This window comes from Bubalus bubalis, chromosome 19 (assembly GCF_019923935.1).
Source record: "Bubalus bubalis isolate 160015118507 breed Murrah chromosome 19, NDDB_SH_1, whole genome shotgun sequence".
In the NCBI taxonomy this organism is placed as follows: domain Eukaryota; kingdom Metazoa; phylum Chordata; class Mammalia; order Artiodactyla; family Bovidae; genus Bubalus; species Bubalus bubalis.
This window is the reverse complement of record NC_059175.1, coordinates 62,256,198-62,544,555: the sequence shown is the minus strand read 5'-3', so window position 1 is coordinate 62,544,555 and position 288,358 is coordinate 62,256,198. Positions and strand designations below refer to the sequence as shown.

The window sequence follows — 288,358 nt, the reverse complement described above, 5'->3', positions numbered from 1 at the left end:
TCACAAGTGCAGGGCATTAACCTACTTCACTTGTAAAAGGCAGTGACTCACAGTGATTCTACTAATAATATCATTGGGCCCAAAAGGTACTTAAGGTACTGTTACATTATTTCTTAAAGTTACCTCAGGTTAATTGGCTTGAGGGGGCCTTTGAAAATAACTGAAAACTCATCAACATTTTGTTTGCATCTGGAAAGTTCTGTCAATCTGCAGATGGCTTGCTTTCAACGTGTTTCTTAAAAAGTATATTTATTTTATATATATTACCTGTTTGGCTGCATTGGGTCTTAGCTGTGGCACTCAGTATGGTCATTGCAGCATGCCGGACCTTCCGTTGCAGCGGGTGGGCGGGCTGTCTAGTCGTGGCGTGGGGGCTCAGTACTTTCAGCTTGAGGGCTTAGTTGCCCTGTGGCATGTTAGTTCCCCACCAGGGATCAAACCCGTGTCTCCTACATTGCAAGGTGGATTCTTCACCAGTGGACTGCCAGGGAAATCCCTCAACATAAGTTTTAGCAAATATGTGCAGGCTCATGTTTCCTTGTCAATGACATGAGTACTTTAGAAGAGAGTCAAAGTAAGAAGAAAAGAGGGACTTTTTTCTTCTTAAGTCTCTAGCAGAGGTGGTGCTCGTGGTCGAGAGTCCGCCTGCCAATGCAGGAGACATCAGACATGCGGGCTCAGCCTCTGAGTCAGGAAGATCCCCTTGGAGGAGGGCATGGTAACCCTATCCAGTGTTCTTGCCTGGACAAACCCATGGACAGAGGAGCCTGAAGGGCTACAGTCCATGGGGTCGCAAAGAGTCGGACACGACTGAGCGACTTAGCAGGCACGAAGGCAGGAAGAAACGAGACCTTTCCCCACCCCCAAAGAAGTAGATATTACTGAATATTAGCTATTAAAACCTGTTTTCATCCATTTGGGCTGCTGTGAGAGAACACCCGGCCGAGTGGCTTATAAAAATCAGATATTTATTTTTCACAGCTCTGGAGGCTGGAAATTCAAGATCAGGGCCATGCAGATTCAGTGTCTGGTGAGGGCTCGATTCCTGGTTCACAGATGGTCATCTTCTCTGCATCTTCACTTGACAGAGTCAGGGGAGGAGCCCTGTGGGGTCTCTTTATAAGAATACTCATCCACCTTCATGATCTAATCCCCCAAAGGCTCCACTCCTAGGACCATCACACCTGAGGGTTAGGATTTCAGCATATGAATTTTGGGGGGACACAGACATTTAAACTATAGCAAAACACATCAACTGCTGATGCATTTAAAGTGTCTTTCCACTTGCAGAAAAGGCACATAGTTTTTTTTTTTTTTTTTTAATATTTGTGGAAATATTTGTGCAGGTCTTTTACTCAAAAAATTCCAGAGTCTGTATGTGGACCATGGGATGGGTTTACATATAGAGAATCTCCCTCTCTAAAAATAGAGAATCCTGCTTTTCTGGGATTTTAAACAGAAGTTTAGATGCGTAAAATGAAACAGTTCAAAATGAAGTGGTCAGAAGATGCCTAGAAGTAGAAAAAAAAATTCTCAAAGGAAACTAAACCTTTGAAGCTCTACGTGATGGGAAATCCCCAAAACGCAAAATTAAAGGAAGTAATCAAAAGGAAAGTGAAGAAAATGTATTTTTTTTAAAAAGTGTTGATATATAATTCACACAGTATACAATTCACTCATTTAAAAGTTTACAGTTCAGTGCTTTTTAGTATATTCACAGATGTGTGCAGGCATCACCACAGTCCGCTTTAGAACATCCATCGAGGAAAGAAACCTTGTACCCGTCAGCTGTTCCCTTCTATTCCCCGTCCCCTCCAACCCTAAGCAACTAGTATCTCCTTTCAAGATCTTAATTGCAAATTTCTGGTAAATTACGGTATATGGTAAGAAATCACATTTTTAAAAAGAGTATGCAAAGCCCCAAATTTTAGCCATGTCACAGTGAGCCTTGGGCGGAGCTGTCCTTTTATTTACCTCTGCTTGCGTTTGCTGATCTGTCACTGAGGTCCTCAAAGTGTGGCCCCCGTGCAGCAGTGTCCGTGGGGACCTGGGAACTGGGAACTCTGGAGTGGGATCAGCACTGTGTTCACAGCCCTCCAGGGAGTTCTGATGTGCACTCTGGGTACTCCTTGTTGTTCAGTTGCTCAGTTGTGTCTGACACTTTGTGGCCCCAATGAACTACAGCACGCCAGGCTTCCCTGTCCTTCACTGTCTCCTGGAGTTTGCTCAGACTCATGTCCATTGAGGTGATGATGCCATTCAACCACCTCATTCTCTGTCACCCACTTCTCCTCCTGCCCTCAATCTTTCCAGCATCAGGGTCTTTTCCAATGAGTCAGCTCTTTGGATCAAGTGGCCAAAGTATTGGAGCTTCAGCTTCACCATCCAATGAATATTCAGGGTTGATTTCCTTTAGGACTGACTCCATCTCCTTGCTGTCCAAGGGACTCTCAAGAGTCTTCTCCAGTATCACATTTTGAAAGCATCAATTCTTCAGGGCTCAGCCTTATTTATGGTCCAACTCTCAGATCTGTATCTGACTATTGGAAAAAAACATAGTTTTGACTATATGGACTTACATGGGGATTCTCCAGGCAAGGATACTGGAGTGGGTTGCTATGCCCTCCTCCAAGGGATCTTCCCAACCTAGGGATCACACCCAGGTCTCCCACATTGCAGGTGGATTCTTTACCATCTGAGTCACCAGGGAAACCCTGGGTACCCCTGGTGGACTGCATTTCCATCTCCATTAATGTTTCTGCCAACTCCTCCTGGAAGAGTCTGTGCTTGGGCACGGCCTCACTGTCTGGTCTGAAGAGAGGCTGGAGGTCCGCGTCCTCAGGCTTGTCTGGCTTCCCCACCTTTTTTGCTCTTGCATCAGGGGATAATGGTTGTGTTGAGAGCAAGACCAGCCTGGTTTTGTCCTTGACCGGGTCTCCGGGGCCGAGGACTTGGGAAGTGCTCAGTGAAGGCCGTGGATGGCTTGTCACTGCCATCCCTGCCCCGCTGAGAGAAACCCCTTCCAGGGTGGACTTGGTCCCCACTTGCTCCTGCCTTGGCGGCTGTCCCTCACCGCCTCTCATGACCTTTTCCACCTTTCCCTGTGCTAGTTCTTTCCCTTCTTCTTGCAACATCTTTGGATCTTTCTGGTCCTAAAAAAGAAAACACACACACGCACAAACTCCAAATCAAAGAAACCCATGATTCACTTGCTCGCAGGCACCTAAAATTCCTCTGCTTCTGAAAGCCAAGGGCATGTGGAGCTGGTGGGTACTTGCCCTGGTGACTGATGTCCAGCCTCGCCCCGGGAGCTGGGGGGCTGTTCCTGCACCTTCTCTGGTTGCCCCTGCCACTCAGTCTGCAGTTTCATTGTTGGGCGTCAGAAAGCATCCTTTCCTGGGTTCTGGCTTCACGCTCTTAAGCTCTGATTTCTTCCCTCCCAACCCACCCTTGGCCTAGGACAGGGCTGCCTGTGCCTCGTGTCCCCGTCCCTACCACCAGCATTTTGGAATCCAAAACTGACACCCCTCCCTGGGGAGCTGAGGGGTGGGGTAGAGTGCCCATGGTGGGAGCAGCCCACTGCATGATCTTGTCCGTGGCCTGACCTGGGATGACAGTATCCGGTCCCTGAGGCTGGGATCACACCCCCCAAAGCCACCTCCTGAGACTCCTGGGTCCCCCGCACACTGCCCACTTCCAGTCTCCCCTGGACCTTCTGGTTTCTACTTCTTTGCTCTGAGGCTCTTTTAACCAGCTTGTCTCTCTTTACTCCCCGGCTGTGGTTATTTTTAAGTGTCAGCGTGGTTAGGCTATCCCACCTCGTCATTTAACCACACTAGTGTTGTTCCGAGTATCTTGTGCACATGCTTAACAGCCACCATCTTCTGGCTTGAACTCAGGATGACCACTGATGATCTGGGTGGGTCTCATCCAATCAGTTGAAAGCTTCAAGAGCAAAAACTGGGTTTCTGGGGAAAAAGAATTTCAGCCGTGAGCCTGCAGCATTGGCCCCTGCCTGAGTTTCCAGCCTGCCAGCCCCCGCCATCATGTGAACCAGTTCCTTAAAATACAATTCTTTGTGTCTCTATCCCCAGTTGGTTCTGTCTCTGCAGAAGCCATTCCTTGAGAATCTCACCTGCTGGCAGAACCCCCACCCTGCCCCCAGGCTGGTCTAGCCGATGCCAGCTCTCAGCCCATGACTGCGCTCCCGAAGTCAGCCTTGTAGTCAAGATCAGCTGCAGGGTTTCTCCCGCCAACCTCCCAGCAGCTCAGACTTTCCGTGAACTCATCGTGACCCCTCAGCCCCAGCTTTTTGGCACTGCTTCTGTTTCCAAGCCTCTGTGAGCATATAACCACCGCGGCCCCGGGGCTCTGTGCTTGAAAGGGTCCATGTTTGGGGTACTGCTCTGCTGTTGCTGTCCTGAAATTCTTAATGATTTTGAATCTGGGGCTCCTTATTTTCCCTTGGCATCAGGACTGCAAATTACGTAGCTGACTCTGGTTGCTCCATGCTGCTGGCTGCTCACATTTGCAATCCAGCAGTTGACCCAGCCTCACTCATCTCTCATATACAGTCATGTTCTCAGCCCTGCACCGTCTCTGGTGACGGTGTCCCACTTTTCGCTGGGGTCTCACTGCCTCTCTAATCTGGGGCTTGGAGACATCTCACCTTAACAATCGTGGTGCTTCCCCGTGGGTCTCCCCACCGCATCTCACCACTTATCAGTCTGTTCTGCTACCACTGGATTTATTTTCATTTGTGTAGCGTGTGTTACAACAGCCTCATCTTCAGAAGCTCTTTCTTGGACTTCTCAGGGGCTCAGTGGGTGGGAATCCGCCTGCCAATGCAGGACACATGGGTTCAATCCCTGGTCCAGGGAGATTCCCCATGGCATGGGGTAGCTAAACCCGGGCGCCTCAACTACGAAGCCCGTACTCGAGAGCCAGTGAGCCACAACTGCTGAAGCCCGCGTGCCTAGAGCCCTGTGCTCTGCAGCAGGAGAAGCCACCACAACGAGAGGCCCACGCACTGCAACGAAGGTTACTAGAAGATTACTGTCTGTAACTAGAGAAAGCCCGCCTGCAGCAGCTAAGACCCAGTGCCTCCAAAAAAAAAGGTTAAAAAATAACGAAGCAGCGGCCCTTCCTTGAAGGTTCCCCAGCAATACTTGATTTTCCACTGTTTCCTTTTGTGTCGCAGAAGCAGGTGACGTGCTGTCCCCAGAATCACGGCCGATCCTTCTTCTCCCGAGGACAGACACGTTCCTCTCTACTATTGCAAGGCAGTCTCAGTGCCACCTTCTCTGAGAACTCCCACCCCCCTCGCTGGGTGGCTTCTCTCTGAGGCTGGAATCTCATCACTGTTTGCAATTTGTTCATGAGATTCCTTTCTTTCTGCTGTGTTTTTTAATGATTGGTTGATATTGTCTCTCTCTACGCTTGATGAGCTCCATGAGGGGAAGTCCTTGGCCTCATTCATTCAGCTTGTGTTCTCTTGAGTCAAGCAGAGTTAGTTGCAGTAGGTGGTTTGTATCTGCCTGTTGGATCAAGTTTGGCTACTGTGTCTTGCTCCCAGTTATAGAACCTTGATTTGAAAATAGTTTCAGGTCTTACATTTAAGTTATTAATCATTTTGAACTGATTTTTGTGGTTGGTGTAAGATAAGGGCCCAATTTCATTCTTTTGCAAGTGAACACATTCCCCAGTACCATTCATTAAAGAGACTATCCTTTCTCCATTGTGTGTTCTCCACTGGTGTCTTTGACTAAAATTAGTTGACCATACCTGTTTGGAGTTCCCTGGTAGCTCAGCTGGTAAAGAATCTGCCTGCAATGCAGGAGACCTGGTTTGATTCCTGGGTCAGGAAGATCCACTGGAGAAGGGATAGCCTACCTACTCCAGTGTTCTTGGGCTTTCCTGGTGGCTCAGGTGGTAAAGAATCCACCTGCCGTGTGGGAGACCTGGGTTCGATCCCTGGGTTGGGAAGATGCCCTGGAGGAGGGAACGGCTGCCTACTCAAGGCCTAGAGAATTTCAAGGACCATATAGTCCATGGGGTCGCGAAGAGTCAGACATGACCGAGCGATTTTCACTTTCACTTTCACACATGGTTGGGTTTATTTTGGGCTTTCTATTCTCTTCCATTGATCCATGGGTCTGTTTTTGTACCAGGATTATACTGTTTGGATTACTGTTGCTTTGTAATAGAATTTGAAATCAGGAAGTGTAATGCTTTCAACTGTGTCTTCTTTATCAAGATTGAATTGGCCGGTTGGGGTCTTTTGTGGTTCCATACAAATTTTGGGATTGTTTTTCTATTTCTGTAAAAAAAAAGCCTTTAGGATTTTTATAGAGATTTTGTTGAATCTGTATGTCACTTTGGATAGCGTGGACATTTTAGCAACATTAATGCTCCTGTATCTTTCCACTTATTTGTGTCTTCTTCAATTTCTTTCACCAAAGTTTTATAGTTTTCAAGGTACAGATCTTCACCTCCTTGATTAAATGTATTCCTATATATTTTATTCTTTTTGATCCCATTGTAAATAGGATTGTTTTCTTGATTTCCTTTTTTGGATAGATCTTGGTTGATATAAATAAATGCAATTGATTTTTGCAGGTAGATTTTTGTATCCTGTAACTTTACTGGACTTGTTTATTCTAACAATTTTTTTTTTTTTGTGGAGTCTTTAGGGCTTTCTCTATATAAGATCATTTTACTGTTGCTGTTTAGTCATGTCTGACTCTTGTGTGACACCATGGACTGTAGCCCCCTGGGCTCCTTTGTACATGAGATTTCCCAGGAAAGAATACTTGAGTGGGTTGCCCTTTCCTTCTCCAGGGGTTCTTCCTGACCCGGGAATCAAACCATTTGCAAAACAGATAATTTTACTTGGTCCTTTCTTATTTGGATGCTTTTTATTTCTTTTTCTTGTCTGCTACCTCTGGCTAGTACTTCCAGTAGTGTCTTGAATAGATACGGTGAGAGTGGTCATCCTTGCTTTGTATCAGAAGTTAGATGAAAGACTTTCATTTTAACCCCATTGATTAAGATGTTAGCTATGGGTTTCTTATAAATGGCATTTATTGTATTGAGACTTCTCAACCTTGGCAGTACTGATGTTTGGGGATGCCTGATTCTTTGTTGTGGGAGCTGACCTGTGCATTGCAGGTTGGCGGGTAGCTGCCCTGGCCTCCACTCGCTAGCATACCTGTCCTGCCCCAGGGTGACAACCAAAAATGTCCCCAGACATTGCCAAATGTCCCTCGATAGGGACAGAGGGAAAAACTACTCCCTGCTTGAAAATTACTGAAATAGAGAATAAAGGCACCAAAATTGTTTGAACTGTATGTAGACATGAGTGCTTTTTTATATGGAGAAATTCTTGAGGCTGTAGAAGGATCTAGAGTATTTGGCAAGCCTGGTTGCTCTCTCCTCCCTCTTCTTAGTGAAAGTTTTGTCAGATGCTTTTTATCTTTTAAATTAAAAAAATTTTGTTTACTTGCCAATTTTCATTATATGAAATATGTAAGCTAGAGAATTAATTCTGTATACTTTTTTTTTTTTTCAGTCTCACCATGCGGCTTGTGGGATCTTAGTTCCCTGACCAGGGATTGAACCTGGGGCCTTGGCTGCAAAAGTCTGGAACCCTAACCACTGGCCCACCAGGGAATTTCCTGATTCCCTGTCAGGTGTTTTTTGGAGGGCTTTTTTTTTTTTTTTTTTTTTTTTTTGGTATTTTTTAAAGTTAAAGAATTTACATGGTGACTGCAGCCATGCAATTAAAAGATGCTTGCTCCTTGGAAGAAAAGTTATGACCAACCTAGACAGCATGTTAAAAAGCAGAGACATTTCTTTGCCAATTAACATCCATCTAGTCAAAGCTTTGGTTTTTCCAGTAGTCATGTATGGATGTGAGAGTTGGACTATAAAGAGAGCTGAGCGCTGAAGAATTGATGCTTTTGAACTGTGGTGCTAAAGGAGACTCTTGAGAATCCCTTGGACAGCAAGGAGATCCAACCAGTCCATCCTAAAGGAAGTCAGTCCTGAATATTCATTGGAAGGACTGATGCTGAAGCTGAAGCTCCAATCCTTTGGTCACCTGATGCGAAGAACTGACTCATTTGAAAAGACCCCGATGCTGGGAAAGATTGAAGGCAGGAGGAAAAGGGGATGACAGAGGATGAGATGGTTGGATGGCGTCACCGACTCTGAGTAAACTCTGAGTCTGAGTAAACTTTGGGAGTTGGTGATGGACAGGGAGGTCTGGCGTGCTGCAGTCCATGGGGTTGCCAAGAGTCAGACACGACTGAGTGACTGAACTGAACTAAAGTGATTTAGTAGGAGATTTGTATTTACCAGCTCTTCTGAGAGCTCCTATTCCATGAGAAAGAAACCTATGAGTAGAATGCCCAGCGCTTGTAAACACTTCTCAGTTTCTTATTTGGAGTGTTTGTTGTTAGAATCTTGACATTTGACTGTTATTTTCCTCTTGAAAAATACTCGTAATTGGACAAGTAGTGCTTTTAAACATGTAATACGAGGAGGTTTTCCCGGGAGGCGTGACCCATCCACTCCATATCCACCGAGCCTGCCGATCATGATGATGACTCCATCTTTATCCTCGAGCCAGGAGGACCTTGGAGGGCCCCACATGCTCGGTGGAGATTTAATTGCTGATGAAGCATATGAGGAGCCAGAGATGGCCATTTCACGCCTAGAGGACAGCGTGTGGCACATTCTGTCAGGAAAACAAGCAGACGCTGGGCAGCAGTTCCTCCTTTAAAAAGAAACATCAGGATAAAGTGCGTGTCCTGCACTAGGCACTCTTCTAGGGAACTGAGCGCTGAGTAAAGGGGAAATTCCCATTCAGATGGAGCTCCCGTGCTTTTGGGCAGGAAGAGAGGTGCTTCCCTTGTGGCTCAGTCGGTGAAGAATCTGCCTGCGATGCAGACCTGGGTTCAATCCTTGGGTCTGAAAGATCCCCTGGAGAAGGAAATGGCAACCCACTCCAGTATTCTTGCCTGGAAAATCCCCATGGACAGAGGAGCCTGGCGGGTACAGTCCATGGGGTCTCAAGAGTTGGACACGACTTAGCGACTAAACCACCACCACCAGGAGTAGACCAGCAGGTCATGGGTTACACAGCGTCGGGTGGATGCTCTGGAGACAGCCTTTGAGTACAGACACTGTGGAACTGAAAATCTTCGGACATGGGCATCTAGAGGAAGAGTGGTCCAGGCCGAGGGAGCAGCAGGAACAAAGGCTATGAGGTGGAGGACCTGGAATGTTCTGGAACAGCCAGGAGGCCAGAGAGGCTAGAGCAGAATGAAGTGGTGGAGCCACTAGGAGCAGAGATGAGAAGTGACCGATGACCTCACTCAGAGGCAGATTTGGGCAACGTGTTAGAGGAGAAAAGACTTGCTTCCACTCTGAAGTGTAAGTTTCAGTAACATCTCCCTGAAACTGGTGCTTTTTCAGGAGGACAGAGTGTTCCAGGCTAGAGCTTCATAAGGACTGGTGGTGAGCTTGCCTCTTATATTATACTTAACTGGATTGATGCTTTTTCAATATTCATGTCCCCAGATCATCAAGTATTTCACAGGTGCATACAGCATTTGGAAACTACCTTCCTCAAACACTGTCCTTGATTGACAAATCCCTTTTTGGGCTTGCCATCCAGTATCCTTAAGCTTTGGCTTTTAGTTTTATTTTTCTATTATTTTTTTTGGCCCAACACAAGGCCTTCAGACTGACAGCCTTCTTGGTGTCAGAGCCTGGGCAGGAGTCCCGAGGCCACAGAGAGCTACACATCCTGGGGCTCTGTCTTCAAGGAACTGGATCAATGAGAAAGTGGTTTGGAAAGTTTGTCCTACGGCTCAGCGCCATGCTGAGTATTATGGTTGACCCTTGAACAATGCGGGGTTCGACCACGGATTGCTGCAGTCCATGGGGTCGCAAAGAGTCAGACACGACTGAGGGACTGGGCTGAACTGATAGCAGATGAACGAACAATGCTGTGATAGTTTCAGGTGAGGAAGGCAGGGACTCAGCCGTGCATACACATGTATCCATTCTCCTCCAAACTCCCCCGTCCTCCAGTCTGCAAGCTCTGGCTTCTCAGATCTCACTTCAGGTCTGGGTCGTCATTTCCACTCCACACAGCAAATCTGAGAATGTGATTATGTGAGTCTTTGGGTGGGGCACAAGGCTTCGCTCTTGTGAAAGAAAACCCCGAGAAAACCCCCTTAAATTAGAAAGCAGTTCCTGGGAGCTTGTGGCTTCTTCGGTCGGCCTGCGGCCTGGCTGCCCAGAGGCTGTCTGCCTGAGAGGTATGGTGGGCGCCCCCTCGGAAGGGGAGTTGCTGGACCTTGTGTTTGATGAGTTTCCACCAGGGGTTGAGGGCTCAGATGCGTGCATCAAGCACAGAGATAGTTCTGGGGCCAGAGATACAGGAAGGCACCTCTGAGCACAGCGAACCCCTCCCACCTCCTTGCTCACCTGCATGGATGCTTCCTGATGCCTTCTCAGGGTCGGGGCCTGGGCAGGAGTCCTGAGGTCTGGAGAGCTACATGTCCTCGGGCTCTGTCTTCAAGGAACAGGATCAATGAGAAAGTGGTTTGAAAACTTTGTCCTTTGGCTCAGCGCCATGCTGAGTAGTATGGTTGACGCTTGAACAATGCTGGGTTAGCAGCTCCACCCACTGTGCCGTCAAAAATTCGCATGCACCTGCCATCTCTGCCTCAAAAACAAAGGAACTGATAAGTGACTCACCCAAGTGCAGGAAGATGAAACGGTCTGGACAGTCTGCACTCATACCCTAGCTGTTTTGCTTCCATATATTGTGATGTCTCATGGGACAGAAACTTTCCACTCACGCTTACTTGATTTCAAGATCTGTAAAATGAAAATATACACTTTATGAACTGTATTTAGTACGTGTGTAAGTGGACCTGGGGCTTCCCAGATGACTCAGAGGGAAATCCCATGGACAGAGGACCTGGGAGGCTACAGTCCATGGGGTCACAAAGAGCTGGATATGACTTAGGGACTAAACAACAACACAGCTCCAGAAAAGTGGACCTGTGCGGTTCAGACCCGTGGTGTTGTCGGGTCAGCTGTATTTCTTTTTTCCATCTTGTGACAGTGGGAATCGTGCGGCTCTGCAGGAAGGAGAAAGAGCCAGGAGGTCTTTGCTAAGTCGCTTCAGTCGTGTCTGACTCTGTGCGACCCCATAGACGGCAGCCCACCAGGCTCTCCCATCCCTGGGATTCTCCAGGCAAGAACACTGGAGTGGATTGCCATTTCCTTCTCCAATGCATGAAAGTGAAAAGCGAAAGTGCAGTCGCTCAGTCATGTCCAGTCTTTAGCTGGTTGGAAATCATTGTCTGAACCTGATACACTGTGAAAACACCGTGTGTATGGGACCCTGTAACTCAGTGTGTGTATGTATGTGTGAAATGCTTTCTTATCTCTGTTTTCCATCCACTTCATTACAACATTAGACCAACCGAATGGTTCTCGTTTTTTCATGCCAAGTTTTTTGGTGTGCTCTCTTAATGTATAATTGAGGAAATTGCTATTGGTCTCCTGTAGTCAGCAGATTCAAATAGGGAAGGATTTTTTCAGTGCAAATGCGGGCCTTTTCCAATAAATGTACATCTCTGGACATTTATTCTTTGCTTCCTGGCTTTCAGCAGCAGTATGTGCTTGGCTCAGAGGCTGGGAAAATCTTCTGCTTGTTGGATTTCCAGGGGCACTGAAGTTGGGGGTCCCAGAAGTTTTCACTGTGGCTGATGCTTCTGATATAAGTAATTTGTGAAGGCTTTTCGGGATAGAACTTGATTTTTCCCTGTGAATGATCACACCAACCTCTGTTAACATTTGGTGCGATCTGTCAGTCTGTGTATCTGTAAAGTTGATTTATAAATACAGTTCTGGACCCTGCTTTTTTTTTTTTTTTTAATGAGCATACCCTGAGCTCATTTCTATATTAAACGTACTTTAGAATCTTGAGTTTTCAAAACCTGTTTCTGTATACGGCATCGTTTTGTTAGTCATTTTGGGGTATTTTGGTGGTTTCTGAGATTTATGAATAATGTCCTGACGAATGGATGTTTTAGTATATTTTCTATTGGCACTTGGAGCATTCCTTTTTAGATCAGTCTTAGAAGGTATATTATTAGTTTTATGAGTATGTGCCTTTTAAAGGCCATCTTGCTTTCTAGGAAGATTGTACTAATTTCTCCTTCCACCCACACACTATAAAACTGCCTGCCTCTTTTGCCGAGTCCTCATCATACAGCACATTGATTATCAAAACTGTTGAAATGACTTATTGGTCTTTGCAACATTAAGAGTCGTACACGCTTATAGTCAGATAACATAGGTAGGTAGTCAAATATGAAAATCACTGATCCAGAAAAATTAAATTTTTGATATACCTTGAGTCATTTCTTATAATACTTGTCATCTGTTTTTTTCCTTAGCAGCTTATTGAGGCTATGTTTTCATGTCTGCATATACACATCATTATTTTTCATTACTGCAAGATACCTTGTTTTTTGGATAGTTTTCATTTTTAGAAAATGCGTGACTTCCTTTTTTTTTTTTTTAGAGTTCGGCATAAGAAGTGAGTCATAATTAGTCTTTGGTGCAGGATTCACAGTCAGTTTCTGTGAGTTCTGGCTCAGGCAAATACACAGGAGGGAAAGTGAGAATGAGGATAAATACATTCAACTTTTACAAAAGCAGAAAGATTAGAACTATTTTACTTAAACACATTAAGAGGTGATTTGTAGTTTGTCATTTATGGGCAGTATAGTGGTCTGCATATATCTTTGCCAATTGATCTAATTATTTTTAAGGAAATTGTTGGGTCTTGAGTTTGGAGCCACATGGTGGGTTCTATTATTTTCACACATACTCCTGCTTCTCCCTGGAGCAGGGGTAGACTTCTTTTCCTGTGGCGTCTCACTTGGGTGTGCCTCTTGCTTTGGCAAATTCAGTGTGAGATCTGACTTGTGTAACTCTGGTCATGATTTTTAAGACCCAGCGTATGACTTGCCATACCTTCGTTTCCCTCTGTGATGAGACCCATAGTATTGCAAGCAAAGGGAGAACAATTGGGAAAGAGCCCGCCTGCAGGGGACACGTCCTGTGGGAAAGTGGACTTTTGTCATCAGCCTTTGAAATTGGGGGCTGATTGTTACTGCCATACAACCTACTTATCCTGACTGGCTGGCTGTAACACATGGTAATTGATTGCCTTCAGAACAGTGAACCGGCTTGCAAGTTACAAGAGTGCCTTTTCTCCCATTTACCAAAGCTAGTTATGTTCACCCTTTTTAATCTCTTCTAACTCATGGTCAGAAAATGATAACTCACTTTAATATGTGTGTCTTTGATGACTGCTGAGGTTAAACATGTCTTTCTTTTACTTCTTTATATCCTTTGCTTTTTTGTTGTTGTTAATCTGTCTTTTCTTCCCGAGTTCTAAGAACTTTAAAAATATGCTAAAAGTATTATTCTTTGTCGACCATATGTTCCACATTGCTTTTCCAGTTTGGGTTTATTTTCTAAATCTTATTTGGGGCTTGCAGAATTTTTTGAATTTATGGCTCGATATCTTTTGTCAGTTTTGGAAAATTTTCTGCCACAGTCGTGTCAAATATTGTTTTGTCCCATTCTCCTTTTCTCCCCCATTCTGTGACACCACATTCCAATATACTAGAACTTTCTACCCTGATCCATTTTTTTCCCCCTTATCTTTTCCATCCTTCCCCCTCTGCTCCCACCACCACCACTGTCTGGGCATTTCTTATTAACTCATCTTCCAGTTCACTAACTGCCTCTTTACTTCTTCATTCCTTTTAAAATTCTTAGTTTTAGTTACTATATACTTTATTTCTAAAATTTTTTGTTCTTCTTTACAGATTCTCTGCTAAAATTCTGTTTGTCATTGTGTTCTGTTACATATGGGCTTCCCTGGTGGCTCAGAGGTTAAAGCGTCTGCCTGCAATGCGGGAGACCTGGGTTCGATCCCTGGGTTGAGAAGATCCCCTGGAGAAGAAAATGGCAACCCACTCCAGTATTCTTGTCTGGAGAATCCCATGGGCGGAGGAGCCTGGCAGGCTACAGTCTGTTACATGTGAATTACAGCCTCATACCTTCAATATACAGCTCTTAGAGAGGTTTTCTGCTGTCTGTTTTTCTCTTGGTCCTTTCGCCTGATACTTCTGGTAATTTTTTTTAACGTTAGGTACTGTAAGTGAAAAATCTAGGTGGTGTCGTCTTTCTCCGGAGAAGATTTAATTTGCTTCTGGCAGCTAGAGTGGGACAGGTGATAATAGGCTATGTAGGTCTCTGTAAGGTCTGGTCTGTCTCTGGCTTGCCTTTCTTGTGGGCCTAGCCCATTGGGCTTCCTAAGAGAACGTGGAATGTTCAATAGGCCTGTCACCCTTGGGAGGCCATGGACTCCAATGGCGTCTCCTTAGTCCCTGAGATGGTGGTTTACCATCTGCCTAACACCTTTGGTCATCGCTGTTGTTCTTTGCTTGGTTTCTCTTCTGTCTCTCAGCTTTTGTTGTTGTTTAGGTGCTAAGTTGTATCTGACCCTTCGTGACCCTATGGACTTGTAGCCCACCAGGTTCCTCTGTCCATGGGATTTCCAGACAAGAATACTGGAGTGGGTTCCATTTCCTTCCTCAGGCGATCTTTCTGACCCAGGGATCAAACCCACATCTCCTGCATTGGCAGGTGGATTCTTTACCACTGAGCCACCAGGGAAGCCCCTCTCTGCCTTTATGAATCAGCAAATACCATGACGGGAACAGAGATGAGAGTGGAAGCTTATCTCAGAGCTTTCACCTTCTTTCTGGGATGTCAGGCCCACAGGTCGCAGTTGTCTTGGAAGTCTGATGCCTCCAGATAGATTTAAAAACAAGTTATTTCCTCTTACTCATTGTTTTCAGTGGGAGAATGGATATCTTGAAGCAGGGTTGTCATGGCTGGACTGGAAAGTTCCTATCATTTGCCTTTTACTTTCTTTAGACTGTTTTGCTGAGAAGGAATAGATTTCTGTTTAGTCAGATTTCTCTTTTTCTTTATGGTTTCTGGCTTTGCTATCATGCTTCAAAATGCTTTTTTAAAGCAGTTTTGTAGAAATAGTTATCTAAATTTTCTCCCAGAGTTTTTATGGTTGTATATTATTTAATGACTCACTTTGGCATAAGACATGAGGTAAAGATCCAACCTTATCTTTTCCCATGTGGCCAGGGCATTTGTCCAACACCATTAATTGAGTAATCCATCTTCTACGAATGTCTGAAATGCAATCTTTTTTGTTAAGTATGTGGTGTCTCATTAATATTTTAATTTGCTAATTAGTAATTTTTTTTTAATTTTTCTGTTCTTTATCCACTTAAAATGTTGTGCTTTTGGTATATTTATATTGATATTTAATACATTTGTGCTTCTCAGTTGCTCAGTCATGTCTGACACATTGTGACCCCGTGGACTATAGCCCACCAGGCTCCTCTGTCCATGGAATTTTTCAGGCAAGGATACTAGAGCAAGTTGCTGATTCTTATTCCACGGATCTTCCCAACCCAGGGATCACACTTGCGTCTCTTGCATCTTCTGCATTGGCAGGTGGATTCTTTACCACTGTGTCATCTAGAAAGCCCCCATACTACACTTGATCTTAGCCAAAAGGCCAAGAAGTAATGTTTGTATGATTACTTAAATAATCCTGTGTTAATAACTTGGTTGGTATTTTAAAATTTCCTTTTAATCTTCCTTATAACTCTTTCTGTAAATGAAAGTAGTTTTTGTGTACAATAAAACTTTTATCTTTTACTTGTTATTTTATTCATTGTTATGCTATTGAACGGAGAAGGCGATTGCACCCCACTCCAGTACTCTTGCCTGAAAAATCCCATGGATGGAGGAGCCTGGTGGGCTGCAGTCCATGGGGTTGCTGAGTCGGACATGACTGAGCGACTTCACTTTCACTTTTCACTTTCATGCATTGGAGAAGGAAATGGCAACCCACTCCAGTGTTCTTGCCTGGAGAATCCCAGGGATGGGGGAGCCTGGTGGGCTGCCGTCTATGGGGTCACACAGAGTCAGACACGACTGCAGCGACTTAGCAGCAGTAGCAGCATGCTATTGAAATCTTTCCTGTCTCATCAGTTAACATTATAGAATATAAATGTATCTGTCTATATTTCTTTTTGCTCTTAATTTTTTAGTCCTTTTAATCTGTGTCTTGATACATGGTATGTGTGTTTCCTGCTTAATAATCAATTTTTCCAACGATGTTGGTTAAATAACCTATCCATTGTCCAGATTCTTCCTTAAGTACACCTTGACCTTTGTTGACAAGGATCTTATTTTGGGTCATCTGCTTAGTTTTTACCATTTAAGATCCTTTGTTTTTCATTCTTAGTACTTTGCTCTCCTCTTCCCATTAAAAAACACTGAGCTATACTTGACATATAAGACTATATTAGTTTCAAGTGTACAAAATAAAAATTAAATATTTTTATATACAGTCATCTTTCTGTATCTGTGGGTTTTGAATCTTCAGATTTACATCCATGGATCAAAAATATTTGGAAAAAGAAATTCCAGAAAGTTCCAAAAAGCAAAACTTGATCTTGTTGCCAGGTGGCAACCATTTATATATCATTTACGTTGTGTTTATAGCTATTTACATAGCGTTTACATTGTGTTAGGTATTAGAGGGAATCTACAGATGATTTGAAGTGTAAGGATGATGTGTGTGGGTTGTATCCAACACTGCCATTTCATATAAGGGAATTGAGACTCTGCTGATTTTAGTATCTGTGGGTGTCTGGGAACTGATTCCCTGTGGATACCGAGGGACGACTGTTTTGTGAAATGACCACCACGGTAAGTCCAGTTAACATCCATCGCCACACATAAGCACGATACTTTTTTTTCCCCTTCTGATGATACAGTGTGTAAGATCTTCTCTCTTAACAACTTTCGAACAAAAAAATAGAACATTGTTCGCTCTAGTCACAATGCCGTACGTTACATCTTCATGGCGCATCTATTTCTTAACTGGACGTTTGTGTCTTTTGATCTCCTTCCTCCTTTTTTTTTGTTAAAATCGCACACACATACACAGTGGAAAAGAGGATCTTACTCACACATGCGCTTGTGTGAACAGCTGCGGCTGCCCACCCCAGACCCTTCCCCCTTCCATCTGCTTCCCAGACCTGATAACCATCCCCACTTCCATTTCTTTTGGTGGCCGCGCCCTGTTGATGGACAGCTTGCTCGTAACGGGCGTTTTGATTGACCCATTTGGGACAATACTATTGACTGCCTGCAGCAAAGATGACGTTTTTGCTGACCCACAGCTCTCTTTCTCTAGGGGCTTCTCTAGTGGCTCAGAGGTAGAGAATCCACCTGCCAGTGAAGGAGACGTGGGTTGCATCTATGGATTGGGAAGATCCCTAGAGAAGGAAATGCCAACCTACTCCCATATTCTTGCCTGGAAAATCCCATGGACAGAGAAGCTACAGTCCATGGGGTCACAAAAGAGTCAGACACGACTGAGCAACTAAACAGCAACTCCCTTTTCTCTCCCATCTTTACAGTCACACACTCACACCCATCGTCTTTTATATTTATGGTTCTAATACCTTTGTTTTCTGTGTCCTCAGCCCATTGAGAGTGATGCTCTCAGCTTGAAAGGCCTGGGGCCCATCCTTCCTGTGGCGGCCCCCACAGACATTTCCCCAGCGGAGCCCAGGTTGTGCCTGGACCAGCCCTTGTGGTTCTCCGCAGGACTGCAAGACATACCTCAGCAACCACTGTCAGGAAACTTTGAAAAAGCAAGTTTTATTACTTCCAGGACCTGTTGGGCACAGGGTGTGCCTGGGCCCACATGGTGGGGGGCGGGGTGCAGGTGGGGAGAGAGAGAGATGACCACCTGGGATTGTGCTTCGTTGGCAGGGCAAGGGCCAGGGTTTCTCACGTTCACTCTTTTTTGGTGAATTTAAAACAAAAGAGTGGGAATGAAAGTGTAGGAAGGAGGGTGCCCATCTGGATAGATGGGCTGCTATCTAGGTCCCCTAAAGCTTTCTAAACAGAACATCGTGTGGGGGACTTCCAGCCTCTCTTTGTAGTTGAATTGTTGGCCTTGTGTTTATCTGAGATGGATATCTCTGAAATATTAATGAATGTCTCAGCAATCCTGGAGACTTGGGTTCGATACCTGGGTTGAGAAGATCCCCTGGAGAAGGGAATGGTAACCCACTCCAGTATTCTTGCCTGGAGAATCCCATGGACAGAGGAGCCTGGTGGCCTATATAGTCCATGGGGTCTCAAAGGGTCAGACACGACTGAGCGACTAACACACACATAGAGGTCTAAAGCTTGATGTCAGGCACTTACGTTACAAATCAGGAAGGCTAGTTGTGGACTTCCCTGGAGGTCCAGTGGTTAAGACTGCATGCTTCCAATGCAGCGGGCACAGGTTTGAACCCTGGTCAAGCTAACTGTCCAGAACCTACGCATATATTTTACTTCAACCTTCCTCTTTTGCTTCAGCTCTAGTCATTATTTCTGGACTTCTTCTCCTTTAAGGAAGGTCATTCCTGACCTTTCTGTACCTCCTCTGCCCACACCACCTCTCTCTGTGTCCTGACAAGATTAATAACATTTTTTTCCCCTCTGACTGTAATTATTCTTATGTATACCTTGACTTCATCTGTTGACTGAGTCTAATGGTTGGAGACAAGTAACATTTATCTCACTGTTATAACATTATATAATGTAGCTCTTGTTAACTGAAGATTGAAGTGTGCTCAGATTACCTTTCCTTTTCTAGGCAATAACCCGTTTAAAAATGGCATATATTTGTTTATGCTATATTTCTTTTCATTTGTTTTTTGTAGAGCTTTAGCTATTAACCCATTATGTTCTTAAAAAAAAAAAAGAAAAGGCTGGTCTTAGCTATTATAGCTGTACTGTTGAAATTTGAGTGTAGCAAAGGACTTCCTTTTCTCTGGATGTCATTTGAGATAATAAAACTTTGCACATGGGAAATCTCTGAACCTTCCATTCAGTGTGGCCGTGAACCTACAATTACTCTATTTTTATTTTTCATTTTATTCTTACATTATTATTTTTTGGTCGTGCCGCATAGCCTATGAGATTTTAGTTCCCTGACCAGGGATTGAACCCCGGCTCTTGTCACTGAGAGTGCAGAGTCTTAATCACTGGACCACTAGGGAATTCCCTAAAACTGCTCTAAAGAATAAAATCTATTGAAACAACAATAGCGACAAAATGTTGCAGGTGTGTGTTTGGAGTATTTGATCAACTTTCAGGCTGCTGATTTTGGAAGGACCCCAGGCATGTGTCACTCTTAAGTAAGAGACCAGAAGCCAGAATGGATCACATAAGGCAGGAGAGCATCTTAGCCGTCTGTTAGACTGTGAATTGCGTGTGTGTGACATGCTGTGGCAGCATCTTCCTGTGGGTAGATAATTCTTGGGAGTGTAAAATTCTCCTTAACAGGGAACCAGGAACTTGGAATAGTGAGTGAGCTGCAAGCTGGTGGGCTCCACTCAGAACTCATGTTCTAGAGAACCATAAACTTGCTGTTTGTGTGGATTGATACACTTTGATGGTGTCAGTGGCCCAGGTGGTGGGTTATCTTTGCATTCAGCTGCTCTGAAGGAACAGCATTTGTATCACCTACAATCTATTTGCAGGTTATTCTTTCTGTTCATTTCCATAACCAGCTATTCTTTCCATTTATTAAAAGTTGAGGTTACCGGTAGCAGGAGGAATCAAAAAGTTAAGCAAATTACCAGGCATGTTGAGTGTTTTACTGCCCGGCCTGGTTGGATCTTATTTTTGCAAATGCACCAAGCAATACTTGACTCTACCACAAAGGTGTCTCTGGTGCCCTTTCAGGCTGGGGACGGGGGCAGGGACCCACCCTGGACTTTTCCTCCTGAGGGGAACCATGAAGTTAAAGGAATGGACTTTCTTTGAGCTGAGAGAACATAGGAATGTAGAGGGTGGAGGGGAGTCAAGTCAGGCCAGGAGGCGGGTGATCTTCTGGGGTTCTGCTGCCATGGCAGGTGGGTGAGGCTGAACCCCTGGGTGCCGACCTGAGCGGGAGAAGAGAAGGAGGGTCAGTGGAGGAGATGCTTGGAGGATGCAGGGCAAATGTGGTGCTGGATCACTGATGTATTCATTTCCTAGGGCTGAGGCCACAAATTGGATGCTTGAGACAACTGAATCCATCCTCTCACAGATGCCAAGGCTAGAAATCCAGACTCAAGTTGACAGCGGGTTCGCGCGTCCTCTGCTGACCCTAGGAGAGGATCCTTCCTGCCTCTCCCAGTCCCTGGTGGCCCTGGGCATTCTTGGCTGGTGGTTCCATCATTCCAACCTCTGCCCCCATCTTCACATGGCCTCCCCTGCCATGCCTCTGCCTCTCAAATCTCCAGGATGACCTGGTGGTCAGTGGTTGGGACTTCACCTTACAATGCAGAGAGTGCGGGTTTGATCCTTGGTTGGGGAGCTGAGACCCCATATACCTCGAGGCCAAAATACCAAAATTAAAAAACAAAACAAAACTGAAGCAAGATTCTTGACCTAATTCTATCTGCAAATACTCTGTTTCCTAATGAGAGCATGTCCACAGGCACCAGGGGTTAGGACTTGCGTATATCTCTTTTTGGGGGGATATATCTTTTGAGGGGGACTCAGTGGGTAGGTGAGGAAGAGAGGTCATGGCTCAGATGTCTGAGGGGAAGGAGACGTCTCAGAAGAGGGGTCTGGGAGGCAGGGTGTGCTAAGGGTGGGGGTGTCTTGACAATCCCCCCAGAGATGAATGTGATGCTGCCTTCTGGGCTCATCCCTGTGTCCCACCTGGATGTTTTGTCCCATTTGTTTCTCACCGACACCTTCCAGATGATTATGACGCTGGAACTCTGGCCATTGTTCATTTTTTCCCTTCTTGCTGGACTGGTGGGCATGAGGTCGGAGCCGAGGGTGGAGACGGTGGAGGATGCTGGGGTGTGGAAGGTCCTGAGTTCTGATCCTTGGTACAAAGGACACTGTGCTCACTGACTCACGGGAGACCCCAGGGTGACCCTGTTTGCTAGGAGGGATTGGGGGCAGGAGGAGAAGGAGATGACAGAGGATGAGATGGCTGGATGGCATCACTGACTCGATGGACATGAGTCTGAGTGAACTCCGGGAGATGGTGATGGACAGGGAGGCCTGGTGTGCTGCGATTCATGGGGTGGCAAAGAGTCGGACACGACTGAGCGACTGAACTGAACTGAACTGGGGAACATACTGGTTTTGGCATGCGTCAGGCCAACTGTTCCCGGGAAGGAAAAAAACAAACCCAAAGAAGCCAACGACTCCACAGGGAGTTCCCTGGTGGTCTAGCAGGTAAGAGTCTGCCTTTTGCAATGCGGGGGATGTGAGTTTGATCCCTGGCCAGGAAACTAAGATTCCACATTCCTCAGGGCAACGAAACCTGCCGTGCAATGAAAGATCCTGTCTAACGTAACGAAGATCCTGTGTGTCGCAACTAAGACCCACACAGCCAAACAATAAATAAATGTTAAAAAAAAAACCAAACAAACAGCTCCACGTGCAAAGACCCAACACAGCCAAATAATACATAAATATTTTAAAAAACAAACGACTCCACATGCGTCCGTTCCCTTTGAAATTAACTAGACTTTGTATTCCATACCCTGAACCTCTGATTCAAGTTGAATGTCTCTCGTGTGTCCCTGCGAGGCTTCCTTTAATTGGCAGCAGATTTCTGGGCCTTGATTTGTTTACCGAGAGTCCTGAATGCTCTTGATGTGTTTCTTTTCTTGGCAGATAACGGATATTTTCTTAGGGCCCCGAGTCAGAAGCCAGCTCCCTCTCCTCTCATTCTCCCTGCCCCCCATGCCTGTGACCTCATCACTCTGGGGCTGGCTTCCCACGGCCTCGGTGGAGTCCCATCTACCCGGGCCACTCAGAACGAAAGGGAGAGTGTCAGTCGCTCAGTCCTGTCTGACTCTGTGACCCGTGGACCTCAGCCCGCCAGGCTCCTCTGTCCATGGAATTCTCCAGGCAAGAATACTGGAGTGGGTTGCCGTTCCCTCCTCCAAAGTGACTCAGGAGGTTTCTCACCCCTGGTCCGGTTTTTCCTTCATCACACCCTTCCCAGCGCTATCAATGCCTTACGGCTTTTTAACCAGGCTTCGTGGGAGTAATTGTTTCTTGAGACATACTTTACTTACAGTAGAGTGTATAATAGATTCTTCTTGGGCAGCTGGGTGATTTTTGACACATTCTTGCCCTATGTGCAGTCATGCCCCCAGCTCTGGATAAAGAGCATTTGCTTCACTGTGGTAAGTTTCCTCTTATTCCCTCCTACCCAGGCCCGCCCTTCAGATTTCTATCGCCATGGGCTAGTCTGACCAGCCTGGGGACGGCCGTGGAGTCAGAGTGTGTACTTCTTCCAGGTGAGACAGAATGGCTTTGAGACCCAGGTTGTGTGCGGGCTTCCCAGGTGGCACAGTGCCAAAGAACCCGCCTCCCAGTGCAGGAGACGCAGGAGATGTGGGTTCGATCCCTGGAGAAGACCCTGGAGAAGGAAGTGGCAACCCACTCCAGAATTCTTGCCTGGAAAATCCCATGGACAGAGGAGCCTGGCGGGCTCAGTCCATGAGGTCACAAAGAGTTGGACATGACTGAGCATGCACACACACACACACACACGTATGGGTATCCTCAAGCTGCTTTCTTTTCTTTTTTCATTTTCAACAGCTCTATTGAAGTATCATTCATAGTCCATATAATTTGTCCACTTAAGCTATAGAACTAAATTTTTTTGGCATATTCCATTATGAAAAATTTTAATGTGTAAAGAATATAAAACCCGGTTTTTAACGACTGTAACCAGCTTTCAGTTCAACGGCATGAATTGCATTCACAATCTTGTTCAGTTGTCACTGCTAGCTGTTTCCAAGATTTGGTCATCACCCCAAGCAGAAACTCTGTAACCTTGGCAACAACTCCCATTGCCCTCCTCCGCCTGGTTCTAGTAGCCTCTAGTCTACTTTCTGCTCTGTGAATTTGCCTAATCTAGATATTTCACACACACGGACTCATGCAACATTCACCCTTGCACGTCTGGCTTTTTTGACGTAGCACAGTGTCTTTAAGGTTCGCCATGTTGTAGCAGGGGTTAGAATTTCATCACTTAATTTAAAGGAATAGTAGTCTATTATGTGGATGGAGCACATTTTGCTTATTCATTCATCTGTTAATGGACTCTTGGGTTTGTCCTGACTTTTGGCTACTGTGAATAATCCTGTTATGAACACGGGTATACAAATATCTGTTTGAGTCCCTGCTTGAAATCCCTTTGGGCATATACCCAGGTGTGGAACTGCCAGATCATATGATAATTCTATGTTTAGCCTTCTGAGTAATGCCCCGGCTGTTTTCCATAGTGCCTGCACTATTTTACATTCCTATCGGCTGTGCCAAGGGTTCCAGTTTCTCCATGGCCTTCCCTGTGGAGAAATTACGCTTGGTATTTTCTGCTTGTTGTTTTATTTTTATTTGTAACCATTCTGGTAGGCTTCTAAGATGTAGCCTGGTATGGGTAGTATAGAATCTCATTGTGGTTCTGGCCATTTGTGTATCTTTGGCTAAGTTGTCTTTTATGACATACAGTTTGCACACGGAGAAACACATAACTCTTAAGGGTATGGGTCCATAAATTTTAACAGATGAATATAAGCATATAAATATCATCCAGATCAATATATACGATGTTTCCATTAACCGGGAAATTTCTCCCATTTAATCACCCCCTTCACTGTTTTTTTATCACCATAGATCAATTTTGTCTGTCCTTGGATTTCATTAAATGGAAACAAATAGCAATGTACTTTTTTGTGTTTGGCTTATTTCATATCACGTAGTGAGTTTGAGCAGAGAAGGCAAGGCACCCCGCTCCAGTACTCTTGCCTGGAAAATCCCATGGACGGAGGAGCCTGGTAGGCTATAGTCCATGGGGTCGAGAAGAGCTGGACACGACTGAGCGACTTCACTTTCACTTTTCACTTTCATGCATTGGAGAAGGATATGGCAACCCACTCCAGTGTTCTTGCCTGGAGAATCCCAGGGACAGGGGAGCCTGGTGGGCTGCCGTCTATGGGGTCTCACAGAGTCAGACACGACTGACTCGACTTAGCAGCAGCAGTGAGTTTGAGATCTATTGGTATTGTTGCCTGTATCAGAATTTAGTTTTGGTTGCTGAGTGGTGTTTCTAAGCTTGACTATAAGACAGTTTGCTTATCCAGTCTCTATCTCTCTTTTTATAACAGCTCTTTATTTTATTTATTTATTTTGGGTGCACCATGTGGCTTGTGGAATCTTAGTTCCCTGACCAGGGATTGAACTTGGGCCCCCTGCATTGGGAGCATGGAGTCTTAACCACTGGACTGCCAGGAAGTCCCTGCTGAATGAATGTTTGGATTGTTTGTGATTTAAAGCCTCCCTAAACATTGGAGAGGGAAATGCAACCCACTCCAGTATTCTTGCCTGGAAAATCCCATGGACAGAGGACCCTGGCAGACTACAGTCCCGTAGGGTCACAAATAGTCAGACATGACTTAGCAACTGAGCATGCAAACATTCTTGTACACCTTTTTGTTTGGACGTAGACTTTATTTCTTTTGGGACTATGCCTGTGAGTGGAATTGCTGGATCAGAAGGCAGACGTGTGGTGTGTTTTATTAGAAACTGCCAGTTTCCCCATATGGTTGTCCCATTCAACACTCCCACCTGCTGGGCGCCCCATACCCTCACCAGCATTGGGTGTTGTCAGTCTTTTTAATTTTAGTCGTTTTGGTGGGTGTATGGTGGTATCTCAGTGGGGTTTTAATTTGCATTTCCCTGATGACTAATGATATCAAGAACCTTCATATTTGGAAAAGGTTACAATTTAAATTTTTGAGTTTAAAAAAAAAAATCAAGTTACAAGACATTATGAACACCTGGAGAACAGACATCCCTAAGCCCAGAATGTTCTGTTGAAGCTGTCTGCCCTGACAGCTATGAGTCAGACAGACAGATGTCAGTTTCCATTACATCTTAAATCACAAAGGAGCAAAAGGCGAGCGGGGAGGGCACAGATTTAACGAATATTTTGGAAATAAACAGCAGAAAAGGAGGAGGAGCTCCCCTTTCACCGCCCCCCACCCCCCCACCTGGCCTCCCATTTGAGAGGCAGGATTTTAGAAGGAAAATCTGCTCATGACACACCCTGCCTCAGACCGTGAGTGGTTCTCCGCTAGTGCTTCGGGCACAATTCAAGATTCCTTAGCTCCTGTCAACACTCAGGACTTGGAGAGCTGTCTCCTCCTCCGTAGGCAGCTGGGTGAATCTGCTTGCGAGTTTCCTGATTCCCCATGAGCTGTCAGTCCCCAACCTTTGCTCATCTGACACTCGGACCACCATCTCCATCCTCCCTAGGACCCTGGGACTCCTGCCTTTGTTTGGCTGACCAGGCCCAGCCGTGTGGGTGCCAGTCCTTCCCCCCGGTCTGGAAGTGTTTCCAGTCTTCTGTCCCCTGGGGCCAGGCTGATCATCGTAGACTCTCTTGTCTCTTTCTCCAGACTGAATTTCCTAAGGGGGGCAGGCTGTCTGATTCCAAAGTTCGTCTTGTCTTCTCAACACCACCCCGCCCAGGTGCCCACAGAGGTTACTAGCTTGTTGGATGGTGACCAGTGCTCATGGTTGGGGGAGAGAGAGTTCTGGAAGCAGTGTGATCCTCCTCTCCTGGGAGCCTGCCTTCCGCGGCGCTTGTTCTGTTTCATGCACTGTAGGGCTAACAGTCAATCTAGCAGGCAGGTATAGACCACAGAGCCTTGCTATCTCACATTCTCTCTGTGGTCCCTCCATCCTAGCCCAGGGATGCAATTTGCCAAAGGATGACTCAGGGCGAAGGATCAGAGAGCAGGTGGCAGACAACCAATCAGGGGGTCATTTAAGGAAGTGCTGTTGGCACCTGGGCCAGGACTAGGTGAGAATTTGATACCTGTATGACGGGAATGGACTTGACAAGAAAGTGGATGCGCCTCCCAGAACCAGGCGGAATGCACATTAACAGGGAAAGCAAGCTGAGCTCTGTTTCTGGGATGTGGGAGGAGAAGTCTGTACCGTAGGCTCCCAGGTATAGCGATAGCAGCCATCATTCTTTCGAGAGCCCTAGCCTGTGCCCTGGGAGCTTCACATCTTTTGTCCTTTGGACCAACTGTGGTCTTGTGAAATGCAGGTTCTAACCCATTAGGTCTGGGCCGGGGCCCAAGGATTTGCATTCCTAACAAGCTCTCAGGTGATGCTGCTGCTGGTACAAGAACCCCCGCTTTGAGTGGCCAGGGTCCAACCTGAACCAATCAGAACACAATAGGTAGACTGGGGGAATAATTACCAGGTTGTTTATTCTTCATGCATTGGATTGGATTGTCCTAATACCAGGTGGTGCTAATGGTAAAGAAACTGCCTGCCAATGCAGGAGACATAAGAGATGCAGATTCGATTCCTGGGTTGGGAAGTCCCCTGGAGGAGGGCACGGCAACCCACTCCAGTATTCTTGCCTGGAGAACCCCATGGACGTAGGAACCTGGTGTGCTACGGTCCATGGGGTTGCAAAAGTCTGACAAAACTGAAGTGACTTAGTACTTAGCACAATTTATATCACTTCTATGTGACCCCAAACCCGTGTTTGTGTATCACAGACCTAATATTTGTGAAAAAGTGGCCTTGAAAAAAGTCGTAGAGTTTTATTATCACAAGTAGAACATGCCATTGTCAGAGCTTACAGCAGAGCAGCTGGAGTGAGAGGCACTTAGCTGAGTAAGTTAACCATCAACAAGGGTTTCAATTCTTTGAGGTCAACATAATGGACAGCTTGGATGTCTTTCTTGAGACCTCATGGGGTGTTTTTGTAAGAGATGCATAAAGCTGATCATAATGTACAGATCTGAAAGGTCCAGTTGGTTTTTCCTGTATTGATTGCTTACTCGATGGTAAAGTTATGTAAACTCTCCCCAGTTCCTTCCAGAAAAGGAATAAGTAGCAGTTTTATCTTGCTTCTCCAGTTTCTTCCTGGTCTATGAATTTGCCACCGACTGTAAGCAGGAGATTGGGAAGCTTTATCAGAACTTTTCTTCCTTAAAAATTTAAAATTTTCTGATTATTAAATAGAAGTAAAGTCATAATAGGAAAACATGGGACTTTTTTTACTACAGAAAAGTATAAAGAAAAAGAAGTCACCTGTATGTCACCATCCAGAATCTGCTGAATTCTTGCTGCCACTTTTTTTGCATTATTGATACATAATTTTACAGACTAGTTTATTAAAGCATATATATTTTCATTTTATAGTATGATTTCAGTCTTCCTTCATAACTGAAATTAATCTTTATATAACCTCATTTTTATTATTTGATTACATACAAGATTATGTAATAAAAATGTTCTTCAACTTTTTTAAATTTCTAAAGGAAAAAGTTTTTGAAAAAAAGGGAAAAAATGGCATTGTTTTCATGCGTTCTGAGAGTGTAATGAGTTTTAAGCCCCAAAGGGGAAATATTCTTAGCTGGTTTGTAGCATTAATGTATGTCTCTGTAACCGGCATAATATTTAGTAGCTCTCAATAGTTATTAATGAAATACTAGTACATTTTATTTAATTATGTATTTCTTTGTAGAAGCATATGTTCAACCTGAATCTAAGGATCCAGTTCTTAGGTTGAATTTGTTAACATATGTGTGGGCTTCAGAAGACTGATCGGATTTTGAAGTCTATCCTTAGGGCTTGCTGGTGTTTGGATTACTTATCTAATGCTGCCTGACGTTGTAAACTGAAAGTAGGGTCCAGCTGCTCACTACTTAAAAGCCAATAAAGAGGCCAAGTTGGTGGCAAGGAAACGGACGTCTGTCCAAAGGTCGACTCCGCCCACCCCCACAACAGTCAGGGGGCTAGAGCTCTTATATGCAGAGGGAGGGGCTCCATGCAGAAACAGCACAGTCAGCTCTGACAGTCATCTTGAAATTGGGCATCGGTGGTCTGACCAGCGTCATGTTGGTTGTTTCGGGTGCAGTTAATCTTCAGTTCCGGGGTCCTTTTCTTCCAGTTTCTTTGAGGCCAATTCTCAGAACTGTGGCAGCTTACGTCATGGCTACAGACTGGTCACCATGCAGTTAACTTCTCCACCTGGTGGGGGTTTCAGTATCTACAAGACAGCCCACAGGAGGTGGCTCAGAATGTTATCTGTAGCCCGTGAGGAGGAAAGAGCCTTGACTACGCTTGATGATGAAACTATTTTTATGTGGTCCCCTTTGCCTGTTTTTCTCTGTTTCTGCCTGTTCTCATTTCTCTGATTAAACTTACTCTTTGGCCAAAGTTTTTCCATAGACAAAAGGAATGCAGAGGGCATGAGAGACAAGGACCATAGGGTCCTTCTCTGTTTCAACATCACCCCCAAATACAGTGACTTGAAAAGACATTAGGGGCTTCCCTAATAGCTCAGTTGGTAAAGAATCTGCCTGAAATGCCGGAGACCCCAGTTTGACTCCTGGGTCGGGAATATCCACTGGAGAAGGGATAGGCTACCCACTCCAGTATTCTTGGGCTTCCCTTGTGACTCAGCTGGTAAAGAATCCACCTGCAATGCAGGAGACCTGGGTTTGATCCCTGGGTTGGGAAGATCCCCCGGAGAAGGGAAAGTCTACCCACTCCAGTATTCTGGCCTGGAGAATTCTGTGGACTGTATAGTCCACGGGGTTGCAAAGAGTCGGACATGACTGAGCGACTTTCACTTAAAAAGATAATTAGCATTTATTTTTGTTCACAGTTTTCAAGACTCAGGAGTTCAAGGGCACCTTGGCTGGGCAGTTTTGACCCAAGATCTCGCATGAGGTTGATATCAGATGTTGGCTGGGGCTGTAAGATCTGAAGGGGTGAGTGGGGCTGGAGGGCTACGACCCTGGTGTGTGTTCAGGTGAGGGGGCAGCCCACCCTGATGTGAGCTCTTTCTCATTGAGGAGGTCGGTTTCTGCTCCTTTTTGTCTTCCGTATTTTTGCTCTTTCTGTTCTCTTTAAAGATCTCTGTTGAGCTTTGTATACCCATCATAAAAATTCCAAGCTTAAGTTCAAATAGATTAACTAAATAAATGGTGAGAGGAACATGTTATTATTGATAGTCACTGCCTTCAGGTCAACTGTTTGCAGGTGTGGCTTTCCAATACTGCATGCTTGTAAGAAGACTGTCTTAAAACCAGATATTATTGAGAAAATTAAACAAGCTTCTGGGGTATATAGCCTTTGGAATAGGAGTTGTTTTGCCAAAAGTTTTCACTTTCGTCTCAGGTTCAAAGGATTTGTTAACAAAATAAGCCACTCGTTGTATACAAATAAATACTATGAATATTTATTAGAGAATTATCTAGCATGCTTTCAATCTACTAACATTAAAAGAAAAGAGAGTTATAAAGAGCAGAGAATATATCACCAGATTGGGTTTTGACCAACAGTTCTGGGAAGTTCCATGTCTCTGCACATCTGGAGTTCCAATTGGGAAAGGGTCCCAGGTGAGACTTCAAAGACTGCACTTTGGGATTCCCATTTGTAATTCCACAACAGAAATGCAAACTGATATCTTCATCAATCTGTGACTAAATTGCAAGCCTGGTTTCCTGTTAATGCTGTTTGTTTTGTCTTGTAAAACTTGGAATGTTACTAAGCCTGGGGCTTGGTTGGCCAGGTCTCCTCCAGGGGCTCAACAATCTCAAGGTTTCTCTCCCAACTTATCTACAGCGCTGCAATATCTACAGCGCTGCAAGTCTTGCAGTCCCAGCTGGCACGCACAGTCACCCGCCGTCAGGGCAGTGTCCAGGCAGGTTAGAAGCAAGGTCAGAGGCCTGCTCTGCTTTGTCTCTAAGCCTAAGCTAGACTATTCATTTAATTTCCCTAATAGGAGTATATAAACTAATTAAAAGTATTTGGAGTACTAAAAGTATCTGTATGTATGTATTTGGAGATATATATATATATATATGCATATGTGTGTGTGCGAAGTTGCTTCTGTTGTGTCTGACTCTTTGCAACCCCATGGACTGTAGCCCACCAGACTCCTCTGTCCATGGGATTCTCCAGGCAAGAAGACTGGAGTCGGTTGTCATTCCCTCCTCCAGGGGATCTTCTGACCCAGGGATTGAACCTGGGTCTCCTGCATTGCAGGCATATTCTTTACCATTTGAGCCACCAGGGTGGCTTCCTATATACATTTTATATATAATTAATTGGATTTGAACAAGAGACTATATATAATTGAACAAAGTAGTTTCCAAAAATCACTAACAATCTAAGATTATAAATCCAAACAAGTGGTTTGCATTGATAATAAAATTCACATTTTATGCAAAATTAGTCTATAGGGAAGTTGTTTTGAATTATAACCATCTTGAATTTATCTGTTTCTAATCTGAAAATAGAGGCTTCCTTGGCAGCTCAGTTGTAAAAATCCACCTGCCAGTGCAGGAGACATGGGTTCAATCCCTGGATCAGGAAGATCCCCTGGAGAAGGAAATGGCAACCCACTCCAGTATTCTTGCCTGGAGAACACCATGGACAGAGGAGCCTGGCAGGCTCAGTCCAGGGAGTTCCAAAGAGTCGGACATGACTTAGCGATTAAACAAAAACAACAAATCTAGAGGTAAGCCCTGCTGCTGAGAGAATTCTCCTGCTATAATTTTCTACGTTTTGTGCTTAGTAATATTTGTTTTATTTCTTTATTTAAAACAATTGATTAAGCATCTCTTTATTTAAAGCAGATGAGTGAAAATTAGGTATCACCTATAACCTCACTGCCAATATCATTTTCTTTGTATAATGAGAAAATGTGTGTGCCTCAAAAGGACATTGAAACAGGTTTCAAATACTAAATACAGCCTCGAAGGCTCCTCTTTGCCAGTTTGTACTGAAGGTGACCAGTTAAATTTCTTATATCCTCTTTCAGAAAAGTCAAGGATCTTTTACTAACAGTGTCATTGCAGGCACCATGCACACATTTTAGAAGTTCGCTCCAGAAGAGGTTATGTCATACAACGTTGTCCCTTGGTATCCAAGGGTTAATTGGTTCCAGGACGCTGCCTCCCTCATTACCAAAATCCAAGGATGCTCAAGTCCCTTAAATAAAATGATGTATTATTTGCTTATAACCAATACAATTCTCCTATGTACTTTTTAAATCACCTCTAGATTATGTATAATGTCTAATTCAATGTAAATGCTATGTAAATAGTTGACAGAGCATAGCTATTCAAGTTTTGCTTTTGGAGCTTTCTGGAATTTTTTTTTCCCCCAAGTATTTTCCATCTGAAGTTTGTTGAATCCAGGGAGGTGGAACTCGTGGATATGTAGGGCCGATTGTTCACTGTTCCTACCTGTGGTTCTTCTTTTTTTACTTACTGCTACCCTGTGAAGCTCTTTCCACATCAGCACGTGCTTTTTTGCCTTGTTCCTATTGCGGTCAACAAGTACCCCACAGTGTGTGTGTTTCACTAGCCAGTCATCTTCCATGTATATTTGGGTGGTTTTCAGGTTTTTGCAGGTATAGATCTCTTGATGTACTTTTGATGTCCCTAAGAAGAAGCACAAGCTGGAATCAAGATTGCCGGGAGAAATATCAATAACCTCAGATATGCAGATGACACCACCCTTATGGCAGAAAGTGAAGAGGAACTAAAAGAGCCTCTTGATGAAAGTGAAAGAGGAGAGTGAAAAAGTTGGCTTAAAGCTCAACATTCAGAAAACGAAGATCATGGCATCTGGTCCCATCACTTCTTGAGAAATAGATGGGGAAACAGTGGAAACAGTGTCAGACTTTATTTTGGGGGCTCCAAAATCACTGCAGATGGTGATTGCAGCCATGAAATTAAAAGATGCTTACTCCTTGGAAGGAAAGTTATGACCAACCTAAATAGCATATTGAAAAGCAGAGACATTACTTTGCCAACAAAGTTCTGTCTAGTCAAGGCTATGGTTTTTCCAGTGGTCATGTATGGATGTGAGAGTTGGACTGTGAAGAAGGCTGAGCACCGAAGAATTGAAGCTTTTGAACTGTGGTGTTGGAGAAGACTCTTGAGAATCCCTTGGACTGCAAGGAGATCCAACCAGTCCATTCTGAAGGAGATCAGCCCTGGGATTTCTTTGGAAGGACTGATGCTAAAGCTGAAACTGCAGTACTTTGGCCACCTCATGCGAAGCGTTGACTCATCGGAAAAGACTCTGATGCTGGGAGGGAATGGGGGCAGGAGGAGAAGGTGACGACAGAAGATGAGGTGGCTGGATGGCATCACCGACTTGATGCACATGATTTTGGGTGAACTCCGGGAGTTGGTGATGGACAGGGAAGCCTGGTGTGCTGCTATTCATGGGGTTGCAAAGAGTCGGACACAACTGAGCGACTGAACTGAACTGAACTGAACTGAAGATGAATCCTTGCAGTGGAATTCTGGGAACTGCTTTCGTTTTCTTTGCTTTTGGATGTTGCTTTCATATCTATATTATCCAGCCTCAGATCTGGCTGCGCCAGCCTAGGGTGATGCTTACCACACTAAAGGCAATTGTCTTCTTTGAGGTCTTCCCAAGACCTTGAGTCATTTCTTTACTTAAAGGTGGAAGTAAGATAAAAAGCCCAGAGCTCATGACACCTCATGTCAGTGCTGCAGTTCAAAGTTGAGTTCTTGCCCTGGTGGGAGATTCTGACACATCTCAGGGGTGTTTCATTCATTCAGAAAGTGTTCATTCAGTGTCTTGTAGATACCGGCACGGGGGGAGAAGTTAAAAAAGCTCCATGATGAGCTCTCCGTTTTGAGTTCATCTTCCAGTAAGGAGTGGAGTGTGCGGGGAAGTCCAATGAGAGCATCAGAAAATAGGCAGTTAAAGGGTTTGACCCAGGATGTGTAGGAGAATCTGATGAGTGACAGGTGGGCTGAGTGAGGAGGGCTGGCAGGTCTGCAAAGGTTCGAGGCAAGAAACTGAGGTAGGTGTAGTTACAAGGCATGGCCCTGGGGAGAACCCAACCAGGGGGCTCAGTTCAGAAGCCTATGCTCTGGTGCTAAATGGTATTCATGGAACAGTGATTTCCAGGCTGGTGTGCTGGCCTTGTGTAAGATGTTTTTGGAATATGTGGCATGACATCGTTACCAAATTTTCATTTTTCATGCCAGGAAAGAAATTAAAGAGCTAATAATAAATTGCCTATCCCTGTTATTTTATAAAGGAAAGTACATTTTATGGCCAATTAAGTAGTAAAGACATAATCTTAAAGGACAATTCTTCCCAAGGAAAAAATAGATAGTAACTATTGGCACATTTATAAATACATACTACTATGTTGTAGATGGTAACTGTTGACACATTTACAGATATGCATATGTGGTTGTTGTTCAGTCGTTAGTCATGTTTTACTCTTTGCAACCCCATGGACTGCAACACACCAGGCTTTCCTGACCTTCTCTATCTCCTGGCGTTTGCTCAAACTCATGTCCATTGAGTCGGTGATGCCATCCCGCCATCTCATCCTCTGCTGCCCTCTTAGTTTGCCTTCAAACACAGGTCTCATCAGCTACATTAACAAAAGCTGATATTTCGTCATAATTGTTTCAAATTTCTGCCAGAAATCAACATGCCAGGGGACTTCCCTGGTGGTCCAGTGACTAAGACTCCAGGTTCCCAATGTGAGGGGCCTGGGTTCGATCCCTGGTCAGGAAACTAGATCCCATGTAGGTGTTTGTTATATTTCTGTTTTAGTTTGCTCGGTGTTGGAATTTTTGCCACAGGGTTGGTGGTAGCCAGTGTGAACAGGTGGTCAGGTGCTGTGTCTGGTTCTATCTGGTTCCCCAGAGTCAAGCTGATCCCTGGCACAATCAGCCCTCAGGAAGCGTTTGTTACAGGAGCTGTGCAAAGCCTGCGGGGTTCCTTACTATGATGGGCTGCTGAGAATGCTGAGGCCACATCCTGCAGTGGGAAAACCCCTGGAGATCTGCCTGACGGCCAGTGGTTACCCCCATGCCCCACTCCCCCTGCACCAGACCTGGACATGCCCTTTTCCCTTCCTCCAGACTTGTAATAGCACTCCGCAGAGACTAATCCAGCTCAAGTGCATTTACAGGGAAACTGATGTCATAGCATGTAAATTGCATGCAAATCTGAATGCCTGGGGAGTTGAGAGGAAGCTTGCTGCCTGTGCTTAGTAGTTGACTTCATTCAGCAGCCCTGGCTCAGTCGCCAAGGGTTTGCCTCCCCAGCACCGTTCATAAAGAAGAATTTAAGACCTGCAGTGATGGGCTTCTCCACAAGCGGTGTGTGTGTTTGTGTTTGTGTGTTTGAGAGTGTATTTCCCATGCGACAGAGGGCACCCTCTCTCACAATCATTCCAGATGGTGCTCAGTCACTAAGTCGTGTCCTACTCTGAGACCCCATAAACTATAGCCCACCAGGCTGCTCTGTCCATGGGATTCTCCAGGCAAGAATACTGCAGTGGTTTGCCATTTCCTCCTCCAGGGGATCTTCCCGACCCAAGGATTGAACCCAAGTCTCCTGGGTCTCTTGCCTTGGCTTTACCACGGAGCCATCTGGGAAGCCCCATTCCAGGTTAGGCCCATGTAAGGGATTCCTGCCTGCGGAGCTGACCTTCAGTTCAGTTCAGTTCAGTTCAGTCGCTCAGTCGTGTCCGACTCTTTGCGACCTCATGAATCACAGCACACCAGGCCTCACTGTCCATCACCAACTCCCGGAGTTCACTCAGACTCACGTCCATCGAGTCAGGGATGCCATCCAGCCATCTCATCCTCTGTCATCCCCTTCTCCTCCTGCCCCCAATCCCTCCCAGCATCACAGTCTTTTCCAATGAGTCAACTCTTCGCATGAGGTGGCCAAAGTACTGCAGTTTCAGCCTTAGCATCATTCCTTCCAAAGAAATCCCAGGGCTGATCTCCTTTAGAATGGACTGGTTGGATCTCCTTGCAGTCCAAGGGATTCTCAAGAGTCTTCTCCAACACCACAGTTCAAAAGCTTCAATTCTTCGGTGCTCAGCCTTCTTCACAGTCCAACTCTCACATCCATACATGACCACTGGAAAAACCATAGCCTTGACTAGACGGACCTTTGTTGGCAAAGTCATGTCTCTGCTTTTCAATATGCTATCTAGGTTGGTCATAACTTTCCTTCCAAGGAGTAAGCATCTTTTAATTTCATGGCTGCAATCACCATCTGCAGTGATTTGGAGCCCCTCAAAATAAAGTCTGACACTGTTTCCACTGTTTCCCCATCTATTTCCCAAGAAGTGATGGGACCAGATGCCATGATCTTCGTTTTCTGAATGTTGAGCTTTAAGCCAACTTTTTCACTCTCCTCTTTCACTTTCATCAAGAGGCTTTTTAGTTCCTCTTCACTTTCTGCCATAAGGGTGGTGTCATCTGCATATCTGAGGTTATTGGTACTTCTCCCGGCAGTCTTGATTCCAGTTTGTGTTTCTTCCAGCCCAGTGTTTCTCATGATGTACTCTGCATAGAAGTTAAATAAACAGGGTGACAATATACAGCCTTGACGTACTCCTTTTCCTATTTGGAACCAGTCTGTTGTTCCATGTCCAGTTCTAACTGTTGCTTCCTGACCTGCAGACAGATTTCTCAAGAGGCAGATCAGGTGGTCTGGTATTCCCATCTCTTTCAGAATTTTCCACAGTTGATTGTGATCCACACAGTCAAAGGCTTTGGCATAGTCAATAAAGCAGAAATAGATGTTTTTCTGGAACCCTCTTGCTTTTTCCATGATCCAGCGGATGTTGGCAATTTGATCTCTGGTTCCTCTGCCTTTTCTAAAACCAGCTTGAACATCAGGAAGTTCACGGTTCACATATTGCTGAAGCCTGGCTTGGAGAATTTTGAGCATTACTTTACTAGTGTGTGAGATGAGTGCAATTGTGCAGTAGTTTGAGCATTCTTTGGCATTGCCTTTCTTTGGGATTGGAATGAAAACGGACCTTTTCCAGTCCTGTGGCCACTGCTGAGTTTTCCAAATGTGCTGGCATATTGAGTGCAGCCCTTTCACGGCATCATCTTTCAGGATTTGAAATAGCTCAACTGGAATTCCATCACCTCCACTAGCTTTGTTCGTAGTGATGCTTTCTAAAGCCCACTTGACTTCACATACCAGGATGTCTGGCTCTAGGTCAGTGATCACACCATCGTGATTATCTGGGTCGTGAAGATCTTTTTTGTACAGTTCTTCTGTGTATTCTTGCCATCTCTTCTTAATATCTTCTGCTTCTGTTAGGTCCATACCATTTCTGTCCTTTATCGAGCCCATTTTTGCATGAAATGTTCCCTTGGTATCTCTGATTTTCTTGAAGAGATCTCTGGTCTTTCCCATTCTGTTGTTTTCCTCTATTTCTTTGCATTGATCACTGAAGAAGGCTTTCTTATCTCTTCTTGCTATTCTTTAGCCTCTTTATACCCATCATTTCTTTCTATAATATGTTGAAATAGTGAGCTAATGTCATGGGAAATTAGACTTATTAAGCCCTTTATAAGATACCCCTTTCCTTCGGAATCTTGTTGGGAGAAGAGCTAACAAGATGGTGAAAAAGTGTTTTCAAAAGACTTTCAGAATGGAGAATGCAAGTCAGCCTTTTTGCACGATTTGTGTATCCACATCACTGAGCCAGGCTGAACCTCAAAGCCAGTCCCTCATGGGGACCTTGTCTCTCTTACAACACTGTATTTGCTGTAACCAAGTAGTATAATTTATTTTCACCATGGATCTCCACCTTCATCCCCCAGTGGAATATATTCTTTTCTTAGGCCCTGATATTAATTTGCATTGTCTGTCTAGTTAGCAGAGGAAAACTTTGCTGCAGTTTTTTAGTGCTAGAAGGCCAGCCCAGCAGCTGTTTTATGATGTTTGTCTGACAGATTTTCAGGCTCACGGACAGTCTTTCTCTGAGGTTATGGGCTTTACTGCTCACCTGCCATCTGCCTCCTGACCGCATCAGCTATCCCAGCTGTAAACATGGCTCCGGGGACCTGGTAACAGGTCTCAGAGTGCAATGTCCTGTCACACGTATCAGCAAATGTGGGTTTTGGTTTTGTTTTGTGTGCAGTTTTGTTGTTGTTTTGATTGTACCTCGTGGCTTACAGGATCTTAGTTCCCCAATCAGGGATTGAACCTGGGCCCCAGCAGTGAAAGCACCGAGTCCTAGCTACTGGACCGCCAGGGAATTCCTGCCAATGTTTCATGAGATACATGAAGCCTAACCCACACTGACAAAGTAATAGTTTCGATGAGAGTTATTTAAAGTCTGCAAGTTCAGGCTGTTGATTAAAAAAAAAAAAAAATTCACACCTGAAAGTTGAGAGTTGTGTTTTATTTGGTGGGAATTTATAGGACTTTAAGCCTGGCAGAGAGCATCTCAAGGAAACCTCGGGGAGGAACCAGGTTATGTAGAAGTTTTGCAACACAGGACAAAGTCTGAACAGCAAAAGATTATTGTTAATTAAAGAAAACCAGATAACCCGAAGTATGGAATTTAGTGCTTTTCTATGTATGGGAAGATGCAAGAGTCTGGGCCCCCTGAGATCATTCCTTTGATAGGCACCTCAGCTGTCTGGGGCCAGCATCCTGAGTTTTCACATCCTGAGTTTCCTCGGGGCTCACCATAGGGAGTGGCTGCAGTCTGATGGCTGCTAGATGGCAGGTGTTCTTTCCTGGCTGAGTTCCCCCTGGGTTCACCAACTTGCTGTCCCTGGTGGCTGCAATCACTGGTGACTGTGCCGTCCTTGTTTACTGATATGGCGGGAAATATTCCTGTTCTCAAGGCAATGTTATGTAATAGCTGCTGGGCTCCTTTGATGTTGTTTAGTTCACTAGGTCTCCTCCGACTCTTTGTGACCCCACGGACTGTAGCCCACCAGGTTCCTCTGTATACGGGAGTTTTCAGGCAAAAATACTGGAGTGGGTTGCCATTTCTTTCTCCAGGGGATCTCTTTGACTCGGGGATTGGACCTATGTCTCCTGCATTGGCAGGCAGATTCTTTACCACTGGCGCTACCATCGGAAGCCCTCACCAATGAAACTGATGGTGCAAAGTTCAAATCCATTTGCCGTCTAAAAAGAAACTGTTTACCAAAGTTCTAGTACTAGTTTATGTATTCAACAAGGATATATCAGCCTAACTGTGTTCTTGGGGCCAGGGACCTGGCAGTGACCATCCTGGAATTAACTTTCTTGTCATGATGCTTAATCATAAATGAGATTATTGAAACAATGCCCAACACATTTTACCTAACAAATTATGCCCACGATAATGATCATGCATGGTCGCCTTTTAGAAATATATCTTGAAGAGCCGACTCACTGGAAAGAACCCTGATGCTGGGAAAGATTGAAGGCAAAAGGAGAAGAGGGTGGCAGAGGAGGACATCTGTTAGATAGCATCACTGACTCAATTAGACACGAATTTTAGCAAACTCTGGAAGATAGTGAAGGACAGGGAAACCTGGTATGCTGCAGTCCATGGGGTCGCAAAGATTCGAACACGACTTAGTGGCTGAACAATGACAAACATCCTTAGAGGACCAGAATCCTGAATTTCTTTCATAAGGTCACATAAACTTTTCCCTGCTCCTATTGGTGGTATTATTATGGAGAAAGGAATTTTATAGAAATAAAAAATTTTCGATTAACTAACGTTTACTATCTTTCTTCTGAACTTTAAAGAATTGCACTATGAATGGCGAAATGTTTTCTTACAATTGGAAATGGGCAATGTCCCCTTTCTTCTGTATTATCAGGGGAATTACTCCATTACCGTGCCATATGGCTGTGGGGTTTGCATGTGCATTTTGGTGCCTCAGTCTCTCCCCTCACTGATTGTGAGCTCCCGTTTCTCCTGCCCACTGCCCCCCCCCCCCCCTTCACAGATGGTGCTCTCTCTCTTTTTTCAGTTGTTTACAGTTGTGATAAAACTGTATTTCCTTATGAGACTTATTAATGTAAATACTGTGCTTGCTTTCTTGTTTTTCATTGTGAATTAAATTCATGTAAGTTCCTCATGAATATGGCTTTGTTTTAGAGGATTCTAATTGTACCAAAGGGTTTCCCTGGTGGTTGAGTGGTAAAGAATCTGCCTGCCAGTGCAGGAGACATGGGTTCAATCCCTGAAATCAGGAAGATCCCCTGGAGAAGGAAATGGCAACCTACTCCAGTATTCTTGCCTGGGAGATCTCCATGGACAGAGGAGCCTGGCAAGCATGGTGTCATCCATGGGGTGGCAGAGAGTCCAACTTGACTTAGCAACTGAACAACCAGTGACTAAACAACCGCAACAATTATACTGAAACAGTGAAAAGAGAAATGAGTTCTCTGAAATGTTCCATCCCCACTGACCTTGTATTCATCAGGGGTCTCCAGAGAGCTAGAACCAGAAGAGAGTGTGTGTATCTACAGATATATAGAGATACACATAGTTAGATGTGTGTGCTCAGTCGCTCAGTCATGTCTGACTCTTTGTGACCCTATGGACAGACTGTAATCCGCCAGGCTCCTCTGTAGATAAATACACACATGTTGATTTAGAGAGATATAGCCATATAGTTGATGAGATTTATCCATAGCTGTCCATTTATGTCTGTATTTCTATATATGAGGGAGGGATAGAGAGATTTATTTCAAGGAATTGGTTCACACAATTATGGAAGCTTGGGTAAGCCAAAATCTGCAGGTTAACTGGCAGGCTGGAGACTCAGGGGAGAATTGTAGTTTAGGTCCAAAGGCAGTCTGCTAGCAGAATTCCTTCTTGCTTGGGGGAGATCAGTCTTTTTCTATTCAGGCCCACAACTGATTGGATGAGGCCCACCCACATCATGGAGGTTCAGTTCAGTTCAGTTCAGTCGCTCAGTTGTGTCTGACTCTTTGCAACCCCATGGACTGAAGCACGCCAGGCCTCCCTGTCCATCACCAACTCCTGGAGTTTACCCAAACTCATGTCCATCACGTTGTGATGCCATCCAACCATTTCATCCTCTGTTATCCCCTTCTCCTCCTGCCCTCAATCTTTCCCAGCATCAGGGTCTTTTCCAGCGAGTCAGTTCTTCGCATCAGGTGGCCAAAGTATTGGAGTTTCAGCTTCAGCATGAGTCCTTCCAATGACTATTCAGGACTGCTTTCCTTTAGGGTGGACTGGTTGGATCTCCTTGCTGTCCAAGGGACTCTCAAGAGTCTTCACCATTTAGCATCTACTGATTTAAATGTTAATCTCATCCAAAAAATGCTTTCACAGAAATATTTAGAATAATGTTTGATGAAATATCTGAGTACACATAAAATTAACTCTCTTCCATTCCCCTTTTATCTTGGTGTAATCCTTCTAAGTGTTTTGTGTCCATTTTCATGTGTGTGTGTGTGTGTTGAGAGGTTTAGCACATTTAGAGGATGATCTTTTTTCTCTCCCTCCCCTTTAGTCTGTTAATATAATAAATGATGTTGTTAGAAAATGTTAGACACTCAGTCGTGTCAAATTTGCAACACCATGGACTGCAGCCCTCCAAGCTCCTCTGTCCATGAGACTCTCCAGGCCAGCATACTGGAGTGAGTTGCCATGCCCTCCTCCAGGGGATCTTCCCAACACAGGGATCGAACCCAGGTCTCCTGCATTGCAGACGGGTTCTTTACTGTCTGAGCCACCCAAGGAAGCTAGTGTTATACATCCTTTCTTTTTTTTTTTTCTTGTAAAAATTTTTTTGATGTGGACAATTTTTTAAAAATCTTTATTGAATTTGTTAAAATTTTGCTTCTGTTTTATGTTTTGGTTTTTTGTCTATGAGGCATGGGGGATCTTAGCTCCCTGACCAGGGGTTGAGCTAAGACAGACCTGCAGTCTGTCCATTGGAAGGTGAAGTCTTAACCACAAGACTGCCAGGGAAGTACCTATATCATCCCTTCTTCCTGCAAGGAATGGGGTTTTTGTTTGTTTATCTTTGTTTTTTGATGTACAGATGCTTACAGTTTTTAAGCAAAAACAGTTTGACATTTTGGTTGTGGTTGCTCAGTCTTTCTCACTGTATGTGGGCTTTGAAAATTAGGGCTGTACTTTGAGGACCTAGAGTTTCTAGCTGATCTCCATATGGGGGCTTCCACTTGTAGGTAGCTTACTTTTATTTTACTCTAATAACATTTTATTCTCATAAATTCTTTGCTTGTAATTTAAAAAATAAACTATCTGTGGCTTCAGAGAACCACGTGCCAAGTGGGCTTCTGTGGATTCAGCAGGGGGACAGTACTTCCTTTGCAACAAGTCTTTTGTTGAATGGTGTTGGGAGGCCATGGTCTGGGGTCGCCACTGTACCTCTCCTTCCAGCTTCCTGCAAGGGGTACCAAGATGCTCCAGACAAAACAGAGTTTGTGTGTGTGTGTTAGTTGCTCAGTTGTGTCCGACTGTTTGGGACCCCATGGACTGTAGCTCACCAGGCTCCTCTGTCCATGGAGTTCTCCAGGCAAGAATATTGGAGTAGGTAGCGATTCCCTTCTCCAGGGGATCTTCCCAACACAGGGATTGAACCTGGGTCTCGTGCATTGCGGGCAGATTCTTTACCATCTGAGCTACCAGGGAAGTCCCCCAAAGAGTTTAAGTTATAGCTAAACGCTAGTTTTAAAAATGCAAATGTCAGATATTTGGGACAGATTCCCAGAAAATAGGAGAAAAAGGTAATGATTTTTTGTTGTTGTTGCTTTGGGTTTATTTTAAAATAATTGTATTTGTTTTTGACTGTGCGGAGTCTTCTTGCTGTGCAGGCTTTTTCCTAGTTGTGGTGAGCAGCGGCTGCCCTCCAGTCGTGGTTTGCAGCCTTCTCACTGCAGTGACTTCTCTTGCTGTGAAGCACGGGCTCTGGCATCCCCAGGCTTCAGCAGTTGCCCACCTGGGCTCTAGAGCACGGGCTTGATAGTTGCTCCGTGGTGAGTGGGATCTTCCTGGACCAGGGATCGAACCCGTGTCTCCTGCATTGGCAGGCAGATTCTTTACTTCTGAGCCACCAGGGAAGTCCCAGCTAATGATTTTTAATATTGTCGAAGTTTCTGTGGAGACTAGAGCTACTACTTCTGTGTTCACCACCATTTTATCCCGAGCCCTTACATTTCGTTATCTGTGTTTTTTTCTGATAATCTTCACTTCTGACTTAAGGTTATGCTAAGAGTTCCAAGGCCATTCTCAGGAGGGGCCTATGTACATTTGGGGAAGGCTTACCTTAAGGGCTGAAAGGGTCGTGATTCTAGAAAAGACCCTTCTTGTTGGGGTAGAAGAGTAGGGGTGAGGATGATTCGAAAGAATCAAGAACTTCAGGAACCCTGGGGAGCATTTCTCTATTCATTATTTGCCAAAGGAAATTCTTCCTTTTAATATGGAATTCTTTTTTTTTTTTTTTTCCTTTTGGCCACACCACCACATGGCTTCTGGGATCTTAGTTCCCAGACTAGGGGTTGAACCTGAGCCCTCTGCAGTGAAAGTGTGGCTTCTTAACCACTGGACCGCCAGAGAACTCCCCGAATCTTACCTAAGTGTTGGATGGCAGGATTAACAAAGGCAGATGTCCTTTCAGATGTTTCTGAAGCACAGGTTTGCAATATATATTTAAAAGAAAAAAACTTTCAAAATAACTCTTTCCTTTAATCCAGAAATACTACTTCTAAGAATGTCTCTTGAGGAAAATAAGAAATGATATGCACACAGCCTCAGCTCTAGTAATTTTCATGGCAGGTTTGACTCATAATAGAGAAAAATGGGAAACAATCTCAAGAGTCCAAGAGTAGAAATCCATTAAATTACTAAGATTCTGCCATATATATAATGTCCCACAGCCGCTGGAAATGTTGACACACAGGTACTTTTGTTACTGTGTATTTCTGACAAACATACAGCAAATAGTCTTGTGTTTTGGTTTACTTTTTTTTTTTTTAAAGTATGTGTGTGATTGTGTGTCTGGACTGAAAACTTTTTTTTTCTAATCTATATTTTTGGATTTTTTTTTCCTGTGGTAAATCTGAACTTCTTATGGAATTATATAAAAAGGAAGTGGCTATATTTTGTACAACATGCCTCATTTGTAAGTCAGGAGGAGATTGTAGAATATTTGAGAAATACTATCATCCAAAGAAGTTCAAGGGGAGTCTCACGTCTTCTGGGCCATTGCAGAGAGTCGACAGGTTAGCTGGTGGGACGGAGGTGCTGGTAGCAGTGAACTCTGGTTATCAGAGACACAGAAAGCTTGTAAGTTAGAGCCTGGCTGGGCTGACTCCATGCTCCTTTCTCCTTTCAATTAAATTATTGTGAAATATGTCATCCTATAGATAGAATGACCTGTTTCAAAGAATGCATAAGCAAGAAGGAATGAAATAGCCTTTACTGTAGTCACAGAATTATACAGCTCATTTGGCTGCAGTATGAATGTCGGCATTAAAGAATCAATAGTGTTCTTTAAAAATTGTAATGCTTGACATTTAGTATAGTATATTGGGAGAGCAACTTGGAGCCTTATTGAAATAAGCAGGAGGGTTGCTCACCTCCTCTCCTCATTCCATGAAAAATTACATTCTTATTAAAAAATCTGGTACAAATAACAATTACTGAAGCCCGAGGGCCCTAGAGCCGGTGCTCCACAACAAGGGAAGCCACTGCAGTGAACAGCCTGGGCACCGCCGCTAGAGAGGAGTCCCCGCCCACCATCACCCCGCCCACCATCACTGGAGCAGAGTCCCCGCCCACCATCATTGGAGCAGAGTCCCCGCCCACCGACACTGGAGCAGAGTCCCCGCCCACCATCACTGGAGCAAAGTCCCCGCCCACCTCCACTGGAGCAGAGTCCCCGCCCACCATCATTGGAGCAGAGTCCCCGCCCACCTCCACTGGAGCAGAGTCCCCGCCCACCATCACTGGAGCAAAGTCCCCGCCCACCTCCACTGGAGCAGAGTCCCCGCCCACCATCATTGGAGCAGAGTCCCCGCCCACCGCCACTGGAGCAGAGTCCCCGCCCACCTCCACTGGAGCAGAGTCCCCGCCTACCGCCACTAGAGATGAGTCCCCGCCCACCGCTGCTGGAGCAAAGTCCCCGCCCACCGCTGCTGGAGCAAAGTCCCCACCCACCATCACTGGAGCAGAGTCCCCGCCTACCACCACTAGAGAGGAGTCCCCGCCCACCACCGCTGGAGCAAAGTCCCCGCCCACCATCACTGGAGCAGAGTCCCCGCCTACCGTCACTAGAGATGAGTCCCCGCCCACCGCCGCTGGAGCAGAGTCCCCGCCCACCGCCGCTGGAGCAAAGTCCCCGCCCACCGCCACTGGAGCAGAGTCCCCGCCTACCGTCACTAGAGATGAGTCCCCGCCCACCGCCGCTGGAGCAGAGTCCCTGCCCACCGCCACTAGAGAAAGCCTGTGTGCATCAGCAAAGACCCAGTGTAGAAAAAAAAAAAAAAATCTGGTAAAAAGAGCTGGGCCACGTGGGGTTGCCCTAAACTTCAGCTTTGCATCCCCAAGCGCTGGTGGGTGCGGCTGGCAAGGCTCAGTCACCTGCTCATTCACTCCTGATTTCTAACTCTGGGGTTTATTTTGGGATCTCACTGAATCCTTTGTTGCAAAGTGCCTTGATCACCTTTGGCCGCTGTAAGGAAACATCATAAAATAGGTCTTTGTGACCCCACGGACCATACCATCCATGAAATTCCCCAGGCCAGAATATTGGAATGGGTAGCCTTTCCCTTCTCCAGGGGATCTTCCCAACCCAGGGATCGAACCCAGGTCTCCCGCATTTCAGGCAGATTCCTTACCAGCTGAGCCACAAAGGAAGGCCAACAACAGGAAGCTTAACAACAGGAATTTATTTCTCAGGGTTCTGGAGGCTAGAAATCTGTGGTCAGGGTGCCGGCACGTGGGGCTTTTGTCCTGATCCTGCTGCACGGTGACCACCTGCATTTTTGTCTGTCCAGCATCTGCAGGAGTCCCTTGTGGGGTCTTTTTTTCTCATGCCAAGCATGTGGGTTTCTCTGACACCAAATCCATGTTGTTTTTCTACACCAGTTCTCCAGTTTTCCAACCTCAGCAGGGTGTCCAACAGTCCAATTCAATTCTGACACTGTCTAGAGTCAGTGGGGACCCCGTGGGTTCAGGGCTCAGTCCCACAAGGCCACCCCCACCTCAGATGCAAGTCGCAGGAATCAGGGGCCTCCTTCTGACTGGCTATAAATTTAGGGGTTCCCACAGCCCTTCCTCGGGTTCAGTAGTTTGTGAGAACGACTCACACAACTTGAGAAAGTGCTATAAGTCCCACTGTGTGTGTGCTCAGTTGCTCAGTTGTGTCTGACTCTGTGCGACCCCATGGACTGTAGCCCGCCAGGCTCCTCTGTCCATGGGATTTCCCAGGCAAGCATACTGGAGTGGGTTGCCATGTCCTCCTCCAGGGGATCTTCCTGACCCAGGGACCGAACGTGATTCTCTTGCATTGGCAGGTGGATTCGTTACCACTGACCCACCAGGGAAGCCCCTTAAGTCCTATTACTGCTTTATTATAAAGGCTGCAACTTGGGAACAGAAGCACAGATGGAAGAAAAGCACCAGGTGTGGGGGCAGGGTTGTGGGACTTCCCTACCCTCTCTAGGAGCTCCCCCTCCCAACACTGCGACGTGTTCACCAATGCAGAAGCTCTCTGCACCCTGTTGTTTCAAATGTTACGGGGGTTTCATTAAGTAGGCATGGTCTGTACAGCTGTTGAATCATTAGTGATTGGTCTCAGTTTTCAATCCTTCTCTACTCCACCCCAGAGATAGGAGTGGGTGCGTGGGGGGAGCAGTGGAACTAACAGATCAACCCTTCTAAGCTTTCTAGAAACCAGCTCCAACCTGAAGCCACCTGGCACCCACCCCCACCGTGAGTCATCTCATCAGCATACAAAAACTGAATTCCAAGGGCCTTAGGAGCTGTGTGTGTGGCTGAGGGGAATGGGAACATCACACCCCTGACCCTCCACTCTTCAGTCAGTCAATTCAGTCACTCAGTCATGTCCAACTCTTCATGACCCCATGGACTGCAGCACGCCAGGCCTCCCTGTCCATCACCAACTCCTGGAGCTTGCTCAAACTCATGTCCATTGAATCAGTGATGCCATCCAACCATCTCATCCTCTGTCGTCCCCTTCTCCTCCTGCCTTCAATCTTTCCCAGCATCAGGGTCTTTTCCAGTGAGTCAGTTCTTTGCATCAGGTGACCAAAGGATTGGAGCTTCAGCTTCAGCGTTGGTCCTTCCAATGAATATTCAGGACTGATTTCCTTTAGGATGAACTGGTTGGATCTCCTTGCAGTCCAAGGGACTCTCAAGAGTCTTCTCAAACACCACAGTTCAAAAGCATCAATTCTTCAGCGCTCAGCTTTCTTTACAGTCCAACTCTCACATCCATACATGACCACTGGAAAAACCATAGCCTTGACGAGACGGACCTTTGTTGGCAAAGTAATGTCTCTGCTTTTTAATATGCTGTCTAGGTTGGTCAAAGCTTTTCTTCCAAGGAGCAATCATCTTTTAATTTCATGGATTAAATGAAAGTGATCTGATTTTAATCAAATCTGCAGTGATTTTGGAGCCCAAGAAAATAAAGTCTCTCACTGTTTGCATTGTTTCCCCATCTATTTGCCATGAATTGATAGGACTGGATCCCATGATCTTAGTTTTCTGAGTTTGAGTTTTAAGCCAACTTTTTCACTCTCCTCTTTCACTTTCATCAAGAGGCTTTTTAGTTCTTCGCTTTCTGTCATAAGGGTTGGTGTCATCATATTTCAACCATCATATCTCAGGTTATTGATATTTCTCCTGGCAATCTTGATTCCAGCTTGTGCTTCATCCAGCCTGGCATTTCGCATGATATACTCTGCATATACGTTAAATAAGCAGGGTGACAATATACAGGTTTGATGTATTCCTTTCCCGATTGGGAACCAGTCTGTTGTTCCATGTCCAGTTCTAACTGTTGCTTCTTGGCCTGCATACAGATTTCTCAGGAGGCAGGTCAGGTGGTCTGGTATTCCCATTTCTTTAAGAAGTTTCCACAGTTTGTTGTGATCCACACAAAGGCTTTGGCAAAGTCAGTAAAACAGAAAACTGTTACTACTTGAATAGAAAACTCTGTTGATTTCTACCCAACAGCCAGAATTTAATGCAGGTAATTGACAGCGGACTGCCCCAATCACTCCCCATCTTACTCAGAGCAAACTCTAGTGTTTCCCTGACCACTGAGACCACCTGTGGTCAGCAACCTGCAGGCTGGTCCCTGGGTGGCCAGACCTGGCCCTCTGTCTGCACCTTCCCCCTCCACGTCCCCTTGGCATCTTCTTCTACCTCCTCCGTCCATAGCCAATGTCCCGTCTCAGTGAACCCTCCCCTGCACCGTGGACCCTGGTCTCACAACCTCCCTGACCCGAGGAGTCTACTTTATAACACATTCACGTCTTAGGTCTGTAGCGGATGCCTTTTCCTCCGGTTAAAATGAAATGCAAATTATCGATATCTGGCAACTCTGCAAAGAAGTAAGAGACTTCCGTTTGGCATGCTGCCCCGGCTTCTGGAGCTGGATGAGAAATAAATCTGTGTTGAGGTGGGATCATGATAAAGGCAAGAAATAGTTAAATGCAAGACATTTTATAAATAAATAAATATTTAAGCATAATAAGAGCCAGTTTTTTCACTGTTGACAAAGGGAATTGCATTCATGGCAAGGAAGAAAAACTAGAAAGAACCCAGTGAGGTTGGGTTAAAATCAGTTGTTGATATGAATTCGTAGTTTTCAAGATGTATAACTAAAGATAGAAATAAACGTAGATGTAAAAACAAACAACAGCAACAACAAAGAAAGGAATGCAAGTGCCCTGAGGGCAGGGCATACCGGAAAGTATCTGGGCACAGCGCTCTGCACACAGGTGCGAATGGACCATGGCCGGCTGCTCCAGCTGGATGCTGAGAACTGGAACTGGGTCCTTGACCTCTCACCCCTGCTCGCCCCGCCCACTGGGATACTGGCAGGGTCTGCGGTGATGATGCTCGCTCTGCCCTTCTGACCCACTTCCCTCTTCATTTCTAGACCGGCCTTATTGTCGCCTGCTACCACGGCTTTGTGGATACTGTGGTGATCTTAGCAGAGTGCCCCCATGTTGATGTCAACTGGCAGGACAGCGAGGGGAACACGGCCCTCATCACGGCTGCCCAGGCAGGTAAGACCCAGCTTCACCTGCCCTCCCCAGAGCCCACGAGGTCGGACCAGGGCCCCCAGGCCGTGGGGGGCCTGCACTTGACCTCAGCTCCTGAGATTGGTGTCGCAAGTGTATCACTGATTAGAGGTCATGCTTTACTGCTGAGAAGGTCAGGAAAGGGTTGAGGGTGGGTACATTCTGTTTGTGCATTTGGGACAGTGTGTTGCTGAGTCCACGCCCCTACTGCTGTCTGCAGGACAGGACAGTCAGTCCAGAGACAAGGGGTTGGGGCAAGGAATAGTGACTTTATTCAAAAAGCGAGAAGACCGAGGAGATGGTGGACTAGGGACCCCACAGAACCATCTTACCAGAGTTAGAATTTAGGCTTCATTTTTACTAAAAGGGGAGAGGCGGGTGTGTGGCTGGTCGTTTACAACCTTCTTGGTGCTAGAATCCTTTGTTCTTGCGGCTGTCTGAGCAGGTCTGGTCACAAGGTTCCTGTAAATCTCCACCAGGACAATTATTTTCTGCTCTGCCACCTTTAATCTCTATGTGAATGGAAACGTGTTACACTTTTAAGGGTCAGAGCCTTGAGAATGGGCTGTCCTGTACAGTTCAGGTTCTAAGCAGCATTGTCTTACAAAAGGTGGAGATCCAGCATGACTAAGCACAGGCCTCGGAGCGAAATGGTTGCGGTGAAAGGAATAGATCCAGTATGGAGTCAGGCCTGTTCTCTGTTACAAGTGCAGTTTACCCGCTGGTGCGGGACTCAGTGTGGGGCGGAATTAGCTCTGCAACTGCCGGAAGCCTTTGAACGTGAAACTGTACTGGACACCCAGCTTCCACGTCAGCTCTTCTAGAGCCTAACACCCCACCAGTGCTCGGAGACCCAGGGTCCAAAAGATGCTGGTGAAGTCATGATTGGGGAGACCCTAGTGACAGTTAATGTATAAAATGTGGACACATTTAGGAGGTAACTTTGCACTTTGCCTGGAGATGTAGAGAAAAACCAGGGGCTTCTTGCTGAGAGGGTGTCAGCATGGCAAGGCGGGGCTGTTAGTGAGAGCGCCTTGTAAAGGGTAAACATCCTTCCTGCCCAGGATTTTTATCTCCAGAGGTCATCCTTACACCAGCATTGCCCAGCGAACTGTGCACAGCTCTCCGATTTGGAACTGGACTCGGATATTCCTGGTGGCTCAGATAGAGGGTAAAGAATCTGGCTGCACTGCAGGAGATCTGGGTTCGATCCCTGGATGGAGAAGATCCCCTGGAGGAGGGGATGGCAACCCACTCTAGTGTTCTTGCCTGGAGAATCCCCATTGACAGAGGAGCCTGGTAGGCTACATGGGGTCACAAAGTGTCCAACAGGACTGAGCAACTTAACTCTAACATTGTGAGACGAACATGAAACTATGCTTGTTCCTTCAGACCCACGCTTTATTTGTAACTGTAGCATTAACTGGGTTTGTAATTGACCGCTTTCAAAATTCTTGGCTTTCAAAATTCTATCTATTGCATCACTTGGGTTCTCAGCTTCCAGCAGAGAAATTGCTTCAGGCTGAGTTCAGAAGAAAGGGCGTTTGTCTATGAAAGGAATGTGGGCCACCATTTAGTGTTGCTGAGTGTTGCTGAGAGCTGCTGAGAACTGGAGTCAGGGCCGGGAAGCTGCAGAAAATGCCCCGGAGCAGACTGCATGTTGATTCTGGAAAGGGAACTTCTGTGGGGGCCACCCGAGGCGGACCTCGCTATCCCACCCTGCATCACTGACTCCCATGTCTAAGCCTGCCTGAGTGGCTGATCTTGGAGCTCGGGCGAAGCAGAGACTCAGTGTCCTGCCGTTTCAGCCTTTTAACGGGAAGTCGTCTGAGCACACCTGCTTTTCAATCAAGACGCCCAAGGTGGAAAACCCCCAGAGTCAGCCAGGTGTTTCGACTGTGCTCACTCACACCTGTCCGCCTTGTCGTAAGACAGGGCGTGAAGCCTTCCCTCATATGGAGGCACTCCGGACTCTGAAAGCCCAGGTGCAAAAGAGTAAAAGGATTTTGTGAGAAGCGTTCAGTGACTGAGGCCTTATCACTCATTAACCGCCCACTGACCAAGGACCAAGGCAGGGACCAGGGGTAGTGAAGTGAAGGGCGTTTCTGCCCTTTAGTAATTGTCCAGCTAAATAGCCATCTGATGGGGCTCTGATGGAAGGTGTGTCCGGAGATTTGGGGTGAGAACACCCCATCTAGCCTGGTGCTTTGGGACTGGGGTCATGGAGGAGGGGGCCTGTGCTGGGCATTGCAGAAGTCAGAGGCAGGCAGTGCCTGTTCGGACACCATAAAGCCCGGGAACCCAGAGGGAGCTGGCTCATCTTAGGAAGGGCCAAGGACTGCACGCCTCTAGGATGGGGGAAGAAGTGGCCCCATGAGGAAGCAGGACCAGGTGATCAAGGGTCTAGATCCAAGGTGAGGAGGTGCATTGAGTGGCATGAGGCTGGGTGGGTGGTGATGGGGGCAAGATGACCCTGGTGGACACGGAGTTCTTGTCACAGAGCAGAGAAGAAACACAGTCTGTGTGGCAGAAAGCTCAGGTCCCAGGGGTTGAGATGGTGGGCCACAGGAGGAGAGGTGGGTCTGGGCTGGCTTTCAGCCCTTCTGGACGGTGGGTGATGCCAACTCAAAGAGGTGTGCATGAAAGGGTAGGTCATGAAGGGATGTACAAAAGGAGAAACATCATCTCCACTTGGGTCCCAGGCCTTTGAAATGCTGAGCCATCTAGGTAAGCGGTCTCCACGGCCGGTGGAGAGTGTGGAGTGCCAGACTCCAGTTCCCTCTGGGATTGCCACAGGTTGGCAGGCATCTCTGGGCAGCGGGGCCATGGCATGGACTGGAGCCCAAGTCTCATCCTAGAGTATGAGAACGAACAGGAAGAAGAGGTTACTTAGAGATTTGCAAGAGCTCTTTGTGTGTGTAGGGGTATTGGTGGTGCCTATGCTATCAATACCCATGAGGCCCTTTCTGAATTCTTGCCTATTTGAAAATATTTTTATTTTGTAGTCACACAGAAAATAACAACTTGCCGTTTTCCTGTTTGAAAAAAAAAAAGAACCGTGTTGCAGAGGAGCAATCCGAGTCCAGCCTGATTTTTGTCTTTGTGACACCCTGATGTGCCTTAGACTATGATGATGCCTGCCCCCAATCCTTGACAGGGCGCAGAACCCAACCAACCACCGCCAACAAAGAAACCCAAAAACAGCCATACCGTGTATTTCCATTCCTTCTCTCTTTGACTCATGTTAGGCATATTTTTATTTTCGGGAACACTTTCTTGTTACTTCTTTGAACACTGCATCAGCCTTGTTTTATTTTTTCTTCCCAGGATTCCCTCTTAGGTGTAGCTTAGATCCTCCTCTCAAAACTCTTTGTCATCATTGTTTTTTCTTTTCTCTTCTTTACTCTTAACATCTTTGGAAATGCTCCACATGACTTCATTAGTTTGTTTTAACACTATTCATTGGGTTGTTGTTGTTCAGTCGCTCAGCTGTGTCCAGGTTCTTTGCAATCCCATGGACTACAGCACACCAGGCCTCTCTGTCCTTCAGTATCTCCCAGAGTTTGCTCAAACTCATGTAGTTTTTTCTTTATGAGCATACTAATGTCTTAGTCCATTTGGGCTGCTATTAACAGAATTACCATACATTAGGAGCTTAAACAGCAGAAATTTATTTCTCACAGTTTTGGAGGCTGGAAGTCCAGGGTCAAGGTGCTGGGCCACTTGGTTCCTGGGGAGGCCTCTCTTCCTGGCTTGCATGTGGCATCTCCCTGCTATGTCCTTGCATGGCAGAGAGAGGAGATCCAGGGGTCTCGTGTCTCCTCGTGTAAGGACACCAGTCCTGTTGGATCAGGGCCCCACCCATATGACCTCATTTAACCTTAAGTTACCTGCACAAAACCTCCATCTCCAAGTATAGACACAGTGAGGATTGGGGCTTCAACATAGGAATTTGGAAGAATACAAAGTTCGATTATCTTTACGCAGGACTCGTGCTTCTCTGACTGGTTTATTTAAGTCAAAGATGACATGGCTATTGGGAAGCTACTGTACAACACAGGGAGCTCAGCTCGATGCTCTGTGATGACCTAGAGGGGTGAGATGGGGCCTCGTGAGAAGGAGGCTTAAGAGGGAGGGGATATATGTATACGTAGAGTTGATTCACTCTGTCGTACAGCAGAAACTAACACTACATTGTAAAGCCATTATCCTCCAATAAAAAAACAATAAATTAAAAATATGATGGCGTAGGTCCTTTCAAGGTTAGAGAGAGGCCCAGCAAAAAGAGAAGAAAAGGGCTCCGTGTGTTTTCCAGGCTCTGGGTCTGAGCCTGGGACCTAGAGGGAGAAACCCAGGCAGGCTGGGGTCAGTCACCCCAGCTGCTCCCTGCCCTGGGCTGCAGGCGTGGGACCCCAGCTGCTCCCCCACCCTGTGCTGCAGGCAGGGGACCCCAGCTGCTCCCCACCCGGGGCTGCAGGCGTGGGGTGGGCCAGCAGCCTGTGCCATCATTGTTGAATGTCCCCTGCCCCCTGCCTGGTGTCATCTCTGCAGCAGTAGGAGCTGGGCGTGGGAGCACCATGGGCTTGGCTCATGTGCCTGGGGGTTGGAAACGGCATCAGTGGCTCTCCATGCATCTCTGTAGGCCCTCTTTCTCTGGGGACACTGGTGGAGCCCCCCGAGGTCTCATACCTGTACATTACAGGTCAAATACCTGTAATGCCCTGTCCTTGCCTGCAACCTACTTCTGTCTCCACTGTATTTGACAGAAATTCCTTCCAGGAATTCTGGCCAGTGGATGGTGTCTTTCTGTGGTTTCTAGTACAGATAAGTCTTCTGCCCGTTGCTTTTGTGGGAAGTGGAGACAGGGGGCAGACTCCTGTGTTCATGGGCTCCCTGCTCTGCCCTCAAGAGAGCTGGTAGTCCCTGGTGGAGCCTTCCCTCCAAAAAGCTTAGACTGCAGAGCAGCTGGTGGGATGCAGATGGCTGGGGTGTGTTGAAGTGTGCAGGTACCAGTGGTGGGGGGTTGGGACTGCGACCCAGATTGGGTCATGCCGGAGGAGGCTGGCAACATGGCGGCTCTCCTGGGTGCTTTCTCCACGGAGCCCTGCCGATGTTCTGATAAGCTGATTGTAAAATATAGTAGATAATGTTTGGAAAATAAAACACACAAGCAATTAAAGTTAAGGGTGAAAATCACTTAGCTCCTCACTGCCAGGTCTTTCCGTTTTTACTTTCTGGAGGGAACCATTGTTAACGATTGGACGTGTCGATGGATTCTGTTTATCTTCTTTTAGAAACAAAACGTAATGTATTTCCTCTTTTTCCTGGCTTCCACAGCCCTTGACCTACTTAACTGATTTGTTCATGCTCTGTATGGACTGCCCTCCCCCTGGCACGGTGCCCACTCCCTCCACGGGGGCCCTGACCCACCCAGGCCTGCAGGGAGCCTCCTGGCTCTGCCCACCAAGGTTTGGCACTGAATTGTTTGGGAACAGGGAAGGGTGGAGTGTAGTTTTTGTGCTATTCAGTTCAGTTCAATTGCTCAGTCATGTCCGACTGTTTGCGACTCCATGGACTGCAGCACACGAGGCCTCTCTGTTCATCACCAACTCCTGAAGCTTGCTCAAACTCACATCCGTCGAGTCGGTGATGCCACCCAATCATCTCATCCTCTGCCGTGCTATATTTTAAAGAAAACAGTGTTTCCTTCTTTATCTTAATTGCCTCCATGTGAGGACATGATTTTTCCCTAATATATTGATAGAGCTGGGGATGATGACTTGCTGCCCTCCTCCCTGAGAGTATCATGACCTCGGAGCACAGAGCTTGGTTGTCAGACTTGAGCTTGTTTCTGAACCGAACTTGGGTCCGCTTGCCAGCACACAGTAAAGCCAACCTCCTGACCCTGGGTTGTGATGAAGGAAAGGGCAGCATTTATTGCTGGCGCCAAGTAAAGAATCCAGGCAGGTAGTGCTCCAAAGGCTGCAACTCCTTGAAGGCTTTCAGGGAGGGGTTTTTAAAGAGAGGATGAGGAAGAGGGGTTTTGGGTGTCCGATCAGCTTGTGAAGATTCTGCTGATTGGCTGGTGGTGAGATAACTGGAAGTCAACCTCATCAACCTCTAGTTCCAAGCGGTCTGGGGTCTCGTGCTTATGGGCAGCATACAGTTAAGTTCTTCCACCTGGCGGGGGTTTCAGTATCTGCAAAACAGCTCAGAGGACGTGGCTCAGAATATCACCTGTGGCCCTTGAGAAGGAACTGAAGGTCCTTGACTTTATTTAATGGCTAAACTATTACTCATTTGTTTTGCTTGACTGTTCTCCTTTATTTCTGCATTTTCTCACTACTCTGATTAAATTTATTCTTTGGAACTTCACTTTCATGCATTGGAGAAGGAAATGGCAACCCACTCTAGTGTTCTTGCCTGGAGAATCCCAGGGATGGGGAAGCCTGGTGGGCCGCTGTCTATGGGGTCACACAGAGTTGGACACGACTGAAGCGACTTAGCAGCAGCAGCAGCAGGAGGCTAACTTTTTTTTTTTTTGTACAAAGAAGAGGCTGGCAGAGGATGTGGTCGGGGTGGGGGTGTCTGTCCTGGGAAGGCCCCGGAGGATCCTGCTCAGTTACAAGCTGAATCATCATAACCCACAGGTGGATAATCTGTGTTTTAACCCAGATGGCTGGACCCAGTCCCCAGAGTTTTGGATTGTGTAGGTCTGGGACTTCCCAGGTGGCTCAATGGTAAAGAATCCACCTGACAATGCAGGAGACTCGGGTTCAAGCTCTGGGTGGGGAAATCCCCTGGAGCAGAAGACGGCGACCCACTCCAGGATTCTTGCCTGGAAAATCCCATGTACAGAGGAGTCTGGCCAGCTGTCGTCTGTGGAGTCACAAAGAGTCGGAAACGACTTAGTAAACAACAGCAGCAAGGCCTGGGGTGAGACTCGCAGTGTGCGTTTCAGCGAGTTCCCAGGTGAGGCTGGTGCTTCAGGTCTGGGGACCTCACTTTGGGAACTGGAGTGTTACAGGTTCCCATACAGAATGGTGGCCCAGGTGCCTGTCAGCGGGCCTCGGAGCTGGGGCTGGAGTGGTTCACGGAGCCGGGTGAGATGTTATCACAGGGACACAGCCTTCACTAGATCACAGCGAGGATAAAGGACAGCAGTTGAGAGCTTCTGTTATGACGTTCACGTACTGATATTTTAACCAAAGAGGCTGTTTGCGATTTTAGTGGATAGAATCAAATGATGCCCCGTTTTAATCCAATTCTATAACCAGCTTTATTTATTTGATGATTTCTTACTACCAAAAAACATATAGTAATAAGTGCTTATGGTGAAAAATCACTGCAGAAGTATTGTTTTAAAAAATCATTAGAAATTTCCCAGGACTTCCCTGGTGGTCCAGTGGCTAAGACTCTGCACTCCCAGTACAAGGGGGTCTGGGTTTGATCCCCAGCCAGGGAACTAGATCCCACATGCTGCAACTAAGACCTGGTCCAGCCAAATAAATAAAATAAATATTTTAAAAAACTGTTTAAAAAAAATAAAAGAATTGTCCCTTCTCTCTCTCCCCAGGTCTCTCATAAGACTAGCCGCATTCCAGCTGGTTACTTTGCCAGAACTCAGTCTCTCCTTTTCAAACACAAAGCATGTGCAGGCACCTTTTATTTACTTGGATGGGGCAATTCTGTAGAGACTTGATTTTAATTGTTTTCACTCAGTAGATCTAGGAGATCTTTCTGCATGGACCAGTGGACACGAGATTTGCCTGGTTCCTACAGCACACACCTGAGTGATGGTGTGTTCACGTCCGTGTCCCTGGCGTCCAGTAACTGAGAAAGTCAGTCAACTGTGGCTCATCTTTCTATACAAAATCTTCTTTTAAAACGTATTTATCCGGCAGTCACTTCATGTCCAATGGCTGTGTTAAGTGCTGGGTCTACAGGGGCGGTCAAGGGCCCACGTAACCCCATCTCCTGAATTTAAAGTCTCATGCTCGAGGGTTTCTGAATTAGCCGGTTACAGACAACGCTGGAGTGCAGCCGTTCGTGTTGGGGTCGGGGCTGGTGGGATGCGAGGGGGACAGTTTGGAGGGGGGGGTGCGTGCCCCCCAACATCCTGGTGGTACAGTACAGCAGCAGGTGCACTCAGAGGCTAAACCGAGCAACGATTAAGGGGACTGCGAGTGGAGATGGGGCCCGAGCTCAGGGAAGGGTCCTGGGGGCGGGGGAGAGGGGAGGGCTGCCCCCAGGAGCTGGGGCCTGGGTCACTTGAACCCCCTAGCTAGAAGGCAGGCGGGGACCAGAAGCACATCCCCTCTGGCACCTTCCACAGGGCCCCTGCTAAGTCACACCTGAGACTTCAGGGCTAACGGACCCCGCAGGTGTGGTTTGTGGAGGTCAGAGCAGGGCGGAGAAGGAAAGAGAAGAAATGTACACACAGATACTTAGAACTCAATTGCTTCATCAAAGGACCGGCACGTTTTCAACCTGTCCATTTACGGAGCCCCTGCCAAGTGGCTTTCTGTTGTTGTTGTTGGCCTTGCCACAGGGCCTGTGGGATCTTAGTTCCCCGACCAGGGACTGAACAGGCGCCCCCGGCAGTGGAAGTGAGGAGTCTTAACCACTGGACCACCAGGGAAGGCCCTACCAAGTGGCTTTTAGGAGAAGCTGTGCCAGCTTCAACTTTCCAGCATGTCCCCCAGGGCTGAGAATGTATCAGCTCAAATGGACTTCGCTTACTGTTTGCACGTGTGTGTGTGTTAGCGCTTAGTCGTGTCCGACTCTTTGCAACCTCATGAATTATAGCCCACCAGGCTCCTCTGTCCATAGGGATTCTCCAAGAAGAATACTGGAGTGGGTTGCTGTTTCCTTCTCCAGGGGATCTTCCCATTCCAGGGATCGAACCCAGGTCTCCCGCATTGCAGACGGAGTCGTTACCGTCTGAGGCACAGGTGCAGTTTCGTTTCTGTGATTTTCACTGGCGCCTAGGATAGGACATGACTGAAGTGACTTAGCAGCAGCAGCAGCAGGATCTGCTCTGGCTTTTGGGTGCAGTCTCCTGAGTGTCCAACGAAACAAGCTTCCACGATGAGAAAACGGCCTTCTCTTGCAACATGACCTGTCTGAAGGCAACAGTTGGGGGTGAAGGGTGGTTGCTTCATTTTGTGGTGTTGTGTTGTCAGGATCTGGGCCTGGCTTCTCAGAAATTCTTGACCTTTTCCCTCTGGGCTCAAGATGGCCTGGCAGCTCCAAGCAGCATGGCTTCACGTTACAGCATAGGAAGCTTCGGGAAAGAGCAAGTCCCAGTCCGTGTCCTGTTCTCTGAGATGGGAGAGCATTTCCAGAAGCCTCCAGCACAGCTTTGGTTACAGCTGTCAGGCTTGCCTCACACGCCCGACCCTGACCAAATAAGTCACTGGCCAGGGCGGTGCAGTGACCCCAGTTGACTTGGTCTGGTCAGCGTTGGCCCCTACCGAATCTGTGTGGTTAAGGAAGACTGGGAAGTGACCACACGTTTGTATTATTTGATATCACAGCTGTGTATCTTGGCTGAGAGTCAGGAGCCTGGCCTCGGAGTGTAAATTAGGATGCAAATGCCTGATCTGCCTGTCCGGTGTTCTCTTCAAAGCCTAACCTCCTCGAGTTCTTCTGCAGAATCAGGATACAGCTGAGGGACTTCCCTGGTGGTCTAGTGGTTAAGACTTTGCCTTCCAATGCAAAGGGTGGGGGTTCAATCCCTGGTCGGGAAGCTTAGATCCCCTATGCATTGTGGCCGTGGTCAAAAAACCAAAACACAAAACAGAAGCAATATTATAACAAATTCAAAAAAGGCTTTTAAAAAATGGTTCACATAAAAAATAAAATGTAAAAGAAAGATACAACTGAACCTGAATTAGGCTTTTTCTATGGTGAGAATGTATGAAAATAAAGCCTCCAAGAATCCCTAAATATCAGTAATACCAGTAATTTTAACCTCTACCAGACTTGCCCTAACAAAAATATAAAGTGAGATAATGGAAGGAATGAATTACATCTCGGAGGGTGGCTTTGTTTATTGTTCAGTCACTTGATCTCGTCCAACTCTTTGCAACCCTATGGACTGCAGCATGCCAGGCTTCCCTGTCCTCCACTATCTCTGGAAGTTTGCTCAAACTCATGTCTATTAAGTCAATGGTGTCATGCAACCATCTCATCCTCTGTCATCCCCTTCTCCTCAGGCCTTCAATCTTTCTAAAGCATCAGGGTCTTTTCCACTGAGTCGGCTTTTTGCATCAGGTGGCCAAAATATTGGATGGCTTTAGGTGTTTCCTTTTCCTGTTTCTTGTTCCCCTTTAACAGAACGGCAGAAGTAAGATGAAATCAGAAAACCACAGGGGTCTTCTGAACTGGTGATAATATCAAGTTGATTCAGCACACACAGCCTCTGGTGCATCCCTGAAGCCTGTTATTCCTTGAACATATCTTTAAAGTTCTGCAGGAAATGCACTGAGAGCCAGTCTGGCATTATTTTTTAACTTCTTTATTTGGTATTTTTGCCTGTGCTGGGTCTTCATTGCAATGTGCTGACTTTTCTCTAGTTGCAGAGAGTGGGGACTGCTTTCTAGCTGTGGTGAGCAGGCCTTCTCATTGCAGTCACGTCTCTTGTGGAGCAGAGGCTCTAGGGCTCCTGGGCTTCAGTAGTTGTGATTCCCAGGCTTTAAGAGTGTGATCTAAATAGTTGTGGTGCATGGGCTTAGTTGCTCCATGGCATGTGGGATCTTCTTGGACCAGGGATCGAACCTATGTCTCCTGCATTGACAGGTGGATTCTTTACCACCGAGTCACTGGCAACCCACTCCAGTATTCTTGCCTGGAAACTCCCAAGGACAGAGGAGCCTGCAGGCTACAGTCCATGGTGTTGCAAAGAGTCAGACACAACTGAGCAGCTAACCCCAAAGAAGCCCTTCATGACATTCTTCATGTCACTTGCCGCTGGAGACAGGAGGCTTCAGGCAGTGGCCGGGGTCTCAGGCTGCCCGTGTGTGTTTTGACTTGTGAACTGGATCTGGGGAGGGCCCCACTTTCGAGGAGAATGTATGACTTGGCCTGAGCCGGGGATAAATGCCTCTTCATTGTATTTATCTTATTTTATTATCACTACACCCGATCATGATTTGAGTCTGACTTCATTGTGATTTTTATGGATTTTTGAAGTGTTTTGCTTTTACTCGGTTTCTGTTTAAAATAAATTAGGGCTTGGCACGTCTCTCAGGTTTCCTAGCACTGCCTTGCCTTTTCCCATAAACTCGTTTTCCGAGCCTTTCTGACCATGCACAGCAATGCCACCTCCTTTGAAGCTGCTGGCCCTGCTCCCCAATTAGAGAGGATGGTCCTGCTCCCCAGTTAGAGAAAATGGCCTGTGTGTGCTCCCCAGTTAGAGGATGGTCCTGTTCCCCAGTTAGGATGGTCCTGCTCCCCAGTTAGGATGGTCCTGCTCCCCAGTTAGAGGGGATGGCCTGTGTGTGCTCGCCAGCTAGAGAGGATGGTCCTGTTCCCTAGTTAGAGGATGGCCTGTGTGTGCTCCCCACTGCTGCTCCCACATGCAGCCCCCCACCCCTGCTTCTGGAGGGGAACAAAGAACCTGTCCTCTTCATTGGTGCTGCTGGAACCCGATATTTCCAGTCAACAGTTCCCTCTACTGGCCTCATTTGGGAAATTCCATTCTGAATACCTGCTGTCAGAACAATCAAGTCTTGGTGTGTGGGTGCTGGGTCACGTCCAACTCTTTGTGACCTTTTGGACTATAGCCTGTTAGGCTCCTCTGTCCCTGAGATTTTTCAGGCAAGAATACTGGAGTGGATTGCCATTAGACAACCCTAATCCGGTAACGTTTTCCCATTTTTAGAGCAGCACAGGTTTATTGTCTGTTTCCTTTCCTTGAATGAAAGCATAAACAAGACTTTTAGCTTATAATTGGTACCGGTTATGTGTTGAATGAGTCAAAAATTATTAATTGTGATGGCCCTGTGATCTTGATAATGTGTTTTTATGACTTGTGCTTAGTTGTTCAGTCATGTCCGATTCTTTGAGACCCTGTGGACTGCAGCCCGCCAGGCTCCTCTGTCCATGGGGATTCTCTAGGCAAGAATACTAGAGTGGGTTGCCATGACCTCCTTCAGGGGATCTTCCCAGCCCAGGGATCGAACCCAGGTCTCCTACACTGCAGGCAGATTCTTTACTGACAGAGCCACCAGGGACTTGAAAATTAGCAACTTTTTTGATACGTGAACATCTTTCAAGGGAGAAGTAGTAATCCTTCAGCTTTTTTACTTACTAAATATTTACCAAGTGTGCTGTCCATTGGAAGTTTTGGACTTTCGATCAGGGTCATGAGGGTTATGGTGGCTGTGGGAATCCATGGCCACATGGAAATGTGAACTGTGAGGCATTATGGTTTAGGTGCCTGATTCAATCCTGGGGGATGAGGGCAGAGCTTCCATTGGAAGGGGTGGCCCATCAGGTAGCTGGGTAAAAAGCAAAGGAAGAACATATCTGGCAGAGGGACTACAAAGACCAGTAGATTAGAGAAAGCATGGCACACAGGTGAATGGAAAAAGAGTTGTCTTCCCTGATGGCTCAGTGGTAAAGAATCCGCCTGCCAATGCAGGGGTCTTGGGTTAGATCCCAGGTCAGGGAAGATCCCACATGCTGCAGGGTGACTAAGTCCGAGTACTGCAACTACTGAGCCTGTGTTCTAGAGCCCAGGAGGCGCAACGAGAGAAGCCATCGGAATGAGAGACTCGTGCGCTGCGGCTAGAGGGTAGCTCCTGCCTGCTGCAACTTGAGAGGAGCCCGAGCAGCAGTGAAGACCCAGCATAGCCAAATATATAAATAAATTACAATTTTAAAAAAGAGAGAGAGTTGTGTGATTACAGAGTCCATGAGTGCAAGAGCTGAGGATGAAGAGGGGATATAGGGAAGGAAAACTAACCTTCTCTCTACCCTACTGGATTCCCAAGTGAGACCCCTGTAATAAAAGACTAACAAGAGAAAACCAGACACCTATAAACACATGGACCTCATGTGTAAGTGGGGGACACCCAGCTAAAGATGAGTAACTCAAGCAGGTGGCTCAGAACTCTGGCTTATATGTCATCTTCCATAAAGACAGAAGATGGAAATATATGCCATCTCCATATATTTATGGAGAAATGACAGGACAGAGGAAAGCAGTTTTTGAATGTCTCATTACAAAGAAGAAAAACTGTACCCCTTTTTGGGTATGTGAATGGAATGATGGATGTTAGCTATACTTACTGTGGTAATATTTCACAGTATATGGAAGTCAAATCATTACGCTGTACTCCTTAATTCAGCACAGTGCTAGATGGTAATTATATCAATAAAACCTGGGAAAATAAAAGAATAAAATAAGAAAATGTATGTCCTGCTTTTAGGCACATGGAGGGGGACAGGGAGCTTTTCTTGTATCTGCTTCTTCTCTTGTCTTTGGCTCAAAATAATTCTTATGCCACAGTTGCATGTTTTGGGTGGCATATTCTGCTACCCTTCAGAGAGCAGGGCTAGATAGAAAGAAGCTAGCTGGTTAAAGAGTCAAGAATTTATCTAAAGAGTAGAAAGCATGAGAGGGTTTAAGTAGTAGTTGTGTTGATTGGAAGAGTTGCTTGCTGATAGTGTAGAAAATGGAGCATAAATGGGACAAGTTCAGTTAGGAGAGGAATGGACCCCAGGAAGGATATGGTGGCGGCTGTCATCCAGGTTAGAAGTGGGGATGGGGAAACATGGACAGGCTTGTAAGATGTTTAAGAGGTGGCTTTGGCAGAATTCCTCCATACTTGGATGTTGATGGGATAGGGGAGGGCTGAAGAGAAAGCCCAGACTTCTGGCTTGGGCACTTTGGTGGGTGATTGCTGATATTCATCATTGACAAAGAATGTGGATGGGAGGAGCAGGTTTGGAAGAAACATGTTTTGAATTTTATATGTTGAATTTGATTTGTTGGTGGAATGCTCAAGATGAAATATCCAGTAGATATATACTTAGGTAAGAAACTCAGGAAAATAGATTAGCTAGAGATAAGTGATCTGGAAGTTTTAGGATGATGACTTGATCCATGAGGGTGGATAGGATCACTGAGGGAGGGTGTACGAGATGAGAAGAAGGCTTAGTCATGCATCCGAGTAACAGTGGCATTTCAGAAAGCAGAGAACAGAAGAATTCACAAAGAAAATTGAGGGGTGGCCAGAGAGCTAGGAAGAAAATCAGAAGGGTGAGCTATCAGGACATTTGCAGAAAGTGTTGGATGGAGCAGACATGTGGTTAATGCTATGGAAATGTCTAGTAAGGTGGGAACTGACTCATAACTGTCAGATTTTTGGTACAAGACAGTCATCGGGGAATGAAGGAAGATGGTTTCAGGAGAATTGGTGGGGGTATAAGTAGCAACAGTGAGAGCAGGTGACTGGAATTCAGACTAAAAAGATGTCATATGATTGGCAGATGACTGGAGTGCAAAGACAGGGCCACAGGGATTATTGTTGATCATTGCAATGGACTGGATGTTTATGTCCTCCCTCCAAATTCATATGTTGAATCCTAATCTCCAAGGGATGGTAATAGGAGATGGGGCTTTAGGGAGATAATTAGGTCATGAGGAGGGGTTCGTTCATGAATAGAATTAGTGCTCCATAAAAGAGACCCCAGAGAGCTTCCTTACCCCTTCTGCCATGTGAGAACACAACAGGTCAACTATCTATGAACCAGGGAGTGGGCTGCGAAGTGGGTTCTCAGCAGAAAGAATCTGCTGGCACTTTGACCTTGAACTTCCCAGCCTCCAACACTGTGAAAAAATAAATATTTCTTGTTTAAGCCACTCAGTCAATGGCAGTTTGTTACAGCAGCTCGAATGGACTAAGACAGTCATGTGTATTTTAAGCCAGGAGATCCCAGCTTATTGCTGCATGACAATCTCCAACCCTAGTTTAACATGTTTATAATTGATGCATCTGTGGATGGGCTGGGAGCCGGCTGATCTAGACTGCCTTTGCTCATGTGTCTGTGAGTGAGCCACACCCGTCTGCCTGGGCCGCTCTGCTCCATGGATTTCTCATCCTCTTCCTGGAACCATCACGTCATCTTAGGCATGTTCTCCTTAGGTAGATAGTCCTGCCAGCGTGTGTGTTTCGAGCTTCCACAGATGTCAAATGGGCCAACATTGTTTTCTTTGACTGCACTGGGTGTTAACTTCTATGCTCAGGCTTTGTCTACTGGTGGGGTGAGGGCTTCTCATTGTGGCGGCTTCTCTTGTGAAGCATGGGCTCTAGGGTGTGAGGGCCTCAGTAGTTGTAACGCATGGGCATAGTTGCCCCGCGGCATGTGGGATCTTCCAGGACCAAGGATGGAACCCGTGTCCTCTGCATTGGCAGGCAGATTCTTAACCAGTGGACCATCAGGGAAGTCCCAGTGTTCTTAACTGAAGAATGTTGAAGCCACATGGCAAAAGGTGAAAAATTTAAGCCATAATACAGTCTGGTGGGAATGAATTTGCAAGGTGGGAGAGGTTGAAGAGAAAGAGGAAGTAGTTTGTAGCATGAATATATTCTCCAGCAGTGGATGGGGAATGTCTTTAAAGCAATGGATGGGGAGGAGAGATTGGCATTTCAATAGGAGAAGAATCCTCCCCTCTTTTCTAGGAGGGATGTGGGGAAGTTTGGGGGGTGATGGGGGGAAAGTAGAGGGAGTTCCCTTCTGTGGTTTCAATTCCCTTTGTGAAGTAGGAGGTGCAGAGGGGTTTTCTGTAAGAGTGGGAAAGTTTAGGGCTTTCCTGATGGCTCAGGGGTAAAGAATCCACCTGCCAATGCAGGAGACACGGGTTTGATCCCTGGTCGGGGAAGATCCCGCATGCGGTGGAGCAACTAAACCTGCGCACCACAAACTATTGAGGCAGTGCCCTGGAGCCAGGGAATCACAGCCCCGCCACAACCACTGAAGCCCTCGCCCCTGGAGCCTGCACTCCGAGACAAGAAAAGCCACCCCAAAGAGAAGCCTACACATTGCAACTAGTGAGCAGCCCCAGCTCACTGCAGTAGAGAAAAGCCCAGGTGGCAGCAGGCCCAGCAAAGCCAAACAATAAATAATTAAGAAAAAAATAAAAGAGAGTGGGAAAGTTTAAAATTCCCCACTTGGGACTTGGGGTATCGTCACTCAATGGAAATCAAGGGTGGACATGATGCTTCTAAGAATGTATAGATATTAACCTTTTCTCTTTAAAACCACGGCAATGATCCAAAGGGAGCTTTGCTTTTCTTCCGCAACATAGATAGACGGATAGGAAGTCAGACTTGGCTACCATGGACTTTTCCACCCTCATGTACTCTCAGAGAAAACGCCATTGGCCAACTAATCAACAACAGCAGCAATATCCAAAGTAGAGTCAGAACCCTGGGGCTGGGGTGTCCCCAGGAGTCACCTTTGGCTTTTCTGTTGTTTGGCTCAGCCCAACAATCACCAAGATGTGTCCATTCACTTCCTTCTGAGTCAGCATCTCCTCTCCACCCTCCTGTCCTGCTGGGGGTCCAGCCACCGTCTTCTCTGTCCATTGCACGCCCACCCATGAGCCCCCCTCCCCCTCCACTCGTGAGGCTTGTGTGTGGCGTAGATAGGATCCGCACCTAGCAGCTGGATGAGAATCACTGTCCCTACCTTGCAGTCTATTGAGTGGCCCTTGCCTAGATTCCCCTTTCATAAGACAAACTTTTGATATTAGAATAGTTCAGACTTACAGAAAAGCTGCAAAGATTGTGCAGAGAATTCAGTAAACCCCACACCTGGTTACCCCTGTGGTAGAATCTTACACTATTATGACACAAATTTTGTTTATTATCGAACAAAATAAACCCGTATCGATGCATCTTTATTATTAACTTAAGTCCATCTCTTAAAATTCAGACTTCCTCGTTTTTCCGCCAATGTACTTTTTCTGTTCCACGATCCCAGCTCGGGTCCCACATGACGTTTCATTGTCGTGTCCCCTCAGGTTGCTCTTGGTTGTGACAATTCCTCAGATTTCATGACCTTGACAGTCTGGGGAGTGCTTGTCTAGTAGTCTGCAGTGTGTGTGCTAAGTCACTTCAGTCATGCCAGACTTTGCGACCCTGCAGACTGTAGCCCTCCAGGCTCCCCTGTCCATGGGATTTCCGAGGCAAGAACACTGGGGTGGTAGTAGTCTGTAGCGGGCGGGTCCCTCAATTTGTGTGTGTCTGTTGTTTTTTTTCATGATTAGAGTGGAGTTATGGGTTTTTCAAAGGAGCACCACAGTGCTATTCTCATGATGTCCCATGAAGGGTTTTGTCTTTTTTTTAAAGTGTTCAGTGACACCAGTTATAGATGTCAGGCCAACTTTGTTCAGAATCATCAGACAGGTGTAAGCACCATTGCAATGGGCAAGTGGGAATTTCTAGCCATGGAGCAGAATGGCAGGGGAGGGGGTCTGTGGATGGAAAATTACTAAGGCGGAACATCAGAGGGATTCTGGCCAAACCAACCTAGCAAGATTCTTGATGAAGGCGGGCCAGGGTGATTGGATATCCCTTGTGGGGTGGTGGAGGATGAAGAACAGATCAGATACTAGAGTGGGGCAAGGGTGAGTTAACCAGAGTTCAATTGACTTACTAGCTGGGTTCTTGCTAAAGCGAGATTTTGCAAGGAAGGGCACAGATGTACCTGGGAGAAGGTTCAGGAGCCTGACTGAAGTTTGATCAGCAGAGAATCTTTGTCCGAGCACGCTCTGGACACGACTGTTGACCCCGATCACCAGGCTGAGGTCGTGTTGGCCAGACCTCTCTCTTGGAAGATTACCACCCCCACCACCATCTTCATAGTCTACTCTTCGGAGTGGAGTCTGTACATAGCTCACGAGTGAAGGAGTGGGTTCTACTGTGTCACCTCCTTGGGACTGGAGCATGTGCATAAGTTATTTGGAGTTTTTCTGCCCAGAGATTTGTCTGTTAGGCACTTTTTATACATACCTTGTCTCTTGTCATTTTCACCATTGTGAGGTTAATATTATCTCTGTTTTTCCAGTTGTAGAAACAGATTCGGTGAAGTTGACTGACCTTCCCAAGGTCACCCGGATTTTAAGTGGCAGGCTCGGAGCTTGAACTTGGGTGTTCTCGGAGCCAGCTCTCTTAAGTACTCAGTTCTCTGTCCGCATGGCCACTTAGTCACCCCACTGAAGCTGAGTCATCAAGAATTAACTTATTCCCTGGGTCACTTATGCCCTGCTTTTAGGCAGGGTAAGGCTCACGGGGTCCATGGGAGGGGGTGTTCTTGAGCTGCGCGTGGTCAAAGTCCACTCTGAGGACTTCAGGGACCAAATCTTATTCCATATGGTCCATGGTTTTAGGCTCAAACTAGATTTTAATGTGAGACACATTCTGTTTTATAAGGAAGTTCAGTTCAGTCGCTCAGTCATGTCTGACTCTTTGTGACCCCATGGACTGCAGCACACCAGGCCTCCTTGTCCATCGCCAACTCCCAGAGCTTGCTCAAACTCATGTCCATCAAGTCGGTGATGCCATCCCACCATCTCATCCTCTGTCGTCCCATTCTTCTCCTGCCTTCACTCTTTCCCAGCATCAGAGTCTTTCCCAAGGAGTTGGTTCTTCGCATCAGGTGGCCAAAGTATTGGAGCTTCAGCTTCAGCATCAGTCCTTCCAATGAATATTCAGGACTGATTTCCTTTAGGATGGACTGGTTGGATCTCCTTGCCGGGTTCTATTTAATTATCTACCATCTATCCATCTACCTATCTATGATCCATTCATCAATGTACCTATCAGTCTGTCTGTCTTCCCTGTCTATCCATCTATCATCTATCTATTGCTTACCTATCTATCATGTGTCCCTCTATCTTTGTACTTACCTATCATCTATCTACCTACCTATCATTTGTCTATCTTTCTTACTCAAGGAGAAAGCTTGTCATCTTAAAGAAGGTTAACATCTATTCATTCTTAGCAGCATTGGGTCCATCTTCTGTTTCAGCTGAGTGAGGTATTGTTCTGTCATCCTGGGGAAGCCAGCAGGACCTGGGAGTGATTTCATGGGTCATGACAGCTTGAGTCTGAGTTGTCAGAACTCATGGGCTGCGTGTTGGTTTTTCAGATCTCTACATAACGCGCAGGACTGCTGCTGCTGCTAAGTCGCTTCAGTCGTGTCCGACTCTGTGTGACCCCATAGACGGCAGCCCACCAGGCTCCCCCGTCCCTGGGATTCTCCAGGCAAGAACACTGGAGTGGGTTGCCATTTCCTTCTCCAATACATGAAAGTGAAAAGTGAAAGGGAAGTCACTCAGTCGTGTCCGACTCTTGGCGACCCCATGGACTGCAGCCCACGCGCAGGACAGATCTATATAATGACCGTTTGCTTTGTAGATCCTAGGTGTTCCTTCTCCCTGCCTGTTCAGAGCGTTTAGCATATGTCAGTGCAAAGGACATCCTGCTGAAAATGCGTCCGACACACTCCTTCATGTTTTTTAGAAAAAATGGCTCTAAACAAATTGCAATTTGTTTCACTACGACCCAGGCTAAATCTAACTGACAGGTGCTGCAAAGCGCTTAGCTGGACCACAAACGCAACTGAGATCAAAAGACCCCCCCTCCCTCTGCCCCCGCCCTGACAGTTTGCCCCAGTTAAGCTGCTTTGGGGATCTGACAGCCAGCATCCTTCCTGGGTCGGCGGGGGGCGGGGGGAGGGGCTGGGGCGGCGTGGGTTCTGTAAACAGCAGAAAGTCAGAAAGTGTCAGCCTCTGGTTGGAATCTGTGAGTCACAGAGCGGAAAGGTCCCGCTCATTTGTTTCTGGCTTGTTAACCCCGTGACAGGACCGTGTTAGTCAGTGCTCATCTCAGAAAGTCAGTGAAGTTTCACCTTTTCATGTTGGCAATGAGGTCAGGAGGCGGGCTGAGGTCTGCCACAGGGAGCAGACCACACTGCTTCTGTTAGAGTCCACACCCTGGTTTTTGCTGCTTGTTCATTTTTAACCCGGAGGCTGATGAGAAGGAGGTACTATCACTCGGCCAGCAGCCTGCAGCATCTGGTGCCGTTCGAGGAAGGAAACCCAGTCCCACCTGTACATCTGTCTTGATCGGGGTGCGACGACAGGGAGGACAGGGCTCCCATGTGGGAAGAGTTAGTTACTGAGGGGCGTGCATGTATTGGCAGGGCCAGGGTGGAGCCCAGGCGATGCCACTGCGGCAGGAGAGGGGGCTTCTGCCTGCCGCTGTGCTGGGGGCCTCTGTTCGCTCGGCCTCCCGGCCTGCAGGGCATTGTGTGTGTGTGTGTGTGTGTGTGTGTGTGTGTGTGTGTGTGCGCGCGCGCGCACGCATGCGTGTGTGTATGTGAGTCTTAGGAAGCACCTTGTGGCTCGTGCCTGCCGTCTTCCAGGGAGGTCTTACCTCCTCTGCCATATCCCCAGTCTCACGCAGTGCCCTTCCTGGTACCAGTCAAGGAAGGAGCCTCAGGTTTCCTGGCCTCTTCGAGGTGCAGAAGTCTCCCTGTGAGGAGCCGGTGGTGCACAGTTAACAGCAGAAAGTACAGTTCAGTGTCCACCTGGCCCTACACCTGCAGCCCTGACAGTGAAGGGGGTTCTGAGGGACCTGCATGGGGTGGGGATGAGGGGGTTTCAGAGCTGACTCCTCAGGGTAGAGGGATGGAGACTGGGGACTTCCCTGGTGGTCCAGTGGTGAGGAATCTGCCTGCCAGTGCAGGGGCCGTGGGTTCCTCTCCACTCCGGGAAGATCCCACATGCCGAGGGGCAGCTCAGCCTGTGCCCTGCAACTCCTGAGCCCTGGAGCCTGGAAGCCACTGCAGTGAGAAGCCCAGCACTGCAACTAGAGAGTAGTCCCCGCTCACGGCAACTAGATCAAGCCCTCATGCAGGAACCAAGACCCAGAGCAGCTCCCCCCTCAAAAGAGGATGGAGACTGGTACCCAGGCCCTCGTGCAGACTGCCCGCACTCCCGAGGTGTGTTAGCCATCATTAGGGCCAGGATGCAGATGGCAAGCAAGAAGGGCTGGGGGTGCCAGGGTCAGGGCGAAGGGGAGCAGGAAGGGAGGTTGTCCTCCACCTTGGTCCTGAAACAGCGACATCTGAGCCTCTGGGACAGTGGTTCTCAACAGGGCTGATTTCGCCCCCAGCGATACTTGGTGAGGTCCAGAGACACTTGCGGTTGTCATGCCTGGGAGGGACGAAGGTGTGGTAGTTATGATGTCTAGTGGGCAGAGTTCAGGGAGGCGGCTGACCATCCTACAGTGCACAGGACAGCCTCACAACAGAGTTACCCAGCCCAGGTATTGGACAGCAGGCTTTGGACAGCTTTTGACCCCAGAGCCTCTTTGTGTGTTGTCTGAGGATCTTTCTCGGGGTGAACCAGGAGCATCCTGGGAACACGGCTTCTCACATGATGTTCTCCTTATTCACCGCTACCTAAGAGTGTGCGGGCTTTTTGAGAATCCTCTGAGAATGAGCAGAAAATCCGGCCCTTTTTTTTGAAGTACAGGGCGATGAAGTGGGGAAATTTATATTCTGATATGAATATTCTTACCTGCTTGGGTTAATGGATGACGGTCTGGGTAGCAACACTCCCTGTGTTCTCTGTAGGTGTGTGTGTGTGTGTGTAAGAGAGAGAGAGAGAGAAAGAGAAAGGACCTTCTGAGCCATGCAAGGATGGCAGTGTGCACTAACACATCCTGTTGCTGTGGTGATGAGATGCAGACTCTCTCCTCCCTGAGGCTCTGGAATTCTGGGAAATGGCTCCGAGCTTCCTTTTCTGTTTTGCGTTGCCCTCTCCTGCTGGGAGCTGACAGAATCCGTGAGCGACCAGCTCAGGTGTGCCCCCGCCACCCCCGCAGCCTCCCTGCTCCCCATGTCTGCTCCTTAACAGGTTGCCTGGACAGCTGGCCTTCAAGCAGGGCGGCAAAAGGGAACTCAAGTGAACCAGAGGCAGCAGCGCTGTGGCCCAGGCAGGGTCCTCCGTCGCCTCGTATCCTGGACTCCTGAGAATTTTTTCCTGTGGCTTGGGAGGCAAACACACACGTTGCCCACCCTCCCAAAGATGGTCCAGCCCCACATGCGGACACTGCCCCATTTCGCTCTGTGTGTAGGAAGCCCTTCTGGGATGCCCACTCTTTGTGGAGGGTGGTCCATCCACGTGTGCATTTCTCTTTGCAGGGCACGTCACCATCACCAACTACTTGTTGAACTATTTCCCTGGTCTTGACCTTGAAAGGAGGAACGCATTCGGGTTCACAGCCCTGATGAAAGCAGCCATGCAGGGCCGGACGGAGTGCATCCGAGCCCTGATGCTAGCAGGTACGTCCCCACCTGTCTTCTGTGGTCTCAGGGCCCCAGGCAGTGCTGAGTGTGCTCCTTAAAAAATGTGTTGGGACTTCCTTGCTGGTCCACTGGCTAAGACTCCACACTCCCAGTGCAGGGGGCCAGGGATCGATCCCGGGTCAGGGAGCTAGAGCCCACATGCCGCATCTAAGAGTTCACATACCACAACTAGAAAGATCCCGTCTGTTGCAGTGAAGATTGAAGATCTTTTCCTCCTCATGCTAAAAGAGAATCAGTGCCCGTCAATAGAGCACAGCCTCCTTGAGTTATTCTGACAATTAAGTGAGAAATGTTCATGAAGCCCGCACCCAGGGTCAGGCACAGAGAGAGCGTCTTAACATCTCAGTCAGTGGGAGATGCTGTTGTTGCTGTTACTTGATTTCATCATCTTAATTTATTTTGGTTTTGTTCTTGGCACTGGCTTCAGCTGATCTCGCTGGACCCTACGAGCTCCTGGAGAGAAGGCATGCCCTCCCATCTCAGTACCTTGTGTGTGCATGTGTGAAGTCGCTCAGTTATGTCCGACTCTTTGCCACTCTATGGATGGTAGCCCTCCAGGCTCCTCTGTCCATGGGATTCTCCAGGCAAGAATACTGGAGTGGGTTGCCATTTCCTCCTCCAGGGCATCTTCCAACCCAGGGATTGGACCCACATCTCTTATATCTCCTGCACTGGCAAGTAGATTCTTTACCACTAGCGACACTTGGGAAGACTCTTGTCTTGTGATTAGATTGGAGTTAGAGGATTCCCAACCTACTTTGGATTGTTTTTTATTTTTTCTCCTGCTTTACTTAATGGGAGTGTTTTAGGAGATGCTGTAAGAAAAATAAATTCTGTAAGCAAAGACAGGCTTCAAAGATGAAAAACTTTTTTGTAACTAAAAAAGATCTTAATTGAAATTAATTTCATTGATTGTGCTTTTGACTCAGTGACAGTTTCATTTTTTTTTTTTTTTTAAAGAGCAGTGGGCTTCCCTAGTGATTCAGCAGGAAAGAATCTGCCTGCCAGTGCAGGAGACTTGAATTTAATCGTTGGGTCGGGATGATCCCCTGGAGGAGGAAGTGGCAACCCACTCTAGTATTCTTGCCTAGAAAATCCCAGGGACAGAGGGGCCTGACGGGCTCCTCTGTCCATGGGGTCGCAAAGAATCAGACATGACTTCGCAGTTAAACAACAGTTTCCACGAAGTTTATCAGGGACGTTGGGGAGGGATGGTTCCTCCTAATTAAATGGTGATTATGATGCTTTTGTGTTTGGGGGGTCCTTCATCTGCTTTTACTACTTCTGGATCTTATAATTGAGTGTAGCTATTTACTTTTACCACCCAAAACTTACCGTGTCCATCCAGGAATTTTCCCCAAGTGAATTCATTTGAATTACAAACCCTCTTGCTCTTAGATCAATTGCCTGCTAATCACTCTAGACCTTGCGTGGGATTTCCTGTCTTTCTTTTTTCCTGGGTCTGGTGCAGGTTTCAGGCAGTTACAGGATCTCAGAACCATTTTTCAGATCTCAGGAGAGATGGGTCTGCTTAAGACAGTGTATTCAATGCTAATGTGTTTCCCCCTTTTCCTCTGTTATTTGGTTAACAAATTTGGCATTAGGTTTCATATACTTTCCCTTTCCTGTTCCCATCTGTGTGATCACAACTCCATCAGTCTAGAATAATCCCTCATGAGTACAAACCTCTAGGGCCCGCATCCCTGGACTGAACGTGGTCAGAGCAGAGAGACGCATAAAACCAGCTGGACCCTGGTGTCAAATTCCAGCTCCTCCGTTCAGCCTCTCTACACCCAAGGCCAGTCATCTCCTGCCCTAGGCCTGTTTCTTCTGTAATATTCAGCGGACGTCAGTATTTACTGCAGAGCGTTGTGATGGGGACTGACTGAGTTCACACATGACACGGACGGTTGCCTGGAATGGAGGACATGTCGGTAATGGTTGAAAAAGTAAAAAGTGTGAAACTGTTAGTTGCTCAGTCATGCCCTACTCTTTGTGATCCCACGCACTGCATCCCAGGCTCCTCTGTCCATGGGATTCTCCAGGCAAGAATACTGGAGTGGGTTGCCATTCCCTTCTCGGGCATCTTCCTGACTCAGGGATTGAACCAGGGTCTCTTGCATTGCAGGTGGATTCTTTACCATCTGAGCCACCAGGGAAGATTTGGTTATCATTATTGTTATTATGGATTTTATTATTTTTTAAATTAATTAATTAATTTATTTTTGGCTGTGCTGGGTCTTTGTTGCTGCACATGGGCTTTCTTTGTGGCAAGTGGGGGCTACTTTTCCTTGCAGTTTGAGGGCTTCTCATTGCGGTCGCTTTTCTCCTGTGGAGCACGGGCTCCAGGGCACGCAGGCTTCAGTGGTTGCAGCTCTCGGGCTCTAGAGCACAGGCTCAGTAGTTTTGGTGCACGGACTTAGTTGCTCCAGCATGTGGGATCTTCCCCGACCAGGGATCAAGCTCGTGCCCCATGCCTTGGCAGGCAGATTCCCCTCCACTGTAACAGCAGGGAAGTCGGTTATTAGTGACTTTGTGTGTTTAATATGATTTGTTAAAGGAAAAACTATGGTATACTTTTCCCTTTGAAAATATCCTTATGATGAGATACTTCACTTTCTTATGGAGGGTAATGAGCGTTTAACTCTCAATCCTGGTCCTGTCGACACTGGGGCCAGGTGATTCTTCAGGGTTGGGCTGTCCTATGAATTGCAGGCTGTTTAGCAGCACCCCTGGCCACGGCTCGCTAGGTGACTGTAGCACCTCTTGGTTTGGACAACCAAAAATATCTCTGGACGTTGCCAAACGTCCCCTATTGGGAAAGTCAACTGTTGTTGAAAGCCACTGATGTGATGTAAATGGGAAACGATGGGGAAAGTGAAGAGAGAATCTGACACCTGCTTCAGGAAGCTTTTGACTGCCCTCTAAGGCTTTTGTTATTTAACTTTAGAATATTTTCATTTTCTGCTGTTGCCACTAAGTTAGCTTCTACTTTTCCCCAGGAAAGCGGGTTACATTTTTCTCTTACAGTAGATGTGTGTGTGTTTGTTTTAGAAGAGAAAACAATACGTGATTGAATGTCTTTTCTGAATTTGGTACATAGCAATAAGGATACTTGTTGAGATATTTAAATAATTGGCATCAATATTTTAAAGTCTTCTTATTTCCATTTGAATTTATTAAGAGAAACTAAAGCCTTTAAAGATCCTAAAATCTGAGTATTGCTTTTGGATTGATGTTTATGTACAGCTAAGAGCAAAGTACAGAATCAGGTCATCCTGTGATCATTTTAAAAGCAAAAGGCATTTTGCATTACTACATAATAATGGTTAGGATAAAATTGTGTATCTCATTCTCATTTTTTCGAGTGCAGTATTCTTCTGAACCTGAGTGTCTTTCTAAATCTGGGTTGAATTTCATTATATTTAATAAGAACTATTTCCTTTTAGAAATGATGAATCATTGAATTGAATGCCACCCCTAAACTGTTTAGATTTTCCAATAGTTCATAACCTATGAGTGCCTATGAGCTCTTATCTTACCTTGTCAGGCAGAACAAGGTAATGTCAGAATTACCAAAACTTAGGCTTTTGATAAAAATATAACTAGGTTCTAAAAAGCCGATCTGTTGGCTCTTTCGTTTTGGGCTTCCCAAGGAGAGCCGTCAGCTCTGCTGATATCACAGCAGGGTTGGGGCTGGGTGGTGCTGACTGCAGAACCTTGTTAATTCAGTGGAATATTAATGCCCCCAAGTGACGGGTCTGTTTAATAAGTGGCTCCGAGAACCGTACAGAGGATGTGATTATCTCTGAAGAGAAGCAGAACCCGGCGGAGGTTGGTTCCAGACTTGCTTAAGAGAGCTGGCTTTCATACCTGACGTGTGTCATTCCTGCGGCATTTGGGGAGCAAACACAACCAAACAAAAGCCTCGCGTTTCCCTGTGATTGTGGGGAACAAAACAGACAGAAAGGAAGGTGGAGGAGGCTCATCTAATGAGCAGAGAGCAGAGGCATTACCGCTACTGATCATATCCCCATCCTTGTTGTAGGCAAGCCCCGACTGTGTGTTTCCGGAAAGCCGAAGCATACGATGTCCCCAGAGAGGTTTCTTTCTGCTTGTAGAGGAAAACATGGATTTCCCGTAATTAAGTTGGAATAGTTTCAAGTTATTAAGAAGAGGAAGGGCAGAAAATCAGAGATTTTATATCACCAAGGGTGCAGTCTCAGCTTGGGCACCCACGAAAGCCAGCTGTGAGACAAGGACACAGAAGTACTTGTTCTAGAAAGTGAGACCAGGGGCAAGTATTTGTTCGAGAAAGTCACCCCAGGAAGCCAGTCAGGGATAAGGAAGCCAGACTGGGAAGACTGAAGAACCAAGCCATGTGAGTTATCCAGGTGGGCACGTGGGAATCAGCACTGCTGAGACTCTCAGACTGAAGTGCCTGGGGATGGGGTGGGACCCCTGCCTTTAAGGGCTCTTCCTGATGACCTTGCCTCCTGACTTATCATATTGATTATACCCCAAGATATCATATTGATTAATATATTGAATTATCCTATTCATATTTAATATCATATTGAATAGCATATCATATTGAATATATCATATTGATTATACCCCAAGATGATATATTGATTATATATTGAATATATGATATTCATATTGAATAGCATATCATATTGAATATCACATAGAATATCATATCATATTGAATATATCGTATTGATTACACCCCAAGTGCCCGAGATACAGGCCGGGGGTGGCCCAGGACGAGGCCTGTAAAGGCTGGTCCACAGTGATCTTGAGTGACCATCACCGCCAGAAAACAGTGATTCCCTCAGTTCTTGTCCTCTTGATGAGAAAGAATTCAGTCGAGAGACAAGACTGATTCCCTCAGTTCTTGTTCTCTTGATGAAAAAGAATTCAGTTGAGAGACACGGAACAGTTTTAAGGAGCAAGAGTTTTACTGAGCAAAGCAAACGTGCGCGCCTGAGAGAGAGAAGCGAAACCTGACGCCACTCCACGACGTCGGGGTAGCATTGCTTTTGCAGGGTGGAAAATCCCGCCTTTTCTGCGTAATTTGACGACAGGTTGATTGACAGCTGTAGGTTGTATAACTTCCTCCTTGCCCACAGGCGCTTAGTCACAAACACCCAAGTGAAACCCCAGCGGGTTGGGGGATGGGGGGAGGGCAAACAGCAATGCTAATTTATTACAATTGGGCATAATGAACCCAGGGTTACTACGAGTCACCTTTTAGATCTCGGTGCGCCTGCGCCGGCCTGTGCAGGTGGTTTTATCTTGTTTTGTTCTGATAAGGCTGGAAACTTAGCGGTCCTTGACCACAAAAGGGGAAGCTCTCTGGGTGTGTTGTAATCACCTGTGTCTAGGTGGGGAGGGAAAGATGACCCCCCTTCCCCCCGCCACATCCAGGATGGAGCAGGGACCCACTCCTGTCTAACATGAGCAGAAAGGCCTCTTGTGGGGGTGGGTAGAACTGGAGTGGGGCCTTCATTTGAAGGGTAGGTTGCTCAGGGATAGGCTTCCTGGGGTGGCTCAGATGGTAAAGAATACGCCTGCAGTGCAAGAGACCCAGGTTCAAACCCTGGGTGGGGAAGATCCTCTGAAGGAGGGCATGCAACCCTCTCTTGTATTCTTGCCTGGAGAATCCTATGGAGAGAGGAACCTGTCAACAGTCCATGGGGTTGCACAGAGTCTACAGTCCGTGGGGTTACACAGTCAGACATGACTGAAGTGTCTTAGCACATCACATGGGATTCGGGGCTTACAGAGACATAGGAAAGGAAGTGATGCATCCTGGGCTCTGCCTGCCTCCTGCTGGTCCCATGGACCCGGCCTTGACTCTTGGGGGAAAGGGTCCTAAGAAGGAGCAACAGAAGGTAGATTGTCTTCCTTTAGTCCCTTTTAGGGGAGAAGGCAATGGCACCCCACTCCAGTACTCTTGCCTGGAAAATCCCATGGATGGAGGAGCCTGGTGGGCTGCAGTCCATGGGGTCGCTAAGAGTTGGACACGACTGAACGACTTCACTTTCACTTTTCACTTTACTGCATTGGAGAAGGAAACGGCAACCCACTCCAGTATTCTTGCCCGGAGAATCCCAGGGATGGGGGAGCCTGGTGGGCTGCTGTCTATGGGTCGCACAGAGTTAGACATGACTGAAGCGACTTAGCAGCAGCAGCAGCCGTCCCTTTTAGGAGGTTTGCCTCTTCCAGTAACAGAAATCCCAACTTGACAGTTGATTAAATAAAGCAAGCATCCATTTGTCTCACCTCACTAGAAGTCACCCAACAGAGCTGGCCCTGACTCCCTGAGAACATCACAGATCCAGGTTTCTTCCTCTATGCTTTTCTTGACTCACCACTGCCCTGACACCCTCCACCTCTCCACCCCCCCGCCTTCCAGTGTGTTAACTGGTCACCTAATGAAGAGCTAGGATGCTCACCGGAGCTCCAGCCTCACATCCGTGTCTCGGACAGGAAGCAGCATCACTGATAACGTGGCCCCTTTTTCTAAACTTCATCCATTTGTTCATTTATGGCTGTACTGGGTCTTTGTTGCTATGTGTGGGCTTGCTCTAGTTGTAGCAAGCGGGGGCTACCCTCTAGTTGAGGTGCTTCTCATCGCTGTGGCTTCTCTTGTTGCGAAGTGTGGGCTCTGGAGCACGTGGGCATCAGTAGCCGTAGCTCTAGAGCAAGCGCTCAGTAGTCTCGGTGCCCAGGGTGTAGTTGCCCCTCGGTGTGGGATCTTAGTTCCCGGACGGGGGATTGAACCTGTGTGACTCCTGCATTGGCAGGCGGATTCTTAACCACTGGACCACCAGGGAAGTCCCGAGGGTCCCTTTGATCAGGGATGCAATGGCCTTCTCTTTGGGGCTCCCTGACCAGTTATAAGGGAGGCTGGGAAAATGGAAAACAAGACTGCAGGTCATAGAGGTTAGAGCTATGATCCTCAGTGGGGTGGACATGTGTGTGGTTCCCGGGGGACAGTTTTGGCTGTCACAGCTGGTGGAGTGCTACTGGCATCTAGTGGGCAGACACCAGAGATGCTGTTTAAAGTCCTGCAATGCACAGGAGAGCCTCCACCACATGTAGTCATCTGGCCCAGATGTCAGTGTTGTTGCTGTTCAGTTGCTCAGTCATGCCCAACTCTTTGTGACCCCATAGACTGCAGCATGCCAGGCTTCCCTGTCCTTCACCATCTCCCACTGATTGCTCAGACTCATGTCCGTTGAGTCAGTGATGTCATCCAACCGTCTCATCATGTCATCCCCTTCATTTCCTGCCTTCAGTCTTTCTCAGCATCAGGTTCTTTTCCAATGAGTTGGCTTTTCGAATCAGGTGGCCAAAGGATTGAAGTTTCAGCTCCAGCATCAGTCCATCGAATGAATATTCAGGACTGATTTCCTTTAGGAAGCACTGGTTTGATATCCTTGCTGTCCAAGGGACTCTCAGTCTTCTCAAACACCACAGTTCAAATAGTTCCGAGGTTTTGAAACTCAGAGTTAGACCAGTGATGATGGACTGCCTAGAATTGAGTAGTTGCTGCCTTGAACAAAATAGAGGATCCTGTATAGACAACTCACAGCACCCAACTTGGTAGCAAATGAACTAACTCTCAGGAGCTCAGCTCTTGTCTACACTGCTGAAGCCCTGGGTGAACCAATGGGGGGTGGGGGTGAGGATACCAAGAGTCTCCTGGGCAGGAGACTGGTACACTGGCCTTTCAGAGCTGCTCCATACTCTGAGAGGTATGTGCATAAAATGCTAATCATCAGTACTTGTCTGTCATGATTTAATGACTGTGTCCAGGCCTTTAATATTACCCTGAATCACAGTGATTTCTTAAGGAAGTGAATCCCTCGTTTGTAGCAGGACTTAAGACTCTTGGGCGGCACTACAGTCAGGATGGCCTTTGTTCTTTCAAGTGTTTGTATTTTCCAAGATGATTTTGGAGAGGAAGAGGCACACTCAACTTTTGACAGCTGTTCCTTTAGTTTTCCATTAGCACTTGAAAAATGTTTCTTTCAGGCAGTGTTCATTAAGATTTTAATTTTGCAGTTTGCTCCTTTTCAAGTGACATGCAATTAATTAAGGCTTAATGTGTCATCTATTTTTTGCAATGACATTTTTACTGCCCCCTTTTCATTTGAGTCAGTTTATAAATTGTACTCTAGCTAATGAGTTCCATCCTGATTTCCAGTTTCAAATAATTATCACTCTTCTAATATGGTGATTCTTTCATGTGTCACAGAATTAAGAGTGTTACTGGGTGAACTCAGGTGAGCTGGGTCTGCCTGGGCCGTGGGCCACGGGAGCTGCAGGGCAAGGGAGCCACTGAGACCCCTACTCCTCTTTTCAGTGCTTATTCACCAGCCTTCGAGTGTCGGACACTCCAGTCTATGTGGGACGTACATGCAGAAGCCTCTTCCAAGCCTGGTCCCTGCAGAGCATGCAGGCTAGATAACTGCCCTATTTCCCCACATTGTTTTGCCAGTGGAAATATTACTAAGGGGACTTGAAATCCTGAATGATTTTTAACTGTATATGCAGCTGAGATTGGACCAAGCTTAACTGAACAGCAATTCCTTATTAATTTCTCTTTTACTGAAACTTACAAACATTTCAAGTTGAATTGAAGATTAACTTTGCAGTATCAGGAGGGGCAGTGGGTGGTTTGGGGAGATTTGTGAACGAAGTGATTTGTGTAAGGGAGACTGTGAAGATGTAGGAGGCAGATTTCTCCAAAAAGACAGAATAAGTGGGAGATATATAGTAATAGAATTATTTTAGGGAGGTTTTTTTCCAGTAGTCATGTATGGATTGTGAGAGTTGGACCATAAAGAAGGCCGAGCACCAAATAATTGATGCTTTGAAACTGTGGTTCTAGAGAAGATTCTTGAGAGCCCCTTGGACTACAAGGAGATCAAACCCATCAATCCTAAAAGAAATCAACCCTGAATATTCATTGGAAGGACTGATGCTGAAGCTGAAGCTTGAATCCTTTGGCCACCTAATGTGAAGAGCCAACTCATTGGAAAAGACCCTGATGCTGGGAAAGATTGAAGGCGGGTGGAGAATGGGACGACAGAGGATGAGATGGTTGGATGGCGTCACTGACTCAATGGACATGCGTTTGGGCAAACTTCAGGAGATAGTGAAGGATAGGGAAGCCTAGCATGCTGCAGTCCATAGAGTTGCAAAGTGTTGGACACAACTGAGCAACTGAACAGCAACAACAATTTTAGGGAAATTGGCATTGGTAAACCTGGAATCTGTAGGACATGCCAGGATCCTGGAGACTTGGGCAGGAGTGGATGCTGCAGTCTTGAGGCTGAATTCTTTCTTCTCCTGAAAATGTCAGCTTTTGTTCTAAGGTCTTCAGCTAGTTGGAGGAGGTTCACCCACATTTTGGGTGCTAATCTCTTTGACCTAAAGTCAAATGATTGTGGATGCTGATTGCATGTACAAAACACTTTCACAGTGCACTTAGATTACTGTGGGATTAAATCCCTGAGGACCTGGGCTGTATCGACACAGAAAGTTCACAGAGGAGGAGGCCTCCCTGCAGGGTAGGGGGAAGTGCGGACTGTTGAGGGTCAGGACCCAGGTCTGGACACTTCTCTCTTATCAGCTTCGAGGCTTCAGGCAGTGCCCTCAGCAACCATGACTGCCATCCATTGTAACAGACGTTTATTAAAATCATGCCTCCCACCAATCAGAATGATATGTGTTCAGGAAGCAAAAACAACTAAGATGTGCCTCTGTCCTGGAAGTCCACAGTCTGGTAAAGATGACAGACCCGTGACCAGCTAACCTGAAGCACCAAAAGTGAACAAACACACACTTCCTGCAAAAATAAGAACCATAACCTCGGGGAGTGAGATCTTGGAGGAAAAGGAGAGTTGATAGATAAATAGGACAGCAAATGCTTTGCCAGTGACAGTTACTGGTAGTATTTTTAGAACATTCTAGTAGCATCCGCCAGGTGTTACAAACCACCTGTCTCTCCATTGCCAGAAAGCCATGAAGTCTTATTTCTATATTAAAAAAACCCCACAATTTAGGTGCTGAGTTTAGGCGGTTTTCTTTATAGGAAAGAGGGGCTTTTCAAGTGGTGCTAGTGGTAAAGAATCCGCATGCCAAGGCAGAAGACCCAGGTTTGATCCCTGGCTTGGGAAGATCCCCTGGAGAAGGGAATGACAACCCACTCCAGTATTCTTGCCTGGAGGATCCCATGGACAGAGGAAGCTGGCAGGCTATGGCCCATGGAGTCACAGGGTCAGACACGACTGAGTGACTAAGCACAGCACAAACCATAAAGTCGGGCACTTAAAGGTGGGTTGTGTTATAATAGTAAATGCCAGAGGTGACAGTCAGGTGTGGGTTCGTCCAGGTGGCCCAGCTCCAAGGTAGAGTCAGCTGTCTCTGTCTTCTGTTGTCTTTTGTTTTCTGCCTGTGGAAGGGAAAAGGTCTGCTTGCACCCACCCATTCCTATTTTCTCTTTCTGGTTTTCAGGGGCGGATGTCCACGCCAGGGACTCCCGCAGGGGTATGTCCTCCCAGGAGTGGGCTACCTACACTGGACGGTTTGAAGCGGTTCGGGTCATCCAGAGGCTACTAGAGCGACCCTGCCCGGAGCAGTTTGGGGTAAAGTACAAGCCAGAGCTACCACTGGCCCTGGAAGCAGGTCAGAAGCCCCCAGGCTCCAAGAGCTGCTTGCAGAAGCTCACGGATTTTGTGCGGTCCACGCTGACCTCCCGCTCGCGCCAAGGCATGGAGGACGGGGGAGCCCTGGACCACATGGTCAAGATGACCACGAGCCTCTACAGCCCCGCCGTGGCCATCGTCTGCCAGACCGTGTGCCCCGAGAGCCCTCCCTGTGTGGGCAAAAGGCGGCTGGCAGTGCAGGAAATCCTGGCGTCGCGCGGGGACCAGGACACGCAAGCCCAGGAGAGGGACAAGGGGGAGGGCCCCGAGCCGCAATCCCAGACCTCCCAGGCCGCGGGGATCTCCAAAGAGGAGGCCCCCAGAGCCGGCCTCGCGTCTTCGCAGCCGCCGGTCGCCCCCCGGAGGGCCAGCCTCCTGCCCCTGCAGCTGTTGCGGCGGAGCAGCGTGCGGCCCGGCGTGACCATCCCCAAGGTGCGCGTCAGCAAGGCGCCCGCTCCCACCTTCCAGCCCGAGCGGGCGGCCCGGGGCAGCACCAAGGACAGCAGCCACCTGCAGCTGCCCAAGTGGCGGTACAAGGAGGCCAAGGAGGAGAAGCGGAAGGCGGAGGAGGCGGAGAAGCAGCGGCTGGCCGCGGCGCAGAAGGAAAAGCGGACGTCGTCCTGGAGGAAAAGGACGTGAGGGCGGGTGTGTCCGGCGCGCGGGGGCGAGGCAGGACGCAGAGCCCGCAGGCCGGGCATACGAAGCTGGCCGGAGCCCCGGGGGAGGCGGAGGGGACGCTGGATGCGGTCCTCCCTGGAAGTGTGCGCCCCGTCATTTTACGCACAGCACCTCCCAGGGCGCACAGAAAACGTTCCTGTTTGTTCAGGCTGCACCCAAGAGTGAAGTGGGCCAAGCCCTAATTGAATCGCCTGAAACCAGTTCCCCCAGCAATCAGTACTTGTAGTGGGCATTCTACCTAAAGCTCGACCACTGAGCCACCCGAGAAGCCCCCCTTAGAACCTCAGTGCAGAAAAATTTAAGACCAGTTTATCCAAAGGACATTTTCTGTATAGTTCTGTATTTTTCAGTTATGATCAGATTTAGAGCACTTGACCAGTGATAGGGCTCTTTGTAAATATTTATGACGGTCTTAATGCATTTGTCTGAAGACCCTTTGTTTAAAATACTGTTTCTAGCAGTAATTATTTGTGCTATCTCTATGATTTCACATAGAATTTGTGGCATTCTCCTCCTGTCGACCCCCTTTTGCTTTTTTTATTGGGGCGGCTTTGCCTTTCCATCTCCTTGGGGGTGCTCAAAAGCACCACACGTCCTTAATTGGATTAAGTGATGTTGAAGATTTCTATTGGATAAAGGCATTTGCTTTACCGCAAAATAATCAAGTAAGACAGGGGAGTCACATTTCCTTTAATTTGTGAAGCTCTCTTTTCCATCCAGTGGTAAAAATGAAGAAAACCCAATTGTCAAAGTATGAGACTGCATAGAAGAGTGTGTATTTATTGCTAGAACTAAGCTCATTTTAAGCAAGGGGTTTTAGATAATCTGCATATAAAGTCTTGAACATACTCAAAAATAGAAAAAAAGTGTTTAAGAAGATGGGGGCAACGCTAATAAATTATTACTAGAAATACAAAATTAAGTTATGTGCTCTTAGACAATTGAATTAAAATATCCTTAAGATGTAAAAAGAAATGCTAAAAGTATAGAGTTCTGCAAAACTACTGACATGGGTGGGCCATACATTTTTTGAGAAATAGGGATTAGAGCTGAATGTTAAGCAAACATGTTTTTGGCAAATTCTCCTGGAGTGAGCTGGGTTGCTTCCTCCTCCCGACTCAATTCTGACAGATACCTGGTGTGGAATTTTATTTTTCCTTTGATGAAAGCCCCTGGTGTTCAGTTCATCCTCATGCAGGCTTTGTAGACTTGCCAAGATTCAGGAACTTTGGCGGCGCACGGGTGTGGTTTGCCCCAGGCCCTGAGCGCTCCGTGGGAGTTTTCTGTCCATACTTTTATCTCCAAAAAGCTGAGAAATACTAAAGAATCTCTGGCTCTCTGGGTTGCAGAGTATCTCTCACATATGCACTACCAACAGCACTTTATTTAAATATTATCCTGCGTATAAGCCATAGATTTAAAACATTACAGACCAATGGGAAGCTGTTTATTCTGTCTGTGGATTCACAGGGGAAATCGTGCTCCCTGGCCACGTGGTGACGAGTGCCCATCCATCTCATGATGTGGGTGGCGTGGCACTGGCTCGCCCTCCTTTTCCCCCCGCCCCCCACTATCAGACACTGAGCATCTTACACTCATCTCTCCAAAAACCTCCATGAACAGACCATCAGGCTGCACCCAGGCTAATGGGAGGCAGATGTGATGATAATCCATCTTTTAAAGTCAGATTTTAGTGAATTCCTCCCTTGTTACAGAAGGGCCCAGGAAGAACGGCCCAGAGGTCTGGACCTGCTTTGAACATCACTGATGTGGTTGAATGTGGGTCACCCTTGAGCCTAAGAGTTGGGCTTGGCCAAGTGCCCTTGGATGAGATGAGCGCTGGTCCCCGAGGTGGAAAGAAACACGTCTTTGTTTCCCTGATGGGCCAGTCTACACCCTACATTGAGATCCTGTTTTGTGTTGATATGTTTTGGTTGCTTTGAATGGTTGGCTGCACTTTCCTCCCCAAGGGCTCATCCCTCCCTCTCCTCCAGTGTCGGTCAGGGATAGGGGCACCGATGGGCAGTGTCCCCCCCAGCTCTGTCACCACGTAAGTTTCCTGTTGGCCCTTTTGCCTCCTTTTTCTTTTTGTTTTCTGCCTATCTTCTGCTCCAGATTTAGCTAAAATGCCTGGATCATCCCTGGTGCCACTACTCAGAGGTCTAAAAAGAGCAGAAAACTGTGGAGTCATGAGAGATCAACAGTGTCCCTGATGGCTTACCATGTTGTGCTCTCCAGACACTCAAGAGTGAATGGACAGCAGATTTCACCTGCTGCTTCTGTGCAGAATTCCGCCCCACCCACCACCTTCTTTTCATTTAGGGAGGGAGATTTAGCTTGCTCTCCTGACAGATCGGGCTTTCCTGGTGGCTCAGCTGGTAAAGAATCTGCCCACAATGAGGGAGGCCTGGGTTCGATCCCTGGGTTGGGACGATGCCCCTGGAGAAGGGAAAGGCTACCCACTCCAGTATTCTGGCCTGGAGAATTCCATGGATTGCATAGTCCATGGAGTTGCAAAGAGTCAGGCACGACTGAGCAACTTTCAGTTTCACCTGACAGATGAGAGCACCGCCCTGCTACACAGAACAAGGAGGATCCGGTGTCTGCTTTGCACTCCTGATGTTTATTAACTGTAAATAGTGAATTTCAACTTGACAGGTACCTTCTCAGGGATTTATATATAAATAGAGTTAGAGGGAAAGGTGAAGTATATTTTAATACTTTTTAGCATCTGAGTGAGTGGTTATCACACTAGACAGAAGAAATATTTCTAAGATAATGCCAGTGCTGCTTTTTCCCCAGGGCAATGTCTGAGAATCACCCCTCCCATTGAGACTTCTTGATTCTTAGAAACTCGGGACTCTGGCGGCTGAAATGGCTTTGGAGTGGATGTGAAGTCACTTCTCAGGGCCTCTCAGTTGCCTCTCGTGGAAGCGAACCCTTGTATTTAGAAAAAAAAAAAAATTCAACCTCTGTGTACGAAGAGGTGTCTGTGACAACACAGATGGGCCACCCATCGATTTTACCTCTAGAACTGGTTCCTCCCCGTCTGATACCTGTGTGGTGTGGTGTGAGAAGGACGGTGTTTCTCTCTGCCTCCGTGAATCACATGTTCTACAGTCAGCCCTGTGCCAGGCTCACTGCCGGGAGAGGCCAGGGAAAAGCTGGAATGACCATGGTGTTCAGAGACCTTTCATGTCTTTGGCTACACCCAAGGAATGCAACGTGCAACATTATGAACCTTTGTGGCTTTTTTCTGCAGCGCCTCCCCACGGGCTCCTGGCGGCACCAGAAACCTCAGAAATAGGCATGGAAATTGCACTAGGTCATCATCTCAACTTCCGGCCCTCCTGCGACTCGCTCCTTCTGCAGTGGAGGGTTGAGTTTGTGATGTCAGTTGGAAAGTGGGATTTGTAGGTGTGGGGAGAGGGCGGGCCAATCCAAGCTGCCTCTGCCCACTTCCTTCCGGGCCATCAGAGGCCAGCCAGGTGCACTGAGTAGAGATGAGGCTCTGAAACTGAATCCCACGAGGTGAGGGTCAGACCACAGTACTGAATTGGATGCAGAGCCCTCAGTCTCCGGGAAGAGTCACAGGTACTCAGTTACTATGAAGAGAAGCACTCCTGAGGGATGGATGAAGGAGCCAAGACTAATAAGAAGGGCTGATCTGTTTCCCACAGCCTCTGGCAGGGGCACAGTTTTCCCCCCTGACCCACACTACATTAAGACAGAAGAACGTCTCTGCATCCTTCGCCCGAGCTTGCTCTGCGAAATGAGCCCTAGTCCCAGGCTCACCTGGGACCCCTCACTGTTTCATCTTCCATCCTGATATCTAATACGATGCAGGTATTCCCTGCAGTGCTGAGATTGATCAGGAACTATTGTAAGCTTCTAGTTGCAATTGTCTTTTATCAAATGAAGTGCTGGCACTTTTTAAGTATTTGCGGACATTCTAACACGCCACCCACGCTCACGAGCCCCACGGGGAACTATTTGGATTCTGCCCTTGGCTGTGGGTGCCCGGCTCATGGTGGTCCCTCAGGACTCTGGCTTGTGTGTCTGGTCCTTGCTGTTCTGGGCAGCAGGCTGACACTGAGCCCCTTTCAGCCTGGCCTGGGGGACCATGTCTTCTTGGGAAGGAAAGCGGGACGATCCATCAGGAGCTATTAAATAACAAAGTCCCATTCACCTGGACAACTGGCATTGATACATAAATTGATACATAATCGTGACCATGGTGGGGGCGGGGGGAGGCTGTTGCTATAAAGAACTTGCAACAAAACAGTTCTTCCTGAAACCCTGGTTGCCCTGCCAGCTCCAGCATGGAGAATTTGTTTCAAACCTCTGGGCAACTCTTGTGTCAGGGATGAATTCATGTGTCTTCATTAACATTTAAAATCAGCAGCTAAAAAAAGTTCACTGGAAGTTTTTTTTTTTTAAGAAATAGAAAAGCAAACAAAATCGCCCCACTTCCCCAAACCATCACAACCTGGTTTGATTTAGCTCATTTTTGAGGAACTCAGTTGAATGAGATGGCTGCTATTCAATCTCTCCTTCCCCTGACCCAGCCTGAAATAAGGCTTTTGTGAAAGGCAAGCCCTGCAGTGGTCTGACGGCTCTCAGCTGCAAGGGGAGGCGTGTGACGTGATGTGAGCTCGTGCACACACACCCACAGGAAGGAGTTTGGGTTTCGTGCTCACAAAGGGGACTGCCACTATAGCTGCCAGCGAACATCAGCTATGACCTGGTGTATTTGAGGATGAGACAGCCCAAGACGCCCACCGGGATCCCTCAAGTGTGTCCATTGTGGCACAGAACACAACCAGCGTGTCATCACCCAGGTGTCCTTGTCCAAAGGTGATGTTGGCCTGGGCGGCTCCTGGACGAGTTTGTGTAGCCGGGCCTGGGTCCTCTCTGCTGTTGGCTGCGTCCCCGGCGTGGAGTGGCAGAATCCAGAGGGGATTCTTGGGGGGAGCTCCACCAGGTATTCAGCCTGGGGTCACAGATGGTTCGGTACCAGGCTGACCTAAGAAGCAGAACCAGGAGGCTGCTGAGAATTCCCCGAGTCTGTCCAAGTGTTGAGATGCCCTAATTGATCACTGCTCATGCAGTTTGGTTTTTGAGAGAATCACTTCATGATAACGGGACATTTTTCTCCTGTTTTGGAAGAAAATGTGGATGAGAAACTAAATGAACCCAGGCAGGCCCAGCAGTGGCCTGTGCTGATGCTTTATGAGATTTTTGGGAGGTTGCATTGAAGCACTTTAACACCAGTTTCTGAGCAGATGTTCTGGAAGCTGGTTTGGAACCTCATGGCTCTTTCAAAACTGGATGAAAACCAGAAAAGGATGCTAGAAACCTGGCAGTGTTACCAGCAACCCTGTGAACCTTTGGGACATCCCAGGGAATTTGAGTAATAGACCCCATTGAAACAAATAGGCAAGGCAAATCTCATTGGAATCCTTTTCATTCAAACCCTCGTTCTGCGTGGCACACGCTGGGTGTCTGAAGATATGTGTCTTTAACAAGGGTGATGAAGAATTGTGTGCACTCTGCACAGGGGCCAGGTTTCAGGTTATGTCACGTTGGTATAAGCTTTGTTTTCTGAATGTAAAACTATTTTCATTGTCATTTCTAAAAATCCGGTAGGTTTCTGGATATTGTAAAAATGTTGAATAAGGATATAATTGTGTAAATTTCATAGCGTTTTATTTTGAGGTGAGAGTTTTGTTACAGTTTATAAAAGATATTTTCCTATTTAGACCTCAGGGCTATTTGGGGACCTACAAATAAAGGTGACCTCAGCCATTTCAATTCTTGATATCCAAAAGGTTAATCATCTTTAAGTTAGATGGGATATATTGTTCAGCAGAAAGAATGTGTCTTTCCTTTTGACCTTTGAACAAACTCTGTATCTAAAGTTTAAAAAGTATAACAAGATGTGGTCATGTAAAACTGTGGCTACAGAATTAAAAATCACTTGTGAAATAAACAGTCTTATGGTACAACAGTGTTCTATTGGGATAAACCTAAGTGTGTATAAATTAGGAAATGATACTATGATACCAGTGTTTTTAATGTTACTCATTTTGAGCGAAGTAGGTGTGCACTCCCTTCATCTGACACACTCTTATTTTTCACATTGTATCGCAAAGGGAAGATTTTTTTTACATGTGAAAATAATCTCTTTGCATCCTGCCTCTTCTCAGAAGTGCCCACTGGTGGGGAGGCATCCTTCGGCCATGCCCCTCTGTATTTATTTACATGTCTTCTATGACTCTGGGAAAGATTGAGGGCAGGAGGAGAAGGGCGAGACAGAGGATGAGATGGTTAAGTAGCATCACCAGCTGAAAGGACATGAATTTGAGCAAACTCCGGGCGATAGTGAAGGACAGGGAAGCCTGGTGTGCTGCAGTCCATGGGGTCGCAGAGAGTAAAACACGAGCTAGCAACTGAACAACAGCTATATAGAAACAGAAATGTAATTTTATTTTTATATGTGTTCTTTTACATAAGTGGTACAGCATAAATGCATTTTAGTTTCTTTTCTTTACCCAAAACACATCCTTGGAAAGCTTTTTAAAGAATTAAACAATTAATTTCATTTTATTCTAACAGCTAAAAATGTAATGCACAAAAACAAGAGAAATCCACCAAATACAATAAAGGATGAAAAATGACTCATGCTCCCTCAGGGCAGTCCCTCAGACACTTGTGCATCTTTCTAGAAATGCACTTGTATGTGTGTTTATCAGTTGATTTATAGTGTTGCATTCGTTTCAGGTATACAGCAAAGTGATTCAGATATATGTGTGTGTGTGTGTGTGTGTACAAAATTTATATGTAAGTACATATTGTTGTTATTGTTCAGTCGCTAAGTCATGTCTACAGCAACCCCGTGGACTGCCAGGCTTCCCTGGCCTTGAGAGTTTGCCCCTCTCCCTGAGAGTTTGCTCAAGCTCATGTCCGTCGAGTCAGTGATGCTATCCAACCATCTCATCCTCTGTCGCCCCCTTCTCCTCCCGCCTTCAATCTTTCCCAGCCTCAGGGTCTTTTCCAATGAGTCAGTTCTTCACATCAGGTGGCTAAAGTATTGGAGTTTCAGCTTCATCATCAGTCCTTCCAATGAATATTCAGGGTTGATTTCCTTTGGGATTGACTGGTTGGGTCTCCTTGCAGTCCAAGGATTTTCAATACACAAAGGACCCTCCTTATTAGGAAATCTGTGTGCTGACATGAAAAGTGAGAGAGGCGGTCTTTATTCTCCCCACTGACCCTGGTGATGGAACCTTCTTCCAGCATCATGAGGCTCCAAGGAGAGGGGTTGGGGGGTGGTGACTGGGGGAGTGAGGAGGGGTGAGAGATGGCCGTAAGGCATGGTATTCCTGGGATGTTCTTCGGGTCCGCAGGCCAGGCCCCAGGACCAGTGCCTCTGCTCTGGGCAGTCCTGCGGTCCGGAAGTCATGCCCCTTGAGTTCCTCAAGGGCTTTTGCATGCAGCCCTTCATGTGGTCAGTGGCTCCCAGCAGGTGGTCCCTGCTGTCTCCCATAATGATGACCAGGCTGGTTTCCAGCCAAGGATATGAAAGGTGACCCGGAAAACCCCCAGTCTGCTGACAAAATACTTTGATGTGAAGATGGCTCAGGTAAATTGTCAGCTCGCCCACAGCCCCCTGTCCCCCAGGGACCACTGTCCCTGTGGCAGGACCACCCTGCCCACCTCTCATTGTCTGCCTGTTCATCCTGCCCAAGCTCATCACTGCTCTCACTTAAAAACCCCCAAAACCGAACAAGATGTTGATGCATTTTTCTGGATAAAAAAATTATAAGTATATAAATGAGACTCAAATCCACCTTGCTATTTCAAAAGCGTTATTTAAAACACAAAATCAAGAAGTCATGTAGCTGCAAGGATATGATGTCAGCTCTTCATGGTTTGGAAAAAGAAGCTTTAATAGGACCAAGAACTGAGTGGAAAAGATGAACCAGGAGGGCTCTGCTCTGGGCCACCAGAGATAGGAGGGTTTGGGAACACGGGTTGTGGTGGGGAGGTTGCCACCCTATTGTGAAGAAGGCTGCCAAATGTCCCCACTCCCTGGGCAGAGGAGTCCCTGAGCCATCCCACGGTCCCCCCACTTCTTGCCCATGGGGTTGGGGGGACCAGTTTTTACCTTCCAACCTGAGTGATGGTTGAAAGCTGCAGACTGGCCATCCTTCCTGACCAAGCCCCATTGCAATGGGTCCCCCTTGTTTGAAGCGTATGATGTCCTTTGTGAGGTGAGAGGTCAGAGGTTGGGGGTCAGAAAAGCAAAAACTCCTGCCTTCTCCTTCCCACTGCTGTGCACATACTGGGCCTGTCCTGAGCCCCAGTCTGTGTTTCTCTGACTCTATACACTCTTGCTTCCTTGGTGGCTCAGGCAGTAAAGAATCTGCCTACAATGCAGGAGACCTGGGTTTGATCCCTGGATCAGGAAGATCCCCTGGAGAAGGGCATGGCAACCCACTCTAGTATTCTTGCCTGGAGAATATCATGGACAGAGGGGCCCAATGGGCTATAGTCCATGGGGTCACAAAGAGTCGGACACCACTGAGCGACTAACACTTTCACTCACTTTTCCTTTTCACACACTCCTAGTCCTAGTATCAGGCCAGGTGGCTCTTGTGATATCTGGGAAACTCTTGTGTTCTCCTGGAGCCAGCAGATGGACGTCTGCAGTTACATAAAGCAATGATGCTCCAAAGGCCAGGGTTCCCAAGGCTGCCAGCATCAGCACCACTTGGAAAACTGTCAGAAAGACAGCTTCTCAGGCTGCACCTGGATTATTCTCCTGTGATTTCTGTAACAGGTTATTTGCATGGCTTCAAGCAGCTGAAATGCATCCCCTAGTAGTTTGGGAGGGCAAAAGATCAAAATCTCCCATGCCTGCCCCCTTAAAGGCTCCAAGGGTGGGTGCTTCCTTGCCTCTTCCAGCCCCTGGTAGTTGCCAGCAATCTTGGTTTGTGGCAGCCTCCATCACCACATGGCGTCTTCCTTTTCTGCATCTGTGTCCACATTTCCCCCTTCATGTACGGCCACTAGTCATCGGATTCACACCCACTTACCCTAAGCAAGCATGGCCTCATTGCAACTTAAGTATATGTGCAAAGACCCTATTTCTGACTAAGGGCATATTCACAGGGACTTGAGTTTGAGCTAACTCCAGGAAATGGTGAAGGACAAGGAAGCCCAGCATGCTGCAGTCTCTGGGGTCACAGTCAGACATGACTTAGCTACTGAACAGCAACAACAGCACAGGGGCTTGGGGTAAGTCCTTCTGGGGGGCACAGTTCAATCTGCAGCACCCAGCGGATGTGTCAGAGATGCTGAAAGCCTGGGTGTTCATCTTCCCTAACTTGGTGCCCTGGCCAGGCCCTTTCTCAACACACACACTCACGCTCTGCCCCACCTCTCTGACCACTGGCGTCATGTCATGGCCATACTCTCCCCCCGCAGCCCTCACTTACCCCTGAAGGCTAGAAGCAGGTCTCCATCCTGAGAACCATTCTCTGCATCCCTGCCTGGGCATCTCAACAGCCCCTGGCTTTACATGCCAGCTAGAGGCTGCTGATCTTTAGCTGTGACCTTGACCACCACCTCTAGCCTCAGTGGCCCACAACCCACAGTTCAAAGCCAGCCACCACCTGTATCTGTGTGACTGTACTAAAGCCCAGCCCGCTCGCTCAGTGACATGTCATCTACGGAAGTTTTTCTCCAGGGGCACAGTGGGGCACCTGTGACACTGCCCATGTGCCCACAAAGCCTCACGTTTTGACTCTGAAAGCCTGCTGACTCCTGCTTGGGTGCCAGTCCAGGTGGCGGGTGTTTCCATCTGGGTGTGGAGTCAGCACTGAAGACCTCATGTACCCAGACAAATTTTTTTTCTTTCTTAAAAATGGAGACAAAATTGACATAAAACATTATATTGCTTTCAGGTGTACAGCATGATGCTTCACCGTCGTTGTTGTTCAGTCGCTCAGTCACATCTGACTCTTTGCGACCCCATGGACTACACTGTGCCAGGCTTCCCTGTCCTTTGCTATCTCCTAGAGTTTGCACAAACTCATGTCCATTGAGGCAGTGATGCCATCCAACCATCTCATCCTCTGCCACCCTGTTCTCCTGCCGTCAATCTTTCCCTGAATCGAGGTTTTTGCAAAATAATCACTACCATATCTAGTTCACATTCATCACTACATACAGTTATCGTGTTTTTTTTTTCTTGTGATGAGAATTTTTTTCAGATTTACTACCTTCAGTAGGTCAGTTCAGTCGCTCAGTTGTGTCTGACTCTTCGTGACCCCATGAATTGCAGCACACCAGGCCTCCCTGTCCATCACCAACTCCCGGAGTTCACTCAGACTCACGTCCATCGAGTCCGTGATGCCATCCAGCCATCTCATCCTCTGTCGTCCCCTTCTCCTCCTGCCTCCAACCCCTCCCAGCATCAGGATCTTTTCCAATGAGTCAACTCTTCGCATGAGGTGGCCAAAGTACTGGAGTTTCAGCTTTAGCATCATTCCTTCCAAAGAAATCCCAGGGCTGATCTCCTTCAGAATGGACTGGTTGGATCTCCTTGCAGTCCATGGGACTCTCAAGAGTCTTCTCCAACACCACAGTTCAAAAACATCAATTCTTCGGTGCTCAGCTTTCTTCATAGTCCAACTCTCACATACATACATGACCACTGGAAAAACCATAGCCTTGACTAGACCGACCTTTGTTGGCAAAGTAATGTCTCTGCTTTTCAATATGCTATCTAGGTTGGTCATAAAGGAGTAAGCTTACTACCTTAGCAACTTTCAAATATGCAATACAGTATTATTAACCATAGTCACTGAGCTGTCCATTACATCCCATGACTTATGAGACTTACTATTTTACAGCTGGAAATTTGTATCATTGGACCCCCTTCTATTTCATTCACCCTCCACGTCCTGCCTCTGGCAACCCCCAATCCCTTCTCTGTATCTTACGAGTTAGGTTTTTGTTTGTTTTTTTAAGATTCCTCATATAAGTGAGAATATATATATTTTTTCTCTGTCTGACTTACTTCATTTAGCATAAAAGCTCAGACTCCCAGGTAAGTGAGTAGAGCTCTGAACTCTGACCCTTCTCCTGCCCAATCTCCACACCCACCCACTGGCTTCCCATTGGCTTGAAAGCTGCTTGACTTTACAGAGGCCACACCCATGATCCAACAAGCTTTCTATCTGGAGACTAAAAGTCTGGTGACAGCTGAAAAGTGAAATTGTTAGTTGCTCAGTCGTGTCTGACTTTTTGCAACCCAAAGTGCTGCACTCAATATGCCAGCAAATTTGGAAAACTCAGCAGTGGCCACAGGACTGGAAAAGGTCTGTTTTCATTCCAATCCCAAAGAAAGGCAATGCCAAAGAGTGCTCAAACTACCGCACAATTGCACTCATCTCACACGCTAGTAAAGTAATGCTGAAAATTCTCCAAGCCAGGCTTCAGCAATATGTGAACCGTGAACTTCCTAATGTTCAAGCTGGTTTTAGAAAAGGCAGAGGAACCAGAGATCAAATTGCCAACATCTGCTGGATCATGGAAAAAGCAAGAGGGTTCCAGAAAAATATCTATTTCTGCTTTATTGACTATGCCAAAGCCTTTGACTGTGTGGATCACAATCAACTGTGGAAAATTCTGAAAGAGATGGGAATACCAGACCACCTGATCTGCCTCTTGAGAAATTTGTCTGCAGGTCAGGAAGCAACAGTTAGAACTGGACATGGAACAACAGACTGGTTCCAAATAGGAAAAGGAGTACGTCAAGGCTGTATATTGTCACCCTGTTTATTTAACTTATGTGCAGAGTACATCATGAGAAACGCTGGACTAGAAGAAACACAAGCTGGAATCAAGATTGCCGGGAGAAATATCAGTAACCTCAGATATGCAGATGACACCACCCTTATGGCAGAAAGTGAAGAGGAACTAAAAAGCCTCTTGATGAAGGTGAAAGTGGAGAGTGGAAAAGTTGGCTTAAAGCTCAACATTCAGAAAACGAAGATCATGGCATCTGGTCCCATCACTTCATGGGAACTAGATGGGGAAACAGTGGAAACAGTGTCAGACTTTATTTTTCTGGGCTCCAAAATCACTGCAGATGGTGACTGCAGCCATGAAATTAAAAGATGCTTACTCCTTGGAAGGAAAGTTATGACCAACCTAGATAGCGTATTCAAAAGCAGAGACATGACTTTGCCAACAAAGGTTCGTCTAGTCAAGGCTACGGTTTTTTCCTGTGGTCATGTATGGATGTGAGAGTTGGACTGTGAAGAAGGCTGAGCACTGAAGAATTGATGCTTTTGAACTGTGGTGTTGGAGAAGACTCTTGAGAGTCCCTTGGACTGCAAGGAGATCCAACCAGTCCATTCTGAAGGAGATCAGCCCTGGGATTTCTTTGGAAGGAATGATGCTAAAGCTGAAACTCCAGTACTTTGGCCACCTCGTGCAAAGAGTTGACTCATTGGAAAAGACTGATGCTGGGAGGGATTGGGGGCAAGAGGAGAAGGGGACGACAGAGGATGAGATGGCTGGATGGCATCACTGACTCGATGGATGTGAGTCTGAGTGAACTCCGGCAGTTGGTGACGGACAGGGAGGCCTGGCGTGCTGCGATTCATGGGGTTGCAAAGAGTCGGACATGACTGAGGGACTGATCTGATCTGATCTGATCTGATGGAGCTATGGAGCTATGGAAGCCCTCCAGGCTTCCCTGTCTATGGAATTCTCCAGGCAAGAATAGTGATGAGCAGGACCTGAAGGAAGCTGGAAACACACCTGGGGCAGCCACCCACCCCTCATATCATCTGCCCAGGGATTGAGGAACAGACCTGCCACCTTTGGCTTCCCGTCAGCAGAGAGGCTGGGGTGGATGGCAACCAGTGCCTCTTGGGACCTTGCTGATTAAGACCCTGTTGATGGGGGCACTGGTGTTTAGGAAGATATGTGATGAATGTGGAAACCAGCTACATCAGCTCCATAGAAACAGCAACATGGAAAATACTCTGCGTCATTAGACACAGCCTGGCTCTCCTCCCAGAAAAGCATACGGGGAAGAAGACGCTTGGCTTGCTTAATTAAACCAAACAGAGACAGGCATGTCCTAAGCTGTATGGGGAAAGGTCTTTGGAGACAGACAGGGGTCTGGTCCTGGCTTTGCTGCATGTTCGCTGTGATGCTGGCAGGACATTTTCCTACAGAACAACAGGTCCCCGTGTGAATGCTCCACACCCTGCCTGGTACCGCCGGGCAGAAGGGTGCTGGGGGCCACTCTGAGCACAGACTCTGTGCTGGTGACCTTGACTGACAGTCCTCAGGCGTTCTCTGTCTCTTCTCTGCCTCCATTCCTGATCCGGAATGTCTCTCAGCACCCCAGTGACTCTCCATGAAAGGCAGATCAACATAATAAGGCCTGTGGGGGGGATAAGGTGAAACAGGGGTTTTCAAGGCCTTCTGGGTGCTCATATCCTCCCCAGAGAGAATCAGACCAGAGCCCTTCAGCCCAGACCCTATGTGAGCCCCAGTTCTGGTGAGCTGCCTTGGCTTGAGCATGGTCTCTGAGAAGGTGGAAAGGTGACCCAACTCCTAGTCCCCAGGGCCACACTGCACTCATGGCCTTTGTGGTTCCATTGCTTAGTCATATCTGATTCTTTGTGACCCTATGGACTGCAGCACATTGGACTTCCCTATCCTTCACTATCTCCCAGAATTTGCTCAAACTCATGTCCATTGAGTCAGTGATGCCATCCAACAATCTCATCCTCTGTTATCCCCTTCTCTTCCTGCCCTCAGTCTTTTCCAGCATCAGGATCTTTTCCAATGAGTTGACCCTTCAAATAGGTGGCCAAAGTATTGAAGCTTCAGCCTTTCCAATGAATATTCAGCGTTAATTTCCTTTAGGATTGACTGGTTTGATCTTGCTGTCCAAGGGACTCTAAAGAGTCTTCTACAACACCACAGTTCAAAAGCATCAGTTCTTCAGCACTCAGTCTTCTTTATGGTCCAACTCTCACATCCATACATGACAACTGGAAAAACCATAGCTTTGACTAAGCAGATCTTTGTCTGCAAAGTAATATCTTTGCTTTTTAATATGCTGCCTAAGTTTGTCATAGCTTTTCTTCCAAGGAGAAAGTTTCTTTTAATTTCACGGCTGCAGTCACCATCTGCAGTGATTTTGGAGCACAAGAAAATAAAGTCTGACGCTGTTTTCTTGTTTCCCCGTCTACTTGCCATGAAGTGATGGGACCGGATGTCATGATCTTAGTTTTCTGAATGCTGAGTTTTAAGCCAGCTTTTTTACTTTACTCTTTTATCTTCATCAAGAGGCTCTTTAGTTCCTCTTCACTTTTTGCCCTTAGGGTGGTGTCATCTGCATTTATGAGGTTATTGATATTTCTCCTGGCAATCTTGATTCCAGCTTGTGCTTCATCCAGCCTGGCACTTTGCATGATGTACTTTCTATATTGGGCTTCCCAGGTGGCAGTAGTGGTAAAGAACCAGGCTGTCAATGCAGAAATGTAAGAGATGCGGAGTTGATCCCTGGATTGGGAAGATACCCTGGAGGAGTGCATGACAACCCACTCCAGTTTTCTTGTCTGGAGAATCCCCATGGACAGAGAAGCCTGGCAGGCTGGAGTCCATAGGGTGGCACAGAGTTGGCCATGACTGAAGCGACTTAGCATGTATGCCTGCACTATGCTTGTAAGTTAAATAAGCAGGGTGACAATATACAGCCTGATGTACTCCTTTCCCAGTTTTGAACCACTTCATTGTTCCATGTGCGGTTCTAACTGTTGCTTCTTGACCTGCATACAGGTTTCTCAAGAGGTCTAGTGAACTCTATGATCTGGGGTTGGCTTCACTGCTGAGATGTCTATAGTGCCCAGAACAGTGTCCCATACTGGCTGGGTCACCATCTTTCCAATGATGGTGAAAAGGAAGAAGGATAGTTCCTGAGGATAAGTGATGCCTTTCTCCCCAGAGCCTGTGTGAAGCCAGGCTAGGAGGTCTGTCCTTAGGCCTCTGGGAGAATTTAGCACTGGATTTCCATGCAGTGAAAGTGAGATCTAGTCTTTCAAGATTTAGTCCCTTTCACAATCTGGTCCAAAGAAGATCTTCAGGAGGAATGGGTTTCACACTTCTCCTAGGGTTACCCATCCTGAAAGCACGGCTAAACATCTCTGAGATGCCAAACAGTGTTTGACAAGCAGAGGACCTTACTGTTCCTCCAACTCTGGGGGCCATACTGGCTGGTCAGAGTGTGGGGATGGGAATGAGACAGTGGGAGATGGATTGTGTAGAAATGACAGTGGAGTGTTCTGCTCTTTAAAGACTGGTGGTGAAGAGCATAGAACTTGGCATCAGATCGATCTTGGCTTTGCCACTTACTGGTTATGTAAATTAAGTAAATTTTGCACATCATGTCTTAATTTCCTCATCTGCATAATAGCAATAATAAAAGCATCTACCGAACAGAGTTGCTATGAGTACCTGGTACATCAGATCAGATCAGTCGCTCAGTCATGTCCAACTCTTTGCGACCCCATGAATTGCAGCACGCCAGGCCTCCCTGTCCATCACCAACTCCTGGAGTTCACTCAGACTCATGTCCATCGACTCAGTGATGCCATCCAGCCATCTCATCCTCTGTCGTCCCCTTCTCCTTTTGCCCCCAATCCCTCCCAGCATCAGAGTCTTTTCCAATGAGTCAACTCTTTGCACGAGGTGGCCAAAGTATTGGAGTTTCAGCTTTAGCATCATTCCTTCCAAAGAAATCCCAGGGCTGATCTCCTTCAGAATGAACTGGTTGGATCTCCTTGCAGTCCATGGGACTGTCAAGAGTCTTCTCCAACACCACAGTTCAAAAGCATCAATTCTTTGGCACTCAGCCGTCTTCACAGTCCAACTCTCACATCCATACATGACCACAGGAAAAACCATAGCCTTGACTAGACGAAACTTTGTTGGCAAAGTCATGTCTCTGCTTTTGAATACGCTATCTAGGTTGGTCATAACTTTCCTTCCAAGGAGTAAGCGTGTTTTAATTTCATGGCTGCAGTCACCATCTGCAGTGATTTTGGAGCCCAGAAAAATAAAGTCTGACACTGTTTCCACTGTTTCCCCATCTATTTCCCATGAAGTGATGGGACCAGATGCCATGATCTTCGTTTTCTGAATGTTGAGCTTTAAGCCAACTTTTTCACTCTCCACTTTCACTTTCATCAAGAGGCCTTTTAGTTCCTCTTCACTTTCTGCCATAAGGGTGGTGTCATCTGCATATCTGAGGTTATTGATATTTCTCCCGGCAATCTTGATTCCAGCTTGTGTTTCTTCTAGTCCAGCGTTTCTCATGATGTACTCTGCATAAAAGTTAAATAAACAGGGTGACAATATACAGCCTTGACGTACTCCTTTTCCTATTTGGAACCAGTCTGTTGTTCCATGTCCAGTTCTAACTGTTGCTTCCTGACCTGCAGACAAATTTCTCAAGAGGCAGATCAGGTGGTCTGGTATTCCCATCTCTTTCAGAATTTTCCACAGTTGATTGTGATCCACACAGTCAAAGGCTTTGGCATAGTCAATAAAGCAGAAATAGATGTTTTTCTGGAACCCTCTTGCTTTTTCCATGATCCAGCAGATGTTGGCAATTTGATCTCTGGTTCCTCTGCCTTTTCTAAAACCAGCTTGAACATTAGGAAGTTCACGGTTCACATATTGCTGAAGCCTGGCTTGGAGAATTTTCAGCATTACTTTACTAGCGTGTGAGATGAGCACAATTGTGTGGTAGTTGGAGTATTCTTTGGCATTGCCTTTCTTTGGGATTGGAATGAAAACTGACCTTTTCCAGTCCTGTGGCCACTGCTGAGTTTTCCAAATTTGCTGGCATATTTTGTTTATTAAGAGGCAGAGAGGGACAATAATGGTGTGATGGTGATGGTAGTGATGGTGATAACTAATTTAGGCTCAGAATCTCTTCCTGTGGGTAATCTGTCTACTTGGATTCTTTTCTGGTTTATGAAAAATAGTAAGTTTGATTTAGCTTATATAGTTTAAACAAAGTGTTAATAAATACCCATTTATCATGTCTTCTTATGTTCAGTTTATCTAATTGTCCTTGAAGAAAATACTTGTTTATAAAACGAGTTTTCATTCTTAGATATTGCAGTTTTGTGCCTGCAAAATAAAAATCTTTGCTTTTGCTGTTGTTTCCTAGGAAAGTTTTTTTTTTCTGGAGATCTTTTTGATATGTTAAGCACCTCTATGAGGATAATTAAATAATTTAACATGAAAATGAAAGTGAAGTCGCTCAGTTGTATCCAACTCTTTGTGACCCCATGGACTGTAGCCTAACAGGCTCCTCTGTCCATGGGATTTTCCAGGCAAGAATACTGGAGTGGGTTGCCATTTCCTCCTCCAGGAGATCTTCCTGACCCAGGGATTGAACCCATGTCTCTCAAATTGTAGGCTGATGCTTTACCATCTGAGCCACCAGGGAAGTCCAATTTAACATATGAAGGTAAATTAAAGTAAGTATTAAGCCATAAAAAGCTTTAATTGTGAAACCAAAACAAAAAGGACATGAGGAACTTTTTTAGTTTTTTTAACTGGCATGATGGGCTTAGCATCAGCCTGCTGCTAAGTCACTTCAGTTGTGTCCGACTCTATGTGACCCCATAGATGGCAGCCCACCAGGCTCCCCCGTCCCTGGGATTCTCCAGGCACGAACACTGGAGTGGGTTGCCATTTCCTTCTCCAATGCATGAAAGTGAAAAGTGAAAGTGAAGTCGCTCAGTCGTGCCCAACTCTTAGTGACCCCATGGACTGCAGCCTACCAGGCTTCTCCGTCCATGGGATTTTCCAGGCAAGAGTACTGGAGTGGGGTGCCATTGCCTTCTCCGAGCAGCAGCCTAGGAATGTTAAATATACATGATGTGACATTCTGTGTAATTTGAGGGGGTTCTCTTATTATGCTTTATGGAAACCTGACTACGGTTACCTGAACATGTTTATTAGATTTTGTTTATGGTTTTTTTTCCCTCTTTTTTGGTTATTGTTTTCATTCAGAAATCGTTTCTATTCCTAAAATCTGCCCACTTATGTGCACTTTGTATGTGGCTGACAGGTGGCACTTGTCCAGATGTGGGTTTCTCACACTGGTCCCATTGGGTGAGGATGGGTGTTCTCCCACAGTGCGCTGGTTTCCAGTCTGCAGGTAGATTGAGAAGATGTGGGAACCACAAACACTGTAGTAGCCTTTCTGGTTCTGGTGTGATATATTGGGTACTTGTGAATTTTGGTGACCCGCATTGAGAGGAATCTCCCCCTAACTGAAAGTGTTGCTCATTTACACCGAGTGACTGGTGTGGTTCCACATGGCTTCCTGGGCAGTGACGGCCCCCTGACAAATAGTGCTTTTTTGGAAGTGACTGAACCTGAGAGTTTCTAGCCAACTGACATACAATGGCATCAGCATCCTTAGCACTAAAGGAGAGAATTTGGTGATAAAGCAGGTGACTTTTACATACCTTGTGCTGTACTCTGGCACTCTAGGTACTTGGTGCAGCTAAAAGTAGAACAAAGTCAGTGAACGCTTTCAGAACCGAAGGAGGGACAGGATGGCAGCATTCCAGGTCTAGGGTCTAGGTGATGTGGAGTCCTAGTCTAGGATCTAGGTGGCGTGGTAAGTTCTAAGGGAAAAAAATATGGCCACGCTCCCAAGAGTGCACAGCTAGCCTTAGCCCTTCTGTGAGAGAAACAGGGACTTGTGGGAGGCGCTGCGGAGTGCTGGAGGTGGGGACTATGCTAGGGGACAAGGACACAGGACGAGGACAGTCCTGAGCCGAAGGCGCGCTTTGCCTCCAGGAGGGTCTCCCCGCCCCCACATCACGCTTGGCCGCTCGCTTGACGCAGGCGCTCGGTTTCCTCTTCCGGTTCCGTCTTTCCCTCTGCCGCTCCTACGGATATCTCTGAGGTGAATCGGCTTGAGACACACACTATCTATTTTGGAAAACAGGCTGCGATTGTTTGGAGAGAAGTTTCTAGACCTCCTTTTGAGGCTATTAAATCAGCTGCGCCAAGAGCCTGAGCATTTGTCCCACCTGTCCTGAGGGAGAGTGCAGGGGAAGCCAACCAGAGACCGTGGTCTCCACTCTTTGTATCGGTGACTGAGAAAACAGCCATTACATTGTCGAGCAAGGAAAAAGCTTGCTTTATCTACAATTTTCCATTGCACCCAGGAGTGAATCTGCATCATAGCAATTTGATATCTTTTGCTCCAGGGACTGAAAAGCATACAAGCTTGAGTTACTTCAGCTGCTTCCACAAAACGTGCTCTGTCTCTGACACACATATAACTTTTTTTTTCCCCCCTCATGATTCCAGGATGAGGGGAATTTGCCTTTTATTGTTTAATTGTATTACTATAAGAACAGATCACCGACTCAATGGACATGAATTTGAGCAAACTCCGGGAGATGATGTAGGACAGGGAAGTCTGGCTGCTGCAGTCCGTGGGGCTGCTAAGAGTTGGACATGACTTAGCAACTGAACAACAAGGAGAACACAACAGTGTTCCCCAGCCTCCATATTGCTGATGTTTTTGGTCTGGATACTTTGTTTCAGGGGCTGTCCTGAATATCGAAGGACTTTTATGAGCATCCCTGGCCTCTACCTACAAGATTCAGCTGCCAGCATCCCCGCTTCCTCTCCAGTCCCCCTGTTGTGACAACCGAATATGTCCTCAGACACTACCCAGTGTTCTCTGGGGCTGACACCGCCCACTCCCTCCGTGAAATCCACTGCCCTTGAGATAATGAAGATCCTTACTAATACTCTAAAGGCTTCAATACATCTCTGTTCAAAGAAAGACCCAAGAAGGTTTCTGTTTAATTTGCACAGAAGCTGAGCCCTTGTGCTACAAAATGTGGAACTGTCTTTTAGGTGACCCTTGCCAGCACAGAATGACAACGCTGAAATGTAATCAAAAAGCTCGCTCGGGGCTTCTGGATAGAGTCCTAAATCTTCTCCAGGCTATAACGGGTCATTATATCAGATCATGTGGGTTCTTTTCCAGTTAACAAATTGGATTTTTTTTTAAAGCATGGCAGTTGGATTTGTAATAATATTTAAGATTAAGTGGGAAGATGAGGGAAAAATTATTTTCTCTTGTCGTGCATGCCCTTAATTGAATTTTAGAATGTCTGTTCGGAAGAGCAAGTTCAATGTTAGAAGGTTGTGAGGATGCCACATGGTCAAAGTAAAAACAGATCCATGATGGTCTAAGAATACCAAGAAAAATGAACTACCATGAACTCTTGTGATGGTCTATTTTATGTGTCAACTTGGCTGGGCCACAATGCCTAAATATTTGGTCAGATATTATGCTGGATGTTTCTATGAGGGTAGTTTTAGTTGAAATTCACATTTAAACCAGTGGACTCCTGAGTGAAGCAGGTTACCTTTCATAATGTGTGTGGGCTTGAATAGAGCTCAAGATTGTCCTTCCCAGAGAAGAGAGAATTCTCCCAGCAGAATGCTTTTGGACTTGAATTATGTTTGCTCTTCTCTGGGTCTCCAGCCTGCTGGCCCACCCTGAAGATTTTGGACTCATAAACCTCCACACGAGACTTCCCAGGTGGCTCAGTGGTAAAGAATTCATCTGACAATTCAGGAGATATGCATTCAATCCCTGGGTTGAGAAGATCTCCCGGAGAAGGAAATGGCAACCCCCTCCAGTATTCTTGCCTAGAGAATCCCACGGACAGAGGAGCCTGATGGCCTACAGTCCACCAGGTTGCAGAGTTGGAGATGACTGAGCAAATGAGCACTCAGTGAGCACGGGCCTCCATAGTCACACGAGCCAATTCCTTAAATCTCTTTTTCTATCCATCTGTCATGTTGCAGTCCATGGGGTTGCAAAGAGTCGGACACGACTGAGCGACTAAACTGAACGGATCCATCTATCATCTATTTCTTTATGTCTATTCTATCTATCGTCCATCATCTACATATTTATTCGTATCTATTCTATTTATCAATCTATCATGTACCTATTTCTTTATATCTATTCTATCTATCCATGTACCATCTATATGTTTGTTTATATCTGTTCTTCCTGTCTATTGTCTATCGATCATCTGTCTATCTGTCACCTATCTGCTGGCTCTGTTTCCCTGGAGAACCTCAGCTAATACAACAATTGAGGATATTTCAAGTACACAAAACTTCCTGGTTGACCGCCACCACCCACTCACTCCCTCTCTTTTCTTCAGGAGCATATGGCTATAGATGTCTCCTGGGAGGGTTATGAAATGCCTGGTTTTTAAATTTTTTTTGTTTGTTTTGTTTTCATTTTTACACTGCAGAGGCAGCAGGATGCCAACTCTTGGGGGAGAAAAGTTTACTTTGGGGTTTGTAGAAGGAAGCATTTAACCAGCACAGCAGCTGCGAAGTTAGAAAAAGCTGCAGGGTTGCAGAAGAACCCCACAGGCTGCTGAGGTAGGAGGCAGATGTTTAAAAAAGAATTCATTAATTAAAAACACTTTGGGTCTTGTGGTATCTCCCACCCTGCAGGCTCTCCCTTGAGTCCTGCCCTTTCTCAGGGTGCCTGAGCCTGGTGCCTGCTGGGGTCAGGTAGTCCCTCCCTGCCACATGGGCTGTCATACCTGCAGCCTTGCTCCTGAGCACACGTGGGCTGCCGGCTTGTGGGAGAGCCAGGACTGGGTCTGGGAGCAGGATCGTTCCAGGTTGGTGTGCACTGGTGCACACTTGAGTCGGCATTCGGCAGTGTAACCTCTGAGCAGGTTCAAAATGCTCAGCTCAGAGCCTGGTTGCCTTTGCACCTGCTCTTCAGCTCCCTCCTGGCATTGGCTTTAATTGGGCAGACTCTCACGATGTCTCTGGTCTTGCATCATCAATTAACAACCACCACAATAATGATGATAAATGAACATAGATGGTGTGCTTACACAGCCCCATCGGGGAGGTTCTGGAGGCTTCCTCTTGCTGGTGATGAAGCTGAACCCAGAGAAGAAAACCCAGCTGCCCAGCTGGGGGAGGAGGGACATGGACTCTGAGGGCGCACCTCCCTGGGACTGCATCGGGGGGCTGACTCTGACCCTGGTTTGAGGATGCAGCTGAGTGTCCTCTGAAGCAGACAGGCATCGATGCCACAGACATGGACCTGAGAAGCAGCCCAGGTTCCTTTCTCTGGCCCCAGACAGGAACTGTCCCAGGGCTTCTCATTCCTTTAGGAGGGCACGTGCCAAAAAGTGAACTGGTCTTCCCAGGTCAGGCCAGGCAGCAGAGGGCCAGCGAGGACTTGGCGTGAGGGTGTCTGTTTCTTGGTGCCCCAGGTGGGTCTCAGGCTCCAGCGGTGGCAGCTGGGCAAGCTGGAGGCACTGGAAGATGGCATGTTCCCCTCCGGTACCTCCCAGGGCTGGACTCCCTCCAGTAACACCTGTAAGTTACAATCGCATTTCTTGCTGAAACCGTTCAAGGGCTGAGTTTGTACTGGGGTGACATGAGCCCCAACAGAGACCAGGGCACAGCATGCAGGAGCCGGGGCAGAAGTCAGCTTGGTTGATCTCAGGGTCACACGGGATCCCCAGGGGGTCCTTTGGTCCCAGGGTGCCCATCCCTGCTCCACAGGTCACTCACTATGCCTCCTGTCTTCTCTGTTTCCTTGCTGCTGCTCCTGCACAGCGTCTACAGTGGCACTGAGCCAACCATCTCCTTCTGGAATCTTCTCTCCCTGCTAACCCACAATCTCAGCATTGCACAGTTCCAGCATGCTGTTCATGTTGGAAACCCTGTCCTACCGAAACTGGTTTCCCTATTAACCAGGGGGTTAATGCCCGCAATTTTCTTTTCATCTTTTACCAAACTCTGCGTACACAGTGGCCCAATTAGACAGGTGAAGGGCTGAGATCCAGAGATGCTGATTGAGAAACTTCTCACCCCAACAGGGGCCAGGTTGGAACCAGGCAGGTGTGAGCCTGCACCAATGCAAAGCCCACCACCCTAACCCTTTCCTCAAGCCCCCCCATTGAAAGTGAAAGTCGTTCAGTTGTGTCTGACTCTTGGGAACTCTCCAGTCCAGAATACAGGAGTGGGTAGCCTTTCCCTTCTCTAGGGGATCTTCCCAACCCAGGGATCAAACCCAGGTCTCAGGCATTGCAGGCAGATTCCTTACCAGCTGAGGCACCAGGGAATCCCCCTATTCATCACCTTACAATTACTGGTATGTCTGCTCTGACTGGTACCTTCCTTAAGGATCCTGAAAGGAGTGTAAGAGTCCATGGGTCTATCGTAGTCACAGACACATGCAAGCATCCTCTCAGTTGATTTTATTTTTTAAATTAATTTTTTCTGGAGTAGAGTTGCTTTACAATGTTGTGCTAGTTTCTACTGTACAGCAAAGTGAATCAGCCGCACCTGTACACATATCCCCTTTCTTGGATTTTCTTCCCATTTAGGTCACCGCAGAGCACTGAGTGGACAGAGGAGACCAAAGGGCTGCAGTCCACAGGGTCGTAAAGAGTTGGACACGACTGAGCGACTAATGCACACAGAGCACTGAGGAGGTGCCTTACAATGAAGTTCTCATTAGAAACCTGTTTTCTACACAGCATCAGTAGTGCATACATGTCAATGCCAGCCTCCCAATTACTCCCACCCCAACTCCTTTCCCCTCCTTGGTGGCCATATATTTGTCTGTCTATATATTTCTGTTTTGCAAATAAGATCATTTATACCCTTTTTCTTCCCTGGTGGCTCAGACAGTAAAGCGTCTGCCTACAAAGCGAGACCCAGGTTCGATCCCTGGGTTGGGAAGATCCCCTGGAAAAGGAAATGGTAACCCACTCCAGTACTCTTGCCTGGAAAATCCCATGGACGGAGGAGCCTGGTAGGCTACCGTCCACAGGGTTGCAAAGAATAGGACACGACTGAGCGACTTCACTTTCATACCATTTTTCTAGATCCCACATACATGCATTAATGTGCACTATTTGTTTTTCTGACTTACCTCGCTGTGTGTGACAGCCTCTAGGTCCATCCTCAGTTGATTTCAGAACATTTCCATCACCTCAAAGAGAAGCCCTGTTTCCTTAAGCTCTCACCCCTTGTATCCTGCCTGCCCCCCAACCCCCAGCCCTGCGCAGCCACTGTCTCTAGATATCTCCTGATTCTGGACATTTCATGCAAATGGAATCCTATGATACATGGTCTTTTGTGACTGGCTTCTTTCACTGAGCATAATATTCTCAAGGTTCACTCATATTGTCCCATAGATCAGTACTGCATTCGTTTGCATGGCCAAATAATGGAACAATATTTACAATGGAGTAATATTCCATTTGTGTGTATGTGTATGTGTGTATATAACATTTTATGTATTCAGTTTTCAGTTGATGGACCTATTTGGGTTGTTTTTACCTTTTGGCTGTTATATATAATGCTACCCTAAACATCTGTGTACAAATTCTTGTGCAGACATGTGTTTTCATTTATTTGGGGTATATACAGAAATAATAGACATGCTGGGTCACACAGTAACTCTGTTTAATTGTTTGAGGAACTGCCAGCCTGTTTTCCTAAGTGGCCGCACCGTTTTTCATTCTCTGTATGAGTCACTGCACACGGGTCTGATTTCCCCACGTCTTCAAGGCTTATTATTTGGACTTTTGATCCCTGCCATCCCCGTGGGTGTGAACAGGTATCTCACTGTCTCGATTTGCATTTCTCTGGTGACTGATGATCTGGAGCATTTCTTGGGTGCCTATTGGCCATTTGTGTATCTTTCCTGGACCAGTGTTGGCTAACAGTGGCTTTTGACCCTGGGCACTAAGCTTCAGTCTCAGTCTTCCCATCTGTGAAATGGGCTGACTACCACCCGTAGAGCACTCTTACAGAAGATACGATATGTGCTATTGGGACTTAGTGACTCTGACCTGAGGATGCATGCAGCAGAGAGCTGCGATCTCAGGAGCTACTAGAACTGGGGGTGGACGGCCCCCCCACGGCCTGGGTCACTCATCCCTTGGCACTTCTGCCTTGCTCTCTTCCCTGTCCCCCCGCACACAGGCTTTGGCCGCTCTGTGTCCAAAATATGTGGTGGGCAAAACTTTCTCATAGTAAAGCTCAGGAAACCAATTGACCAAATGAACAGCTATTCCAACAGTGTGAGCTGGGAGCAGAGTTTCTGGCTTTTCATCATGTGGTTGAGGTCCTGAATTGAATAGTGTCCCCCCGAGAAGATGGATAGTTCAGGTCGATTCCCAGGGTCCATGAACATGACCTTATTTGGAATTAGGCTTCTTGCAGATCTGATTTGTTGAGGTGAGGTCATCTAGGTGGGCTTCCCTAGTGGCTCAGATGGTAAGGAATCTGCCTGCAATGCAGGAGACCTGGGTCCAACCCCTGGATCAGGAAGATCCCCTGGAGGAGGGCATGGCAACCCACCCCAGTATTCTTGCCTGGAGAACCCCATGGACAGAGGAGCCTGGCGGGCTACAGTCCATGGAGTGGCAGAGTAGGACACAACTAAATGACTAATGCTTCCACTTTTCACACTGGATGGGGGTGGCTCTGGTCCAGTGACAACAGAAGCAGAGACTGGGTTTCTGTTGCAACAAGTCAGTGATCACTAGACATTGCCAGCAGCCGCCGGAAGTGGCCGAGGCCGAGGATGATAGTCACCTGCAGCTTCTGGGGAGGCGGCCCTGCCCACACCTTGACTGCAAACCTCTAGGCTCCAGGACCAGGAGCTCACGCATTTCCACTGTTTCCAGTCTGGGGTACTTCGTCATGGTGGCAACTAACAAATGCAGGTGACGATGATGTTTGTGACAATGTGCCCTGGGGGGCAATTCTGCCCCGTTTGTTGTGTGCTTGGTATTTCTATTTGTGTGTGTTAGTCACTCAGCCATGTCTGACTCTTTGTGACCGCATGAACTGTAGCCAGCCAGGCTCCTCTGTCCATGGGATACTCCAGGCAATAATACTGGAGTGGGTGGCCATGCCCTCCTCCAGGGGATCTTCCTGACTCAGGGATCGAACCTGGGTCTCCTGCAGCTCCTGCATTGCAGGCAGATTCTTTACCATCTGAGCCACCAGGGAAGCCCAAGAATACTGGAGGGGGTTGCCTAACCCTCCTCCAGGGGATCTACCCAACCCAGGGATCGAACCTGGGTCTCCTGCACCTCCTGCATTGCAGGCAGATTCTTTACTCTCTGAGCCACCAGGGAAGCCCTTCACAGTCATATAGTAACTAGATATAATCATGAGTGTAATAAATGGTGGAAGACCTGCGGCTCTTGTCATTCTCAGGTCTGCTTAGACATAGATCATTCTGAAAGATAATACAGACTTTGGAAGAAGGTAGGCTGCATTCTCTAAGTGGAGGGTCTGGGCCCTAATGAGTCATAGGAAGTGTTTGGTAACCTCCTCCCAACAAATGTCTACACAAACATTTCTCAGAAGGCTACATGGTCTGGTAAGTCAATGTTATGTACCTAGAACAACTCTCCCACTAAATGCACAAGACCCTCATTCTGTCCTCAACTTAGAAAGGGGGGTGGAAGCATGAATGCAAACAGCAGCATCCAGAGGTGACACCAGGGGCCGGGGGAGGCCAGGGTTGGGGACACAGACTCTGGCCTTACGTGCCCTCCCCTGGCTCAGGGCCGCCAAGCTGTCCTGTCCTTCTAGGGTGAAAACAGGTCAGGGTCCCTCCCAGCTCACATCTGTTGTCTGACTCTGGATCTCAAAGCTAATAATTAGGATTATTTTCTCATCCTGCTCATAAGGGTTCCAGGGGATCTTTGGATAAATTAGGTGAATGTCTTATTTCTCAAACACTGCTCACAGCCATCCCTGGGCTTACTACTAATCATTCTTCCCAAGTCTGTTCCCAAAGGACCTTCTGAGCACAGGGCCAGCTGCTCGGCCCAAGGAGTGCATTTTAATCCACTGTATTAAAGCTTTTCTACTTGATGACATTTCAAAGGAGGCGATTAGACTCGAGGTGCCAGGTGTCCAATAGTTTGGCTTTGTGTCTGGGAAACAATTTGTGAACATACTCCTTATTTTTGCATGTTCGTATTTTTTTTGAAACCATCTGGTAACCCTAGCGAGATGAGAAAGAACAATCTCTGAGATATAAGAGAAAACAAACCACGCAGGAGCTTTATTAGAATGATTATTCTTGAAGTTAACCATTGATAAATTCATTCAGGGGAACAATTTGCTTTCAGTGATCAGGAGCCCACAGATACACACCAGATGTAGCTAAAAGGACGAGAAAAATGCACAGCACGGCGCTCCTGGCCGCAGCACTACAAGGTACCAAGGATGTGCCTTCATCTCTGCAGCACGTGTGCAGCGGTCCACAGACTGGCCCAGCGCTGCCTGCTCTCAGGGTCCGTCAGAGATGCCGGCTCCGGGAGGTCGCCAGGAGGAGGCTACACACCCAGGTGGCATCTCCAAAAGCCAGCCTCTGTTTATAGGAACATCTCAGCGATTAAGAAATATGAGATGTGACTACGCACTGCCTTGAGGGTGAGACCCCAGCTCTAGAAGTCAGTGAGAGGGGAAACCAAGTCGCCTTTAGGATGTGAAGCGGGGCTGGCTTTTCCCTTAGAGAGGGGCAAAAGCTAGGTCTGCATCACCTTTACCAATCGTGGACATGGAGTTGGAAAGAGTGTCAGAAAGGCTGTGGGGGGCCTGCTGCCCCCATTGCGGACCTGCTGCAAATACCACACTGGCAAGTGGGATGGTCAGGCCACACCAGCTCCCAAAGCATTTGCTCCGGGAGAGTCAAACAACTGCTTTTCAGAAAAGCAGGGCGCCCGGTTGCTGTGAGGCAGTAAGCAGTGTAGGGCAGCTCTGGGCAGGAAACCCAGGCAGAAAGCGGAGGGTAATCTGAGATGCCCAAGTGAACGGTGCCCTGGGGCAGAGGTTGTTCTGACGCTCTGACTGACTGACAAACAGGCTTTTCCAGCTCCAGTGGTGGGTGATGCTTCTACTTTTCCCTCGGGGAGCAAAGGCAGGTTTCCATCCCTCCCATCTTTCCCTGTGGTCAATGCTTTTGCTCTAGTGTTCCAGGATTAGCCATGTGTCTATTCCTCCACCTGGTCAGGGATCACTCCGAGAACTCCAAAGCAGTTCTCGAGATGATCGCTGAAAAAAATGAAGGTTCGCCTTGATTTCCTGGCGAGCCTGTGTGGATGGTGGGGACGTGCAGGACTTGGGACCCACAGAGAAATCTCATTCTGGAAGTATTGTGTTTGGGCAATATTTTTCAGCCAGGTGACTCTTGGAATAAAAGAGCCTCTTCAAAGTGGTAGGCTCTTCTCTGGCTTTTCTGGGAGAGCTTGGTGTTGCCCTGTGCTCGGATCCCTCCTCACACAAGGGAGGGAAATTCAGCGATGCTGTTGTCTACTGCATATCCTCCCTACTCAGGTTTTCTGAAATTAACGCCTTCATCTCTTTCTCTTCCCTCTAGGTGTTAAAATTTGATTGTCCTATTGCTAAAAAGCATGCAATGATTGAGCTTTCCCCTGACCTTAATCTAATCCTCCCAGATTTGTGCCTGCTAATTTTTAAGACCACTGGCAGGGGAACTGATGAACCAGAACTGAAGCTAAACTGGGAACAATGTCACATCACTCAGGTCTTGGTAAGTCCTGCTCAGGGCACAGAGAGAGGTGTTATGGTCCTCGAACGACATCAGCCAGGACTCCCTGGCAGTGAGGTTTGGGGGTCTGATTCTAGTTTTAGAGCTGGAAATTGAAGGCTAAAGAATGGGCGCTTTGCTTTGTCTTAGATTTCCCGATGGGGCAGTGTTTTGAGGAAGATGCCAGTTCTCTTTGCCAGCGAAATACCAAGTGTCGGGGAACCGAGGTGTGGCTGGTGAGGGCGCTGGGTCCTCGCCGGTCACTTGCGAGGTTGCTGGATGTGCTGGGTCCTCGGGGAGGGGTGCCTGTCTATGGAGGCATGGGGCTTCTGGTGGGCCACCTGGGCGGCTGCTGGGGGGAAGTCCTTGTCACCCTGTGGGAAGACATGGAAAGCACTGGCTCAAAGCACTGTCTCAACAACCGTGGACAGTTGGTTGAGTTCATGCATGCCTGTCTGCTCAGTCGCTCAGTCATGTCTGACTCTCTGTGACGCCATGGACTGTAGCCTACCAGGCTCTTCCGTCCATGGGATTTCCCAGGCAAGAATACTGGGGTGGGGGAGCCATTTCCTTCCTCCAGGGGATCTTCCTGACCCAGGGATCAAACACGTGTCTCCTGCATTGCAGGTGGATTCTTTACTGTCTGAGCCACCAGGGAAGCCTGAGTAAGTTCATGAGCAAGAACCAAACCCAGCATTCTCTTGCTTCCCTGTGCGAGTCGGTGGGTGGTGGAGTGGACAACCTGTTGGAAGATGGAAACTCATCTCCTAGGACTGTGGGGAGGTCCTGAGGCTTTTTGGGGAGCTTAAAGGGGCACAAAGACCCATGTACTTTCTAGAAGGTGAGAAAGCTCACCATCTCTGTCCCCACACCAGGGGTCAGGTACCACATGACTCACTCAAAACTAAGCTTGGGTGTTGGGTGGCTTTCTTCTGCTAGAACAGTTCTTGTGGTCATTTTGAATCCCATGGACAGAGGAGCCTGGTGGGCTATAGTCCATGGGGTCACAAAAGAGTTGAACCCGACTCAGTGACTAACACTTCACAGGTATTGCCGTGTAATTCTTATTTCAAATTTCTTCAACCATTAAAAATGTAAAAACATTGTCAGCTCACAGATCCCCCAGAAACCCTTTGGCCTGTGGACAGGCTGCTGACCTGGTCAAGTCTAAAGAGGAAGAAGACAGAAGAGGATGGAGGAGAGACAGGCAGGCACTCTGGGCTCTTCCTGGCCACCACCCGGTCTGTCCCCGACCACAGAAGCACGTTCCATGGACAGGGGGGATATTAAGAGCCTCCCCACCCCCTGGCTCCCGGGTGGATGAGTGGGGTGGAGTAAGGACAGGAGGGATCAGGAGATCACGTGCTGAGACCCCAAAATGATGAAAGGGCTCTTACCCGGGCGATGACTCCGGAGATGAACACGGTCGGCTTGGGTGGACTGGAAGACAAGAAGGAAAAGACATGGACCACCATGACTCACAGAGAGGAACAGCAGGTGATGCGAATGGGGAGACTGACTTTGTGACCACATGACAAATAAGGAGCCCCCGGAGGGAGGCGGGAACACGCCTCTTGCCGTTATTTCGTCACATAGACCCGATGGCCGCCATGCTCCGGACATCCCGGGGGTCCCCTTCCTCCTGAGGCTGAGCTCAGGCGGAGAGGGAGAATGCTGTAGCAGACAGAGGACATGTCGCTGAAAAGTACTCTTTTTGTTTTTGGTCAATCCTTCAGCTAACTGTGGGGAAGCCCAGTGGTTTTGGTCTCAACAGACTGTGGACTTGGGGTGATCCCTGGAGCAGGGAAGGGGCAGGGTCACAGGAGAACAGGAGACTCCAGGCAAGGAGCCTCCTGTCCTCTGGGCTGCGAGGCACTGCCCTTGCCAGAGTCCTCAGCTTCCAGAAACTTCTAACGGGTGAGATTCTCAGAGCCGATCAATGCAAAGCTCTTGGCCTTTCTGGGAATCCAAGTATTAAAAACGTAAGGTCCATGCTTCCGCTGCAGGTGGCACGGGTTTGATCCCTTGTTAGGGAACTGAGGGGCTTCGCTGGTGGCTCAGATGGTCAAGAATCTGCCCACAATGCAGGAGACTTGGGATCGATCCCTGAGTCAGGAAGATCCCCAAAAGAGGGCATGGCAACCCCTCCAGTACTGTTGCCTGAGAAACCCCATGGACAGAGGAGCCTGGCAGGCTACAGTCCATGGGGGTCACAAAAGAGTCAGACAAGACTTAGAGACTAACACTTTCACTTCACTGTCTTAGGGAACTAAGATCCTGCATGTCCCATGGTGTAGCCAAAGAACAAAAAAGAAAAGAAAAGAAAAAGTAAGGTCCTTGTGAAGCTCTTGCTATTTCTTAATCTCTTTCATCATACTGACTGACCCACCCTGTCACCAATACTGAGGGAACAGGATTTAGGATGAAAGCACTACATGTTCATTGTTCAAAAGCAACAAGCCAAGCACGTTAAAATGACTTGTAGTTCTGCTACCTGGAGAGAACTACTGTTGACGTGCAGGACGTCCTTCTAGCCTTCCTTTTTGTGGACAGAGAGATGCACTCGTTTCCTTATTAAATTGTCTTCTTACCAAAAGAGTCACTTTGTTTTGTAGTCCGCATTCTGCACTTAGTATCTGGTGAGCATACTTCTATGATATTATAAACTCTTCTATGGGTTCAATCCCTGGGTCAGAAAGATCCCCTGGAGGAAGGCATGGCAACCCACTCCAGTATTCTCACCTGGAGAATCCCACGGACAGAGGAGCCTGGCAGGCTACTGTCCATGGGGTTGCAAGAGTCAGACACGACTGAGGTTACTTAGCACTCACACATATGCCTTTATAAAAATAACCGCACATGTCATAGTTTAGAAGCATCACAACACAGTTCCAGGTAGTACACAGGTGTGCATGCTTCTGAAATGTCTCAGTGAGAGATAAGGGGACCCAGAAGCCATTAGGTGAATCCAAGGCCGGCCAGTCAGGGTGGACAGTGGGGTGAGGGCAGCTCTGGGAAGCGGGTGGCTTGGTTTAAGGCTGGTCCTGTGGGCAGACAGAGTGGAATCGTCATCCCTGAGCTGCCCAGCCCACCTCCCAGCAGCTCTGCTGCTCCACCCTGGAAGGAAATCACTTGTTTTAGCTTTCTTTTGCTGCAGGCAAAAGTCCCAGCATTCAGAAAGTTTGCTGTTTACATTGGAAGTTCAGTTCAGTCACTCAATCATGTCCGACTCTGCAACCCCATGGACTGCAGCACGCCAGGCCTCCCTGTCCATCACCACCTCCCAGAGTTTACTCAAACTCATGTCCATCAAGTTGGTGATGCCATCCAGCCATTTCATCCTCTGTCGTCCCCTTCTCCTCCCACCTTCAGTCTTTCCCAGCATCAGGGTCTTTTCAAATGAGTCAGATCTTCACATCAGGTGGCCAAAGTATTGGAGCTTCAGCTTCAGCATCAGTCCTTCCAATGAATATTCAGGACTGATTTCCTTTAGGATGGACTGGTTGGATCTCCTTGCTGACCAAGGGACTCTCAAGAGTCTTCTCCAACACCACAGTTCAAAAGCATCAATTCTTCAGCACTCAGCTTTCTTTATAGTCCAACTCTCACATCTATACATGACTACTGTATAGCTTTGAATAGACAGACCTTTGTTGGCAAAGTAATGTCTCTGCTTTTTAATATGCTGTCTAGATTGGTCATAGCTTTTCTTCCAAGGAGCAAGTGTCTTTTAATACCAAAGAGTTTAGCAAAAAAAACTTGAAATTTCCCCATGTAATTTCTGCTACTCCATGAGACTAAGGACTTCAAGTCTTACTAAACAGCACAGAAATGTTCCCCACATGATGCTGGCTTTGTTTTATTTAGCTTTTGTTGTGTGGTTAACTGGGTTGGTTATTTTTTTTACAAATATGGCTTGGCTACAGGATCAACAGCGAGCCAGGGATGAGTAAGTTTGGCCCAAGTGTAAGTCTCTTATGTCGTTATGTTTGGATTTGTCTGGAATCCAAGAACACCATGCCTCGACTGCTCCAAATCACCCACCAGCTCCGCCTCCAGGGATTTCATGGCCAAGGGTTTCCCATTGGAATCTTGAGAACCATGCTCCGGATTCTAATATTTTAGAGGAAGCACCGAATGGCTTTCCATAGTGTTTCCACATCTTAGATTCACACCAGCAATGCATACGGGCTCAATTTCTCCACACACTCACCACTTTAAAAAAAACTATACATTTATTTATTTAATTTATTCATTTGGTGAGGGTGGGTCTTAGCTGCAGCACTTGGGACCCTCCATCTTCTCTGTGGCATGCAGGAGCTTTCAGTTGCAGCACTTGGGATCTAGTTCCCTGTTGTTGGTCAGTCGCTAAGTCGTGTCTGATGCTTTGCAATCCCCTGACTGCAGCACTCCAGGCGTCACTGTTTTTTCCTATCTCCTGGAGCTTGCTTAAACTCATATCCATAGAGTTGGTGATGCCATCCAACCATCTCATCCTCTGTCGTCCCCTTCTCCTCCTGCCTTCAATCTTTCCCAGCATCAGGGTCTTTACTAATGAGTCAGTTCTTCCCATCAGTGGCCAAAGCATTGGAGCTTCAGCTTCAGCACCAGTCCTCCCAATGAATATTCAGGGTTGACTTTCTTTAGGATTGACTGGTTAGATCTCTGACCAGGGATCAAACCTGGGTTCCCTGCTTTGGGAGCTCAGAGCCTTAGCCACTGGACCACCAGGGAAGTCCCCTCACCACTAATTATTTTCTGTTATTTATTTTTTGATAGAAGCCAGCCCAGTGGGTGTGAAGTGGTATTTCATTGTGCTTAGATTTAGCAACTAATTTTAAGAATAAGTTTTCTTATGGCAGGGAATAATAAACATTTGTATTGATCATTCAAGATCTTTATAGCATAAAATCCACTGCCCCCAACAAAGTCCTCTCTCCTCTAAAACACTGAAAAGGCCATAACCAACCATAAGGACACATGGCAACTGCCTGTGCAGAGGTGACCGACCGAAGGCTAGCCCCTCGTGTCTTATCTAAGAGCGATCTCTGTTTTCACACGTCTGTTTGGCAGAGTGTGTGTGCAGTGCTGGTTTTCATCAGACTTGGTCTTTTCCGTCTTCAATTAATAGCATCTCAAACTGGTCAGGGATTGTCTATTACCTTCCTGTAGTAAAAGCCCTCTCTAAACTTGAGACATGGTAGCTTAAATTCACAAACCCCAGTAAAGTGTGTGCTCTCCAAGCTGTGCTTGCAAAAACACACTTGTTTAAATTCCATTAGGGTTCCACGTGAAGCATAACCTACATTTCCAAGATTCTATAAACTGTGAGAGCGGCTTTGAGGATTTATTTAATCTGATGAGAATCATTCTGACAGATGTTGGTTTGAAGAAGCAACATTACTTTCACGACACAGAGACACTGAAAAATATCGTTCCTGCCCTCCCCACATCCTTAGGCCTTTTCAGTCTTTGAAAACCATATTTATTTAAATTTAAAGGAACCGCAAACTGGATGGAATTAGCGGGAATTTAGAGCCCCTGTAACTGTCCCATGGAAAAGGCAATCCACTCCAGCATTCTTGCCTGAAGAATCCCGTGGACAGAGGAGCCTGGTGGGCTGCTGTCCATGGGGTTGCACAGAGTCAGACACGACTGAAGTGACTTAGCATGCATGCATGCATTGGAGAAGGAAATGGCAACCCACTCTGGTATTCTTGCTTGGAGAATCCCAGGAACAGAGGAGCCTGGTGGGCTGCTGTCTGTGGGGTCACACAAAGTCGGACATGACCGAAGCGACTTAGCAGCAGCAGCAGCAACCCTCCCATACATCAGCAGATATCGCAGCTCTCTCACACTTGGCCTGTGTAGCTGCCAAACATTTGATGCATGTGGGTTTCCAGTATTCACCTGTCAATATGTGTTAGGTGCTTAGTCGTGTCCGACTCTATGACCCCATGGATTGTATGTAGCCCTCCAGGCTCCTCTGACCATGGGATTTCCCAGGCAACAATCCTGGAGTGGGTTGCCATTTCCTTTTCCACAGGGATCTGCCCAATCCAGGGATTGAACCTGGGTCTCCTGCATTGCAGATGGATTCTTTACCTGCTGAGCCACCTGGGAAGCCCATTTTACTGGTGAGGGGACAGTAAATCAGAGAGGTCCAGTAAGTCACCTGATGCCTGCGTAGTGGATAAGCACTCTGAGCCAGACTTGGAACAAGGGCAGCCCAGAGCGTTAGCCTGTTGCCCTCATTTCAGGGCTGAGAACTGGGTCATGGAACAGGCTCTATTTTTAGATTCTGGATTTTGCACACGATTTAGAGTTGCAGATTTTTAAAGTAAGTAATCTATATGCAGTCAGTGGATCCACTATCCAGGCAGACAGTACAAGGTATTCAAATCAGCATCAGCACTTCCTTTCTGACTTGGTAACAGATTCTTTTTCCTTGAAAACCATCATTTATGTCTCTAGCACTTAACTAGGGCACGGACCACTTCCATATAAGTTATTAATGCATCTGATGCTCTTCAGCAGGTGTTTCCCTCGTTACAGGTGAAGGCGCGGTGGCTGAAGAGGCTGCACTTTGTTCGTGGTTCTTGGAAGCACAGCCTGGAGGACGCAGGCCTGGATCCCTCAGCTCTGTGCTCTGTGTTGGTTCATGGGCCCCACCATTGCCCACGTCTCAGCTCCCAAGCTTCAGGAGCAAAGCTTGGTTTCAAACTATCCATTGAGTCAAAATGCAGTCTACACGGTCTAAGAAGGAGGCCCAGAGGACGGTGGCAGGTGGATGCCAGCTGAGTGTGGGTTCTGATGTCAGACCATCCCAACTCTGCCAGTGATTGGCGGGTGGGCTGGTGTCTGACCTTCTGAGGCTCAGTTTCCTCATCTGTAGAATGGGTGGCAGTGGACCTTCTCTCACCAGGTGCTACACATACACACGCTGCTTGGCACACAGCAAGTACTCCGCAAATGGCAGGTGCTGGGGTGACGAGGACATCCCCAGCCCTCCTATGTCTCCACCCCTGATTCACAGCTGGTTCAGTTCTGTCTCATCTTCAGATCTCCTGACCGTGTAGAATAACCCTGCTGATCCGGGACAGAGAAGCTTCCAGGTAAGCAAAAAGAGGATCTGAGATATATACACAGATGTCACCAAACCATGGACTTGAAGAAAAGAAGCCCTCTGGGTCCTCAGTCTATCTGATTCCTGTTTGACCCGATCGGAACGGCCTGCTTGTTAGTTTCCCAGCCCACGGAAGACTGGAACAAAGCCTGGACAGTGATAAGGCCACTTGAGCTTAAGGTGGGGCGGCTGCCCTGCAGCAGGCAGCTCCACCTGGCCCACCAGCTCCTCTTCCACCTGCAGCTGTGGTCACAGCACAGGAAGCAAGCCAGCAAGGAAGCTGGTGGGGACGCCGGTAGTGGCGGCGGGAGCATCGTCATGTCGGCTGCATGAGGACCTAGGAGCCATCATCACGTGATGCTCCTGCCCTTCCTGGTGAGAAAGCATGTGAGTGCTCAGAAAGGGACTGTACTCTTAAAATCTCCCTAAAGGTCAAAGCTGCCTGGGAATCAGGCAGCAGGGTTCTGATGAATGCTCGGACCCAGAAAGCTGCATCAGAGTCTCAATTTCATTTTCTGACGAGCGGCTAACACCTGGGATGCGGGGTGCGGGTGGCTGGGGTGGGGGTACTTTGTAGAAGGAACCCAGAGCAGACCTTGAGATGTGGAGTTTAGGCTGAGATCTGAGTGTGAGCATGTGCACACACGTGTGTAACAGGAAGGACACGACGCCACAGCCCAGTGAGAAGGAAGGGGCTTGGCTTCATCTGCTGTCGTCAGCAGAGTGCCTGGGGTCCAAGCCTCTCATCTCTTAGTGATGGAAGTGGGCCAGTTTGGGCTCAGGTCCTGTGACGGACTCCTGAGAAAAGCTATCTCCTTGCTGGGAGGACTGGGCCTGGAGGTGGTCCAGTAGCTGAAGCTGTGGCTATAGTCTGTGACTCTGTGTTCAGAGTTTACTGAGAAATATATCCCACCTGGGGTGATGTTGAATAGATTTCCTAGTAAATGGAAGGCAAGCAAAAATCCTTCCTGGCCACTGTTAATTCTTGAAATATCTTTCTGGCTTGGCATTTGCTTATTAAAGTTATTAATTTTCTGGACACCAAAATCCTAATTAGCATGCCTGGTGCCCAGAGGGAGCCCTCGCACTTGACTGCACCCAGGCACCGCTTTGTCTCTCACTGTTCAAAGCTTGGCAGTCAAGGTTGCCTCCCTCCTTCGGCCTAATGTCAGGCGCTTCAAGAACTCTCCACAAGATGGCAGTGCTGGTCCTCCGAGCTTGCGACTTTCAGGCCAGCCAGGCTTTGTCCGGCTCGGCCAAGCCCGGGAAACTTGCCCAGGAAACTGGGGGTCCAGGGTGGGCAGGGGACACTGGCACCCTAGGGTGTGCCCCCTTCTCCCTAAGGGCGAGGCCATTGTTCAGGGGGTCTGACTACAGGGAAACCAAGTTCGACTCAAGGGCTTTAGGAGAAATTCTAGATCTAAAGAAAATGATCAGGAATCCAACTCCTTCCAGGATTTGGCATTTGGAGTTTGCAAAATCTTTTTTTTTTTTTAAAAAAAAAAGCAAAACAAATTGACTGCATCAGGTCTTCACTGCAGCACTCAGGATCTTTGTGGCTCACGTGGGATCTTTGTTGTGGTTCACAGGCTTCTCTCTAGTTGCGGCGTGTGGGCTCAGTAGTTGCGGAGCTTGGGCGTAGTTGCGGAGCTTGGGCTTAGTTGCTCCATGGCATGTGGGGTCTTGGTCCCCCCACCAGGGATCAAACACGCGACCCCTGCATTGCAAGGCAGATTCTTAACTGTTGTACCACCAGGGAAGTCTCCTGTAATGTCTTTTTAAGGGCGTGAGCAAAGGTGCTCCTCTGGGGGACAAAGTCTGAATTTGTGTTCACATCTTCGTTTCAACAAGAAGACCAAGCTTCAGCATCAGCCATGGTGTCTCTAGTTCCCTGACTCAGGCCTGCTGATCCCAGGGGGCCATGACTTTGGGACAGAGCCCAGCCCAGCCTGTTCCTCTGAGTCTGTCCCAGACATGAGTCTCCATGCCAGAAGATGCTCTTTGGAATTACAAAAAGTCTGCCCTCCAGATGACACTCCGCCCACAGATACCAGACTGGTTGTTGATCCAGATGCCAGCACCTCACCACCTGCTTATTTCGAGAAGACTGCTACCCCTAGTACTGACTGTGTAAGGCGAGGATGGACTACGTATAAACAAGTGTCCGACAGACACTCTAGCCACGGTGGCAGCTGCCTTACCAGGACCTCGGAAGCCCCTTCTTCCCTCTAGACATGTATTTCCAGAAAGCTACTCTAAGCTTCCCACCAGTGTCTTTACACATAGGACCGTCTCATCTGTGACCTAACAAATGTTCCTTCCTCCGTCTTCCCTCTGCTCTCACCTTATTCTCTCTCTCTTGCTGGATGCAAAGAGGATAAGATAAACACAGTCTTGATTCTAATTCTTAGCTTGCATCCTAAGGATTTCATACACAGGTGCCGTTCCAGGCCAGTGTGTGTGTGGCTGCATTCATCACGATACAGAGTGGTCACCATGTCCGATGAGGGAAACCTAGCCTGGTCGCCTGAGCGTGCTGGGGTGAGCCGAGCATCTGCAGGGCTTGGGAAAGCACCGCCTTCTGCCGCTGTCTCTACCAAGCGCAGTGAGGACTCGGCAGCAGAGAGCAAAGCTGTGTAACGGAACGTTTGAGGGCTGGGCTTTGGAGACAAAGGGCTCTGGGTTCAAATCTTAGTTCAGAGGAGTAGCCTCCTTGAGCCTCTGTGTCCATTTGCAAAATGGGAGCAATTCCTCTTTTAAAGAAGAGTTGTTCAAGTGAAATAATGTATATAAACTGTGCTTACGGTAGGATACTGCCCCCACTGGCAAAACCAGTTGGTTACAACAGAGACTTGCTCTGAGCTTAACCTGAGAACACTTCATGTAACTATCCGACATCCAGTGTAGCGATCATTCTATGTATTAAATATTCTAAATGTTACCTCATTTCAGTAAGTACCACTTACAATGAGCGAACCCATCTTCGATTCTGAACACATTTGTTTCAGTGTCATGCTTTTGAATTCCAATATTGGGAAGCCCAGGTGGCTCAGATGGTAGAGTCTGTCTGCAATGCAGGAGACCTGGGTTCGATCCCTGGGTCGGGAAGATCACCTGGAGAAGGGAATGGCTACCAACTCCAGTATTCTTGCCTGGAGGATCCCAAGGACAGAGCAACCTGGTGGGCTGCAGTCCACGGAGCTGCAAAGAGTTGGACACGACTGGGCAACCAACACTTTTCACCAGTGAATAGCTAATGCTGACTGCTGCTGCTGCTGCTGCTAAGTCGCTTCAGTCGTGTCCGACTCTGTGCGACCCATAGACGGCAGCCCACCAGGCTCCCCCGTCCCTGGGATGCTCCAGGCAAGAACACTGGAGTGGGTTGCCATTTCCTTCTCCAATGCTGACTAGACAGGTGCTAAAAATATATATATTTGTGGCCTACAGCTTGAAATCAGATCTCATTGGCTGTCTTCAGGGTCAAGGTTATGTTTTATAACGAGCTGGGGGTTCATGGTTCAAAGTACAAAGTATGTATTTTCTAGAAGATAGCTATTATGGCTATAAAAAGGAAAATGATTGTGTAAGTAGGAAAAAACCTGACAAGATGACTGTTAGTAGAATTCCTATTAGAAAGAGGTACACACTGATGTTAAATCAAATACAGACACCAAAACCCTCCTCTGATCTGGGTCTACTCCCATCCTGGGAGGTGCAGGGGGCTGGCTCTGCGTGGGACCAGCTCTCGCTAGGCTGGTTCTGGGAGACCCCAGCCAAGAAAGAGGAGGCCCGGATTAACTCTCTCCCTGGAGACTGTCAGCAGGTCTATCTTGGCTGTGGGAGCTTTGCCTCTCACAAAAGTCAAGACATGGCCTGGGAGGACCAGTCACAGCTCAGGTTAAAGTCAAGTACATGGAGAGATGATGAGAGCTTTTGGATTTCTCTGCTGCTGGATTCCCCAGTAATTACATCCTTAATCCACCCTCCAAACTCACGGCACGGAGGGACTCCATGAGCTGATAGCAGCCGTGGCTTTCTCCCCAGGCAGCCGGGTGCACACGATAAGCGATAAGCTGCGGTCCTCAGTGGTCTGCGGATTTGCAGATTCACCCGCCGCCTGATTAAAACCCTGCCTCTGTGGACCCTCTTCAGATTGCACCACGCCCTCCTGCCTTTTCCAGAATTAACAGAAAAAGAGGCACCGAGTCAAGTACACAGAAAACTAAATGCACTGCAAATTCTGCCTTCTTGAAACAAGCCAACATGTGAGTTAGGACAACTTCCATTCAGTCAGGCAGCTCCCACCCTGTCCCACGCACTGAGAGCAAGCTCTTGGGAATATCCTGCTAGCATGCAGCGCAGCAGGACAGACCGCGTCAAGGTCCCTGCGATCGTGGGGAGTGCACGCTGGGCGCTGGTCAGAGCCTTCACTCTCTCCCTGCTGGTGAACAGTCAGGAAGCCAAGATTCCCTCCACAGTCCAGGTCACTGTCGGGGGTGGAAATCACTGTTCGGGACCCTATGGTTTATTCTTGACTCATCAGTTTCATTTGTTCGGTTATTTGTTGATTCATCAGTTTCACTGACTTATTCATTCAACAAGAATATGTGTGTGTATACACATACACACCCTAAGTACCCAACATGCCTCAGAATTGGGAAGGCCTCATGTTGCATCAGATGCGTCTCCCACTTGCTGCCTGGGCGGTGGCTGCAAGGACCTCCCCCCGCCTCTCATCACGGTCCTCCTCTCCCCCACTAACACCCACTGGGCAGCACTCTGGGTTAGGGGCCAGGGGGAGGGGGGAAGATGAAAGTCCTCAGGGAGCTGGGCCCGGAGACCCCTCGAATGTCATCAGGAAGCCCACAGGGCACACCTGTGAGGTTCCCCAGATGCCAAACTGGAAAACGGCTCATCACCATGTTCCAGAAATGGGTTTTCCTTATTTCAGTGTGGTCAGTCTCCATGACAACCACAGGGAAACCAAGCTCGTCCTCACTGACAGGAAGGAGGTCCACAGGCTGATCCTTCAATGGGGACGGGATCCTCCAGGGCTGCTCCTGAGTACCAGCAGGGGACCAGAAGCTCACTCTGAACTTGACCAAGGATTCCAAGTAGGGAAGGAAGGGCAGAGCCCCCAAAGCTCTCATTGCCACCCTCCCTTCCAGTGTCCCTTTGGGTATTGCCTTCCTGAAGGCCCTTTGCTTTCCATGGAGGCACCCAGATAATCTCCTTTTGCCACTGATGATGCATTCATGGTACCCGATATTAACATGTGAGGAGGGTAACAGGAGGAGGAGGCAGCAGAGGATGAGTTGGGTAGATAGCATCACCGACCCAATGGACATGAATGTGAGCAAACTCCAGGAGACAGTGAAGGATAGAGGAGCCGGGCTACAGTCCATGGGGTCGCAAAGAGACTGAGAGACTGAATGACAATCACAACAATAACCATGCAGCACCTGAGCCTCAGCGTCCTCATCTGAGATGTGGAGCTCGTTACCCCTGGATCTCACAGGGATTCAGGAAGATCAGGGGAGTGCTGTTTGTTAGGCATGCTGCATACAAGGTGGAACTCCAGGAGAGAGCTGCCATGAGGTTAGCGTGTGAATGAAAGCAGATTTATCCCCATGTCACCATGTGGATGGAGGACTGGATGGTGGTCACAGTACTCGCAAACATTAAAGCAGAGAAGCACATTCTTGTGGCTGGAGGAAGTGTAACCTGTAACCATGCGGCAATACTTGGAGACTACGACATGGATTGTGCCTGGGGCTTTGGGGGAAGAACTGAAGCTGAACCAGTGCAGCCTGGAGCTTCCTGCCAGGCCTAGCTATACCCGGAGAGATGGTCTCATGACCACAGTCACACAGAGGGCAGCAGGGATGAGACATCGGGGCTGAGCTCTCAGCAGGCTGGTGATGACTGAGCTCCTGCGGGTATTAGGGCTAAATGTAAGCTTGAAAGTGAAAGTGTTAGTCTCTCAGTCGTGTCTGACTCTTTGCGACCCCATGGATGGTAGTCCACCAGGCTCCTCTGTCCATGGGATTTCCCAGGCAAGAATACTGACTGGAGTGGGTTGCCATTCCTTTTTCCAGGGGGGTCTTCCCAACCCAGGGAGTGAACCTGGGTCTCCTGCATTGCAGGCAGATTCTTTACTGTCTGAGCCACCAGGGAAGTCCAAATGTAAACTCAGAGTTTAAGACATCAAAGAAGAACCTATATTTTGAGATGGCAGGCATGAACACACGCCGCCCAGGGCCTGCCTTCCACCACCATTGGGCAAATAAACCCATACTGAAGGCCCATCTATTCTGAGGGGGTGATGGAATGTGTGAGGACAGTGTGGCCACGTTTCAGAGGAGCCCAAGGTCGCCCTCAGTCAAGGGCAGCTGTGAGTTACCGTCACAAACGTAAAGGATTTGGGATGTAAACTAAGGCTGGGAGAGTTTTGTTAGGGTTGGGAGAGGCGGGCAGTTCGGTTGAAGAGCAGGTTCTGGCTGGGAAGCTGGACTTGGTGCCGTCAGGATCTGGGGTGGCAGAGATGTCTAGGGTTTGGCAGGTTCATGCACATGGGTGTGTTCACCACCCTCTGTACCTGGGCTTGTGTGTTGAATAAACACTAAACAACTCAGCCAGAGGGCTGAGTTCTACAGACTCAACATCACCAACAGAACCTAACTCTGGAGGGTGGTCTGGGGCTCAGGACACATCTGACCTACATGCAAGTGGACCCAGGGCCCCGGTACCTCTGGGTTTCTCTGGGTCATGTGCCACAGGTGAGAGAACCCTGCCATTGATTTGCACCTTGTTGTTGAAAACTAGGACACACTGCCTGACAAGTAGAAACTCCTGTGTGACAGGGAAATAGTGTTTAAAACCAGAGCTCTTCCCGGGAATGTGGGCCACGCGGTCTCTGGAGCGGAGGGTATGAGTCCCCTGGGTTTGCACTGTCCGCAGCCTCGGTTACCGCATTCGATGGTGGAGCTGTTGTGATGGACACCAGAGGGAAGGACCTAGACTAAGAAGCGTGACTCCCAGGGGGCTACCTGGAAAGGTGTGGGGCACGGAGTCTGCTGGGGAGTGGGTGCCTGGCTGAGAATCATTCGCCTCGGGGAATCAGAGGGCCGTGTTCCACATGAGACACTCGACCAAGCACCCAGATAAACCTCACCGGTGTCCGTGCTGCTCTCACGGAGGCAGGCGAGGATGGAATGGGAGTACTAACTTGAAACACTGGTTTTTTTTTTTTTTTTTTTTATGGATTTTTTGGTTTGCTTTTAAATATTTCTGGAGTACAGTTGCTTTACAATGTTGTATTATTTTCTGCTGTACAGCACATGAATCAGCATATATATATATGTGTGTGTGTATATATCCCTGTTACAGGAAAAAGCCATTGCTGACTCCATGTTGGAACTGTTTCTTTGACTTGCTTTCCGTTGCTTTTGTTATTATAATCACACATAATGGGCTGCCTCAGAGAATCCTGCCCCTCTGCCTGACCTAAACTAAAGCGCTTTTGTTCATTTAGCACCCTGTCCTCAAAGTGGATGGCAGGAAGAAATTAACTCCTCCCCTGCCTGAGGCTTGCGGTTCTAGGAGATTCTTGCAAGATTAATGGCCCTTTTACTTTGCTTCCTCACCTCCCCCCCATCTCTGATCCATAAAGGAACCTGCATCCAGATCCCGATAAGATGGTTATTTTGAGACATTAGTCTGCCATCTTCTCCGTCAGCTAGCTCTCCAAATAAAGTAATATTCCTCGCCTCAACACCTTGTCTCCTATTTGTTGGCCTGTCGTGAGGTGAGCAGAGCGACCTGGGACTTGGTGACACTCTATTTTTTGGATTTCCTTTCCATTTAGCTCACCACGGAGACAGTAGAGTTCCCTGTGCTATACAGTAGGTTCTCATTAGTTATCTATTTTATGTATATTATGCTGTGCCTGTGTGCTAAGTCATGTCCAACTCTTCGTGACCCCATGGACTGTAGCCTGCCAGGCTCCTCCATGGAATTTTCCAAGCAAGGATACTAGAGTAAGATGCCATTTCATCCTCCAGGGAATCTTACCGGTCCAGGGATTAAACCCATGTCTCCTTCACTGGCAGGCAGCTTCTTTTGCCACTGAGTCACTTGGGAAACCCTATTTTACTCGTGGTGGTTTAGTTGCTAAGTTGTGTCTGACTCTTGTGACCCCATGGACTGTAGCCTGCCAGGTTCCTCTGTCCATGGAATTCTCCAGGCGAGAATACTGGAGTGGGTTGCCATTTCCTTCTTCAGGGGAATTGAACCTGGGTCTCCTGCATTGTAGGCAGATTATTTACCGACTGAGCTAGGAGGAAAGCCTATTTATGCCCAGCAGTGTATATATGTCAATTCCAATTGGGATTGAAACACTGTTTTAAAAGAAATAGTTTGTATCCCCTATAGGAAACCCCAGTCAAAGAGGAGTTCTTAAGCTCAAGATGTTCTGTTAAGTTTCCTCAGCATTTGCCTCAAAAAGGCACTGATTTGAATATAAAGGGGAAAAAAGCAACATCTTTATGGTTCAGTAACAGGTCTATCGGAGAAGGCAATGGCAACCCACTCCAGTACTCTTGCCTGGAAAATCCCATGGATGGAGGAGCCTGGTAGGCTGCAGTCCATGGGGTCGTGAAGAGTCGGACACGACTAAGCAACTTCACTTTCACTTTTCACTTTCATGCATTGGAGAAGGAAATGGCAACCCACCCCAGTGTTCTTGCCTGGAGAATCCCAGGGACGGCGGAGCCTGGTGGGCTGCCGTGTATGGGGTTGCACAGAGTCGGACACGACTGAAGCGACTTAGCAGTAGCAGCAGCAGCAGCAACAGGTCTATGAGTTCCTAAAACAATTACTAGTGACATAAATTCAAACATTTTCTGCATCACTGTTTTCAAAACAGATCACAAGGGCAGAAGGCATTGTATATTTGTCTTACTACCCTTTCTTGGAAGAATAAACAAAGCAGCCAACCCCCTCCTGCCTGTTCCCTGGCCAGCAGAGAGAAGACAGAATTGGCCCCCGTGCTCGTGGGGACGGTCACAGGTCCCTGACTCCCTGGGACAGTCCAGCTTTCGGCCTCGGTCACAGTGTCACTACTATTTGCACCTCCTTTCACGCTGGAAGACATACCAGTCTAAACACGTTGCATGGCAGCTCCAAGCCAAGACAGAATTTTAGAAGGATCCTCACCGACACTCAGGCTCGTAGGCGTTTGATCGTGCATGTTAGCAATTCTCGAACTCCATATGACCTGAAAACCTGAGCCATCTTCGAGGGCGGCTCACGGGTTTTCTTTCCATTGTTTTCCCTGCACTGACCCTTCCCCAGCTGTGTTCCCCTGAGGACTTCCCACATATCGTGATACAGCAGAAGTGCGTACATGCCCAGAGCCCCTTCAAGGTCAAGGTTAATGGTTGAATTTACATTGTCCCCAGCACCTGACATAGTGTCTGGTACACACAGAGCCTCAACAGATGCCGTCAGCACCAACTGAGTGTGGCGGGCACAGTCTATAGTAGTCGGGGGTGGGAGGGTGAGTTGTGGCTCATGTCTTAGGAATGCACAGAGCTCCTCTGGCACCAGAGCCTCAAAGGCTTGCAAGGAGCAATTCAAAGCTTTGCTTTTGTTACCTACTAGTCTGGCTGGGCCAGATCCACTGGCGAAGGGGGTGGTGGACCTGGTGTTTTCAATCAAATGGGCTCTTTGCCCAGCTTTTGCCAGAATGACCTTGAAGACTAATAAACAGTCTCTCCCTATTAAGACAGGGCTCAGGCTAAGAGGTACCTCTTAAATCATCTCATGCCAAACTGAGAGTGCTGGTGGAACGATGAGTTGAGTCTTAGAGGATAAGAAGTTAGCCAAGGGCAGATGGAAGAGAGAGAAGGGGCGAGCACCTTACTGAGACTACTTTCCAGAGTCTACGAATTCAATTTCACAGGAAAAGAATCCATCAACTTTTTCTATGGCCATTCCTGGCAGATGTCAACAGATGGGTTGGGTTTCTTTGCAGGACTCTCATCACATTTCCCTAAAAATACCAAAAATTACAGACCTAAGGCACAGGTTCAAAGGCAGCCAACCTTGTAAAGAAACTGGAGTCTTTTTTTATAAAGTGTGACTTCACTTTACTGCAAGAGGGACCATAATGTCCAAGGCATTGTCTCCAGAGCTTGGAGAAGATGCACTTGGGCACCTGCTATTCCAACTCACATCATGGACAGGTTTTTAAGTTCCATTTACCTCTTCCCTTTAGGGCTTTGCTGGTGGCTCAGACAGTAAAGAATCTACCTGCAATGCAGGAGACCCAGGTTCGATCCCTGGGTTGGGAAGACCCCCTAGAGAAGGGCATAGCAACCCACTCTGGTATTCTTGCCTGGAGAATTCCATAGACAGAGGAGCTTGGTGAGCTATATAGTCCATGGGGTCACAAAGAGGCAGACACGACTGAGCGACTAACACTTGCCTCTTCAGCTGGATTCTCAAATATGTGTGTCATATTGGGAATTCTATTTTAGAATTTTGGAAGGATCACCAAGGGAGGAGCCCAGTGACATTAGCTCTAAAAGGGATCTTTCCTCTAACAATTAAAAGAAATATACCACAGGATTATGAGGGCTGAGTAAAACATTAAATCATTAAGAAATTGCTATAAATAAGCAGAGTTCATTTGATCACTCAAAACGGACTGGTTCTACAAGACTTCCAAGGCTCATAAAATACTGCTGGCTTTTGGCGGTAGCTAGCACCTGGTGTGTGGCTTCCCTGGTGGCTCGGTGGTAAAGAATCTGCCTGCTAATTCAGGAGACTTGGGTTTGATCCCTGGGTCAGGAAGATTCCCTGGAAAAGGAAATGGCAACCCACTCCTGTATTTCCATTCCTGGGAAATCCCATGGACAGAGGAGCCTGGCAGTGCATGGGGTCTCAAAAGGATCAGACACGACTTGGCAGCTAACCAAAAACAACGAGCAGCACCCGGGGTGCATGCCAACGGCTTCTTTAACCCAGCAGCCTGGGTGTGGGGTACCAGGGAGCCTTCTCCGTGGCTGGCCTCCCAAGGTGCCCCAGTGGAGCAGAGAGCAGGGCCCTGTGCTGTGACGTGGGTCCCTGCCACCCAGCCCGGGGCTGGGCGCTGGCTGGCTGTGACTTTAAGAGGGAGGCAGGGAGGAAGGAGAGAGAGAGGGTCACAGATGAAGCCTCTTGCCAGGTGCCGCGACAATGATGAGTGTGACAGTGACAAGTGATCCACAAGGTGTAGCAACCTCCCACCTGCACCCAGGAACAAGGCAGCCTGCGCCTCCAAGCCCCGAGCCCACGCAGGTAATGTTCATCTTCACACGGGCCTTTGTGCCTCAGAGTCTCCAGTACCTCCCCTGACCTCAAACCAAAACCCTTGGGGCCAGATAAGTTTCAGAATTCAGATTTTGTTGCAAACATTACAAAGGCACCACGCTGCATAAATCGTGATTATCACCCCTTAGTCAAAACCACTCATATTTTCTACAGCCAAACATATGGAGGTGCCACCAAGTAGGATAAACAAGAACTATAAATAGCGGCACTTCAGTTTCTGCCACCGTATGAGTTTTACTGTGAAAATATGAAAACCTCTGCAGTTTTCCGAGCCCCCTTGGACTGTGCACTTTGCTTCTCTGGGGACACTGGGGCACTTTCCGCTCGCTACCTCCTAGGAGGCTCCCTCTGCCACCAAGCAAGAGAAATGGATTTGAAATTAACAAGACAGTACAGCTGTCCAGGGGTAAAAAGAATCGTAGGCATTAGTCTGGGATTACACAGAAGCTGCAGTCAGCTCTGTACATTTATCTATAGACAGCAAAATCTGATTCATGCATTTAAGCCAGACCTTTGGCAAGGCAGAATAAAACAGATGCAACCAGGAAATTCCTCCCAGATTGGCAGCCCGCCCCAGTGTTTTCTGGGTTCAGACAACTTGCACTAATAACCTAGTCTTACATTTGCAGCTGATCTCAGAGCCCACGCTCTAGCCACTCTTTGTGAGGTGGGCAGTGCGGGTGGCACGTGGGGAGCTTACCCTCTTTTATACAGATGAGGAAGCCACCTAGTGACAGAGGAGACTGTGTTACCTGTGGTCCCCTGTCTGAGAGGAAGTGGGGTCCCAACAGGAACCTGGGTCCTCAAATTCTCGGACAAACTGTCCTCCTAACACCGGCCACATGCACAACTCTCAGGACTGTGGCCCTCAAATGTTCCAATCACTTCTAGTCTTTTTAAAAAATTATTATTTATTTTTAATTGAAGGATAATTGCTTTATAGTATTGTGTTGTCTTCTCTGGTGGCTCAGAGGGTCAAGAGTCCACCTGCAATGCAGGAGACCCCGGTTTGATCCCTGGGTTGGGAAGATCCCCTGGAGAAAGAAATGGCAACCCACTCCAATATTCTTGCCTGGAGAATCCCATGGACAGAGGAGTCTAGCAGGCTACAGTCCATGGGGCTGCCTAGAGTTGGACTCAACTGAGTGGCTAACACACACATTGTGTTGCCAGCCACCTCTAGTCTTGTAATGTGATTCAAATAACCTTGGTCAACTAATTCTTGGAAACCCTGCTGCCCATCTCCTCCTCTTGGAGATTTAAATGTCCTGAGTGCATGAGGACCCCAAGATGTCGTAAGGAACCGAGATGAACTTCATTTCACACATATTTCATAAATGCATTTGAATATGAAATTTCTGGAGTAGAACTCCCATCGGCTCTGACACATTCAGGGACGCTGATTAAAGGCAGCTCCAGTTGCATTCCGGCTGTGCATAGAGGTAAATGCGGCTGATGCACTTGGAAAGTGTTTTATCTCCAGGGCTGGAAGAGAAACCACAGTGATTTATCGGGAGACCCAAGTTTAGGGAACCCATTTTTCTAATCCTCCTTCTTTTCCTTCTCACGGCCAGTAATCCCCGGCCACATGCTGTTGGAGTCCTGGATGGACAAGCCAGGCTCCCTCTACTGCTTAGTCAAACAGTGAACAAGGCTGGGGATTCTGCTCACAGATGCTTGAGCACCTTGTCACTCACGGGGAGACACAGCACCCCCACTGAGAGCTGAATGTCCTCACTGGCACACACCGTCTGTGCAAAACCTGGTGGACAATGGGCATTTTTCATGGTGAAAGGGGACCCATCTGTGTTCTAAGCCCCTGCCCTCCTCCAGCGTTCCTTTCCAAGCCAGTATACCCTTTCCTGGGGCTTCCCCATTGCCAGTGGTAAAGAACCTGCCTGCCAATGCAGGAAACATAAGAGATGGGGGTTCGATCCCTGGGTTGGGAAGATCCCCTGGAGGAGAACATGGCAACCAACTCCAGTATGCTTGCCTGGAGAACTGCATGGACAGAGAAGCCTGGTGCGCTATGGTCCACAGGGTTGCAAAGAGTTGGACAGGACTGAGATGACTTTGCACACATGAATGCACATACCGCTTTTCCTGGCTGAGCAAGATGACGAGGGCACAGCAGCAGATTTAAAAGCAAAGTGAAGTTATACCTTTGGCTCTGATTTTTCCTTTGGAATTTGTTTGATCTATCAACATGCTGGGAAATTCCAGAAATTATGAAATTCTTGGTCAGGTGGGAGAACTAGACCAAGTATCACTGGTGAACATTTGTTCCCAGAGCTGGAACAAAGCAACATTCAAGTGGTGACTAGGAATTTTACTTTCATTTGGGTAATAGTAAAATTGCCCTTGAAAATGTGTGAGATCCCTAGAAACAAACCATTTTTCAAACATGTGCTATTAGGTGGGACAAGAAAGCAACAATTATTCCCAAAGTTAGGATGGGGGAATTCAAGCTTTGCTCAGGGTCAGCACTTGTATCAAACAGCGGGACACTAAAGGCTAAGGGTAAGTAAAGTAAGGGTTAGTCGCTCAGTCGCTCAGTCCATGGCGTGGCCCGACTCTTTGCGACCCCATGGACTGTAGCCCTCCAGGCTCCTCTGTCCATGGGATTTTCCAGGCAAGAATGCTGGAGTGGGTTGCCCTTTCCTTCTCCAGGGTATCTTCCCCATCCAGGGATTGAACCTGGGTCTCCTGCACTGCAGGCAGATTCTTTACTGACTGAGCTACAAGGGAAGCCCCGGGGACACTGAAAAGATGCACTAAAACCTGTGAAGCAGGGGGCAGCGCCTGGGGCAGCATGGACCACTGCCTCCTGCCAGCCTGTCCTGCGGACAGCATTCCACAGCCAGAACAGACCCCGGTGGCCCCGTGTGCCCTAATGTTCTAGAACAACCAGAGGGATCTACTTACAGCGGGAAGACTGCTTTCAGCTCTAGGATTTTGACCGTAAAGGAGGTGAAGGGTCTGTTTCAGACATCCTGCTAAGAGCTAATGTTTCTCTGAGTCTGTGCCAGGAACAGATCCAGGTGCGGGTGGTGTGTAAACTCATGCAGCCTTCACAAAGGGCCTGATCAGGTAAGCTCTATCATCAACCACAACTTGTCCACTGATGAGGAGGCCAGGGCACAGAGAGGCTTAGCAAGCTGCCCAAGGCTACACAGCGAGTAAGAGGGGAAGCTGGGATCCACACTCACAAATCTGGGCCCTCCGGGGCAGGCAGTGCTTTTCAGAGTCCAAACCTCCACATACTTTAAGGTCTTCTGAGGTTGCGACACAATCCTGTGAATTCACCCAAATGTTGCTTATTTGATAAGAAAATCAGACGGTGACTGATGAGTTGCTAAGACTAACTCATTTTACTAATCGATGGCCAGGCATCACTGCAGCTCCATGTAGCAGGTGCCTCTGCAAGGCTGGAGTGTGCCAGGGCACAGAAATGACTTGGGAGCACAGACACCCAAATTATAACTTAAGGAGAAAAAGCTGAATCTTCAGTTATTAATCCTCCAGTCTGCCTGATGCGAAGAACCGACTCATTGGAAAAGACTCTGATGCTGGGAAAGGTTGAGGGCAGGAGGAGAAGGGAGGCAACAGAGGATGAGATGGTTGGAAGGCATCACCGACTCAATGGACATGAGTTTGAGTAAACCCCTGGAGATGGAGAAGGACAGGGAAGCCTGGTGTGCTGCAGTTCATAGGGTTGCAAAGAGCCAGACAGGACTTAGCGACAAAATGACAAGTCTGGCATTGCTTAAACTACTCTCTATCGGACAGCTTTGATCACGACCCACAATAAAAACTCGGGTCATGTAACACCGGGACCTCGTGTGTGCACACGGGCACACCTAAAACAAACAGCTTTGACTCTTACAGCCTGGGAGGCACTCACATATTTTGTGCTTGATCCTATTCCATTAAAAAAAAAATGCTGGTCTGTTTCCACCCACTGAACTGACTTCAGGACCTACCAATGACTACAGCCTGCATTTGGAAAGTCCAGTTTACTCTGAGGAGTCACATGAAACGATAGGCCTTCCTGTGCCTCCACTTTTCTCTGTAATTATAATAATGCCTGGACATCACTGTGGGGCTTCACAGGGAAATGCCTGCCCTGCAGGGCGGTTACAAGAATGGGCCGGCAAACAGCTAAGGCTCTCTCCCCAGGACACAGCGTCCTTAGACCAGATGGTGAGGCACTGGAGGGTGGCTTGAGGGTGTTGTCAGGCGACTGATTTTTCCATTAGAGGAAAACCTTATTTAGTCAGATTTCACTGATTTGAAGTTTATATCCATTAGGAGACAGTCTGGATGAGTAGGCAACATAAACAGGATGGCAGGAAGTATATTAAAACCCCTTATGGAAGAAAGGTTTGGGGAAGAAACCCCAAACACTCAACAGTGAAAATATTATCTGTGTATCATCTTATACACAAACAGTGAATACATTTATTACAAAGAATTCTTACTTAGCCGTGAAAGCACGACTCTTCTACGAGGAATTTTACTGGCAACACTCTAATTAGACAAGCCTGAGTTACAGTATGGTTGCAAAAGCAACAACATCACATTTCTTTTTATTTTCTAACTTGGAATTCTAAAAAGAGTATCCCGTTGTTGAATACAATTAATACGAACTGGTAAAGTTCTACTGCATGAGGTTATACTTTATAAGAGCTGTTAGGTATGCCATTCAGAATACATATACGCATTCCTATAAACGGTCAGGCAGGGGACTTGCCCGGTGGCCCAGTGGCTAAGACCCCAAGCTCCTGATGAAGGGGGCCTGGATTCGGTCCTTGGCCAGGAAGCTAGAGCCCCCACGCCGTAACTAAGGAGTTTGATGCCGCCGCTAAAGATCCCACGTGCTGCCACTAAGACCTGGTGCACCCAATAAATAAACATTTTTTTAAAACGAGGCAAATTACTTGGGATGGCGGGTGACAAGTCAAAGTCCAGTGAATTCCACTTGACCCCACATTAGTCTCCTGGGGGCTGTGTAGCTGTGCCCAGGGCGCAAGAGCCAGAGCGTGCCCCACAGAGGAACGAGGCAAACAGGCCAAGGGCGAGAGCCCTCCACCCTCAGAGAAGGCTTCCTCTCCCACGCCGCTGTGAGCTCCCCGCTGCCCCCTGCAGAGGGCTGTGGACGGGCTTGGCAGATGTTGAGGCTGCACGGGGTTTGCGGTTTTCTCTGTGCTGGGCCTCCCAGGCCAGGTCACAGCTCAGGTGCCCGGGGAATTCCCAAGAGGTGACCACGAAAGGCACTGACGAGACTTCTCTGACTGCGGGACTCTTAAATTTTTTTTTTTCAATTTTAGCTTTTTCCTTTAAACTTTGCAAACATACACAGGAGTAGAAAGCATCGTATGCACTCACACCCAGCTCCTACAGCTCACATGCCGACATTGCTCCATCATCTGTGCCTCCCCACTAAACTTGGTCTCGTGGTGGCTTTTAAAGCAAATCCCCTGCTGTCACGTCATTCCATCCATAAACATTTGAGCAGGCACCTCTAACAGACAAGGATTTTTGACAGAACAAGACAATACCATTTTAGGACACCCAACGCAATTAATATTCATTTAAAAAGTAGTATGTAATCAATAATGTGTTCAGTTTTCCTGATTTGCTGAAAATAAAAAATCTTTTTTCCCTTGGTTTGTTTGAAGCAGTAAAAGAATACATGGAACTTTAAAAATATTTGTATTAAAAAACACTTTAAAAAATGCTGTTCTGATTGTGCCCTGTTCGTTGGGTGGCCCGCAGGTCATTTCCTGGGCCTACCTTGTTCTGTGTGGGACCCGCTGTCTGGTGGGTAATCAGTGGGTGTGGGCCCTGAGGCCACCCTGCGGGCCCCTGGTTCTCAGCCAGAGGCCTCTTGAGAGTGAATGCACAGGAACCCCAAGGGCACAGGAAGACAAAAAGGCGGGGAAATTGGGGCCACAGAACTTTTTATCAGGGTCCTTTACGGGGCTGGCCGGCTGGGATGTGCAGGCTTGAAAAATTCTATACAAGGATGCACCCACATCTCACAGTATCATTGGAAAACATGGCTAATGTAAAATAAGCCGACAGTTAGCTCCTTGTAACATGTCCCAGGGGGAGTCCTCGAAAGGCAAGCATGGCTGTCAGTGATCAGCCCAATTTATCATGTGTCCCTCGTGCGCTTCAGGGCAGTGGCTCTAAGCATGGGCCCCACACGGCAGCGTCAATTCATTGGGAAGGGGCTGGAGAGGCAGACACTACCCCCCCACCCCCAGATCTGCTCAACCAGAAATGCTGGGTGGGGAGGGGGTGCAGGGCTGGCGATCTGTGTTTCACCCACTCCCAGGAGATGCTGCCTTGACTCAGGCTGAGAACCAAGCTGTCCCCAAGGTCATGGTGCTCACGGGCAGAGGGGCAGCCCTGGAGGTCCAGTCTCCTCCACCTTCAGAAACAACTAGGGGAACACTTGCTCCCGCGTGTGGGGGTGCTGACGACGGGACAAGAGTGTGTGTGGCGGCCGCTCGGTCGTGTCTGTTTGCGAACCTGTGCACTGTAGCCCGCCAGGCTCCTCTGCCCATGGGGATTCTCCAGACAAGAATGCTGCAGTGGGTTGCCATGCCCACCTCCAGGGGGATCTTCCCGACCCAGGGATAGAACCTGGGTCTCCCGCATTGCAGGCAGATTCTTTACTGTCTGAGCCACCAGGGAGGCCCCAAATAAGACAAGGCACAGGGAAATAAAGAAATATTTTAAATAAGCATTCTGGCCCTAACTCTGCACCCTGTCCCACTGCAGAGGTTGACGGGACCCTCCAGGGTGCAGTCCCCCCAGTTCCGGGCAGGCTTGGGGTGCCCTGCGGAGCAGCAGAGCTGGAGCAGGTGGTGCTTCAGGGAGCCCTGCTGGACGAGGACCAAGGAAGAAGATGCACAAGCTCTGTAATGAACTGGCAGTGCAGGCGGCTGAGCTGAGAGCCCTCATCACGCTAGAGGAAGTCTCATCAGGCCACCCTTGTTATATTTGAAAATGGAGAAGGTACTCAGGACCAGCAGAGCTGCAGACCTGCTGCCCAGTCGCTTCAACTAAGCTGTGGGCCCTCCCCCACCGAACGGAGGTGCATATGGGGTGTAGAACCCTGAGAACCACGCCAGCACCCGGACCTTCGAAAACTTGTCTGATGTGCCAGAAAATTAGAGTGAATTTGAACTTGTGTGAAAGATGCTCAGTTGTGTCTGACTCTTTGCGATCCCGTGGACTATAGCCGGCCAGGCTCCTCTGTCCATGGGATTTTCCAGGCAAGAAAACTGGAGTGGGTGGCCATTCCCTTCTCTGGGGGATCTTCCCAACCCAGGGATCAAACCTGGGTCTCCTGCATTGTAGGCAGATTCTTTACCATCTGAACCACTAGGGACGTTCTGCTATAACATGGCTCTAAGAGAACAAGGGTTCTTAATCCGAGGGGTCCAGAGATAAAAAAAATCAGGCAATCCGTGAACTAGGTTAGGGGAAAACAAACAAACCAAAACCAAACCCTGTCTTTTAATTTTCATTCTCTCTCACTGTGAATTCACACAACAAGCCACAGTAGTGTGAGCAGAACCTGTAACTCTTAATTCGCTCTTACATCGCAGCTACCTTGAAAAACGGTTTACAGTCACCACCATTTCAAAGTGACAGCCGCGACCATGCAATCTTGTGATTAAATTCTTTAAGTAAATGCAGCCCAGTTTAAAATAGGGCTTCTCTGGTGGCTCAGACATTAAAGAATCTTCCTGCAATGCAGGAGACCCAAGTTCGATCCCTGGGTTGGGAAGATTCCCCGGAGAAGGGAATAGCTACCCAATCCAGTATTCTTGCCTGGAGAATCCCATGGACAGAGGAGTCTGGCGGGCTACAGTCCATGGAGTTGCAAAATGTCAGATATGACTGAGTGACTAACACACACACATAATAGTTTGATAATTGCATTTCATACCTCTTAGCACAAGTAGGAAAATTTGTATAAAGAGGAAGCAAAAACAAAAAATAGAGGAAAAATATAGAGGAAAAAATTCAAAAGGATTTGAAAAATGAGGAAACACAGATGGACAGACGGTAGGCTCTCCTGTTAAGAGAGCAGGGGCTTCCTATGTGGGTCCTTCCGATAGCATGAGTCTCAAATGTGGCTCTAAACTGCCCGGCACCCACTGTGGAGGGAAATAAGCGAATAGTTGCTGAGCTGCTATTTTTAGAGCAGGGAGAAGGGAGGACTTCCCCCCACCACCACAGAGGGCCAATGCGGAGCATAGTGAAAGAATGAAAATGAAAAGACAGGGTTTGGTTTTGGTTTGTCTGTCTCCCCCTAGCCTAGTTCAAATATTAAAACATTAAATGAATGGCGTAGCCTGATGGCCTGGGTCTGCTCCGTGGAGGGACGCTTCTGCACCTGATACTAGAGAGCGGTCGTGACGTGATGGGGATGACTCCAAAGATGGCTCTAAAGAGCATGCGCAGTGGACTTCCCGGTGGTCCAGCGCTCAAGACTCCAGGCTTCCACTGCAGGGGGCTGCGTTCCACCCCTGGTCTGGGAAGTTCCCCAAGGGCGTGTGGTGCAGCCAAGAAAAGAGACTTTTTTTAAGGGACTTCCCTGGTGGCGCAGTGGCTAGGACCCTGAGCTCCACAGTGCAGGGGGGCCTGGCTTTGATCCCTGGTCAGGGAACTCAATTCCGCTTGCCACAGTGAAGACCCGGTGCAGCCAAGTAAATAAATATTAAAAAAGGAAATCAAGAACATGGGGGGTCACCTCCCAGCCCACAGGCTGCCGACACTCCCAGCCCCTCCAGGTGACACTCGGAGAAGCTAAGTCTAATGGCTGTGCCCTGCCCCCTCTCCCCACAGGACATCGGCAGCAGCCAACAGTGCGGTTCCCGGAGCAACAAAAAAACTCAGATAGTGATCTTCCTGTCCCTTAGGCCATTTAACTAGCAGTTTCTGAGACCCCAGCAAAGGCCCCTATGAAATGGTTGCTTGGTTTTTTCTAGGGGGTAAAGGGGTCCCCTCAGAGAAGGCAATAGCACCCCACTCCAGTACTCTTGCCTGGGAAATCCAATGGAGGGAGGAGCCTGGTGGGCTACATGGGGTCGCTAAGAGTCAGACACAACTGAGCGACTTCACTTTCACTTTTCACTTTCATGCATTGGAGAAGGAAATGGCAACCCACTCCAGTGTTCTTGTCTGGAGAAGCCCAGGGACAGAGGAGCCTGGTGGGCTGCCATCTATGGGGTCGCACAGAGTCGGACACGACTGACGCAACTTAGCAGCAGCAGCAGAAGCAGCAAAGGTGTCCCCTGGAAAGCAATTCACAAGTTTATCTGGGGAGGAAAGTGAAAGTGTTAGTTGCTCAGCCGTGTAGGACTCTTTGCAACCCCATGAATTGTAGCCCACCAGGCTCCTCTGTCCATGGGATTTCCCAGGCAAGAATAGAGGAGTGGGTTGCCATTTTCTTCTCCAGGGGATCTATCTGAGCTAGTTGAACCCAGGTTTCCTGCCTTGTAGGTGGATTCTTTACTTGAAAAGCAATTCACAAGAGTTTATCTGGGGAGGAAGCAACAGACAGTGAAGGATTCACACAACTGTCGGGAAAGGAGGGGGTTAGTGCAGGTTTCCAGGCAAACTGGGCTGTTTCTCCGATGCTGTGGAAAGAGCCGGGCAGCTGAGCAGGACGGGAGCTCTCCTGCCTTGTCCATCATCCGTGCCCTGGGGCCACGAAAGCTCACCGTGGAATTTTCACCGGGAGGCTGCACCCAAGCATTTACCACTTTCTTTGCATGTCAGCTTGTCACATGTAACAATTAATTTGATGATCCCAAATTGGACCTGACAAGAAGCCTCTTGATGATACAGCACGTCTGGTATTTGGCAGAGGTGAACACCATTTCTAATTTCTCCGGCAGAGACGCAAGGATCAGGGGCCTTGATTCTAATTCCCAGAGCACTCGACTGCGCGCCGGCTGGCGGCCCGTGCAGCCCCTCCTCTGACAGCTGTGGACGGTTTTAGGAAGCCCGTGTCCCAGGGTTGCTCACTGATCATTTACAGTTTTCAGGATGTGAGGAGGACAGGCAGAGACTGAGTGCCACCACCAGAGAGTCAGTGGGAAAGCAAGGCTGAAGAAACTCTGACAGCAAGTCAGGAAGGAAGAGCATTTGGTTGGGGAACCTGATTAACGATGAACTTTGCAGGAACCCATCAATGGTGCCAGGTAAACGCCCTTTGGACTAGACATCCGTGGGCAGCCACCTCATTCCATCTCCTCCCCTCCGACAAGCGGCTGCCGACTAAACCCGGTGTGGGTCCCCTGCCCCCCAGCGCAGATGCCCTGGTCCCCCTAAGGAGAACAGTTTAGGGGAAATTCGTGTGCTAAGTCGCTTCAGTCGTGTCCAATTCTTTGTGACCCCGTGGACTATTGCCCGCCCAGCTCCTCTGGGATTCTCCAGGCAAGAATACCGGAGTGGGTTGCCATGCCCTCCTCCAGGGGATCTTCCGGACCCAGGGAACCCAGGGATTGAACACACTGTCTCTTATTGGCAGATGGGTTCTTTACCACTAGCGCCACCTGGGAAGCCCAAGGGAAATATATCAGGGTCTAAATGAAGACACTTGTCCCCTGACAGTGATGCCTCTCAGCTCACACCCACCACCCAGCAACGGGCCCTCACGCTGACTCTTTCTGGAAATCACTATTCCCGACCTCCCTTTAAGGGATGCAGTTAGGAATGAGACCACAGAACCAAACATCAATCACCAAAGCTGCACAGCGAGACATTCGGTGTTCAATGTACTGAGAAACGCTCTTAACACGTCTTCTAGCCCCTGGCTGCTGCAGCCGCAGAGTCCTGGCCGTCAGAAGGTCAGCCGTCCTTCAGAATCATGCCCCTTGATGAAATGTCCAAGCCAAAGAAATATAGTCAGACATGCCTTACTCCTCTGCCACCTCACTTCCTTCCTGCTATCACGTGCTTCGTTGCTCAGTCGTGTCCGACTCTTTGCAGTCCCATGGATTGTAGCCCACCAGGCTCCTCTGTCCATGGGGATTCTCCAGGCAAGAATACTGGAGTGAGTTGCCATGCCCTTCCTCCAGTGGATCTTCCCAACTCAGGGATTGAACCCAGGTCTCCCGCATTGCAGGAAGATTCTTTGAGCCACCAGAGAAGCCCAAAGAGCAAGCAGTTTACAAAAGAAAACCAGCGAACCATTTCTCTCATCTGAAACAGTATTTATGACAATAAACTCTTAAGCTGATAGGAAAGAGAAGATACATTAATAGCTTATTAGATAACAAATAAGAATGTAAAAAAAAAAGGCAATTAATTTAATCCCTTATATACACATCTCCTGTGCTCAGTCACTCAGTTGTGTCTGACTCTTTGTGACCCCGTGGACTGTAGCCCAGCAGGCTCATCTGTCTACGGGATTCTCCAGGCAAGAATACTGGAGTGGGTTGTCATTTCCTCCTCCAGGCAATCTTCAAGACTCAGGGATCTAACCTGCATCTCTCATGTCTCCTGCATCGACAGGCAGATTCTTTATCACTAGCACCATCTGGGAAGCCTATGTGTCTCCTATCCTATAAACATCATTTGAGTTGTGCAAGATCCCTCAATTAGGTAGTGGTACAACTGGCCCAACTCAGGTCTTCCAGCTGAATCCTATTTCACCTTGATACCCCGTGAGAACAATTATGTGGCTACGAACCCTAGAAACAATACTAAGCTCCTCTGGAGCAGCATAATGTTTATTGGTAAGCCCACGTCCTTGGGACATTTGGGGAGAAATAACAGATGAGAAATAGAGGTGCTTATAGAAACAACTGTTAAGAATACTCAGGCAATAAAAAAAAAATAATAACCAGGCAAGAAAGAAAACAACAGTTTTGAGTATTTTTAGTAAAGGAACAGACAGCACGCTACAGTCACTAACACACGGTGCTTTTCAAGGAGAGACTGTATTTCAGACTCTGGGTCAGAAGTAAAAGAAGGAATGTGTGAAAGCAAGCGCCTGTCTCATTAGAAGTCTTGGTCTGAGTTGGCTCTACGTTTTACTATATGTCACCATCTTCTACCAGTCAGTCCTAAAGTAACTCCATCCTGAATATTCATTGGAAGGACTGATGCTGAAGCTCCAAACTTGGGCCACCTGATGCAAAGAGCCAACTTACTGGAAAAGACCCTGATGCTGGGAAAGACTGAAGGCAGGAGGAAAAGGGAGTGACAGAGGATGAGATGGCTGGATGGCATCACTGACTCAATGGACATGAGTTTGAGTAAACTCTGGGAGATAGTGGAGGACAAGGAAGCCTGGCGTGCTGCAGTCCATGGGATCGCAAAGAGTCAGACACTACTGAGCAACTGAGCAATAACATCTTCCTCCTCATTATATTGCTGAGTTATCACAGTGCAGTGTTGATGGGGCTCCTAAGGATGTGTGAAAAGGATACTTATCCATCTTGACCTGCATCTGAAGGGGCCTGGCTGCCATCTGAGCGCATCTGCCAGCCATCCATTTGGAAGATTATTGAAGAAATGCCGAAATACAGATGTGGCATCGTTCAGGGGCAGAAAGACACATATAGCACAAAAGTAAACCTGAGAGATTTGTTTAATGAGCCGTTGAGCACAGGCAGCCCATTTCCCTGTGCTACCCTAAAACTGTCTTACAATAATTTTTAGTAAAAACTTAAAAAGATTTAAGAGCACAGCACCTCTCATCCTGTTTAAGCCTGAAATGGTTTATAAACACCTACCCAGGAACTGGGTTGGGAAGATTCCTTGGAGGAGGAAATGGCAACCCACTCCAGCATTCTTGCTTGGAGAATTTCATGGACAGAGGAGCCTGATGGGCTACAGTCCATGGGGTCTCATACAGTCAGACACAACTAAGCAACTGAGCACACAGGAGCACCCAGAACTACTCTACCCACAGGGGAATGCAGAGGACCTCAGTGAGGACTGAGCCATCTCCCCAAGTTTCTGGAGGACAGAATTCTGTTTTCTCACCTCCTCCCATGTCTATTGGAATTCTAGAACATGGAAGTATCTCCATAACAACCAGAGACTGACGTTAATTCATGCTGTGTTGTTAGTTCTCTCTCCTCAAAGCTTGCAGAGATTCACTGCCTCCTCCCGTTTCACTACAAAAGTCCAGAAAGAGAAATAGATTGGTGTACAAACCTTGTGCTACAGATGAGGAGATAGGCCCCAAAGGCCAGCATTCTACCTGGGACCACCCAGGGGCCACAGGCCAGGACACAGGGAACCGCCAACGTCCCCCACCTGCCCCCATTTCCACCTCCCACCCAAGATGCTGTAGGCACATTTCAGGAAAACGTGGAAACCTGATCCTTGAGGATGATGGGTACCCAAGTGACTTGACTGCACAGTCCTAAGGGTGGTTGAGATTTAAAAAGGAAACCGAGAAGACCAACAGATAAACCAACAGATGAAAGGCCTGAGCCGGTTTCCAGGGGACGATTTCTCTGCTCTGGCTCTGGGTCTCCCTAAGAAGCCCTAGTGCTCGGCCCCACACCTGGGTGTTCAGCACTTCTCATTCAGGATGACAGCCATCTGAACACAAAGCCACAGGCTCTGAGTATCCAGAGATACTCAGGGTGGGATTCCTTCCCCTTCCCAGGAGGAGAGGTGGAGGTCAACTGACACTTGCTGGCCTGAGCCTCACTCCACTTCAGGCTCCCCTCTGACTCCACAAACGCAAAAAAAGAGATGTCTTGTAGAAATCCACCCCGCAGGCTCAGCCATGCAGAGGGTGGCAGCGGTTTGCATCTGTTTCTACCTATAATCACTTTCAGAAGCTCTGGCAAAATGAAAACAGCCTCTCCCATTCTTTAGCAGGATTTGTTCTGGGTGCATGTGGCACCACCCTTCCCATTTAGGCCATTATTTCTTTTTTCCACTTAAAGTCATAACGAATTTAGGAACCGTGAGTCACTGGTTTTACCTTGACGCCAACTTCCTCTCATTTGTACTTTGGTCTGGTTTCCCCTCTTTGCAGCTGACTTTGGAAACCTTGAATCTATGGCTTCTCAGATAGTGCTGGACCCAGTCTCATCCAACCAGGGATTGAACCCATGCCCCCCGTGATGAAAACACAGGGTCTTAACCACTGGACTGCCTGTGAAGTCCCAGGCTCTCTTTTCAATAATTTCTCTCCAACTCCTTGTGAAAAGAGGGCCAGTTGCCAGAAGACAAGGGCCGGGCAGAAAAATAGCAAGTCTTTGTTTCTGGTTTTGATTTTTTTTTTTAATGTAATAGTAAAGGATATTTTAAAAAGCTTCTTATTTTATATGTGTGTAGAGTTGACTTACAATGTTGTGTTAATTTCAGGTGTACAGCAAAATGATTCAGTCATACATATACATGTATCTCTTCTTGTTCAAGTTCTTTTCCCATTTAGGTTGTTATATAATACTGAGCAGAGTTCCCTGCGCTGTACAGCTGGTCCTTGTTGGTCCACTTTAAATATAGCAGTGTGAGTCTTTGGAATCGTAGGTTTGGGTTCAAATCCTACTTCCGTCAGTTTCTATCGGAATGACCTTGGGCACATCATTAGCCTTTCTGAGCAAATTTCCTCATTCATAAAATAAACATCCACCTTTTCTGTAGGTTGGGAGGACAAAATAAGACCAAGTATATAAAGCACTAGTTTAAGAGTGGCCGGTATTTATCATTATTTGACTATCAGACTTTCTGAATGATGTTGAATTGCTTGTTTGATAGCAGGGACCGTCTTCTAAACTTATTCCCTGAGGCCTGATTAAGATAAGACATAGTCATAAACGCAACCAGCTGAGTGACAGATGCTTTCTCAATAGATTCAAGTCCCATAGAAACATGGTTCAGTCCTGCTCTCTGGACAGTTCTCAGAGTGTCTACCTCCTTCTCTTTGCAGTACTTATAAATACGGTGACCAATTAGGAAGTTATAACTACTTATGAACAGCCAAAAGGTAAATTGTTCATATAACATTCTCTACCTTTTATAATACATGGGCTTCTCAGGTGAGACCCTTCAGTAAAGAACCCTCAGTAAAGAACCCTCCTGCCAATGCAGGAGTTGCGGATTGGATCCCTGGGTGGGGAGGATCCCCTGGAGGGGGAAATGGCAATGCACTCCAGTATTCTTGCCAGGGAAATCCCATGGACAGAGGAGCCTAGCGGGCTACAGTCCATGGGGTCACAAACAGTCAGATATGACTGGATATGCAGCCTTTGGCATAGTGTTGATACACTTCTGACAGGCACATAGACTTCATCAGACAGACAGGGATGGGGTCTGACTACTCTAAGTGTGGTGGGAGGAGGCAGCACCATGCCACCCTCCTGGAACCTCGGGCCCACGCGCCATACCCCACGCCCCTGCCAGCCCATGGCATTCCGAGGTGATTCATAAGTTCTCTGAAACCTGAGAGGCTCTGTCCGCTCCTGAGGAGCACTGCTGCTTGGCCAAGCACCACTGGGCAAGTCCCACGCTGTCCACACCTCCTACCTCCACCCCACCTGTTAAACTGCAACCTGTAAAGGATCTGGGTTTTACTTTACCTGCCAGCCAGCCAGTGTTGAGGAAATGGGGAGATGTCAGTTACAGATGTCATATATATATATGCTGCTGCTAAGTCGCTTCAGTCGTGTCCGACTCTGTGCGACCCCATAGACGGCAGCCCACCAGGCTCCACCGTCCCCAGGATTCTCCAGGCAAGAACACTGGAGTGGGTTTCCATTTCCTTCTCCAATGCATGAAAGTGAAAAGTGAAAGTGAAGCCGCTTAGTCCTGTCCGACTCTGAGCGACCCCATGGACTGCAGCCTACCAGGCTCCTCCGTCCATGGGATTTTCCAGGCAGAAGTACTGGAGTAGGGTACCATTGCCTTCTCCAATATATATATATATAGTCATATATATATGTATGTATGCATATGTATGTGTATATATATGTATGTATTTATGTATGTATGTATTTATAGCTTCCTGATGGCTAAACAGTAAAGAATCTGCCTGCCATGCAGGGGACTTGCATTTGATCCCTGGGTTGGGAAGATCCCCTGGAGGAGGGCATGGCAACCCACTCCAGTATTCTTGCCTGGAGAATCCCATGGACAGAGGAGCCTGGCGGGTTATAGTCCATGGGGTCACAAAAGAGTTGGACATGACTGAGAACAGCACATATACACACACATATACTATTATATAACTTAGTACTGTATTAAGAGAGTAGATCTTAAATCTTATCATCACTAAAAATGTTAATTATCTTGAGGGGGTGGAGGTGTTAACTAACCTTATTGTGGTGGTCACTTCACAATGTATACACCTATCAAATCATGCTGCACACCTTGAATTTATGTATATGTCAGTAATATCTCATTAAAGCTGGGAAAAGATAATAAGAGTGGAAAACCTGGAGGGGATCAGGGTTTGGTGGAAGAAAATGATGTGTTCAAATCTGTAGGCAATTTAAAACATTTTTTAGGATTGAGATATCCAATCTCTATATAATAGAGATTTAATAGACAATTACATATAACATTAGGATATTTTTAGTTCACTTTTTTAGACACCAGAAAGTGAACTCTTATTTTTTATTTGTTTACTTTTAATTTTATTTGTTTACTAGTAATATTTGTTGACAAATTTCTATTGTTTTATGAATTGTTTATTCATGTTCTTTTTAATTCCTTGGGGCTCTGACAGTTTTACTATCAATATTCTCCCCATTCATTTTTGCAGTCCATGTTTGGTTTTTAATCATCACTGGGTTGCATCACTTAGCAGCTGCTGCTAAGTCGCTTCAGTCGTGTCCGACTCTGTGTGACCCCATAGACGGCAGCCCACCAGGCTCCGCCATCCCTGGGATTCTCCAGGCAAGAACACGGAGTGGGTTGCCATTTCCTTCTCCACTTGCTGCTAAGTGACTTAGCAGCAGCAGCAGCAGCAGCAGCTATTAAAAAAGAAAAAAACGTAAGTATGGAGTTACTTAAAATGCTGGGGAAAAGGTTTAGATAGCCCAAGGGGCAGGCAAGAAAGACAACACTGGGAACCTTTGATGGACCAGCACTCCTTTCCTTTGGCCTTATTTTTCAGAGCTTCAGGGAAATGAAATATAAATAGATGTACAGAGTGGTAGATTCTGGGCACAAGAAGTTAAAGTAGTGCTACTGATCTATAACCTAACTGCTCTGTGAATGTTCTTCAGACAGGTGACCCGCCAGTAAGTCCAAGTGAATGGATATCATCAAAGTCCCAGGTTCAAATGAACTGAGGGCCAGGAGGAACATATCCTGCCTGATGGTAGGTGTTTTTGGTCATGACCCGCTGCAGCCGCTGGGAGAGAAACACCTGTACGTGGAGACCTCAGGCATGGTGTGAGCGAGGAGAGGAGGGCATGGGGAGGAGGAGGCGGCAGGGAGACCCTGCCCAGCTCACCCTCCAGCAGGAGCATCGCTCACCCAACCTGTCCGCAAAAGCCCCTTAATGCTGTTCCCTGGCAGCTGCAGTCTCTCTCCACCTGTCAAAATTTCATATATGCTCCCAGGCTCAGAGTATCAACTCTTCATTGTTAACTGAACAGCAGATTCAGTAACTACACTCACATGTTAACCATCTTAGCTTTTCTCTCAACTCCCAGAACTTATCCAATAGTGCAGAGTATCAACGGTACTTCCTCCGCAAAAAGTGTAGATTTCAAAACTGTCAAAAAACGACTGCATCTGGTCCGCTTTCTACTGAATCCCTGTGTCGTAAAGTGAACTTCAGCAGCAAAGGTCCAGCTATTCCGTAGGAAGGAATGTTGTTAAAGACAAGGAAACCAGTTAGTCCCCCTATAATCAAACTTAAACATTATACTCCACTGCCATCTTTGAAAACGGGCACCCAAACCAGAACTTGGCTGTCTCTACTCTGTCATCTTGGCTTTCCATCCTTTCATTTTCAGGCCTCCCACGATGTCCGCAGAAGGATAAACAGCAATTACTTCTCTAAATTTAGTCAGCCTGGCTAAAGACGCTCTAAATTTCACCACCATCGCACTGAGGGAATCAGCTACAAAAGGAGCAACAGATGCCATTTGGAATCTTTGCTCCCCCACTTTTCATCTTTAGTCCTGATTTACACAAGTTCAGAGTTAGCCAGAATAAAAAGTTCGTGGTGGCGGTCCAACTTTTGGACAAATTCTTGGGGGTGCCAAGGACATACTCTTCTCGAACGTTCTGGGATGCTCCCCTGTGGGGATGTGCTCACCTGAAGTGCCAGGAAAGAAGCCAACCGCCCCTACCAGCACACCAACCAGCTCGTAAGTAGAACTGTGTAATATCTGTCCTTTTGTGAGTGGCTTATTTCACTTGTTTTTGTTGTTTAGTTGCTCAGTCATGTCTGACTCTTTTTGACCACATGGACTGTAGCCTGCCAGGCTCCTCTGTCTGTGGGATTTCCCAGGCAAGAATGGGAGTGGGTTGCCTTTTCCTTCTCCAGGGGATCTTCCTGACTCAGGGATGGAACCCACGTCTCCTGTTTTGCAGGCAGATTCTTTACCACCGAGCCACCTGGGAAGCCTATTTGACTTGACACAGGTTAATCCATGCTGTGGCATTGTGACGGGATTTCCTTCTTTCCTAAGGCTGCCTCGTATTCCGTTGTATGTCTACACCGCATTTTGGCTACCTAGTCATCCACTGATGGACATTTAGGTTGCCTCCACCTCTTGGTTATTGTTAATAATGCTGCCATGGGTGTGCAGATAACTCTTGGAGACATTGTTTTCAATACTTTTGCATATATACCCATACGTGGGCAAGGGCTTCTTCTTAACATAAAAATCTCTGTGGATCTCTTCCCAATAGATGTTTTGCTTCTGGTATCTGACCTTTCTAGGTCCTTAATAAAATCTGGCATCTTATCTGTCAGGAGCTCCACCTGGAGAATCTGGATTAGGTGACCTCTCAGGTGTGTCCAGCTCTAATCCAACAATTCTATGAGAATTTCTTGAGTATAATGCCATCCTCATGACTCTGGCCCACATTAATGAGTATATCTTCCCCTACAAGATGTACACAACCAGAAATCAAAGTCAATCTCTCCCTAGAGAGAGCTGAGTGCTCAATGGAATATCCCAGAAGGAGGAAAAATTTTCTTCCTTAACACTGACCTTACCTGGCTCACCTCTTTCACCCACTGGAAAATAAGAGGTAACCAAGTTACTAAGTTAATTAACTATTTACCTTTAAAGAATCAAATTCTAAGCTCATTATTACTGATTCACTAAGCATTTTCTGAGTGCTGTGCATTCTGACCCAGTTGAAGTCAACAGAGTTTATTTTTGTTTTCCTCATTCATTCTTTTTTTTTAAAATAGAGTTTATTTAAATAGAGGGCTTAAAAATTTCAGGCATAGTCATTGTAATGTAATAAACTCAATAAAGGGCTCTTGTTTCTATGTAGTTATTTTTCTAGGTAGCATTATTCTATGTCGTTATTATTACATATTGCATTCTGTAAAATCCAGCCACTGGAGAGTTGATTTAAATTCAGTTCCTATGTTTATGTAATAAGGAAATGCTCTTGATAAATATTGCAACCCTCTGAGGAGCACCATAAAAACAAAAGAATTATCCATTCCAAGAGGCTGGCTCCGGTGCAGATGCACAGGGCTGTGTCTGGAGACGGAAGCCGATAGCTCCATCTCCTTTCTCCCCTTCTTCCATCTGATGAAAGGTGGAGGGCAGCGTGGAGGTCTGGTTAGGAGGCTGGGGGACTGTGAAGGGAGGGAAGCAGATGCTCAGAGCGCATCAATCATACCTTGTTTCTGCATCCCTTACAGAACCAGATGTTGGGTAAATACTGCCTCCAAGCCCATGACCAGTAGTGCCAGGTGCCAGAGGACAGTGGAGCCTGTCGCACGTCCCGTCTCAGCCTCACCCTGGCGGGGTCCAGCCAGGCTCCCCTGACGCAGGGATGCCCACATGCTTCCTCCCTCCACTGCACAGTGAGGTTCTGATTCACCACCCACCAGACCCCAGCCTGCCTCAGGGCCCATCTAAGGGGAGCTCAGACTCTGAGTTCCTGATGACACCACTGCCCACGACTCCTGGGCCACAAAGTATTCTGCATCCCACACCAGTGGCTCTGTGTTCATTGAGCGATTCTGGACAAAACTTCTTAATGTGCCTCGCTGTGCTCCTCCCGATCATCCTAAAATACATGTAGCCATGGGTTTTGGAAGACATGGAACTACATACAACCAGAGAGGGGCTTCCCTGGTGTCACGGGGGTAAAGAATCTTCCTGCTCAGCGGGAGACATGGGAAGCCTGGGTAGGAAGATCCCCTGGAGGAGGGCATGGACATCCACTCCACTCTTCTTGCCTGGAGAATCCCATGGACAGAGGAGCCTGCTGGGCCACAGTCCATGGGCTTGCAGAGTCTGATGCGACTTCGTGACTGAGGACATGCGTACAACCAGGGAACTCCTCTCAGAGCCACCACCCATAAGTCAATGATGAAGGCAGTCCTTGTCTCCAGAAGGCCACAGCACAGTCAGGGAAAAGGATAAACGTGCAAATTATTTTATTTACATTTATCCTCTATCTAAAAAACCTCAAACACAATGAACTAAGCATCAGCGCTGTTTACTCACAGGGACTATTTTGCCCATCTGCGGCTGACTGTCCCCCACCCGGCCTCCTGGTCCTTGGGGCTCCGGATGGAGCAGCAGGGTCACTACCCGCAGGGCCTGGTGCCCCTTCCTTGGCTTCCTGTGTCTGACAACATACGCATGACACTGTCTGGTTAGTGGGCTAAGTAAATTCTCTAGTTCTACCTTTGATACATTTCAAGAACCTAGAACTGTGCTCAAATATACAATGAATGAATTTAAACTAACTGTGACAAGATGAGGGGGTTTCCCAGGTGGTGCTAGTGGTAAAGAACCCGCCCACCAATGCAGGAGACGTAAGAGACTTGGGTTCGATCCCTGGGTCGGGAAGATCCCCTAGAGGAGAGCACGGCAACCCACTCCAGTATTCTTGCCTGGAGAAAACCATGGACAAAGAAGCCTGGCAGGCTACAGTCCATGGGGTCACAAAGAGTAGGACACGACTGAGCGACTTAGCACACACATGACAAAATGAACATGTGGCTTCAAAAATTACTGCAAAAAGAGCCCTCCAGAGGCTGAGGTTACCACCAAGATAAGCACAATAAAAAAAGAGACGAGCTCAAGCTTCTTGTCCTGGTACAAGTATTTCACGAACCACATGACAAACACTGAAGATCTAATTAGACTTGACAGGAAGCCACCCTTTCCCACAAAACCTGAAGTCACCAGGAAGGACATTAGAAATTCAGATTTACATCCTGAATCATTAATGAGAAACACTACCTCAAGGGTATTTGGACCTTGAGATATGAGCTAATGACAATAAAAAGTCATAATGGTTGGCAGGACATTTAAAACATTGCTTATTTCACCTTGATCTCATACATTAATATTCATTTTGTATACATTTTACAATGTATATAACAGTAGCAAAATATGCAGAGCATAATTTAAAAATGAATATACAAATATGGGGGGAGCAGGCAAACAGCAATTTTTAAATTGATGGGGGGACTTCCCCAGTGGCTAAGACTCCGAGCTCTTAACGCAGGGGGCCCGGGTTCGATCACTGGCCAGGGAATTAGATCCCACATGCCAAAACTAAAGATTCCACATGTTACAACTAAAAGACTTTGCATACCTCAGTGAAAATCAAATATCCCGCGTGCCGCAACTAAGACCCAGTGCAACCGAAGAAATAAGTAAATAAGTAAAATAAATACTTTTTAAAAAATTAAAAAAATAAATTTGGGGGCTGCACAGTCACTTCCCTGATACAGGGCACCCACCAGGATGGGAGGGGCAGACTGCTGCCGTGCTCCGCCCGGGCAACTGTACACGCTCGCACAGAAGCAGGAGCCGTTCGCCGTGTGGGCCTCACAGCTGCTGAGTGATTGTGCTGCTGTTGCTGTGGGATGTCACGGAAGCTGGGCACTGCCAACAGGTGCCTCATGCCATGAGGTGCTGAAGCTTGTTAATAGTCGAAGTGTGTGTCCCTCTGCTCCCCCTGCTTCTTATGTTAGAGTCCTAACCTCCAGTAGCTCAGCATGTGGCCTTATTTGAAAATAAACTTGTTGCATAGTTAGTGGAAGCAGTGACAGATTTTACTTTCTTGAACGCCAAAAATCACTGCAGATGGTGACTGCAGCCATGAAACTAAAAGATGCTTGCTCCTTGGAAGAAAAGCTATGACAAACCCAGACAGCATATTAAAAAGCAGAGACATAACTTTGCAGACAAAGGTCCAACTAGTCAAAGCTATGATTTTCCAGGAGTCATGCACAGATGTGAGTTGGACCATAAAGAAGTCTGAGTGCTGAAGGACTGATGTTTTTGAACTGTGGTATTGGAGAAGACTCTTGAGAGTCCCTGGGACTACAAGGAGATCCAACCAGTCCATCCTAAAGGAAATCAGTCCTGAATAGTCATTGGAAGGACTGATGTTGAAGCTGAAGCTCCAATACTTTGGCCACCTGATTTGAAGAACCGACTCATTGGAAAAGACCCTGATGCTGGGAAAAGTTGAGGGCAAAAGGAGATGGGGGTGGCAGAGGATGAGATATTTAGATGGTATCACTGACTCAATGGACATGAATTTGAGCAGACTCTGGGTGATGGTGGAGGACAGAGGAGCCCAGTGTGCTGCAGTCCATGGGGTCACATAGAGTTGGACACAACTTAGCAACTAAACAACAAGAATTAGTTAAGATGAGGTTATTAGGGTGGGCCCTGATGCAATATGACTGGCATCCTTATGAACAAGGGAAACAGGCCCCAGACACACACAGTGAGACAGCTGTGTGAACACTAGAGTTCTCCTGCCTCAGCCCAGGAACCAGGAGGGGGCCTGAAACAGATCCTCCCCTACTGCTTTCCGAGAGGGCACGGGTCTGCTAACACCTTGATCTCAAATGTCTCGTCCCCCAGGACTGTGAGACAATCCTGGGTCTGTAGCACTTTATTCTGGAAGACCTAAGGAAATGAATTCACTGCTTCTTTGAGGGGAGGCAGGCTGCCTGGTGAGAAGGTCCTACTATAACCCAGGTGGAAATGCCAGCAGGTGTACCTGAGCCTTTGCAGAGTGATGGGGACAGGAGGGCTGCCTTGAGGAGGGGCTGCAGACTCAGTGATGCAGACAGATGCTCCCTACACCTTGGCAGGTTCTCCCGCACTACCCGCTGACCCGGGCTGCCATGTGGGGACCCGGGCACCTGCATGAGCTCTGTTAACCTTCTGCAGCCCAAGCAGCTCCAGGCAAAACAATGACTTTCACAGCTCGATGGCCAGCATACAAATTGTACCACTTCATCCATGCCCAGGTGGCCTACAGACACGGAACCACTGACCATTGAGACTCCCGGGCAAACCTGACAGAGCTGCCCAACAGCAACGAGACTCTCCCCGTGTGCCCCACCAAGACAGACAGGACCGTCCATCGCTATTTCCTGCTGCCATGACAACGTGCCTCATGTGCGTTCTATTTGGAGGATCTTGCTGTACCTCAAGAAGGCTCTTCCCTGGAGGTGGCATCTCAGTCCACAAGCAGTTGATAACCCGTTACCCCATCACAAGGACATCCCCTGTTATTCAACACCCCACCTCATCAAGACTCTTCCTGTGGCTGAGGGCAGGGGTTGGCTGCCACGTCATGGGTCCTGCCTGCTAACCGGGGCACCCAAACAGCACAGGAGTGGATGGCTGGCACTCAGCACTCCTAGTCCACTGGCAACTCCACACATCATGGGGAAAGGGTTCCAATGTTTCTAAAAGATAGCTGATGACTAGCCTGGATATAAAAGATGATCCTATTGCAAAGTAAGAATGATGCTGAAATTGGCTCACAAGCCTCATTCAAGTTCAAACATGAAGATAATGGCTTAAAGATAAAAATTCTCAGGCGTATAGGGTGTACTATCTCTTAACCTCAATGTTTTCAATTTTCCATTTTTTACTTAAGTATTAACTTTAACTGAACGAACCATTAATAATGGCCACAGATTATCATTTGGCATCTACTAGAGATTGATTCGTTCCCCACCCCCAACTATGGGAAGCTCTTACCCTCAGGACCTCAGAATTTAACCTTTTATGGAAACAGGGTCTCACAGAAGTAAATGAGTTCAAACGAAGCTTTTAGGGTGGGTCCTAATCGAATATGAGTGGGGCTTTGCAGGAGGTGCCAGTGGTAAAGAACCCCCCTGCCAATGCAGGAGACAGAAGAGATGCGGGTTCAGTCCCTGGGTAGGGAAGATCTTCTGGAGGAGGAAATGGCAACCCACTCTAGTATTCTTGCCTGGAGAATCCCATGGACAGAGGAGCTTGGCAGCTACCGTCCATAGGGTGCAAAGAGTTGGAAACAACTGAAGCAACTTAGCATGCATGCATGATGTCCTTACAAAACGGGAAAGAATCACACACAGAGGGAAGGTGAGACGACACAGGGAGAGGGCCACGTGAAGACAGAGATCAAGGTGATGTATCTAGGACTCCCCTGGTGGTCCCGTGGTTAAGACTCTGAGCTCCCAGTTCAGGAGGTTCATTCTCTGGGGAACCAAGAGCCTGAGTACTGCACAGCATAGACAAAAAAAAGTGACGTATCTATAAGCCAAAGATGGCCAGCAAAGGAACCAACCCTGAGGAAACCTGGATCTTGGAGTTCCAGCTTCCAGATCTGTGAGACAATACAGCTATTTTAAGCTGCCCAGTTTGTGGCATTTGTTACAGCAGCCCCATGGTAACTCAGCCTACATCTAGTAACAACTGTTTCAGGCTGGAGTTATCAGTGACGGTGAAGAACAACAGGTGAAAGCTTGCTGTGAAACAAATACAGCACTTTCACGGTCATTCACAGAACACAGAGCAGCAACAAGGAACATCATGGATATGCAGGTTCCATCTGAGGTCCAACGGGATGACTCTCTGCTCCCCCTACCTTTTTAAAAAAACTTTTAATTTTGTATTGGGCTATAGCTGAAGAATCGATGCTTTTGAACTGTGGTGTTGGAGAAGACCCTTGAGAGTTCCTTGGACTGCAAGGAGATCAAATCCTAAAGGAAATCAGTCCTGAATATTCATTGGAAGGGCTGATGCTGAAGCTTCAATACTTTGGCCATTTGATGCGAAGAGCTAACTCCTTGGAAAAGACCCTGATGCTGGGAAAGATTGAAGGCAGGAGGAGAAGGGGACAACCAAGGATGAGATGGTTGGATGGCATCACCCACTTGATGGATTTGAGTTTGAGTAAGCTCCAGGAGTTGGTGATGGACAGGGAAGCCTGGTGTGCTGTAGTCCATGGGGTCACAAAGAGGTGGACAGGACTGAGTGAATGAACTGAACTGACAGCCAATTAACAAAGAAAGTTGTGATAGTTTTAGCTGAAGAGCGAAGGGATTCAGCCATAATATACATGTGTCTACTCTCCCCACAAACTTCCCTCCCCTCCCATCCAGGCTGCCACATAACACTGAGCAACTCTCTGCCTTCTTATTTCAGGTCTTCTACTGTAAATGAGTGTCTTCTACTGTAATTTCGTGGTCTCCATGTAAATTCCTTGCTTAGCAATTAATAAGTATATTGGGGGAAACAGACTGTGCAAATAGCCCATTTCTCCTTGAGTTTTTGCCCTCTAATTGTAGCATCCCTCAGTGTATCCTGCCGACAATTACTGTGGTGTTTGCCTATTGGTGATATTCTAGTTTACACATTTATTCATTGGAATTCTTCCATAAAGAAGAGCTGCCCCTTCTCATCTATGTATTCAATTATTTATATCAGTATGGACTCATGGATATCTATTTTACTCTAGGGGTTATAATCCAATACTATCATTATTTAAGTTATCACGAATTATTCCAGCTTTGCCATTAGGTGTGCCTTCTGGTTGGTTTCTGTGTCGTTCTGACACGTCCCGATCCTTCTGGGAACACTTCCTTGTGTTATGGCACTACAAGCTGTGCCAGGCTCATCTGGTGCTTTTCCAGCCCTGGTTCTGGAATGAACCACTTCTCCAAAATACCCTCGGAGAGGGCGATGGCACCCCACTCTGGTACTCTTGCCTGGAAAATCCCATGGATGGAGGAGCCTGGTGGGCTGCAGTCCATGGGTCGCAAAGAGTCGGACGCAACTGAGTGACTTCTCTTTCACTTTTCACTTTCATGCATTGGAGAAGGAAATGGCAACCCACTCCAGTGTTCTTGCCTGGAGAATCCCAGGGACAGGGTAGCTTGGTGGGCTGCCGTCTGTGGGGTCACACAGAGTCGGATACGACTGAAGGGACTTAGCAGCAGCAGCAGCCAAAATACCCTTGACTGGGGAATGGTGTTTAGAAACCAAGATCCTGGCCCTAGGGGGTGCTCATGGCTATGTGGTGACAGTTCTTTAATGTCCTGTCAGTGAACACAGCTCGGATGTATGTATCTCTTCCATGTATGTTTATTTACATATGTATGTTCCCATCTATACCTACTGTCCATCCATCCATCCATCTATTCATCCAGTTAAGCTATGAGTTCATACTGAAGTAATGTGTTAGTCTCTCAGTCCTGTCCAACTCTTTGTGACCCTATGGCCTGTAGCCCTCCAGGCTCCTCTGTCCATGGGATTCTCTAGGCAAGAATACTGGTCTGTCCATGGGATTCTCCAAGCAAGAATACTGGAGTGGTTAGCCATTACCTTCTCCAGGGGATCTTCCTGACCCAGGGATGGAACCTGTGTCTCTTACATTGCAGGCAGATTCTTTACCATCTGGACCACCAGGGAAGCCTGAGTTCATACTAATACCTCTAATTCTAATTAAATATTACAGTTATCTTAGTCTTCCCCTTTTTCTGACCATGAGAAACTTGACTCTTCATCAGTCACAACATATTTATTTTGTTCAATCTTGGTGCATACATAAAGCAATTTCAGAATCACTAACCCAAACTCCTGTATGAAACACTGACTAATTGGAGTGTAGCATTTATGCATTTCTTTTTTTGCCTTTTTTTTTTTTTTTTGTCTTTAGCCTTATAGTATCCAGTCAAAATAATGTTTCCTGAAGTTACTTAGGTTAGGTCATTTTTCCACTGTACTCCTTGCAGTCGATAACACTAAGCATTTGTGTTACACTTAGGGCCATCTGTTACTGTGTGTATTCCATCTTGGGTATTTCCCACATCCTGGAAGATTGGAATTGTTTGCTTATTTTGATGGGGGAGGTATATGAACATGAAACAGCATCACAGCCCTAAGTCAGTCCTGTACAAACTGTGGAGCTCAGGAAAGGCTGTTCCCTCCTGACCCCTAACACCCCTTTCCCCTACCTCACTCCTTCTACCCCTTTCCAATCCACCCCCAGTCCACACCTAACCCTTCCACTTCTACTTTACTCCTCCTGCCGTCTACCTTTTAAAATACTTTCTACCCAGCTCGATTCATGCTCAGGCCTCAGCGCATGCTCGCCACTACACTGTACGTTAGTGGGTGCTAATGACCCCTGAAGTCCATTCTATGTCTGCAGTTTCTCCGTTACGTAATGAAACCGGACATTTTGACTCAATATGCTCAGCAGACAGATTTGAGAAAAAAATCACAGCTTTCCTTGATTGGGTCAGTTCTGAGATCGAGTCTTGCACCCACTCAGGAAAGTATGAGCTCACAGCAATGAAACCTCTTACTCGTCTTGGATACAAAGGGCCGCAGGTAACTAGAATTCAGCCTGATGGGAATGTTTGGAAAACATTTTGAAATTTCTGCTACATTATTATCTTTTTAATAGCATTTTAAAACAATTTGGTGGTATAAGGAATTATCTTTTTAATATCTGAAAAATGATAGGACTAAGGGGACAAAGGGTAACATAAAGATTTGCAAAAGAAAAGTACAAGTACGAGGGCTTTGAGGTTTTTTTGGGTCATACAACAACCTCTTTAATGCTCCAGTTGTTCATTTTCTCTGCAATCAGTATTTGATTTTCTGATTGGGAAAGGAAGCCACCAGAGATGAGTCAGTAAACGCAAAGCCAGCTTTAAATATCTAGGAAGGAAAGCAGAGAGTTTTGCAAACGCGGATCCAAGGAGGAAACTGGCATCTGAGATTATGCATTTATTTTCATATCTGGAGAACGCTTGGCTCAAAACATGATAAAATAGAAAACTTTAGGATGAGGGTAATGTGAATTTTGAAGTCACATGCCATGACATTTCCAAAAGAAATTAATATAAAACATTACATGTCTGACTAATTTCTGGAAATAACTATGGCCTTTCCATATGTAAAGGAAAACCAGCCCAGTGTCCCAAAAGCTTGTTACGAGCTGTAATTAGGCCATCTACTTTGGTGAGGTTGCATGGGTGGGACTGTGGGCTTGAGGAATATGGGAAAGGTTGTGGGCAACCCCAGAATCAGTGTTTATTTTATAGAGGGATCTAGGACTTCCCTGGTGGCTCAGATGGTAAAGAATCCACCTGCAATACAGGAGACAGCAATGACTAAGCTACTAATACTTTCTTCATTTTTCTGGATTTACAGTCTATATTGATCCCCCAAATATTCTGTCAGTTCAGGGGGTTTCTGTACCCTATTAGGGACATGGGACTTCCCTGGTGGCTCAGACGGTAAAGCGTCTGTCTATGATGCGGGAGACCCGGGTTCGATCCCTGGGTTGGGAAGATCTCTTGGAGAAGGAAATGGCAATCCACTCCAGTACTATTGCCTGGAAAATCCCATGACAGAGGAGCCTGGTAGGCTACAGTCCATGGGGTCGCAAAGAGTTGGACATGACTGAGTGACTTCACGATGACATGAGGGACATGGGATTCCAAGTCAAGACAGAGTTAGGGCTGAATCCTGGCCCACTGACTGGGTCAGATAAGCTCACTGAGCCTCGTTTCTTCATCTGTGTAATGGGCAGCTTTTAGGTGGTGTGAACATTAAACCCAATGGGAAGCACTTACTAAGTGCTCAGCACAAAACAGACACTCAGTTGGTACACATAGTCCAGGGGCTAAGAGTAGGGGCTCTGAACCCAGCTTCCAGTCTGGGATGCTGGCTCTGCCCCTTACTCGCTGTGTGACTTTGCAAAAGTCACTTAATCTCTCTGAGTGATTGAAGTAGGAGTAGTAATCCAGAATGGGGATAATAATGAAAAGCCAACTCCCAAAGGGGGATGAGAATAGAGTAGTTGCAAGGATCAAATGAATCAACATGGGCAGAGCCCCCGTTAAAACTGGGCTAGGTTCACTGCACTCTGTAATACCATCAGTGACCGCTATTAACTATAATTATTCAATCAGCCCACTAGAAAAACAGAGGCTGCGTGGTGGTGGAAGTGGACTGTTACACAGAATACCAGGTCTGGTGCGGGAGTTTGGAAGTTGTATTGGCAACATATGCCGAGAGCTGCAGCGTCTACAGAGGCTTCCTCGCCTCTGTCAACGGTGTGTGGGGGGTTTAACCCACAGCAGTGAGGAGAGAAGCCGTTGCCCAGAGGACAAGAGCCATCAGCTGGACCAGGAACACGGCGCAACAGTGTGACTGCAGGGAACAAACATACTCTGGCTCATGCGCAAACCCCGCCCTGCAGTCAGCCCGATTCAAAAGTACCTGGTTCCAGAGCAAACCAGCCTTCACGGTAGGTAAGAGACTAAAACCTAGGGTGCTGGGCATCCCCCTCCTTTCTCTTGCAATCATTTACCCTCTGGAATGTTAATTCACATTGTGCATCTTCCATAAATGCTGTATTTCATCTCATGAGAAAAAAAAATCAATAGAAAATGAATGGGCTGTTCTGTCGTTATTTCTAAACGCGCTAAGAAATGATCGGCTGTCACCGTATTGACACTGTGTTACACACGGAAGTAGCTATTTGTCCCTTATTCCACTTAAACATGCAGAAAAGCATATTTCATTAATTTCCCAGGTTTTTTTTTCCCTCCCAGATACAGCTCTCTGTCTCATCCTCTCTCTTCCTTCTTAAGGAACCCGTGGATTTGAAGGGAAATGACATTCCAGTTTTCTAGTGGAAGAATGCTACAGGTCACATGTTTTTATCCTCGGTTCCAAGTCCAGGAATGTTCTCAACACCTAACGTTCTAACTCTTTTATGCAGGCAAAACTTACCCTGAACTGGTCCAAGTCTGTAAATCTTTAAAATGCATCTCAGCTGGTATGAACATCATACACAGATTCCAACAGGCTGCTCGAGACCCCACAATGGGTACTGTATGAAATGCATATGGTCTTATTCTGCTAAAACCTGCTTCCTCTCCCAAAACATTAGAATTTCTGAATTCTGGTATAAATTAGGCCCCACGGTTTTCAGATACAGGACCATAGACCTGTAGGAGAATTCGTGATGTGGTTATGTTCCAAACACAAATCTGTGAAAATAGTCAGTGGAAAGAAAATTCGAGACTTTTCTTTAAACCACCTTCTTCTTTTAAAAAACCAGAACTTGAGCTGACTTTCCTGGTACTGATATCTCATGATTTAAAATGGGCAATAATCACTCAGAAACTTCTCCCCAAATTTTGTTCTCCCCTCCAGGGACCGCCCTAAGTGACACTCAATGTTTTCCCGAAAATACCCAATGGCACAGCATATACATAAGCAGATATGTGGGGTCACCAAACCCATGCACGTCCTTCTCGGAGGGTGCCTGCTGTCAGGAGCTATTCTTTTGGAAGCCTGGCCTGCTCGGAACCCTGGGCTTGGGGTTCATTCCTACTCAGTGTGGCAAGCACTGGCCTCTGTGGACTTCAGTCTCCCATGTGTAACCTGGGGAGCATTCCACCTGCTTTAGGACTTTTGGAATGAAATGCACAAATATGGGCTGGCTGCTTTCCACACTTCCTTTTCCTCTGGCTGAGACGTGGCTGGAGACAAGTTACATGGTGCAAAGCTTAGTGTTCACTTCCCTTTCTGGGGACACACTCAGACAGGTGGGGACTGGTGGCGTGTGGCTGTGTGTTACAGGTGGAAGGAGATGGGCTTGAAACAAGGTCTTTGGACCAAACTTGACATCAGAAACTGCAAGGAAAGCAGGTGTAAACAGAGATGATGGTGTTGCAGGAAGGTGAGCTGTTGGGGACCCAGGGATCTGGGGGCAAAGACGTCATTTAAGGGTACTCGGTTACTTACCAGGGTGTGGCCTCAATGATTCAAGGTTTGGCTGAAACTGGCAAAGCTCTAACGCTTGTGAACACTATTTAAATCAGTGGTTCTCTGCCCTGACAGCCCAGAGACTCAACCAGAACAGCATTTTCTAAGGTCTGTGGGTGATTTCAATGTGGTGGTGGAGGGCTTCTGCCCAAAGACGGATGAATCCACTTAGATTTATTCGGGGCAAGGGAAGAAGGCGTGCTCTAGCTGTCCTGTTTCTCCTCTGTCTGGGGGACAGAACCCCCTCCTCACTGAGCAGGAGAGGAAAAGCTCACAGCACAGGGCCCAAGGAGCCCAGGGTTTATCGGAAGCAAGCAGCAGAGAACAAACGTTAATGTTTAACCGAATAAGGGTGACTTGTGAATCCAGAACTTTCCTACCTGGGGCTTTCCCACTCCTGGTCATCCTTGTCCTTCTCTTCTTTGGTGTCTCCAGAATGCGGGTGTTTCTGCACAATTCGCATCCCACCAGCTTTCACTGAAATGAAGACGAAGGTGTGTGATCAGTGTGGACATGCAACCACCAGATGGCAGGGGAGCTACTCAAAGGTGTGTGGCTGTCCCGTGGCCCCAAGTCCAGGCCAGCTGGCAGTGACAGCTATTGATCATGGAGAAAAGTGCTATTATTGCAGTTCTTGAGTCACTAAGTCACAGCTGACTCTTTGCAGTTCCGTGGACTGTAGCTCGCCAGGCTCTTCTGTCCATGGGATTGTCCAGGCAAGAATACTGGAGTGGGTTGCCATTTCCTTCTCCAGGGGATCCTCCCAACCCAGGGACTGAACCTGTGTTGAAGCCCCAGTACTGCTGTGGGAGATTCAGTATGACAGGATGCTCAACATTGTCTCGTGCTCTGGAGCCACTTAGAAACTTTCCAAGGCTCATCTGTGTTTCTGGTCTCCTTTCAAGTTGGTAAGAGCAGCGGTGGTACGAGTACAAACCACGTGGAGAAAGCGGCCGCCGGCTTTTAGGTTTTGTATAGTTTTGTGATGCAGCAGCGGCCACTCCATCCCTGCCTGTGACATTCTCTCAAATGCCGATGGTGCTCTGATGGGGATACAGCCACAGGCGACACAGGACATCGGCCATGTCACAGCACAGAGCCCTCTCTGGTGACAGCCTTTCCCAGACTGTGCTATGAAACCCTGGGGTTGGCAGAAGTTAAGTTCGTTTTTAAAAAACAGCCTTATTGACATATAATTCACGTACGATGTGGTCCCCCTAGTTAGAGTGTACAATTCAGTGGTTTTGTGTATATTCAGAGTCACACCACTGTGGCCACAATCATTGTCAAACAGGATCATCACCCTCAACGGAAACCCATCAAGGGTCCCTCTCCAACCCCTCCTCTCCCCTCAGCTCCTAGCAACCAGTCACCTGCACTGGCCTATTCCGGACATCTGACAAATGAATTCGTAAAATACGCCGCCTTTGGTGATAAGATTTTTCTCTTAACATAATGTTTCCAAGGTTTACCCATGTTGTAGCATGTGTCAGTACTTCATTCCTTTTTTCTTGTAAAGATTTTTTTTTTTGGATGTGGACCATTTTCAAAGTTTTTATTGAATTTGTTACAATACTATCTTTGTTCTGTCTTGGCCTTTTGACCTCAAGAAATGTGGGATACCAGTTCCCCAACCAGGGATGGAACCCGCACATCCTGAATTTAGAAGATAAAGTCCCAACCGCTGGACTGACAGGGAAGTCCCTTCATTCTTTTTCATGGCTGAATAATATGCCACTGCATGGACAGACCACATTTTAAGATCCACTCATCTGTGCATGGCCATTTGTGCTTTTTCCATTTTGGCTACTGGGAATAAAGCCATTATGAACGACTGTGTATGCACAAGTTTTGTGTGGCCACACAGACTTATACCCTTATTTCCTTGGTACATATGTAGGAGTGGAATAGTTGAGTGACATAGTAATCCCATATTCACTCTCTTGAAAGATCTTCAAATGCTTTCCAAAGCCATGGCACTGTTTTACACTCCAACCAGTGGAGGTTGCAATTTCTCCACATGCTTACCAACACTTGCTATTGCGTTTCTTTGTAAATATAGTTGTTCTAGTAGGTGTGGTATCTTATTACAGTTTTACTTGTATCTCCTTAATAATTAATATGTTAATGCTGTTTTGCAAGAGAAAAAGCAGCAACAAAAATGGAGATTCTAGGATCTAGCAAGTGTGGAAAGAGCTAGGTTGAACAAACTAAGTGGGTTTCCTCAAGACAGATATTCTGCCTTTAGCATGCACTGTAAGCTTTACGTGGGCCCAGAGTGTACAGTCTTCCCCAAGTGTATTTGACCACAGAATGTCCCTCCTTCCCCAGTAATGCTGGTTATCATCCTTTCGGACTCCTGTATTCCACGGGATAAAGTTGGAAATGCTGGCCTTATATCAAACGCCACTGTCACATAGCAGTTGACAGTGTTGTGTTTTAGAGTCAGCAGGTCCCTCCATGTCCTCGCTACATGTTCTCAGAGTAGTCAGCTGCTCAAAGTCTCAATGCTTCATCTCCAGAAAGGGGTTAAGAGCCACGTCCTAAATTGGAGGAGTTTAGATGAGAAGAGAAGCTGTAAGTCCTAACTCCCAAAGTGATGATGTTGGAGGTGGGGCTTTGGAAAGTGCTTAGGTCATCAGGCTTCCCTGGTGGTTCAGATGGTAAAGAATCCACCTTTGTTGCAGGAGACCATTCAATCCCTGAGTTGGGAAGATCCCCTGGAGAAGAGAACAGCTACCCACTCCAGCATTCTTGCCTGGAGAATTCCATGGACAGAGGAGCCTGGCAGGCTACAGTCCATGGGGTCGCAGAGTCAGACATGAGTGAGTGGCTTTCACTTTTTTCCTTCCTTTTCACTTAGGTCATAAGGGTGGAGCCCTCATGAACAGGATTAGCGCGCTCCTAAAGAGACCCCTGAGAGCTCCCTCACCCTTTCTGCCAGGGAGGACAGAGAATATAGTTATCTGTGAACCAGGACATCACCAGACATTGAATCTGCTGTTGGCCTGACCCTGGACTTCCAGCCTCCAGAATGTCCATTGTTTATAGCCACCAGTCGATGGTATTCAGTAGTAGCAGCCCAAACAGACTAAGACAGAGGTGCACGGCAGCTTCCCAGCACTTATGGAAAGCAGACTCTGCTAACTGAGCTCACTGTCCAGGGTTCGTATGTGGGGCTCACAGCACTACGCACCCCCCAACCTACCCACACCCCCTCCCCCTCTGCCCCAGGACAGCCACTCCATGTTCTGTCACAGTCCTGCTTCGATCACAAAGTACAGCCAGCTGGTCAGGCCACTTCCTCCAGTGTTTCAAATTAAGCTGTTCTTGCTGTTCAGTTGCTAAGTCTCATCTGACTCTTTGTGATCCCATGGACTACAGCATGCCAGGCTTCCCTGTCCTTCACTATCTCCTGAAGTTTGCTCAAACTCATGTCCATTGAGTTGGTACAGCCAAATTTAAGTTGGACCCTGCTGATGACAGCTCAGGACTGCTTTGTGATGCTGCAAACAGGAAGGAGAATGTGAGACACCTTGAGGCTTATACACTTGAGGTTTATTAGTTTTCAATTTCCCTGGGAGAATTCAGAAAGCTGCTGATGGCTGCAGCATGGCCAGTGGTACCGAGAGGCACTCGCTCAGAGGAAGGTAAAGCAGAGGCATGAGAAATAAAAGACTGCATTTAATGACATGTCTGCTGGCCTAGGTTTGGGATGAGATTCTCCCTGCTGCCACCACCACTTCTTTTCAGTGTGGATATTCCATTTGTTAAGAAAGAAGTATAATCCTGTCCAGTAATTCTCTCAAAAATCTGATTTTATCCTGAAATTTTTTGAAGTAGGAATAATTATCCTGACTGATTTTGATTCCAATCATTTTATCTTTTCATTTCTAGAGCATTTCCCCCCTCGAATTCATCTGGTCTTTATTTGAGAGCATTTTACTTGTTTCCCATGTTTATACATTTTATCATTTTAGGCATACTTGTCTTATGGTTGTATACCTAATTTTTTTAGTTTTAATTTTTGGTTGTGCTGGGTCTTAGTTGCTGCTCACAAGCTTCTCTAGTTGGGGCTGTGCACCTCTCTAGTTGTGGTTCACAAGCTTCTCACGGAGGTGACTTCTCATGTGGAGTATGGGCTCAGGAGTTGCTCTTCGCAGGCTCCAGAGCTCGGCTCAGAAGTTGTGGGGCACAGGCTCAGTCGCTCCACAGAATGCTGAATCTTCCTGGACCAGGGATCAAACCAGTGACCCCTGCATTGGCAGGTGGGTTCCCATTCACTGTACCACCAGGGAAGTCCTATGTAATTATTTTATCATCAGGAGTCTCACCCCCACTGTTCGTTTTTCTGAATCTGGCTCATTTAGGGGGAGCGTCTTCAGTGAGCCTGTCTGTGGGGATCCACCGGGGTGGTCTAGGCAGCACCCCTTGGAGAGATGCTATGCATGCTTCTGTCAAACCAAGGCTAAGGGCAGCAGGAAATCCTTTTTACATCTGATTTCTCAGGACAGGAAAGACCAAAGTGTAAATCTGAACAGACTGCCCATGTACAGGCAGATCTGCAGTTACAAATTCTCAAGGAGACTCAGTTCTCCCTCTGGAGGCCAGGCTGAAACACACCAGCTTCCTCATCAACCCACTGTGCTGCTGGACACTTTTCCTGCACCCTTTCTGCACGGGTTTGGCTTCTGAGCACCCAGCTTGTAGCTGGGGTCTTAAATTAAATGAGGCTGTGTGTGTGTTGTGGAGGGGGGAGGTTGCCTAATTGAACATGAGTGAAAGTCGCTTCGGTCATGTCCAACTCTTTTCAACCCCATGGACTGTAGCCTGCCAGTCTCCTCTGTCTGTGGAATTCTCCAGGCCAGAACACTGGAGTGAGTAGCTGTTCCCTCTCCAGGGGATCTTCCCTACCCAGGGATCGAACCCAGGTCTCCTGCATTGCAGGCAGATTCTTTACCATCTGAGCCTCCAGGGAAGCCCAACACGACTGGTGTTCTTATCAGAAGAAGAGGAGACACCAAGTCACTTCCTGCCTCTTGGGGGCCCAAGGCTCAGACTAACCGTTCTCAATTTAGTTTCTTCTTTGGGTGTTGCTCCTAGAGATCACCCTCACTTTGGGCTAAGATTTAAAGAAGAAAAAGAAAACAAAAATACCATTTTCAGGTGGCTTCTCAAGATTTCCAGGGTTATGAAGCCTGCCAAACCTTAAGAAATGGAGACTGAAAATTCTACAATTATGTTTACATTATTCTTTACCCACTCTCTTGAAATGTAAGATTATGAATGCTTTTGTTTGAACAATAAGGCTAGAATTGTCCCATTAAACATTAAAAAAAAAAAAAAAAGCATTTTCCTGCCCCATTTATCCCACTCCTATCCCATGTCCATAAGAAATGGATCAAAGGTGCTGTTATGAGTTGAACTATGACCTCCCCAAGTTCGTACACTGAAGCCCTGATCTCTGGAACTTTAGACCTGACTGGGTGTGGAGACAGGCCTCTAAAGAGGTGATTAAGGGGACCTCCCTGGTGGCCCAGTGGTTAAGAATCTGCCTTCCAAGGCAAGGGATCTATCTGGGTTTGATCCTGGTTCAGGAACTGAGATCCCACATGCTGCGGGAAAACTAAGCCTAGGCACCTCAACTAGAGAAAGCTTGCATGCTGCAACAAAGACCCAGTGCAGCTAAAAAACAGAGAACTAATCAAGTGAAAAAGAGGCTGTTAGGGTGGCCCTAGGGCTTCCCAGCTGGTGCAGTGGTAAAGAATCCACCTGCCAATACAGGAGACATAAGAGATGCGGGTTTGATCCCTGGGTTGGGAAGATCCCCTGGAGAGGGGAATGGCAACCCACTCCAGTATTCTTGCCTGGAGAATCCCATGAACAGAGGAGCCTGGCGGGCTACAGCCCATGGGGTCATAGAGAGTCGGACACAACTGACTTTATACTCACATACACACAGAGTCACACACTCACACACACACAGGGTGGCCCTAATCTGATAGGACTGGTCTTTTTATCAGAAGAGGAAGAGACACCCGGGACACACGTGCACAGAGGAAAAGCTACATGAGGACACAGAGGGAAGGTGGCCATCTGCAAACCAAGGAGAGAGGCCTCAGGAGAAACTACACCTGTTGGCACCTTGATCTTGGACTCCTGGCCTCCACGACTGTGAGAAAATAAATTTCCGTTGATGGAACCACCCAGTCTGTGCTATTTTGTTATAGCAGCCTGCACATAGTAATACAGATGCCCATTTAAAAATAATCTTTGAATCATTTCAACTTGGCAGACAAAACACCTTGACACTGTAAGTCCCGGGTGTATTCTATCAACTGGCTAAAAGTAAAAAGGGTGTGCAACTCACTATAAAAGGAACAGATGATGAATGTCAAGGTGATGTTCAAAATAATCAAGTCTTGAGAAGCTCGCAGGGAGCCTGTCCACTCCTCTCTTGAAGTAGGCACACACTCCCAGACCCACACCTCCATTTCAGCACTTCATTTAATCCAGTTTCTAAAAACAATTAACTTCATCAATCTCTCACAGTATGGGTGGTGATTAATGCTGCAATAAAGTGGCAATAATAATAACTCAAGGCTGAGACAGATTCATTTTAACTTGCATGACTGCCAAAAAATATGACAGCATATATTTATCGATTGTTTTATCACTGTCACTAGGACCCTTCATTGGTCAGAAATACAAAGGAAGAGTTACTTCTGCAGAAATCTTTGCAGAATCATTTGCAAATGCAAGTATTTTTCTGAGACAGTAGTAAAAAACAAAACAGACTTTTGTTGTGATGGTTGTTATTCAAATGTGAGCTTCAAATGTGAAGAATAACAAGCTTCCTCTTGGTAGGAGTCCTGGGCAGAAGTTAAGGTTTAGTTATGAATTCTGGGAGCAGATCCCCAGGTTCAAGTGCCAGCTCTACATGTGCATGTGTTTGTGTGTCTGTGTGTCTGGGCAAGCTGCCGGCACTCTGCCTCAGGGTCCCATCTGTGAAGAAAGGGTGGCAATGCTCTACCCCCAGGGGTTTTCTGAGGACTGAAGAGGGAGCCCACATGGAACACCTCCATCAAGGCCTGACTCCCACAAATGCTCAGCTCCTGGCTACTCGCATTCAGTTCAGTTGCTCAGTCGTGTTTGACTCTTTGCAACCCCATGGACTACAGCACACCAGGCTTTCCTGTCCGTCACCAACTCCTGGAGCTTGCTTAAACTCATGTCAATCCAGCTGGTGATGCCATACAACCATCTCATCCTCTGTCATCCCCTTCTCCTCCTGCCTTCAATCTTTCCCAGCATCAAGGTCTTTTCTAAGGAGTCAGTTCTTCTCATCAGGTGGCCAAAGGATTGGCGTTTCAGTTTCAACATCAGTCCTTCCAATGAATATTCAGGACTGATCTCCTTTAGGATGGACTGGTTGGATCTCCTTGCAGTCCAAGGGACTTTCAAGAGTTTCTCCAACACAACAGTTCAAAAGCATCAATTCTTTGGCGCTCAACTTTCTTTATGGTCCAACTCTCTCATCCATACATGACTACTGGAAAAACCATAGTTTTGACTTTGCTGGCAAAGTAATATCTCTGCTTTTTAATATGCTGTCTAGGTTTGTTATTAAGCTAGTTAAGTTTGTTATTAAGGTTTGTTTTAACACTGAGCATCCAGCGCTCAGAGCCCTCTGTGTGTGTCCTTGGCGGCTTACCACCTCCTCCCAGTTTCCTCTGTGTGAAGTGGGGGTGGCAGGACCTGAACACCAGATCGTTGAGCGAGCCGTGCACCCTCCATGGTGAGGGACTCCCCGCCCCAGCAGCTGACCACCTCCAGGACTGTCCTCAGCCCATCACCATGTAAGAAAGCTTTTGGAAGAGTTGAGGACCCTGGATAACCCTTCCCACTGGGTGGCCACGTGCCAGGCCCTGTTCTAACCACTGGCCAGTTACCACCCCACCCACCTCACCCTAACCCTGTGGTGCAGACCACACCCCAACCCCAAGCCCAGGAGGAGGGGAAGCCACAGCGAGCAGAGGAAGCTTCTGCCCTCCATAGCCGGTGCCCTTAATCTCACGCCACAGGCCTTTTCCTGCTTGAACATTCCAGGAAACAGGGCATCACTGCTCCTCAGAGAGATGCCTCCGGGCAGGTTCTAGGCCCAACCTGCCCAGGAAGAAAGTGCGTTTGAGGTGGAAAGCTCTCTGTGAAGCAGCTTTTCCTGCCCACAGAGCAAAGCGGGCGGAGGAAACCTCGGCCTTTGTCAGGAGAGGAAGCAACCAAGGGCAGTGCGCCCTGGGGAGGGGCAGCCCCCTGAGGTGCAGGGGTGCCTGGCTGTGAAAGGGTCCCCAACAGACGGCTCCATCCCCTTAACAGCAGGCCAGGAAGACCCACAGCTGCAGGCCAGGCAGGGTGAAGAGGAGGGTGTCCCCAGCGGGCTTGAGACGGTAAGAGCGCCCGGAGCCAGGGAGGGGCCAGCCCCGGGGACCAGCAGGGCAGGACCCCCGAGCAGAGGCTTCCCTTTGCTCTTGCTGGGAAGTGCTATTGAAATGTGATTCAAAGGAAAGCAAACCCACCAAAAAGAAGCCAGGAAAGGCTCTGAGAATTGTTCCGGTGAGAACAAAAGGCAAGCAAACCAGAGACGCCCAAAGTGCAGATCAGGGGTGAACCAAATCCTCCCAGGTAGAGCAGCGCTGTGGCCGGAAAGCGAAGTGGGCACGAGACCGGACGGCCCTGGGATGGGGACAGTGGGTGGGGCCAAGGCACAGGGAGGCGGTCATTCTTCGTGAAGAGGAGGGGCCCCACCGGGAGAGGGGTCTCCTTGGCCAGCAAAGAAGCCACGCCCATCCGGGGAGGCTGGCGTCCTGAGTGAGGGGCGCACTGCAAGGAGTGGGAGAAAGAGGGGCAGCGGCTCTGAGTTAAGGGGACCCCGGGAGCTCCCCAGCCCCGCGGCCACGTTCAGTCAGTCCCCACAGGGGCTTTCCACAACGGGTGATGCTTGCCTGAAAAAATGAGTCCCCGATAAATTGCTGAACTTGCACCCCTGATGGCTTCCTCTCTGAGAAAACAGAGGATGAAAGAAGGGAAACTGCTATTCTCCACTAAGAGGCGAAAGGTGTTAGGGTGGGAAGGCCCTTAACTGACACGGAGGAACCTCGCTCGCTCTCCAGAGGTGGGGTGAGGTTCAGAGACCTCGCGCGTGGGCTGGGACTAGAGAGGCCTTCGGTCTTCCACGCAGTGCGGGCTCCATCCCCCTGCGGCTGTGACCCAGAGGTCAGAGTGCCTGGTCGTTGTTCAGTTGCTCAATCCTATCCGTTGCTCAATCCTATCCGACTCTATGGTGCCATGGACTGCAGCACACCAGGCTCCCCTGTCCTTCACTATCTCCTGGAGTTGACTCAAACTCATGTCCACTGAGTCGGTGATGCCATCCAACCATCTTATCCTTTGATGGCTACTTCAACTTGTGGCCTCCATCAGGGTCTTTCCCAGGAAGTCAGCTCTTCCCATCAGGTGGCCAAAGTATTGGAGCTTCAGCTTCAGTTCTTCCAATGAATATTCAGGGTTGATTTCCTTTAGGATGGACTGGTTGGATCTCCTTGCAGTCCAAGGGACTGGCAAGAGTCTTCTCCAGGGCCACAGTTCAAAAGCATCAATTCTTTGGTGCTCAGCTTGTGTGGTGACGGGGCCAAGACCTGCCAGACAGTGGCTGGTCCAAAGGTGAGGAGTGGGAGAGGCAGACGCAGGGGAAACTCTTGAGTTCAGGGAGGTTGGTTTCAGAAAGCCCAGGGAAGAGCAAGATCCCTGCCTGGAGGTTCTCGGGGACAGGCAGCCCGAGTGTTCACTGACCACGACTCCAGTCTCCCCTGCAGTGAGAGTGGGGCCATTTACCTGGGTCGTGGCTGATTCCAAGGAAAATAGACTGCGGTAAGCAGGGCAATGTCCCCCTCCCCACCAAGCTGGCCACACTCTAGTCCCCCACCTGTGACTATGCTTGGCAAGGGGGAATTAAAGTTGCAGATGGTACTGAAGTTGTTAATCAGCTGACCTCAAAATAAGAAGGCTATTCTAGATTACGTGGCTGGGCAACTGTGTTCACAAGGGGAACCTGAAATGTGAGACAGGGACACAGGAGCATCAGCGTGCCTACTGTGAGGAAGGCTGGACCAACTGTTGCGATACAGGAAGAGGCCGTGCACCCAGGAGCGTGGGGGCGTCTGGAAAGTGGAAGCGGCAGAAACGGGGTTCTCCCCTGGAACCGCCAGATGAACCAGCCCTGCAAATGTCTGTCCAGTGATGATAATGTCTGTTCAGTGAGACTCATTTTGGACTTCTCACCTCCAGAACTGTAAGACGATAGAGTGGTGTTGTTTTAAACAACAAAGTTTATCGTCCTTTGCTACAGCAGCCACGGGAAACTAACACAGTGACACCTGGCATTTGCAGGTGGCATCTCCAGGCCCCCACACCTCGGCCTGCACTCAGTCCCCTCCGAGGAGTCCACACGCTGGACAGGAGGGGCCTCGCCCTCTGCATTTTTCCCCTGGTTGGAGGGCCTCCTGGGACAGAAGCAAACCTTGACTTGTTCAGCCACTGCGATTTGGACCTGTCTGTTACAACAGTGAATACAACGTAATTCAGCTGATATAACTGTAACTAATACAGGACCTGATACAAAAGTGTATAGTCCCTATACAAACAGAAGAGTCTATGAAGCTGGGAAGGGGAGGCCATTCACAAGACCAAGTAAGAGTGTGCAGGCATCTTCTGAAATGAACAGGACACTCACAGAAATGAGGGGGAGGAGGCATGTGTCAGCCAAAGTCTCAGAGCACAGAGGGGAAATCTTAAACACGTCATACAAGTGCCTGGTCCACCCTAACTGGAAGCTCTTGAAAAAAACAAAAAAATGCCGTGACTAAAAGGGTCTCTCTTTTTACTTGGCATCTCAGGAGCAAAGGCGAGCTTCCCAACTGGCGCTAGTGGTAAAAAAAAAACCTGCCTGCCATTGCAGGAGATATAAGAGATGTGGGTTCTATCCCTGGGTCGGGAAGATCCCCTGAAGGAAGAAATGGCAATCTACTCCAATATTCTTGCCTAGGAAACTCCATAGACACAGGAGCCTAGCACGTTACAGTCCATGGGGTTGCAAAGAGTCGGACATCGGACATGTCTTAGCGACAGAGCACACTCACACAGGAGCAAAGGCAGACACCTCTGTCCTGTATCTTCAAGCGCTGATCAGTGTGACTGGGTTGAGCACACTGGGGGTCATGATTAGCACACCTTTGATTTCATGGCTAATACAATAAAAACCAAATCAGTCTTGCCTTTCTAGCAACAGAGTGGCCTGGATAATACGAAACCTCCAAAGGGAGGTAATTCAGGGGGAAGTGTCACCCACAACCTTTTAAATGCCCCCTGAATGATCAGCAGACCAGAGAACTGAATTATTTTGAAGTTACTGAAGAAAAACAAAATGGTCTTTTTTCCACTATAATGAATAGAATCGTGTTTGTATTTCCATTTGACTCAGTTCTAGAAGGGACATAAAGTCTACTCTTGAAAGGAAACCACACATAAGATTAGTAACACTTCAAGCCATCACGTATTAGATTTATGAGAACTTTCCTGACATACGGTTTGCGTCCCCTGGGGAAATGGGAGGGGACCAGGGCTGGCAAAACGTATGTTATGAAGAGACGTTATTCCCACCACTGCCAGAAACTCACGGCAGGAGTGAGTCACAGTGTGGCCTGTCACCAAGTCCCCCCTTTTGCTGGGGATCAGAGTTCTGCTATTAGATGAAACAGAACCTCACTCACTCGGTTCATCTGTTATTTACAAGAATTCCCAGAAAAGCAGCAATCTCATCTCATTTCTCCACAAATACTTGGTTGCCGAGAGCAGTGGCGAGCTCTCAAATCATGAAGACTTGGCTACTTTTACAGAGGACCCAGCCACCAGCACATCACAGGATGCCAGGCAGTGCCCACCAGCACTCAGTGGGTGGACTCTGTATTTATGCACACAGACCCCTTCCTCCGGGGCTCTTTAGGAGCCTCATTAACCTCACGTCCCGGGAGGAGGGCCTGGTGAAGAATGGAGCCCCTTTGAGAAGGGCTGCTGAGGTTCAGCAGCAGCAGCTGAGGTTCTAGGAGGCAAAGCCCCCCTGCCGCCCAGGGGCGCCACCCTGAAGTCACTGACTTCGGGGTGTTGGCAACACCCCAGAGGGCTTGGCCAGGTTTAAAAACGGCATTGTCCCCTTGATCCCAACTGCAAGGTGACTGTTCATTAGTGCCAAGCACTTAGAACTGACTGGTGAAGGGGAGCAGGCTGCCACCCCCAAAACCTGCCTCTTGGGCAAGTATGATTTTGAGTTGATTAAGAAACAGCACACAAGGAAAAGCTGGATACAGAGAAGTCACCCTTGCTGGGAACTTTTACACTCGTAAGGGAGATCTCCATGTGTAAGTATCTCTTTTTCTCTGTAACAAGAAGAGAAAGATGACTAAGTCACAGGAGAATCCTACTCTGCAACGACCTTCCCCTGGCTTACCAGGCATTTCCTGGCTCCCTCCCACAAGGGGAACCTCCTCTCCAGGGCATGTTTTAGGGCATGTTTTATCATTAGTATTTAAGGTGGGGCTTGGGAGTCACTCATTTTTCTTGAGCATCTCCTATGCATACAGGACTGATATTTGTTATTCAACTGCTTCTTTTTCTTTATTAGTCTGTTCTTTATCATAAGGGGGATCTCAGCCAGAAACCTAGAAGAATAAAGGCAAAGTGATTTTTCTCCCCATACCCCACACCCTAAGCATGCACACATACTAAGTTAGTCATGTCCGACTCTTTGCACCCCTCTGGACCATAGCTTGTCAGGCTCCTCCATCCATGGGATTCTCCAGGCAAGAGTACAGGAGTGGGTTGCCATACCCTCCTCCAGGGGATCTTCTCGACCCAGGGATGGAACCTGCATCTCTTACGTCTCCTTCACTAGTAGGCGGGTTCTTTACCATTAGTGCCACCCGGGAAGCACCCCACGCCCTGTAACACTCGGCAAATATGAGTTACGATTTCCATGATGCTGCTGCTGCCTAAGCTGGCTGAGAGTCCCGCCTGCACCACCAGGACACGCTGGAGACAGCTCAGCAGTGGAGGGAAGGTGTGGGCCTCGCGTGCCAGGGAGGAAGTGAGAGGCAGTAAGAGGATCTGGAGAAACTCACAAGCTATTTCTTAGGTATCACAGAACCAGGCCCTGCTCATCAACGGGACCCAGCCCAGAAGCAAGGGGCACAGGCAGACAGGTAGAAGTTGTGGAGTGCAGAGAAGCATACCTGGTTCAGAGAACAATAATGAGAAAACACAAAAGAACGTGAAGAGAGTCACGGAGGAGAATTTTATTGTTTTCGATTGCAGACTTAGGCACAAGATTTTATCATCCAACTTAAGCACTTAATGAAAGTGTTCCCAACGTTTCAAGGCTGTTATTTTGACTTAGGAACTGGGTTCTGGGCTATCCGTGATGATTACCCTTTATTAGTAGATGCTTTTTTTTCTTTTAACATCTACTCTGCAGAACTGTCTGTTCTCTGGTCATGCTGGAGTAAACAAGACCACCCAGACCTTTCTACCAGAAAAGGCTTCCACGCAGAGGTCTCTGTGCAGTACTAACTGAGAGGCAAGACACTGCAACCAACGAAAGGTTTCTTTCTAACCTGCACCCCCGGGCCAGGATGCCAGGCCCTTCCTCCAGCTCTGGCCAAGTGTGACCACCCTTGCGAAAGCCAAGATGACAGTGACGGCTTCCTTAGCGGCTCCTGCTGGACTGGGGTCTCAAAGCCTTAAGAGTCACTGACCTGAAGTCACTGGAGGAGTTTACCTGAGGCATTGACTGTCCCTGGGCTCCAATCCTATAGACGGTGACATCAAGCACAGAAAGGCAGCTCTGCCCTGCTTCCTCCTCAGGGACCATCTGGCACAAACCTCCCATTTCACGGATTAGGAAAACCGAGCCCTAGAGAAGTGACCAGCCTCACACTCAGAACTCAAGTTCACCGCTATGCCAGCACAAATACATTGGCTCCCTTCTCCGTGGACATAAATAAGATACTTAATTCGTGATTCACACAGCCTAACTGTTTACAATTCAGAGAAAACTCAGAGTCCTTCATGAAATTTCTCCCAGGGAGTTAATAGCAACAGTTTATTCCTCCGGTCTTAAAGATCTCCATATGGCTGTCTCTGTATGCAGTTACTGCCACTTTGCTTTGGTATCATCCCAACACGGACATTCTACAGCTACTCACTCCTCGGGGACAGGGGAGCCCCAGGCAGACTGCGGCGGCGTGGCTGAGGGTCACCAGTGTAAACGAAGGTGTTCCCTCCTGCCTGGCTGCCCAGGTCATCAGGCAGCTGGGCATGAACCCGCAGTGGTAGGACTTATAGGCCAGAGTTAACATGAAAGGAAACGCTTTGAAGTTCTTTTTTAACTTAAAACGAATTCAACACAGAGGCCCCCAAAGTCTATTTTCCATTACAGTGGAACTATTTTCTAAAATCCCATGCCTCTCACACCCGCCGCCCCCCACCCCCCCTCCACACCATGCATCGGTTAGCCATTTTTCTTTTCTGGTGCCTGTCTTGCTGTTGAGAGCTTGTTTCACTAATGAAAAGTATGACCTACGCTGGAATGCAACATATGTTAAGGAACTGCTTTATTCACCGTGGAGACAAAGAATTAGTGCCCTATGGTGGGGGCGGCAGGCAGAAATTGGGGAAATCTTTCCTTCAACAAGAAGATGGCATAAATGTTCCACAGAAAGCAGCCATGTTTGGCTCAGGCCTCTGTTACTAGCAGACTGAATTGATCCTCTTCACTGACGTGTGGAATGGAGACCCTAAAAACCCCACACGCCGAAGCCACTGGGAGTCAGTCACCTCTGATTCCCTCAGTGCCCTTCCATATGGATTGATGGTCATTTCAAAGGAGAGGTGAAAAAAGCAATCGACCGGTTTGGGCAGATTCGAAAGAGCAAACAGGAACTGTGCTCAAAAGGGGGAGGAGACGATATGAAAATAAAGGCTGCTCAGAGTCTCATTTTGGAAGAAAAAGACTCCAGCATTTAACTTTCTTGTCGCAGAAGTTTAGGATGTACAGAAACAAAAAGCAAAACAAAACAAAACAAAAAAAACAAAACCACTTTTGAGGAAAAGCAGAATGAGAAAGAAACTGGAGGGCGGAAAAAAAGTCATATTGAGTGGTTAACGAGAGAAAAAAAAAGATTTCCACTCCTTTGGTTCTTTTTTGTAATGCTGTCAGCTTACAATTAATCATCGCCAAGACGCTGAGAACTCTGTGATTTGTCATTGTTTCGGCTCCTCGTTTTCCTTTGTAAAGCATCTGTGCATTCTAAGGAAGCATTCACCGCACAAACTTTTGGGGACACATTGTTCGGCTGGGCTTCTTTCAAGTCAGTCTAATCTGCACGCAACTCCCACGGACTTGCGATGTTTTCGCGTAAAGACAACAGGTGTCGCCCGCGCGGGGCTGAGTCTACCTCAGACCGCACAAGCGGACCGGCGGGCCGCCGCCTCCCCGCCCGGCGCCCCGCGTGCCCCGCGCCCCATGCCCGCGGGTTCGAGCCCGCCCTCCGGACCCGCGAGAGGAGAGAAAGTGGGAATGCGTCCGTACCGGCGGGCGGATGTCCAGCTTTCGTCTCCAGCTTCCCCTCGGGAGGCGAAGACATGGTGCGAAGCCGGTTTCGGACGGACCTAGGCGGCGGCGGGCTCGGGCGGCCAGGAGGGAAGCGCGCCGACAGCGAGAAGCGCGCGCGTTGCGCTCCGGGGTCGCGCACAGGCTCGCTGACCGCGGCCGCCGGGAGGGGGCGCGGCCGGCGCGCGCCGACGTGGCACGGTCCCGCCCACTCGCGGCTGCGCAGTGGCGCCACCGCGCTCTCCCAGCCCAGCCCCGCCCCGCCGGCCCCCGCGCGCGCCCCGTAGACTGAGCATGCGCAGTCCTTAGCGCCACGTAGGACGCCAAGACTTGAAGCTGAAGAGGAAGAAGGGGGCTCGGGGAGGGCTGTGCGTCGGTAGACGCTCGCGATGTTGGCTAGGCAGGAGCGGGAGACTGGGTGAGCGTAGTCCAGCGGGAGGGTGTCACCCACGTGGGCGGTGGTCCGCCAACCCGCCAGAAGGACTGTGACCGTGGTGGGGAAGCTGAGCCTCCAGAGCTCGGCGCCCAGGCTGGTGGTGCGTGTCGTCGTCGGGGAACCAGCCGGTCTGCCACGTCGTCCAACTCACATCTGGAGCCGCAGTTAGGAAATGAGACACCAGCGGGGACCGACCAGGGGCACGAGAATAGCCCGGATTTATTGAAGTTCAGTTCAGTCACTCAGCCGTGTTCAACTCCTTGCGACCCCATGGACTGCAGCATGCCAGGCCTCCCTGTCCATCACCAACTCCCAGAGTTTACTCAAATTCATGTCCATTGAGTCGGTGATGCCGTCCAACCACCTCATCCTCTCTCGTCCCCTTCTCCTGCCTTCAATCTTTCCCAGTATCAGGGTCTTTTCAAATGAGTCAGTTCTTCCCATCAGGGGACCAAAGTATTGGAGTTCCAGCATCAGCAGCAGTCCTTCCAATGAATATTCAGGGCTGATTTCCTTTAAGGATGGACTGGTTGGATCTCTTTGCAGTCCAAGGAACTCTGAAGAGTCTTCTCCAACACCACAGTTCAAAAGCATCAATTTTAGGTGCTCAACTTTCTCTATAGTCTAATTCTCACATCCATACATGACTACTGGAAAAACCATAGCTTTGACTAGGACCTTTGTTGGCAAAGTAATGTCTCTGCCTTTTAATATGCTATCTAGGTTGGTCATAACTTTTCTTCCAAGGAGTAAGCTTCTTTTAACTTCATGGCTGCAGGATTTATTGAAAAGATGCTAGAAACAGGACATTTGGGGGTGTCCCCCACCCCCAAAAGAAGATGAGGCAGTGCTGTGAAGCCTGGAAACCTGGATAAAGGTTTTGGAAGGTTGCGTGTTTGTGCCAAGATGATGGCTTTGCAATGGGTCTTGATTCTGCCCAAAGCTGAGTTGGTCTCGTACCCTGGATCACGTCCTTCTCACCTTCTCAAGCACGTTGCCACGACTTGTTTCCTCTCCTGCACAGTCAATCCCACTGTACTAAGTTAGTGTCCACACATGTCATGTGGTTTTGAAATGGAAGCACCGCGATCTCTCTTGGCCGTATGTCTAGCTTTGACAGCACAGCTGCTTGAAGATCGCCTCACCCACTCTCACTGCTCAACCCAGTCCAATCCATCTGTTTGTCATCCAGCTCCACAGAGGCTGCCACCCACCAGGAAGGTCCATTTATCAATGTCACTCGTGTCTTCTCTGCTGCCCAGTCCAGTGGTCACTCTTCACCTCTCATCCTCATTGACTTCTGGGCAGCACTTGACCTCGCTGACTGTGCCCCTCTTCGTTAACTGACATCAGGCTTCGCTATCACTGCCTTGATATCCAGGGTTTGGACTGGATACCTGCTGCTAATTCTCAGTGGTGTTGGTTGGCTCCTCTTGTAGGTTTCTAAACACTTGAGAATCCCAAGGCTCAACACCAGCCCTTTTCTCCGCCTTGCTTTGGCTTCCTTGGCCCATGAGGCCCATTATCTGTGTGCTTGTGGATCACAAATCTGCAAACCTATCTTTCTACACCTGTCCCTCCACTAAGCGCCAGACTCACATTCCACTGCTCCCTCAGCCTCCCTAACTGGAGGTCTCACCCAGTGCTGCCCAGCTCTTTGCTTCAGGGCACGTGTAGAAATGCACACACTATAGGTGGATCTGGAACTATTCCCCCCATTTCAGTAGCACTACTAGCAAGAGAGCTGTTGGCCAGGCAGCAGTCATGATATAGTTGTCATTGTCTTGCATTCACATCCAAACTTGCAGACAGGTGTCAGCAGCTTAGAAGAAAATCCGAAATCAATAGTGGGACACTTTTAAGAGATGCTCCATCACTAACACTATTGATAGAACATACTGAGGAATACACAGACACTGACGATCTGGATTCTAAATAGACACTTGAAGGACATGTAACCAAATTAATTATAAGAATAATTTCCGTGAGTGCTATATGGTTAAAAACTTAAGTCTAAAAGAACCATTTCTAAGAAGCACAGGAAAAAAATTCTGGGTTAGAAAACACGGTGTTATAGTTTAACTGGACTCATTTTTTCCCCTTCAGACAGTCAATTCAGTCACTCAGTCATGTCTGACTCTTTGCAACCCCATGGACTGCAGCACGCCAAGCTTGCCTGTCTATCACCAACTCCCGGAACCTGCTCAAACTCATGTCCATTGAGTCAGTGATTCTATTTAAGCATCATCCTCTGCCACCTCTTTCTCCTTTTGCTTTTAATTTTTCCCAGCATCAGGGTCTTTTCCAGTGAGTCAGTTCTTTGTATCAAGTGGCCAAAGTATTGGAGCTTCAACTTCAGCATCAATCTTTCCAATGAGTATTCAGGACTGATTTCCTTTAGGATGGACTGGTTGGATCTCCTTGCAGTTCAAGGAACTCTCAAGAGTTTTCTCCAACACCTCAGTTCAAAAGCATCAATTCTTTGGCACTCAGGTTTCTTTATGGTCCAACTCTCACATCCATACATGACTACTGGGAAAAACATAGTTTTGACTAGATGGACCTTTGTTGGCAAAGTGATGTCTCTGCTTTTGAATATGCTGTCTAAGTTGGTCATAGCTTTTCTTCCAAGGAGTAAGCATCTTTTATTTTTTAATTTTGTGGCTGCAGTCACCATCTGCAGTGATTTTGGAGCCCAAGAAAATAAAGCCTATCACTGTTTCTATTGTTTCCCCATCTATTTGCCGTGATGTGATGGGACTGGATGCCATGATTAGTTCTTTGAATGTTGAGTTTTAAGCCAACTTTTCCACTCTCCTCTTCCACTTTAATCAAGAGACTCTTTAGTTCTTCATTTTCTGCCATAAGGGTGGTGTCATCTGTATATCTGAGGTTATTGATATTTCTCCCGGCAGTCTTGATTCCAGCTGTGCTTCATCCAGCCCAGCATTTCACATGATGTACTCTGCATAGAAGTTAAACAAGCAGGATGACAATATACAGCCTTGACATACTCCTTTCCCAATTTGGAACCAGTCTGTTGTCCCATGTCCAGTTCTAGCTGTTGCTTCTGGACCTGCATACAGATTTTTCAGGAGGCAGGTAAGATGGTCAGGTATTCCTATCTCTTTAAGAGTGTTCCACAGTTTGCTGTGATCCAATGGTCAAAGGCTTTGGCATAGCCTATAAAGCAGAAGTAGGTGTTTTCTGGGACTCTCTTGCTTTTTCGATGATCCAGTGGATATTGGCAATGTGATCTCTGGTTCCTCTGCTGTTTCTAAATCCAGATTGAACATCTGGAAGGTCTTGGTTCATATACTATTCAAGCCTCACTTGGAGAATTTTGAGCATTACTTTGCTGGCATGTGAGATGAGTGCAAATGTGCGGTAGTTTGAGCATTCTTTGGCATTGCTTTTCTTTGGGATTGGAATGAAAACTGACCCTTTCCAGTCCTGGGGCCACTGCTGAGTTTTCTAAATTTGCTGGCATATTGAGTGCAGAACTTTCACAGCATCATCTTTTAGGATTTGAAATAGCTCAGCTGGAATTCTATCACATCCATTAGCTTTGTTCCTAGTGATGTTTCCTAAGCCCCACTTGTCTTCACATTCCAGGATGTCTGGCTCTAGGTGAGTGATCACACCATCGTGGTTATCTGGGTCATTAAGCCGTTTTTTTGGTATAGTTTTTCTGTGTATTCTTGCCACTTCTTCTTAATATCTTCTGCTTCTATTAGGTCCATACTATTTCTGTCCTTTATTGTTTCCATTTTTGCATGACATGTTCCCTTGGTAGCTCTAATTTTCTTGAAGAGATCTCTAGTCTTTCTCATTCTATTGTTTTCCTCTATTTCTTCGCATTGATCACTGAGGAAGGCTTTCTTATCTCTCTTTGCTATTCTATGGAACTCTGCATTCAGATGGGTATATCTTTCCTTTTCTCCTTTGCCTTTTGCTTCTCTTCTTTTCTCAGTTATTTGTAAGGCCTCCTCAGACAACCATTTTGCCTTGCATTTCTTTTTCTTGGGGGAGGTATCGATCCCTGCCTCCTGTACAATGTCATGGACCTACGTCCATAGTTTTCAGGCACTGTCTATCAGATCTAATCCCTTGGATCTATTTGTAACTTCCACTGTGTAATCGTAAGGGATTTGATTTAGGTCATACCTGAATGGTCTAGTGGTTTTCCCTACTTTCTTCAATTTAAGTCTGAATTTTGCTATAAGGAGTTCATCATCTGAGCCACAGTTGGTTCCCGGTCTTGTTTTTGCTGACTGTATAGAGCTTCTCCATCTTTGGCTGCAAAGAATATAATCAATCTGATTTTGGTATGGCTTTTTTCCGCTTAGTGGCACATAAAGTCATATGTTAAGAGTGATGGCAGTTTAGATTCAGTGACCCATGATATTGCAAGTAACCCTGGAGGTAAGGAACCTTCTGAGGAAAGAATTAACTGCCCAGGGGCCCTGGAGGCTCTGGTCCCCACTGGGCTGCAGTGAGGACTGAGAGTATCCATATACTTGCCTGAGACCTGTTTTGGGACTACACTGATCAAGACCTTCTGGTGTAACAGCTGTGCCTAGTTTTACATGTAGAACCTGAACTCCTGAGTCACCCACCTACCCACAGAGACCTTCCCATCTAAAGGAGAATCCGGACTATTCATTATGATGGGAGTATCTGCCTAATCCCTTGCGTTTTACTGCAGAAAATACTGTTATTTAAGGAATCGAGCTTGAAAAAAAATACTGATATTTCCCTTGCAGCTAGGAGTGGTCAAGAGACAGTTCCGGCCATTGAAATACAAGTGGAATTTGACTGGGGTTTTCTGGGGAAGTTTCTACATTTTTGAAAGAGGACCACTCTTCTTCCTGTTGACTTCATTGTTCAGATGGCCTTGAATTCATACAGAAGGTAGAAGCCAGAGTGATTGTACTGCACCCATGAGGCAACCAAAGGTATATAAGCCACATGCAAGAGGTGGCAGAGCAGGAAGACAGATGGAGGTGGGGCTTTGAGATTCTGTGGAGGCTTTACAGAGCAGCTGACCCTGCCTCCAGACTGTTGTGGAAAACAAACCCCTGTTAGATCCACCCTCTGTGGATGGTATCTTTACATGCAGCCAAATGCAACCCCTACCTGGTGATGGGGCCCTGCCTGTCCCCAGAAGCCCCTCTGTAACAGCGACTCTGGACACTGGCCTCTCTGATGTTCCTCCCATGTGACAAGCTAGTCCTTCCCTCTGGGCCTTAACATTAGCTGTTCCCTCCACCTAGGATCATCTCCCCCAGATTCTTGCATGGTTAACACCTCCCCATTCTTGAATAAGGGTTTGAAAGAGCCTAGCCTGACCTAGAGAAGGTCCTGATCTAGAGAAGGCAGCCCAGGCCCTTGACTCTCACCACTTTGTCTTCATCCTCATCAATCATCTCTCTCCCTGGGCACTGCTGTCTTTCACCTCTGATGCACAATCCGTTTCAGCCCCACAAGGAGAGAGTTCCTGTTCAGCTTGCCCGCTGCATTCTCAGCACCCAAAACCGGGGTGGGCACAGATAGACATTCTCCCCCATCATTCTGGAGTGTTGATACATTTACTTTCTCACAACTGTTGCATAAATGAAGAGCAGCAAATGAGGTCTACACACAGAATGAAAACTAAACACAGTCATGGAGGATAGAGGAGCCTGGCATGCTGCAGTCTATGGGGTCGCAGCATTGGATGCAACTTCGTGATTGAACAGCAACAACAAATGTAGATGGCATGAATTCAGGTGGCCATGAATCTTTTCTGATACTTTACTTTCACTCATAAGTACATTTGTCCCTCTGTGTGTTATATGTTCATGTGTGTATTCATATGTGTGTGTGTGTGTGTGTGTCCAGGCACACAAGTCCTGTATCCTGAGGATAAATGTCAGACACAACTCTTTATGTGGATGTGCACACAATAAATATTAGAATTCCTGAGTGAATAATCTTACAAGTGCACCATATTTCTGGGAGTAAGATAGGCTGACCCATTTTTACCAAGAAAAAAGGCAAACAAAAGGGAAAAGAAAGGATTGTTGGACTTATGTGGGACACAACCCTGTTGAGTGCATCCTGGTACCAGAAACCAGAGTATTAAGCCCCAAACCCATTGCCTCCCACCACTGGCTGCCTTTTAAAGTAAGTTTTGGGAGCTAATTTTCCCTTCCTCTCTTAAGAAGGCTCTCTTGTCATCCCAAATGATACTGGGGAAAATGGCACTGAATTACGACACTACTTAATATGAATGCTGTAAACACTGGAAAAGTATTCAAAGAAGAAACAGAAAATGCAGATTCTCTCCTCCGTGTGTGTGTGTTTTGTGCCTTCAGTTACGTCCCTGAAACATTCCGAACCTCAGTTTCCTTATCTGCAAGTTGGAGATGTGAACGCTGCCCTCCCTCAGGCCTGGAGAATCCAGGGCCTTCTCAGTGCCCCCTGCACACCCATATAGCTCTCCATCATCTGCTCTCCATAAGATCCTGAGATACCAGAGCTTCTCTGCCCTCAAGGATGAAGGAGCCAAGCCTATGAAAGGCCAAACTCGGGCTGGTCCTCAGGGATGTGAAAGGCCAAGCACAGGGACTGGTAGCTAATTGGGGAGACCCAGGAGAGCCCAGCTCTTGCCACAGTCCTGGATGCACCTTTGAAAGTGCTTTATAAGTAGAATATACTATGGTATGTACTGCTATTACTGCAGAGGGAGTTCTTGTTGTTGTTGTTCAGTCACTAAGTCATAGACCAACTCTTTGTGACCCCATGGACTGCAGCATGCCAAGCTTCCCTGTCCTTCATCATCTCCTGGAGTTTGCTCAGATTCACGTTCATTGAGTCGGTGATGCAATCTATATGCAGTTCTTATTCAGTTCAGCTCAGTTCAGTCTCTCAGTCATGTCTGACTCTTTGCGACCCCATGGACTGCAGCACGCCAGGCCTCCCTGTCCATCCTCAACTCCTGGAGCTCGCTCAAACTCATGTCCATTGAGTCGGTGATGCCATCCAACCATCTCATCCTCTGTCGTCCCCTTCTCCTCCTGCCCTCAATCTTTTCCAGCATCAGGGTCTTTTCAAATGAGTCAGCTCTTCGCATCAGGTGGTCAAAGTATTGGAGTTTCAGCTTCAACATCAGTCCTTCCAATGAACACTTAGGTCTGATTTCCTCTAGGATGGACTGGTTGGATCTCCTTGGAGTCCAAGGAACTCTCAAGAGTCTTCTCCAACACCACAGTTCAAAAGCATCAATTCTTCGGTGCTCAGCTTTCTTTATAGTCCAACTCCCACATCCATACATGACCACTGGAAAAACCGTAGCCTTGACTAGATGGACCTTTGTTTGCAAAGTATTGTCTCTGCTTTTTAATATGCTGTCTGGGTTGTATTCATTAAATACAAGAATTATCCCACGGTGTTTTAAAATAACCACACCTATCAATCAGTTTGATGAACATTGCTTTTTCATTTCGTGCTGACCCATGCCTCTGTCTTCTTGTGCTGTTGTCTAATGGATGAGAATTTTTATATTCTTACTCACCTCACAGGATTTCTCTTCCATTGTTGATTTTGCTTGGAAGGTGAGGGCAGCAGCCACTCTGAACTTTGCTTTGTAACATCCAGAATGTTTCTCAGTATATTATGTTGTGGGGGTTTAAATAATATTTATTTAAATATAATTTCTTTGACACCCACAAGTCACATACAATACTTGAAGAAGGTAGATAAGCATGTCCCAAAGCCAAATAAGAATGGTGGACTATCTCGTTCCCTCCCTCCGGCTCTCTCTCTCTCTGTCTCTCTCTATCTCTGTCTCTCTCTCTCTCACACACACACACACACACACACATGGAGTCCTTCAGGGTTTCATTGGACCCCAACTTGTCAGTTAGTCACAGGGTAATTGAAAAGCATTTTGAGGCATTTTGCAAAAGTGATTCAACAGCTGGTAGAGGACCTGAAGGTCACTTTTCATCACATCTGAGGTCATCCTTTAGCTAAGGATATTTGAAGAAAAAAAAAAAAAAAACCAGCCCAAATCTCAGCAAAATATTCCTCTTATCTTTATTTGGAAGTTGGAAAATAGAAACTGCAAAAAAGATGGGAATACGACAACCATGAATACTGATTTGGCACAGAATTTCAAATGCTACATAAGTTCTTTATGAAAAATGTGTTTTAGCAAGAAATGGGGGTGGAGGGTAGGGATAATTTTGTTTCTGGCTGTTTCACTGAGTCATTATTTGACCTTGTGCAAGCTACTTCCACATTCTGTGATTATAGTGGAGGCAATAATACACCTCTCAGGCGGGAATTCAAATAGTTACTCAATATTATGTCTTAGCATTTATCCTTTGTATAAAATGTCCTACAAGTGTATATGAATTGCTATAAGTACAAAAAACAAACATGACAAAGACATCAAGAATAAAGAGGCTTTCAGCAGGATAAAATCATCTCAAGGGAGTATGAAATCTGAAATAGAAGAACAACGTACTTTTGTTAGCTTTTTTTTCTTTTTAAAGAATCTAGCCAGGTTCCCAGATAGCTCAGTTGGTAAAGAATCCACTTGCAGTGCAGGAGACCCCAGTTCGATTCCTGGGTCTGGAAGCTCTGCTGGATAAGGGATAGGCTACCCACTCCAGTATTCTTGGACTTCTCTGGTGGCTCAGCTAGCAAAGACTCTGCCTGCAATGCAGGAGACCTGGGTTGGGAAGATCCCTTGGAGAAGGGAAAGGCTACCCACTCTAGTATTCTGGCCTGGAGAATTCCATGGACTGTATAGTCCATGGGGTTGCAAAGAGTCAGACACAACCCAGCAACTTTCACTTTCATCCAGGTTTAGTGGTACTAAGACATTATTTTACCCTTTTCTTAGTTTGTGTGTGTGCATATGTGTGAAAGGCTGTGAGTATGTCACATTTAGAGAGCTTAAGTTACAGATGACCAGCCAAAGGACACTTAGGCTTCACTCCTTTCTCTTCAGGCCCAGAAGCCTTGACTCAGCTTTCCATGTGAAATCAGTCTGAGGAGGAGAACCTGTGAATGGCTGAGGTTTGAGACTCAGCCTTCTCACACACGAAATGTGCAACATCAGAGAAACCATTCGCTGTGCGCCTCAGTGCCCTCACCTAAAGGTGGGGATTGTAACATGCCCCTCTAGAATGTTCACAGAAAGTATTATACACGTGACACCACATTGAAAGTTCTGGCTACACTGTAAAGGGCTAAGCACGAGTTTAGCCAAAGCACATTACTTGTTAGAGATTTTAGATCAACATCCAACTAGGCATTTATTTTAAAATACAAAACAGACAATGAAAGTTCTAGAACAGAAAGGAGATTCCCGCAGGTTTGTGGGTGGGTAGGAATAGTGATAAGGAACAGGTTTCAAGGGAGGGCGTGTGTGGAACGGAACCTTCCTGGTGACAGAAGGCAGCAGGAGGGTGTCACCCCAGAAGAGAAACGTGGCGGGAACAGCAGCTCACGTGCCAGAGGCCTGGTTGGTCCGGCCTGACTTGAGGTGGGAGTAATGATGGACCAGAAGGTCCTGGTTTAAGTCCCGCTGAAGAGACCACTGGGTTCTTATCTCTGCCTCTGCATTCAGTCTCTTGCAATATGTCATGTAACCTCTGGAAAGGAGGAGGGATGGCAACCCACTCTAGTATTCTTGCCTGGAGAATCCCATGGACAGAGGAGCCTGGTGGGCTGCAATCCATGGGGTTGCAAAAGAATTGGACATGACTGAGCAACTAACACATACAACCTCTGGAAAACTTCCTTGTACACTTAAGAGAGAATAAGAGGGGGGAAAGAAAAGCAAATAACATTTCAGTAGTATTTAAAAACATTTGTTTTGACCTCACAAGTGCCGTGGATAGATAGAAAACCTCCATGGACCACACTTTGAGAACTGCTGTCCTAGATCATTCTTCAGACACTTGTTGATTTAACAATAAGAAAAATATTTATGTTTGGATTAAAATACAATCACCACACTGTAGTCAGTGGTAATGTCTACTGTACAACCGGCCAGGATTACAATGGCTTGGGGGTGTTGCCCCGGCTTGGCCCAAGGCAGCAGGGGGACTCTCAGGGGCTCCCCTCTTTTAGGCTGACTCACTGGCCTTGGGCCTGCAATGTCAGCTGGGAGGGAAGTGTGAGGATGGCCTCCAGAGACAGAAGCAGCCCCCACTCACTGGGCTTCCCCACTCATGACAGCTGTTTCTGGATTCACACAACTCACCCGCTGTGCTGTTTGCCTTTGAAAAGGCAGTCTGAGCAGTCTTCGAGTTTTAATAGTGTCGCTGACGTGATTTTTCCAAAGGGCTGCCTTGCACAGGCTTGAAAAATTGAGATGTAATTGACATACAGCATTGTGTAAGTTTAATGCTTATGATGTGTTGATTTCATACATTTATATATCAAAGGATGATTACCACCTGAGTGTTAGCTAACACCTCTATAATGTCATATAATTATCATTTCTCTCTCTCTCTCTCTCTTTTTTTTTTTTTGTGGTAAGAGCAATTAAAATGTAGTCTTCTAGGAACTGTGATGTTTAGAATACAGATACTATAATCACTATCCTGTGTGTTAGAGCTCCAAGACATTTTATCTGCTAGTTCTGGGGGCTCAGATGGTAAAGAATCCACCTGCAGTGCAGGAGACCCTGGTTTGATCCCTGGGAATATCCCCTGGAGGATGGAATGGCTACCCACTCCAGTATTCTAGCCAGGAGAATTCTGTGGACGGAGGAGCCTGACGGGTTACAGTCCCTGGGGTCACAAAGATTCAGACATGACTGAGTGACTAACACTTTCACTTTTCAAATTTGTACGTTGAACAAGATTTCTTCCATTCCCCACTCCCCCCTCCCCTCACCATTCTACTCTCTGTTTTTATGAGTTTAGCTCCTTTAGATTCCACATGTAAGTGATGTCATACAATATTTATCTTTCTCTGTTTGACTTATCTTACTTAGCATAACGCCCTTAAGGTCTTTCCCATTCACAATTCCAGCAAAACAACAAAATAGTTAGGAATATGACCAAGGAAATGAATATGAAAACCACAAGACTTTGATGGAAGAAATTGAAGAAAACACAAACAAATGAAAAGATATCCCTTGTTCATAGATTGGAAGGATGAATATTGTTAAAAATGTCCATAATACCCAAAGCCATCTTTGGATCAGTGCAATTTCTATCAGATTTCTAATGGCATTTTCCACAGAACTAGAAAAACCCATTTTTCACAGGCTTTTAAGTAAGGAATGGCAAAAACCTCAAACAGGATACTCTTGGCCACATTTTTCTCTTCCAAACTGCATAGTGTGCCTTTTTCTCATTAGGCAATCTGAATGTCTTGACTGCTTTCAAGAAATACTTTCTATGAATACATTTTGAAAAATGATGAAAACAATATACTTTGGAAAACCTAAATAGAAGTATTCTCTATGTCCAAAGGAGAAAGTGAATCACTACATATCAATAATCCTGGAGGTATTAGAGTCTATCATTTATTCTTTGTATGTTCCCTCAGGCTTCCAGGAAAAAAATAGATAAGGATTCTTGCTTACTATGTCATCTTGTAAATTATCCTTCAATTTATGTTTGCTTGTTGTTTCATCGTTAAACAGAGGTTATGAGTTTTGGGATGGAAGGCCACATAAGTGAAGTTTCATTTTTTTGTTGATGTTCACCTAGATCACCTCCCCAATAGAAAGGGTTTTATTTATTTTTATTTTTTTTTGTATTTTTTTGTTACTGGCTTAAAAAAATTTATTTATTTACTTTAATTGGAGGCTAATTACTTTACAATATTGTAGTGGTTTTTGCCATACATTGACATGAATCAGCCATGGGTGTACATGTGTTCCCCATCCTGAACCCCCCTCCCACTTCCCTCCCATCCCATCCCTCAAGGTCATCCCAGTGCACCAGCCCTGAGCACCCTGTGATACATGGAACCTGGACTGGTGATCTATTTCACATATGATAATACACATGTTTCAATGCTATTCTCTCAGATCATCCCACCCACGTCTTCTCCCACAGAGTCTAAAAGTCTGTTCATCTATGTCTCTTTTGCTGTCTCACATATAGGGTCATTGTTACCATCTTTCTAAATTCCATATATATGTGTATTGGTGTTTTTCTTTCTGACTTACTTCACTCTGTATAATAGGCTCCAGTTTCATCCACCTCATTAGAACTGATTTAAATGCATTCTTTTTGATAGCTGAGTAATATTCCATTGTGTATATGTACCACAGCTTTCTTATCCATTCGTCTGCCGATGGACATCTAGGTTGCTTCCATGTCCTGGCTATTGTAAACAGTACTGTGATGAATATTGGGGTACACGTGTCTCAGAAAGGATTTTAAATATGGTTATTTTATAGATTTATAAGGATTCCCAGGTGGCCCAGTGGTAAAGAATTCACTTGTCAATGCAGGAGAACCAAGAGGTGTGGGTTCATTCCTGGGTCAGGAAGATCCCTTGGAGTAGAAAATGGCAACCTTCTCCAGTATTATTGCCTGGAAAACTCTATGGGAAGAGAAGCCTTGTGGGTTATAATCCATGGAATCACAAAGAGTTGGACACAACTGAGGATGCACAAATATTTTATAGATTTAGGTTAATTTATTCATGAATTCAGCTCTTTATTAGGAATCAGTGTGAACATACACTTAATTTTTTATACCCTAATCTTGAATTTGCCTAATAACTGATAATTTTGCTAAGTCGCTTCAGTCGTGTCCAATTCTGTGTGACCCCATAGACGGCAGCCCACAATGCTCCCCAGTCCCTGGGATTCTCTAGGCAAGAACACTGGAGTGGATTGCCATTTCCTTCTCCAATACATGAAAGTGAAGAGTGAAAGTGAAGTCGCTCAGTCGTGTCCGACTCTTCGAGACCCCATGGACTGTAGCCTACCAGGCTCCTCCTTCCATGGGATTTTCCAGGCAAGAGTACTGGAGTGGGGTGCCATGGCCTTCTCCAAAAAAACTGATAATAGTCTATTAATAAGTGCATACCTGGCCTTGATTCTGGAAGATAACTTTTGAGCTCTTTCATTTGCAGTTTTCTTCTCTCTCACAGTTCTGGGGTTAGAAATAGACAGTACTTTCTTCTACAAATTTAAAGCCTATTTTCCCTGCTGAAGTTACCTTGGTGTCTTTTTAAGCCATCTTTTTATCTCAGCCAAATAATTGATTAATTATTCCATGCAGGCTAAAGTATCTGTGTGTGATTTTTGTAGACCAGAGAAGTCTGTAAGTGATGATTTTAGCCAGTAGCCTAGCTCTTACCATGTTTGCAAGAAAAGTCAGCTCAACTGTTGCTCAATGTTTAAAAAAAGGTCCAAGCTTGGGAAATATGATTGCTATTAATTTAGATAAGAACATACCCCGAGCCGATCCTTCAGGTTTGGAGGGGCCCCCGGGGCACCATTCAGAGTTTTTCACAACATAAATTAATAAACTGCCACTGACTATAGAAAAGATAAAAGAAAATATACAACTTTCAGTAGCATGCTGGAAATTTACAACGTAACTGTTCATCTCCCTACCTGGTGGCTCAGACGGTAAAGCATCTGCCTGCAATGCGGGAGACCTGGGTTCGATGCCTGGGTCAGGAAGATTCCCCTGGAGAAGGAAATGGCAACCCACTCCAGTACTCTTGCCTGGAAAATTCCATGGACAGAGGAGCCTGGTAGGTTACAGTCCACGGGATTGCAAAGAGTTGGACACGATTGAGCAACTTCACAAAAAAAAGAAAAACAAAGAACCATGGAACGTTTGGGTAAAGAAAAGTTACACTTAAGCTAATCCTTGCAGGGTCCACAGAAGAGCTAAAACGTGGTGTGATGTCACTCCAGCAAGATGGGAGAGTAATTACTGGGCCACACCTGGGCTGGATTTGGCTTATTCACTGCTCCATTTTCACTTAAGGATGTTATTGTTCTTTCCTCTGCTCCCCTTCCTACCTTCTCTCCCCTCCCCTCCCCTCTCTTCTTCCTTTTTCTTCTCAGCAAGAGAAACCAACCCTGAATATTTACTGGAATCTTGTAGAATACTGGAAGAATTCGTGGAATTAAGGAGAGGGCTCCTGTAACTTCAGGAAGAAACGTGGACCAATACCTGAGCTTCTCTCTCTACAACACCATCAGAGGATAACTCCAGGCAAATGTTCATCTTTGTGTCTACTTGGCTAGGCCACAGCACCCAGGCATTCGGTCAAATAGCACTGTAAATGTTTCTCTGAAGACATGTAAAGAATGAGATTACCATTTAAATCAGTAGACTTTGAGTAAAGCAGCTTACCCTCCATAATGTGAGTGGACCTCCAACCAGTTGAAGGTCTTAATAGGGGGAAAAAAAAAGACCTCCCATAGGTAGTGTACTAGTCAGGGTTCTCCTGTTATCTGCTGCTTACTCATTGGGGAATGTAATCCTTTAACCCCATTCCTTGTATAACACCAAGTCATGAAATATGTGTAAGAGAATTGCATCGAGTCCTAAACCCACACCTAGTGAGGAATAGTGTTAGTGCATAAATCATGCCTACGGTTAGGAACTCAAGCTGCAAAAGCTCCCTGGCTTTGTATCAATTTAGCTCACCACCATAGATTATATATCTTATGTCAAATCTCTTGCTTGTTGGAAGATTCTCAGACTTCAGGGTCTAGTTTTTTCTCCTTCCATGCTTGCAGGTTGCAGGTAAATAAAAAGTATTGTCTCTAGTGGATCTGTGACATAAATAGAAGGTTTGCTCCCCTCAGCCACTCTCTTTTTGATACTACCCTGCTGGAGTTTCTAGTGCTAAAATCTGCCCCATCCCATGAGACACAGTGTTGGTTCCAGGCTCTCCATCAGCTGCCCACAGCTCTCTGCTTTTATCCTGGGCTCCTCCCTGGTGTTCTTCACAAGCTTTTCCAATGTCACTTACATGGCTGGAGAACTGAGTGGTCCTTGAGATTCCAGCAGGATCCTCAGCTACTGTAGCTGAGAAAGAGGAAGGAACCTTGTCCTTATCACCCACTCACAGGGGATGGTCCTGATACACATATACTGGCCCCAAGTCGCCCCCCCCCCACCCCTGCCCCCCTGCCCCCGGAAGCCCTGTCCTTCCTACTGAGCCAGAAGGGAAGAGGGCAAGGCATAACCTTAAAAAGAATGACATTGCTGTTAGGGATGTGACATAAACTGGTTAGAACCAACTAGGTCCAAGACAGTGAAAGATTTGACTTCCAATAGCCTATATCCCTTGGACAAGAAGATCAAACCGGTCAATCCTAAAGGAAATTACCCTGAATATTCATTGGAGGGACTGATGCTGAAACTGAAGTTTCAATCCTTTAGACCTGATGTGAAGAACTGACTCATTAGAAAAGACCTTGATGCTGGTAAAGCCGGAGGGAAGGAGGAGAAGCAGGCAGCAGAGATCAGATGGTTAGATAGCATTACTGACTCAGTGAACAAGAATCTGAGCAAACTCTGGGAGATAGTGGAGGACAGAGGAGGCTGGCGTGCTACAGCCCATGGGGTCACAGAGTTGGACATGACTTAGCAACTGAAAAATAACAACAAACCCCTGTTATAATATATTAGCATCTAATGACATGCCTGCCAGTTGACAGTTCCAAAGCCAACCATAAAAGGCCAAAGAGTGGGTGGTGGTCCAATTCCTGGAAATCCCTGCCCTTGAAATAGTTGGACTAATCCTCCCATTCATTAGCAGTATTTCAGAGCCTCTTGCCTTCTGAAATGGCCCACACTCTGTCTGTGAATTGTGTTTTTCCCAGGATCACTCTTGCTCTTTTGAGAAGGACCACATTCTGTCTATGGAATGTGTTTTCTCACTAAGTAAACCCATGTACCTATCACTTTGCCTCTCACCAAATTCCTTCTGTGGTGAGACAAAAACAACAACAACAACAAGAAAAAAAACAAAAACTGAGCTTCATTAAGTCCTGAGACCAGGTGTGTGATTTTAATTAAAAGATGGTGGATTTGAATCCCAGCCCGTGGGTTCAGGCCCCTGTCTGGGTTTTGGCTGGGTTTGAGTCCTATCTGAGTTAAGTGGTTTTGCTACCATCCCAGGGTTATAAGGGCAGGAGGAGGGAACTACAGTCCCTTACCAGACTCTGAGGACAGACCTAGAAATCTCAAGACTAAAAAGGGGTTTCCTGATTTTATAGACTTTATTTAATTCAGCAGACACCTTTGAGGACCTACTCCATGCCAAGCACTTTTCTAGAAATTGAAGATAAATTCTCAGCTTTTGGGGGGCTACTTGTGGCTCAGCTGGTAAAGAATCCATCTTCAGTGAGGGAGAGCTGGGTTTGATCCCTGGGTTGGGAAGATCCCTGGAGAAGGGAAAGGCTACCCACTCCAGTATTCTGGCCTGGAGAATTCCACGGACTGTATAGTCCATGGGGTTGCAAATAGACGGACATGACTGAGCGACTTTCCTTTTCACTTTTCTCAGCTTTTTTAGAGCTTATATTCTGGATGACTGGAGGCTGAAAGGGTGCAAGGTAACAAGTGACAGAGGTCAGTTTCTGATACTCTCCTCTAAACCAGCTGAAACCCGGGCCAACTCCCCAGATCCTGAAGCTCTGAGATGTTAACATGCTGTGTTGTTTGTGCAGGTGTACTGAACAGAGAGTTCCTCCGGGACACGTTTTAAAAGATAAAATCCAGGTGTGGTGGTGTTTGTGGTTCTCTGTTCAGGTCTAGCGAGACCCTTCAGGAAGAAGCTGTGGGCGTGGAGGGATTTATGCCTTTCAGATGTGACTCAGACCCTGAGAGCGAGGGTAGGTCTGTTGGTGAGAGTCCTTCCTCCTCTGGGGCAGGGATGGGCACACTGCAGCTCATGAACCAAGTCCAGCCTGCCTCTGGTTTTAATTAAAGTTTTATAGACATCAGCCATGTGCATTCATCTGTGTATTGTCTATGGTTACTAGCCATATGCTGCAGTGCTGGAGTTGAGATATGGTAGATATGAAGCAGGCTGGAGAGCCTAAATTTTATTATTTGAGCCTTCACAGAAAGTTTACAGACTCCTTCAGAATAATGGGTCTGTGCATGAAAAATGTTGCCTGCCATCAGTAAACAAAGGAAGTTGCAGCCTTCAAGTCACTGCAGCTGCCCCCAGTGGCGAGCCCTGAGGGCACTCAGGACGGAGCCTAGCAGGCTGCCTCTGTGATTGCAGCCACCCCCAACTATGCACCCTGAGGCATCCGGGCGGGAAAGAAGAGGATTCTGGCCCCACATAGTTGAGGGCAGATCAAAGGAATGATTTCAGCGAGTCCAGACTCTTGCATCTTTCCATACACAGTTCAGCTCAGTTCAGTTCAGTCTCTCAATCGTGTCCAACTCTTTGCAACCCCATGAACTGCAGCACGCCAGGCCTCCCTGTCCATCACCAACTCCCAGAGTTTACCCAAACTTATGTCCATTGAGTTGGTGATGCCATCCAGCCATCTCATCCTCTGTTTTCCCCTTCTTCTCCTGCCCTCAATCTTTCCCAGCATCAGGGCCTTTTCAAATGAGTCAGCCCTTTGCATCAGGTGGCCAAAGTATTGGAGTTTCAGCTTCAACGTCAGTTCTTCCAATGAACACCCAGGACTGATCTCCTTTAGGATGGACTGGTTGGATCTCTTTGCTGTCCTAGGGACTCTCAAGAGTCTTCTCCAACACCACAGTTCAAAAGCATCAATTCTTCGGTGCTCAGCTTTCTTTATAGTCCAACTCTCACATCAGTACATGACTACTGGAAAAACCATAGCCTTGACTAGACAGACCTTTGTTGACAAAGTAATGTCTCTGTTTTTTAATATGCTGTCTAGGTTGGTCATAACTTTCCTTTCAAGGAGTAAGCATCTTTTAATTTCATGGCTGCAATCACCGTCTGCAGTGATTTTGGAGCCTTCCAAGATAAAGTCTGATACTGTTTCCACTGTTTCCCCATGAAGTGATGGGACCGGATGCCATGATCTTAGTTTTCTGACAGAGAAATTCATTAATTCAAGTTAAATTCATTAACTTGAGATGGCTGGTTTCCTTTGTTTAACAGTAGCGTTTTGATATTCCGACTACCTGGTCTCTGTTGCAAATCTCTCTATATATCCTGGCTCCTGCCTTATCTTGGAGAACAATCACTCAGAGCTGTCTGAGAGGTTGCTTCCCAGGCCTACGTCCTCAGTTGTGTCTGTCAAATAAAACACAATTCTCAGCTTTTAGGTTGTGGATCTTTTCAAGTCAACAAGTTGTATCAGTTTGGGGGCTTTTCACTTTGCTTACCCCTGGTTTCTCCAGGTGACAGTCTTGCCTGCTCTTTTGTACTACTGAATTCTAGTATCTCGCTCACAAGCACTCGGACACCACCAAAATCAGGGAATTTAACTCTGTGCAACAGGAGTTTCTTTCTCTTGGAAATCCATGTCCCCAGCTCCATGAAGTTTCTTGGGTTCTGTCCCAGCCCCCCAGTCTCACCCTTCATGAGCCCAGGTTCCCAGAGCTCTGCCTTCACATCCTTCCTGTTCAACATCTTATCTGTATCATCCCCAATCATCACTTCAGTTAATGTCTCTGCCATCAGCACAGTGAGTGGGATTTTGACTAGTAGATAAATGGAAAGGAAATAAGGAAGCTTAAGAAAAGGAAGAGAAGGGAGGTCTCCAAACATTCAGAGATGCAGAATGCTCATCTTCTAATTTTTAGCTTGTGCAATTCTTTTCAGTCGACAGTTCTCAAAGTGTGGTCCCCGGACCAGCAGCACCTGCGTCACCTGAGACCTTGCAAAAATGGAAGCTCTCAACCCTAGAGCTACTCAGTCAGAAATTCTGGGGTGGGGCCCAGCAATCTGTATTTTAGCAAGCCTTCCAGTTAATTCCCATTCATGCTAAAGTTTGAGAACCATCAAACATTTGACTTTTTTTTTTCTATAATTTTTCGGGACCTGCTAGGAAGTTGAAATTCCAAAGCAGTCTTTGAATTCCTGATATACCCTTATTTTTCACGTGATTGTTAAGAAAGTGAATGCTGCATGTTGAGATGCATTAGCTGAGACATTTTAAGGGAGGCATCATATACAGTAATGGCATTACTGATTAAGAACTGTATTCACCACAGAAAGGATCATTAACTGATTTTATGACACTTACGAGGGCTAATGTTTAGCTCACTGATTTATGAACATCACATCAGTCTCCCTTTTAAAAGTTAAATCTCTTCAGTTTTTGATCACAGTTGAGGAGAAGACATTGATTGATTATGTGTATTAGTGCTCTGTGACTACAAACAACTCCCCATATTATCCCAGGAGGCTGTGAATGAGTCTAATTACAGGTTCCCACGTAAAGGCAAAGAGTCAGACATGACTGAGCAACTGAATAAAAGCAACAATGTATAGGCACAAGAGGGTAAGGTTGATGCTGCCCCTGAGGCTGCTGACTTTTACCCACTATTACCCTCTTTTAAAGGAAAAATCCCCCTGCCTCTTGGCACTCTGAGTTTGAATGTTTGGGATTTCCAAAGTGTAGTCTAAATGAGGAAATGGAAGAGTGAGCACTGGAAGCCTTTAGTCCATTGTTTGGAATATTTCCCTGGTTATGTAGATGAATGATGAGTGAAAATTTTGCAAGAAGGAGGACCCCTTCCAGGGTCCGAGAGTGGCTCTTATCTGTTGTTGTTTAGTTGCTAAGTTGCGTCTAACTCTTTGCAAACCCTTGGACTGCAGCATGTCAGGCTTCCCTGTCCTTCACTATCATCTCCCTGAGTTTGCTAAAACTCATGCCCATTGAGTTGGTAATGCCTTCCAACCATCTCATTCTCTGTTTCCCCCTTTTCCTTCTGCCTTCAATCTTTTCAAGAACCAGGATCTTTTCCACTGACTTGGCTCTTTGTATCAGGTGGAGAGTATTGGAGCTTCAGCTTCAGCAGCAGTTCTTCCCATGAGTATTCAGGGTTGATTTTCCTTTCCAGACCAGCATTTACTGGTCTGATCTCCTTGCAGTCCAAGGGACTCAAGAATCTTCTCCAGCACTGTGATTCAAAAGCATCAATTCTTCTGTGCTCAGTCTTCCTTATGGACCAACTCTCACATCTGTACGTGACTACTGAAAATACCATAGCTTTGAATACATGGACGTCAAGGGCCTTAGGAAGCATCACTACCAACAAAGCTAGAGGAGGTGATGGAATTCCAGTAGAGCTATTTCAAATCCTAAAATATGATGCTGTGAAAATGCTGTACTCAATATGCCAGCAATTTGGAAAACTCAGAAGTGGCTGGAAAAGGTCAGTTTTCATTTCAATCCCAAAGAAAGACAATGCAAAAGAATGTTCAAACGACCACACAATTGCACTCATCACACACACCAGCAAAGTAATGCTGAAAATTCTCCAAGCCAGGCTTCAATAGTACATGAACCATGAACTTCCAGATGTTCAAGCTGGATTTAGAAATGGCAGAGGAACCAGAGATCAAATTGGCAACAACCATTGGATCATCAAAAAAGCAAGAGAGTTCCAGAAAAACATCTACTTCTGCTTTATTGACTATGCCAAAGCCTTTGACAGTGTGGATCACAATAAACTGTGGAAAATTCTTCAAGGGATGGGAATATCAGGCCATCTTACCTGCCTCCTGAGAAATCTGTATGCAGGTTAAGAAGCAACAGTTAGAACTGGACATGGAACAACAGACTGGTTCCAAATTGGGAAAGGAGTACATCAAGTCTGTATATTGTCACCCTTCTTATTTAACTTATATGCAGAGTACATCACGTGAAATGCCAGGCTGGATGAAGCACAAGTTGGAATCAAGATTTCTGGGAGAAATACCAATAACCTCAGATATTCAGATAACACAACCCTTATGGCAGAATGTGAAGAAGAACTAAAAAGCCTCTTGATGGAAGTGAAAGAGGAGAGTGAAAAAGTTGGCTTAAAACCCAACATTCAAAAAACAAAGATCATAGCATCTGGTCCCATCAATTCATGGCAAATAGATGGGCAAACAATGGAAACAGTGACAGGCTTTATTTTCTTTGGCTCCAAAATCACTGCAGATGGTGACTGCAGTCATGAAATTAAAAGACTTGCTCCTTGGAAGAAAAGCTATGATCAACCTAGACAGTATATTAAAAAGCAGAGACATTACTTTGCCTATAAAGGTTCGTCTAGTGAAAGCTATGGTTTTTCCACTAGTCATGTATGGATGTGAGAGTTGGACCATAAAGCTGAGTGCTGAAGAATTGATGCTTTTGAACTGTGGTGTTGGAGAAGACTCTTGAGAGTCCCTTGGACAGCAAGGAGATCCAACTAGTCCATCCTAAAGAAAATCAGTCCTGACTATTCATTAGAAGGACTGATGCTGAAGCTGAAGCTCTATCGTTTGACCATCTGATGCAAAGAACTGACTCTTTGGAAAAGATCCTGATCCTGGGAAAGACTGAGGGCAGGAGGAGAAGGGGATAATAGAGGATGAGATGGTTGGGTGGCATCACAGACTCGATGGGCATGAGTTTGAGCAGGCTCCAGGAGTTGGTGATGGATAGGGAAGCCCAGCATGCTGCAGTCCATGGGGTGGCAAAAAATGGAATACAACTGAGAAACTGAACTGAACTGATATGGACCTTTGCCAGCGAAATGATGTTTCTGGTTTTTAGTGTGCCGTCTAGGTTTGTCATAGCTTTCCTTCCAAGGAGCAAGAGCTTGCAGGCAAATTCTTTACTGTCGGAGCCACTGTGGAAGCCAGCTCTTATCTAGTGCTCAAAAATGAATTTTCCAAGGAGATAACACACGCCGACAAAGCAAGAGACATCACTGAGGAGGAACACCGAAGTGGAGAGTAGTAGGGTTGGGGAACCCAGGAGGACTGGTCTGCCACATGGTTCACAGTCTCAGGCTTTACGGTAACTGTTTAGTTTCTGGGTTGTCTCTGACCAATCACTCTGACTCAGGGTCCTTCCTGGTGGCACATGCATCACTCCGTCAAATGGATTCCAGTGAGAAGGATTCTGGAGGTTGGTAGGACATACAGACTGAAATCTCCTCTCTACTCTTAATCTTTCCCAAATTCTTCCAGTTGGTGGTAGCTTGTTAGCTCCATGTTCCTTACCAGGACATCCTGTCATAAGATAACTAATTTAAGTGGTTACTACTGGGCCTGGCCACGGTGGGCAGTTTGGGTCAGTGGTCCCCCTAACAGAAAGATTCCATCAAACTTCCTTGATCTTGTGATAACGGCCTGACTCCTGTTTCCAGGTGCTCAGACTCAAAGGAGCTCCATCAACCTTCTTCCTCTGTCTTCACTTTCAGTTCACTTCAGTCACTCAGTCGTGTCTGACTTTTTGTGACCCCATGAATCACAGCACACCAGGCCTCCCTGTCCGTCACCATCACCTGGAGTTCACTCAAACTCACATCCATCAAGTCGATGATGCCATCCAGCCATCTCATCCTCTGTCGTCCCCTTCTCCTCCTGCCCCCAATCCCTCCCAGCATCACAGTCTTTTCCAATGAGTCAACTCTTCGCATGAGGTGGCCAAAGTACTGGAGTTTCAGCTTTAGGTTTAGTAAGTTCCATCATGTGCTTTGTCTTTCATCTGTGTCCCCCAAACACATAGGATTTTCATGGACAGCACAATGTTTTTCTGTTATATCATTAACTGAAATAAATACATAAATAGTACTCCTCTTCTGGTTGATTTGGTAGAAATTCATTATTAGAATGGCAAAGGGAAAGTATCAGGTAATTTCAGGTCTTCCCGTGGTCACCCCATTGATTCAACTGTCACACAACTTGAAAAACAACAAGAGAATTCACCAGTTATGTGTCCTCTATTTGGATGGTGATTGTCCTTACTGACTCAATATGATTTGCATGTTTGTGATGAAGCATTTTATACATGTGACCAAAATACCTTTGTTCAAAATAGGATCATAGTAGCACTACTGTACATTTACTGCTAATTTTTATTTTATTCCCAAATAGAATATATGCCATTCTCAACTGAAGGTTTGGCTGACTACACCTGTGAACAAAATTTTGCCTGATGCCTGTTGGGTAAGTAAAGTTTTATTGGAACACAGCTATGCCCACTCTTTTACATATTACTTAATGCTGATTTTGTGCTCTCATGGTAAGGTGGAATAGCTGGGACAGAGGTTATATAGCCTTTAAAGCCAAAAAAAGTTTACTGTCTGATTCTTTGCAGGAAGTTTGCCCACCCCTGTCAACTGCATCACTTAATGACACCAAGAGAGACAGCCTCACAGGGTTAGGCACAGACTGGCTTCTTTCTGACGTGAAATCAGGTAAAGGCTGCTTCTTTCCTGTTTCAGCTCTGCCCATGTCACCCAAGTCTTGGCTCCCTGTACCCGATGCTGAATAAAAATACAGAGACAGAGTTTGGAGGGAATGAAAGATGGCTTTATTCCTCTGCCAGTCACAGGGGGAAGACACGGCAGGCTATCATCTCAAGAACTGTGCCCCACCCCCAACATGGGCAGTCGGGGGGATCACAAAGGTGGAGCTCACAGTCCGGGGTATATGGTAAGGAACAAAGCAGTGAGAGTCTTGCTTGCTTCTTTTTCTTGCCTTTTCTCAAAACAGAGCTGCTGTCAGGTAGCCCAGTAATCAGGTCTGTTTGTCTCCGGTTTATCAGCCTGAGACCTTTTTTCTTAAATGTAAAAAGCTACAAGGGGTGGTCTGTTACAAGCGAGCACAGATTCTCTTCCTATATAGGTCATTACAGAATATTGAGTAGATTTCCCAAGTGCTATACAGTAGGTTCTTGTTAGTTATCTATTTTACATATAGTAGTGTGTGTATGTTAATCCCCAGCTTCTAATTTATCCCTCCTTCCCGTGTTTCCTCTTTGGTAACCATGTTTGTTTTAAAAATCTGTGAGCCTATTTCTGTTTTGTAAATAAATTCATTTGTATCATTAAAAAATTAGATTCCACATATGGGGATATCATATGATATTATCTTTTTACATCTTTTTTCTTAAATGTAAAAAGCTGCAAGGGGTAGGGCTTCCCTGGTGGCTCAGAGGTTAAAGCATCTGCCTGGAATGCAGGAGACCGGGGTTCGATCCCTGGGTCAGGAAGATCCCCTGGAGAAGGAAATGGCAACCCACTTGAGTACTCTTGCCTAGATAATCCCAAGGAGGGAAGAGCCTGGTAGGCTACAGTCCATGGGATTGTAAAGAGTCGGACATGACTGAGTGACTTCACTTTCACTTATCTTTCTCTGTCGGACTTGCTTCACTTAGTATGATCATCTCTAGGTCCATCCATGTTGCTGCAAATAGCTTTATTTTGTGCTTTTTTAATGGCTAATATTCTATTATATATATGTACCACATCTTCTTTATCCAGTCATCTGTTAATAAGTAGCTACATTTTGGGGACCATTAGTTATGCAGCTATAGATAACCATTACACAGGAGAAAAAAAAAAAAAAAAAAGACAACCCAGAGCTGAATGAGGGAATGGTATAGCTTTCAGCTTGATAGAACTTGTTCAGTCTGCTTTAGTTAAGTTAAATGCAATTGGAGAATATTATGCAGCTATTGATAAATTATCCCCCTTTAGAAACAGACTGTTAATTTGACATGAGTTCAGACATCCCCACCTCTTTTTAAACACATGCTGGGGCTCGCTGTCCTCTCATAGGTTTGCATAGTGTGCTGGGTCTTCAGCTATCTTTATGCACAGACCTAATATCTAAGCTCCTGTGGAAAAATGGCCTTATACATATGAACTGGCTAATATTTATACAAAAGAAAATGCCAGAAAAATGCCTACTTCGTATTGAGCTGCTGCTATTTCTTTCTTTGAAAATGAAACTATGGCACATCACAGATACAGGTTTGGACTTTGCAAACATTCCCGCTTTGACCCATGCTCACTTGATGGAACAGCTGTCGTGCTCAGCAGCTTCTAGCACCTGCGCTCTGCAGAGGAGCCACGCGCAGCGGGCACTGGGCAGCTGCAGCTGCCCCAGCATCACCCCAGCTGGATCCGCTCACCCCGCTGCCCCTCAGACCCCTGGCAGCTGCCTGAGTGGCTGTCAGCCAGAGCTGTGCCGGCAGCGGGAGCAGGACTCAGCTGCCAGGGCTGCTTGGCCCAAGATAAGCTGCTTCTGGAAAAGACAAATCAACTCAACTCGTATGCTCTGCTTTTCTTCGGTCATTCTCATCTGCAGAATCTTGAAGCTATTTTCTGAACATGGGTATATGCTTAGAAAGCACATGGCCCTGGACACGTGGACACACACGCAGACACACATGTGTGTGCAGACACCTTCATTCTCATGTTTGCTTCATGTGGATGGTTAACAGAGCTGAAGAATCCTCTGGAGCTTGTCCATCCAGTGCCTTTAAACTGACCATCCCTTGCTGTACCTTGGGGGTGACTTTTAAATGCAGATTTGGAGTCCCATCCTGACCTAGTTGGATCAGTTGCTGGTGTTGGCGCCCAGGAGTCTGTATTTACGACGGATGGTAGTTTGCCCATAGCCATCTCCACCCACCAAGCGGCCCTATATATTTGGTGAGTGGTGGCCTGCTTTAGTTTATTTATGCTGCTGTTAACAGGCTTCCCAGGTAGCGGAATGGTAAAGAATCCACCTGCCAATGCAGGAGAAACAGGAGATGTGGGTTTGATCCCCGGGTTAGGAAGATTCCCCTGGGGGAGGAAACAGCAACCCACTTCACTATTCTTTCCTGGGAAATCCCATGCACAGAAGAGTCAGGCGGGCCACAGTCCATGGGGTTGCAAAGAATCAGACATGACTGAGCAACTGAACAAACACACCGTAACAACGTACCATATAGACTCATGGGCTTAAACCAGAGATGTTTACTGTCTTGTAGCTCGGAAGGCCAGCAGTCCAGACTCGAGATGCCTGCAGGCTGGTTCCTTCTGAGGCTGGGAGGGAGAACCTGATTTCAGGAGTCTCTCCTCAGCTTATAGACAGCCGTCTTCTCTGTGTCTCTCAACAGGGTCTTGCCCCGTGTGTGTCCAAATGTCCCCTTTTTATAGGGACACCCATCTTATTGGATTGGGACCCACACTAATGACCTCATTTTAATTTGATTACAGCCTTTAAGACCCTCTCTCCACATACAGTCATGATCTGAGGTATTGGGGTCAGGACTCTAACGTGTCTTTTTGGGGGATACAATTCAACCCATTGAATACTTTGAATGGTAACAGATCCAACTTTGACTTTTTTCCAAACTTTGGAGTTTTCCCCTTCACTTCCTCCAGAAGCTCCCTGCTTCAACAGTCGATAATGAGGTGTTGAGAAACCATGGGTTGCTGGGTGGTGATAGTCCATAATAGTGTGTCCTGAATTTTCCACAATAATAACATGATCATGGTTATGTTTATGGGCACTTACTATCTGTGCAAAGTGTCTTACATGCATTATTCAATTTTAACTTTCACAGCAAACTTTGAAGAAATTGCTGTCATGTCTCCTAATTTAGAGATAATAAGCCTGAGGCATAAGGAAATTGGGTAATTTGGCCAAGACCTCAGAACTAAGGCTTCCCTTGTGGCTTAGCTGGTAAAGAATCCGCCTGCAATGTGGGAGACCTGGGTTTGATCCCTGGGCTAGGAAGATCCCCTGGAGAAGGGAAAGGCTACCCACTCCAGTATTCTGGCCTGGAGAATTCAATGGACTGTATAGTCCATGGGATTGCCAAGAGTTGGACATGACTGAGTGACTTTTCACTTTCAGAAGTAGTAGATGCAGGTTAGGGCCCCAGTCCAGGTCAGAACAATTCTAGAAGCCATGCTTTTCTCTATTGTACATTAATTGTTATAAAGTTTTCAGTTCAGTTCAGTTCAGTCGCTCAGTCATGTCCGACTCTTTGAGACCCATGGACGGCAGCACACCAGGCTTCCCTGTCTTTCACCAACTCCTAGAGCTTGCTCAAACTCATGTCCATTGAGTCAGTAATGCCATACAACCATCTCATCCTCTGTTGTCCCCTTCTCCTCCTGCCTTCAATCTTTTCCAGCATTAGGGTCTTTTCTAATGAGTCAGTTCTTTGCATCAGGTACCCAAAATATTGGAGTTCCAGCATCAGCATCAGTCCTTCCAATGAATATTTAGGACTGATCTCCTTTAGGATAGACTGGTTGGATCTCCTTGCAGTCCAAGGGACTCTCAAGAGTCTTCTCCAACACCACAATTCAAAAGCATAAATTCTTCGGTGTTCAGCTTTCTTTATGTTCTAATTGTTACCAAAGCCTCTTTGCATTTAGCTGGTCTTTCTTCCCTATCTCATTGGTCTAACTTTTTTGTTCCCCTTCTGTAGCCTGAGTGACTACATTCTTTCCTCACTGTCAGATGCTTCCATAAGATTTCTAGGCCCTTTTGAGCCCTTAGTTTTCCAGGGTCCACACCCCTGTTCTTTCCTTGGGTGCATGCCCAGCATCCTCTGACCACAGTCCACCTCTTGGACCCTCCAGTTGGCTGATATGCATCTTAACATGTTGTCCCGGTGTAGACTGGAGCTAGGTTTACACACAGTCTTGCTATAAATGAGCTGGCTTATTATGCTCAGAGTAAAGAAACATCTCCCAGTCAAGTGTGCTTGTTGTCCCATCAAGACAGATCACACAGCTTCTGTTCCTTCCACGTAAGTACATCAGAATATGGGCTAAGCACACATTGTGGGCCAGGACTCTATGTATACATCACCCTAAGCAATGCATTCCCACCGTGTTGACCAGGGCAAAGTTACAAACCAAGGAAAGTGAGCCTCAGTATTCCGGGGACAAGACCCTACTGTTGGGACCATTTCTGGGATTTCCAGCTCGCTGTACAGTGCCGACCACAAACTCCCCTCTTAAGCAGGTTTATCACAGTTGGAATTATTTGGAATTATCCAGGGCTTATTCCAGCCTCTGGAACTGGGACGGACTCTCCTTCTCTCCATCTTACTCTCTTTGGTTTATACAGTTGCCCTTTAGGTAACCTTAGAATTCTAGAGATGGTCATTGTCCCACATGCATGGTTTTGTACTTGGCCTGCTGCGTATGGAAGGGATTGACATCACCAACTTGTGCAGGGCTGTTCAGTGTGGTTGATTTCAGCGTCTATAATGGGACAAGAGCCCAGCTGCTAGCCCTCCTTCCCCTCCCTCCCAAACAGTGATGAGCTCTGGCTCCAGGTGTTCTAGATTCTGGGGTCCCTGCAGTTGAACAAGACACATAGGGTTCCTGCTCTCAGGAGCATTCTAATGGTGGATTGACAGGTGACAAACAAGTAAGCCCATGAAGTGTGCTCAGGTTGTGTTAACTGCAATGGTGGAAATAAAACAGGATAACAAAGGGTGTGTGTGTGTGTGTGTGTGTGTGTGTATGAGCCTTCTTCTACCAAGTCTGTCCAGTGCTCAACTTTCCAGCTTCTAATTTTTGCTTTCTTAGCAGACCTACAGCCTCTTGATACATCTTGTGTCAGTACCAACTCACCTGTCTCAGCCCCCTTCGTTTGTCAGGTGAAGATCTGCAAAGTGATTTTTGAATTTACCCCAATAGTGGAGTTAAATTAAATATGCAATCAACCAACTTAAAACTACAAGTGGTTCCTGCCAGTGTTTTCAGTCAGCCCGGCACGATTCTGGACTTCAGATATGATATGAACTCCTCGACACCACCTCTATTTTGTGAGAGTCGGTGGAAGCAGAGCAGAGCCCTGGAGAAATTGCAGAGTCCAGCAAGATGGTCTTTGTTTCCTGTTCCTCTGCCCTTTCAACTCCTTGGCAATGCCCCTGTCCACCTCTCAGCCCTCTTCATCCTGGATCCTCCCCACTAATCAAAACAAGAAAAAAGAGGCTATCATTTATGATTAGGAAGAAAATCAGGGTCATGGTTACCAGGCCTGGGACCCTCTCTTCAGAAATAACGGTGCATTTTTCAGTAACCTCCACAGTTCTCATTCTTGAGGACCTCCAGCTTTGCCAAGCAAGTTCTAGGTCAGGGACCCTGGCAGGTCATCACACAAGGAAAGAGGAGCTATGAGGCCAGTGCTGGGCCCATCTACATCAGTAAGGCCCAGACAAGGCAGCCAGGGATGGGATCCATATCAGAACAAATACTGCCTTCCATGGAGGGCAAAGGCCCTCAAGTCCGGGGATGGAGAGAAGGCTCTTTCAGGCCTTTTCCCTGAGGTTTGACAGGACAGAGCTGATGGTCATATTGAGTGTCCTAGAGCCCCTACTTGGGCTATAAGTCAGGGAAAATGATCTCAGGCTGTTTTTTAAAATTAACATTTTAGGAACCACTCTCCTCTTGTGGAGTGGGAGAGCCTACCCTCTTTAAACGACATCTCAGACACGAGCCACCTAAGCTGCCTGTCTGCTGGGTACTGGGGGTGGGGTGGGGAGTCTGGGTGCTGCCCTGAGCCCAGCCTCTGGGTCCCTGGGAGACCCCGCTCTGGGTTGGAGCAGTTCCCAGGACAACCTCCCAGCCCGCTTCTGAGTGGTCTCTGGATGGGGTCAGGTCATCTCGGTTACTTCTGGGCTACTGACGGGGTAATCCAAGCAGGGGCTGGGGGATCTGGGCTCCCCCAGCTGCAGCCCCAGGCCCGCGTCCACTCCAACTTCCTTGGAGTTCTACCCTGTGGGGTGACCACCCCTTTTTCTGGCTCTTCCCCACTGGCTCCCTCCCTTTGCTGCCTTCACAGAGGCTGTGGCTCCCTCTCCCCTCATTCCTCCCGTTCCTTCAGCCTCTGTTCTTTCCTCCTCCTGTGCAAAGATTTTCAGCTCCACAGAGCTCATTTCCTGAGTATCATCTGTCCATCTTTGCACTAGGTCTCTGCCTTTAGGCAGAGGCACCGGAATCTTGGGCCAAAACCGGAAGCCAGAAGTGGGAAGTGAGAAGCAGGAAGCAGTTGTTTCTGCTGCTTCCAGATTCCTTCCTTTGGGGCCCAAGAAACTTCATCCTGGTCAAAACCAGTGAGATTAGGGATGCAGAGAATCCTGCCCTTGGGGCTACACTGTAGAAAATATTCAGGAAGATGGTTAACCAGGATGCTGATTTCAGCAACAAAGCAAGGTGAGATAAGGAAAATTATCAGGGAGCTACTGCAGAAATGATTTCAATAACTATCATATGAATGATTGACATGATCCATGGCTACTTGTCACGGGGTGGATAAACACTTATGCATATCAAAAAATGTCAACCTAACTTTGAGGCAAGTTTACATTAATTGTAGAGGCAAATCCAGCTGATATATGTCCCACCTTCCTGGTGAATTGCTCAGGTAGCATGGTCTAAAAAACAACTAGAGACACTGGCCTGTAATGAACACGGTGTGGACATCTCACTGTGAACATTTTATCAAATATGCTACTTCAGTTCAGTTCAGTTCAGTCTCTCAGTTGTGTCCGACTCTTTGCAACCCCATGAATCGCAGCACGCCAGGGCTCCCTGTCCATCACCAACTCCCGGAGTTCACTCAAACCCACGTCCATCAAGTCGGTGATGCCATCCAGCCATCTCATCCTCTGTCGTCCCCTTCTCCTCCTGCCCTCAATCCCTCCCAGCATCAGAGTCTTTTCCAATGAGTCAATTCTTCGCATGAGGTGGCCAAAGTACTGGAGTTTCAGCTTTAGCATCATTCCTTCCAAAGAAATCCCAGGGCTGATCTCCTTCAGAATGGACTGGTTGGATCTCCTTGCAGTCCAAGGGACTCTCGAGAGTCTTCTCCAACACCACAGTTCAAAAGCATCAATTCTTTGGCGTTCAGCTTTCTTCACAGTCCAACTCTCACATCCATACATGACCACTGGAAAACCCATAGGCTTGACTAGATGGACCTTTGTTGGCAAAGTAATGTCTCTGCTTTTGAATATGCTACCTAGGTTGGTCATAACTTTCCTTCCAAGGAGTACTTGGGTTTTCTTCTTTTCAGAGTTGACATGTCATGTAAAAATTGAGTGCAAATAAAACTGTCCTGTCATGTAGTATTTCAAATGCTCTCTAAGATCTGTTTCTAAAGCATGCACTCTCAAGGGGAGTAATTCTACACTCAAAGGGGGGTGAAAAATCCTTTTTTAGTGCATCACTTGTATAGCTTTTTATGAACTAAGCACAGATATATAATACATAAGTAGATATACAGTATGTCTTTAGTCTTAATATTTCACTGTGGAGTACTTAGGATAAAAATATCTAAAAAGAATCTTTGAGGGGTAGAGGTGATAAAAATTGAGTTGAGAAACAGTACTTTAAATGGATGATACTTTTGTGAAGGTCTCTATTTTAAAGTATTATCTCCTAGTTAATTTTTAAATTAGAGATCCAGATTTTCAGATCTTGAGCTGCTTAAGACAAGACAGATCTATAGCAAGTCACTTACTGCTAGAAGGCAACATCCATCCCTCTTTACCATAACATGAAGGCCCCCAGGAGAGTCTTCCAGTCGGGAAGTCTGTGCCATGCTGTTTTAAAATAATAAGGCTGCTTATTGTCCACAGCCTGTGAAAGCAGTCTCATTATTGTTTTATGGTCAGATCTCTTTGGTAATAATAGTACCGATAATTACAACACTGTGTTTCATCAAACCAAGACTCAATTGATTGTAAGATGTGCAGTTAAAGTTTGACACAATGCCAGGATGCTGCAGACTGTCATATGCATGGAAGAAATGGTAAAATGTGGGAGAACTGGATCAATGAAATGTAAAACCAATAGCTGACAACTGGTGAACCTTCACCACATGCCTGGTGTATCTCAATGAATAATTTCAACAGTAATGCTGATTACATATGATGATACTTATTACTACCTCTATTTTTCAGATGAGGATAACTGAGGTTCAGAGAGGTTAAGTAACTTGCCAAGGATTGTACAACTTCAAAATGGTGGAAGCAGGAATCAACTAGAGGACTCCAGGACCCTCATGCCTTGACTTTTGAGGAACACAAGGCTGCATCTTTTCTTGTTCTATCCCCCATTACCTGGAAAAGCAGGTTCACCTCCATTCATTCAATGTCCAAGTTTCTGGAAAAATGTACAAGATAGAATGCTTGTAATTTTCAAATTCAAGAGGTGGAAGTTATTTTATAAAGAAAGGTTTTGAAAAGTATGCTTTGATAAGGCAGCATCTGCATGCCTTCCTGACCTAATTTAGCTTGAACTTGGGGTTGGTCCTGACTCCTACCTCCCACAGTGGGATTGTGGCTGGACATTCACCTTTTTGTGTCTGTCAGTCCTAAAGTTTGAGCCTCATAAATCTAGGCTCTGATAGTCCAACAGTGTCACTAATAAGCTCCTGGAGGATGAGACATTAAACCCATATTTCTAATAGGTTTACAGTCTTCTGCTTTGGGTTACTGTCTGGGGGTGGTGTTCTGTTTCTATCTCTTCTTTGCCTTCATTCAGATTGCTGTTCTGTAAAGGATCCTGGCTGTCCAGAGTATATTTAGCTCATTTGGCAGGGACACTTTCTTAACAGTATAGAGATAACCAATTGTATAGTTTATATTGGAATTGAGGATTTTGCCTCCCTCAAGAATATTATAATCTTAACTACTGTTTGAGGCTCCATTGCTTTTAGATAAATACAAAAATGTGTTTTCGCTTCCCCTATTCTAGTGAGCGGTTTTTCAAATGGACTGTAACCGAGGCTTTCTCTGTTTGCATTGAGAGTCATCTCAGGTTTATTTAAAAAACCTAATAAAAATGTGAGCTGCGCACAACTAGGCCAAAGCAGAGGAATGAAAAGAAATTGTTTGATGAGGGTTTTGCAGAACAATGGGACAAGGCTGTTGCTCACAGAAGGACTTAGTTTTTTTTCTCAGGAGGGGGAAGTTTACATCTGCCCACCCCAGCTAGTCACTCCAGAAGGTTCACATGACCCTTCATCCTTCATACAAAGCGATCCCACACATCTGAGGCAGAGACTCCTTCCAACGTGACCTCAGTTAGATTGAGGTGCCTTTCTAGTAAGTTCTTTTCTGACTTTGTGCCTTATAAAGCCTTTTGAAGTTATTTTAAACCAAAACAAACAAAAATTTCAAGAGATGATGTCTCCCTGAGCTTACGCTTACCTGGTGATGTTTCTCCTGCTAATTTCTAGACCGAAAAGCATCCCACCTATGTTAACTATTGTTGTTTAGTCACTAAGTCACATCTGACTCTTTGTAACTCCACGGATGGCAGCACGTCAGGCTTCCCTGTCCTTCACTATCTCCTGGCGTTTTCTCAAACTTATGTCCACTGAGTCAGTGTTAATTATATATTTTGGCAAAAGTCAAAAGGACTGTTTTTCCCCCTAAGATTTATCCCTGGTTTTTGTTTACTTCAATAAATATTGTCAGTTGAATAAACAAACTTTGGCTAGCAGCTGGGCTGGTGTTTGGTTCTGTTTCTTGCGAGGGTTGAGTACTGTGGTCTTTTAACTTTTATTCATGTTGCCTGTGATTCCCTGGTACCTGCGCAGAAGGGATGCTCATCACAGTTGGTCCGAGGAGTCTCTTCCTGACCACACTTTCAGTGACATGTCAGGGCCTGAAACTAGCCTCAAGGGAGCATTTACACCCCAGAAATTGGCAAGCCCTACAAATCATGGCAGGCTTCCCTGGTGGCTCAGTGGTAAAGAATTCACCTGCCAAGCAGGAGACCTGGGTTTAATCCCTGGGCCAGGAAGATCCCCTGGAGAAAGGAATGGCAACCCACTCCAGTATTCTTGCCTGGAAAATCCCATGGACAGAGGAGCCTGGCGGGTTACAGTCCCTGGGGTTGCAAAGAGTCAGATATGACTTAGTGACTAAACAACAACAACAGTAACAAATCATGGCCTACCCACCACTCCCTGAGTCTGTTAAATATTTACAGCTGCCCAGTGCCCGTGGCTGTCACATCTCAGTGACTCAAGCCCTAGAAGACATGTTACAAGCGTTGGACAAAGAGTGATCATCCAGGAACGTGGTATGGGGCTTCACCAACAGAGGAGAATGCTGGATGGTCCTATAACCGCTGCCTCTGCCATCAGTGAGCTAGAAGGTGTATATGTGCATGTGTGCACAAGTGTGCACCTCTGTATGCATTCATGCATGCACCTGTGCACGTGCCCATGTGAACTGAAGTGAGCTTCTGCGTATGGCCGAGGCCCAGGCAACTCCTCCCTTCTGCATGATTTCTCTTTCCTCCTCACTCTTCCCTCCCTGCCTGAGCCTGCCAGATCCGGCGGGGCATTCATTAACCAGGCAAATGGGCAAACGGCTGCTCAGAGCTGAACATGCTTTGGGGGAATGAAGAGTGACCCCCAGGGCAACGTGAGGCTGGGGCCATGCCAATCACATCCTTCCCCTTCTCTCCTCCATCGCTCCTGCATGCCCATTAAACTTAACATTCTGGGCCCTTTAAACAGGAGAAGATGCCTTGGCTGGGGCATTGGTGGGGAATGGTGGGGGAGGGAAAGCTGATGTGGCCTGTTTGCCAGGCAGTTGGGGTGGGGGTGGGGCGAGAGTCTGGACCGGCCATGGTGTCAGAGCCTCCTGGCTTCTCCAGAATCTTCTAGCTGGGCCTCTTCCTCCTCATCACTGAAAATTCAGACTGACCTGAGGATATTGAACCTTTGTGAGCTCTTGGCTCTTGCCTGACCTCTGTAGATACTGCTTAGGCTCTTCGGGGTAGAGGCCTGAGTCATCACCAGAGTGAGAGATGTGAGCTGGAGCCCCGGCCTCCACTTTGTGCCCTCAGGCTAGGCTGCTCCGTCCTTTTGCGGGCCTACGATTTGCCAGCATTTCTCTGCAATCTTTATGCACCATAGAAGCCTTAAACCTCACAAGGATCCACTGGGGTCAGTCAGTCAGACTCTTTGCCACCCCGTGTACTGCAGCACGCCAGGCCTCCCTGTCCATCACCAGCTCCCAGAGTTTACTCAAACTCATGTCCATTGAGTCACCATCCAACCATCTTATCCTCTGTTGTCCCTTTCTCCTCCTGCCTTCAGTCTTTCCCAGCATCAGGGTCTTTTGCAGTGAGTCAGTTCTTTGCATCCATCAGGCCAGCTCCACCGGGGTAGGTAACTCGTATTCCCATTTCCCTGGTGGGTAAACAGATTCCAGGACTTGAAGTAACTTGTCCAAAATCTCACAGCCAGCAACTGGGAGAGGCAGAACTGGAGGCCAAAGTTCCAGCCCTTCATCACCATTCAGTCTCTCAGGGGCCAGAGGCAAGTGTTCAGTTTAGTTGTGGGTTCCCTTGACTCTGTCTCCCACCGATGTAGAATCTCACATGTGACCTAGGAACGCTGGCTTCCCCGGGCCAGGAGAGGAATCCATGACTTCAGGAGCCTTTAACTCTTCCTGCATTACGCGGGCAACTGTGCTGCATCGGGGAGATCACTGCTCTTAGACTCTGCAGGCAGGGCCCGAGGAGGTGGGAGTCCATCCCCGAATCCGCCCCTTGCTCTGCTCTGGGGGAAACTACAGCCTAGTGAGTAGAGATTGTGGACAGCTTGTGGGCTTCACGTTCCGCCAGGCCAGCTGCGGACCTTTGTGAGGGTACCCTCCCTGTACAAGAGGGTACCTCTGGGCACTGCTGGAGGTGGGGGTGGGTGCATGAGAAGCTTGAAAGGCAGCGGGAAATCACCACTGTCATCCCCCAGGAGTTGCTGCAGGAGGACAGGGCCCATCTAGGAAGAGATACAGCAATGTCCCAGGTGCCTGGTGGGCAGGGCCACGTGAGGCCCTGGATGTGTGTCACGTGAGGCCCTGGATGTGTGTCATCGGTGGGCACTGTGTGGGCATCAGTGAAATGAACCAAAAGCCCATGGCTGACGGAGGCCGGGTGTTTGGGCCTTCCGCGCCCACCCTTACCCCCTAGACCTCTCAGAACCATCGCAGGGCTAGAGGGAGACATTTTCCGAGGTGATGCCCTCCTAAAGTGAAAGTGAAAGTGAAATTCGCTCAGTCGTGTCGGACTCTTTGCATGCAACCTCATGGACTATACAGTCCATGGAATTCTCCAGGTCAGAATACTGGAGTGGTAGCCTTTCCCTTCTCCAGGGGAATCTTCCCAACCCAGGGATTGAACCCAGGTCTCCCGCATTGCAGGCAGATTCTTTACCAGCTGAGCCACCAGGGAAGCCCAAGAATATTGGAGTGGGTAGCCTATCCCTTCCCCAGCGGATCTTCCCAACCCAGGAATCCAGGTGCTTAAAACCTCTATCGGTTGATGAACAGATCAAGGAGGGGTAAACAGCCCCGATGGTGGCGGTGGCGGGGCCGGGGCCGGGGGCGGGGCCGGGGCCGGGGGCGGGGCCGGGGGCGGGGGGGGGGGGGGGGCGCACCTGCTTGACTGTCTTCTACGGTTTCTTTTCCAATCTTGCCTCTTCTAACGAGTCTAACCTCAGCCCGGATCAAATAAAGCCTTGGCTGTACGCCTCTCCTTAACTGGAATCGCTTGTTTAGTTTGAGCATGGCTGTCATTTTGCCGCCTGCCTGTGAAAGGGAATATGCTCAAATTTTACAGGTTCATGAACTTCATATATTTTCGATTTTCAGCAGGGTCTCCAGGCTGATTCCACATCTCCCTCCTGGCGACAGTTCTTCCAAAGACAGCAGTTCTTTATTATTATTATTATTATTTTTTTGAAACTCTTTGTAATAGAACAAGGGCACTGACATGTCGGGGTTCATGGAGAAGTGTGTTTTTGTCCCAACCTGTTTACTCTTAGTAGATGTTAGATCAAATCTGATTTTCAGCGGGCCATAAAACATTTGACTGTTGGCATTTTTTGTCGTTGCTTAGTTTGCTAAGACTCTTTTATAACCCCGGGGACTGTAGCCCATCAGGTTCCTCTGTCCATGGGATTCTCCAGGCAAGAATACTGGAGTGGGTTGCTATTTCCTTCTCCGGGAATCTTCCCGACACAGGAATCAAACTGGGATCTCCTGCATTGCAAGCGGATTCTTTACCACTGAGCCACCAGGGAAACTTCTATTGGTATCTAGATAATTACGAAAACATCCATTTCAGATACTGTATTTTCCTAACAGTTCACTTTTGCTTTGGATAGAAGACTGTCAAGCTTTAAAATATTCTGTAGCCTGGGTGGCCTGGGTGGAAACATGGAGGTTCCTTTGTGTTACACAAAGTGTAGAAGACTCTTTTTTTCCCCTTCACTTCCGAGGAAGAGGTTTTCTTGTACAGTAGAGCTCAGCCGAACCTGACATCTGCTCTCTGCCTCCGAGTTCTCAAAGGTGTGCTGAATAAAACTCAACAACAAATCTCAGAATGGTCCTTACTATTAGGTGTTGTGGGGATGACCCACAACAGTGTGTGTGATGTGCTCTTCACACGTGAGCGTGAGCCACATCTGGATGTGTGAGCATTCCAAAGTCCCCAAGGGGCGCTTCCCAGGAGGAAGTGACAAGGTCAAGGTCAAGATCGCAGCCCTGACCTTGATTAAAGCCACCTCTTGGTCTGTTCTTTCATCTTTTAGGTGTAGGAACTGCTACCCTCTCTCATGCGAAAATATCCCCTTGACCTCGTGATCATCAAAGACGCCTCAGCTGGTACTTTCTAAGGAATCCTACATGGCCTGCATGAATCAGTCTTAAGATTGACCTGAAATTGTCTGCACATTGAAGGGCTAAGACAATCTTATGCACCGGTTTCTCTCAGCCCTCCAAATTCAGCCCATGGGATGGGCCTCCATTCTTTACTCCTCCCTCTTTCCCAGCCTCTTATCAGGTGACTTTGCATCTCTGCTTATCAAGAGGTAACGTGTATTTCCCCGCCTCTGCAAATGACCTGGCCTTATGTCTTGCAGTGACTCAGTGAATGCAGCAGATGAGGCTGTGGGTACAGGCCTGACTCTGGGCCTTCAGAGACCCTGTGCACTTCTGTTCTCTCTCATGCGTCTTTATGAGAACATGGCCAGGCTAGCCCGTTTGAAGATGAAAGATCATGTGAAGTAGACCCAAGATGTCCCAGCCCAAGACCATCACAGACCTGCCCATCCCCAGCCACACTCCCCACCTATTGCAGACACGTGAGCATGGCAGCCAACGGCACCCAAGCCCATTTAGCTGATTCAGAAATGGTGTTAATACATGGCTGTGGTTTTAAGGCACACAATTTGGGAGGCTTTTTGTTACTCATCAGTAACTAACTGATATACTTGGAGCACAATAAGTGTTTGTGAAAATAGATAATGTCTTTAGATTTTTATTCAGCTCATCAAATAAGCCCTGGATCCCCCACTGTGAGTCCCCATCCCGTGGGTCTCCCTACTCTAGTCCTCATTTACTTCTGCTCTCTGTGCTAAGTACATGCATCTGTCAGCTTCATAAATACTAGACATCATCCACTCTTCACATTTCATTTTCCTATATAGAGTCCAAGAAAAGAAAAAAGAAAAACAAATCAAAGTGCTCCTTCCTAGTGGGAGAAAGAGGAGAGTATATTAAATTGCTGGAACCACATTACGTTGACACAAAAGTACAAGATGAGTGGCGACTCAATTCCAGGCACTGCAATTTGGTATCAATTTGACCTCCCTCTATCTCTTTAAAGCAGGAACATCAGTCCTCATTCTCACAATTGTCTCAGGCGAGCCCCCAAATGCTGAGCACAGAGGGAAGGCAGAGTAAATACACAGGGAATGGAATTGAATTAGATGGAGAGAAACTGTCTAATTCTAGGTTTGATTTCTGCTAGTGCCAGGTATCTGCCATTTGACCGTGGCCCAACAAGTCATCCTCTGTAAATGTGTTTCTTCTTCCGCAAAATAGGAATAATTCTGTCTGCTCTAGTTATCTCATACATCATTGCAAGAGTGACATTAGATGGCATGTTGGAAATGCCTTGTAAACTATCAAGAACTCCATAGTATAATGTGAGGCATTGTTGTGGTTGTTACTATTTCAGGTCCAGCAGGGGAGACTGGATCTGGGAAAAATGGCAGACAGCCCAGGGTGGCCGGGCGGGGAGGAGGACTTGTTTCTTTATCAGCGGATAAACATAGGCAAAGCATTGTGACTCAGATCAGAAAAGAAGCCTGGCAATAAACACAAAGAAAATAGTCTGGGGAAAGCTGACGAGCCCACAGTTGGAATTCTGCACTGGGGTTTAGGAACACCAGCACTAGGATGCTGAAAACATTGAAGGGAGTCCAGGGGAAAGCCATGTGAGTCACTCCGGAATGGAAGATCCAGATTGGAAGGGAGTGGGTGTGTGAACTTTGGCTCCCAGAAAATAGCACTTGTTTTCCCAGGCTCCTCCAAGAGGTGGCTGTTTCCAGGATGTGTGCCTTGCTCTGAAGTTGGGGAGGCTGGTGTACAGAGCCCGCAAAGGGGTGTCCAAACTCCACCCCTAGTCTGGGCGGAGAAGACAGAGATGCTCCAGAGGAAGAGGAGTTGAACGAACTTTTCCCTGTGGACCATACAGTTATACTAATTAGGGCGCTTTGGGCTGCAAATAACAGACAACTAGCAAGGCTAAGGTCATTCATTACCCTTTAAAAAGAAGCCCCGAGACAGGCCAGTGCCAGGACTGATTACTTCAGCAGCTCAGCAGAATCATCTAGGACTCAATTTACTCCCACTTCTGTCTCTGTTGCCCTTGGTGGCTTGAAAGCGTGTTAGTCGCTCAGTCGTCTCTGACTCTTTGTGACCCCCATGGACTGTAGCCTGCCAGGCTCCTCTGTCCATGGAATTTTCCAGGCAAGGATACTGGAGTGTGTTGCTATTCCCTTCTCCAGGGGATCTTCCCAACCCAGGGATCAAACCCAAGTCTCCTGCAGTGCAGGCAGACTCTTTACGGTCTAAGCTGCCAGGTGGCTTGGTTTGTGCTTTTAAACCGGCTTCCCACATAGTCCAACGGTGGTTGCTATGATTCCCATCATATCACACAGATGACAACATCTCTATCCCTTTGTAAGAGCAGGAAATAATTTCTCTGATATTTCCTGGCAGATTCCTCCCCCTGTTGCCCTTGACCATGACTGCATCCCTTTGCCAAACCTATATCCATTATCCACATGGGGAGTAACATGGCTTGACTGGCTTGGCCCAATCAAGATTGTCCCAGGAACTAGAGTGAGCCTCGTCCACAGAAGCACAGGGCCTTCTAATCCCTGAACACAGTTGGGATTCTGATGGCAGGCAACAAGGGAAGCTGCAAGAAAAGAGCTGGCTGGGCATCAACCAGGGACAACTGCTTCCCCCTGGTCCATGTGCTTCACAGGAGATGCTCTTCAAAACGGCATACATCAGAGACAGGATGTTGTCGGTGCCATGGTGACAGTGACATGATGACATCTTGGGCAGGTACTCGGTACCACGTGGGGTGCTTAGCACTTAATAGGTGTCATCTCATTCACCATCTCAACAGCCAGAAGTCCCCCTCTAATGAAATTTTTGGAGGAAGAGGGGTGGACCTCGAGTAACTGAAACTCCTAGGAAGAGTCCAAGGTTAATTCTTCTTATATCAAATTACTCTCTCTAAATAACAGTTTTGTTGTGGTTCTGGTGAGTTTCTTCTGCTCTTTCTAGCAGTTGGCCTCACCTCTGACCTCGGTGATGTCTTCCCTGGACTGTTATCTTAGACGATGTCCTCAGCATACATGACCAGGGATCTAGGAGAGAGTCCAATGATATAAAAAGCCAGACCAGAAGGGAAAACCCTTTGAAGTTCCATAATTTTTTTTTTACTTTTGTTTTTGATTTTTTGAATTGATGCAAAATTTTTTAAAAGCCACAACACAAAAGTACTGTTAAAAGTAGGTTTGGTAAACAACAGTGTCCCACTTTAGAACACAGGGAACTGTATTCAATATCCTGTAATAAACCATAATACAAAAGAATATGAAAAAGAATGTATGTGTATATATATATATGTATAACTGAATCACTTTACTGTATGGTAGAAATTAACACAGCATTGTAAATCAACTATATTTTAGTAAAATAAATGCAAAAAATAAATTACAGAAAGTAAAAAAAAAAAAAAGCAAATTTGCCTCCCACACTAGTCCCTGCCCCAGTCTTCTCCCCCATTATTCCATTTCTTCTTTCCAATTTACTGGTGAATTATACTTTCTGGTGGCTCAGATGGGAAAGAATCCTCCTGTAATACAGGAGACCCAGGTTCGATCCCTGGGTCGGGAAGATCCCCTGTAATAGGGAATGGCAACCCACTCCCGTATTCTTGCCTGGAGAATTCCATGCCTGGAAGTCTACAGTCCATGGGGTTTAAAGAGTCAGACTTGACTGAGTGACTAGCACTATCATATGCCCAGTGCAGGCCGGCCCATGGAAAGGCATGAAGTTTCCGTTGGTTTCTTCCCTCCCAGCGTTTCCAGCATCCATCAGTGCCAAGCCCTAAGCATCTGTTTCACAATGCCTCCTCGTTCCTATCCAGTCACTGCTTCTCCCTGGACCCAGGGTGCCAGCCTCCAGCGGCCTCCACGACCCCACTGCCTGCTTGTTCTTTGTCTCCATCCTCTTTAAGGCTATATTTTGCACAGACTACAACACAGACTGAGTTGTACCCCCAACCCATCCATTCATATGTTGAAGTCCTGACCCCCAGTATTTCTGAACATGACTATATTTGGAGACAAGGCTTTTAAAGAAATGATTAAGTTAAAATGAGGTCATTGAGGCAGACCCTAATCCAGTATGACTGGTGTCCTTACAGGAAAGGGAGATTCGGGCATGGAGGTGAGCACACAGGGGAGACCATGTGAAGAAATCTGAGAGAAGATGGCCATCTGGGGTCAGAGAAAGACCCGGGGAGAAGCCACAGAAGAAACCAACCTGGCTGCCTTGTTGAGCTTGGACTTCCAGCCTCCAGAACTCCAGATAAATTTCAGTTGTTCATGGCAAAAAGATGGGGAAACAATGAAAACAGTGAGAGACTATTTTCTTGAGCTCCAAAATCACTGCAGATGGTGACTGCAGCCATGAAGTTAAAAGACATTTGCTCCTTGGAAGAAAAGCTATGACCAACCTAGACCGCATATTAAACAGCAGAGATATTACTTTGCCAACAAAGATCCATCTAGTCAAAGCTATGGTTTTTCTAGTAGTCGTGTATGGATGTGAGAGCTGGACTATAAAGAAAGCTGAGCACCGAAGAATTGATGCCTTTGAGCTGTGCTTTTGGAGAAGACTCTTGAAAGTCCCTTGGAATGCAAGGAGATCAAACCAGTCTATCCTAAAGGAAATCAGTCCTGAATATTCATTGGAAGGACTGATGCTGACGCTGAAACTCCAGTCCTTTGGCCACCTGATGCGAACTGACTCATTGGAAAAGACCCTGATGCTGGGAAAGATGGAAGGCAGGAGGAGAAGGGGATGGCAAAGGATGAGATGGATGGATGGCATCACTGACTCAATGGACATGAGTTTGAGCAAGCTCCTAGAGTTGATGATGGACAGGGAAGCCTGGCGTGCTGTGGTCCATGGGATCACAAAGAGTTGGACACGACTGAGCAGCTGAACTGGAATGAAACCACACATTCCGTCTTATGGTACTTTGCTGCAGAAGCTCTAGGAAACAAATATAGACAGCTCTGATCAAGTGAGTCATTTGTTCAAAACTTTTTGAGAGTTTTTAGTTTCTTAGCATTAAGCAGACTTCCTCCCAGAGGCCTTTCTGGGACCTTAGGATCTGAAATTGACCTGCCTTTACTGTCTTCACTGCTTATGCATCCACCTTCTGTGCTTCAGCTCAGAATCAGCCCAGAACTCTGGACTGATTTTCATGCAGTGAACATGTCCTGAGATCTCCTGCCTCTGTGGCCTGGCACGCACACAGGTTGTTCCCTTTATGAAAAACACGTTTGCATTCCCACGCCATGCCCCTTCCATCTCTAACTGCAGAAAACATGTCTATTACTCAAGTCTGACCTGAATACTGCCTTCTTTATAATGCCATTTGCTCTCCCAAACCCACGATTCGGTGGGGCCACCCTTTCCCTTGCCTGTACTGCTCTGTAAAATCCTCATGACAGCCATTGCATTCTGCCCCGTGTTTTACTTAGGTGTTTTTTGGATCACCTTAATATGTGACTGTGAAATTCTTAAGCACAGCTTCTTCATGTTGCTCAGCCTTCCCTCTTCGCTCAAGGATAGGTAAATGAATAGCATACTTTCCTAAAGATAAGTGGGGTAAAATAACATTGTTTATAATTTGTTTGCTCTGTTTTTTGGTTGTTTTTTAAAAATTATTCATTTATTTAGGGCATCCAGGATTCGCTGTGGCACACAGGATAATCTGTTGCAGTGCATAGGCTCAGTGGCTCTGCAGCGTGTGGGATCTTAGTTCCCCAATCAGGGATTGAATCTATGTACCCTGCCTTGCAAGGCAGGTTCTCAACCACTGCACTACCAGGGAAGTCCAATTTTGCTCCATTTTGAAATGCTATTTATTACTATTTAAAAAAAAATTTATGTATTTTAATTGGAGGCTAATTACTTTACAATATTGTAGTGGTTTTGCCATACATTGACTTGAATCAGCCACGGGTGTACATGTGTCCCCCATCCTGAACCCCCCTCCCACCTCCCTCCCCATCCCATCCCTCAGGGTCATCCCTGTGCACCAGCCCCGAGCACCCTGTCTCATGCATCAAACCTGGACTGGCAATCTGTTTCATATATGGTAATATACATGTTTCAATGCTATTCTCTATTTAAAAAAAAATATTTATTTATTTGACTGCCCCAAGTCTTAGTGTTTGTTTGTCTGTTTGTTTGTTTCAGTTGCGACCCCTGGATCTTTAGCTGTGGCATGAGAACTCTTAGGTGCAGCTTGGGGGAGCTAGTTCTCTGACCAGGGATCAAACTCTGGCTCTCTGCACTGAGAGTGCAGAGTCTTAGTCCCTGGACCATCAAGGAAGTCCCTTGATTCTATTTTGTAATTAGGAGCCAAAATTTTAAAATAATCCCATTAGAAAAGCAAGAAACAGGAAAGATGAATTTGAACTGTGTCCCTTCTGGAATGACCCAGAGGAAGATGTGAAACTCTGGGTAGAGAAACCCTGAATACACAATTTACTTCACCTGCTATTGTAGCTATGCTGTAAAATAGAGGCTACTTAGCACAGCATTTTGCCTGAGTATCCTGGGATGTTTTCTGTAAGAAAAACATTTGATCTCTGGAGACAAGCCTACAGAGGCTTTGCCTCGGAAAGGTGGCTGGATGGGGGGCGGGGCAGGGGGGGATTCTGTCTTTTTCCTCTGGAATTAACTTGCCTTTGAGATGCTTCGCAGCATGCGAGAGCAACAGTATTCAGCAGGGAGCAGGCTGCTGAGTGCAAAGCTACACCCTTAAAACCATCTGCTCTGCACACACATAGGAACCATTAATAAATTGCACATGTGGGTTGGCCTGGACTCGCTGAAACGTGATCAAAGGGAGAGAGATTTACATCAGCTCTCCCTTCCTATTTGCTTTCTGGCTGTCATGAGAGTGAAGAACCCAATTAGAGGTAAAAAAAAAGAAAAAGGAAAAGGAAGAACAAAAATATTACCTCTCTTCCAAAACGCCTGCAAAATGAGAGGAAAAATGCTTTCTTTTCACTACTGCAGGAAAAAACCGAGAGATGAAACTCTTAACGACGTGAAATCTAATGGGAAAATGGATGGATTTTTTTTCCCCCTGAAGTGACTTAGCAGCAGCAGCAGTGAATCTCAAAACAGTTCCATTTCCACCCTCCACCTTTATTTTTCTTCCTTCCCCCCCACAATGTCTGTCCCATTAGTGAGGCCTGCTGGCAGGCCCTGAATAGGATCTGTGATGATCCGCAGGCCTCCCCAGAACAGTGACATACACATGCCTTGAGCAGCTGTGCTCGAGGGGAAGGAGCCATGCAGTAGTTTTCTCCCTCACTGGGGAGTAACATGTGCTGCTGTCCTTGGGACCCCGAGATGTGGCTAGATGGAGGGGAAGGGGACTTCCTGGCCCTGAGACTCCCTGATGGAGCTGGGTTTCTGGGGTGCCCTAGAGTCCCAGCTGTCAGAAGCCATGAGGTTTCAGGGAGAAGGGATGGCGAGGTGGAGACAAGGACGTGCCTCTGTGCTGAGAAGGGCTGGGGGAGGCTGGAAGGACCTCCGGCCATGCAGACAACCTGACTCAGATGCTGAGTGTCTTAAATCAGACAGCCCAGAGGCAGGGCCTGAGACAGGACGTTGTTCAAGGTGTTTGTTGAGGTAGTGCTCTCAGGATAAGGGCAGGAGGAGTCAGGAGAGAGCAAGTCAGGGGAGGAGCCAGGTGAGAATGTGGGCTCCACTGGAGACCAGCTTCAGCCTGATCCCATGGGGAACTCCAGAGCAGGCCTCGTACCGAATGGTTGGTCCCTTTAGAGGCAAGAAGGCTGGCCCTGTATATCATATTTGGTCATGGGGTAGGAGTGGAGCAGCTTCTACTGGGGCAAGGGGAATGCTCAGCACCCAGTGGTGCGTTACCAGCTGTGTTAGTCCATGCAGGCAGCTGGGACAAAATGCATTGGTACATTAGTCCATGCAGGCTGCTGGACAAAGGACCATAGACCAGGGGTGGGGCGAGGAGTGTGCTTAAACAACAGAAATTTATTGACTCACAGTCTGGAGGCCAGAAGTCCAAAGTCAAGGTCCCCAGTGTTCATCATTGCAACACTATTCACAATGGCCAAGACATGGAAGCAACCTAAATGTCCATCGACAGATGAATGGAAAAAGAAGATGTGCTTCGTATACACAATGGAATAGCACACACCCATGAAAATAATAGAATAATGTCATTTGCAGCAACACGAATGGACCTAGAGATGATTATATTAAGCGCAGTAATTCAAACTGAGGACAAATACCATAGGATATCACTCACAGTGGAATCTAAAAAGATGATACAAATGAACTTATTCACAAATCAGAAACAGACTCACAGCCATAGAAAACGAACTTAGGGTTACCAAAAGGGAAAGGTGATGGGGGAGGGATAAATTAGGAGTTTGGAATTAATGGATACACATGACTGTATATAAAACAGATAATCAAGGTCCTACTGTAAAGCACAGAGAACTATATTCAATATCTTATAACAACCTACTATCAAAAAAATGAACGAATCTAAAAAAGAATATTCTTGCTGTGTCTCCTTATGTCATGTTCCCCTAAGTGTCCAAATAAAAGGGGACCTTTCTATAAAGACCCCAGTCATAGTGGGTGAACCATCCTTCTCATGACTTCATTTGAACTTGATTGCAGTCATTAAATTAAAAGACGCTTATTCCTTGGAAGGAAAGTTATGAACAACCTAGATAGCATATTCAGAAGCAGAGACATTACTTTGCCAACAAAGGTCCGTTTAGTCAAGGCTATGGTTTTTCCTGTGGTCATGTATGGATGTGAGAGTTGGACTGTGAAGACAGCTGAGCGCTGAAGAATTGATGCTTTGAACTGTGGTGTTGGAGAAGACTCTTGAGAGTCCCTTGGACTGCAAGGAGATCCAACCAGTCCATTCTGAAGGAGATCAGCCCTGGGATTTCTTTGGAAGGAATGATGCTAAGGCTGAAACTCCAGTACTTTGGCCACCTCATGCGAAGAGTTGACTCATTGGAGAAGTCTCTGATACTGGGAGGGATTGGGGGCAGGAGGAGAAGGGGACGACAGAGGATGAGATGGCTGGATGGCATCACCAACTCGATGGACATGAGTTTGGGTAAAGTCCGGGAGTTGGTGATGGACAGGGAGGCCTGGTGTGCCGTGATTCATGGGGTCGCAAAGAGTCGGACACGACTGAGCGACTGAACTGAACTGAACTGAACCTCTGTTCAGACCCTATTTCCAACAAAGTCACAGTATGAGGTGCTGGGGGCCAGAACATCAACACAAGAATGTTTGGGGTGGTACAACTCAATCCATAACACCAGCCAACACTTTTCAGCAGCTTGGGATGGATGCAGCTACAGGCTGGTCAGAAGAACCTGGGTAGAGCACCGCTGGCCTCCATGCTGCGTAGAACTGAAAAGCAAGCGCCCTTGTGAGGTCATTTTAGTTGTCACCACTGGTTTCTTCTGGCACCTTCTTCTCAAATGCAGCAGCCCCTGGAGGAGATAATTCTCAGAAAGCACTAAAGGCTGCTAAACAGTCGTATCTTAGCACAGATTCCTGTTGGAAAAGCACTTTTCTCCACAAGGAGGCCACGCTACTGAGGAGACGAGTGGAAAAAGTAAGGAGAAGGTGAAAGGCAGGGAAAGGGGGAAAGTTTTTCTGAGTTCTTGGGGCCTCAGGCAGGCTGGGCGGGTGGGATGGGATCGTGGTCAGGGCAGGGGGCCTGACCGAAGATGCAAGCATGCTCCTCCCCTGTTTGAATGGGGACAGCATAGTCTCTGATTGGAAGAAGTGGTGTCATTGTGGAAACAGAACGGTGGAAATGTAGGATCAGCATTAGAAGTGGAAACAGGAAGTATTGGGTTGGCCAAAATGTTCTTTCAAGTCATCTATAATCTGTTACAGAAAAAGAATGAATTTTTTGGCCAACCCAATATGACTGCAGAGGCGTCTGGATCACAAAGGCCCTACTTCTCCATGTTATGGGGGGAGGGGACAGGATTGGGGTACCCCCTGAATTCTCCCCACCGCTGTGGCCTCCCTGCTTCCCTCAGGCCACACGTCCTGTATCCAGTAATCTCAGACCCCAAGGGCAGGACTGAAGGTGTTTACAGAACTCCTTTCCACCCATGCTTAAAGACCAACACACTTTCTGGAAGGCTCTGCACAGGGGACAGTTTGTAAGAATAGGACCCCCTAGACTGTAGCCATTTCTGAGGTTCTGAGGCAGGTTCTTGGGAGGCAAGTGGGTTCTCCCAGCCTCCTGGTGTGGTGTTGGAGAAGGAGATGGCACCCCACTCCAGTATTCTTGCCTGGAAAATCCTATGGACAAAGGGACCTGGTAGGCTACAGTCCATGGGGTCACACAGAGGCGGACATGCCTGAGTGACTTCATTTTCCCGTTGTGTGATGTTGAGGAGGGAGAAACTGCATTGCTCTTTGGAGAATAAAAAGAAGCAGTGCTTCTTTCTGGCTGAAGGCACTTTAGCCTTGAGGGGTGGGGGTTGGTCAGTTCTCAAAGAGTAGAGACACTCGTGGGAGCACCTTTGTCTCTTCCTGTTTTGTGAAAAGGAGGCTGGGGTGGATTGGAGGGACATGGGCTCCGGTGCTGGAAGGCAAGTTAGAGATGACTTTCAGGTGGTATACAGGGTGGATTGCTCTATACGCTGGTTTTAGGGCAACTTTATTTAAAACAGATCAAGTATATGTGTGTTATGCATTATGTATCATAACATCCCAACAAAAGTAACAGGAATGTCTTCATATCATTAAACACCCAGCAGGGCTGCTTTTTCCTGATTGGCTTGTTCATTTCTGTGGTTTTCCTCCGTTTGTTTGAATCAGGATGCAAACACAGTCCTGGCAGGGCATTGGGTGACATCTCTCTTACATCTGCCTTCATTCACAGGTTTTTCTTGCACTTTCTGGCAGATATGTCTGGGTCTTTATTTTGTAGGGTCTCCAGCAGCCCGGATTTAGCTGATTTTTCTCCCTTGTGATATTCATCCCGTCCCTCTGTCTGCTGTTCTTCCTATGAAGTGGTACGTAGATGAATGATCAGATTCGAATTTGGTTTATTTGGCAAGGCTTCTCCTTGGGTGCTGGGGTGAACTTCCTTCCAACTGTGCTTAAGTCGCTCAGTCATGTCGGACTCTTTGCAACGCCATGGACTGTAGCCCGCCAGGCTCTTCTGTCCATGGGGATTCTCCAGGCAAGAATACTGGAGTGGGCTGCTATGCACTCCTCCAGGGGATCTTCCCAACCCAGGGATGGAACCCAGGTCTCCTGCATTGCAGGCGGATTCTTTACCGGCTGAGCTATGAGGGAAGCCCCCTTCCTTCCAAGAGAGGTACACAAAGATCGCTTGGCTCTCTCTGTGGTGCTGAGCACCTTGGATGAGCATGCCCTCCTTTGTTTTGTTTCGCTTTAGAACTCTTGATAAAAATCACTGGCGGGCTGTAGGAGCAATCCCTGACTCACCAAATACATTAATTCATTACAGATTGCAAAATGGTGATGGTCTCTCTTTAGTCTTCTTTTATTTGTTGAATTATTTCTATAAAGAAAATTTCCCTCATTGCCTATTTAATTATCTTCAGAGACAGTTCATTTAGGAAAGGCAGGATAAAGCCTTGTATTTTTTGTTTTTACCTACTGATTTTAATATTAATAATAATTAGTTGCTTCCTAAAGATAACCAAGATTTTTTTCTTTTTAGTATTGTTATGAATTTAAGGACTTGGCCATTCTACGGGTGTACCTCAGATATGCAGATGACACCACCCTTATGGCAGAAAGCCTCTTGATGAAGGTGAAAGAGGAGAGTTAAAAATCTGGCTCACAACTCAACATTCAAAAAATTAAGATCATGGCATCTGATCCCATTACTTCATGGCAAATAGATGAGGAAACAATGGAAACAGTGACAGACTTTATTTTCTTGGGCTCCAAAATCACTGCAGATGGTGACTGCATCCATGAAATTAAAAGACGCTTGCTCCTTGGAATAAAAGCTATGACAAACCTAGACAGTATATTAAAAAGCAGAGTCATTACTCTGCTAACAAAGATCCATCTAGTCAAAGCTATGGTTTTTCCAGTAGTCACGTATGGATGTGAGAGCTGGACCATAAAGAAAGCTAAGCGCCGAAGAATTGATGCTTTTGAACTGTGGTGTTGGAGAAGACTCTTGAGGCTCCCCTGGACTACAAGGAGATTAAACCAGTCAATCCTAAAGGAAATCAATGCTAAATATTCATTGGAGGGACTACTGCTGAAGCTGAAGCTCCAGTACATTGGCCACCTGATGTGAAGAGCTGACTCATTGGAAAAGACCCTGATGCTGGTAGAGATTGAAGTCAGGAGGAGAAGGGAACAACAGAGGATAAGATGGCTGGATGGGATCACTGACTCAATGGACATGAGTTTTAGCAAGCTCTGGGAGATGGTGAAGGACAGGGAAGCCTCGGTGCTGCAATCCACAAGGTGGCAAAGAGTCGGACGTGGCTGAGTGACTGAACAACAACAACATGGGTGTACCACAGTTCATGTGTCTGTCCACCAGCTGATGGACATTTGGGTTGTTTTCACTTGGATCCTAAGCTTACCTTTTTGGTAGATCCTAGCTTACCTTTGATAGTGTAGCTTTCCAGATAGCAAAAAATATTCAAACTCAGTTCATGTATTTCCACTCTAGAAGCCTATTTTCCAAGAAATGTGTGTGTGTGTGTGTGTGTGCACACATGCTCAGTCATGTCCAACTCTTTGCCACCCCATGGACTGTAGCGTGCCAGGCTTCTCTGTCCATTCAGTACTTACTCTTTGAAAAGACTGGTGCTGAAGCTGAAGATCCAATACTTTGGCCACCTGATTTGAAGAGCTGACCCCAATGCTAGGAATGATTGAGGGAAAAAGGAGAAGAGGGTGGCAGAAGATGAGATGGTTAGATAGCATCACTGGCTCATTGGACATGAACTTGAGCAAACTTCAGGAGGCAGTGAAGGAAGGGAAACCTGGTGTGCTGCGGTCCATGGTGCTGCAACGTGTCAGGTATGACTTGGCAACTGAACAACAACAAACAGATTTGTTTATTCAAGCACCTATGCAAACCTTTCAGATTATAGAAGCTTTATAGTGTGTTTTAATATCTGATAAGTCTGACTCACCCTCCTTTCTCACTCATTCCTGTGATTTTTTGAGGGTGTTATGCTTGCTTGTTTGTTATCACAGACGATCTCTATAATCAACTGCTCTGATCCAGAGAGGAAAAACATAATACATTTTACAATTCAGATCACGTTAAATTCATACATGGGCTTGTTGAGAACTCATACTTTTTTGATGGTAAATCTTCCAGCCCAAGAATGTAGAGCGTCTTCCCGTTTGTTTTTCTATCTTTGTGTCTTTTCAGGAGTGTTTTACTGTTTTCCTCGTATGTGTTTCAGATACTTCTTTGTAAGGTTTATGCCTGAAAGATGTACGTCTTCTCTTTTTCACTATCGTTAAGTGTGATCTTTTATATCTTCCTAGTTTTTTGATTATTTTACATGCTGGGTATTTATTTATTTATTTTTGTTAAAAAAATCACCACCTTACTAAATCTTTTATTATCGTGGTAGCTTTCCTTTTGATTCATTTGGGGTTTCCAGATGTGCAATCGTGAAGTTATTTTTTATATTAGCAACTCTAAAAAATGTTTGATATCTGAATGTCTGAGAAAGTATGCCTCTTAGAAACCACTGAATGGCATCAATGCATTTGCCATGCTGGCAATGTGCTGAGGAAAATATCTGCAAGGGAAGAAAACAGAGCTTTTCATGTGCTCAAATTTGTATCTCAAAGTTTTGAAGTTGCAGATGGCATTGCAAAAACGTGTAATTAATGGTCCCTGTCTCTCTCTCCTTTCTCTGAAGCTCTTCCTTCTGTGCCTCCTTGACTCCATTTTCTTGTATATTAGCTCTTTCCAGTGCATATCCTGACATCTTTCTACATTTTAAGGTTCTTGTAGCTACTCTTTACTCTGTGGTTTGTGTCTCCTTCACATTTTATCAGTTTCTGTGGTCTTAATAATATTATATAAAAACATTTCGCAGACTTCCATGGTGGTACAGTGGATAGGAATCCGCCTGCCAATGCAGGGGACGCAGGTTCGATCCCCGGTCTGGGGAGCTTCCACCTGCTGTGGAGCAGCTAGTCCGTGTGTCACGACTGTTGCGCCCACAGATTGCAGCTCCCGGAATCCGAATGCCTAGAGCCTGTGCTCCGCAACAAAAGATGCCACTGCAATGGGAAGCCTGCCCACCACAACTACAGAGTAGCTCCCCTCTCGCAACCAGAGAAAACCCAAGCACAGCAACGAAGACCAGGGCAACCAAAAGTAAAGAAAGGAGACGTTAATTAAAAAAAAAAATCTCACTGTAAATGTTAACGATTTTGTTCTTTGAAGACTGAGTTTTGTGTCTAACATGAAGCACACAGTACCTAGCTTAGTTCCTCCTGAGAGCCTAGATGATAAGAACACAGTACTTCCTCAGTATCCATGGCGGGTAGGAGCGGGTAGGGGAGGTGGTTTCAGGAGCCCGAGGACACCGGCATTCCTGGATGCTCTATTGCCTTGTGTAAAATGGTCCAGCGCAAAGAAGACAGTTGGCTCTCCGTGTGCTTGGGTTTCGCATCTACAGATTCAATGATCCGCTAAGGGCTGACTCGGTGAACATGTCCAGTTAGTGGGCTGCTCCTAAGTGCTGGACTCATTCATTCAGCAAATAGTTACTGAGTTCTGGGCACCATTCAAAATGTTGTGGATGAAGTCTATGACCTCTCAGCCCTCACCAAGCTTACCTTCTAGATCGAAAACAGAAAATAACTGCAAGAAATCAACAAGACATATAGGATCTGTTTTAGCCCTTCTCCCCCAGAAAGTCCAGGTTGAGGGCAGAGTGGGATGACTGCTCCTGTCTGGACTTTGGCTATTACCTGGCACGAAATGGGAAGTCATTGGAGGGAGGTCTTGGGGCAGAGGAATGATGTAACCTGACTCATGTCCTCACCAGATCATGAGAGCCCTGCAAAGTCCACCATTCAGGTTCAAGAAATGGGATAATTTCTACATGTAAAACGGAATCACTTTGCTGCACACTGGAGTCATTGCAAATCAACTATATTTTACTTTTTTTTTCTTTTTTTAAAAAAAGCGAAAAATAAAAAATATTTTTTTCAAAGAAATGGGGTTATTTCCCAATGATCACAGAGAGAGAAGATGATGGGGCAGGATTTGCTCGGGTGTCTTACCTTAAAGTCTTCGTTTTATCTACTAGGGATATTTCCTGCCGAATATACTAGTTGCAAAACTTTTCTTCTTTGTGTCTTTTTTATGCCTCTTTTTAGGCCTGCATTTCTGTTTGATGGAGAGTTAAGCTATGCGGGCTTTGTCTTCTGTCACTCATTCTAACAATATTTATTCACTCCTTGCCGTGTTTGTGGCACCGTAAATTGTACTATGGGAAATAAAAGATGGGGAAGACAAGTCTCAAGTTTATAGACAGGCTATAAAAATAAGAGAAAATTTGTATTTAAATTATTTAAATTGAATGATTTTTACTTTTTTTCAGGGAGAGGAGGACTTACTTGTTTCATTTGCTCACCTAAAAGAACATTACTACTTCTCTTGAAAGAACAGCCTCATCTAAGAACTAGAAACAGACAAACTATGGGATTCCCTCTTCGATTTTAGAGATCTTGACTTCCAGCCTGACTGTTTAGTTAGTGCATTAAAAGATGACTGTCTCTCTCCCCAACCCTAAGCCTGGAAAACCCAACCTGTGATCCGAAGATCCCGCTGTGCCTTTGCTATTTCTCGCCTCATTGCCAGGAATAAAGATTCAGCAGCAATTCCTGCTCAGCTGACAACCCTGCCAGTGACACCTGAGGCAAAGTAAAACCCAGCTCAGCAGTTCCGCTGCCGCTGAGCCTTGTGGCTTACAATTAGTCAAAGCCAGGTGGTTCCTGGGCTGCCTTCTCCTCCCACCCTCCACCCTCCACCCTCACTGGGGTGGGGTGGGGTCTGTGGTGGTTGGCGGAATGTTCAGCATCAGACTCTGCCCTCTCGCTTTGATTCGGGCACGTGACAAGGCTAAATGACAAGTGTTGAGTCAAAGGACTGTTCTGTTTCCCACTGTATCAGTTATTTTCTGATAGGGTTGTTTTCTGATATCAGTTATTTTCAGTTATTTGCTTCCCTGGTGGCTCAGACAGTAAAGTGTCTGCCTGCAATGTGGGAGACCTGGGTTCAATCCCTGGGTCAGGAAGATCCCCTGGAGAAGGAAATGGCAACCCACTCCAGTACTCTTGCCTGGAAAATCCCATGGACAGAGGAGCCTGGTAGGCTACAGTCCATGGGGTCACAAAGAGTCAGACACTACTGAGCAACTTCACTTTCATTTCCTTTCCTCAGTTATTTTCAGGACTTGAGTCCATCAGTCAAACCTTTGGCTTCTTGCTAGAGACTCAGGAAAACGTTATGTTTTAGGAAAACCAGCTCTGGACACAGACTGAGAACTTAAGGATTTGGCAGCTACCTCTGTTTCAATCCACCTATGGACTGGAGGAGAAAGGATTCATAAACTCATCTGATTTTCTAAATGATTTCTATGAACTTTATTTGGGTCTTGCTGAGTCCTTCCCTGGTAGCTCAGCTGGGAAAGAATCTGCCTGCAATCCAGGAGACCCCGATTCGATTCCTGGATTGGGAAGATCCCTTGGAGAAGGACATGGCAACCCACTCCACAACCCACTCCAGTATCCTTGCCTGGAGAATCCCCATGGACAGAGGAGCTTCGCAGGGTACAGTCCATGGAGTTGCAAAGAGTCGGACATTCCTGAGAGACTAAGTGCCGAGTCCACAATGGGAAACCAACAGAGCTGTAGTAACTACAGTGGGTGGTGAAGCTTTTAAAATATCCCAGTTTAGAAAGCCTGTCCATGTTCTGCAGGGAGGCCTGGTGCACTGCAGTCTATGGAGTTGCAAAAAGTCGGACACGACTTAGCAACTCAACAACACCCACTTTCTGTTGGAGTTGCCTTCCTGCTCTGTGTGAATACTAACAATCTTTCTAGCTCTACAGATTAGAATAAATCCATGATTCATTCTGGAAATAAAGAACAACCTCCATCTTAGCTAACTTGATCTCAGATAATGCTAACTTGACATTCTGTTAAGCCAGTGGATTCCCTCACTGGGTTCTTATAGCTATTCTTTAATGCTCTATAGCCCTGGAACAGTTATCCTTTGCTTATTATAGTTTCGTCTTACCTGGCGATGCCATCCATCCATTCACCCATCCTTCTATCCACCCATTCATTCAAAAAATAAATGTTTATTTATTCAAAGCCTGTTATATGCCAGGTGCTATGAAACCCAGCACCAGTCCTTCCACTTTGGGAGGCTGATGGTTCACTGGCTTCACATTTATGCCTTTTGTTTTTCTGAGTGCTTTTGCTGTGAAAATTTACAAAAGGGAACACTTCCAGAAAACTATGATTACTTTGGGTTCAATCCCAGGGTTGGGAAGATCCTCTGGAGAAGGAAAGGCAACCAGCTCCAGTAATCTTGCCAGGGAAAACCCATAGACAGAGGAGCCTGGAGGGCTGCAGTCCATGGGGTAATAAAGAGTTGGATACAACTTAGCAACTAAACCACCACCACCATGGTTACTTTGCTGAGCAAGTTTCTATATACTAAATGTTCTTCAAGATTCAGTATTAGAAATCACTATGATGAGGAAGTCTTGATTTATTTGTATGGAAAAATTCACTTAGTAACAGAACATGCCCCCCACCTCCCACACAAAGAATTGAAAAGGTAGAAATGAATTGAAGGAAAATTGCTGTTCATTTCTTTCTTTAAAAATAAGCTGTTTGGACAAGTTCCTTTGGGCTACAAAAATACACAATATTGGTGTCAGTCTTCTGAAAGAAGACTCAGAATATGCCTGTTGTATAAGCTAGCTGAAAATTTCTACCGAGAATAAAGTATTTGAAACAGGCAGAATTTAACCTGCCAAATAGTTTTGCACTAATTATGAAAAAAATAAAACCCTTTTCAAGTCAGCAGTAATCGAATTTAAATAAGGATATATCAAAGAGTATACAAGCATAAAAACCTAGTTTTTTTCCCCCCCAATTTATCACTTTACTTTGGCACTAAAAATGTATTTTTACTGGATTTCCCTGATGGTCCAGTGGTTAGAATCTGCCTGCGAATGCAGGGGACATGGGTTGTATCCCTGGCCTAGGGAGATCCTGCATGCTATGGGGCAGCTAAGCCCATGTGCCACAACTACCAAAGCCCGAGTTCCCTAGAGTCTGTGCTCCGCAGTAAGAGAAGTCACCGTAGTGAGAAGCCCGCAAACCGCAACTAGAGAGCAGCCCCTGCTCCCCACAGCAGGAGAAAGCCCGTGTGCCCAGCAAAGACCCACTGCAGCCTAACTAAGCAAATAAATAAGTTTTTAAAATGTATTTTTACTGTCAATTCCCATTTTGGTTAAATTTTTGTGTGTGTACAAAATGTGTACTCAAATGAAAGTGATAGCGTATTAATAGATCGTGGTACTAGAAGGACACTGAGGCTGGGAATAGAGTTCAGTGGTTAGTCTATTTACTACAACATCTGTTCCAATGAGAAGAGCTCTGGTTCTACCCCAAACTGTCAGGCACTTTCAGATTTCTTTGTTCCTATGTGTGTGATAGAAGAAAGAACTAAGTGTAGGGAGAGGTAAAAATATCATATTTCACATCATATCATCTCTGAAATCAAGATGTTTCTGACATTTGACATGTCTTAGTTTGATGAAATGCAGTTACCAAGAGACTGGGATGTAGGAGTCTTTTATTTTGCTTTTATTTTTTAACATCAAAATCATTTTGTATTGGGTACAGCCGATTAACAATGTTGTGATAGTTTCGGGTGAACAGCAAGGGGACTCAGCCATACGTGTACATGCATCCAGGAGTCTTTATGCTGGTCTGTTGGTCTACTATGGACACATCTGTTTCAGTTTGCAAAATCCACTGTCCCTAGTAGAATGCGTGACACACACATAGCAGACTATCAAATATTTATTACTGAAGACACATATTGAAGAAATAGAGCTGAAGAATACTGAATGACCAGTAACTTTATGAAATAGTGTCAGCTAATTTAATCAGGGAAGATGAAGGGCCCCTTTCAAGATTAGATTGTCTCATTCAAATATTTTTTATCCATGATGGCCTCTGCATTGAACAAAGGTATCCATGAAAATGTTTCCAAGCTCTTTTAACTCTGAACGTCTTGGAGCTACTGCTGTTGAGCTTTCAGAGGATTCCCAGGGGTGATGACTCCTGAGAAGCTCACTGGTTCCCTGGACCACGGACAGTGAGAACATGCCTTGGATTCTCCCAAATCCAAGGATGGAGATAAATCCCAGGGGTCTTCAGGTTGCTGCCCCCGACAAATATTCTTTGAGTGCCTTCCACGGGTATGGGGGACATGGTGGCAGGCAAGGCAGAAGTATCTGCTCTGATGGAACAGACATTCCAGACAACAGGCATCCTGCACGTAAAAGCCTAAGTGCAACGCCCAGGATTCAGTTAGTGTGCCGTGTCCATTTCCTTTCCTTCCGGGTAGAGTTCACCAGCTAGCCATAGCAGTGAGGCCCTGCAGCTTCCCATCCACACCCTCAGCTGGCTCTTCAATCCCCTGGCGTTGTCTTCTTGCAGCAAAACTTTTGCCTCGGTGCACTAAGAAAGGCATGTGGTTGCTAAGAACAGGAGCACGGCTGGAAGGAGCCGCGGCAGATGCCCGTGCATGTTAGAGTCTAAGAAAGTGTTCTCAATCCTTTAAGAAAACCATTACTTGGCTCACTGCAAGCTAATTGCATTTGTTCAGTCATTGTGAAAATGGATGCAGATGGGATGTGGAAGCTGAGAGATACCCCACTGTTAAATCAGAAATAAAGCCACAAGCTCAAGAGAGACTGTAGCCTGGGATATAAGGTTTTCACCAAGAAGTGGGAAATTGCTCAGTAAATTTCTCTTTTCTGCTTAAGTAACTCTTTTAATTAATTTTTACTGACCTATTCCTCCTTTAATACAAAAGGTGTGAACATAGAAACTTGAGGGCTTGCTGACAGCATCTTCCAGAGTCACAAAGCTCTGGAAGCTTTGTTCTGTCTTTTGCAAGTCCAGAACAAAGTTTTGCTGCTTTGGGATCTGCAAGTTTGATGATGAACTGCAATGGAAATAATGTTGCCTTATTATCTTCTTATTTCTATGTTGGTGTGAACTTACTTTTAAAATAAAATGCCATGATGGGGCTCTTAACTCCAAAATGAGAATCAGATTGTAATGGGAAGAAGTATACAGCCTTATGACAAAACCGTGTCTGATCTATTTAAAGATGACAAGTTAACACTCCCACACAGTTCTTCTATCACTGAAAGCTGTTCTTTCTATTGGTTTAATTAAATGACGCTTATTGTTCTCTTTTAACTAGTAATTAAACACAAAGTGTAGTGTCATTTAGTACCTGGCTTCCATGTAGCTGTTGTTATTGTTGTTTAAAGTCACTGAGTCGTGTCCAACTCTTTTGCGACCCCAACCTGCAAGACTCCTCTGTACATGGGAGTTTCCAGGCAAGATGCTGAAGTGGGTAGCCATCTCCTTCACCAGGGGATCTTCCGGTGCCAGGGATTGAACCCGAGTTTCCTGCATTGGCAGGTGGATTCTTTACCACTGAGCTAACAGGGAAGCCCTTCCATGTGGTAGAAATTCTAATTGGTCTCAGAATTTGGGGAGAAATGTTAATCGTGATTATTAGGGGAGTGAAATCTTCTGGAAAGCTGTTGTTCCCTAACCTTATCATCCGTATGGAAAGTTATGGGTAGCCTGAAGAAGCATGTCCAATAGAAGGTCTATTTTATTATCTGAAGTTTCCCAGTCTCTGGAACACACAAGCATGTGGAGCCCATTAGAGTTGGACAGGGTTCTTAGCATGTAGCTGGGAAGATATAACGATGAGAGTCAGACATCTGGGAAGAGAACCCCCAGCCCAACCCCCCAGTTGGCTGGTCAACCCATTGGTTAGTCAACCGTGTAGGTGAAGCAACTTACTCAAGTTTACAGTTAGTCAGAACAGCACCAGATTAAAAACCTAGGTCTCCCAAACTGGCCAAATCTGCTTCCACCTTTTTGGAGGAACATTATAGTCACTTCTCTTAAATATCCTGCAAAGCTAGTGATGAATGAATGCTTGGACGTCTTATGAAACACCTAGGTTTCTTTGCGGGACAGCTTTTAGGAATTATACATTCCATCGCCAATGATTTGGTTTCTGGCTCCAAATGGAAACCAAGGCAGATGCCAAGATTCTTATGTTAGGATTGGGGATAAATGGGTTCTCACAGCTTCCTTACAGTGCCAGGACCTTCCATCAAGGAAAAAAATCTTTTCTATGATCACATCAAACGATAAACATGGGAGTGCAGAGACTTCAATATGATGTTTTCACTTCCTTTGGACATATACCCAGAAGTGGGATTGCTGGATCATATGGCAGTTCTAGTTCTAATTTTGAGAGCAATATGGAGAAAAGCATATATTTCTGCTTTATTGACTATGCCAAAGCCTTTGACTGTGTGGATCACAATAAACTGTGGAAAATTCTGTAGGAGATGGGAATACCAGACCACCTGATCTGCCTCTTGAGAAATTTGTCTGCAGGTCAGGAAGCAACAGTTAGAACTGGACATGGAACAACAGACTGGTTCCAAATAGGAAAAGGAGTACGTCAAGGCTGTATATTGTCACCCTGTTTATTTAACTTCTATGCAGAGTACATCATGAGAAATGCTGGGCTGGAAGAAACACAAGCTGGAATCAAGATTGCCGGGAGAAATATCAGTAACCTCAGATATGCAGATGACACCACCCTTATGGCAGAAAGTGAAGAGGAACTCAAAAGCCTCTTGATGAAGGTGAAAGTGGAGAGTGAAAAAGTTGGCTTAAAGCTCAACATTCAGAAAATGAAGATCATGGCATCTGGTCCCACCACTTCATGGAAAATAGATGGGGAAACAGTGGAAACAGTGTCAGACTTTATTTTTCTGGGCTCCAAAATCACTGCAGATGGTGACTGCAGCCATGAAATTAAAAGACGCTTACTCCTTGGAAGGAAAGGTATGACCAACCTAGATAGCGTATTCAAAAGCAGAGACATTACTTTGGCAACAAAGGTCCGTCTAGTCAAGGCTATGGTTTTTCCTGTGGTCATGTATGGATGTGAGAGTTGGACTGTGAAGAAGGCTGAGCGCAGAAGAATTGATGCTTTTGAACTGTGGTGTTGGAGAAGACTCTCGAGAGTCCCTTGGACTGCAAGGAGATCCAACCAGTCCATTCTGAAGGAGATCAGCCCTGGGATTTCTTTGGAAGGAATGATGCTAAAGCTGAAACTCCAGTACTTTGGCCACCTCGTGCGAAGAATTGACTCATTGGAAAAGACTGTGATGCTGGGAGGGATTGGGGGCAAGAGGAGAAGGGGACGACAGAGGATGAGATGGCTGGATGGCATCACTGACTCGATGGACGTGAGTCTGAGTGAACTCCGGGAGTTGGTGATGGACAGGGAGGCCTGGCGTGCTGCGATTCATGGGGTCGCAAAGAGTCGGACACGACTGAGTGACTGATCTGAGGGGATATTATGCTAGGTGAAATAAACCAGACAGAGAAAGACAAGTACTGTATGATTTCACTTATGTGTGGAATATAAAAATGCTGAACTCATGAAAACAGAACTGAATGGTGACTACTAGAGGCTGGAGGATGACAGAAATGGAGAGATGTTGGTCAAAAGGTGCAAATTTCTGCTTAGAAGATGAATAAGCTCTGGGGATCTCATGTACTGCCCTACCACATACTTGAAAGTTACTGAGACAGTAGATCTTAAAAGTTCTCATCACAGGAAAAAAGAAATGGCAATTATGTGACATGATGGAGGTATTAGCTGATGCCATGCTAGTGATCACATTGCAGTATCAATGTGATACTGTATCACATTGTATCAAATCAACACATTACACACCCAAAACTTACACAATGTTTTACCTCAATTACATTTCAATAAAACTGGGACAATAGAAGGAAAAAAGGCTCTGTAACAATTCATAGTAGCATCTGAAAGTATTAAGACAGAGGCTCCTGTGTCTGGGGTAACTAACTGTCTTGGTTTGCCTAAGATTGAGGAATTTCTCAGGAAGTTGGCACTTCTCAGTGCTAAAACTGGGAAAATTCTGGCCAGCCTGGGAGGAGATGCCCAGTGTATCTGTGACAGAAAGGAAATGTATACCCTTCCTCGCTGATATACACACATGCACACACACACAGACTTCATAGATCTGAACTTGAAATATTAGCCATTTTATTAGCATCCTGGATACTCTATCAGAAAAAAAGATAAAAAGCCATGCCAGTAGTGCTTACTCAAATATAGTTAATGTTCCTAAAACCTGTCAGACTTTCTGTAAGAAGTGTGGCAAGCACAGGTGCCACAGAGCAGGCAGGGCAAGGCTTCTCTGTATGCCCAGGGAAAGCAGTGTTATGACAAGAGGCGGAGTGTCTAGGGCAACAGACTAAGGCAGTTTTCCAGACAAGGGCTACAATTACTGAGAAGATTGTGCTGAGACTTGAATGCTTTGAGCCCAGCTGCAGATCTCAGAGAATGCTGGCTATTGAGAGAGGCAAGCGTTTCGAACTGGGAAGAGATGAGAACGACAGGGTCAAGTGGTCCAGTTTTCAGCTTCGCATCTTGTTTCCTCCCAAAGACAACAAAATCTTGAGATTATGCTTTTTGTAGAAAAGATAAAAGGATGGTAAAGATATTTTGGTTGAAATCATATTCAAAGTTTGCAAATATATAACTGTCTCTTCTCTGTATTGTCACGTGGAAAAGATGATGGTTTTTGACCGCATGTAACACACAGCACCAAAGTTTCTGAAAGTGAAAGTGAGTCGCACAGTCATGTCTGGCTCTTTGCTATCTCGTGGACTGTAGCCCATCAGGCTCCATTGTCCATGGAATTCTCCAGGCAAGAGTACTGGAGAGGATTGCCATTTCCTTTTCCAGGGGGTCCTCCCGACCCAGGGATCAAACCCCAGTCTTCTGCATTGCAGGCAGATTCTTTACCAACTGAGCTACTAGGGAAGCCCTAAAGTTTCTGAAGTGAAATGGAAGTCATATCATTATTTCTGCTTTTCAGAGTTTTAATGATTCAGTAAAGGGCAATGACAGATTCTCCAAGTCTCAGCACATCGAAAAATTCTTTCTTCCTGAGTAGCAAAGCCCATCTGTTTTTAAACTGTGAGGGAGCTGCTGACACTTTATTAAGCTGATGTTTTGCTTAAATCGCAGTTATTTAAAGTGACACTTCCCTCCACTGCTGCCTCCCAAAGTGCAGTAACCATAGCTACTTCTTATTTGGGAAATTGCATGCGACTCTTCCTCCTTGATTAATACACAGAGTCAATATTTTTGCTTTATTTTAAAGCATCACAGCATGTGGTTGTTTTCTTGGATATTCACTTTTTTCCTTTATTTCCCCTGTCCTCTCCTGCTGTAAGAGTAGGTACACTGACTATTCTATTTCTAGCAGGAAGAAACCCCATGGGGGTTTTGTTTAAATATTTATTTATTTGGTTGCATTGACTCCTAATTGCAGCACGTGGGATTTTGTTTGTATCATGTGGGATCTTTCGTTGTGGCACACGGACCATGGCATGTCGATCTTATAGGGATTGAACCCACAAACTCTGCATTACAAGGTGAATTCTTAACCATCGGACCATCAGTTCCTAGTTGTGGCTCAGTCCTGTCTGACTCCTTGAAGCCTGATGGACTGTAGCCTGCCAGGCTCCTCTGTCCATGGGATTTCCCCAGGCAAGAATACTGGAGTGGGTTGCCATTTCCTCCACCAGGGGATCTTCTTGACCCAGGGATCGAAACCTCATCTCCTGCGTCTCCTGCAATGGCAGGCAGATTCTTTACAACTGAACCACCTGGGAAGTCCACTGGACCACCAGGGAAGTTTTGAAACCCATGTTTGAAGGAAATCTTTTTTTGCTGGTTATTTGAAAATTTCTGATCACAGCCCACAGCATCTGTGGACATATGTGTTGTTGCAAGTCTCAGAATGATACGTAGCAAGGGAAACTGGATTTGATTTCTGGACTTTTTAGTGAAGAATACTCCTTCCTGAAATTTCAGCTCCCTTCCCCCTTTTTTTTTTTCTAACTTCCTGGTTTTCCTGCAGACCAGTCTACCTTGATCTGGGCTGTCACTTGAATCCTCTTCTTCCCTCCCTATGGAGACAAACAATTCATACACAGTGCTTTTACATGAGAGGTGCTTTAAATGTCATGATGGGTTTGAGCTTCTGAATCTCAAAGGAATATCTGTTAGAAACATTTTCCAAGGAATTATTGGATTCTAGACTTGGAGTCTCAGTTTGGTGTTCTTAGTACTTATTCATGTGTTTTTATTTTACATACTTTCTGGGTTGACTTCTAGCCACTATATTTAGAAGGAAAAAAAAGAGAGATAAGTACAGTGGAGTGGCTTGAGAAGATCAGAGAGCTTTCTCTGCATTTCTGAACGTATGAAGACTTTGCTTCTCTCTCTTGAGCTTTATTATTCCTTTTCATTTATCTACTAGTCAAAACCCCATTCTTTGTGCTGGTCAGGGGTATCTTAACCCAAGTGGTGATTAGGGATGGTAAGGATAAGAGGATGAACAGGAAGGACGTGAAGGCAGAACTCTGGGAATCTGGGCATGTGAAAGGGGAGACTCGGGGGTTGGGACAGAACCCAGGAAATCCCATGGTGCTGGGGACACAGATATCCAAGAGAAGGAAATTCCTGTTGCACTGAGTTAAATTCCCTGAGTGTGTCTGGGGTGTCAGAGTGCATGTGAGCTAGGTATTAGAATTCAGTAGTACAAGGGAGCAGGCAAGACTGTCACCTGGAGAAACCAGGAGTCAGCAAAGTGAAAAGCCCCCAGAGTAACACAGCTTATCGAGCTGAAAAGGAACACAACCTGAAAGTTGAGACTTGTGTTTTATTTGGCAGACACAGCTGAGGACCTAAGACTGAGACACAGCGTCTCAGACAGCTCTGAGGGACTGCTCTGAAAGAGGCAAGGGGTGGGGGCAGGATATACAGGAGTTTTTGCAGCAAAGGTCAGGAAGTTGGAATGTCAAAGGATTACTGCTAAAGAAAATCAGACGTCTCTAGTTTAGGAATTTAGTGCTTTTCTATGTATGGGAAGATGCAAGAGTCTGGGCTCACTGAAATCATTCCTTTGATCTACATCTCAGTTACCTGGGGTCAGTATCCTGTTTTCTCATCCTGAGTCTTCTCAGGGTGCACCTTTTGGGGTGGCTGCTGGTGTTGACTTCTAGGTGGTGGGCATCCTGTTTTCATCCTGAGTCCCCTCTGGGCTCCCTGTTGGGGAGGTTGTGGCGTGATGGCTTGATGATGACCAATGACCAGATAGAGTAGCCCCTGCCTCATACTAGATTCCAACTCCCAGACACAAGTGTTTTCAATTCTTTTGCTAATTTCTTCTGATATTGCCCTCTGGGCCCCTGAGTGGTTTAGATGGTAAAGAATCTGCCTGCAGTGCATGAGACCCAGGTTCGATCCCTGGGTTGGGAAGATCCCCTGCAGAATGGAAGGGCTACCCACTCTGGTATTCTTGCCTGGAGAATTCCATGGACAGAAGAACCTGGCAGGCTACACTCCATGGGGCCACAAAGACTCAGACATGACTGAACAACTAACAGTTTCACTTTGGGGCTTCCCAGGTGGTGCTAATGGTAAAGAATTTGCCTGCTAATGCAGGAGATGCAAGAGACACAGGTTCCATCCCTTGGTAGGGAGGATCCCCTGGAGTAGGAAATGGCAACCCACTTCAGTATTCTTGCCTGGAGAATTCTATGGGCCGAGGAGTCTACAGTCAGTGGGGACCTCGAAGAGATGGACACAACTGAGCAACTAACACTTACTTACTCATTACTACAATATGCTGATGCTATTACTGATTTTTCAGATTTGGATATCATTTGATTTTTCACTACAAAAAAGGAATTAGCTCTTATTTATGACTTCTTGGTTCAGATGGTAAAGCGTCTGCCTGCAATGCGGGAGACCCAGGTTTGATCCCTGGGTTGGGAAGATCCCCTGGAGAAGGAAATGGCAACCCACTCCAGTACACTTGCCTAGAAAATTCCATGGATGGAGGAGCCTGGTGGGCTACAGTCCATGGGGTCACGAAGAGTTAGACACGACAGCGACTTCACGACTTCACGATGCCTTCTTGGTTAGCACTCACCTTCCTTCTGTTATCTTTTAACCTCATCATGCAAGTTTTTCTTCCTACTATCATATTTTTATTTTCCAAGAGATGATTTTTGTGCTTCATTTGTTCCTTTTTTAATTATCTCCTGTTCTTGTTTAGTGTATGTGCTGTCTTATAACTTTGAAGATATAATTTCTTTTTTTCTTGCTTCTGTTTCTTCTGATTATAAGTATTGTTTCTGTCTCCTCAGAGCCTTTTTTCTTTTCTCTTCTTTTTTACTTCTTTTTTTTCCCTTTTCTTTTTGGTACGCAGAGCTTCTAATCAACTTTTTAATCCTCACTCATAATATGAACCTAGTCAAAAATTAGCAGGCTTTGAAGTAAAGCATTTTATATAAAAAATAGTAGATGTTTTCTTTGGAGCTGCTTGGTCTCCTAAAGGGGACATCTGGCACTTGCCTGTCGGAAGGGTAGACATTTGCTAACAATATTTTCAAACTCAGATGGCTGGAAGGGGCCAGGGTTCATCCTGTAGTTTCCAGAACTTGGCTGACTTTCTCAGTTTTTAGCATGGTCCTTGTCCAAGGTTGAGCTGGGTTTTGCTGAGTTCAGAATCTGTTTAGTTCAACTTCTCCACAGAGTTTTCTGCTGGGGAACGAGGGAGGAACTGCTCCCAACCTGTGCTCGTTCAGTCTTTCAGCCAGCTCTGTTAGGTTCTACACGCCCACCTGCTCTCAGAGGCACCAGATCTTTGCAGCATGAATTTGCCTGCTTAGGATTTTGCCATTGTTAGCTTAGATTCTAGCTTTATCTGGACTAAATGTTAACTGCTAACATTTTATTACTGCACCCCTCTCCCATTCCATCTGTCCTTTGGATTTCTGCCTTCTTTTTTTTTTTTTTTTTAACCACTATTACTTTAGGGGAAACTTCAGGAAGGAGGGTGATAAATGCTTATGTCAAAAATGTTGTGTTTAACTAGAAACTCTCTTTAAGAAATATCTCTTTGTCAACTGATTCACTTTGCTGTACACATGAAACCAATACATCATTGTAAGCTAATATTTCTCCAGTAAAAATGCTTAAAAATAATAAGATTAAAGGAAAAAAAATACACTTTGTCTCTCTCTGTGCCGCATTCTGGATAATTTGTTTAGCTCTTGAGCTTTCAGTTGGCTAATTCTCATTTCCCTTTCTAATCTGCTATTTAACCTGACCACTGAGTGTTTTATTTCAATGGATGTATTTTTCTCCTCTAGATGTCCTCTTTTAACTGTTGGAGAAATGTGCCTTTCCCTGCCCCCAATGTTTTCCTGTTCTTTCATTATGATTATTTTCTTTGATCTTTCTGTTATTCTTTTAAGCAGATGTGCTTGTAATTTTTTAAACATTTTTCTAACCTCTCAAGCCCATGACCAGCTGCTTCTGTTTTCTTTCTTTTTTTCTTCTGTTTTTTTGTGATTGTTGAATCCCATGAACCGTATGGTGAACTGTTTCCTCTTCTGTTTTTTAATTTTGGGTAATGAGCTCATTTTTAGTGTAGATTTCTTTCTTTCTGTGGGAAGCCCACGTGCCCTGAGTTACAGCAGGGTCCCTACAGAGGGTTTTTGCATCTGCTTCTGCTGGGAACCACAGGGGTTTCACAAGTGATTGCTGGGGATTTTTGTTGTTGCTATTTGTTGAGATTTCCATTTGAATTATTTGGATGGTATAAATTCAGACTCCACATCTACGCTGTGTACAAAGTTAGTGCTTTGATTTCTCACTGGAGATGTTAAAATTGTTTTTCACCAAGATCGCCAGACACAGAGAAGCCTTCTTGCCACTTTCTGGGGCCAGTGGGAAGGTAATCCTTCTTGCTGTTTGTCCTGGTTATTCAGCTATAAGCTGTCAGCTTTGACCCTTTCTCTTTCTAGACTCCATTTTTGGATGGGCTGGGATTCTGCAAATCACATTTCCCTTTTGCCATCTTCCTCTCTTTCAGCTTTTGCCAACGGGGGGCTCAGAATGGGAGTGGGAGACTGAGGGAGAGGGAAGAGACTTATTGCTGGCTCACTACTCTTGAAGCGTCACCTTGGTGATGGTCATCATCCCAGTGATGATGGTGGTTCTAGTTTCTAACTTCTCACACCACCAGTGTGAGCCTCACTGCTAGAGACACCAACACCAACTGGGCTGCACTTCTTAGAGCTCTGAATCTTAGGTCTGCAAAGTCCCACCTCCAAAGTTCTACGTCCTAATAACCCTACTCCTGGGCAAAAACACATGGGTCCAGATCAATAACCATGTGTTCAACAGCATCTAAGATGGCACCTAATTATCTCTGTCTCCTAGTCTTCATACCCTTTTATAATTCCCACACCTTGAGCACAAGCTGGACCTAATAAACAGAATGTAGCAAAAATGGTGGGATGTCGCTTCAGTATTGGTTATGGAAAGATGCTGGTTTTCATCTTTCCTAACCTCTCTTGTTGTTTTACTTGCTATTTCTGATGGAAGCTTGTTGCCATAGGGATACCCAGCGGTTAGGATTCCGAGAGAGGCCTCCAGCCAATATCCAACAATGAACTGAGGCTTTGTGTTGCTGTTATTCAGTTGCTAAGTCGTATTTGACTCTATGCCACCCCATGGACTGCAGCATGCCAGGCTTCCTTGTCCTTCACCATCACCTGGAGTTTGCTCAAACTCATGTCCATTGATTTGGTGATGTCATCCAATTGTCTCATCCTCTGTCATCCCCTTCTCCTCCTGCCTTCAATCTTTCCCAGCATCAAGGTCTTTTCTAACAAGTCATCTCTTCACATCAGGTGGCCAAAGTATGGTGCTTCAGCTTCACCATCAGTTCTTCCAGTGAACACTCAGGACTGATTTCCTTTAGGATGGACTGGTTGGGTCTCCTTGCAGTTCAAGGGATCTCAAGAGGCCTTCAGCACCGCAATTCGAAAGCATCAATTATTTAGCTCAGCCTTCTTTATGGTCCAACTCTCACGTCCATACATGACTACTGGAAAAATCATAGCTTTGGCTATATGGACCTTTGTCACCAAAATGATATCTCTGCTTTTTAATACACTAGGGATTTTCCATGGATGGAGGAGCCTGGTGGGCTGCAGTCCATGGGGTCGCTACCAGTCTGACATGACTGAGCAACTTCACTTTCACTTTTCACTTTCATGCATTGGAGAAGGAAATGGCAACCCACTCCAGTGTTCTTGCCTGGAGAATCCTAGGGATAGCAGAGCCTCATGGGCTGCCATCTATGGGGTCGCACAGAGTCGGACACGACTGAAGCGACTTAGCAGCAGCAGCAGCAGCAGCAGTTTTGTCATAGCTTAAAATATACTTTCTTTTTGGAAGGAAACTGTAACAGCTGGTGAGGAAGGGGATATTGCAAATAGCCACATGAGTGAGCTTGAAAGCAAACCCACTCCCTGCTGATACCCCCATTTCAGCCTGTTGAGGGACCCTGAGTCAGAGGGCTCAGCTAAGCCTCATCCAGCTGCCTAACCTACAGAAACTGTTAGATAATAAATATTTGCTGTTTTAAACTGGAGGCTTTGAAGTAATTTGTTACACAGCCATAGACAACTAGTCCACTTCCAATAATGGAATGACTTCTTGATGGAGGTGGAAGGTCTTTAAAGGTGCTGGGTTGATGTAGGGCTAGCAATTCCAGCTACTTCTAGCTCTCAAGGGTCTAAGACCCTACCATTTCCCTCCATAGGCATTAAAACCCCAGCTGGTAGGGTCTTTGTCCAAATCTGTATCATCTCTCTGGGTGAGCTTCCTATTAGTTTCTAGCAGCACCAGAAAATTTCCCTTATATTTGAACTTCACTATGGACTTTTACAATATCTTGTAATATTTACTAAGGATTTCTCTGTGTTTGAAGAAGAAATGGACATCCCCAGTTCTTGGTCTTCCCAGGTGGCTCAGTAGTAAAGGATCCTCCTGCTAATGCTGGAGGTGTAGCCGATGTGGGTTTGATCCCTGGGTTGGGAAGATCCCTTGCAGAAGAAAATGGCTATCCGCCCTAGTATTCTTGCTGGGTAAATCCCATGGATAGAGGAGCCTGGCAGCTTATAGTCCATGGGGTCGCAAAGAGCTGGACATGAGTGAGCAACTGAGCCTGTAGTTCTGTCTAATGTCAGAAGCTCAAGGTCAAGCAGAAGACTCTGGATATTTGTACATAAACTTGGGAAGTCTCTGGGTTTTAGTTCTCAATATTTAAACAGATTGATCTTTACCAGTTGTTAAAACACAAACTCTAGTTCATAATATGAATGCTCTCCCAGGATGAATGCCATTAGGGCAATCTGGTAGCTTAATTGCTTCCTCCCTGATGACTTATGACTTGGAACAGCTAGGAAAGTAGGGTAACAAAACAAATACTTGAAGACCAAGGATAAAAAATGTTAATAATTAGTAACAGCTAGAAGCAAAGTTAATTCTCAGTGGGCCCATAATGCCAGCTATTTAATACAAATTAACAAATGGCATTTTAATGTAAAGGACTTGAAAGCTAATATTCTAATTTTCTGAGTAAGATCAATAATGCAACAAACAATAATGTTTTGGAGGAAGGAATTGAGAACTAGAACGATAACTTTATTTCAGAGATAAGTGAAATCCTGTGTGAAGTTTGTATTTGGGGATCCCAAATTAGAACAAATTAGACTTAAGTGCCATGTACACTGGAAGGAAGAGCTCATAAAAATGAAAAGTGCAGGCAATAGCTGATCACAAAATGATGAAACTGGTCTTGTGCTGCATGCTAAGTCACTTCAGTTGTGTCTGACTCTCTGCTACCACATGGACTGTAGCCTCCCCGGCTCCTCTGTCTATGGGATTCTCCAGGCAAGAATACTGGAGTGGGTTGCCATGCCCTCCTCAAGGGATCTTCCTGACCCGAGACTGAACTCATGTCTCTTGCATCTCCTGCATTGGCAGGTGGATTCTTTACCACTAATGAAAATGAAGCAATCTTTCATTTCCTTGAAGGATTATGAAAGATAATTCTGAATTTAAATGATGTTTTGAGAATTCCATGGTGGTCCAGTGGTTAGGACTTGGCTCTTTCACTGCAGTGACCTCGAGTTCAATCCCAGGTCAGGAACCTAGATTCTGCATGTGGTAAGACTTGCTGCAGTGAAAATAAATAAATAAATATTAAGAAGAAATCACTAACTCAGTGGACATCAGTTTGAGCAAACTCCAGACGATAGTGAAGGACAGGGAAGCTTGGTGTGCTGCATTGCATGGGGTCACAAAGAGTCAGACACAACTTAGCGACTGAACAACAAAAAAGAAATCACTGTTCGGGGAGCTGAATTCCTTCTAGCCGCGAGACACAGACAAAAGAAAATTTTTTTTAATAAAAAATAAATAAAAGGATATTGTTTTAAATTCTTAGGTCTTCTGCTTTGGATAGAAGTTTACTAAATGTATAGTGAAACAACTTTCCAATTTCTGATACCAGATTGCTCTGGATGAAGCATTTTGACTTGAATTATAAAAACACACCCCTATGTTCAGACTGCAGCCTCACTAGGGCCAACAGAGACATTATTTTTATGGCCTGGTTTGTACAAGATGCTGAAAGAAATCACTCAAAGCCAAAAACTTCCATGTGCTTAGTATCTTGCAGTAGACAAATATTTCCCACACTCTCTCTTATGTGCTCCATTAAGCAAGCTTGTATGGTAGGCATTCTTAGCTTCATGGAACAGATGAGGGAATTGAGAAATTATGATGTTCCCAGGGTCATGCAATTTGCAAATGCAGACTTTCTTCCTGGATCTCAAGTCCATCACTATGCTCACAATGATTCTATTCCCACCCCACTCAGCTCCTTCAGATGTGTCTGCATTTTTAGGTCTGTAATGCCTGGCAAAGCCAAATGAACAGTCTCTGTTGCCATTCTGCGGTGCTCTGTTGTTCTGTGTTTTTTGTATTTTACTGAAGTATAGTCGATTTGCAACGCTGTGTCCGTTTCAGGTGTACATCAAAGTAATTCAGTTAGTACCTCTGAATCGGCAATATGTTAATATAGCAGACAATATCTTTTATAAGAAATACAACATTCTCTCATTCCAAATTATCTGATTTGGAATTGGCACTGCCGTGGATGAATAAATGTAGCTTGCGTGTAAGCACAGAACGCTTTTCAGCAAGTAGAGCGTTTCCCTCAATTAATTGAGAAGGACATAGGTCATAAGGTAGTTCTAATCATGGTTAAATATTCATTGGGCAGTTTGTGCCTAGAAGCCATGGTGTAAATTATAAAGTGCTATTTCAGGGACAGCTATTAGTGATCGTCACATAAGGTCCTCTCCTCTCAGTCCACCTCTTTTCCTAAATGCAAACGAGTTGGGTCATTTCTAACCATTCTCACTAACCCCCTTGTCTGTTTTTTCCCTTCCTTTATTATCCAGCCTCTTGACTTAGCAGAATTCTTTTTTTGATTAAGCCACACTCTCAATACCCCCACCACCTACTAAGAATAACGTTGCTCTCCATCAGCTACACATGGAATGGGAGAAGTGCTTACCAGGGAAAGTATCTGGTGACCTGAGAGAACAGGCTGTCATGGTTCAGTCACTCAGTTGTGTCCGACTCTTTGTGATCCCATGGTCTGCAGGACACCAGTCTTCCCTGTCCTTCACTGTCTTCCAGAGTTTGCTCAAACTTCTGTCCCTTGAGTCGGTGATGCCATCCCACCATCTCCTCCTCTGCTGCCCTCTTCTCCTTTTGCCTTCAATCTTTCCCAGAATCAGGGTCTTTTCCAATAAGTCGGGTCTTTCCATCAGAGAGCACAGGAGGGGAGCATTAAAGCAGCTCTGGGTAGGAAGCAAGGGTGTGACTCGAGGGGGCTTGTGGGGAAAGAGGGTATCAGGGAAGATGTTTCCAGGCAGCATGATCTTTAGACCAAGAATCGGAAGGGTTGGTGTGTGTGGGGTTGTGGAGGGGTATGAATTAGCCAGTGTAGCCAGTTGGTGGCAGAGAGCTGTTTTTAGGACCCTTGAGGTGAAGCAGGCAGTGAATCTCCCCATTGGCCGTGTGTTGGAATGCCGCGGTGTAGAAGTGAGGACGTGCTCCAAGTAACCACGCAACCACAGTGGTGCTCGGCAATTTGTGTTTGTTGCCTCTCATCTGAGGCAGTAGGAGAAGCAAGTCTGTGAGATGTGATTTAGAAAAACTAATCATCTTCTTGGGTTTCACAGGTGGCTCGGCCATAAAGAATCTGGCGGCAATGCAGTAGCCGCAGGAGACGCAGGTTCAATCCATGGGTGGGGACGATCCCCTGGAGGAGGTCAGGGAAGCCACTCCAGCATTCTTGCCTGGAGCATCCCATGGGCAGAGGAGCCTGGTGGGCTACAGTCCATAGGGTTGCAAAGAGTCGGATATGACTGAAGCGACTTGGCACGCACCCACGCAGTCATCTTACAAGCCCATGTGTACAACCAGGGAGTGCAAATCTGCAGGAAGCACAGCAGAGGGGAGGGCCGGCTCTGGACTGACACTCTCGAGTGCAAACCCTGGTTCCCACATTTGAGATGCCGTCTCCTTGGCAGCATTCCTGTACACTTCATCTGCAACATGGTAATCGCCATTAGGTTCACTTTGTAGAATAGTTCTGAAGGTTGGATTGAGATAACACATGAAAAAGCTGGGCCCAGGGCCTGGCCCATAGTTAGCGCTCACTAAGTCATGGTCTGTAGTATATGCGGATTGGAGAGTGAAACTATTCATTGATTTTATTAAGTTTTTCTCTGTAATTTCTTTAGAGAAATGGTCATTTAGAACAACAGCAATAACATTAACATTGTGCATTAAAATTCATAAAGTGGCTTCATACACCTTCTTTGATCAACATGATAATCTGGGTGGTAAATAAGGATGAGAAAATTGAGGTTCAGAAATGTTAAAAGTTACGCACAGGTTATTCAGCTAATTTAGTTCCCAGATGGAATCCATCTCCTGGCTGGATTACAATTGTGCTCCAGATGCTCACATCAGAAGTGTCGAGAGTGAGGCTCCAGAAATGCACGTGCTGACTTCCGCTTCAAAATTCGCCACAGAACAGTGTGGGGTGTAGGATGAGATAAGGTGGGATCACCCCCCAACTGTACCCCAAGAATGTCAGCGGCTCAAAGGGCACATGGAAAGTGCCCTTTGAGTACATGGAAAGTCACTTTCTATACTGTAATGTTGCACATACATTCTTTGTAAAAATGTAGTACTATTTTGTTAAGTGGAATCTTAGCCGACCAGCATGACATGACTTGTGTGTGTGTTAATTGCTCAGTCGTGTCCCACTCTTTGCGACCCTATGAGCTATAGTCCTCCAGGCTCATCTGTCCATGGGATTTTTCAGACAAGAATACTGGAGTGGGTTGCCATTTCCATCTCCAGGAGATCTTCCTGACCCAGGAATCAAACCTACGTCTTCTGCATTGCAGGCAGATTCTTTACCACTGAGCCACCTGGGATATGGCTTACATTGTAACTTTCAATATCTTAAAATTTTGCCAAGAAAAATTGAAGTTTCCTATGCAAAGAAAAGTAGAAATTTTTAATGACATAGGTCAATGAATGTTTGGAAAGGAGTAGTTTTTCTGGCTCAAGTGTCCTTGCTTAACTATGACAAGTGTTTACCATAGTAATTACACTTCATTCCATTTTCAGTTCAGTTCAGTCACTCAGTTGTGCCCGACTCTTTGTGACCCCATGAACTGCAGCATGTCAGGCCTCCCTGTCCATCACCAACTCCCAGAGTTTACCCAAACCCATGTCCATCGAGACGGTGATACCATCCAACCATCTCATCCGCTGTCATCCCCTTCTCCTCCCGCCTTCAATCTTACCCAGTGTCAGGGTCTTTTCCAATGAGTCAGCTCTTCACATCAGGTGGCCAAAGTACTGGAGTTTCAGCTTCAGCATCAGTCCTTCCAATGAACACCCAGGACTGATCTCCTTTAGGATGGACTGGTTGGATCTCTTGCAGTCCAAGGGACTCTCAAGAGTCTACTCCAACACCACAGCTCAAAAGCATCAATTCTTCGGCACTCAGCTTTCTTTATAGTCCAACTCTCACATCCATACACGACCACTGGAAAGACCATAGCCTTGACTAGACAGACTTTTGTTGACAAAGTAATGTTTCTGTTTTTCAGTATTACATTTTAGGTTGAAGTCAGGGTAGGGTCCATCCTAAAGGAGATCAGTCCTGGGTGTTCTTTGGAAGGACTGATGTTGAAGCTGAAACTCCAATACTTTGGCCACCTGATGTGAAGAGCTGACTCATTGGAAAAGACCCTGATGCTGGGAACGATTGAGGGCAGGAGGAGAAGGGGATGACAGAGGATGAGATGGCTGGATGGCATCACCGACTCAATGGACATGGGTTTGGGTGGACTCTGGGAGTTGGTGATGGACAGGGAGGCCTGACATGCTGCGGTTCATGGGGTCGCAAAGAGTCGGGCACAACTGAGCGACTGAACTGAACTGAACAGCGTAGGGTTTGTTAAAGACTCACATTTTAATAGAAGATTAATTTTCTTTCTCGAATTATTGAAAGAGAGGTGAGAAGTAGAGAGCATGCGAGTCACTTCCACATCTCCGCATTCTAACCTCCCTGCTCACGGAAGCCACGGTCCTGCCAGCCCTGTCTTGCCTCCTCTATTCACCAGAGTCAGTGGAAATCTTTTCTTCCTACAAATGCCTGTAATTTCCTGGTAGAATAGCACTTATGGCACCTACCTGCTAACACCAGGCCATCAGCATGCACTGCTTTTGTACATAAAAAAGTCACAACAGCCAACTTGTACTGAGCACTTACTCCGTGCCAAGTATTGTCCTGAGAACCTTACTAGAAATAGTTCGTTTAATCCTCAAAACACTCTGTGAAGTAGGCAATAATTTGAAAACATAAATGGAGATGTTTTCATTTCCCAACAATGTTTCCTAGGTCTTTAAGCCTTACTATGTTCTTTTGGGGTGCTGCAGGGATGTGATTAGTTGAATCTTGAATGTGTGGACGTAGGATAAGTGTTCATTAACACATTTCCCAGAAGAAGGAAACGTTTCCCATTCTCACCAACACAACATTTTATTATAAAAATTGCCAAATATACAGAAAGTGGGGGAGATAGCACAAGAGGAGCTAAATCCTAAGCTCAAAAATTGCAAATATATATATATATATATTTGTATATATACACATATACATATGGGGTTCTCAGGTGGCTCGGTGGTAAAGAATCTGCCTGCAATGCAGGAGATGCAGGTTCAATCCTTGGGTTGAAAACATCCCCTGGAGAAGGAAATGGCAACCCACTCCAGTATTTTTGCCTGGGAAATCCCATGGACAGAGAAACCTGGTGGGCTGCAGTCTATGGGATCGCAGTCAGACACGACTTAGTGACTGAACAACAGCAATACATTCGTACATACGGTTATTACTGAATCATTTGAAAGCTAGTTGCCAATGTCTTGACATTTCATCCCTAATTATTGAATAGTACAGCATGCATCTCCTTAAAATGACAGCAATCTCTTGCATAACCACAACACTGTTATCACGCCCAAGAAAACTGACAATCACTTTGAATGTGGCTTATCTTTTCTCTCCATCCCTATTTGATCAATAAAAAGAAAATAGAGAAAAACATTTTCAATTTGCATTCCAACAATCTAGTATTCTGTATTGTCTGTAAATATTACAGCCTTTCTTCTCACTTGGAAAGCATTTGATACTTGGATGAGGAGAAAGACTAGTTGTTAATATGTTGAAAATTATAAATAGATAACTGCTGCCGCTGAGTCACTTCAGTCGTGTCCGACTCTGTGCAACCCCATAGACAGCAGCCCACCAGGATGTCTCGTCCCTGGGATTCTCCAGGCAAGAACACCGGAGTGGGTTGCCATTTCCTTCTCCAATGCATGAAAGTGAAAAATGAAAGTGAAGTCGCTCAGTCGTGTCCGACCCTCAGTGACCCCATGGACTGCAGCCTTCCAGGCTCCTCCATCCATGGGATTTTTCAGGCAAGAGTACTGGAGTGGGGTGCCATTGCCTGAGAACCTATTGCATAGCTCAGGGATCTCTACTCAGTGCTCTGTGGTGACCTAAATGGGAAGGAAATCCAGAGAAGAGGGGCTTATATAGCTGATTCATTTTGTTATACAGTAGAGATTAACACAACATTGTATAGCATCTATACTCCAATAGTCCAATAAAAACTAATTAAAAAATATATTGCATGACCAATATATATATACAAAAAAAAGGAACTCACTCTCTTAATAAGGTAAATTTTCTTGGGCTCCAAAATCACTGCAGTTGGTGACTCCAGCCATGAAATTAAAAGATGCTTGCTCCTTGGAAGAAAAGCTATGACAAACCTAGACAACATACTAAAAAGCAGAGACATTACTTTACTGACAAAGGTCCATCTAGTCAAAGCTATGATTTTTCCAGTAGTCATGTATGGATGTGGGAGTTGAACCATAAAGAAAGCTGAGTGCTGAAGAATTGATGCTTTTGAGCTGTGGTGTTGGAGTAGATTCTTGAGAGTCCCTTGGTCTGCAAGGAGATCAAATCAGTCCATCCTAAAGGAAATCAGTCCTGGGTATTCACTGGAAGGACTGATACTGAAACTGAAGCACCAATACTTTGGCCACCTGATGCGAAGAGCTTACTCATTGGAAAAGACCCTGATGCTGGGAAAGATTGAAAGCAGGAGGAGAAGGGGACAACAGAGGAAGAGAGAGTTGGATGGCATCACTGACTCAATGACATGAGTTAGAGTAAACTCCAGGAGTTGGTGATGGACAGGGAAACCTGGCGTGCTGTAGTCCATGGGGTCACAAAGAGTTGGACATGACTGAGAGACTGAACTGAATAAGGTAAATATGGGCATGCCCATGTTATGACTGGGAAATTTAGACTGAATATTATAAATAGTTTTGGCTTCTGTGGACAAGAACTCTGGTTCCCCCTACTCCAAAAGTCCAAGTAAACTTAAGGCTAATCAATAATTTACAGGCACAGCCTCTAATTGAGGGATTTACCAGTTTGTGTGTGTGCATGCTAAGTCACTTCAGTCATGTCCGACTCTGTGATCCTATGGACTGTAGCCTGCCAGTTCCCTCTGTCCATGGGGTTCTCAGGCAAGAGTACTGGAGTGGGTTGCCATGCCCTCCTCCAGGGGATCTTCCCGACCCAGGGATCTAACCTGCGTCGCTTATGTCTACTGCGTTGGAGGTGGGTTCTTTACCACTAGTGCCACCTGTGAAGCCCATTTACCAGTTTAAAGAATACAAAACCCCACACCAGTTAACAGATGGAACTTCAACCTCTGTTTTTAAGACTATACACCAGCTAAGGATCCAATTACAAAGGCGAGCTAGTGACAGATTATAGCTTTATTTTTCCATCTATGAAATAAATCACTATTTTCGCTGACCACAGAAATATGTAACTTTAAGAATCTTAAAAATACAGCATTTAAATTTGCCTTCATATTTATTTCCTCCAAGACTTCCCATGTTGATACAGTTTTCTAATAGCCTAGAATTTTATTCAAGTACTTGATTAAGTTTCCTGACAATTTTGCTTTGAATGACAGGGCATTTTTTATTACTTTGGTAATAATGATTAATATTAGCTTGTCTCTGACAGAGGTAATATGTGCTTGTTTGGTTTCAGATATGGAACTGTGTTTCTTTCCTAGTTCTTGTGGATTGAGGAAAATGTTATGTAATATCTTATATGAGAATATCCTAATAAGCAAGAAATAGTCAATAATCATATTGTGTTAATATCGGAGGAAGTATTATTGTTTGCTTTGGTGGAGCGGCTACTATTAATGACAGCAGAAGTATTCCAAAAGGAAATAGTGGTTTTTGCCAAGGTGCTTCTATAAGGTGTGAATGTTAGGGAGTAGCTGTTATATTTTAAGTGTACTTAAAATATCTGATATGAAACCAGACTTATATGGGTTGAATTATACCCCCACCTTTCAATGATATGTTGAAGCCCTAAGCCCCAGTATCTTAGAATATTGTCTTTTTTGAAAATTGGGACTTTACAAAGGTAATCAGACAAAAATGAGGCCTTTAGCATACATGCACCACCATGTCTGAAATAGATAGTTAGTGGGAATCTGTTGTATAGCACAAAAGGCTCAGCTCAGTGCTCTGTGGTGACCTAGAGGAGTGGGGAGAGGTGGGTGGCAGGGAGATCCAAGAGATAGATGCATATACGTAGCTGGTTGCATTCCCTTGTACAGCAGAAATTAACACAACGCTGTAACATGAGTATACCCCATCGAAAAAAAAATGAGGTCATTAGGTTGGACTCTAATAAATTATAACTGGTGTCTTTATAATAAGAGAAACTTAGTACACAGAGACACACACGGAGAAAATATCATGTGCAGATAAAGGCAGAATGGGGTGATGCTTCTACAAGCCAAGAAACACTGAGGATGGCCAGCAAACCACCAGAAGCCAGGAGCCAGGTGAAGGCTTGGACTAGCTACTCCCTCACAACCTCAGGAGGAACCAGCTTGGCTGACACCTTGACCTTGGACTTCTAGCCTCCAGAGCTCTGAAACAATAAATCTTTGTTTAAGCCGCCTAGTCTATGGTAGTTTGTTAGCAGCCCTAGGAGACTAATACCCAGGATGAGATTTTCAGTAGATGTTTGGGGCTTTGGACTTCCCTGGTGGCTCAGATGGTAAGGTGTCTGCCTACAATGAGGGAGACCTGGGTTTGATCCATGGGTCAGAAAGATCCTCTGGAGAAGGAAATGGCAACCTACTCCAGTACTCTTGCCTGGGGCTGTACAGGCAAGTACAAGTACAGTCCATGCGGTTGCAAAGAGTCAGACACGACTTCACTTTCACTCTCACTTTTGGGGTTTTGAGACGTGGAGTTTCTGCACTGACTGGGTTATAACCAATGTTAGTGTAAAATTTCCCTCATGGAACTTGGTAGTATTAAGTTAGTGTATTCCATACATTTACTTGAGACTTTCCCCTTGAGTTTCTTTGGAGTTAAATTGGCTATTTTACTTTGCAGGGATTGTATTAATAACTTATAACTTGTGAAGCACTAACTGTGCTCCATCATCCAGTCGTGTCCAACTCTGCGACCCCATGGACTGTAGCCTGCCAGGCTCTTCTGTCCATGGGATTTTCCAGGCAAGAATACTGGAGAGGGTTGCCTTTCCCTTCTCCAGGGGATCTTCTCAAGCCAGGGATTGAGCCCACATCTCCTGTGTCTCCTGCACTGGCAGGTGGATTCTTTACCACTGAGCCACGTGGGAAGTCTTATGTGGATACCCACAAAGATTTAATCAGAAAATATAAGTGATTAGCTATTGATAATGCAATATTAGTGTGATTAAATCTTTCACCTCTGCATGGTGAAGTGAAATACTTTTGATCGCTTCACATCTCCTAATTTTGGAGACATTCCTGAACTTCAGTAAAATCTCTGCTCTGTCCATGGCAGGAATGAATCTTGTTATGACACCAGCCTGCCTACAGAAACACCAATAAGAGGGCTCCATTTCTCTGGTCATTGTGATTGGTTCAGCCATGAGCACATGACCCAAGCTAGACCAATCAGAATGTTCCTGAGTAACTTGCCAGCATGATCAGGAAACATGCTCTTCTTAACCAAGCATTTTGAGTCCTAAGGTCAGTGCAGATTTCTGTTTGGGACGGAAGTCTCATTGAAAACTATGGAACCAAGCTGGTACAGGAGATAACAGGGTCATTCAGAATTCTTACTCCTTGCAACAAACAAAATGACACTGGGATGTGTCACATCCAGGGGAGATGTCACATAAGGGGAGACCACAGTCATTACTCATCAATGTCATTGTGGCAGCTTGTTTTCAAAGATAGTTGTCCCTATACTTGTATATCACCCCATGGTCTCTTATTACAACGCAAATGTCTGTCTTCCCACTGAGAGGTGGGGGTCTGTGTTTCATCCCCGTGAACCAGGATGAGGCTTGGGGCTGCTCCAACTAAGACTAAATAGGGACACTGATACCATGTGACTGTCCAGGCTAGGTCATAAAAATGATGTGGCTTCCACCTGACACTCCCTCAGATGTCTCCCCTGGGAACCCAGTGACCATTCTGCAAGGAAGGTCAAACATGGAGAGTCCTGCAAGGAGAGGAGCTGGGCCCCCAGCCTCAGCCAGCATCACCCAGCAGACAATGTGAATAAATAGGCTTCAGATCATTACAGGCCCCAGCCCTCGAGACCCCAGACACTGTGGAGCAGAGGTAAGCCACGGCTGTGGTGCCCTGTTTAGTTCCTGACCCACTGCATACAGGAGGATAACAAACGGTTGTTTTACAGCACTGAGTTTTAGGGTAATTTATTATACAGCCAAGGTAAGGTGAGTTGGCAATATGTCAGAATCTCTTCGCTATCTGGTTCTAGTCAGGATGGGCTGTAAGAAGGATTCTCCTGGTAGATCTGGAGGGTAGAAATGAAGCTCTTTGTAGCTTATCCACACTGTCACTGATGTGTTGGCATGTTGGCAAGTGGCAGCCAAGGGACCCATGTCTACTATTCTGGGCTCATGTGTGGCTTAGTCTTGGGACAAAGGGGCAGACTTCTTCAGCATACCTATTCACTTATAGGCAACAAGACCCGACACAAGAAGGGAACCAACTCGTCCTTGAACTCTTCCAGCTTATAACCCTCTTTTCTTCCTGACTGCCCACCCTGTAGACATGGAGCTCCAGCTTCAGACTTTGAAACAACAGGGTCCACAATTGCATAAGGTCAAATCCTTGTCTCTAATTGCACACTCATGTCCAACTCTTTGCAACCTGATGGACTGTCGCCCACCAGTCTCCTCAGTCCATGGGATTCTCCAGACAAGAATAATGGACTGGGTAGCCATTCCTTTCTCCAGGGCATCTTCTTGACACAGAGATGGAACCCGGGTCTCCTGCATTGCAGGCAGATTCTCTACCATCTGAGCTACCAGTACTGCAGTGGTTAAGAATCCTCCTGCAATGCAGGAGACCTGGGTTCAATCCCTGGGTCAGGAAGATCCCCTGGAGAAGGGAATAGCTACCCACTCCACTATTCTTGTCTGGAGAATTCCATGGACAGAGGAGCCTAGTGGGCTATGGGTCATGGGGTCACAAAGAGCAACAGACATGACCGAGCAACTGACACTCACATGCAAATCTTTGTCTATAAAACAGAATGCATGGAAATCTTGATGTATGATACATAATGTAATATTTAATGATACAACATAATACACAATGTAAAATGTATAATACATAATATATGATATAATATGTGATATGTATACAGTTGTTCAGTCACTAAGTTGTGTCTGACTCTTGGCGACCCCATGGACAGCAGCATGCCAGGCTTCCCTGTCCTTCACTCTCTCCCAGAGTTTGCTCAAACTTGTGTCCGTTGAGTCAGTGATGCCATTCAATCATCTCATCCTCTGTCACCCCTTCTCCTCCTGCCTTCAATCTTTCCTAGCATCAAGGTCTTTTCTAATGAGTTGGTTCTTCACATCAGTTGGTCAAAGTATTGGAGCTTCAGCTTTGGCATCAGACCTTCCAATATATATTATGGGTTGATTTCTTTTAGGATTGACTGGTTTGATTTCCTTGCAGTCCAAGGGACTTTCAAGAGTCTTCTCCAACACCACAATTCAAAAACATCAATTCTTTGGCACTCAGCCTTTTTGTGATCCAACTTTCACATCCGTACATGATGCCTGGAAAAGCTGTAGCTTTGACTATACTGACCTTTGTCAGCAAAGAGATGTATCTGCTTTTTAATATGCTGTCTAGGTTTGTCAGCCTTTCTTCCAAGGAGCAAGCGTCTTTTAATTTCGTGGCTGCAATCACTGTCCTCAGTGTGTAATATACATACTCACACACATCTACAGATACATATGTATGTATGTACATGTCTTAGGTTCTGCTTCTTTGATTGAACCGTGACAAATGTCCATAGTATTTGGATACCCCTAGTATTTGATAGCCAGACTTTCCTCTATTCGTTTGATCCCTGTCCCACTAGTCACTCAATGTCGTGCAGACACTTGCCTCTGGTTGTCACCCACAGCTCCTCCACCTGTTCCCTGTTTACGTTAGTACTGCTGCAGTCCCCACTGATTTGCAAACCTGAGTACATTTTGAGGATGTAAATAACCTTTGAATGCAAGCTGTGTCTAAGAAACACTTCCCCAAGTGTACAAGAATAGATTTATATCCACATTGGATGTGGCAAATATCTGCATTAAGAAGGCTTGCTTTCTCACTTCATTCCTTGGATGTCTCTTAATCCATTTTTTTTTTTTTTTTTTAGTGAGATATCTTATCCTCAGGCTGGTACAACAAAACCCTATAGACTGGGTGTCTTAAGCAACAAACTGTGTATTTCTCATGGTTCTGGAAGCTGGGACGTCTAAGATCAAGGTTTCAGCGTGGTTGGTTCCTGCTGAAAACCTGCTTTCTGGCTTGTAGGCAGCTATCCTCTTTAAGTCCATAACACAAAGTAAGAAGCATCCAATTAACCTATGAGGACTTCTGCTGAAGGACCTACATGTATCCTCATGGTGGAGTGTGTCTGACCATTGAGAGGTCCTCTCTGCACAGTAGACCTGTACTGGGAGGGACAAACTCAGGAGTAGCTGTAGTTCCTCTACAAGCCCTGAGACCAATGTAAGTGTTGCACATATGGGATTCCAACGTGTAATAATTGAAAGCTTCCTCAGCAAGGAGGCAGTCAAAGAGGCCAGGGACACTTGTAGACAACATGCTAATGATTCAGAGTAAAACATGGCAATGCTTCACAGAATGACAACCATATTCTCTGCTTGCAGGGGTGTGTGTGCTAAGTCGCTACAGTCATGCCAGATTCTTTGCAACCCTACTGACAATAACCCCCCAGGCTCCTCTGCCATGGGATTCTCCAAGCAAGGATACTGGAGTGGGTTGCCGTGCCCTACTCCAGGGAATCTTCCCAACTCAGGGACCAAACCCGAGTCTCTTATGTCTCCTGCATCGGCAGGAGGATTCTTTATCACTAGTGCCACTGGTAAGCCCCCTGCTAGTGCAGGTGCCTTTAAAGAGTGATGTCCTTACATGTTCTAATACAGTATATTCTTAGTCCTAGACCGAGGTTCAGCAATACACTGAGAACACACACCAAGTCGGTAGAAGGACTCTTTATTCCAGGTGCAGGAAAAGCAACTAAGCATTGACACACTGGGATGAATTGCTTCTGGCACACATCTGCCTGGATTCCAGTGATGCCCTCTTTTGCTGGAACCGCCCACATCCATGATGGCATTCCAAAACTCTCCAGCAACATGTATGGACACATGACCCAAGCTGAACTAATAAAATTCTTTTTCCTTAGAGTTTGGATTTTACGAGAATGGTGTTATGGACCGAATTGTGTCCCCCCAAAATGGGAGAAATATCAATAACCTCAGATATGCAGATGACACCACCCTTATGGCAGAAAGTGAAGAGGAACTCAAAAGCCTCTTGATGAAAGTGAAAGAGGAGAGTGAAAAAGTTGGCTTAAAGCTCAACATTCAGAAAACTAAGATCATGGCATCTGGTCCCATTACTTCATGGGAAATAGATGGGGAAACAGTGGAAACAGTGTCAGACTTTATTTTTGGGGGGCTCCAAAATCACTGCAGATGGTGATTGCAGCCATGAAATTAAAAGACACTTACTCCTTGAAAGGAAAGTTGTGACCAACCTAGATAGCATATTGAAAAGCAGAGACATTACTTTGCCAACAAAGGTCCATCTAGTCAAGGCTATGGTTTTTCCAGAGGTCATGTATAGATGTGAGAGTTGGACTGTGAAGAAAGCTGAGCGCTGAGGAATTGATGCTTTTGAACTGTGGTGTTGGAGAAGACTCTTGAGAGTCCCTTGGACTATGAGGAGACCCAACCAGTCCATCCTAAATGAGATCAGTCTTGGGTGTTCATTGGAAGAAATGATGCTAAAGCTGAAACTCCAGTACTTTGGCCACCTCATGCGAAGAGTTGACTCATTGGAAAAGACCCTGATGCTGGGAGGGATTGGGGGCAGGAGGAGAAGGGGATGACAGAGGATGAGATGGTTGGATGGCATCACTGACTCGATGGACATGAGTTTGGATGAACTCTGGTTATTGGTGATGGACAGGGAGGCCTGGTGTGCTGCAGTTCATGGGATTGCAAAGAGTCAGACACGACTGAGTGACTGAACTAAACTGAAAATGCATAATGGAGAAGGAAATGGCAACCTACTCTAGTATTCTTGCCTGGAAAATCTCATGGACAGAGGAGCCTGGTGGGCTACAGTCCATGGGGTTGCAAAGAGTCACGGCTTTGCAACTAACACTTTCATTTTCAAAATGCTTAAGACCCTGATGCTGGGAAGGATTGAAGACAAAAGGAAAAGAGGGCAACAGAGGATAAGATGGTTAGATAGCATTATTAACTCAATGGACATGAATTTGAACAAACTCCAGGAGATAGTGGAGGGTGGATGAGTCTGCGTGCTATAGTCCATGGAGTCACAAAGAGTTGGACATGACTTAGTGAACAATAAAAAAAAAAAAATGCACATGTTGAAGCCCTAATCCCTAATACGATAGTATTTGGAGATAGAGCATTTATGACACTTATTAAGGTTAAATGAGGTCATGCGGGTGGGGTCTTAATCCAACAGAACTGGAGTCCTTATAAGAAAAGGGAGAGACACCAGATGTTTCTCTCCTTCTGCACACAGACACAGAGAAAAGGCCACGTGAGTGAGAAATGCCATCTGCAAGCCAAAGAGAGGAAGGTCACACCAGAAACCAACATCTTGATCTTTGGTTTCAAGTCTCCATGGCCATGAGAAGATAAATATCTACTGCTTAAACCATCTAGTCTGTGGTATTTCATTATGGCAGCCTGAGCAGACTAATACAAACAGTAACATATGGGTATCATATATCAGAATTATTTGGAATGCAAGTGGCTGGAATCTAGCCCAACTTACTTAAGCAGAAGGGGATTTATTGACTTTACAACTGAAAAGTATAAAGGTAAAACTCAATCAAGGTTAGTTTTGTCTGGGAGCCTGAACATTTTAACAGTACCCAGATTCTGTCAACGTTACTTGACTCTCTCCTCTGGGTGGTGCATTCTCAGATTATTGTATCAAGAAAGCTAAGCAACTCCAGTTTACAGCTCCCAAGTTCAAGTCCATGAGGAAGAGTGCAATATTCTCTCCCTTCAATCTCAGCAATCGGCTTTGCATTTTATTCACTTTGCTTGAATTGCATGCGTGTAGCTGAGCCAATTTTCAGCTGGGAAAATGTGATGCTCTGACTGTGATTCACCTGAAGCCAGGTGTGGAGTAAAGGATTTAGAATAAGAGGGGAAACAAGCAAAAGACAGCTCTAGGCTACCAAATGCTCTCTACCTGGGGCCATGGCTGTGTTCGCAATGCAGACAGAAGCATAGAAAGCTCCGATCAAAATGAGAAAAGAGAATGACATACACATGCAGAAAGAGAGAGGGTCAGAGGGTCAGAGAGGGCAGCTCCTGGGTTCCTGGTTTTCCAGGGCTTGCTTTCATCTCTTTCTGAGGCAAATCCATTCTTTCTTAGGGTCTATGAGACACTTTTGTGGCTTGATAGTATATACCCTTTCTTTCTCTAAGGGTAGCTTGCATTTAATACCTGTGTCTGAATATTTGTATACCCCCAAATTCATCTGAAAAGACCCCGATGCTGGGAAAGATTGAGGGCAGGAGAGGGGGACTACAGAGGATGAGATGGTTGGATGGCATCACCGACTCAATAGACATGAGTTTGGGTAAACTAGTGATGGACAGGGAGGCCTGGCATGCTGCGGTTCATGGGGTCGCAAAGAGTTGGACACGACTGAGCAACTGAACTGAACTGAAATTCATGTATTGAAATCCTAACCCCGAAGCTGATGGTATTAGGAGGTGGGGGCTTTGGGGAAGTGATTAAGCCATAAGGGTGGAGCCACTATGAGTGAAATTAGTGCCCTGATAACAGAGACTCCTCAGAGCCATTCCTTGCCCTCTCACCATCTGAGAACACAGAGGGAAGCAGGTCCACACCAGACACTGCATCTGCTGGTAACTTGATCTTGGACTTCCAGCTTCCAGACTTGTGAGAGGAAAATGTCTATCGTTTACTAGTCACCCAGTCTATGGTATTTTGTTACAGCAGCCCAAACGGACAAACATTTGTATACCTTATTAGAAGCCAAAGACATTAACTAATCCAAAGAGCTCACCAAGCCAACCACTCTGTGATGGGAAACCAAGCAGAATATTTCCAGCTGAAGGAGCAGTCTTCCTGTGTTGGATGGGAAAGCAACTAAAGTATGATACACAGTCTGAAACAGAAGACTGGACATTTATTGCTTTGGCCTCCAGCCTTCTTTCCTTGTCTTGTGGGAACCTTTTCCCCCATTCTCTGATGACGCACTTTTGAGACACGCTGACTCCATGTATAAGTCAGTCAGCATAGGGTCAGCACATCCCATTCTTCAGAAAAGGGTGACTGGCTTTCTGATGGTCACAGGGCACAAATGCCACCCATCCCAGCTAAGGGTATTCAGTTCCCAGGCTTTTGTTGTTCTCGGGAGGTATACTTCCTTTTCCTGTTGGTGGGAAATGAGAAAGGCTGGTGGGGCTGGAACAGTAGTAGATAACCTGTGAGCACATGGGGCCTGTGCATGAGCTGAACATCAAGGAAAAGCTGAGAGATCCAGAGACAGAGCTCTAGCCCAGTGAAATTCTTCAATTTCAGCCTGGATCAAACCATACCTGAAGCAAGAGCTCCCTCTGGATTTCTTCAGTTTTGAGAACCAAAGTCCTTTTCCTTTTCATAAGCTGACTTGAGTTACAGGTTTTGTCACTTGCAGCAGAAAGAATCATAACTAATATAGCTTTGGAAAGCTGGGTTTGAGGAAAGATGTCAGGCAATCTATAAGATGAATAGGCTAAGTTACAAACATAGACAGCCTCTAAAACTCCAGTAGGTATACTTTCTCTTTTCTTTGAAATCACAAAACACTTTGTTTCTACAACTGATACGGCATTTATCACACATTGCCTTGCATTGAAATTACAGCTCTTGTATGGTGGGTACAAATTTCACAATCATAAAAACTCTGGTGTACAGACACAAAACTTTCTTTATTGTTTTATAATTGAGCTTAATTTAGCTCACAAACCCTCATTTCTGCTAATGGCCAAGAACTTAATCTTGCCGATTCCCGGCAATTCTATCATCCTTGGTTGAAAATTCAGTGTCTTTGGAGAGAAATACATATTGATTCAGGCTTTCTAGTCCCTTCACCCCACCCTTTTCCTTTGGGGGTGATCTGTATCTTAGCGAGTATGGCCAGGAGGCAAAGGTCTGGTCTGGGAGCCAACCTCTGACCACATGGGGCGCTCTCTGAACGCAGAAGGGCCCTCTGTGATTGATCCAACAGAGCTGGGTTGTCATCACTGCCGCCTCTGTTCACACTCAGGTCTTAGCTCAGCTTCTGATAATGCAGCCTTACTCTCCATCTAGCCCCCAGCTCAGGTTGCCCACCAGGTTCCTGATCTCAGAGCACAGTTGCCCACCAACATTGCACACTCACTCTCAGCAGTCAGCTCTTTTGCACCCCCACTCCAACTTCCTGGGCTCGCTTTTTTGCATCCCAAGAACCACCTCTTACAGCTTGAGACATTCGAAGGGTCAGCTCCCCTCTAGATGCTCAGACAAGCCTACACTGCTCTTGAGCCATGACCCTCCTGGGGAGGGGGGCGACTGGTCTCAAGAGGGGCTGAATCTCGCCCTCCCCTCCCTCTCTTGCTGTCCACACCCTGTGCTGCAGGCCAGCTCTCTACTCTGGGTGCCCCCAGGTAGGGCTCCCACATCAGCAATGATGAAAACCCTTCCTTCCCTCACCTGTCTGGATATTACAGTGGAAAACTGTGATTTCTGAGACCATACTTCTCTGGGTTCCCAGAAGTTCACCCCAGGGCTTCCCAAAGTGGAGTTTGGTGACTTTATCTGCTGGCTCTTTGGGGCCAGCTCTTCCCTGTGACCTCACGGTCTTGTGTTAGTAGAGGAAGGGCCAAGAGAAAGCTACGAAGCAGCATCACTGGGTAGGAAAAGCACCCAAGGGCTACTTCACAACAGGATCTGGCTCAGCGAGCATCAGATGTCCAGACCGGCTCCATGTGGGGGACAGTCACTGGGCCCCACCCTCGTTGGCACTCTGACACCCTTTCAAGTGCCACACTCCACCCACTGTACGGAGAAGCAGAACCAGTAGAAGGAACTTGCCCGGCCATGCAAATGTGCTTTTTCTTTAGACAGTTGGCCTGGGTGTGATGACTGCGTTTTCAGCCTCTCGAAGTTGGCTCTAATATTATTTATTAGCAGCTTCCTGCTCAGGGGACCACTGCATTTTTAGCCTCTTGAAGTTGGCTTTAGTATCATCTATTAGCAGCTTCCTGCTCAAGGGACTGACCTAGAGTTTCCTTGGATGTTGGGTTAGGTGGGGTCACCTCTGTGGCACGTTGAGTCATCCTCAGGGCTGTAGATTGAATTGTGTCCTCTCCCCCCAATAGCCATGTTGAAGTTCTGGCCCCTGGTCCCTACTGATGTGACCTTGTTGGACACAGAGTCCTGGCAGATATAAGCAGTTAAGGGTCTGGGGGAGATGAAGCTGAGTTAGGGTGGCCCCTAAACTCAATGACTGCTGTCAACCCAGGGACTGATGTCCTTACAGGAAACAGAGAGGGAGTTCAGGGACACCGGCCACGAGAGGACAGCAGCAGAGCCTGGAGTGCTGTGTCTACAAGCCAGGGAACACCACGGGCTGCCGGGACCAGAACCTAGGAAGAAGCCAGGATGGACTGACCGGGAGAACCCTGGGTGGGAGCCCGGCCCTGCCAATCCCTTGATCTCCAGCTTCTAACCTCCAGAGTCGTGAGACAGTAAGTTTCTGCTGTCGAAACCCCCCAGTGTGTGCTGCGTTGCTATAGCAGCCCTGGGAGGGGAATTCACCCAGGAGCCTCCCTCCTGAGCCTCTGCCCTTGGGTCAGATATCCTGAAGGCTTGGGATTTACAGGAATCCTGGGGGGCTAAATGGAAGGGACCCTACCCAGGTCCCTTTATTGCACCAGTTTCCTGCTGCTCTGAGTCTGGGCTGCGGCTGGCTCAGAGATGCTCTCCTCTGGGGATTACCTCCCAGGGACTGAAAGTGGCCACACCCAGGAGTCTTGGGACCAGCCCTGGTGGGGAGGGAAGTGCAGAGCTGCCTGGCGACAGGGGGACAAAAGCCGCTCTCTTTGCCCAGAATGGGACTGGCTCTGGGATGCTATTCGTGCCCCAGAGCTCTTCATGGGGTCAGGCTGAAGGGCTTCCCAGTGGAGACCATACCCTTGTTTACCTCCCTCATCCCTTCTCTAAGGGTTAGTGCTCCATCCTCTAGGACTGGCTCCAAGTCTCAGACTTGGCTTCCCTGGGAGCTGACCTGAGACCCAAGATCACAACTCTTGGAAGAGCATGACGTTCTCTGTTGGTTAAGGCTCAGACAGAAGCAGGGATCCTCACGCTTGGCATAGGGGCCACCTGGAGAGTTCCTTTCAACACAGCTTCCTGGTCTTGACTCTGGAGATTCTGACACCTCTCAGGTGATGCCTGAGAACCAGCTCTTCTAACAAGCTCCTGGGTGCTGCTGCGGCCAGTCAAGGACCACTAGATTGAGACCCACCTAAGATCTCCGTGCACCTGGGTGAGGCTGATAGCTGAGAGGTCAAGCAAGCCAGGAGAGGTGGGCAGAAATTAATCTTCACATGGGATTTTTGAGGTTGGACAAAGAAGACAGAGGCGGTGTGATGAGCTGAGCATTGAAAAAAATAATCTAGCATTTTTTTTTAATTCTATTTTTTGGCCATACTGCGAGACATGTGGGATCTTAGTTCCCTGACCAGGGATCAAACCCACATCCCCTGCATTGGAAATACAGATTCTTAATCACTGAACTGCCAAGGATGTCCCCTAGAGTGTTTCTGAAGGTTGGTTTCCCCACCTAGCCTCCTGGCCTGTGTCTCAGCTCAGAGGACTGAGCGGTGGGCAGAAGCCCACAGAGCTGTTTACCTGCAGGTTTTTATGGGACCGAGGGACCAACCCCATTCTCTCGGGCAGAAGAGACAAAGCTTGACTCAGAGAAGAGGAAGGGGGCATTCTCGTGTGTGTGTGTGTGTGTGTGTGTGTGTGTGATACACGTGGAATCATGGCTGCTTGTGTGCTTTCCACTTTTCCTGATCAAGACAGAGCCAGCAGCAGCAGCAGCTCCCAACAGAAAAATTGGGGGGCCCTGCCTGACACACACACATGCATGTGCGCACATACACACACACGCGCGTGCGTGATTGTAGTTTCTAGTTGAATAGAATCTCCTCCCTCTGTGCAGTAACCTATTTTTCTGTGCTAGTCCTCGCCTCCTCATTTGAGGTCCCTGGCAGTGTGGGATTTGCTGTTTCCAGCCTTGCTCTGAGTCCAGTGTTTCGTCTCTTTCTGCCTTTTGAGTGTCAGTTTCACAGAGGGAAGTTGTGCATCTTTTCTGCTTTTGCTTTGTGCGTCTTCTGCTTTACCTCTCTGATCACTTGTTTCGTGGCTGCAGATACTCTATATACCTCGCAGGCGGGGGACTGGGATTCTTTGTTCACAGACAAACGTGGGCCGGGAGCCACCACCTCTCTGCAGCCTACACATACTTTGTGCTGCACCCGTTGGCCAGGCCAGCAGGTGGCAGGGTGTCCATCCTTCTCGTTTTATACCGGATTCCGGGAAAGCAGCAAGCGTGGACCCCTCCCGTGTGTCTTCTTTCCTCTCACAGTCACAAGGAGATGCTTCAGGTTCAGGGGCTGAGCTCATCCCGTTCCTGTTTCTGGCAACTTCTCATCACTGTCTGAGATGCTGCTCCGTCATCACCAGCCCCCTCTGCAATTTCTTGCCTCCACAGGTACCTACACTGCAGGCATTCATACCTGCACTGGATGCTAATGTCGCCCCACCTGGACCCCTTCCCGGGTGGTGTTCCTGACCCCCCAACTGCCATGAGTGCGGGCTGCTCACAGCTCCAGCTGCCCCATCTCTGGATGGTGATACTTGGCTTTTGCTGCAGGAAGACTTCTGGCTCAGAGTCCACCCACCTCCAGGATAGGGGAACATAGTCAAAGACTGTCTGCTAATGGGTACTAAAGGCCAGCTCCTTGCCTCCAGAGGGGGTCAGTCCTAGGATGTGCTGTATGCTCCACAGCCCCAGGGGATCCTTCTAGACTTTCTCTTAGCCCACAACCTCTCTGAGCTTCTTCCCCTGCCATAGCCTGCTCCTGCCAATGCCCCCGCCCCTGTGACTTGCTTTGTTGCAATGTTAGCGTTATTGCAGAGATCTGGAACCAAGCCTACAGTATCTGTGAGGGTGCCTGTACTGATAAGGGTGCTTATTAGCCTTCCTTTCGGATCATGACACTTTTATTATTGTTATTTTTTAACTGAAGCGTAGTTGATTTATTGTATTGTATGCTTCAGGTGTACAGCATAGTGATTCAGTATTTTTATAGTTTGTACTCCATTGAAAGCTATTCTAAGACATTGACTATAATTCTTTGTGTTGTGCAATATGTCCTTTTGCTTATCTATTTTATACATAGTAGCTGTATCTCTTAATCCCACGCTCCTAGCATGCCCCTCCCCTCTTCCCTCTCCCCACTGACAGCCACTAGTTTATTCTCTATATCTGCACGTCTGGTTCTGTTTTGCAATATATATATATTTCACATATAAGTGATAACATATAATATTTATCTTTCTCTGATTCATTTTACTAAACAAGATATCCCTAGGTCCATCCACATTGCTTTAAATGGCAGCATTTCATTCTTTTACATGGCTGAGTAATATTCCATTATATATGTATACCACATCTTTATCCATTCATCTCTTTTTTAAAATACAAATTGATTGATTTTAATTGGAGGCTAATTACTCTACAATATTGTATTGGTTTTGCCATACATCAACATGATGGACATGGGTTGCTTCTGTATCTTGGATATTGTAAATATTGCTACTAGGAATATTGGGGTGCATGTGTCTTTTTGAATTGATGTTTTCATTTTCTTCAGATATATACCCAGGACTGGAATTGCTGATCCTATGGTAGTTCTGATTTTAGTCTTTTGAACAATCTACATACTGTTTTCTATAGGGGCTGCACCGATTTCCATCACCACCAAGAGTGTACAAAAGTTCCCTTTTCTCCAAATCCTCTCCAAAATTTGCAGACTTTTTGATGATGGCCCTTCCAACAGGTGTGAAGGTGATACCTCATTGTGGTTTGATTTGCGTTTCTCTAATAATTAGCATTGTTAAGCATCTTGTCATGCGCCTGTTAGCCACCCATATATTTTCTTTTGAAAATATCTGTTTAGGTCTTCTGCTCACTTTTGATAGGGTTGTTTGTTGTTGTTTCGTTATTTTTTTGATTTTGTGTTATTTGAGCTGTTTCTATATTTTGGATATTAACCCCTCGTCAGTTATAGCATTCGCAAATATTTTCTTCCGTTCTATAGGTTGTTTTGTTGATGGTTGCCAAAAGCTTATAAATTTAATTAGGCCCCACTTGTCTTTATTTTTGTTTTTATTTCTTTTGCCTTAGGAGACAGATTCAAGAGAAAATTGCTGTTCCGATTTTTGTCAGAAGTGTTCTGGCTGTGTTCTCTGCTAGGAGTTTTATGGCTTTGGGTCTTATACGCAGGTTTTTAATCCATTTTGAGTTTATTTTTGTATACGGTATGAGGAAAGGCTCTGTTCTCATTGTTTTACTTGTAGCTGTCTGGTTTTCAAGCCCCCCCTCAAGGAAGAGACTGTCTTTTCTCCGTCATACATTTTGCCTTCTTGGTCAAAGATTAGTTCACCATAGGTGCTGGGTCTACTTACAGGCTCTGCATTCTGTTCCACTGATCTCTGTGTTGGTTTGGAAATTCAGCTGTTTTATCTCCTTATGAACTTTAGAATTGTTCTGTTCTGTGATGAACATTGTGGGTATTTTGATAGACATTGCATTAAATCTGTAGATTTGGGTAATATGGCCATTTTAACAATATTAATTCTTTCAATTCAAGGGCATGGGATATCTTTACATTTCTTTGTATCATCTTCAGTTTCCTTCTTTGATTTTTGTAATTTTTGGAGTATAGGTCTTTTACCTTCTTAGTTAAGATTATCCCTAGGTATTTTGTTCTTTTTGATGTGATTTTAAACAGGATTTTTTTTTAATGTTCTCTTTCTAATATTGTATTATTAATGTATAGAAAAGCAGCTTATTTCTGCATATTAATCTTGTATCCTGCAACTTTGATGAATTCATTTATTTATTTTAATAGTTTTTGGTTGGAGGCTTTAGGGTTTTCCACATGTAAAGTATCATCTGAAAACAATGACAGTTTTCCTTCTTCTCTTCTGGTTTAGATGCCTTTTATTTCTTTTTCTTGTCTGATTGCTGTGGGTAAGACTTAGAATATTATGTTCAATAGAAGCGACAAAGGTTAGGCCCAAGTTCCTTCTAAGTGTGTGTTTTCCTAGTTAGTTTCCAAGTTCCTTCTAAGTGTGTGTTCTCCCTACACTGGGTCCCTTGCCCTAAAGTGGGAAGTGATGAAGCAAGGGGGCCCACGTGGGCTCTTGGCTTGTATCAGTTGCAGGCATCCACAGCTCTGCTTGGACACAGCTTTGGGTGCCAGTCCCCTTTGTTGCTCACAGCCAATCAGCCCCCAGCCTCTGCCACCCCCACCCTCTTGTGGAATCACTCTTCAGGACAGATGGGCACCTGTGGCTTCTCAGCATGTATCAGAGGGTCAACTGTGCAGAGCAGATCTGCCATCAAAGATCTGGGTGGTTTCAGAGGCGCTGCTTAAGTAAGCGCCAACAATGGCCTCCACTGCCCCATGCAAGATCTACCCTAGGACTGGGTCACCTCTGCACTCCACAGTCGGATCTTTTCCCTGGCCCTGGCCACCCCAGATTCAGTGCTGCTCTGTGACGTGGAGTGACGAGGCTGGAGCATTCTCCTGGCTAGGGCTGGGGTGCAGGGGGTTGCAGGAAGCTGGGCAGCTGCTAGAGCAGACCCCTCTCTGCCTAGCTGGGGGGCAACCTGTGTGCATGTCTTTCTTCGAGTGGTGTCCAGGCTCCCTACAGCCCTTATAACAGTCCCAAGCAGTCCTCCCATCAGCCGAGGGGACTGCTCTCTCCACACAGGAAACCAGGACTGGGGAGTCCAATGTGTGGCTCAAATGGTTTACTCCTCAGGTGGAATCTCCACCGAAACGTGGTTTAGTTGCTACGTTATATCTGACTCTTGTGACCCCCATAGACTGGAGCCCACCAGGCTCCTCTGTCCATAGAATACTGGAGTGGGTTGCCATTTCCTTCTCCAGGGGATCTCCCTGACCCACAGATAGAACCCGGGTCTCCTGCATTGCAGGTGGATTCTTTACCATCTGAACCATCAGGGAAGGCTTATAAGCTTCCTTTTCTTCTCCACTTCCTCCAAGGGAAATAGGTCCCAACTTAATTGCTTTTCTTCCCTTCATACCTGGTTATGTGTGTACCTTTCTTGCAATGCTGGTTGTACAGGAGTCCTTCTGTCAGTCTCCAGTTAGTTTTCAGTGAGAATTGCTCCACATGTGCGTGTATTTTTGATGCATTCATGGGAGGAGGTGAGCACTACAACCTCTCACTCTACTATCCTGATGCAAACCTATGCACTCTTGTCCTTTCTCACCCTCCTTGAAAGTGAAGTGAAGTGAAGGCGCTCAGTCGTGTCCAACTCTTTGCGACTCCACGGACTATAGCCTACCAGGCTCCTCCATCCACAGGATTTTCCAAGCAAGAGTACTGGACCAGGTTGCCATTTCCTTCTCCAGGGGAGCCCTCCCTCAAAGCATCGTGTCCATCTGGCTCTTGTCTCAGGCTCTACTTCTAGGAGCCCAAATTTAGATGGTTTCTACCCGGAAAGTGTAGTGTTGTGTGTGGGGTGTGTGTGTAGCTGACTTGAAGCGTGTTCCCCTGTGAACTCACCTTTCCCTCTGTCCCCACGCAGCACTGTCCACAGAGAGATCTGTCCCTCACCTAGTCTGCTGCCCCTCTGTGCTGTGTGCATGTTCTGCAGGGTTTACCACCAGGTTTTATCTGGCTACTTCCTGCTGAGAAGGCCTTGATTGCCTGTTCCTCCTTGTGACCACAGGCGAGACCTCAGTAGACCTCCTTGTACATGGTCCCTGGGACCGGAGTGACCATTTCTCTGGATGGACAGATGGGAGTGAATTCTGAGCCCTGGGCACATGCAGACTTAGCTTCATGGAGTCCTACATACAACTGCCCTGGGGTTTCCCTAGTTCCGTAGGAGCTGCGCGTGCCCAGCGGCAACACACACGTCTTCCTGTCTCCCCATATCGCCAACACCGGGTGGGGTCTTCCCTTCCATTTTGCCATTCTGATGTTGGTTTCCCATCACTAAGTTTGTTTTCCTCTCCATTGCTAGCAGCTTTCAGCACCTCTGCACCTGCTTTTTAGGTATTGGTGCTCCCTGGTGTCTACCCAACACCTCATCCACCTTTTCAGCTCTTTGCAACCCTTACTATCTTTATTTTTTAATTTAAAGGACTTTGTTGTTGTATACAGTTAAACTACCTTCTCTAAGTGGGTCATCTGTCTCTTTTCCTTGTTTATGACAGCCTTCACTGAGCAGAAAGCCTTAAATGCCACTGCCTTATGCTCTCATTGTCACATGGAGATTTTGATGAAAATGACTCTTTTATATTTCACTTGCCCTTTATTGCAGTTCCCCGACCAGGATGGAGACATGAGTCCACAGGGACCTGGTTTAAAGGACACTTCTAGTTACAGAGACCATTTTCACACAAAATATACTCGCTTTCCATTCTGACCCATAAATCCAGCCTTTCTACCTTGGCCCTCTCTTCCATGAGCTTGAGTTATTTTTCTGGAGCTTTTTGGTTCCCCTGGTGGACCACTCCCTGGACCCTAGAAGTGCCACAAAGCCCTTGAGCTGCATAGAAAACATGTTAGCATGCCAACCTGGTCCCCACACTGCAACGTGAATAACGAGAGTTTGATTCCTCTGCAGACCCTCCTGAGAGGAATTGTTCATCTTTGTGCATCTCAGTTGGTCCCCAGTCATACATTGTTGCTCTTACAGCAAGCAAGCAAATGCCCAGGTGGATACAAAATGCTGCACTGTGGGCTGAGAAGGAAGCTGTTATAGTTAGTGGGGGCCTTTGGGGGCTCCTGGTATGATCTCAGGGGATGATTGGGCACACTAGTGGACTGATGCTCTGAGAAAGGAGAAGTGAAGGACTGACCATGGTCTCCCATGTAAATGATGACCAGGGGCAAATAGAGTGGGCTCTCAGGGGAGTGAGCCCAGGAACTACAGCTTCCTTTTAAACTCTGAGCATGGAACAGATCTTCTAAGCCCTAAATCTCTGAGGTTCCCTAGTGGCTCAGTGGTAAAGAATTTGCTTGCCAAGATGCAAGAAGCACAGGTTCGATCCCTGGGTTGGGAAGATCTCCTGGAGGAGGGAAAGGCTACCCACTCCAGTGTTCTTGCCTGGGAAATCCCATAGACAGAGGAGCCTGGTAGGCTACAGTCCAGAGGGTTGCAAAGAGTCAGACATGACTGATGACTGATCATGAACACATGCCTGCAGATCATACTTTGCTAATCTCAAATTTTTTTCTGGACTCAGTCTTGGAACATTTTTCTTTAAAGTTGTTGGAAAACTTTTAAGTATACTGGGAACAACTTGAGTATGTGCATCTACTTTTTCAATTGTAAATTGTATGAAATTTGGACACAAATCAAGTATTCCCAATGAAAATTTAGCATACAAATTGAGATGTATTATAAGTGTATAATACACATTGGATTTGAAAGATTTGACAAGGATATCTTAATAATAATTTGTACTGATTTCGTGTTCAAATCATATTTTGTATATAATGGATTAAATGTGTTATTAATGTTAGTTCCACTTGTTTCATTTTACCTTTATTTTACCTAAAATTACATATATGGTGATGTTATATTTCTATTAGGAAACATTGCTCTAGAAGGTGTGTTATCCAGACTCTTTTCTCAAATATATTGTACCTAAAGAAAGAACCAAACTTCAGACTTCTTTGACTTCTGGTTTTCTCTAAGGTTAAAAATTTTAAAATGAACAATAAGCACGTGGTAGTGGTGGTTTAGTCACTAAGTTGTGTCCGACTTTTGTGTCTCCATGAACTGTGCCCCACCAGGCTCCTCCATCCATGGGATACTCCAGCAAGAATACTGGAGTAGGTTGCCATTTCCTTCTCCAGGGGATCTTCCTGATACAGGACTTGAACCTGGGTCTTCTGCATTGCAGGCAGATTCTTCACAGACTGAGCTACAAGGGAAGCCCAATAAACATGAGTGACATAGAAAAAAAAAATCTTTGAATCTACCTTTACTTTAAATACACTGCTGCTGCTTCTGCTGCTAAGTCGCTTCAGTCATGTCCGACTTTGTGCGACCCCATAGACAGCAGCCCACCAGGCTTCCCCGTCCCTGGGATTCTCCAGGCAAGAACACTGGAGTGGGTTGTCATTTCCTTCTCCAATGCATGAAAGTGAAAAGTGAAAGTGAAGTCTCTCAGTCGTGTCCGACTCCCAGCGACCCCATGGACTGCAGCCTACTAGGCTCCTCCATCCATGGAATTTTCCAGGCAAGAGTACTGGAGTGGGGTGCCATTGCCTTCCCCATTAAATACACTAAGACTAGTAAAGGATAGTATACTAAGACTAGTAAAGGATAGTATCCTGACAGAACTTTTTTTTTTTTTCCCAAAGCCATGCTGTTTTTTCCTTCTATTTTTTAGCTTGTTGCAGACTGAATTGATAGTGATTCTCCTCCCAGGGTTATTCTTAGCAATGTAAGTCACAGATATAAGAACCCAGGGCTTCTTAAAGAAAGAGTCCTCTGCAAAACCCAGGTGCATGTGCGCCTGCTCAGTCACTTCAGTCGCGTCTGACTCTTTGCGACCCCATGGAGTGTAGCCCTCCAGGCTCCTCTGTCCATGGGATTCTTCAGGCAAGAATACTGGTGTGGGTTGCCGTGGAAACCCAGGAGTTCTGCTAAAGTGAGACTCCCGGATCCTGGATCTCCTGATGGGGATGACATGGAGATCTTCACTTTAACAAGCATTTCAGGATGATCTGAGTACAATTAGATTAAAATCAATGCTCTGCTGTGTTCCAGGTTCATTCATGTATCATGCATTATCTCACTTAATTCCACAACTGCCCTGTGTGTAAAGTATTTCTAACCATATTTTACAGGTTTGACAATGAAGGTTCATGATCATGAACTGTGTCAATTCCTAGGTGCTTATAAGAGGTTGAATAAGCTTTTCAAGTCTGTGTCTGTCCATTTGCAATGCCATCAACCTTAAGAACAAAATCTACAAGAGCTGGGAAGGAGAGAAGGAGCATTTGGCTTTTTGAAGGCAATAAGGAACTTCAGGTGGAAAACTGCTTTGTTTCTCTCAAATGAAAAACTGAGGATTCCTGCCTTGAGAACCTTGCTGATAATCTGCATCTTTCAGGAGGGGCGTGGTTAGCTGCTGTGACAAGCATCCCCCAGAGTACTGGAATCACGAGGCTTTGGTCCTCACTGGGGCTACATGTCTGCTGTGGGTCTGCAAGGAGGTTCTATTCAATGTAGTCATTCTGCAAGTGGCCCACAGCATTGCTGCTATAGAAAGGTGCTATTAGCTGTGAGAACAAAGCACCCAGGAAGGTCTTAAGGTGACACGTGTCACTTATATTCAGAACCTCTGATCAAAGCCAGTCACCCAGCCCACCCATGTCCATGCAGGAGCCAGGAAGCACATCTTCCTTGTTTCCAGAAGCTCTACTGACCAGTTACGACCACCCCAGAGCCCCTATTCAGGTAGGGACTAGGGTGAGGCAATGAGGCTGAACCATTACAACTCTAATATTTTATTCATCGTGAGTTCTTTTTTTCTCATTCATTTTTATTTTCTAAAAGATTGCATTGACATTATTTCTTTTAATGACTGACTTTTTTTCTACCCCTTCAAGTTTTATAGGAAGTCCCATCTTTGATACAAAGAAAGGATACAAGAATATGGGAATTTAGACTGAAATTTTATTTGTACATTACAGACTGAGGGAAAAGCAATGCATGCATGTTTGCTAAGTTGCCTCGGTCATGTCTGACTCTTTACAACTGTATGGACTGTAGCCCTCCAGTAGCCCTCCAGTCTCCTCTGTCCATGGGATTCTCCTGGCAAGAATACTGGAGTGAGTTGCCATTTCCTCCTCCAGGGGATTTTTCCAACCTAGAGATTGGACCTGAGTCTCTTATGTCTCCTGCATTGGCAGGTGGGGCTTTTTTTTTTTTTTTTATCACTAGTGCCACTTGGGAACCCCAGGGAAAAGCAGTATTTATTGCTAAATTTTTAATCTAGCAGTATTTAGAGGTAACAATATAGCTGACATCTATATTCATCTACTTAAATACTGGTGGAAAAATAAAATAGTGAGAAACACAGTCTTAGAAAGAGACACGAAGTTCTGGTGGAAATTGAGATTCTCCTCAGTTGAGGTCCAGGCTACTCAGATTCCTGCCTTTGTCCACATAGTCTGGAAAACCTCTTATATTCAACATGCCAGAGACCTTCCAAGTACATTAGGAAGACAATTAAAACCTTCATCCCAGACCGCAACGTTTCCAGTGATTGGGCTAAGGTTAATCAATGTGAATTGAATGAAACAGCTTGTTCAAGTAAAATCAATTGAAATCTTGATGAGCAAAAATGGAAATTTGGCTGCCGGTCGTCCTTTCCTGAGAAATACTATCATGTAAAGTTTTTAAAGTACTACTACAATCCCATGGAAGCTTCTGTAAGGCGCCAAAGACATTGACCTTGATAGAGACCCAGGATATTTTCCATCTATGGAACTATAATCATATAGCAATTTAACTTATATTGACACTTGGTGTGATTTTTCTTTTAACCAATGTCTTCCCAGTTTTGTCCCTACGTGGATTTCATGTGGGTGTGAATCTATAAAATTGACCCAGATTCTCTCTCAGCAGTAGAATTGATCTCCTTTTCCCCTACGTGCCTTGTAAAATACATTTGTGAACTTTCTGAAGAAATTGAAAGGAGGACTTCTTCAAAGACCCAAACTATTTGCTGAACGTGTTTCTACTTTGAACATCACTAGAAGGAACACCTAAATGTGAGGTGAAAGCGAGAGAATCTTCCTGGCCATGACATTGCTTTAATCTTCTGTATTTTATATTCTGCAGAAAAACCCCTTTATCCCTAGAGCTATCCACAATGGATAGGATCACTCCATAATTGTCTATGAAAATGAGAAAAGCCCTGGTTTTTGAGAAACTTTCTTTATGAGATTCTTGATGAACAATACACCATGCTCTAAGAATGGTCTTTGTTTTCTGAAATCAGGTTTTCTTTTTTAAGAATTTCTTTGGCTGCCCTTCATCTTAGTTGTGGCAGAAGGGCTCTTAGCTTCAGCATGGGGGATCTAACTCCTTGACCAGGGATTGAACTTGGGCTCCCTGCACTGGGAGTGCAAAGTCTTAACCACTGGACCACCAGGGAAGTCCCACCAGGTGTCAGGTCCCTGAATGACTACATCAGGTAGAACCTCGTTGCAGACCCACAGTGGACATGTAGGACTAAGAACCTGAACTTCTTAGGAACTCACTCTCACGTTCCCTTCTGCATTTTCAGAAAATTGACTTGACAAACTTTCCTACAGCTAGAAGCCATTTAGGGCTACATTAGTAACTCACAGCAAGTGGGCTAGCTTTTCCACATTGCCTTCCTGGACATAATTAGGGTCCTGGAAAGATTCATTAATATCTGTTCCCTAAGATGGCACAGTGGTAACTAATCCACTTGCCAATGCAGGATACATAAAAGATGAAGATTCAATCCTTGGGTCGGAAGATCCCCTAGAGTAGAAATGGCTACCCACTCCAGTATTCTTGCTTGGAAAATTCCATGGACAGAAGGAACCTGGCGGGCTGCAGTCCATGGGGCTGCAGAGAGTCAGATATGACTGAGCGACTGAACACACACAGAATCAAAAGTACTAACAAGGAGCCCTATGGGCTGGTGGGGAAAGACTCACTAGAATTGTGATGAGGAGTGTTATTGTAGAAGGACGCTCTTTCCGGGTGAAGAAAGATCATAAAACAAGAGGTTTTCTACTTGGGTGACCAGTTATCAGAAAAGGTGTCTCTATCCCCTGGACAGAAGTTTGAAGGATGAGCAGAAGTCCTTTAGAAGAAAGGATCCTCTTCCTGAACTCTGTGAGTCTATCAGTAGCAACCTGGCATTTCGCAGCCATGGTTTCTCTGTGACCTTCAGATGACTTGCCCAGGGCCACCATCCTCTCTTGTCTTTGAACAGAGATGGAAGTCCCTGGAAGTTTAGGTGCCCCCACCCCCCAAAAGGATGGCTCCTAGTACAAAAGCCAGCCTCCTTTGCTGACCAGTGGGACAAATGCTGAGGCACAACGTACACTTCAGAGCCCACTTGGAATCAGGCAGCGTCTGGGACTTCACCCAACATTGTACCTTTACCTGTCTGCTGAAGAAAACTCTTGAGAGTACTTTGGACAGCAAGATCAAACTAGTCAATCCTAAAGGAAATCAACCCTGAATTGTCATTGGAAGGACTGATGCTGAAGCTGAAACTCCAGTCCTTGGGCCATTTGATGCAAAGAGCCAACTCAGTGGAAGAGACCCTGATGCTGGGAAAGACTGAAGGTAAAAGGAGAAGAGGGCGGCAGAGGATGAGATGGTTGGATGGCATCACTGACTCAATGGACATGAATTTGAGCATAGTCCAGGAAACGGGTGAAGGACAGGGAAGCCTGTTGAGCTGAAGTCCATGGGGTTGCAAAGAGTTGGACATGACTGAGTGACTGAGCAGCAACTGGCTTCTGAGGTTCCTGATTGGCTCCGCCCACCACGAGCATCATCTGGCCTCAGTGAACAGCCTGTGCCCGAATCCTTGCTCAGTGTGTCCTGGGAGGACCAGCCTTTGACAGTGTCTATCAGAACAGGGCCTCCGCAGCTGTATGTTTCAGAAATCAAAAATATGAGATCAAATGAACTTGTATTGTATGTGAAAATAATTCAAGAACCATGAAGTGCTTTACTGTGTTGGTGATTATATTATATTCTAAATTTACAATTATCTTCCAAAGCAGGCCTGGAGAAAACATGGTCAGCATTGCTTTACCCTCACCCTGTTGGCTCACAGTGTGAAGGTGCAGAGATGGGTTAAATCTACGCGAGAAACCCACCCTCTTTTCTCTTTGATTCACAGTTTTCGCTTGGCCCATTGGAGCTTTTCTAGAGCTTGTATTTTAGTATTTCACTTACGATTGCAGAGTTATTTATTTCATAAATCCACCTCTTAAACCCAATAAAACACCATATCTTCAAAGGAGTTGTTTTCATTCTGTGAATATGAAAAAAAATAAAGGTGATAAATCACAAACATCTCATATCAGAGAGTTACTTTATCTTTTTGGCACTGGCCCTGAGAGAGCAGGGGCCAGAATCAGATAGAGCCTCTTTGCTCTTTCTGGTGTCTTCCACCACGCCTGTTAACATGGGAGCTGTTATCAGATGTGGTCGGAAGCCAGCTACAGGCTCGATTTACTGCTCTTCTTCGGCGTGGTCCATTTGCCCCAGGCTCAATAAGCCATAAAAAATAGATCCTCTGCCAATTTGACAGCCTCTGCTCCGGAGATGCAAAGTCAATGGGAAAATCTACAAGATGCTTCTCCTTTTATTCGGTTTATTTGGAAAAATAATCCCAAAATTAGCGATCTGTTTTAGACAAAGATCAGTAGAAGCTTGGGCCATTTATATTAACAGAATTTCCCTGAGTTTAACAACCTTTCTAATTTGTCCTCCTCTCTCCTTCTCTCCCTCCCTCCCTCCCTCCCTCTCTATTTTGAATTAGACTATAGCTTCATAATTTGTAGGAAGTTTAGTGTGATTTCAAGAGTGAATTTACAGAAATTTAAAAAATCAATTTGGCAGCACAACTCTATAAATTTTTCATAAAAACTGCTCTGTGTCACTGCCTATCTCCTGGGAGGCAAGAGTGCTAAAGGCTCAGGTTTTCAGGAGGGGACCAGTGCTGGCTTTTCAACTGCCAACAATCCGACTTTGAGCAAATTGAATCCTCTGAGTCGCAGTTTTTTCAGATGCAAATAGGAGCCTAGCTTGTCTGTGGTGGAAAGAGATGCCATTCTAGCCAGGAAACTACTTAACAGGTGCTAAATAAGTGATGGGCATGGTTACCATCATGATTGGGCAGACTTGCATGAACAAAGAAGATAAGACTCTGAAAAGGAAAGAAGAAGGAATTTGGGAAGGGGGAAGGCTTTGTCTTTTTCTTTTAAATACAATCTTGAAATAGGCACTGAAGTGGTTTCTTTGAGTTGTTTTTCAGTTGCTCAGTTGTGTCCAACTCTTTGTGACTCCATGGACTGCAGTATGCCAGGTTTTCCTGGAGTTTGTTCAAACTCATGTCCATTGAGTCGGTGATGTCATCCAACCATCTCATCCTCTGTTGCCCTCTTTTCCTCCTGTGCTCAATCTTTCCCAACATCAAGATCTCTTCCCATGAGTTGGCTCTTTGCATCAGGTGGCCAAAGTATTAGAGCTTCAGCTTTAGCATCAGTCCTTCCAATGAATATCTAGGGTTGACTTCCTTTCGGATTGAGTCTGAGTCTGTAGCAGGAGAGAACTATCTGTGTGGATGAGGGTGGGTGGGAGGGGTGGGGGTGACCACCTAGAGCCAGATCATAAGGTCATGATTACTCTGGTAGCCTCTACCTGGAAGCTCTCATGGGTCAATAGTTCTGGGGGTGTTGGGGAAATCCCCTCTTGTGAACATGATCTTCCTTTTGGCAATGCCCAGCTGAATTGGACCAGAAGGTGGGAGTTAATATGAGCAGCAAGTATTTCATCTCAAACACAGCTTTCTCCCCAGTTCAGTTCCTTCGCCTCATCCTTCTTTGTATAACCCTGTGGTTCAGGGTATTGTCCCAGCAAAAACAGAGTCAACCAGTGCTCATTGTGATCTCAGGAGACAGCAGTGAGCAGTGGCTTGCAAAGGGATTTCAGTTCTTATCCCAGGAGTTGAATCTGGGCAGCCTGGATGAAAGTCAGGAATCCTAGCCACTAGTCCACCAGGGGCTGGAGGCTAGAAGCAAATTTCCCCAGGCTCTTGCCTCCCTTAAAAAATGCATTTCTCAAGGAGGCAAAATCTGTAAAGTAAAAAAAAAACAAAAAACAAAAAACAGTGCGAAGTTTATTATTAGAGACACAGCACAAGTGGGAGAGCAAAAGAGAAAGGGTTTGCTTATTTAAGGTGGAAGCCAGGCAGAGATGCACGCCTGGGGAGAAATGCTGTGGGCGGCCCCCTCATGAGGAGGGGTACAGCAAAGAGGCAGGTAAATCAGTTGCATACAGCAGTTCTTCTGGGTCTTTGTTTAACTTTGGCCAACTGTTTTTTGGGTACCGCCCCCCCCCCCCCACATTTGACCTGCCCTAGGACCTTCCCCAACATGCATGCACAAACTTTTATTTCAAGATAGATTCCAGCCCAGAGGATGATGGGGGAGCCTTGGCATCACATATCATGGGATGTCGCCCTCTCCTTTTTGACCCCCAAGGAGCCTTTCTGCACATGTGTCTCCCTTGCCCCAAGGATGGGAAATATGTGACCTCTTGATCCTTTAACTCATATAGGGTTTACCCTCTCTCTGTCCCTGCCAAAACTATTATAAAGTGTCCTCAGGAGGCAAAGTCCGGCTCTTTATCCTGTTCCTGCTGTTATTTCCGTCTCAAAGTGCAAACAGGAGGCTGGTTGTAAATGCCTAGCCTGCAGCCCTTCTATCTCCTGCCTCAGTTGGAGCATGTTAAGCAGACAGTCTTCTGGAAGTTAAGGATACTTTGTTGCTGTTGTTGTGTTTCTGTTTCTTTCTTTTTTTTCCCCAGTGATCTAGTTCCACCCTGTCTGCGGCCAAAGATTGGTACCTGAACATGCAGATGATGTTATGTGGTCCTGTCTGGGGATTTAGGGTGAGTTTTGATGTCTTGAGCTGGAGGCAAGAGTAAAGACCTGGGGAGATGAAAGGATACAACAGAAGGAGCTTTGTTCTGGGTATGGAAGCTGCATTGAAATGAAAACTCAAGCACAAACGTCGTTAAGGCACGCATGTTCTGATTCTCATAGTGGTTGTCAGACCTGAGTTATTGGCAGCGTAAATTTCTTAGCGAATTTCTCTCTCTTTAACCCTGCCTAACACACCCTGCCTTGTTTGCCTTTTATAAAAATCAGAGCCTTTCCAGAAGGGGGTGCCCTGGAAACTCATATATCCTCATTCCTTTGGGAAAAATTTTCAAATCCTGAAATACCTAAGGGAGAGAGAGGCGTGACTTGAAAATTAGTCACCAAGAAAATGGTAAAAATTCACCATTAGAAGCTAGAGAGTCTGACTTTTGAAGTCTCTCTCTTCCCTAGATTCACCTTTAAAAAAAGAGAGGTTAAAACATGGTACTTTGAATCTACAAACTAAATTGAGAGGGAAATCCTAGAGCCTTAACACATCGCCTCATCGCAAGTAAGAAAATGTTTTGAATAAATGTAGGAATTGCAGCTCTGGATAACTGTGTGTTAGGGGAAAAGATTGATTACTATCACCACCAGGCCATTATTAGCATTCCTCATACTGATCTATTCCATGAAATTTCAAAAGTAATTTTAGGAAGGTACAACTGCTTACTTCACAAAGGTTTGAAAATTTTGCCACTTAACTTCTCATTAACTTAGAGTGAAAAGGTAATAAACCCAGGCGATCTCAACTCAGAAGTGATTTTAGCTGATATGAAAAAAACAGCCTTAAAAAACCCACACTTATTTAACTTTCTCCTCTGTCGTAGATGTTGGCAAAAGTATACTCTGGAGTTGTAATATGTGTGTATTGATTTATGAATCTGTACTGGATTGTTTCCTGGACAGAGAATTGGTATTCAGCTGAAGAATTCAGTCTTTGAATTCTGAAACTTTCTACCCAACATCCAGGAAATGTCAGTGGTGAAGGTAATGGGCCATACAAATAAAATCCTCACTGTGGTGGTTGATGGTTTAGTCACTAAGTCGTGTTGTGTCCTAGGCAAGAATACTGGAGTGGGTGGCCATTTCGTTCTCCAGGGGATCTTCCTGACCCAGGGATGGAACCCGGGTTTCCTGCATTGCAGGCAGATTCTTTACCCACTGAGCCAAAAGGAACACACCTACAAACCTGGAGTCATGAGTTTATTTTGTATTAGATGCTCAGATTCTCCATGTGGCAGGGCTCTGCTAACTAGATCCATCCAACAAGAGTGGACTTTTTCTTTCCACCATTTGAGAATCTTATGTTAATTTCCTATACATGTTCTTTGTACCACAAACTTGGTGACTTAAAATAAGGCAGATTTTTTTTTCTCGGGTGGGTCTAAAGGCCGGAACACTGAAAAGAGCTTCAGAAGACTGAAATCCACGTGTTGGCAAGACCACAAGCCATCTGGACACTGTGAGATGATCTGCTGCTTTGCCTTTTCAGCTTCCAGTGGCCACTGAGAGTCCTGCTTGCGGCCTCCTGACACCTTCCTTTATCTTAAAAATGCATCGCTTCAGTCCCTACTACTGTTAATTTCCCTCTGCCTTTCTCTTACAAGGAGCACACTCAGCTAATCCGATAACATCCCCATCACAAGATCCTTAACTTAATCCTCTTAGCCATAGAAAGTAGCATCCCCAGGATCCAGGACTAGAAGTTATATACCTTTGGGGACCATCTCTCAGCTTTCCACATTTTAGGATGCAAATTATTACATTTGACCAGCATCACCACTGTATCCTTTTTATAGGTATGGCTCAGTGGAGAATAGGGTGACAGAGGATTAGACGGTTGAATGGCATCGCGGATTCAATGGACATGAACTTGGGCAAATTCCAGGAGATGGTGAAGGGCAGAAAAGTCTGGTGTGCTGCAGTCCCTGGGGTCCCAAAGAGTCAGACAAAACTTGGTGACTGAACAGCAACAGCAGTGGTAAAGAATCTGCCCGCTAATGCAGGAGCCACAGGAGATGTAGGTTCAATCCCTGGGTCGGGAAGATCCCTTGAAGGAGGAAATGGCAAACCACTCCAGTGTTCTTGCCCGGGAAATCCCATGGACAGAAGAGCCTGGTGGTCTATAGTCCATGGGGTCACAAAGAGCTGGACACGACTAAGTGACTGAACATGTATGCTTGTAGAGCATTTTACACCTTATTAATTAAATCTTCTAAGCTAAGAAAATAATATGCTTGTGACTAAAAAAAGAAAAAAAAAAAACAAGCAGTACAAAATATCTGCAATGAAATGTGAGCTAGGTTGGTTTTGGTGGCCAGCTGGTTACTTTATTCCAGCCCCAGATCCTTCCCCAGAGCTAATCATAGTTACCTCTTCCCTGGTGTCCTTCCAGAAAGTTTTCATATGTGTATTATATGCTGTTTAATATAAATGTGAAATGCTATACAAGTTGCTCCGAATTTGAACTTTCTAGTTCCTTTACCTTGGCAGTCTTTCCTTATCAACACATCCAATTTTATTTTATTTCTTTTTATTTATTTATTTATTTTTTCTTAATTTTATTTTATTTTTAAACTTTACATAATTGTATTAGTTTTGCCAAATATCAACTGTTATGTAATATTCTGTTGAGTGGAGATATCATAATTTATTTAAGTATTTCCTTTTTTAAACAAATATGAACTCTTAGATTATATCCAGGATTCTATCTGCCATCGCAGGGGCACCTACACTATGGTATGTGTATTCCTTTCCCTCTCTACATAATCAGTAACTTGTTTATTGCTGAGTAGCATTCCATTGTATAAACAGATCATAATTAGCTTTTTTTTTTCTCTTGGGGATAAACATATGACTGTTTCCAGTATTTGGCTGTTATGAATAAAGTTGTGATAAAAACTGGAATGTGAATCTTTGTGTGAACCTATTTCTACTTCTCTTTGGTAAATACTAGTATTGGAATTGTTGGGTCCTGGGGTTTGTATATGGCCAACTTTAGAAATCCTACCGATGGAAGAAATTTTCACATATTAAGGTATGGGGAAGTCATGCTGACTTACATCTAATTTAACTTGGACTTCAAGCTAACCAAACAGCCTGACTGTGACCCATTAAACCTGCACCACACATCCGCTTTAACCGTTAAACAAAGGAACGCATGTACAAACCAAAATGGAGCAACTATGGTTCTGGCATTCAGAATGGAGCTGCGTGGCCATTGTGGACATTCCTGCATGACTGACAACCTGCATTTTCTGAACTTCATCCCACTCAGGGATGCCATCAGCCCTCTCAAAACAATACCTGTTAGGCCTGTCAGCAGCCACCACATGCTCTGGTCTCCCCCTGTAATTATGTAACTGTTTTTGACCCTAAGTAACCCATGCTTCACAAGCACCCTACTTCTTGCTAGCTGCAAACCTAACTCTTGACAAACAGCTTATGTAACTTTCTGGGTTTTTTTTTTTTTTTTCTGGCGTCTATAAATCTCCCCCATTTTTCAGTCTGGCAGAACACAATTTAAGTGCTTCCTTGAATCTGTTTCCTGGGCTATCACCCTCAGCTTGGCTCAGATAAAGCTCTTTTCTATTCCTTTCATAGATTGTTTATGGCTTATTTCCATCTACACTGTCAAATCATTCCCAAAGGTGGTTTCAAAGTTTACTCACCTAACAGCATGTGTGAGTGTCTCAGGTGTTCTACATTCTTGCCAACGCATGGCATTGCATCTTTTCCATACTAACCATCTGGTGAAAGCATAACAGTATTTCACTACATTTTCAGTTTTTCCAGGAGTCATGTATGCATGTGAGAGTTGGACCATAAAGAAAACTGAGCGCCGAAGAACTGACACTTTTGAACTGTGGTGCTGGATAAGGCTTTTGAGAGTCCCTTGGCAGCAAGGAGATCCAACCAGTCCATCCTAAAGGAAATCAACCCTAAATATCCATCAGAAGGACTGATGCTGAAGCCGAAGCTCCAATCCTTTGGCCACCTGATGCAAAGAGCTGACTCACTGGAAAAGACCCTGATGATGGGAAAGATTGAAGGCAGGAGGAGAAGGGGACAACAGAAGATGAGACGGCTGGATGGCATCATTGACTCAATAGACATGAGTTTGAGGGAGCTCTGGGAGATGGTGAAGGACAGGGAAGCCTAGCATGCTGCAGTCCATGGGGTTGCAAAAAGTCAGACACAAGTTAGGAGCTGAACAATAGCAACAACACTTTCAGTTAGCATTTCCCTAATCACTAATGAGTTTTGAGTGACCTTTCATATGTTCATTGACCATGTGGTTATCCTCTTAATATATGAGTTGCTTAGTCACATCTTTTTCTTACTTTTTGTTGGTTTGCCCGTCTGGTCCTTACTGGTTTGAAGGAGTTATTCACATTCTGGGTATAACTTCTTAATCAGATATAAGCATTGAAAATATTACCTCCCTCTCTGTGAATTTCCATTCACTCTTTTAATGTTGGCTTTTTGTGAACAAAACTTCTTAATTCCCAACTGTTGCAGTTTCTCAAACTTTTCCTTGAGGGTCAGTGTGCTTTTGTGTTTTTAATACTTTATGAAATCTTTGCTATTCCAAGTGCAGAAGGATATTCTCTTATGTGATTTTCCAGGCATATAACCACCCAGGGGGTGCTAGTGGTAAAGAATCTGCCTGTCAATGCAGGAGATGCATTTTTGATCCCTACGTCAGGAAGAACCCCTGGAGTTGTAGATGGCAACCCACTCTACTACTTTTGCCTGGAGAATCCCATGGACAGAGGAGCCTGGTGGATTACAGTCCACAGGGTGACAGAGTCAGACACGACTGAGCACCCACCTACCATAACCACCTGATTGTTTTCTGTATATAGTGTGAAGGCCTAAGATTATTTCTTAAAACTGTGACTATTCAAGTGACCTAGCACCAGTTATGGGAAGGATCATCTTTTCCTTTTGACTCTGTAGTTCACCTCAGTCATAAATCAAGTGAGTGCCAATCTGTGGGTCTGCTTCTGTCTCCTCTAGTTTGTTTCACTGTCTGTCATTTGATTTAGGAAAAATGAAGACCCGTGACCCTTTTTTTCACCTGAGTGCCTTAGAGCTTGTACCATTGGGCTAATTCTGTTTTGGTCAACATGCACTTAAAGAGTATTTTGTGTATGTTTAACTTGGTACCTTCAGTAAGATAGAGTGTTTAAATTCATGTTCATTAGCTCCCCTGTCTTTTTCCCAGGTCTCAGGAGGAAATAAGCCAGTAACGGTTTTCTGATAAATGTCCTGTGATCCTGGGCAGAGAGTTGGCTGCAGAGAAATGGGGCCGAGGACTGCTTCAGAACGAGGTTCCTTCAGTGTGTGATGACTTGCTTCCACAGCATTCCTCTTGCTGTTGGGTCTCGGCTGCAGAGAAACGGGGCCGAGGACTGCTTCAGAACGAGGTTCCTTCAGTGTGTGACGACTTGCTTCCACAGCATTCCTTTCCTGTCACGTCTCATCCCTCTCTCCTGGGCCCCAGATAACCTTGATGCTTCTCCAAGCCATCCTCAAACCCCATCTGCTCATTTCCAGCTCGACTCATCCTGGATGCCTCTCCCAGGATGGCCTCTCTCCTGCTTTTGGTCTCTATAAAGTTTACCCCCAGGAAGATTCCCATGGAGGAGGGTATGGCAACTCACTCCAGTATTCTTGCCTGGAGGATCCCATGGACAGAGGAGCCTGGTGGGCTACAGTCCATGGGGTCACAAAGAGTCGGACACAACTGAAGCAACTTAGCACAGACACACACACACACACACACACACACACACACACTCTGATGTCATCTAGAAAACCTCTCCCAAACCTGTCAGCCTTTATGGATCTTTCTCTCCTCCAAACTTGGCAGCTGCTATTATGTCTGAATCACTTGTTTTGGCTTTTGTATCAAAGATGCTCATCTTGTCTCTCAAGCTAGAAACCCAGCTCTGCAGGAAGGCAAAACCCCTCTCTCTTAGTCAAAGCAGTTGTTCAATAAATACTGTATCCTGGATGGAGGGGTGAGGAGGCCTGGAGGCAGCCTAGTGGCGTGGCCTGCTTTGGGGTGCCAAGCAGCAGGGGCCTGCTGCCTGTAT

General features: G+C 46.4%; 2 protein-coding genes, 1 long non-coding RNA gene and 1 pseudogene across 4 annotated transcripts in view; 2 read left to right on the top strand and 2 right to left on the bottom strand.

Annotated features, from left to right (window-relative positions):
- ANKRD33B (ankyrin repeat domain 33B) overlaps positions 1–88,200 on the top strand; it is a 102,488-nt gene extending 14,288 nt beyond the window's left edge. The window contains exons 2-4 of one of the 2 annotated variants that reach the window (XM_006059765.3): positions 48,267–48,396; positions 70,642–70,782; positions 81,343–88,200. In XM_006059765.3, the coding sequence (XP_006059827.2) occupies positions 48,267–48,396; positions 70,642–70,782; positions 81,343–82,172 (1,101 nt within the window). In that variant the 3' untranslated portion in view covers positions 82,173–88,200. The remainder of the gene's footprint in view (positions 1–48,266; positions 48,397–70,641; positions 70,783–81,342) is intronic. The other variant, XM_025270705.2, reaches the window with a different exon arrangement.
- Positions 2,864–10,639, bottom strand: LOC123330635. The gene is made up of 3 exons (XR_006546674.2): positions 10,501–10,639; positions 3,819–3,968; positions 2,864–3,152 (listed from the first exon to the last, which is right to left on the bottom strand). It is a non-coding gene; the product is annotated as an uncharacterized LOC123330635 (long non-coding RNA).
- Positions 88,201–109,437: 21,237 nt separating the features above from the next.
- LOC102399461 (death associated protein) lies at positions 109,438–176,629 on the bottom strand. Its single transcript, XM_006059764.4, has 4 exons — positions 176,420–176,629; positions 161,103–161,199; positions 112,350–112,392; positions 109,438–111,326 (listed from the first exon to the last, which is right to left on the bottom strand). The coding sequence occupies exons 1-4, from the start codon at positions 176,472–176,474 to the stop codon at positions 111,213–111,215; spliced, it is 309 nt and encodes a 102-aa protein (XP_006059826.1). The 5' UTR covers positions 176,475–176,629; the 3' UTR covers positions 109,438–111,212.
- A 200-nt stretch (positions 176,630–176,829) lies between these two features.
- On the top strand, positions 176,830–238,407 carry LOC102402164 (annotated as a pseudogene).
- Positions 238,408–288,358: the final 49,951 nt, after the last annotated feature.

Bases quoted from the DNA above. Each gene is read 5' to 3' on its own strand.
- LOC102399461 (XM_006059764.4), bottom strand. From the start codon at position 176,474: ATGTCTTCGCCTCCCGAGGGGAAGCTGGAGACGAAAGCTGGACATCCG. The intron at 161,200-176,419 runs GTACGGACGCAT...TCTTCATTTCAG, and splicing joins AGCTGGACATCCGCCCGCCG to TGAAAGCTGGTGGGATGCGA. The intron at 111,327-112,349 runs GTAAGAGCCCTT...GTCTTCCCACAG, and splicing joins TCTCCGGAGTCATCGCCCGG to GGTGACAAGGACTTCCCCCC.